The following is a 236,248-nucleotide window of genomic DNA, read 5'->3' as shown; positions in this document are numbered from 1 at the left end:
ACTATAACTAAATTTCAACATCAACAAACCATTTATTGGCATAACCTTATAAGTTCATGCTTTAAATAACTTACCATAAGGACAAAAACACCGCAGCTGTTGCTATCTCTTTGACGACTGACTGCTTGGTGGTCACTGTAACAAGATAGCTATGCTATGACCTTGATTCAAAACCCGCATCCCAAAACTCTTTGATTGACAGTTCTAACAACTGTATTTGTTTGGAAGCAAAACATACCTCTGGAATTTAAACAATATATGTTCACTCATGTTCAGTACAGGTGGACAAAGCCATTGAGAACTGTAGGTCAAGAGTTTGAAGGTATGTAAACGTCTGTGAAATGAGAGAGAATGGGATGAGATCAGGACAATGGGAAGAGCTCATTATAACAAGTTTGATTTAAAGATTAGAGAGAGACAGTACTTTGTAAATCTATACGATCACGTATCGAAATAAAATTGTTAGTAAAAACTTACATTGAACTTTTGTCGTCCACTTGAAGTGGACAGTAGGCTAACACACTGTTCCATTTCTCTAACCCTTCCGGACTAAACTTTTCCCTCGTTTACATGTACTCAATCATAAAAAACTACAAGAGATTATGACATACTTTGTTCAATAAAATGAAATAACATTTTCATATAGTTTTTTCAATCACTGGTTAAAATAAGTGAGCCAATTGCAAATGTCTATAAATACATGTTAGTTCAAATAATAATTTTTAGTATCCAATATTTTTTCTTTCCTAAACAGTTTATTAAGATATAATCATATCTATAATTGTTATCTTTTTATCCCTAAATGATTAAATTTTAGGTAATACTGATGGTTAATTTCTTGATTATCCAGTCTCCTTAAGCAAGACCAAGATCTTTCAATAAACTATTATACAAACAAATTTAAAACATTGTGAATACATGTTAATCAATGGAACAAGCTTTGTTAACATAACAAAAAAATCCCATTTTAGTTTTACAACAGACATTCATATGTTAGAGCATTAAAAATACCTTATTGAAGCAATAAAAGCTAAAATATCCAAAATTTGTCTTTTCATAGTGAAGCAATGCATGCCCCTATAATAATAAAGTCGCATATTTTACCTCCACTTGTATTTTATATCCGGATGTTAGTGTTCTAGGGGACGCAACTCCAAAACTTTTTTTTTTAACATTGGTAACCAAAAAAATCAAGTGGTGGTTAGCGCAGATAGGCTTCGTGATGAAGGCATAGGTGGAAAATCTCACCTTTTGGTACAGCCAGGACAGGTAGTCTCTCCTGGTCCATTTCTCCATCAGAAAGCAGGGGAGAATGAAAACCTCATTTTCTGTAGGAGTGCCCCCCCTCTCTCTCTCTCTCTCTCTCTCTCTCTCTCTCTCTCTCTCTCTCTGCAGGAGGCCAAGATAAGCATGTACGATCTGAAATAATTAAGCGATCGTTCATTTAAGGCACATAGGTCAGCACATGTTTAAATTTTTTGAAATTTTTTGAGTATTATGAGGTGATCAAATACAGTCAGATGTGATCAAATACATTAAATCCCTTAAGGCTTTTTGATCGATTTGATCACGCCAGACCATATTTGATCACCTCATAATATTCAAAGAATGATTCCATATTAACTATCTATATATAATTTTAAGCAACTGTGCAATATAAATTTCAAATATTCATTGATCAAATGTATTTGGCTATAATTACAAAATTGATTTTGTTATAAAACAGCCACCGGAAAACTTAAATATGAATAAATTGATTAAAATGTTCCAACTAGTTGTTTACTTGTTGACTTACCGATTCTGACAGTCGAGGCAATGGAGATCTTTTCGTGTAATGGAATTGCAGCCAATAATAAATTTCTTCGATACAGACAACTTGGGGAATGGTCTTAAAGACGACACTTTTTCTAGGTGATCTGGAACTTCGGCGATGGTCTCCATGCTTTCATGGAGCAGCATCCCTGATGTGAGGACGCCACAACTGCTGCTAACAGTCTTCGGTCGGCAAGACACTCAGGTTTTTGCGATGGGAGCTGATGTTTGGTAGTGCCTTTGATGTCACTTTTTTAGAAGATCAAACTTGGGGAATGGTCTTCAGGACACTTTTTCTAGGTGATCTGGAACTTCGGTAATGGTCTCTATGGTTTCATGAAGCAGCATCCCTGACTTATGTGAGGACACCACAACTGCTGTTGCCAACACTGCTGAACACAATTTGGTGTGAATATCTTCAGTCTTCACTTCCGTCAGAAGAATCTTGAAGACAATGTCGTAAAGTTCTTTATATTCTTGTCATGTGTATCACAATGAGAGGCAGTCGTGGATCGGCACTCAGGGATATGAAATTGGGAGCCGATTTTTGGTAGAACCTTGGATGCCACTAAAATTTGGATTGCTGCCAAATGCCCTGCATCTAAGAATTCTTTCAGTCTTTCTCCGACTCCCTGCTACAAAACTACAAAACTGGTGATGATGATCTCGTAGATTCATCGTCTTTATTTGGCTCACCTTCACTTTGCACCGTCTTAAAAGACACCTCATTATCACGCTGATGGTCTTTTACATGGTTTTCCTCTGTGGAATTCGAAGCTGTCATCACTGGTGCTAGCCTTTTCACTTCATCCATCAAATTGTTTTCTCCTCTTGATAACTGTCACAGTGACTTGATTAATGCTTTCTCATTCAGTGAATCGCGTCCAATCCTGGTAACAACAGAAGTCGTTTCCACTTTTAATTTTTCTTGAATTGATGACATGTTATTTAAAGAAATTTTCTGTAAAACATGTAAACATTATGAGTTCCCTTTTCAAACTGATTTTTGAATCATTTGGTGCAATTTGTCTTGCTGTTATTCTACAGTTTCGCGGACACCTGCGTTAAAAGGGGTCAGTCTTGTACACATTTCCCTCTACATAAATATCTTGGCAATTGTGTTTCGCCAATAATTGTGTGAGGTGTGTTTCAATACGACATAAAGAAATTCGCAAACCTCATGAACAGTGATTTGCACCATTTTATGATGCAGGCATCAGCTTTTTGAGAGTCTGCATTAATCTCTCTGATACTGATAGCCCATTTGTTCGAGAGTGGTATATTGCCGAAGTTGTAAGTCTAAAACCATTGTCCTGCACGGATTAACGGAAGCATTAAAAACAAATTGTGGTCCATTATGTGAAACTAGCTTAAATTGTCTGACAAACTATTTTAAGAAAATATTCTTCTGAGTACATCAACTGTTTTCTCTGCTGTGAATGACGACATTTGTACAACTTCGGGTCATTTTGAAAATGCACCCACTACTACCAAAACCAACCAACTCTCAACACCAAACCAAAATCCTGGCCTGGTTCAAACAAACTAGGACAGATAATAACGTCAGCTGCCCAAAAATACCACCATAAGCCCCGATTAAGTCGTAGCTTCTCTGTCCATAGACAGCCAAACCGTAAAGCATCCATTATACCCAGCAAGAAATCACTTCTTTCGTAAGCCAGCGATAAGAATAGACTCAAATGTTCTCGTGACTGCTTTTACGCAGGGAATGACCGTCATTATTCCGAGAGCAGCTCTGGTATCTGTTCCCGGAGACCATGTGATGGACTGTATGTAGATGTGTTTGTTGTCTGGGTTAGCCAGGGTATAAGTACATGTATAACATGTACATTTACTTAATATGTTTCTATCTATTGCTAATATCGCTTAATTTGTACTTAAAGAAAGATATATACTAGTTTTAAAAAACTTAAATCACCAGATTTATATTTGGAATGTATGGAATACAGGAGATAGTAAAAAAATAAATATTCATATTGGAGAAAAAAGGAAAGGGAAAATAAATAAAATTGACGTTGAATCAAAATTTTAAGCATCCAAAGCGGTATGGATTCCAAGGTTACTTAGTTACAAGTCCAGTCTAGCATTATTCATTCAGCAATTATTTCAAAGAAATATGGAGTCTCATATGAAATTATATATCGGGTCAAAACTATTTGATGAACAGGAAGCAAAGAGATGTCCTTGATGGCTTAACTTCTTCATTAGGATTAACTAGTCCAGGTGTCCCACAAGGATCAGTACTAGGAACATTTTTAGTTTTTATTATACATTAATGACATTTCTTCTGATCTAACAAATAATGCACGTCTTTTGATCAACTAGAGAAACTAGATAGTTGGCCTAAACAGTGGGTTGTTGATTTTAATCCCAATAAAACAATAGACCTGAATTTTACCGGAAAAAATATATTTCATACACTGTCAGATTAACTTTGGTATTAATTGTTCTTAAATAAAATTATCTAATAAATAATTATTTCTTGATTAACGAGGCCGGGTCTAATTTGTTCTGCCCTAGATTTTCGGATGAAACTTTTTACATGAATTTCTACTGATATAATTATTATTTTAAGATTAAAAAATAAGACATTTACCACACCGTTTGTTTAGGGGGTCATCTCAAAGTGTGTTAATCTTTAACATAGGACCCTATGGGATTTTGCTTGAAATGTATCAATTTTGCATATTTTTTACATTTTTTCAAAACTTCTGCCCTAGGGATTTCTTTTTCTGTTCTACATATTAAAGTTATTGCTAAAAGGCATCTAATGGTCAAATAAAAAAAAACTTTTACCTCCTGGTTTGTTCCAGGGGTCTTATCAAAGTTGATTTTTGTATGCCCAATTTCCCAGATTCGTCAGATAATGGCTATTTTTTTATTTGACAAAAGCGGAAAAGTTGATCTAAATAGTATTATTAAAACATTCAGACATATTTAAGTAATAAAAAAATATATAACATCACATATTAAGGGTCATTGATATAAAATACATGGTTACTGTCTGAAATATATGAATTTAGCTATATTTAGGCGGGTTAAGAAAACGTGACAGAAGGCTAGGCTTGCTGAACCCTCTTCACGTTTTCGACCCGAGCCCAAATATAGCTTATACTTCGAGACATTTATGTTTATTCCACAATATAACATTATTTTTACGCATCAAACGAGATATTTTCAACAATTTTCGCTGAATATCTGCAGTTGAAACTATCACGCCATGGCGTCAACCAAGCAAAAAGATGACGTCACAATACAAATGAAACGCTGCGCGAAAGCGTGCGTACTCGTTTTGTACTCGGCCTCGTTAAGAGTTAATTTTTCGAGGGAAAAACTATACCAAAAGCTGGGTTGGGAAACATTACCTGTCAGAAGGAAAGTATATAAATTAATATTATTAGTGCCCTGCCGGTTTTTTCTCTGCATCCGTTAGTCTGTCCGTCTGTCTGTCTGTCTGTCCCACTTCAGTTTTCCACACTTTTTTCCTAAACTGTTTGGGTAATAACATGAAACTTGCTAAACAGCTTCAAAATGCCCCAAAAAACCTGAAAAAAGTTTTTAATCATGGAAATCGCATGGAAAATATTTTCCATATACTGGCAGGAATACTAGAAGACATACTAGCTATTTAAATGCTGATCTTCATAAAGATTTTTTTGTTTGATAATTCTGTTCGCCTTACTGTGGGTTTCATATTGAAAATGCATTTAATTTTTTTTCAATGACCTAAATATTTTAAGGAAAGAAAAACTCTTTTTCAAAGCATAACAAATTTGGGCACACAAAAACCTATATATCTTGTCCTGTTGCTGTATTGAGACGATGATATTTCTTATGATGAAAATATTGCCTTATTTAACATTGTACATGAATATATTGCAATCACTTAACCATTAAAAAATAATCAATAAAGTAAACGAAATGCTTGATCCGTAAACAAGTTTGTTATTTTTTTTTGTACTTGCCTATTTACCGTTGTTTTGTTTCTTCGTGATTTTTTACCCTCATACCATTATTCAAATTTTTCATCCATTATACAATAAAAAATAATTAGCTTTAAATGGCATCTTACTTCCATTTTTTGTTAGAGAAGCAAATAACCAAAGAGAGCAGGTTCGTTGACTTAACATGGACATTTGTGCACATAATTGTCATGGTGTTATAGGAATATCCGCGGAGTTGTGGCAATTGTAAACAGGTGCCAAGCAAGGAAGAACGTGTTTGGTGTCGTTATTTTGACATGGTAATTCCGATTTTAAGGAATTGTGAATGAATTTTCAAATAATCCGATTACATTTATAACATACTTAATAAATTGGACATCTGTTAGAAAATGATTAACAGATAACGTTAGAGAAACGACTGCCGTTTATTCAATAAAAATGTACAGTTTAGACACGCATTTATGTTATATTCTTAAGATTGACATGTGAACATAAACACAATCATAAATTTGTATTTAGTTAATTACTTGAGTAACAGAAAGACATAATCCAGCGTTTAAGCTATAGCCCTGTGCACATTTTATTGGTAAACCCTGACCGGAATAAATGGTGTGACGTCAAAATAATATTTTTAAAACAAATAAGGTCTACATCGTGTCAGCCTCCAGTAAATACGGTTTCTATAAACTTTAAACGTGCATTAAAGCTTAAATGTGTACTCTATTTTAAAAACAGCATGACCATGTTATAATTTAAACCATATTTAGATACCATACATTATGTTTATTTGTATAATAAGATATGTTTATGACTTTCCTTCCCCTTCTATTTCTGCTATTTCAGAAAAGGAAAGCAAATATTAATTATGTGTTATGTTATTTTCTGTAACTAAAATTTTCTAAATTTGTAAAAATCATGTTCATATTGGCCACACATGAGTACCTCTAAGAAATTTTGCTGGGATGTGCAAATCTGCAGTATCTTTCAGTGTTGGAAGTTTAAAAGAGGTACTCAGGTGTGGCTACAATCAAATTTTGGAAACACTGCAGTAAATTCAACAATTTCAGTTATTTTTAACGACCATGATATGTTTTTCCGCATGTGAAAAACGGTGATGCCGAGGTTAAAAAAATACGTATGTATAGAAGCGGGATATCATGCCCTACATTGTTAGATATGACAATGATAGGGTTATCTTTGTAAAAAGATCTTAATGATTATGACTGTAAATTTGATTTTTTTCTCATTCATTTCATTCTTTAATATATATTCTCATTGAGGGTAATTCAGATAACATGGATGAAATACGAGGATATGAAACCAAATAGTTCATCTGTCGACTCAAAATTATGGATTTGCATGTTCTGTAGAGTGAAATTAACGGAACGCTAATACTTGATATATAGGATTACAATCTAATGAACTTTTTACCTCAACGTTAAATGTGATGTCCTAAAAGATCTGTGGTATTTTGTGCCGATATGTGTTAATCATATTTTTATGAACAAATGAATGGTTCTGATTAAACATACTCCTGTCTATTAGGTGCAGCTTCTATGCAAACATAATGTTTTATTATTACAAGGAATAGACAGTACAGAACAGTTTAAACTACAAGCAAAATAACGTGTCAAGATCTAATGACTTTTTCTTGTTTATTATAAAGTTAAAACTGATTATATAACACATATAAGAATAATGTAGAGATTTTGTTAAGTTAAATTTTCTATTAAGAGTATTAGTTTCAAAGAGGTTCTCAAGTTTAGCTACAATCAAATTTTGGAAACACTGCAGTAAAATCAAATTTTAACCGGGTTTTCAAACGGAAAAAATCCGGTTATTGAAAGGGGGAAAATGCGGGCTTGAAAATGGCGGACGGGAGGGCGGGCAAATGCCAAAAGGGTGCCCTTATTGTATGGATTACTCTTCCTACAGTTTTCAAGATAAGAAGTTTTTCTTTAGAAGATCAATTGGACATATGTATCAGATGTGTGCATATTGCTAGGGTTTTGATTTCTGATGATTTCTGAAAAAATACCAGCTGTTGAACTTAATCATTTTTTGGCAAAGTATTGCATAAAGAGTACCCCATTTCATGTGAAAGGTACATGTAGTTAGTGTTCACCAATTCAGGGTTGATAAATGGATTATAGATATTAATCACAAAAAAGAAGCCCGGTTTGTTGTCACATTTTAACGACCATGGTATGTTTAATCGCAGGTGAAAAACGGTGGGGCCGAGGTTTAAAAACGTATGTATAGAAGCGGGATATCGTGCCCTACATTGTTAGATATGACAATGATAAGGTTATCTTTGTAAAAAGATCATCGCATGATGGCTGTAAGTATGATTCTTCCTAATGCATTTCATTCTTTAATATATATTCTCACTGAGGGTAAGTCAGATTATATGGATGAAATGGGAGAATATGAAACCAATTAGTTCATCTATCGACTCAAAATTATGGATTTGCTTGTTCTGTAGAGTGAAATTAACGAAACGCTAATACTTGATTTATAGAATTACAATCTAATGAACTTTTTACCTCAACTTTCAATTTAATATCCTAAAAGATTTGTGGTATTTTGTGCAATTATGTGTTAATAATTTTTGATGAACAAATGAATGGTTCTGATTCAACAGAATGTATTATTTTTACAAGGAATAGAAGGCACAGAACAATTTAAACTGTAAGCAAAATAACATATTATCTAGATCTAATGATTTTTTCTTTCTTTTTTTTTTGATAAAGTTAAAACTGATTTTATAACACATATTAGAATAATGTAGAGATTTTGCTAAAATTAATAATATCTATTAAGAGTGTTAGTTTTCAAACAATTCAAAACCACACCAAAGACAGTGTAAATGATTTATCATGAGAGAAACTTTTGAAATCATATAAATCATTCGATCATTCTGTTTATTGTAATACACTGATTTTAACTATGTGAATCATGATGGCTTTTTCATAGAAAAATATTTGTTGTGAATTATTACAAATGATAAAACAAATACCAATACTGATTTATTTATTTATTTTTTATTTATTCTATCAACTTACAAAATTACAACAATAATTTTGATAAAAGAAGATTTTTTTAACTTTCATCTTTCTTTATGCTAGTTTTTCAAAATGAACTTTCCTCATTATATGCACTTTATTTTATTCAAGTTTTAAATTAATCTAAATAATTATCTATGCTATTCCCAGTTCGCAGTTCATTATTCTTAATTCAAAAGTGAACTGCATTCTAGAATGCAGTTCGCAATTCAAAAATTTATTTTTCATACTTTTGGGGCTGTTATTTTCAAGGTCATTAACTTGTGGTAAACCACTACCAATGTGAAAATATAGTGATATTGTTTTATCTAGTTTTTGAGATTCGGCCCCTACTTATAGTACTTTATTAATTATAATAGGATTTTAAACAACGGGCTCACAAACAACGAGGGTCCCTACCCTGTATGGCAGAATGGATTCAATTAAAAGTAAATAAAATGACTGCCTTTTATAATTTAATACATATTTTAACAGATGAAATTCAAAGAAAAATTCGTGAAAAATGTGGAAGGAGAACTCGTTGTAGGTCACATCTTTATTTTAAGTTTAGAAAAGGTTATTATGCATATACTGGTTAAAAGAATTAACCTACATGTACATAGTGTAGTTATAAAACGAAGTGAATACTTTAAACAAAGACGACTCCGCAGTATTTGTAAAGAAATACGTATAATTCGTCAGTTATTAGGGACGCAGGTAGCAACAGAAAAGGGTCATGCAAATTGTAGTCCGAGATCAAAATATGTTTAAATAAATGTACATGACTTTAAAGTTGATTTTGTGAATAAGAAATGTTAATACAATATTGTTTATAAATGAGCTTCCCCTTTCGCCGGATTGGGAAATTGAAGTTTGTTAGGAATGCTGGGACTTTTGGAAAAGTTTGCCTTATTCTACCTATATTTAAAAATGCATCAAAGAAGTCCGAAAATCTTATAAAACGTAATTTTTCATCCTTAGGATGGTCTTAGGACTGGATAAGTGCTACCCAAAGTTAAGATAAAGCTATAGAGCATCCTTAATTTAGTAGAGCATCGAGAAACAGTATTTAGGCTAAGGCGTATCCTCAGACGTACGTATGACGAACCATAATCCCAAAATAGCTTCATTAACATGCCTGCAGCATTATATACGATATAAGGAGGCGCACTTGGTGTTTTTGCAATGAGTCAGACCGTGCCTGCATCTATGACGTTATGATCAATTGAGGTTTTGTATAAATTCACAGCAAAAGTTGGTTAATTTTGATATCTTAAGGTAAAGATGCAAGGGGGGGGGGGAATTAATATTTATACACTTGCTTAAGATATGTTGACTATTTGTACTGCTTCTGTGACTTGATTGGTTGAAGAACAGATTATAAAAGAGATAACATCAGAAAATCATCATATGTTATTGGGGTTTTTATCGACAGCCAGGATAAACTTGCTAACATACATGTTACATATATAATCTGGTAAGTCATATTGGATGTAATTTCCTTCTCACCATGCTTTTATTTTCTATTTTTAATAAAAGATAAATAAATGCTATCAAATAATGTAAAACAATAATTATTTTGATAAACTAATTTATTTTAATGTAATACAATGTCATGTAGATAACATTTCATAACAAGACTCAAACGTATGCCGTTATGGATTTCTGAGGAAGAAAACAATCATATTAGTTCTGTTCATTTTTAAAGTCTAAAAATCAGACCATTTAATTTTTATGCTTTTTATAATTTTGTAACGCAAGAAAATAAGTAGCTATGTGATGTTTAAACATATATACGTTTTTTCTTTAACCTTTCATCTTAATTTAATATCAAATTCAGATATGATTTATGAAAATGATGTCAACTTTCCTGAATATGCTCATTGCATGATATACAAAACATCTTTTAATTAAACGTAAGTAATTTCTGGAATTTTAAATGTATGCTAATCTTTAATTGAAGGAGTGAGAGGAGGTATCCTTTTAGAATGGTTCATCAATTTCCTTTGACAATTTACACTTCTCGGATGTACTTTTTACTTCTGACATCTCTCATTCTTACGAAGTTTGTAGTGACCAACGAACGACGTGAACAGGAAATAAATGGCTCTTCAGGATGTGATGATGCAATTGTCAACGTAACATATACCCATTGCAAAATACGCAATACAGTCCAAAACAACAGTATATTTGAGAACGATGCTGAAAATACAAATATAACCAAACAATTGGAAACAAATGTTAAAAACAATACAGTCAATGTACTTGCTTCATCTACTCTGAGTGAAAATAAAGACTGTGATTTGAAGAACTTCGAGCAAAAAGAAAATATTATTGTAAAATGTACGAATGCAACAGGAAATATGCCGAACTCTTCGGTAAAAAAAATTTTCTCTGAAGACATGCTTTACGAAACCATGGTGGCCATTGGACTTTTCTTAGTAGGGGGTACTGTAATGGTTTTAAATTTGATAGTTATTGTTGTGGTATTTTCGACGCCCAAGCTTCGACGAAACACATACCTTAACCTTGTTCTATCACTTTCTGTGACCGATTTTCTTTTCGGGTTTAGTACACTCTTTAATGGCATCAGAAATAGTTTGGAAAGTCTTTCAAAAAATGGAGATTTTTGCTTTATATCAATTTTGATTACCTCTTCGCCATTAGTAGTATCGCTGTACCAAACTTTCCTTATTGGCTTTCATAGGTATCTTGTCATCACTGGGTCTGAATGGGGCAAGATATTATTTAAAAACAGACGCAAGTACGTTTGGTATATAATTGGCTGGTCAATAATTATTGTTCCATTATCATTTTACTACGATACTCTTCGCATTGAAAATGATCCAATATGTTCGATAGATACAGATTCTGAGGATCGGTTCATAATATTCTCCATTATCGCCATCCCAGAGTTCGCTTACATGTTTTTAGTTCTAGTGTTTTACTGTTTGGCTTTGCGTAGTCTTAAAGGGCGATATCTGAATCCGTCTACATCAAAAGTACCTCATAACATTCAAATTAACAAACGCCAGAAATATGTGAAATCAATGAAGTCGGTCAGCATATTGCTTGCAGTAATGTTAATTTTTTCTGGTCCGCTTTTGGTGCGCAATGTATTGGACTTAGTTCAACCATTACATGTACCAAATGAAGCATTATACTTAACGTTTGCATTAGCAAACATTAACTCGTTTTTAAATCCCTTGATATATTTTACAAATATTGTTGAATTTAAAACAGCACTTAGGCGTCTTTGCAGTAGGCCACAGCCACACTCTTCAACAGTTTATTCGCTTTAGATATGAGCATGGAATGACGGATTTATTGCGATGTTTGGCCCAAAACATTTATCATATTTTAAAATTATAGCTCGGTGTGTCTCATTCCATGTTGTTTCTATCAAAATGAATGACAGTTATGATATTCATTCTGAAAATTACTATGAAAAAGCTGTCCCGCAGTCAAGATCAGGAAAAGAATACGAATGTATAAGGAAAAATATTTTCTGTCGATTTACAAAAGAAAACATGTCTCTGTTTTTATCAAACGGTATGATAAGTTTATTTCATAGTTTTTGTTACTAAAAATATGGTGGTTTTTTTTTCAAATTATGTTGTTTTACCCCAAGTTTATTGTATCATTTTTACTTTGTGAATATTTTACTATTGATGCAAACTTTATGTGCTCGATGCTATTTGTAATGTCAATGTGGTGTGTTTGATTTTCTTAAAAAACAAACTTTTCTGTTTATATCAAAAATAAAAAGAACTACAAGACACTGGTAAACTGAATTTGTATGATTTCACTATATCATTAGCAATTTTGTTATAAACAAATATCTTTTACTTTTTTCCGGTTTTATTTTTTCATCTTAAAGGCACCAGTCACCAAAGTTTGAAATATTTCATATTTATGAACCTAACGCGAGAACTTGTTTTATAATATTAATAGATGCATGAACGTTAAAATATTTACATTTTTCAGTGTCTTTGTCTGTGATAACACTTAGAATCGATTTTGTAGAGAACAGTCCAATAAATTCAAATGACGTAATGTTTGGGCGTAAGCGGGGTTAGCATAATAATCAAAAGAAATGAAAATCATAGAGTACTTCAGTATTCTAATATTTAATCTTACACTTGCATTTGACCACGCCCCGATCAAATTTATCATCTAATAATACTCAAAGAGTGATTCCTTATTTTTTTTATTATCAGCCAACCGTCTGCTTAATCTTTGTACATATGACCCGTTTTTATACAATATTTGAAAATGCTCAGACATAGAGTTAAAATAAGAGGCAGTCATGAATTTACCATACGGCCATCAAACCCCTACCAACTGCTTGCTTCAATTTTAGAAGCAATGTGTGTATCCGTTCATAGTACTTACCGTTTCTTTAATAATTTCAAAACACAAGGGGAATGAAATACAAAAGTGCGTTAAGGTCTCACTTTGGGGAATCGTAGTATACCATTAGAGCGAGTTTTTTAAAATTCCTTTAGATTGATATCAAATACATTTTTAAAAAACACTCATTTTTTGGCAAAGTAATTATAATGTGGCGGCCGTGTATAGGTCATGTGCCACATCGCTCATCTCATCTTGATGAGTACAATTGGATCCCCAATGCAATGTGGCCCCACACTACTCCTCAACATTATTTGAATCAACATTATTCCTGTGTTCTATAAAGAGGTCCCTGTGGCCGTTAACGAATGCAAAGATATTTCATTAACCAATTTTCCTAATCAAAATATCTGGTTCAATAAAAACATATGTTTTAAGGGTAAATCTCTATTTTTTTCAAGTTGGACAATAGGTGGTTTATTACTAGTAAAAGACCTCTTTAATGAGAATGGCTTCAAAACAATAAACGACATAAAAGAATGCTTGGCATCAACAAGCAATTTTTTATGTGAGTACTTTATAGTTAAAAATGCAATAAAGTTGCACCTTTCAAGAATAGATTTACAAACCATAGATTTCACGAATTCGCTCACTAAGTCACATTTCTATTTTGAAGGAAAGCTAGAAGATACTACAAATAAAAAGTCTAAATTTTTCTACAATATTCTTATAAACAAGAAATCCCAAAAACCTATTATGGAAAATATATGGTGTAAGGAATTCCAAATAGACAAGTACTACTTTAATGTAATCTACAAGAACAAGATTCGATCATTATTTGATAAATCTGTATCAGAGTTTAATTATAAATTACTTCACAACTTGTTGACCACGAATATATCGGTTAGTAAATGGGATAAAAACATTAATGGGAACTGTAATAATTGCAATACGCCAGAAAATATAAAACATTTAATCTACAAGTGTGACCTGACAATGCCTCTTTGGCGGAAAATTTCTCTGATACAAAATATTGATGTTACATGGAAATTGATTGTCATTGGTTTTATTTTCACGAGCAACAAATATACTCTTATCTTAGACAACACTTTGTCATTCATTGCATGCAAAATTTACAAATATAAAATGAAACGTAGAATCTTAAACGAACATGTGTCATCTGAAGATATGCGCTGTTTTTTAAAAAATGCGCTAATGCAATTGTATCTTACTGTAAAAAAATCAAAATGTGTAAAGTTAAACTTCAGCATTCTTGAAAAATTATCAAATAGTATATGATAAATGAAATATTGTAAACTTTATTAATGTACTATTGTAATGTACAAGAGGGAGACATGTCCCTTTTCATGTATATGCGGTAGGCAATTTTGGACTGTGATGTTGTTGTTGTTAGCCCTGCCGCATTGCATTTACTTTATGTTCCGATTGTATATTTATTGCTAAAAATATTTTATTGAACAGGTATGTTCCACAAATATATATATAACATTGATACGAATATTACATCAATTGGCTAAATGATACCTCCCCGAATAGTACTATAATTTAATTTACTATTACTTGTATCAAAATGTGTTATTTAATATTTACGTCTAATTACGCTTTAAAAAAATACAATTATACATATTGAAGAAAACAAATACACTGTACAATATATATAAATGCCCTACAAATGTATATACAATATTGATACGAATATTATATCAATTGACTGAATGATACCTCCCAGAATAGTACTCTTATTTTACTTTAATATTACTTGTACTACATTGTGTTATTTCATATCTAAGTCTATTTACGCTTAAAAAAATACAATTATAAATACTGAAGAAAACAGATAATTTGTACGTTATATATAGATGTATGATTGATGTATGATTCATTTATATCGCTGATTAGCATAACTGATCCAGGGGGCCCCTGGCACCCCAGGTGATGTATATATAGAGAGCCTCTGCGGAGGTATTATCTCGCATCCAAATGTACTGTGTTTAATAAATACATACAAAAAAAAACATTATCTGAAGTTGCTTTCACTTAAGTTACAGCTTTTCTATACAAATGGGTTTTTAGAAGAGGATTTTAAGATTTTTCTCTATAAATTCCTCACAAGATGGGCGGATAAGGTGTGTAAAATGCCTATACACGGTCGGACAAGCTACTGAAAAATGAAAAATTTAATATAAATAAATCTGATATTTTTTTTAAAAAGTCATTTAAAACAATATATATTTAACATATCATTGATTTGTAACTTATAAATATGATCAATACTTGGAATATGTTTACTTAAACATGCGTATACGTATCAAAACCTGCAAACAGTATCATTTCTTAGAAATTTAAGGCATTTTCTTTCATAGAGTGGGTCTGTGCTCCTTATTTTTCTCATAGTCTAAATAAAGTCTAATGGAAACAAACAGATTTCAATCAACAAAAACATGGAGAGATGACCCACTATACATTAAAAATATCATTTTGTGTCCCAAAAATTTAACATTTTGAAAAAATAATACAAGTCCGTAAATTCGTGGCCAAAGTCACACATAGTATTTAAACAGCCTACTTTCTTGTGTCTGAAATGGCTCAGTTGTTAGAGCACCTGACATAAACTAAACTTGCATGTATAAATCTAGGGTTTTTATGTTATGGCTTCGATACCACCAAAATTTAATGCAATATTTTTTTCGTATCATATGTTTAATATATTTAAAACTGAATATAGTTAGAAATTGCGCTTTAGAAAACTTGTATTATAATATATTTGAATGAAAAAATAAATTGGTTTTTCACGACTGAATCGAATGGGCATTTGCGCTATCTTATTCCCCCATCTTCTTTCTCTAACTGCAAATATCAAAGTCTCCATTTTCAGGCAGGTAATGAGCTGGTCAGGGCATCCCTATCAGGGCATTCAGTGTGTGTCTTCATCTACAACATGTGTTTAAATAACTGTTTATTAAATAATATCAATTTAATAATACACTATGTACTATTATTAATTAAAATAAACATAGAAACCTGTGACTCCTGGCAACTAATGCCAATAATTAATTTCATATTATTAACAATAAACTAAAATTAAACAGTTTATTTACTGCATTTGATGAATTAACTTAAAGATTATGTGTCTAAATATAAATAAAATTATAGAGTATGGTACGTGTTTCATACAGACATTTCCTCTGTTTGAAATTGTTATAGATAGTTTTTAATTCACTGAATTTTTAAACTTTAATGTAACACATGTAAACCGTCGATTGCGATAATTAAAAATAGCGAAAAAACGGAAAAAACTAGTACTTCTGCATTTCTTAATTAACGAAATTAATTAACAGCATTTTAAAGTCAACTTATTCATCCCAGAGACGACGGTATTTTCATCCTAATTCTGACTGGTTCAAATAACCCTAATTATTAGATCCTGATGGATTTTCTTTGAGGGTGTAACATTGTCTTATTCCATGCATTGTCACTAATATACATTTAACAGAACACATAGAAAAGGATCGGGTATCGAGACATTGCTATTACTATTTTCTATCACATAAATATATATCCACTATATAGTTCTAATCCTGTGTGTCGTATTATTAGGGTGATTAAAGGTTTTACCGGGTTACACTGTCCGATTTTCTTAATATTCTTTCTGAAAAAAAGTAAAAAGGTGCAATTCATTAAAGTTGACTGAAAAACCTAGATATGTGATTTTTGCTATTTTTTAGTCGCCAATAAAGTGAATACATTGTATATCCAAATTGAACCGATACCAGTATACACCCTGAAGTCTAAAAAACATGAATTTGGTAGTTGTTTCAATATCGTTTGATAGTTTGTTGAAGTTATAATCTACATTTATATAAATCATTTTAATATCAATTTTCATTCTTAGTGATCGCAAACCACTTGCATTGAAAAATTTTAAACTTTATAATGGGTTTCCAGTTTGTCAAACTAAAATTGTTATTATCATGAACCAATACCCTAGGATTTTACACATAAAATGTGATTTTCAAACGCTTAAACCATTCATTCTGAAAGATTTGTTGAACCTTTATTCTGCCTTTTATTATTTTAGTGTTCGGTTTATTTTAAATGGCAAAACAATCCCCTGATTGTTTGTCCTGTTTTATATATCATTTCATATCCATGAATGTTATTATGTCTTTCCTATGATGCATACATTAACATGTATGGTATAATAAACAATCGTATTACGCGATTTTTGTTTTGCATAATTACCTGTTAGCATTTCTTACCCAAATGAACAAAAAAATGTTAAAAAAATATTTATGATTTAATATGAGTATCCAGCGGGTTGGTGTGTGAACAGACATTCGGGCCTACTCACCCTTAAAAAAAATATGCAATTATAATTTATCGAATAAATCAGTGGCCATTAATAAAAATACTTGATTTTCATATATAAATGATTTTGACGGGCCTTGCAAAACTGATTTCATATATTTTTTAATTTTCATATATATTTAAAGTAGGCGGAATCTTGTTGTCGAGTGGATATCAGGAATCATTATCATTTAGGATTGTATATCATCGTTACAAAATTGTACGGAAGACCTATTCATTGCTCGCAATGATATATCATCTAGTTTTTACTATATTTCGTAACGCCGAATCATAAGGTAAGCTCTGCAAAGAAAAATTAATCTTAGCAACATAGGTCATATTTTAAAGATGTTGTAATCAAAATATTTTGAATTCTTAGATAGATTTTCAATAACTTTATTGAAATTACTCTGACAATTTTCTTGGCAATACTATTGTACCAGCTACGTGTACAAATAAGTTAAGAAGATAAAACTCCGGCATCCCGGAATTCTTTGTAATGATTGCCTTTTACAGCAGACAATGCTTTAACACAGTGTCGTGGTTATGTTCGACAAAGATAACCTAAAATCGTATATCTATTGCATTTTTATCTTCTACTTTTTTGATTAGTATTAAAATAGATATTAGTCGATATTGTGGATATGTAAATTAAGAAAAAAATGACCATCGTCTTTCGTAATTTAAGGATTTGATTTTGTGCATTTACACGAATAGGAAATTCACGAGAGTTTGAGTTGAATTTGTCAGTGATTATTGAATCACAACTTTATATTTATCCCTTCAATTTATTCCAACCTTGTAATGTCCCTGTTGATAATTACGAATTGTACATTACTGTCAAGGTGAAGAGGGACAAGCATTTATTTTCATTGTTTTAACTAATCATAAAATTAAAAAGGACAAATAATGCGACCATCATATTTTTATTTCATAAAACCAATATTTCAATTTATATATATCGAACTTTAGTCAGTCATCTTTGAAAATTTTCGCTATTCTCCATTGCATGTTTTCACAAAAGATAACAGCTTTTTATCTGAATATTTCATGACCTGCAGTTTTGTTGTAACTTGCTCACAGTTAACAAGTCAACATGTCCCGATATTGGAGCTTTCTTATCTCTATTGTCCGTAAGGCTTTGCACATATATACTGATTTACGGCATATCAGCCTTTAAAATCTATCAAATGGTCGTTCTTAATTATCATAATGGAAACTTGATTCAACAAACTTGACAAGAATTCAGTTATACTTTGTTTGATCTTTATGCGCCACCAGGCCATACTGTCCAATTTGACAAGTTTATAATCAAAGAACTGATAGTACTGAAAAGCGCTCACCTAGCTTGGTTCTAAAGGAAATTTACTTTGTATAAGGTTAGTAAGAAAGAATCGATTTGATTTTTCTATATTTCAGCTTCTGTTTAGGCAATATATTTCCTCATCACTGCGTGGCAACCCCTGGAATAGTGTACGTAAGCCCCGCACCTTGGATTCACAATAGCCCGAACTTTATATTCACAATACCCCGTGCAACTATGTGCGTAAACCCCTGAAACTGTTTCCCTAACCAGAATAAATGATGAATATTTCTGCTCATAGGGGGCGGTTATTTGATGCCCCGGAAGTAGAAGTCTAACGACAATAAAGATAGCGCTTTAAAAAAAGTTTACATTCTCCCTCATATTTTTTTCTTCATAAAGGCTTAAAAACTAGTAACAGAAGTTGTAAAGAAACTTAGTGCTCCTTATTGTATGTCGTACCTTAATTAAGTGTAAAGTGTAGGAGCAATTCGTCTTTACACCATGGACTCCTTCAAGTCAACGAAATAACCATTAGGTCTACCTAAATGATTTAAGAAGTATTTTTAAGCTATAGATTATTATAAAATATAGAAAAAAGTACAAAAAGTTAATTTGCAATTGCAATCGTTCTTTGCAATGTCCTTCTTCAGCTTTTATTTTGATGCCAGCCCAAATCTTGCCCTTCTTACTATTTAGACCACAGCTATTACAGTTTTTGTGTTTCAATCTTATATCTGCATCTCTCAAAGTTTATGTTTTTCACTTTAGTTTATCATGCAGTGTTTTGTTTGACCGTGTGTATCCCTTTGTAAAAGCTTTCATTATTTATTTGGCCTCTAGTTATCCTACTGTTAATGCATGGTCAAAATAAACCCATCTTCTAAAGAAACGATTCATCTTCTTATAAAGGGTTTTATGTTGATTATATTTACATAAACGCTAAGGGTTTTATAAACTCTGTAGATTTTCCTTTTTTTAACATTAGCACAATGTATAAATAGTGCACTATTTATTTCATAACAATAATTATTAAATTCTTAATTCTAAAGAAAACTTAACTAACTTCTTTAGGAATGACGTGAACTCTACAGCGATCCGTACGCGCATAATTTACGTGCATTTAACAATTCGTTTTGTTATACTTTCATGTTAAATCGAAATCTGATTAGTTTAGACACAGTTGATAATCCGTTCTATTATTCTCAGCGTTGGCAACACAATTGGCAACAGTTAACACAACGAATTGTTACATGCGCATAAATTATGCGCGTACGGTTTGCCGTAGAATTCACGTCATTTCCACATTAAAGCAGTTTTCTTTAAAATTAAGACATTCGGTATTAAAAAAAAATGTATAGTGCCTGTTCGGGTTGGTAACAGTTGAATTTGACACCCCTCGAAAACCATCGTCAACCTCCTCTTAGCGTTGCAAAGTATGTTGCTTACGCTGGGGATAATAAAACGAATTATAAACTGCGTCTAGACCAATCATATTTCAGTATTTAACATGAAAGTAATAACATGATTTAAGAACATATGCTCAATAAGATCTTTAATACATTTTGGGATACTGAAGATTCCAAATGATTTGAATTTTGTTCATAGTATTTCTTGCAACGCAGTTTTCGAACAGGTTCATCAAGCATCGACGTTTTGTTTCACGCAATGTCGCACGGACCAAGATTGCCACGGAAGTTGTAGAGATTCATCTCACATACCCGTCTGTGATTGGGTTACTTTCATATTTGAGAGAGAGCTATGTTGCGTTTGCAAAGGTAAATAGATAGATAGATGTGTACAAAAAAACGTACGTTTTAACTTAATGTAACGAAACAACGCATGCATAAAGAAAACTATAAGTATTTGGCTCATTTATATACAATGGTTGCAGGGATCAATTGCATGTAGCTAACTTACATCATACATTATCTTTTTTATAGCAGCAACATGTTCTTCTGACACCGATTGTTCCGGTCATTCATGTAACAGTGGATATGTGTCAAAATGCAACTCGCAGCACAATTGCCATTGCGAGCGGGAGCCTACTTGTACCTTAGACATAAATTGTAGCAACCACTGTGCCTCGGGCTACACAGCAACCTGCAGCAACAGTCAATGTCATTGCCAAAGGGGTAAATTAAGTATTTACGCCTCTTTCAAAAGAAGGCACAGTGCTTTGCAAATGTTTCTGTAATCGTCGGCTTAAAGACTAATATACACAAATTATCTTAAGCCAGACGTAGCAGATAATATCATTCACCCATTGTCTAATTTCCGATAGAAAACCTGAAATGTTTTAGTTTCTAATATTTCTTTTTTATTTTGATTTTTCTTATAGGACAAAGTGATTTTATTATAAGTATAGGATTGTGATTTAATTTTAAACGTAAATTATTATGATAACATGCAGACGAAATATATTAATGCTTGTTTTTTGTAGTGGTAACATGCTCATCTGATGCTAATTGTTCGGGTCAGTCTTGTAACAGTGGATTTGTGTCAAAATGCAACTCCAAGAACCAGTGCCAATGCTTGCTGAAGTCTACTTGTAGTGTTGACACAGATTGTAGCAACCACTGTATCTCGGGCTACACAGCAACCTGCAGCAACGGACACTGCCAGTGCCATGCCCACAAGGGTATTATGTGGATTTATACGCCTCTTTTATAAGGAGGCACTATGTTTATACCTTTACATTTTTTTCCTTATTTTGTATTTTTATTGGAAGGGGTGGTATAACATTTATTTTTATTGTATTACAATCAAGAAATGGTTTAAAAGTTTGAATTTCTTTTCCTTTTTCTTCTTCAAATGAATGTTACATATAAGTACATATCAGTCTTTCATTTTTGCTGACTTTCATTGTAACATTGTAACATCGAGTAAAGAAGAACTCAAACAATTGTAGAATCGACACAGATGACACGTTGCTCCTTTAATAGTGACTGTGCACATTATCATTGCTCGTCTGGAAGAAGCTCGTATTGCCGAACTACGTTTCTAGATGGACATTGTGATTGTTTGGGTAAGATCAATAAGGTTCAAAATAATTAGAACTGCACTTTTGATCATTGTCATATAATATTATGTTTGGAAGTTTGCATATCGGTTAATATAAGCATTAGTATACAAATCAAAAAGCAATTAAATCACGCAAGCTTCAGAGGTCTTTGAAATTACATTTTTTTGAATGAAACTTTGTCCACATTTGATTTTTCTGTGTGGGTTTTTTGTGTGGTATTTTTTCTCGTCTTAGAATTTTTGAAAACTGCACAAAATAATACTTTTAATCATTTACTGTCAAAACGAAAATCGACAGAGTTCCGTATTTCTTATCTATTGGATGACTATCGAGAAGCCGTATTTCGATTATTGTTTTCTTTTATTTGACGAACTCTCATTTCTACCAGCCTGCTCATTTTGCCCTTCTTTGTATCAGCCTTGATTAATGCTATAATCACAGTTTTATGAAACAGAGTGTCGAGTGGATACTGACTGCTCGCAGCAATGTCAATACGGTTATTCCAAAAATGCCAAAGCACGATTTAAAATTGAGAGCGATAAAAATCTGAGGTATAACAGTTCAATAGTATTTATTCTAAAGATTAAGTAAGAATAAATAAAGAAACGTTAATCCAATATTTAGGTCTGGTATTAATTACAACGTGTTGTCCAGGTACATGAGAGAAACTATAGCTTGGCAAGACAATCATGAATATAAAAGCATGTCACAAATCATCTATAATATATTACTGTTTTGCAATTATATTCCGAAGGAGCATCAGCCCACTGTTCCAGAAACAGCGACTGTGCAAATCTCCAGTGCTCATCAGGACATACTCCTGTCTGTTCCTTATCAACCCATTCATGTCATTGTCAGACAACCTGTAATACCCACCACGATTGTTCGCACATGACCTGTCGCCGTGGTTATTACTTGGTCTGTTCCGCAGCACAGAACAACACTAAGACATGTGTTTGCAAATCAACCTGTTCGATGCAGGACGAGTGCACAAATTATGGCTGCTCTAGCCAATACAAATCCTATTGTCAATCCGGACATTGCCATTGTGCACACCGATGCTCTTCCGATTCATACTGTTCCCACTATGGACACTGTGCACATAGTAGTAGTAGACAACGCTGTTCAACTTATCTAGGGAACATTTGTGTCTGTGAAGGTATGTAAAATAATTGTGCTCTTATTTGCAAAAATTAATAAATGGTTTTTTTTAATTGATACCAGTTTCTCTTCCAAGAGTGTGTGCACGATAGCGAATGCTCTTATTTTCATTGCCAACCATACCATTCGCCGATTTGTAAAAACAACTCTTGCTCGTGCAAAGCTGATCCTGGTAAGCTATTGCCAGTATTGATTCAATGAATCCAACTTTAGTATTCGTTTTGTTATTAGCAATATAAAAGGATTATCTATCTGTTTTTTTATAAAAACAAAACCCCATTTTCACTTAGCTATACCGCTCTATAAGATTCTTTGTCCTACTATTTTAATGACACCTTCCAGTAGTTTATCACCTCATCGACAATTTTCATCTTTTGTGTACACTAGGGGAAATTTGAAAATTAGACTCTAGAAAGCTACATTTTCGTATTCAGTTGATGGAATTTGGAGTCAATGGGAATCCTGGACAACTTGCAGCGTCACGTGTGGACATGGGCGTCAAACACGTGAGCGCTCTTGTACAAACCCAGCACCTGCACGTGGGGGACTGCCCTGCAGTGGGAATATTTCTGAGGAGAGAAATTGCAGTCAAATTTCATCTTGTCGGAGTAAGTTTGTTGTAAGACGGTTCATTTTTGCACGACAGAAAACTTATGAGTTCGAATTAAAAAAGAAAGACAGTATCCTTACTTTGTTTGGAATTTGTATTGTTAAAAGTTGATGGTGGGTGGTCAGGTTGGGTGGCCTGGTCTATCTGCTCAGTTTCTTGTGGGGGAGGAACGCACACACGGGCTCGCAGGTGCAGCAACCCTGTTCCTAGCAACGGCGGAAGTTACTGTGTTGGGGACGTGTACCAGACACAGACGTGTGCCACGGCAGCTTGTGGAGGTAGAGTTTTTGTTCCATATGTCTAGTAATGGAAGAGACTACTAAAATCTAACTTTTTAAAAAGGGTTATCTTTAATTACTTTGTTTGGAATTTGTATTGTTAAAAGTCGATGGTGGGTGGTCAGGTTGGATGGCCTGGTCTATCTGCTCAGTTTCTTGTGGGGGAGGAATGCAAACACGGGCTCGCATGTGCAGTAACCCTTCTCCTAGCAACGGCGGTAGTAACTGTGTTGGGGACGTGTACCAGACACAGACGTGTGCCACAGCAGCTTGTGGAGGTAGAGTTCTTTTTTCAATTTAACTCTCTGAACTCATAGTAATTGAAGAGGCTCCTTTTTAAGTCCATTTTTTTAATTACAGGGCTAGCCTGTCCAACATGTGACCACAATCTTGTTTGTGCCTTTAACAACACCTGTGATTCCTCGGAGACCTGCATGATCAGGTCTTACCTCAAGACAAGGTTCACCGTCCACTGCTCCAAGGTAACGTTTTCTGAAGGGGGTAGTGAAGAAAACAAAGGTTATTTATATTGATAATACAGATTAGTGAAGGTTGGGGTATTCAAACATGTCAACATTTTATGCCTTCGAAATCCATACCTGGGTTTTTTTTTGTTTTGACTGTATATCAATTTTTATGCATTTCTTCATAAAATTTTGAAAATAGTTTTTTTTATAGAAGGAGGATTGTGCCTTTGAGCAGTCCAACCTTAATGGAGAGATATATTGTTGTGATGACCATAGCTGTATACAACGATATCTTGGAATTGATTAGCTCACAAAATAAATTGCTATGTAATACCACTTTTGATTTATGTAGGATAAGGAAATAGGTACAGTCATTCATTTGTCCTGTTTTTATGTGCTTAAATATATCACATAAACTCTATATGCACAAGAATACCAATAAATTAATTAAGAATCTATAGATGGTTATCTGATTAGACTTACGGATATTATGACGTCATAAACTGTGTATTCTCACGTAATTTTCTTAGCAGAAGACACCCATTATATAGTGGGTTTTAAATAGAAAACCATATCCGAAGAATTACACACGATAAAATTTGCATTATAACTTTATAAATTTTATATATTATATGATATATCACGTATTAAGATACATTGTATATTAATTTCGTCATCGGCGAAGGTTGCGGACACATCTTGATTTTTAAATAACTGCAAGAAAAAGTGTAATTTTTCATCTTTTTTTACTACATTATAGAATTATGACAGAATATTGAAGGCATTAATTTTTTTTTAAAACATGATTAAAGTGTTTAACTTCGTACGTCCTAAATACACCCGTGTTCAAGATATCATATGTGTGTTTTCATAAGATAAAAGATATTTTCGCTCCTTAACACTGCTTAATTCATCATCGAACGACTGGCACCCTTTCATTTGATCATTAGAAATGCACTCCGAAAGCATTGCAAATAATAAAAACAGAAAAATAAAATTCGACCAAAAACTTGAGCATGCCTCTTGAAGGAGGCTGTATGGTCAACAAATCAACCATCAGATCTAAGTATAATTTTAAGATATGATTTGTTTAGCCATGAACTATAATTACGTGAAGAAAACATTCATACATTTTAACTTAATATTTGGTCATTTTCCTTTATTTTTATGAAGAGCTCTTCTTCTAAAGGAGAATGATACAGTCTAAAAATGGCCACCACCATCCAGCCCTCTTTATAATCATAAATCCATCATGCTTTCTAATGGTAAAAATACTGATTTTGGAATATCAGGCAAAATTGAAGTTCATACAATCGATAAATAGGTTTTTTTTTACTTTGTATCGGGGTGTTAAGACCGAATTAAATAATTGTTTTATGTGAATCCTAAATCAATTACTTGTTAGAACTGTTTTAAAGTATGTGCTTCAATTAAGGGTTCCTTAGATCTGAAGATTTACAGTTTGCAATAACAATGAACTTATCCAGCCATTCGTATTTTTACATTGAAAAGTTGTTAGAGTCACAATGAAATCCATTCTACCAAAAAGCATGTTTATAGTCCGTTGCAGTTAGGGGGATTTAGTTGTTACTTTTAATCAATTGATGGTCCATCACAAAATCCATTTTGAATAATTCTTAATCGGATTACTGTATACCTTGACGCCATTTAATTTTATTTTATATGATGAATTGTCGAAATAATGGTGAACAGCTGGATAAGAGAATGAAACTGTCCATTAATTTTTCTATTGAGAAAATAAATTGCAATTAAGCAGAAAGAATGTGTTGCGGCTTTTGCCAGTTTCTGTGTTGAGGATAGATATTTTTTTTACAAAATACCGATAAACTTGGCCAACGTTGACAATTTTGTGCAACGGTAGGATGAAATCGCACCGAAAGAAATTTGTCTTTGCGTTTCTCTGCCTATGGCTACATGCTAAAGGTAAGATTTTGAATCTTTTGAAATTCAACGTGTCAAGATTTTGTGAGGCGATTTCATTACAGAAGTTTTCTGCAGATCTGCAGTTCTTTGAGGAGAAATGGATCCCTACCTAACATTTAACATAATGGCGATATAAATACGACAAAGTTTTCTCAAAGTTTTATCGGTCACTGTTGTCACTTATTACCCTTTTGCAATGCTCAGTTGAACTTGTAGGCGATAAATGGTTTGTTTATCAAATGATGATGATATCTCTTTTGTTTAGGGATAAAACTGATAAATATATACTAGCTTTTCATTCTAAGACAATTTGTGGTCATTCATTTTGTATCTTAAGGTGGCTCGACACAGCAAGTATATTATTTGATGGATCGATACAAAGTCTTTTTTCTAAAACATGATTACAAAACAAAGACCAATATCAGCTTGTATACAACCAAAAAAGCGTTATCTTTTTTTTTAAAACTATATTAATGAAAATCATAAATTGTACATTTTATTTTAAATCTATGGATAAAATCTACTTATTGTCCTCGCATGAAGCAATAACCATACAATTATACTTTATAACAAATTGAGAGGAAATTGTGAAGGAAAATCTTAAGTTTGAACCGATCCCGATTGTAATTAAACTGATCCCGAACAAAATCACAGGACTCTTTAGTATATATTCATTAAATTGTATCAATAGATTCAAAATATATAAAAGAATAACAAGATTAATTTTCATTTAAAATAATTTTTAATGAAACAATGAAATAATTGACCAGACCATTTTGATATGTAATAACAGATAATCAGATTTTGCATCAACTTAGACCAAATTTTAAGCCCTAAATGTCCTGTTCGCAGAAAAAAAAAATATCTCTATTTTCTCTGAAAAAAATTACAAAAAAAATCATATAAAATAATTTGAAGCCAATATCGGACTATTTTTAAAAATCATACTTCAAAATAAATTCTCTGTCGATCCATAAAATAAAATTTTGAACTCACGACCTATGAAACCCACTCTCCAACCAGTAGGCGACCACCGGACTAACCACTCCGTCATCTTGGCTCAATAGTTCTACTTTTCTTGAAGGCATTTTTAGTAGGAATTCCTTTTTGTGGCATGAAGTACAGGAATGGAGGGACAAAGTTGCTCTGAATGACTATCTCTGGAAAATGGATGCAGCAAGTAGGGTTGTCTGCTCGTTTCATTGCCTACTAGACAAGACCTGCGAGTCTTTCTTCTATCATAGCTCAACGAAACTCTGTGAAGGACATCCCTCTGTGTACCTCTATCTGTCAGACGCCAGTAATCAAGTGTCACCCCATACACAGTATTATAAAAGTAAGTACTCGCCACATGGTTTTTTGATAAGATGCGCAGTGCTGTCTCTTTAATAATATTATGCTGTGGTAATTTCATGCTTATGAAGATGGTGCTTTTTGAAGATGGTGCTTTATTATATGAAGATGGTGCCTTATGAAGATGGTGCTTTTTAGTATGAAGATTGTGCTTAATATATGATGATAATGCTTTATTATACAAAGTTGGTGCTTTATATAAAGATATAGTGATTAATTATATGAAGATGGTGCTTTATTATATGAAGACTCTGCTTTACTATATGAAGATTATGCTTTATTATATAGAGATGGTGCTTGATGCTTTATCATATAGAGATGGTGCTTTATTATATGAAGATGATGCTTTATCATATAGAAATGGTGCTTTATAAAGATGGATCTTTATTATGTGAAGATTGTGCTTAATTATGTGATGATACTTTATTATATGATGATGATGCTTTTTTACACGAAGATGATGCTATATTTTATGAAGATCGTGCTTTATTGTGTGAAGATTGTGCTTAATTATATGATGATACTTTATTATGTGATGATGATGATGCTTTATTACATGAAGATGATGCTATAATATATGAAGATTGTGCTTTATTATATAAAGATTTGGCTTTATAAAGATGTTGCTTTATTATATGAGGATGGTGCTTTATTATATCATACTTTATAAAATGATGAGGATGCTTAATTACATGAAGATGATGCTATATTATTTGAAGATGGTGTTTTATGACCATATATATTTTGTATAACCACAGCATAATATAATTAAGCACAATCTTCTCATAAAATGACTACATTAGGCAGCTATGGCGTTCCATGTACTCGTCCCTTAATACGGAGCAACATCATGGTGTTTAGCTGCTGTTCTGAATCTTGTGGATTTCGCTAATGTTTATACTTATCTAAATCAAGTTATTTTTTTGTTTCAATAATGTTAATATATTTTGTCGTTTTATTGTTTACATATATTTTTAAAGAAATTGTTATTAGAAAGAGAATTTATCAATACATAGTTAAAATTAATAATATGTAAGCCTATCTGTAACTACGTACACGTATTTGATATAATTAGTCATTAAGTTTGCCATTACTTATGACATTAACATTATTTTTTTAAAACTTCATTCTGTTCAATTCCTTTAGCAAATAAAAGTAAGCATTTATTGACATCTCCTTTTGATAGTTGCCTGTGAGGGTGGACCGTCTTATAGATACGACCGAGTCATCAATACCTGTTACAGCGTGAAGGAGATCAGAAGGTCATGGTACGCTGCACAGTTGCACTGCCAATCAGAGAAGGCCTGGCTTCTGGATTTGAGTGACTATCAAGTAGCGTCACATCTAATGAACAACTTCAATAACTACCATGACCCTTGTAGGTGAAATATTTGTTGAATTTTCAAATCAATTTTTAAATATATGCCAATATATATAAGTTTTGGTATTTTCCGTCTTTACCTAATTGTTTATTCGGATAAATGTTTTATGTTGCAGCTAAAATTTACTTCTACACTGTCAAAACTACTTATTATTTTCAGCTTAGGAGAACTGTCAATACAAGATGCGAAACTTAAAATGTTGCAATCAATCAAGCATTCGTTTGAAATTATGATTTCATTGATATATTTTTCATATTATTGACTTATTCTAACATTTCCAGTGTCTTTGCCTGTGATACCACTAGGTATCGATTTTGTACTATAAAACCCATAACTTCAAATGACGCCAAATTAAGGCACCAGCGTGGTTTGCTTATTTATATTCAAATATTTAATCGTACGATGGCTTAAAATTATACAAATTTAAGTTAAAAGGAATCATTATTAGAATATTACGAGGTGGTGATTTCGGTCGGGGTGTGATCAAATCTATCATATAGCTCTTCGGGCTTTATTGGATTTGATCACGCCCCGACCGAAAATATCACCTCAAAACACTCAAAGAATGATTCCTTATTCCTTATATAGTGCACCATGAATAGAGACGTTTTAACAAGGGCTTTAACTTTCGGCAGTACGGCTATTTTAACTGAAGATATTGCACACGTTCATCCATTTTAGTTCTGATCTACTACTGGTTCTGGTTGGGATTGACTGATCTTCAGTCGGAAGGAAACTATGTTTGGAGCCATTCCTCCAAAGCATTGAATGGGTCCGGGTACTGGTTGCCAGGAGAACCAGACAACGCAAATATGAACCAGCACTGCGTGTACATGAGACACCAAGATGGACGATTTCAGTGGGGTGATATAGAATGTACCACAGACTTCATAGAGTTCATATGTCAGTCCATTGTTGTTTGAATGCAATTCTCAACATTTAAAACGATGATTTACATATATTTATATTCCCATCGTGACATTAAAATTCTGAAGTTTTGCTGGTTTTTTTCAAAACTGAAATATCATTCAACTTATGGCACTTTTATTATGTGTGTTCAAAATTGTAAAAATGGCACAATGTATAAGATTTCATTACAGTGATAAAAAATGTACAATATAATCACATAGTTCGGAAATATATACAAATATAAATAAATGTATTTCTACTTCATCCTAATTTTCAAAATTCTTCAGTTTTGTTAGCCATCCAAAACTGTCATTCGCCTAAAGTTATGGCACACCAGCAATATGTTAAAATAAAAATGACACTCTCTGAGAATTCAGTGGGTTGATTTTAAATGTTCAACAGATTTGAGATCATTTTGTTTGAATGTACTTTTCAGAAGTAGTTTCATTTCCATCGCGATTTTTGGAAGTCTTCTGATTAGATGTTCCTCAATACGTGTCATTCAATTCAATTTTTGTATTCGAAGTCGTAAAATATCATGACGCAGTTTCACAAATCTTTGCTTGTATCTCCTTGCGTACATACATCCATTATTAGGTCTACAGTTAAATTTTTGGAATGAGTCACACTATAGGCCGACTGAAAACTCTCTATTGTGGAATACCCAAATACTTGTCATTCAATTCAATGCCATGGCACTTTTGTATTGGAAGTCTTAAATTAACATGGCCCAGTTTCACAAATCTTTGCTTGTATCACCTTGCGTACATACATCCATTATTAGGTCTACAGTTAAATTTATGGAATGGATCACAGTGACACTATAGGCCGACTGAAAACTCTCTATTGTGAAATACCCCAATATGTGTCGTTCAATTCAATGCTACATGGCACTTTTATATTTGAAGTCGTAAATTAACATTGCACAGTTTCACAAATCTCTGCTTGTATCACCTTGCGTACATACATCCATTATAAGGTCTACAGTTAAATTTTTGGAATGAGTCACACTAAAGGCCGACTGAAAACTCTCTATTGTGGAATACCCATGGTCAGAAATCAAACACGGTATGAACTTGAGATCCGTTCTACTGTCCTTTAGTCTAATGAGAAAATTGATCTTTGATGGAGTTACTCCGACCTTCTGTGCAACCATAGCGAGGTAAACATCATCCTCATGAAACCTTGGAATGTATGGCATGGCTTTTTGGAGTTTTAGAACGGCTGCTTTGCTAAAGAAAACAGTCCCTGAAGGAATGTATGGTGGAAAACAGTCAAGCGGATAGGCCTGTCTTGACACGTAGTGTTTGTTGAAGTAATCTCGCGTTGGGAATGGTTCATCTACGACAAGCCCACTGTAAAGGTTATCAATTTTTTTCTCATCAACCGAACGTAAATAATTCAAAGTATTTGGGAAATTCACATACATGTCATCGTCTACAAAAACAACATATCTGGCATTTCTACAAAATTTTGTTATCCAATTAAATGCCATCTCCATTTTTAACGTGTTGCTCCAGTAACCGTCCTTGAAGTTTTCTTGAACAATGTCTTTGTACAAGTTGGCCTCGGCGTCAACCTGCTTTTGAGTTCCTTCACTGAATGCCATGATAAAGATCATCTTGCGGTTCCCGCTGTTACTATCGTGACCCCAGGAATGCCGAATGCCATGACGTTTCTGGAAGTTTTTAGTTGCAGATTTGACAACAGTCAGAACATATATTTCCGGGATCCCTTTACAGATTGATTCAGCAAGGTGTATATATGAATATGGATGTTTGTTTACGGGTTGTAAAGAAATACTTTCTAAGTTTTCAAATTTCAGGTGTGGATATCCAAAATCACTCCCACAAGTGTAATTGTTACTTGCGTGCTTCATGTATCCATAATAGCACAGGGTTATGATGCTGAATATACATAAGCTGATATAAAGCGGTTTGATGTTTCTTTTGGCAACCCAGCATGAATTTAAACTGACGAGAATTTTCATGGTTGAAAAAACCAATTTCATCCTCTAATGCAGAACTGTAATAGTAATTAGAAAAAATGTTAAATTTCTTTATCATAAATGTGTTGTTGCAGCATTGTAATAAAATAATTAGTATCTTTATTCTTTTTTATAAATATGGGCTACAAGCAAAAAACCCCAAATAGATGTTTACCGGATTAAGTTGAAATTAATATGATGAAATTAATTTAAGTGAAAAATTAGTGGTTAAAAAAAATAAATAATCTACAAGTAAGGGTAACAAACACTATTATTACATTTATTCACCAAGGCAACTAGTTTACACAGAAGGAGCGCCAAGATATAAAAAGTCTAAGCACTCTTTCATAAATCATTATCTTAATATGTGTTTTGTCTGTTGAAAAAGAAGATGACTTTTGGAGGGGGTACTTCGCTTAGTTTTAACACTGATGATCATTATGTGATACAGCATACTTATATACGTGAGTTCAACACTGTTGCAATTCTTGTAAAGAAACATTGTGATGGTCCACTAGCATATCTCTTTCTTTAAATTTTAACAACTTGCTAACTACAAGGCCATTTGCTACTTTTTGAGGGGTTTGAAGCATCTCTGATAAGAGAAATTTAAATTGTGTAGTTTTTTGCCTTTCCTCCCCGTGGGCTTCGTGGGTTGCGCAAATCAGTGCAAAAATGGCATATTTTTCAAAAGTCTTTTTCTCTATTTCCATACATGTGGGTGAAAAAAACTAAATACATGGTTGTGATGTCCATGAAGCCCTCAACCAAAAATCTTGAAATTCATAACCCCTTAGGGTTTAGACCCTATTGCGGGGCCAATATGCCATATACTAGTGGTGAAATTTATAAAATTTTAGAAAATCTTTACTTCCAGATAATTTTAAGGAAAACTAAATGCATGACTATGATGTTCATAAAGTCCTCAATCTAAATTGTGAAATTCATGGCCCGTGGATTAGGGGTTTAGGCCCTAAGGTGGGACATGTTAGTGAAAATTGATTAAATTTTAGAAAATCTTCTCTACTTCCACACTATTAACGTATCACATAGGTAATCGACCAATCAAAATGAACTAAGTCAATTGTGGTTGAAATTATTTTTTTCCTTAACTGCATTTTTACATTTCCCTTTACTCAGTTTAAAAAAAATTTTTGTTTCAGCGAGAATGATATTTCATGTAGATTGTCAGATGATTATCTTTTTTCACAGGGAGTACTTCTTTCAGGGCACATGCAGTAGCTTCCTGGGGAGTGTGCAGTCTGTTTACATACAAACGGAAAACACGTGGTTTTAAGGGTATAGACCTGTTTGAAGATAGATGCTGATTCATGTGCCCTTTTTTTGGTGTAAGCAGTAAAGCTGATGAGATCGTAACAAATAACATTTTCCCTGAATACTTTTGAAGGTGTCAACGCTAATTTTTAGACTCTTGAGATCAATCTCAAGCTTGCAAAGATGATGATTATTATTATATGGATATACACCATATAAGAACTTGGTGAACTCAGTGTATCTTTTATTGATACACATAGGAGCGAAATGATGACCTGAATTGTCTCTCTAAGAGCAAATCTTCCCGCATTCTTACTAAGCTTTCTGCGTATTTTTATAAACTTGGACTGGGGAGCAATTGCAGCAAACACATTATTGCATTGTGTAAAAATGCGAGTTTTCATTCAAATGACTTGATTGAATTTACGTTCGTATTAGAGATAGGTATAAGAATGTAGTAGGAACAAGAGTAAATATAAAAGAAAGTAGTAACGGATAAAAAAATATTAAAGCAACATAGAATTATTAATAAGCAAGCCATGAATAATAAAAACGAATATAAGTAAAATATGATAGGCAATTAAGGTGACATTCATGTGTAAATGTACAAATAGAAATTAAAGCAAAATAAGAAAAGGAAACATCGATTTTTGGCGGAAGTTTTTTTTTTTCATATAACATGCACAGAATACAATGTACATAAACTTTAAATACCATGTTTGTTGTACTTAATTATTGATAATGAATAATTTTAGAAGCATTCTTTAAACTGTAGTTTGTAAAACCAGTTAACTAGACTATGATAAGCTTATGATTTATTCAGAAAAAATGAATGTATTTTAATAAGACTTCATATTTTTCGTGACGGTTACATTTAAAATGTGAACGGATTATATTAAAATATGTATCGAATGTTTTTTTATGTTTTCTTAAGTAATTAAAAAAGAATTTATTAATGATATCCTTAAAAGCAAAGATTTTATTACGATTATCATTAACAAATGAAACAATGTGGCCATAACATAACGTAACGTCGCAAGGTGAACAGGGTCATAGGCAAAAAAAAATCCATACCTTTAAATGCCATTCAAAGTTATTTATAGTTATTGGATCATCATGAAACTTCATACTTTAATGTTCTAACAGATACAAAAATCTTGAATTGTGAAAAAAGGGCATGGGCACAATCATTTATGCCCCTGGAGCTGAACTATAGCCTCCAACTATTGCAATCATTTTGAGGAATCGATAATACATTGTGTATATTAAAATTTTATTTTTATTTAATTGTAAACAAAGAAGTATCTGATTGGGGTTTACGGAGCAAAATGAAGCTTAAAACGAGGCTCCTAGTCTGATTAAAACCACCATCCCCTCCTTAAAGAGTGAGTAAAATGTTCAATGATGTAGAATGTAGAAGTCTTACGGACCAAGATGAATAGGAGAAGGGATAGTTTTTAATCATGTGACTGTGCGACTCCCTAACAGGTCATCTATGGGCTTTTGTACTTCGGTGACCGTCAAGGCATGTGGGCCTCTTGTTTGAACCATTCGTCAATATAGTTTACAGTGTGTGTGTGTAAAATTTACTTAGACACAAACAAAAGCTGTGAAGCCTATTCTGAACACCCAATTAATCTTATTATAGCCCGTCGTTTATACCAGATTAAAGCCTTCCCGTTTGTTCCTCTGTCTTATTTCTTACAATAAAAAAATTGCATTGCCCCTAAAAAAAAAGTACAGTCTTAACTTACCAACTAACCAAGCTACTGCAGTGCATCGGATGGTCAGAGACAGAGCCGGTAGACAAGGACGGGAACCAAACAAAAGTGTGCAAACTGAAAGAGGTTCTTACACATTTCGAAACCGATAGGTTTCGGCTCGATCCATTTATGATTACAAGTAAAGTTAACTGTTACATGTACGTTACAAAGAAAATTATTAGACCCCTCATGTTTGTTAAGTTTATAATTTTAAATGTGTTTTTTAATAGGCTAACTGTAAAGAGTAGTGAAAGGTAATGATCTATGTGATTGTCATTGCATGCGCGGATCCAGTTCTCCAAATTGGGTAGGTTGGGGGGGGGGGGGGGGGGGCTGAGAGATGAATTAATTGTTTGTTATGGTGCAAGGCTTTCTTTTTCAAAATATTATTTTGTGAATTTGAGAAATTTAATTTTCCGAAGGGGGTCCGAGTTATATAAATAGGCTTTATCATGCGTTTATATTTGTTTTTGTTATTAATACCCCAACCGCAACTTGTTTAACCGAGCTCTATCAGAAAGGCCCAAGAAGTTGTGATAGTGATATATCCTTATTAACAGTCTTCTTTGTCATTCTAACAAACAAAGCCGGACACAAAACAACACAGCGAATGTAGTTAATTCAACTGGTCTAATTACATGCGAAAGTGCGGTGTGCCGTTATTTTTCTTCAAATTTTCATGAAAACTAAAGTAGTTAAAGTACTGCGCAAACTCTAAAAAAAAATTCCTTTTTTGGTAATGGTCATTTTTTTTTAGGTGCACAATATATCCGCGCAAGGTGATTTTGTTCCGTCGTCCAAGCTATGCCGATTTTTTTTATTTATTTTTTTTGGGGGGGGGGGGGGGGCTAGTCCAGTTTATTTTATCTGAGTGAACTCATATAAAATTGTCTTTGAATCTTTTCCGTGGTTCTTATTCTCAAATACAAAGAAGATGGGGGAATAAGATGGCGCAAATGCCCATTCGGTTTAGTAGTGAAATACAATTTTAAATTTATTTTCCCCAATTAAATCTATTCAAATATATTATAATACAACTTTGCAAAAGCAAAATTTCTAACTATAGTCAGTTTTAAATATATTTAACAAAAAATATGAAAAAAAAATATTGTCGGAAATTTTGGTGGTATCGAACCCGTAACATAAAAACCCTAGATATATACGGTTAGCTTATGCCAGGTACTCTAACCACTGAGCCATTTCAGACACAACAAAGGCGGCTTTTTTAAATATTCTGTATGACTATGGTCACGAATTACCGGACTTGTATTATTTTTTCAATACGTTCAGTTGTTGGGATACAAAATGATATTTTTAATGTATAGTGGGTCATCTCTCCACGTTTTTGTTGATTGAAATCGGTTTGTTTTCCATTAGACCTTAATTAGACTATGAGAAAAATATGGAGCACAGACCCACTCTATAAAAGAAAATGCATTGAAGTTCTAAAAAATGACAATATTTGCAGGTTTTGATACGTATACGCCTGTTTGAGTCAACATATTCCAAGTATTGAACATACCTACCGGTTACAAATCAATGATTCGTTAAAAATATATTGTTTTAAATGATTTAAAAGAAAAACCATCAGATTGGTTGATACTTTAATTTTTTAGTAGCCTGTCCGACCGCGTATGGGCATTTTACACGCCTTATCCACCCATCCTATATTTGGATGTTATTTTACTAGCCAGGGTTTCAGACGGAGCAGAAAGACGCGCCATATTCTGAGCTGTCTTAACCCTGTCAAATTTAAGTTTTTGTATCTTTCTGTCTCTTTTTTCTTCTCATGTCACGGGGTCGTTTAAAATTCGCCTTCAAATGAAGTTAAAGTTAGAAACCGGTGGTGATTTCAGCTTTAAAGGGGCATGGTCACGATTTTAAAAAAATTATTTTTTCGATTTAAATGTTTACAATGCTTTAGTAAGGCATTTTAAAAAGGCAACCAAAATTTGAGTGTCATTTGTTGAGATATAAGCACTGTCGTGTATCCGCGCCGGTAGTGACGTGTTTGGATAAAGTGAAAATGGTGGTTCCGTTTGCTTCTTGATAAGTTTTCGTGTTATTTAAGGCTTATATTGTCTACTTTTACACGAAAAAGATCGTCAGATCTATTTAAAAGTGTATAAAATCTTTAAAGTTCTACGAATTTTATGTTAACATTATGTAAATAAGCAGTTCATGTCGATTAATTGTGAATAACGGAACAGGTTTGGATGACCTTGTTTTTCAAAATAGGATCGGTTTGGATACGCATCTGATACGGTTTGGATGTAATTAATTTGTGAGTGTAAATAGTTCCTTTACTTATCCCCTCGCGAAGGGGATATACCATCGCTACTATTCGATATACATGCCCTCACTGAAAAGCATGCTGATATCGTCATGTGATAGACATATGAAGTCACATTGTTTAAAAAAATAAACATACACGTTAAAGACTTGTGCATTTAAGCCAACAAAACTTAATATACCGTAATTTGAATTTCAATTTTACACACGCTCCAAATAACGTGCAATTGGCTTACAAAAATTGCATACAGATTGCTTTACAGATATGTTAAGTCTATTGTATAATCATTCCATCGATATTAATTTCGAAAGATTCAGCCTTACCAAAATCTGTACCGACACAAAAAAACATGTGTTTAAGACAGTTTCAATTGTTATGCTTCTATATCGTTATCGGCTTTAAACGTGAAAACGTCAAACAATCAAAAGAGATCAGTCAAATACAGAATTATACCAACTTTAAAAAGTTTAAAGTCTGTAAAATCATCTAATGATACAAATATTTTTTTCTTTTAAAATTGAAACGATATAATATATCGATACACTGCACAGAACAAACCGTGATAACGTGGATATTTTTAATTATTGGTATCCTGATATGGGATTCATGAAAATGAAAAAAAATTCTCTTTTGATACAGAATATTTAACTTATCCAACATTATACTTGTCTATTTTTCTAAATTAAAAATTGAAACGTTCCCAAACAACTTCTTAGTTTTGCAACAGCCTAACAACTTTGCTTTGGCAAATTTTTAACTATGACATTTTTATCATTATACTTTCATGTTAAATACTAACGCGGGTTTTGTACTTTTACTGCAGTGACACCACCTTCATTTCCCGCATGAGTCACCAAAACCTCTTGATATACATAGATACATATTTATTGTTTTGATTTTCTGGTGAGAATTATGATTGAATAAAATTTAATGTACATATAAAATGGCGATGTTTACTTAGGTCTCGTCATCACTTGAATTTTTTGGACAAACTATTTCTAACAACAGAGTAAATATATGACTTGGCAGACATCTATGGTACTTTGTATCATATCAGTATAATCACTGGGAGTGAAATAATTGTAGAACTTTCTTTGTCTAGCGATGTACAGGCTTGGTATTGAATGTAAACGAGGCTCACTTTCATAATATTATTACCAAGCACGTTCTCCGTTAAACGTACTTCACGATTATAAATATCATTTCAGAATAACTAAAAAACACATCATATTGTCGCTTGCCACAAAAGTAGTAGATAGTTGTCTGTTAAGGTGTGTATATGATATATTGCTTTTCAGGTTAAAGGTGAAAAACTTATATTTTCTTTATAATTTAAAATTAAAGAAAGTATTCTTTTGAAATGTCAGTAAAAAAAAAAAACTTGATATAACTATATTTACATTTTCAATGTCTTTTCATTTGATAACGCTAAGTATCAATTTGTTCATATTCAGTCCAATAAATTCAAATGACGTTTGCTTATTAAAATATTTAAAAGTACAATTGCTGTGAATTAAATTAATATAAGAAATAAGGAATCATTCTTTCGATATTGTGAGGTGTAATTTCGTTTCGAGCTTTATTGGGTTTGACCACGCCCCGACCAAAATAATCAACTCATGATATTCGAACAAAGAATGATTCGGATCCTTATTCGTTAAATAATCAATTTCTGATCAATTATACACTAAATATACCATTTTATCAGAGGAAAAACACAGGCTTGTCTAAAGAAATAAACTTCTAGTCATCCAGTTTTAGTTCCCTTCGAACATGTGGAAGTATTTTGGTTTTATAATATATCATTATAATATTATATAAAAATATTAAAAATCCTAAAACTTTAAATTATTCAAACCGTACCATTTGCACAATTGATATTTTAGCATCCAAACCGGAATAATTTATTCATCCAAACCGTACTACTTCTTTAGCAGGTGCATGAAGTTATCGCTATTTTTATACATATTAATGTATTAAAAAGACATCGGTTTGGTTTTATTTGGTTAATGCAATGTTTTAAATTAATTTTGGCTGCTTCAGATTTTTAGTATGTGTTATATTATCTACGTAATCTAGAAATAGTTCTTGGTTTTGCGTTAAAATGACACGTTAACGATTGATTTTTCTACAAATAAGTCGTTTTTATAAACGATGAACGAAAATAACGCACACTCTTTTCAACTGCAAAACCTTCAGAAAAATATGAATGACTATTACGATATTTTAATTAATATTTACCCCGTTGTCGATAGAAAAAAGGACACAACACTCATTGTTTTTGCAATGGATACGCCATTTTCACGTTATCCAAACATGTCACTACCGGCGCGGATACACGACAGTGATAAGCGAGTTACAGAGCTTACAATTCTTCGTAATGTAAACAAAGCGTTTGTTTTCACTTTGAATGTTGAAGTAAAAATTTCAGTTTTAAACCTAAAACCAATGTTTTATACGTTAGGAACTGTTTATCTATGCTTAAAATAAATAAAAAGATAGACAAATCAGGTGGAAAAAGATCTTTTACTGGTATTTTGAACCTATTTAAACAAAAACAGGACACGTGCCTTGTTTACATGACGAAGAATTGTAAGCTCCCCCCATTTTTAATTTTTCTTTAAATTTTTAAAGATTTTTAAATTTGAACTACCTGAGGATACTTCCACACAAGTTTCAGCTTTCCTGGCTGATTAGTTTCTGTGAAGAAGATTTTTAAAGTTTTACTCTACATATTCCTTTGTTAATTTCGACACCCCATTGTGGCCCCACCTAACCCCCGGGGGTCATGATTTTCACAATTTTGATTGTACATTACCTGAGGATGCTTCCAAGTTTCAGCCTTCCTGGCTTAATAGTTCTTGAGAAGAAGATTTTTGAAAATTTCTCAAAATTTTTCATTAATTTCAAATTATCTCCCCTTAAAAAAGGGTGTGGCCCTTAATTTTCACAACTTTGAATCCCCTTTGCCTAAGGATGATTTGTGCCAAGTTTGGTTGAAATTGGCCCAGTAGTTCTTGAGAAGATGTTGATAATGTGAAAAGTTTACGGACAGTTCAGGTGAGCTAAAAAACAGGAAATAATTAGTAAATAGAAGTTATAGTAGGTATAAGCCCCCCCCCTCCCAAAAAAATCAAAACAAAAAAACAACCACGGATTAGGCTTTGCATTTGCAAACCCCTTTTTTTGGCTTCTGAAGAATTTTTTTTTTTTTTGATGAGTCTGCACCCCCCCCCCCCCCTCCACTTTCAAAAACGATGCTAAGTACCTGCCTCTTAAATCAACTTTTGTTCCATCTATTTGCAAACAAAGGATCCAGTTGACTGTTCCAGATGATTCCCTTGTTCCCTTGTACCGTCTTGAACTCCAACTCCCGTCAAAAATGTGTTGGAGTTCAAGTTATCTATCGACCTTACGTTAACATGTGTCATTGCATGGATACTTCATTATCGATCTTGTAAGCAATATTATGTTTTAAGATTTATGTGTATTTTCTGATGGAAATTCAAGGCTGTGTACTCTTGAGGTAAGTTTATAACAGCTTCATGATCCCCATGGCCAGGTACATCAGATTAAAATTTTAGCACATTATCAGTCCTTCCTTTCCTTATTAGAAGATAGCCATAATAAGCAAAAACTAAGCAATCTATTAAGCCATCCTTTGAATAATAGGTTTTCGATGGAAACACGCTCGCATGTGTACCGGCATACATGTCTATATACATGGGGTATTAACATGAATTTTCCTAAGTAAGGATCAGATTAACTGTTATCAAAACACTTGTTTCACTGTCTGATACTGTATCAACTGTATGCCAACAAGAACACGGCTTTTAAAAGTAGATGTAGATGGACTTTGTCAATGTACATTTGTTCTATTTCTTATCAAAAGTAACAAGTTGTAAATATATGATAGAATTTGTACATTGTACATGTATTGATTCAAAATAGAACATCACAAAATTATAATTGGATTTATTTTTTATTTTTTTTCAATAGCTGTGTTAACTCTCCTCCCACCATTGCAGATGAGTGAACAGATTTATGAAAGTGCCACTGCATTTACAAGTATTTCATTGTATAAGTGAATGGATAATATACAATTCAGCCTCATAAGAATGGTAGTAAATGTCACATTTTGTTCTTTTTGTATCCTGAGCTATGGTCAATTTGCTACATATCACAGTCAATTTAAATGTAATTTTGATAGCACTTGATTTTAAAAGTTATGCAACACAAAACTCAATCCCATCAACATTTCTCCAGAATGACAGTGATGCCCTGCCCCCCACCAATGCAAGCTGACCCTAGGGCCAACTTCTTGTTCTGTCGTCTGAAATGAGAGAAATATGGAGATATTAGCAGGGATCCATTATTTCTTAAAAGCGAGGTTTCTTTATATTATTAAAATATCCTAAACATGTAAAGAAATCTTGGCTTTAATAAATATTTGAATAACAAAATGGAGAAAGGGACTATTAAAATAGAAAGCTTTTAAGAACTTTCAAATTGCAGAGAAAATAAGTTGTATAAATGTTTACTGTAATTCATGAGCAAGATGTCCGGTAATTCTAGTCCCAGAGGCAGCCAATGGATGTCCAAGAGCAATGGCTCCACCATTCATGTTGGTGATGTCATTGTTTAAACCTAATTCCTTCTTTACTGCCAGATATTGTGGAGCAAATGCTTCGTTAACCTAGGTAAGATAAGAATTATTACAAATTTATTTGATAGACAAATAATTTCATAATCGGTGACTTTACACATTTAATGTTTGAATTCTGAAGTACACATTCATGGACAATAAAATACTGATGTGATAAATTACAGAAATGCTATGTACATACAACTTTTAAGTAAAAGTTGGTTTTATCCATCCAGATTTCTCATATGATTATATAACCAATATGTTTCCACATCCATGTAAATCACAATGTTGATATCACAGTGTGCACATGGTAAACTGTAGTTGACTTATCCTGGGATATGTAGTAAAACAGCATTTTATCTAAATACCTCAACAATATCCATGTCTTCAATACTCTTTCCTGCAGATTTTAAGGCAGCTCTTGAAGCAGGAGCAGGTCCGATGCCCATTACTTTTGGATCACAACCTATAATAGAATAAAATTAATCTCAATCACTCTACCAACAAATTGAGACATACTGCAAAAGTAATGTACATGTATGCAATGCCTCAGCAACAACAGTAATGACATGTGAATGTGTGAAAATAAATACATTGTCCTATATTCGTCATACTCTGTTGGTGTACAAGTACTCACAGCTTAAATACTGATAGTTAAATCAGGAAAACAGGTACATATGATTTTTTTTAATACAATAACAACTTGGAATCATTTGCATATGGTTAACAAAGCTGAAGAGATAAAAGGAATGGGTGCATGTCAAGTTCACTTCAATTACGGTACCAAGTTTTGAAAAGAAAAACTATATAAATGGCAATGACAGCCTAATCAAAAGTTCCGCCACTCAACAGTAACATAAATACCAGAGATGCCATATGCAACCAGACGGGCGAGTGGGGTCAGGTTGTATTGCTTCACAGCAGCACCGCTAGCAACCACTACAGCAGCAGCACCGTCACACACACCCTGTCCCAAAAAGTGCAGCAAATTTCAGTCATATTTCTTGCAAGAAATTGCTTTTAATAATTTTCATTTTGATAAGATTGAGAGCTAATTTTCTACTCACAGAGGCATTGCCGGCAGACACTGTTCCTCCTTTCTTGAAGATGGCTGGCAGTTTTGCCAAACCTTCAAGGGTAGTCTGTGGCTTGGGATGTTCATCTACTTCAAAGCTTTCTGGTCCTGAAAATTCAAACCACCAACAAGAAACTTCTGTGAATTTTATTCTTAATCATAATAGGCAGATAAATTACCATATATACAATGTATGCATATTGAAAATGAAAAGAATGAAAAAGTAAAATATATATATATTTATGTAAAACACTTAAAAATGAACAAATTTTCAGAATTCATACAATTAATTACATAATTTACAGCATCAACATGAAATAATTTAGAATTTTCCTAAACACTTACCTTTTTTGCCTTTCATTGTGATAGGGGCAATCTCTGCTTTGAAAACTCCAGCGTCTTGAGCTATATTTTATGAAACAATCACATAACATAATTTAGATATAGATTTTTTAAAATTCATAAGCTTGCAAAGGTTTAACCTTTCCTTAACTTGTATTTATGGCATAAACTCTTTTAAACTCACCAGCCTTCCATCTTTGTTGTGTTTGAAGAGCATACTTGTCACAGTCTTCCTTACTGATTTTGTATTGTTCTGCCAGATTTTCAGCTGTGATGGCCATGGGAAATCCAGTGTAGGAATCTGTGAGGCTGTCCCAGAGAATGTCTTCCATCTAAGAAGATAGTAAAAACAGATAGAATTTGGTATTTGCAGGTAAAACTTGGACATAACTTTTTTCGAAATAAAAAACTGAGTCTTTAAAACTTGATATATAATGAAACAATCAGATGATCCTCTTGATATAAATGTATGGTTCAAGTACATACAATCTTGGGTTACATCTATAAACAAGTTCATAAAATAACTGAGTTACATGTATATCTCATGTTAAAGAGGTTAAGCGCTCAATAAATTAGCCATCAGATCATCTACCTTAAATTTTTTTAGATATGATTTTTTTTAGCTCTGTACTATAATATGGTAGAGAAAAAGTTACAATTTAGCTTTAAAATTTTCCCATATCTTTATACAACACTTTTTTCAAAGGAAATTAGGGCTAAAACCGTCGACCCTTCTTATTCACCTCTGGTGCCTTTCCAAGTCTTGTTCCAAAGCGGATGTCCCTGACAGCATAAGGAGCCATGCTCATGTTGTCCACACCTCCACACAAGACAACCTGACTCTCTCCAAGCATAATCTCCTACAAAAAATAGAAAATCATCTTTTAAAATTCCTCAAAATACAAAAATATATGTGCATGACACCTTTCATAAAGAACTAACCTTCCCAATAAATGGCTATCAAAATACATAGATATACATGTATACATATAAGTGAGACTATCACAGCTCTAACCTGAGCTCCATTGATCACGGCCTGGAATCCTGACCCACACAGTCTGTTGACGGTCAGAGCTGGCACTGCCTCTGGGACCCCACACTTCAGTCCCACATGTCTAGAAATGTAGATTCCATCTGTGGCCGAAGCCTGTTAAGAGAAAGTTTGGTCAATATTCCTTGTCACTTTACTTGCAATATGGTGAAGTCTATTAAATGAAACTTGCCATGATTTTGATATGGTACATACTCAATACAGTAATAGAAATTCTAATTGTTTCAATTTCCTATATATACATGTACAATGGTTTGAAAGTAACTGCATTTTAGGTTAAAACTGTCATTTACATGAAATACAACATAATATCATATTTGTTAAATAGTAAAAAAAATCCTTCAAACATTTACAAGGCATTCCATAACTGAATCAAGTTGAAACAAAAAGTTGAACTTCTGATATTCGTAAGTTAAATTAATCTCCCTATAAAGTTAACATGAAAATTACCTATGAGGCTCTCAATAATTTCAAGCCAATAAATCCCAAGATTTTGGACACAATAATAAAGATAATGGGTTAGATGTGTGGTCATCGAAATAAAATCCTAATGGTTCAATAGCTGTTCAAAGGTCAGACCACGAGTCACAGTTGATGCTTAATCTTTTATATCCAATAACTAATTTTTTTATGATTTAAATCATAATCTTTACCTGAATGACATTTCCAATCACAACAGAGTTGACCACTTCTGGATTGACTTTACCAGCCTCTAGAGCTGCTTTTGAGGCATGAATCATAAGGTCTGTTGGGGAGGTTTTGACAAACTTGCCTCCAAATGTTCCAAAGGCAGTCCTTTTGGCTGCCACAATGAAGACATCGGACACAGCTGTAACAAACATGAGATTTAACCTTTAATATAAGCTTGAATTCATGCATGTACATGTACACTTAAATTTCTTATCAATTTTTGGGCTACCAATTTTTACATCCGGGCAAGTCAGAGTTTGAATTCATTTGCCTAAAGGGCAAGTGGATTGAAAAGTTAATGTCTATCTCTGAAAGTAGATGTTTATAGGTCCTAACATTAGGTCTTAACAGTTGCTGCAGTAGATTTGACCCTTTTTTCTCATTTTCTCAGCATGAAAGTTAAAATAGAGGGCACCTTGTCCGATGTTCTATTTTTTATATTTAATCCTATCTTCAGACAACTCGTTTTGTGTTAGCTTCAAAAACTGAAAAAGTTCAAAGTCCACATGTCATTGTCAAGATGAACTGTGCTGCAATGACATTGAATAAAAACCCCAAAACTCTTTGTTAAGCTTCGAAAGGTACTTCCACGTATACTAAATAAAATGATATGAATAGCGAACCTCTTGTTAACACCATTCTCTTTGCCTTTGATTGTCGTCTGTAGTAAAATGATGAAAGGCTCTTTGCAGGTGCACCGGCAGGTAGATTGATCCCGATGTAAATTTCCACTTCACTAATTCAATCGGGATCGCCTGAATTCTTTGACGTAATTTATCCATATCCGGTTGTAAATAAGAACACGTAGCATTTAGCAGTTATTCGTTTATTTCTGTACTGTTTTGTGATAAGACACTCACTTTGGAACTACCCTGGGGTAAGCTATTTTAAAACTAAGGAAATATTTCTTGATAACTCACGTCCGTTCAAAAGAGCTTTTAATTAAAAAAAATATTACTGAGTAAATTCGAAAGAACATATGTTCCTAAGCAGCTGTTATCCTCTGCATGCTTTGGAGAACATAAATGTTTCGATGAACCAAAGAAAAGATAGACGTACGTTTTGAAAAACTGACTGAAGACTGATTTAAGTAGAATTTTTATACAACAGATTGTCATATCTCCCTCATTTCTTTCCAGCTCTATATACAATAACAAAAACGAAACTTAATTCACCATGACACACATATTGTATGTGTTTGTGGTGTGTTTTGTGATTCAAGGAATAGTTTGCCCCCCTGTGAATCAGAATCCAACGCCAAAGCCAGAAGAGGGGAAAGAGGACCAAGTATGAATTCAAAATATTTTTTTCCTTGATTGATGCTCAAATATCATATTTACCACTGTTCACCAGCTTACTGAGAGATAATCAATAAACTTGTGCAGTGTGTTCAATTCAATATCCAAATTTATTGCTAAAAATTTTCAAAATGTCACAAACATCCCATTATTTAATAATATTAAATGTGAACACTACATTCTGAAGATAAGACAATACCATATGTTCCTGGGTATTTAATTTTAAAATTTTTTATAGGATTAGGATGTGCTTTAAATAATATTCAAACACCACAATTTTTTACCAATATTAATGTAAGGTATATGATATTTTAAAAAAAAAGATGTACAAAAATGAAAATGGTTCTATTGAACATGTTAAAGCTTATATATATTGTATCATCTGTGTAAACAATTGTATCTGTTCTTCACAGAAAATTAGTCTTGCATTGGCCAGAATAATTGATTGTAATTTTACCATATGGCATCTCTTTCACCTTTTTTTTCATTCTCTCTCACATTTGTTTTGGTGTTTTTGCAGGACACTGGCTTGCATTATGACAGATATCTGAAAGAAGTTGTGATGACACTGGAAGAGGACCCAGAATTCAGGAAAAAGTTGGAAGAAGCAAATGTCACTGACATTAAGGTTTAAAAAAAATCTTTTTTGTACAATTTCATTAATGTACAGAGAGTTATGGTTAGGCCTAAAAAAAAAAGTTGTGTGTTTCGGGTAACCCGACCTGACCTACAAAAATGGCCCTATCCTACCATTTTTAGATGCCTGATTTTATCCGACTGTGAATTTTATCTTATTTCCAATAAAAAATACGTTTTTAAAATTTGAAACAAACAAACATTCTTAGGATTCAGGCAAAAAAAATAGATAAAATAAAAAAAATCTCCACCTACCTAACCTAATTTTTTCATCAGTGTTACCCTAAACACACTATTTTTTTTTTAGGCCTTAGGAAATATTGCAACCATCCCCCCTTAAAATTCACTATCTTGTTCGAATAATTTTTATTTAACAACACATCTCTTGAACTTTAATTGAAATACTGGTAATATTTTATCATTGTAGTCTGGTAAGATTGCCATGCACTTGGAGAAAGTAGCTCACCATGTACGAGAAAAATTGGATGAAATCAAGAGGAAGGAAGTGAACAGACTTAGAGTATTGGCCAAAGAGAGAATGAAGCAAATGCAGGGTACGGATGTAATGAAATTGGTAGCTCAATTTGGAGGTATGCTGCTTTCTTGTAGATTTTCCTGAGTCTATAGTATGGAGTTGGCTGTTTGCAGTGCTGTCTCTATCTTTGACACTGTATCCTTTCCTGCTTTGTTAAAAACACTCACAGAGCACAATTTATATTGTTTTGCTTTTGATAACAACTAGTCAGACTTGATTTATTGATATATCTTCACTTAATGCACTTCAAGTTTCTTCTTAATCTACAGGGTTAGTGTATAAGTAGAGTATCAAAGTTAAGTTTAGAAATGCACATGATATGTGTGTGTGTGAGAGAGAGAGAGAGAAAGAGAGAGAGAGAGAGTTCATGGATTTATTTTTTATAAGAAAGATGACTTGTAAAATATTAAATGTCACATAATTTGTTCATGTCCTTGGCCGCCAGATCTGACATTTGCTGTGGCCTTCAGGTGCCAGATCTGACATACATATAAACAACATTAAAATATGATCATTAATCACAAAAAATATTGTTGACATTTAATAGTGCAAGGATTTTTTCAGCAATAATCATTAATACATGTAGGAAAAGGACTAATGAAATTATACTGACTGATTTACCTTAATCTTTACCAGTTTTCTTTGTTGATATTCACCTGTTTATTTTCAACATATTTATGCTATTAATTCCTTGTCCTTCTTGCTATGTAATCTGAATAATATATGTACATGTATCATATTTATGTTTGAAAACTAAACCTTGTACTTTTTACTCTGAATTTTAATTGCTATGAGATTTAATGGGATTTAGTGTATTTATTACCAGGGTATTTCTAAATTTGTGTTACTGGTTATTTTGCAGGAATTCAAAAAATAGATGAATCAGTTTTACACCATGTTGATGTGCAAAATCCTCATTCTTTTGAAATGAAAGATTTAGAACGACTTATTCAAAAGGTAGGAAGGCTGAAATTCCCTTACATGTGAAACACTATTACAGCTATATTCACACTTACATGTATAATAATTCACACAGCAAAGTCAGTTTCATTTCCCTGGTCCTAAAAATGAATTATAAACTTATCAGAACTAAAACATAATGTTTATAAGAAATTAAATTCTTTGGGATTCACATTTTAACCATGACTTTTACTTTAGTTCCTCATATTTACTGTTTCTTCTTCTATTTGAATAGTTGGTGCCTTTTTAATTAATCAGATTTGAAAGTGAAAAAATTAATGTTTAGCAGAGCATATTTGCCTTTTACATTGAAATACTTAAAAAAGCACTGAACAGTTTCTTTATTTTTTAAGGCGACTAAAGATTTGGATGAGTTGGACAAGCAAAGAAGAGAGGAGTTTAAAAACTATGAACTGGAAAAAGAACATGAGAGACGGGAACACTTGAAGGAGTTACCTGAGGACGAGAGAAAGAAGGAAGAACAGAAATATGATGAATTGAAGAAGAAACATAAGGACCACCCTAAACTTCATCATCCTGTAAGATTATCTATAGATAAAATGTACATGTACTGTACATATATAGGAATCATTCATGATGTTGAATAAAAAACTTTAATATGAAATCAAGACAAATGAATACTGATGTACAGAGGTACCTCCTGAAGCACATGTAATTTTTTATTTTACCTTAAGATTACCAGTATACCATTTAAACTGGTTACCCTCAATTATTTGGGTTTATCAAAAAAAAAGTTTTTCTGTCAGCATGTCTTGAAAACAATATCTGTATAGCATCTTAAAAGCACCACCAGTAACAGTTTGATTTCAGTGAAAGCTAGTAACCAAAAATGTTATACCGACTGGCTCTTTGTTCTTGGTGAGCAAAGTATCATTGTGGAAGCTGTATGTTTTAGGGAAGTAAGGATCAACTGGAAGAGGTCTGGGAGAAAAACGATCACTTAGACAAGGACGCTTTCGACCCTAGAACTTTCTTCATGAAGCATGGTAAATAATACCGCTTGTTCACATCTTTTTTTAACCTGGAGCTCTTTCTTATTTTGTGTTTGAACAGGGCAGCAAAGCGCAGCTTGAAGAAGTTTGGGAGAAAGAGGACCATTTTGATCCCGAGAATTTTGACCCCAAAACTTTTTTCTATAAACATGGTAACGTTTTTAAATGTGATATAAGTAGATTTCCCAATTAATGTTGTGGGTCTTTACTTAAACTATGGCTTTTTTTTTTGCAAAATAATAATTAGATTATAAAGATTGTTTTAGAAATTTCACAAACTTTGACTTTGTAGATAATATAAAAGATTCTGTCGCCAAATATTATTGAATTTTGGATCCCATACAGGCATGTGGGAAAAATCAAAGAAAACCCAAAATAAGAACAAAAAATGCCAATTAAGTGAAAAAGCCATAATTGTTCAATACCACCCAAATCTATCCTGTAAATTCTAATAAACTTTCTAAACTTTAATTGAAAAATATGTGGAGGCCTAGATTTTAATGAGAAGGGTTGTTGGGTTGCATGTTTAAATACAGGTGGAATTTAACTAACAAAGCATTTTTGCATGTGGCTCAGTCCAGCAGCATTTTATATGTATTTGATGGAACTAACTAATTTTTCTATTTCACACAAGTAAAATTGTACATTCGATTGATTTTCTGATCTGCAAATATAGTTTCATGGTACTTAAGTTTTGAATGTTAATTTAGCTTATGGGTGTTTTTTGTGATAAGTTTTATGCTTGCGCAAATGCAATTTTTGTTGCCTTTATTTAACAGTATGTTTTTAAAATGTTATTTTTTCACATTTCATTTATTAATAAAAAGAAGTTTGCATTCCCCCTCCCCCCCCCCCCCCCCCATTATAGATTAACAAGGTTGTGAACTTTACAGTAGGTTCACATTTTTGTTGAATAAATATTGTAAATTCTATTGAGTAGAGATAGATTGGCTTTTTAACCTTTATAAAAAATGCTTTGTATTCCAAATGTCAAATCAAGACATTCATGCTATTTCAATGATATGCTAATTTTTTCTTGTTTTGTTTGAATAACTGGTATTTCTGATTCAAGAAATAACCCCACTTAACCCAAACCCAAATTCCCCTAATATATAGAGTAATCTAATTTTGAAACTTATTTTAGTTTTGCACCTTTTTGATAAAACGTTAGAATTACATTTTTAAAATTCTTGATTTTCTTAACAGGGTTTATGAAGCATTTAAAACCAGAATTATGCACTGTTAAATGTTGCTTTATATCTTATGTTTATTTTACTTTCATGTTAAGTGCTGAAATCTGATTGGTTTAGATGCAGTTTATAATCTGGTGCATTAACCTCAGCATTAGCAACACACTTGGCAACAAGTAATATGACAAATTGTTACCTGCGCATAAATTATGATATGATAAATTATGTGCATACAGTTTGTCGTATAATTCTTGTCAGCTATAAAGTCTTCTTTAAAATTAAGACATTCAGTATTATATAGGTAATAGTGCCTGTTTGGGAGGGTAACAGTTGAAATTGACACCCCCAAGAAAACCTTTGTCAACCGTCACAAAGCAGTGGTTGACAGTGGTTTTCAAGGGTTGTCAATTTCAACTGTAACCCTCCCTAACAGGCACTATTTATATAATGTTTAAAAAAACAATGATGTATAGGGTATAAATTCCATTGAACAATATTTTTAGGAGTTTTTTTTAAGTTAAGTGTTAAATAAATAAGAGCTGCAATGCATACTGTAATTGAACTTAATTTCAATTCAGCAATTATATGATAATTCATTATGAAATTAAATGCTTGTTTATCATTGTATAAGAACAATGCCATGTCTGCTAGAACATGTTCTGTATATACCTGCACAAGTATTTGAATTGTGCATTTTTATTAGCTTTGCCATACATGTTAACCTACAGTGATGAAAAATAGGTAGATTTTAAACCGAAAAGCGGTAGCATCGCGCGCGGCCTTTTTCGCGTATATTTCAAAGCACAGATTTTTATGTACTACATATGTAGTAAGGGTTTCTGATTAGTAATTAACGATATCAACTAAAATATATAAGACTTTTGAGATTTAGAAATATTAACACTAGCAATAAAAATGTTTGTATGCATTTACCATTATAATGATTACCGGTAAGCTATTTTTAAGGAAAAATATTTTGTCAATGAGTGCAGAGCCCTTAATTAACAATTACCTTTGTTCAGAAAAATAGGTTAAGTTGCCAAAATTGATCATATAAGAGAAGTAAGAACTAGTAGGAATTCATGTGTTCTTTTTCAATATCAAAACGATGTTTACATGCTTATTTATTACAAATGCAGCATTCAATAAATTGTAAGTCAAGTTTACTGTTATGGCCAAGTTAAAAGATATATTCCATCCTCGTTAAAGCCACGTGTGGAATTGCAAAGCTTCTTTTTCCATTGCGAGGATAATATCGACATGTCTTGTAACTAATGTAATCACGGGAGGTGGCCTTTTTCATCGTTCAATGTAAAACACATGCTTGAAAACTTGTCATCCAAGCGACTATATAAAGCCTTTGTGTGCCTCCGATTCAAAGTCACGCGCTAATTTCAAACCCGACGAGAATTTTTGACCACAATGGCTTCCAAAATGGCTTTCTACCAAAACAAGGAACGTATTTTGAAGAAAAGCGGTAGATTTTAGAATAAAAGCGGTAGGCGGGAGACAGAGCTAAAAAGCGGTAGACTTCCGCGTAAATCGGTAGAGTTAACATGTATGGCTTTGCCTACATATACAGATCAATGACAGCACTTGGGGAAATGGATTTAGCACATGTATTGATATATTTGAAGTGCATGACAGCACAGTGATATTGTTTGAGTTAGTTGGTTTAGGATTAATTATATTGACCTTGCAATTATACAATGTACATGTAGTTGAGTCAAAACTTTTTCATTGTAGATCTTGATGGAAACAAATTACTTGATGAAGAAGAAATAGAAGCACTGTTTCAGAAGGAAGTAAGCACAACTTTTTTTTTGCTTAGTGCGCGATACTGGATTTGACTTAATTTTAGCCAGCTCTTAAATTAAATTTAGTGCATACAAGTATATCTTTTTTCAACAATGCTTCAAAATTTTCATTATGATAATAAAGATTTTGAATAGATAAGTTTTTGGTCATGTGCAAAAATGGCATCAGAATGTATAGGTATAGGTTTTGCCAAAATATTTTTACAATTACTAACAAAATGAAATAAATTCCTCAGATCAAATTGTGCCATGCTGAATTAATTTGCAATTTTTTTTTCAATGTACAGGTCTTATGTGATACAGATGAAGCAATTTTTTCTAACAATCATTATACATGCTGATAATATTCACAGTACAGGTGATAAAAATACCCCCAAAAATGACGTCAAATGTGCAAGATTACCTATAAATATCTGTTATCTTTACAGCTTGACCAAGTGTATGACCCCAATAACCCTGAAGACGACATGGAGGAGAGATATGAGGAAATGTCGCGAATGAGAGAGCACGTAATGAAGGAGCTAGACAAGGATGGAGACAAGCTGGTCAGCATGGACGAGTTCATGCAGTACACCAAGTCGGACGAGTTCAACAAGGATGAGGGCTGGGATGTAAGGGCCTTTTTACTTCAGAGTTCAGTGTCCGCTACAAATTTTGTGCTTCTTATTCTTTCATTTATAGTAGCAAGTAAAGAATGACAGACTTAAAGGGAAAAAAAAACCAATAAAATTCATTGTGAAACTTGTATATACCTTTAAAAATTTGTTTTGAAAAACCTATGATTAAAAGTGAAAAAAATGAAAAATGTAAACATAGATAGAAAAATTTATATTTAAAGCTAGAGAATGTAAGTTAAACAAAACCTGCTTTGTGTGTATGTTTATGAAGGAAAATGAAAATGGGACACATGTACATATTGATGTGAAATTTTATAAATTTAAGAGATTATTGAAAATAAAATGTTTGACTTTTTTCCTGCAAATAATTTCTTTAAATAAGTACCTACTAAAAAGAAAATTTCAAGCCATTTTATTTTATACACAAAAAATGACAGGTGGTTCATTTTAATGTATTGATATTCTACCACAGACTTTAGAAAATGAGGAGCAATACACTGAGGAGGAGTTAAAGGAATATGAGAGGATGCTGATGGAGGAGGAAGAGAGGAGGAGGCAGCAGGGGGCCTTTAACAGCCATGCCCAGCCAGGACTTGTGGTGAGTAAAAATCATAACTCTCTATGTAACTTTAAAATATTAATCTCTGCAGTTTCATTTTCACTTATACACAGAAAGAATTCTGTAGTTAGGCCTAGTTGTCATGATTGTAAAAAATGTCTTTTGGTTTGTTTATTTTTTTTAAAGGGTGGGAATTTGGCAGAGGTATAAAAACAGAATCTGCTTTGGAAATAGTGAATCATGACTCTGAATTTCTTTTCTATGTTATTTTGGTTTGTAGAAGGATATAGTTATGGACTGGTTCAATAATAACTTGTTTGTCCACTTCATTCCAAAAAAGCAGGTAATTTTCTCCCTGCTTTGACTGAACCTCTCATTAATCCCCTATACCTTCACTCTTATAGAACCAGCCCCCTCATCCTGGAAATGTGCAACAAATGCAAATGCAACAAGGTGGATTCCATCCACAGGGAGGAATGCCACGGCAAGGTGGAATGCACCCACAAGGTGGAATGCCCCCTCATGGAATGCCCCAACAGTTACATCCTGACCAGGTTGCTGCCATGCAACAACAGCAAGCACAATTCCATGCACAGCAACAACAAGCCCAGCTCCATGCTCAACAACAACAAGCTCAGCTTCATGTACAGCAACAAGCCCAATTCCATGCTGAGCAACAGGCTCAACTCCAGGCTCAGCAACAAGCTCATGCACAGCAGCAGGCTCAATTCAGTGCACAGCAACAGGCGACTGGAGGACAGGTTAGAAGATAGCTTTTGAGATTTTTTTTATTCCATTTCTAAATTTATATATACTGTACATTACTGGGTAGGTGTGCTCATTTTGTTACTGATTATTACTGGTACTTGCATATTTCTTCCTTGTTTGAATAATGTTTTTAAAAAAACCAGTTTCAATGCCCAAAGAATAGAATGGAAAATTGTATCATAACATATACTGTGGTTTCATCAATATTCGTTGAATACCAATTTTCGTTGATTTCGTTTGTAAGTTTATCCACGAAATTAAATGTTCATTGAAATGCTATTTCTATTAACATTTTGTATTGATGGGGTCATTGACCACGAATTTACATATCCTTGAAACTGTGATTTTCTCCTTATCCACGAAAATTGATACCCTTGAATATTAATGAAACCACAGTATTTAAAAAGATATAACAAAAAATTAATTATGTTCCCTAATGGTAGCTATTTAAGGTTCCCCATCCTCAGCCTCAAAGTATTTTTTTCATCATAGAAATGTTATTTATTTTTCAAACTTTATAAATAAAATAAAAAGAATTTTTTGGATGGTATCCTTGCATTTTATGAAGTTATTACAAATTTGGCAATAATGGATATAAGGGAATAAATCTACAAGTTGAGATCAAATTTGAAAACAAAAACTGTATGGGTGGCTTGAACCCATTTACCTTTATATAGTAGGTCTTTGTGGAGCCACTAAGCCAAACAGCTTGTTGAATATTTAAGCGTGATATTAAAAGTACAAGACTCATTAAATTTGTCTACATAAAAGGCAGATTTATGGTACAAATAAAAAGAGTTATCTAAAATTGCTAAGGTTCGGAGATCGTTAAGCCTCTGTTTAGAAATTGAATTTGAAAGCTTTGACACAGTTTATTGAATTATCCTTAGATAATTAACAAATCTTTGAAAAACAATTGATTTTTTTAATAACCATAATGTAATAGTGTATTAATCTAATAGTGTATTGCAATTGAAGTCAAGTTTAGCATATTATAGCATATGAACAGAGATGAGTGAATGTTAGGATGTTAATCTTGAAGTATATGTAATGGACTAATAATTGTTTTACAGCCTCCAGTAGGACAGACTCAGCAAGCTGGTCAGCCACCAGCACAAGCAGGTCAAGGACAAGTTCCAGTTCAAGGGCAAGTTCCAGTTCAAGGGCAAGTTCCAGTTCAAGGGCAAGTTCCAGTTCAACGAGATGTTCCTCAACGACAAGTTCCAGTTCAAGGACAAGTTCCAGTTCAACAAGGACAGCCTCAACAGACTGGACAGGTTCCAGGTCAAGGTCAGCAACAACAAGGACAGCAACAACAGCAACAAGGACAGGCACAGCAACAACAAGGACACGATCAGAAGCCTGTTGCTTAGAATGCCCAGTGTGATCACACAGCTTTGGTTGGCTTTAATTTTATTCCAAAAATGATCAAAGACTTACTACATCTTGATTTGCATAAATGTTTCTTTAAGATATCACCAGAACAAAATATTCAAGTAATTTAGGAATGCATTAAGAGTGTATGGTGCTATGTTAGTGAAATTGACCACCTGCATTATTCAGTGTGTATATACGTACATGTATATTTTTTTAAGTACCAAGAGCAGAAACGTTAGTTGAATTGTTATAGGAAGACAGTTATTTGGTTCTGAAATAATTCAGATGTGGATGTAATTTATTGCAAAGTAAACAAAATTTATGTTTATTTTTTTTTTAATGTTAATGAAATACATGTAATGCATAAGGAGCAAGTAAAAAAAAACCATTTACATTTCGATTGGGTAAAGTGTACTTGTATAGAGTGCCAAAAATGGTTGCACAGAGTTAAATCATGCGATATATAGATCTAGTCATACATCATATGTGCTGATATACTGTATACAGGGAAGTTTTTGCCCTTATGTTATTTTTGCCCTTTTTGCCAGTGAGCGAATTTAAGAGGGGAGTATTCCAATGTTGAAAATAATCTCCCTTTAAACACGTATAGGTGAATTCAAGACGGGTCAAAACAAGGCGCTAGTGTAGACAAGAAAAAATTACATGGGTTGAAAATAACCATTTATACACTATTTTCTTAATCTTTATGGTGCAAAGAAGCAATAGCTTCCATAATTAATATATTGTTTTAGAAAAATATCAAAGTTAGTAAAATTTAAATGGTTGCCAGTTATAGGAGTGCGTATCTTAATTAAAAGATGGCATATCATATACATGTTGGAAGTCTGTCTGATTGTTGATTAATCTTTAATATTTTTACATGGTTTTTTTTTTTTACTTGAAATGATATCAAATTTTACTTTAGATGTGCCAGAAAATTTGATTTTCAATTACCGGTAAATGATGTATATGTATTATGAACAAGAAAATAAACGCCACAGATATTCCCCCTTTTGAAACCATCATGAAAATGGTAGCTTATGCATATGCATGAAGATGTATATCACTAGTAACTAAAATTATTTTTTCATTTGTTTATTTATGGAGAGAATACGTGTAACGTAGACATTTTGTCGTATTTTGTAGAGAATGAAGATATATTATCCACATTGTTTTGTCCTATTTTTGTTTGTTACATATATTGTGGATTATGTTACAATCTACTTGTTTGTTTTAATTGTTTTCTAGTGTAACATGTTCATAAGTACACTGTATATGGCTAATGATAATAGAGAAATTGATTTTTTTTTTATGTATACATCAGATTTTATCTCTCAGTTCATTTTCCATTGATTGTTAATATTTTATTCACTCATTGTAGTTTATCTTGAAATTTTCAAATTGTGGTGGATTTTTTTTCTTGATTCTGATTTACTTAAGTGAGAAGTCAATGAAATCTTTTTAGAATAATTTTTTCATGTTAAATTACTTATTAGCAAGTAGATTTTGATCTCCGTAATTTTTTTTTCTCAAAATGTCTACCTTGTTGTATTGTGATACTCTGTCAATTTGTTCTTCCCACATTCCATACCTTAAAACCTAGCTACATCTTTTCGTTTTTAATCTGAATTTTTTGGCATTATGGATTTTTTGTATTATTCTAAAAATGTTGATAATGAAATTCTCTAGGGCTTTATAACATGTCCAGGGAATGCAGTTTGTAATTTTTTTCCCATAATTTATAAACAAAAAATCATTTTTTTCTGGACAAGTGTCGTGTGTATTGTTGCTGTGCATGCATATTTGTCTTGAATTCCTTCCGTTATAAAGAAATCAGTCCCACTCATCGTAATGGGATTCTCAACAGTTCATATCTACGATGTCCAGTCTTCATCGAAATCACAGGGTGGTTGAACCATAAGGCTTTGGTTTATGGAATTATAAATAAAAATGAATAATTTAATCTGTATTTGTTTGGGTTTTTCTTTTATCAAGAGTTCAGGAACGTGTTATGATAACATCAACAACAAAAATAAAAAATATTAAAATTTAAAATATGAATTCATTTAAGCATTTAGGTGAATGATTCAGTACAAATAGCTTCAGTAGTTTTGTGCATGGCGTTTGCATATAATGACATTGTCAGTTAATGGTAGTGGCAGTTAATGACTGTCTGATAATGGCAGTGTCAGTTATTGGTAGTGTCAGATAATGGCAGTGTCAGTTAATGGTAGTGTCAGTTAATGACTGTGCCAGTTAAGTAAATGGCAGATGCGTGTAATGGCAGCTATTCATGCATTTAGAATAAAAGATGTAAATTATAAATATTTGATAGTGGATCACGAAGATATATTCGTTTTTATTAACGATAAAAATATTATTACTTTATTCCTTTATACATGTATATCTAATTTTTCAAAATAATTACAGCATAATTCAAAACTGTGGAATCATTTTTATTCGTCATGGATCAATGTTCCTGGGTATCTAAAAGTTTCCTGGTTCGTGGGGACGTAATTTCATTAGTAGTGCTATTTCGTTATTAAATACTAAACCAATGCTTTTATATACACTGGTGGTGTAAATTCGTGGGCAAGTGTTAGCCACGAACATTGGCCCCCCACGAACAATGATGATTCCACGGTTCGATTCTGGTACCAGCGCGTTATCCATTGACATTACAGGGTATAAACATGTAGTTTTTTGTCGTTTTTTATTTTCTTTTGGGATTTAGAAGTAGATGTTAGCAACAAAAAATGAATGTTTAATTTAAGAAGGAGTACAAGCGCAAAATTAACTTTATGGGAACATCCTCAAGTATGATTCGAACACCCGCTCAGGGGGAAAAGTGTACATATTTTCCGCTTTCCACACTGGGATACCGAGACACTTTGTCCACAACACTTGACGTTTATATATTTTTTAGAATACAGAAAAATGTACTTTCTTACTAATAATACATGTAGTACTAAGCGACACGAATGATGACCCTTAAAGTTTGACAATTGTTAGTGAAATAAAAACGTTTTTCTATAAAAAGAAAAAAGTTTTTTTCCATAATAAGTTAAGACTGTATTTTTACATACATGTGTAAAGATGTAATATCAGAAAATTAATTTAATACCCTTCTACATTTGTATAACAATATGTTATAAAAAAAATCATTATGATACTTATATTAGTTATATATAGAACTGAGTTTGAAACTGTCCAAAGTAAATGTATGAATCCACTGTGAAATCCAATGCACATCACATAAACTGAATTGTAATTTAAAAAAAATATGTAAAACGACTGTGAAAACTTCTCGACAAATTCGATGCTTCCCTTCGAATTTTCATGAGAAGCACCATTGTGATAGCTGAAAGGAACGGCAACCGAAAGACCAAGATCAGGGGGGACGACTCGTTTAAGGTAATTCAGAGATGTCATAAACCGCAAGAGCTCGCCAGAATTCCATACCTCGCAATGCAAAAACGAAATGCGCAACCTTGTTCTGCTGAACATGCCGTTCCTCTGTTTCTTGGTTTGGTTTCACACAAGAACAAAATAAAACGTGTGTTTTGAAGCAAAAAAAATGAGTCGATCAGACATGGGGACTTCGAATATCTTGCACACTTCTACACCCATTCCTACTCAACACCCGCAAAGCCATGGCATCTCGCCGTTTGACTTCTTCCAGTTTTGCGTAAAACTTTTTCAGCCTTACATCAAGGGGCTCTTTGCGAATAAAACGAAAACTTGTCATTAACTGTCTCGCTTTTGCCTTGAATGGGTTGATGTTTAAACTTTCACTGCGTTTTAAACTAGAAACTCGAGGTTGTATTTTCGTGTCCAAATTTTCACTAAAATCGTCGAATTCGTCTACTTCTTCAAGAGCGAGTTGCCGAGCCCTCTCTTTCTCCCTCTCTCTGGATTCTACCCACGAGAAAAACGACTGTCTACGGATCTCCGCCTCTGACGTTTTACCCGCCTGTTTAAGGGCGGGAAAGACCTTTTTCTTCTCGGTGATCCATGCCATGAAGGATTTTCTTCGAGACGAAATAGTCTTCGGTTTCTTTGGAGTTTCCTCCTCGTCGGATTCCAAGTCATCAGACGACACACTAGCGTCATCCGGGCTACTTAAAACAGCCGCGATTTGGAGATACACAGACCCTCTCCTGTTAGTCAAAGTTGTCCCAAGAAGAGGCAACGTTCCCGGTCGTTGAACCGGTTTCGATTCATTCTGCACCTCTTTGCCCGCAGGAGACGGGCAAGATATCTTGATTTCTGGCATGGTAGGATTCTTTGACGGTGCCTCTGGTTTTCGTTGTGTTGTCGGTACTGTGGAAGGTTTGATACTGACGAAGGGACTACACGATGGCTGCGATGGTTCTTCCTTGATGACATTGTCAACAATAGACTTAGCTAGGGCTGGAGTTGTAACTGGGGCTGGAGTTGAGGATTCGGCTGTTGGTAAGGATTCTAATGATCCTTTGATCTTAGAGAGGCGTTCCTTGTAGCCAGGATTCGGTTCCCGTCCCAGGTATCTGTAAAACATTTAAAACGACCCGATGTAAATGTTTGGCATGCCAATTTACTTTGAAATTCGAAAATATATAAAAGCTTTCTATCGTTTTTTACGAGAGATCATTTCATGATCAGAGTAACACTTGTCTATTTTACAAGTCATTGGATAAATTCAACTGGCCATGTATTCATGGGATTATCCCAAAGCCCACTTGTTAATTTTAACTTAATATATCTCGTAATACCGGGGTATCTCATTTAGATGTCTATAAAATATTTGTTGTATATTTGCAAGATCCCTTAGGTCAGTGGTGGATTACTAGCTTCCCTTCCTCTAAAATCACGAAATACAATGTATCTGGTAAACAACTTTTACAAAACAACTTATGACTAAGACCAAGGCTAAAGTCAGATTGGGGCTATTACATACATTATCCCTACCCTCTTGACATTTAACCCTTAAACCGATTCAAAACACGTTTTTTGATAATACTTACGACGTGAAAAACAGTTTTATTTGTAATTCGTAACCGATTTCATGGCGGTTTAAATTGCATGACCCCCAAAAAAACTGAAAGAGTTATGAAAAAAAAGTTCACAACTTATCTTACACAGGAAATAAAATGTCAAAATAATTTCAAACATGCTACTAATTCCAATACAAAATTTGTCCAAGTATCAAATAACGCGATTCAAAATTCTAAAGCAACAAAATTATTTGTTGTTGTAAAATAACGAATAAATTTTCTTTAAAAGAAAACAAAAATATTGTCATAGATAAATTTCAACGAGTCGCACAGGTTATACCATGAAAAGTTCGATACAATAGATATCAGTGACTTCAGTGATTCTGCAAGAGCTTTCATGACAGTGTGACGGCAAATGATGATAAAGGAATATACGTAACAGTGAAGGATTCTCTAGGAACTTACTTGACGGCGTGACACTGACGGATAATACAAAACTTCACGTGACATCATTTCAGCGAAGGTTGATATATCACAAAAATGCATGACAGCGAATAATTTGATAGAGACTTACGCGTGGCTGGCACAACAGTTACTTAAGTGACAATAGGAAGTAAAGTGGAATTGGTGACCGCAAAAGGTTTGATAGGAACTTACTTGAGAGCGTAGCAGAGAAGGGTTATAGAAAAAATACGTGATAGCGAATAAATGGATAGGGACTTGCGTGACTTTGTGAACGTTAATGATTCTGTAAGAATTTAAAAGTTAATAGCGTGACAGTGAATTATAATATCAGGGAACTTACTATATGTATATGGGTTTGATAAGAGCATACGTTACTTTAAAAATTCTGTTGGATCTTATGTGTTGGCCGGATTCTATTTTAGAAACATTAGTGACAGCGAAGGATCAAAAGAACTTAAGTGGTAGCCTGACAGTGACGAAATCTACGGGAACAGCTTAAATAAAATTGAAGGAATCGAGGGGACTTATGTAACATCGTGGCAGTGAAGGATTCTTTAAGATTTTACGTGACAAAGTGAGAATTAAGGAGTCGATAGAAACTTACGTGACAGCGAGACAGTGAAGGCTTAAGTGACAGCGAGACAGTGAAGGAGTTAATTGAAACTTACGTGACAGCGAGACAGTGACAGAGTCGATGGAAACTTACGTGACAGCGAGACAGTGACGGAGTCGATGGTAAAGTACGTGACAGCAAGACAGTGAAGGAGTTGATTTAAACTTACGTGACAGTGAGACAGTGACGGAGTCGAAGGGAACATACGCGACAGTGAAGAAATCAGTGGGAACTTACGTGACAGCGAGACAGTGAAGGAGTCAGTGGAAACTTACGTGACAGCGAGACAGTGAAGGAGTCGATTGGAACTTACAAGACAGCGAGACAGTGAAGGAGTCGATGGAAACTTACGTGACCGTGAAGAAATCAATGGGTACTTACTTGACAGTGAATAAATCAATGGGAACTTACGTGGCAACTAAGAGTGACGAAATCGGTGGAAACTGCTAACGTGAAAGTGAAGGAATTGCATGATGGGAACTTAAGCGATAGCGCGACAGTGAATAGCTCTACATACGTGACAGCTAACGATTCTTTAGGACTTTATGTGACAGTGAAGGGTTCTTTAGGAACTTAAGTAAAAAATTTGACATGGATTGATACTTTAGGAACTTACGTGACAGCGGCGTGGTTATCGTCCGACTCGATCTTCTGGACTTGTTTCAAGAAATCCCTCGTATCGAACCTGTCTCTGTCGATATGAGAAATACTGAAAGTCTTCTCTCTCTTATACTGATCCAACTGCTTCTTCAAATACAAATCCGCCAAATTGTTCTTTATATTCAGTCTTTTCAACGACACCCCCGAAGGACCTGACAGTGTATCCATTCTGGGTCTCTCTTATCAAAGAACGTTTTCCTTTTTTTCACATATTATTTTTATTTTCAACAAAAGTTCTTCCAAAAATGTTCAACGCCCATCTAATAAAAGGCGACACTTTTTAAGAAATGATTTTTAGAAACAATACGTTTATGTTGATGCTGAATCACGGGTGATATCCATTTTCAGTTACCTGCATGGAACGGTGATTTGAAACACGCCCTCATTAACTTTCAACATTGTCGTTTTAAAACAACTCCTCCGCACGAAATACAGAAATAAGTCACAATTAACAAGAGTCGATCGAATTTAAAAACAATTCCTAAATTGATGGTCAAAGCCTGCAGTTAAAAAAATATTTGTTCATGAGTCAAAGAGAGAGACTTGTACTCCATGTATCAATGATTCACTGTGACTGTCAACAAAGCGAAAGGGAAAACCGGCGATTTAACGCCGTCCTATGTTGCTTGGAATTACCAGTATTAATAATCTTAATCCGACGCAATATCAATCCGTGGAACCAGTTAATCACTTTGTTAGAATATTAATTACCAAAGCCAATACGCTGGTACAGTGGCGTGTACTTGTTCTACAGTTTTAATTTACACGTCTAAAAGTTCAAACATTCACGCGTGTTTTGATATTAATATGATGTGCTCTTTCTGGAGAATTTACGAAACCCTTTTTAAAAAAATTCAAACTACGAGTGACGCTTTGGCGGAAAGGGGGGGGGGGGGAGGGGGTCTGGGACCCTTTACTTAGTTGCTGAAATGCTAGTACACATGCAAAGCAATCGAAATTGCATAAACTAAGTTATCCGATTTTGCCCAATGTTAGATTCTATTATTATAACCCGAAGCTTATTGACATAAACGTTGCACATTCTGGCACAATTATTAAATTTAGTTTTCAAACATCGATCGACAATTAAATGAATGTGTACAAAAGCATAAGAACAAAATGAACAATATCGACAGGAGAAATGTCAATCTCAACAGAATACATATTGATCCATTCTATGTTAATAATTCTTTTTTTGGAGGGGTGTGGGATAATGTAGTGTGCATGGTCCACTTAAATTCCTTACCTGAACGTAATTATGACATAAAATAAAAGTGCAATTCGTTTATGCCAGAAATACGAAAACGAGTCTCATTATTAAAATACATGGCCAATTTGTATTAAAAGGAACATACAATTACAAATATTTGGTGATGTGAACTTGTTTTTACTAATACTAGTAAATAACAACATTTTGGCTTAGATATAAGTTGAAATAATGTTAGTATTTCTTGTATATATATAAGAACACATGCAAAAACTTCTGTCATGTTATTGCTCAAATCGATTAATGCGTTGTTCAGTTAATATCTACATGTATATAAAGTACCCACAAAAATAAATCACTATCAATTAAGCTATTTCCGCAATGCAATCAGGCGTACACGGCTTTTCGCTTCAAATGCACTCTGAATCATTTACATTTTCATTTTCCATTAACTCGGAAACTATTTTTAATTCTCAAATCAATTTATAATGGCGTGTAATCGTGTACTGTGTGTATTGTTTAAATATCAAACAACATGACGCCCTAAATCCTTTTTAGTGAAGATTAACAATATGGTATTATATCAATGTCCCTGAAATACATCATTCTTTGTTTGTACATAACCTTCTCTTAGTCCAGAAAAAAATCCCCCGGATTTTATTGTATTCGCATCAAAACATTGGTAATCCGACTTCATAAAGGATATCCATTTAATCAAAGCGCGGTATATTTTAAAACATTTAAATTCCATTGATTTACGTGTAAATCGGCCAGAGGCTAAAGAGTATGCAGAGTAACATAGAATTGCAATTGAAAGAGAAAAAATTACTAGTAATGGGGCAATTATACTTTATAATCCCTTTTATTTTGACCACGTATTAATCGTCCGTTTGGGTAAAGATTAAAAATTGGTTTTGTTCATAATACACACAAATACCAAAACTCTAAAAAAAAATTATGACAGAATAACAATTAACCTGTCCATACCACAAATAATTACTTTTATTTTGGGTGGAAAGGATGGGATAATTTTTCAAGGACTAACAAATTATAGTTGTTCATTTGCAAAGCATGAAACATTTTGCAGATAATAACCAAAGGGCATTCCAGATTGATAATTCTTCTTGCAAGAATATACAAGGAGTAGTAATGGAGCATGATCCTCCAAATACTGCTCTACCAGCAATCCAGCAAAATGGCTGTAGGTTGATAGTCAGTTTACAGAAACACACAAATCCCAAGTAAAATAGTTGCTGAAAAACTTTATTGTGTAGAAAGTTCTTATATTTTGTTGAAGGCAGCGATATCCATACTTTGTACCTGAAAGACAAAAATTGAAAAAATAGAACAATAAATTAAGCATAAAAAGTACTAATTTATAATCAAAATAAATTGACCAAAGAGGGTCACAAAAAAACCCCAAAGCTCCTCAATAGTAATGGTTTTAACAGTTACTACAATGTACTTGTATATGCAAGAAATAATGTTCAAGAGCTTTTAACTCTTGGTTTACAAACATGGAAATATCTCAAACTTACTAAATCCTCGATTGCTGTAATCTCCTCTTCCAGAAAATCTGTGGAAATTTTGTCATCCTCTATGACACAATTGATCTGTAGCTTCTTAATGCCATATCCAATTGGCACCAGTTTTGCTGTAAACAAAAAATATTTCTTGTAATATTGTTCGTAAAAGTTACTTATTTATTGTTGAAGATTATGCAACATACAGTCATGTATCCAAAGCTTTTTATTTACTCAATTTTTAAAGTCATTTCGTCCAAAACTAAATGTATAATACACTTAATATTCAGATAAATAATATTTAGCCAAAAATCAAAACAATGAGTTGATGATTACTAATTCAATATAAACAAAAATTCTGGAAACAATGTTTTAAACTTATTATTTTGGAATGAGCAAAAGAAAAAACTATCATGAAGATCAAGTTCTTTTCAAAAAAAATAAATCCACTTATTCAAAGACTAAAAGCATTCTACCATGGTTTCATTAGGTAACTCTCGATGGCTCGAACTTCAATCACTCGAAGTGAGTCTAGGGTCCCGATTTTTTCCCTATATAACTAAGCAAATTTACTCTTGATTTCTCGAAACCCTTGATCCCTCGAAGTCAAACTGCAGTCCCGTTGTTCATATAAATCTATATTTTTTACTCTCGATACCTCGAAGTCGCTGTGTATCTCCAAGCGCTATACCTATTTAACACCTTCTTGGTCATTTAAATGGCTTCAGGCTTTAGACGCGGGGCCCGTGTCACGGGTTGTTTATTCAGAAGACACTTGTCCTGCAAGGTGATAATTGTTTGATGATTGACCATACCGATACCTAATCTATAATTAACACCAACCGTTTTATGATAATTTGGAGACGCAATGAAAATGTGAAATTAATTGAGATGAAGCGATAATATTGAGCCATGGTCAAAATCATAATTATTAAACTGTAAAAATTATGCTTTAATATCAGCATCATTGTCATTATCATGATTATTGCTGAACAAGTTCTTACAGCTGGTGAAGGACCCGTACAGTGGGAACAATGGGTGATACTCAGTTATCTCATTTATGACAGTACTGAGCAATCTAGTCTAAATATGATGCATAAAATAAATAATCATTATGAATTAATTCAATAGTTGTTTTTGTTTTGTTTTAAAAACATCCAGTTCTGTATATTTTACTGAAAAGAAAACGTTGTTTAAGCACGTGTAAAGTTAGCACTAAATAAATATGTTTATCATAAAATCTGGTAAGACTAATTTTAAAATCCATCGGTCAACCCGGAAAATTCCAAACTCTTGAAAACTCGAACTCTTGAAACCTCGAAGTTTTTCCTCGGTCCCATGGACTTCGAGCTATTGAGAGTAACCTGTATAAGTTGATTCAAATACCAACTTTTGTGGCTGTCGTTGCCGATTTAATTCACAAAATTTAATGTTCATTGTGGTGCAATATTTAATAATAAGTAAATCGACCGAATCATTGGCCACAAATTATGTAACTGTTATGACACTGTCATTTTCGCTAAATCCATGAAAATTGATGCTTATGAATATTAAGAAAACCACAATATGTTGCTTTTAATGAGCTTTAAATATTCAGTTAAAAACAAAAGATTTTCAAGACTCGCTCCAGCAACATAATTATAATAAAGGTGTATCTGACTGACCTTGACCCCACAAGAGCCCGTCAGCAGTGATCTTTCGGACTTCCTGTTCCATCTTCTTCATGTCTGTCTCATCATCCCAGGGTTTCACATCAAGAAGAAGACTAGATTTGGCGATGAGGGCGGGTTCTAAAGGAAGAAAAAAACAATAAATCCTTCAGGCTAGTTCTGTGCTTCTTTCTTTCTTATATCTCTAGCACTGCATTCAGAATACATCACCATTCAAAAAGTATCCGATGAGAATACATGTACATGTACTAGTAAATAGAACCATTTTAACAGGAGCTTGGACTTAGGGTAGTTGTGTGGAACAGAAATGTGACGTAGGCCTGTCTATATCATTGGTGGGCTCTTGGCCATGACTCTTTGAAATCAACACAATTTGTCTGGCTTTTGAGCTAAGACAATGCAATCGGTGTATATTTCGCTTGAAACCCGCATCATTTTAAACATGTTTTGATGCAAGAAGAAGATGGTTACATCCTACCAAAAGTTCAAGGTCTTGTTAAAATGACTCTACTGGTACTGTTCAAGTTATCAGCTAAGACCAGTTATCGGCTAAACTGAGAGTTCGGGTTTATAGCACGCGACTATCCGAGATTTTTTGATTCAGTTGTCTGTTTCGAATAACGAAAAGTAAGTTTTCTTGAAAACTTTCTTAAATATGATTTAACCATGAGCTTGAACGATCATTGTTTACCGCTGATTTAAACATCTTTGCACTTTCAGCAGTGGGGGAACTGGCGTAATAAGTTAAAACTAGATTGTGGCATCTTTGTGATACGTTACCATATACCTTCTTTGATTTGACATAATATCAATACATATTACATGTACAAACAAACGGAATTTATTTAACCCTAAGAGATTCATAGCGCACTTGGATGCCTGATTGCACAATATTGTGTATTGAAAAGTCAACGATTTTTTGCATTACCGTATGATAACAAACGAATAATTTTATGAGTTTTGTTAATGTATTATAACCCTTACTACCTTTAGTCTGCCTTTAGTTTACCTTTAGCTAATAATAATTCAAAGTACCGGTACATTATGCAGAGTATCAAATCAACATGTACAGGGATTTTACTATGTTATTTTTGCAAAGCCAATAACTGATACAGTAAATTGTAAAACATGGCAAATTCAGGGCGTGCTAAAAAGCACAAAAAAACAATATGTTTTGAGTTCTTAACAAGGATATCATCTAACAGATGGATAAACAAGGAAATCACCATTTAACGTATGTCAAGTTTTATCCAAAAATATCAAGAAACAAGGAAATACGAAAAGAAAACGTTAAATTTCAGCCGATAACTGGTACAGTGCCAGTATATCTAATAAGCTAATACATGTACTAAAATTTGCTATATATTTAAAAAAGTAGAATATAGATGCTCAAAAAAGTATACAAAATATAATAATACTAAGAGCTAATCTTTTTGCCCAATTAACAACTGAATGCTTACATATACACTTGCACAAAACTAACAATGATATATCCTCTCTTTAACAAGTTACTCAAGAAAACAAAAATACTTATTCAACCTAACTTACTTTTAGATTTCTTGGCTTCATATGCTGCTAATCTTTCCTGTCTGATTTTTTCTGCCTCCTCATCAACCTGATTAGAAAAAAATGCAGGAAATATTCAGTTATATTCTTCTTAAAGGGACTTGGACACGAATTGAGATTTAAAAAAATTATTTTTATTTTTTATGTATAATATGGTTTACTGGGCATTTTAAATGATTGACCTAAATATTGAATGTTAAAGTCAAGTTACAAGCGATATACAGATGTAAGAATTGGTTGTTATGTAAACAAAGCTCGAGTCTTATAGTTGTTTACAAAAATGTAATGCAGAGAATTACCATTTTTTAGACAAAATGAAACGTAAAAAACAATTTAAACTAATTTAGTATCTTCTTAAATACTATAACAACAAAAGAAAGATACATTTGATTGAAAATTACACCAATACTATACATATGTAAAAATGACAATATTCGAGCTTTGTTTACAAAACAAAGAATTATGAACTCTGTATCTTGCTCATAACTTGATATTTGACTTCCAAAATTTGACATAGCATTATAAACTTCTATATTTATCATTATAAACATTGAAAATGCAAAAATAAATTTTGAAAATTTTAAGTCAAATCGTGTCCAAGTCCCTTTAAATACAATGTAAATTGTACATACATCTCTTCTCCCTATAAAAAATAGTCTACCAAAGGAAATATTAACACACTGAATATCAAAAATATTAAAATATATCGTCAATGTTTTTAACATTGACTTACAAGAAATGATTCCCAAAATTTCAATTTTCATTCCATTCACTCACTTCACCAACATTTATTTGCATGTGAGGATTTTTTCTTAAGAATCACGAGACCCTTGTGTTTGTAAAATATTTCTAACAGTCTAGTGCCAAATAATATGTACCAGTTACCTGTAGGAACAGCTCATTGCCATACTGGTCTAAACAACAATATGAGTGATTTGCATAAAATGTCAATTTTTTTTTCTAACAGCTAACCAGGTTATATCTGGCTAATCACAAGAAGTCTTTGCAAATAAAAGTTGGTTTGCAGTGTCTTTGTTTTTTGTTTAATGTGTGCAAGTGACATTGCAAAAAATGCTATTCATTCAATTCATTTATGTCTAATAACAAATTATCTTACAGAGCAGTGAGCACAGAGTGTAATGTTGTAATTATACCTCATCGTCACTGCCAAAGAGGTCAATGTCATCATCGTCGTCATCATCTGCGGGGGCGGGTTTCTTGGGGACGGGGGCCTGGGCAGCAGGGGCCGAGCTTCCTCCCTCTAGTTTGGTGACACGGTTCTCTAGTTTTTGCACTAAACTCTTCATATCTTCAACAACTATTTTGGAACAAACAAAATTTATACATATACATGTATTAAGAATGATACAATTTGATTAAGGATCCTGAACACTCCACCACTTAATATACGTATTTTTATGAATACGTTCAAACACAGAGTTAAACTGATCCATAGATTTAAAGTTTTAATAGAGCAGGTTGTTTTCATGAATATCTTTAAGGAATATATATGAGTGCTGGTTTGCAAAACTTTTCACAAACTTCAGACACAAACGCGGGGCAGACCCTTCAATGATGGGGGCTTTTTTATTGCTAGAGCTTAAAGCCTATTGGATAATCTTTAAATAACTTGACCTACTCCTTCTCTCTGTCTTTTTCTCCTAATTTCAGTTGACTAGATGCATGATACTGCTATTGATTCATTTGGTGACCTACCCTTTTTCAGATCTTTGTTTTCCTTCTCCAGGGAGCTCACTCTGTTCATCACCTGGCTGTTGTCTGCTGGGGCTCCCCCAGATCCTCCCTGTCACAACAACAGCAATCGTCAGACACAACAACAAGAGACACAACAACAAGAGACACAACAACGACAACAGTCAGACACAACATCAAATGTCAGACATATCAAATAAATGTATGAAATAAACTTTTTACGGCACATACATTTTTACATTTTGTTGTATAATTATATATCAAAACTAAACTCCTTTTACATGATAACTGTATAATTATATAAATGGAAAGGAATGTTTTGTAAAAATACAGAATACTTGGAAGATTTATACGGGCATAACAAGGGCATGCTGCAATTTCCTTTTCAAATGAATTATTTTTTCCAGACAATATTTTGTGCTATTGTATGCATAAGTATAAATTTTAATTTTTAAACCATTTTAATACTGATTGGTTTTTTTTTTCTTTTATAGAAATAAGCTTGTATTAATAACATGTAGATACACACATTAAGAGTATATAGACACTGAAATATTAGGTCTGAGATTGTTTGGTATGCTAATTTAAAGTGGGTGGTTTTTTTTTTATAATTATGATTTTTTTTGTTAAACTAAAATGTGTTTTTATTATTATCTTTAATCTATAGCAATGTATAGTCATGACTGAAAAACAACACATTTACCTATGAGAAATTCAACAGAACAACATCTATGAACAACAACATATAGAACAACTTACAAATATCTGTATACAATTTCCCTTGTGCTGTTATTCAATACATTAAAAGACAATGATTAGCAAGTATTTATAGCTAGTATATTGGTTTTAAATGGTAATTAAAGATCATAATAATATACCAGATTACTTAGTATAACATGTAATTTAAGGTTAAATAATATACAAATAACAAAAGCTATGTAATTACATACAGAAAATGTATGTAAATATAAATTTATAGTCCACTTTTTTTAGGAATACATTAAACCTTTTACCTATATACATCTTCTTTTATAATATATTTCTTTGCAAAACCTTAGCCACCATATTGAATGATGATGATCGAAAATACCTTTAATAGTTGAAGTAATGAGATTTGGATGAAGATTGTGAAGACAAACAAGATGCCATGCAGTGCAAAATCCAAAAAAAAATATAAAATACTTGAATCGTTTAAAAAATGGCTTAAATAAAAAGATTTATGAAAAGTTAAATGATGAGAGAGGGAGGAAAAAAAAATCAATGTGAATATTACTGCTACCAGGAACTGTTCATCACAAAAAGCAGAGATTTTACTCACTGAGTTAAGAACTTTTTGAATTTGTTGTCTGGCTTCAGCTATTTCATTTTTGATTGTGCTGCCCCCTGATTTGCCACCTTTATTGTCCTATAAATACAAGTAGCAGGTTCAGTACTGTCAGCAGCTGCATGGTATTAGCTTTAATCAAAGTAAATTTTACTTGGTCAGTTTCCTGTTTTATCATTTCTCAAAGCAAAAGCACTTGAAGCCAATGTGTACTCAACAATACTAGGACCAAAAAGCTACTGTATCTATAATTACATTATACCACAAGCAAAAACTTGAAACAGAAAGTGGGTGTAAATATTCAATAATATATTTACATCCCTTATTTCTCTTTTCATTCCTCCCCTGCTCCCCCCCCCCCCCCCAAGAGATCCAGATTTTTTTAATAGTTGGTCTTAATCTGCTTTATTTCTTTAGGACTGTTTTTTGGTGGGTTGGGAAGTGATGGGTTACATGAGCACTTTAAGTCACCTAGCTGTTTTAAGGAAGCACACGAATGCAGACATACAGGATACCGGTAACGTTTCCAATTTGGATTATATATTGAGAGGTGAATTAGTTTTGTGGTACCAGTATGTTGTTTGACTTCAGTTTCAAAAACCAAACTACTCTTTTTCCAAAAATTGAGAAACTGAAGCTCAATTACCGAGTACATTCAGTGTAAAAGATAGCTTAGCATAGTTTCATACAATATCTGACTTTCAGAACAACTACAATAAAATATATTTGCATACCTAATCAATTCTTGCTCTATATTCCTTACAACTGTCCGTTCCAGTCATAACTAAATAAATACAATTTCTCCTATCAAACTTTGAAAGGTGAAATGCAAACATACCCCAGTACTTAGTGAACGATATTTTTTTCAGTGAACATGTTGTTATGATCTGCAATTGCTTTTCTGGTATATTTAACAGTATTATACATGCATAATGGAATATGGCAGTGGAGTAATTGCATTTCATAACATATCATGTTTACTTAAAAGTGTTGTTTATTGCTTTATAAACAATGATACATGTACCACCACCAAGGACATGGTAATCCATTAATAGATATTGTAAAGTCTCGTTTGTAGTATATACTTATCGATAATATGCATCCCCCATAGTTGAGCGAGGAATCATGAAAAAGTTCATGTTCCTATATACCGGTATTTACTGAGAAGATTAAATGTAACTTTTTCCAAATACTGATGTTTCAGTGTATATCAAATAAAAATTCTGTATTCCAAGCACATGTTTTTGCTAACTTTGCACATCTTATCCAAAGCAACATCATATCAAAAAATATATTTTGGTAAATGTTTTCACTGATTTATTGTAAGGCCAAATATTTAAAATTTTTTATAAACTGACAAGCGGGGGTCATATTCAAGTGAAACAAATGGTAGGCCAATTTAATCAATGCCTATTCAATGAAATATGCATTACAAAGAAATATTCTTTATATTTGATCTTTACTGATAGACATTACCCATGAGTATCTTTATGCAATATAGTGTATTGTATGTGATGTCTTACATAGGAGACACGTATATACTTTACTTGAAATTGTTAAACATTGACCAAGCAACGAGTACTTGAAAGTTAACAGATGGCTGATTACAAATCAAGGAATGAACTATCAATAACTTTTTTTGATGTAAGTTAGAATTGATAAATATTCATACTGAATTAATTTAAAAGATCTTAAACTATAAGAATTAACTGTAAACCCAATCAACTGCCATGGTGTACAATATTGGCAATAATGCTATCTGTATCAAGAACCATGCTCTGAATTCACACCTCCCATTCTGAACAATTTCCCAGATAAAAGTGCACACTGAACACGAGAATTTACACTACCTTAGCACCCTTACCACCCCCAGCTCCTTTTGGAGCACCTTTTGGGGCGGTTCCTGCAAGCACCTGTTGATATAATGCCTCAGCCTCTTCATATTTCTGTTGTTTTGTCCAGACTGAATCCTGCATCATAGGGTTTGCCATTCTGAAATCATACAACATTACATAAAGTACATGTATTTTAAAATTTAGAAATCTGTTGAATAATCTTTGGCAAAGCAATACCTTTAGTTGTATAAATTTTATTTAGGATACCAGTTTTCTATTTTTACAGGGTTAGTGTGACTGGAAAGGTTTTGGTAAACTATTACTGTAACACCAATAGAGACCCATCGTTAGCCTCACTTTAATAGGTAGCACAAAATTAAGTCAAATTACTGACTATAACTATATCTTCACAAGTTATTGTTTCCATCTCATTTAGACTACTTTTAATAGAACCATCTTAACAAGAGCTTGGGCTTTTTGGCTTCAATACTTAGAAAAACAGTACAAAGTCATGTTATGATTTTAGCATGAAAATACATCATCACAGGTATATTTTACCAGACAATAATTAGTCTAAGATATTGTGATAATAAGAATTTAGGCAGTTTTAACAGAGACATAAACAATAGAGATTGGCAACTCCACCATTAGCGAGTTTTGTTGTTGAAAAATGGTACAGAACCAATCTTACTTTGAGAACTACATTTTAGTAAACTGAGAAGAGGATTTTAAACCAAAAGTATATTGTTTTAATGAAAAGTGTGCATAGGTTTTAGACATTTTTGAAACAAAAAATTGAAAATAAGATTAACATATAGAAAATATATTGGCCTGCTATTAAACATCGGCGAAATCTTGGACAATGGGTAGCCAACTACCTTTTAAAACTGCTCTTTTAATATTGTTTACATGACATAAACTCATGAAAATATAATATTGTGAATGTTTTGGCACTAGGTTTTAGCTGTTTATATTTCGATATAATTGTTTATTAGAAAGATATACTGATTTAAACTGGGAACACTTTACAATAGGGACCGCGAGATTTCGATCAGTTGCCAATCTCTGTTATCTATGTATCTGGTTTTAATTACTATTTATAAAGTAATACATGTAGTAAAACATAGCTTTTCATTAGTCTCTTTAAAAGTAATTTTGTGATTTAAACCTTTGCAAGCAGCATATATAACTTCTGTGATAAGATGTATAAAGATTAAAGGAGTCTGTATGTCCAGTGTCTTATGTAATTGAAAATGATGTCATTTTAAGGTAAACTCTCTCGAATAAATTGTACTATCAAAAACACATGACGGCACGATATATATGTAATCATGTGATATGCTTGTAATCATTGCAATCATTTCAGATTATTACATTTGTCATTTGTGATTGAATAAATTTTGCAACATTACAATTATTCAAAACAAAATAAGTAAATCATAACTAAATACTGTATATATATTTCAACAAAACAACAATTAACAGATATCATGTCTATAAAAATATGAACTCGAAGAATTTTACAGATTTTGACTGGCCACCCTCCTTAATTTCTATATTTTCCAGTAAAAGAAATTAAAATGTATCAACTGTAAAAGAAATGTTGATAAATTGTGGAGATGTTTCTAGGATACGCCCTAATCGACATAAAGTAATCAAAATCAGTGTACTTTGAGAGTTTTTAAAGGAACCGGTGACAACAACTTCAACGTGTTTCACCCCTGGACTGCTCAGACGAAAAAGGAAGTGCAATCGATGGATTGTTCAGTATTTAACATTTCGGACGAAAACGGAAACTTATTTCATGTTTCTTGCCAATGTTAGTTTTGTTCATCATCATATGCTGACATTGTAAAATTATTGTTCAAAACAAAGCTTTCCTGTTTTGACATATTTCAAGATGTTAACATATTGCAACTAGTTCATTGATTTATTTTTTTTATCGACCTCGGTATGTTAATTTTGCGATATTCCGGAAATTCAGGGGCAGATAACTGTAGAAACTGTCAACATTGCCATGTGGGTCTCGTCAGAGATTTAGTAATTTTTGGACCGTTGAATAATCATGAAGATCAAAGTATTAAGTAGAAACCCAGATGAATACAGACGAGAAACTAAGAGAGACATCCATAAAGGTGTGTAAACGCTTGTTCCGTTGTAACACCTGATACTTAAAATTACATCCGATGATCAGATGATGAGCTTAATTGTCATCCTAATTTCTACTTGATTTCAATTCAGTAAATGAAATTGTTCATTACATTATTCGCAAAATGAATAGGGTATACCTATAGCTATGAGATCGTATACACAACTTCTGTACAGATAATTGAGTTTAAATTTTTTTTCAGTACAAAGAAATTATGACCCGAAATTGCACCCATTTGAAGCTCCTAGAGAATATGTTAGAGCACTAAATGCAACAAAATTAGAAAGAGTGTTTGCTAAGCCATTTATTGGAGCACTAGATGGACATAGAGATGGAGTAAACTGTTTGTGTAAACATCCTACATCTCTGAGCTTTTTGCTCTCAGGAGCTTGTGATGGAGAGGTATTTTTTAAAAAAATAACTTGATACATCAATAATATTCAATGTAGGTCCATTTTTTATTAAAGAGAAAATGATCACGTGAGTTTTCACACAATTAAAAAAATTTTTTTTAGGTACGTGTTTGGAACTTAGCCAAGAGAAATTGTGTCGCAACAATTCAAGCCCATGAAGGCGTAGTCCAGGGAATGTGCTTTCATCCGGATGGGAGAAGTTTCCTGACTGTAAGTTTCCTTGCAAGTTGTGCATACAAATTATTCTTTTTGTCTTTTTTGATATTGTCAATGTTGTACATACATAATGCTTTCAAAAAAAGACAGAATACTTTAAGATCTAAATGACCGGTGAAATACTTATACAAATCATGATACTATCTTTATATTTGTATAAACTACTTTTATGACTACATATTATATGCACATTGTTAATATGTTTTGACATATTGATGTACATTTGCCCGGCTGTTACAAGTTCATGTATGTGTATGGACTTTTTTTTATATGTAGAATCTCTCTTTTAGGCATCTGTAATCTTGTATGCCCTCTGGGCCCAAAATTGGAAATAAACTATTATTATTATTATAGTTTCTGCTGCAACACATTTTTTTTTATTCCAGTGTGGTTTGGATAAAGTAGTCAAGCAGTGGGGAATCTCAGAAGAATGTACTATTAATGAGGAACCCATAAACACAATACTTGGGAAGGTAAAATGGAGTTAGCAATATCAGTATAAAAGGTGAAGCTCAGAGTTACATGTTTGCTTCTCACCTATACACCTGTGATCTCAAATTGTTCATGTTGAATCAACATTTGTATAAGTGATATTTAAGAATATGTCCAACTTCAAGCAAAGCAAATATAATCAATTGCCAAGCTTAATTGGACCTTGAAAAAAACAAAAACAAACAAACTTTACAGTTTATTTTGATGTTGATTCCGCTCTTTCTTTTATAGAGCGTGTTCCAGTACATGGACCATCACCAGTCAGAGAATATTTTTGCTACCTGTGGTCAGCAGGTAGACATCTGGAAAGAGGACCGATCGGAGCCGGTCAGAAGCTTCACCTGGGGGGTGGACAGTACTCACCATGTCAAGTTCAACCCCATTGAGGTCAGTGGCTATGATGAGACTATTCTTGTGTTATATGTTTTAATTATGTTATGCTTATTAACTTGGTTGGGAAAATAATCTCATTGGTATGTCAAAAATTATATATTTTTTTCATTATTTTCATTATTACACTGTATCTTTGTTAACCTTAATGAGTAATCAGTACATGTATCAAATGAGCTTTGCCTCTCTGTGAAAATTTGACTTCTCACAAGACTTTTAACACCGTGAAGTTTTATCTAAAGCTCCAGAACCTTTTGTACAACTTGTTGGATAAAAATTTTGCTTTTTTCTGATGTTGTGGAAAAAAATTCATTTGTACTCTATATGATAGGTTTATTTGTTTGTATTTCAGACAAACCTGCTGGGAGCATGTGCATCAGACCGTAGTATTCTGTTGTATGATCTGAGGGGATCTACTCCACTACGAAAGGTACATTGTATATATAGACTTGTACAGCTGTTCAGTGTGGGTCTGTATCAGAAATGGAACTGCAATGAACACTATATATGTCTTGCTATGACAGAAAGCATTTTATAGCATTGTTTATCATTCCATTCAGAGAAGTTGATAATGTACAGATGTATTTAATATGAATGTGCAGCTTTAGTTTGATTTTAAGATCAGCTCACATGCATCGTGTATTACTGATTTGAAATGTAAATATGCTGGAAGCTAAGAACTTTGTATAGTTGTACCATACCAGACAGTTTATCCTCATTGATGGTTGATCAGAATTTTGTATACATTACTGGTAATTATAACTGTACAGCAGTTTCTGCGAATGAAGTCAGTAGGCATTGATGGTTATGATATCTATGTTCTAGGTGATTTTGTCTCTGAAGTCCAATGCAATAGCCTGGAATCCCATGGAATCTTTCGTATTCACAGCAGCTAGTGAAGATTATAAGTAAGTTGACCCAATGATACAGAACTGTCAAATGTGAAACTATATTTAGATTGTTAATTTTTTTTGTGCATGCATACATGTATCAGTGTCATTTTAGTAGAATCTTCATTAACAAGTTGAAAGGCCAAAATCATTTATTTTTATTCATGATTAAGCAATGAAGTTTTTTTTTCTGTTTGATTAGTTTGTACACATTTGATATGAGAAAGCTCTCAGCTCCCATCATGATGCACATGGACCATGTAGCTGCTGGTGAGTGTTAATCTTCACAACAGATTAAACTAGTGTAACATGATATATGATATAAACTGTACACATCCTGTATGTAATATATTTAATACAACTTTATCATCATCGTCTTTACAGTGATGGATGTGGACTACTCTCCCACTGGTAAAGAATTAGTGTCGGCTGGATATGACAAGTGTCTGAGGATATTCAGTGTCGACACCAGTCGCAGCAGGTGAGAAAAGGAAAATTGAAACATTTATCATCGATACATGTATATTTAACTTGTTAGAAAGGCATATGATAAGCATATACCGGTATATACATGTACTATTCCACAGACAACATCAATTATGAATCAAATGTATTATACTCTCCATCCATTTATTACCATGCTTTTCTCTACATTAAAATTTATAGCACAATGCTACTTCTTGTTAAAACCTAATTTCTTGTACGTGTAAAAAGTAGATCTTTATCAACTAAATTTATGATACAGGGAAATTTACCACACCAAGAGAATGCAGAGGGTACGGGTTGTGCAATGGTCTTTAGACAACAAATACATCATCTCAGGCTCCGATGAAATGAACATACGTGTGTGGAAGGCCAGGGCCTCTGAAAAACTTGGGATGGTAAGAATCAATAACAGGATGAATGGAGGCTTTAATTAATATCATTACTGTGGAGCTTGGTTGGAAATTTGGTTTCTACAGTGATATCACTTATTTTACACCAAAAATGGGTGTTTGAGTGTCAATGTGTATATCTGGTCTGATGATCAATAGCTGACCCAGTATTCTAAAGGCACATGGTTTGAGTCCTGGTATACAGTTTGAATACAGTAATGAAAATGTTTTGGAATATAACTCAGGATTAGGGATCATTTTAAATTCATTTTTAAAGGGACATGGTCACGATTTTGGTCAAAAATTATTTTTTCGATTTAAATGTTCACAATGCTTCAGTGAGGCATTTTAATAGGCAACCAAAATTTGAGTGTTATTTGAGTGTCATTTGTTGAGTTATCCGCAAGTTACAGAGCTTACAATTCTTCGACTGGCACCCAAATTTAATTTGATATTAAGAAATGCATTTCTAAAGCATTATAAATAATAAAAACAGAAAAATAAAATTTGACCAAAATCGTGACCTTTGAAAGCAATTATTCTTACTTTATCTTATGAAAGTTATGATTCCTAATGCCAAGTTAAATTTTCTTCATGGCTGGATATTGTAGCTGTCGACAAGAGAGAAAGCCTCCATGAACTACAATGAGAAACTGAAGGAGAAATTCATTCATCACCCACAAATCCGGAGGATAGCGCGGCACCGACACGTCCCCAGACAGATCTACAGCCTGTCCAAGGAGATGAGGATAATGAAGGAGTCACGTAAACGAAAGTAAGTCACGAAACATACCGATCATTGAGTGGTATGTCTTTACAAACAAAAGAGAGACTTGGAAGAAAAAGGAGATTATTATTTTTGTGACATCAGTAAAACCTTACTGGTTTTGTTTTTACATTTTTAATTTTTTAAAAAATTTGTATTAGTGCACTGTGCTTCTCATTTTTTATTGTTTCATAAATTTTGCAATGATGTTTCAAGACGAAATACTTATGTAAGAATCGAGGAAAGGGACAAACTGAAATTTTATTTTATGTAATTAGAAACCATAAATTTAATAAGATATTTTGCTACGTGCATTAAATTTAATAACAACAAAATTTCTGCTGATGTACTTATAAACAAAAGAACTCATGAATATTGTCCATTGTTAACAGGGAATCTAACAAGAGGAGACACAGCAAACCAGGAGCGGTTCCTTACGTACCAGAGAGGAAGAAGGCCATTGTGAAAGAAGTCGAGTAAAAAGAGTTGATGACTGTCTCCATCTCATATTAAAAAAGACTCGGAAGAAAATGTGTTCACTTGATTGTAGCTGAATTCATTAATTTGAGAAATACTTTGCGGAAAATTAAACAAAAGTATTTTTTTAGTGCTTTAAAGTATTTGTAATATCTATATTTTTAGTCTTACTGTCCAGCTTTTAACTACTGGTACTGTTACATGAACTATACTGCTATTTTATGCTGAAATATATGTGTGATCTTTTATTTAATGACCTACAAAAAAACTGCGTCATAGATTTGTTTAAAAAGTCGTGAGTAGCTTACTGCTGGAGTTGTCAGCTAGAATTGTTTTGAAATGTAATATGTAATGTATTTCACTTTATCATAATATTAAATGTTATTTAATTGATAATAAATAACTTAAAAAACAGATCAGTTTAATTTGTTTTGCATGGAATACTTCTTACCTATAGTGAAAACTTTAATAACTTAAAAATAAGGTACATGTTACATACAGCACATAGTACATACTAGATTTGATGACAGCTAGGTCACAAAAATTGAAAACTGATTTTTTTATCTAGCATTTCATTTTTCTCAAGTGCCATCTATAAAACATTAATACCAATTCATGCAGGAAATAATAATTTTAAGTGGTGTATTATTCATATACATATATTATCACATACATATTGCTTATGGAGTTTGAAATATTTGAATTTAATTTTCTAGATGGAGCATGCTTAAACCACATTGAATATACCATTTCCATTTTAACCCCCTTGTCCCAGAAAAAAAATTTCTTCACTTCTCTCTCTCTCTCTCTCTCTCTCTCTCTCTCTCTCTCTCTCTCTCTCTCTCTCTCTCTCTCTCTCTCTCTATATATATATATATATTTTTTTTTTTATATTTTTTTTTTGCAAAACTCTACGCACCTATACACACAAAAATCGCTTGTGCTATAGTTTATAGACGCTTCCATCTCAATTTCATGATTAACTAAACAAAGATTTGATTTTATGATCGGAATACATTTTTTAATGTTTAAATGTTGGTTAAGATGGAGAGCGTCTGTAGTTTTCTCAGAGAAGTTTTCTTGTGTAAAAACTATGGATATCCAGTTATTTATAGACATTACGTACACGTATTTTCTTTCTCCTTTTTTAACCTACGTGACATTCCCTCTCTACAACTATTCAATTAGTAAAACACAATGAACGTAAATCGGTGGAGGTTGTGATATATAAAGATCCGAATTATATATAGTAGCTTCGAAAGTATAGTCGTAATTTAAGCAGTTAATGAAGACTGTAAAGCACGAGTCGGAAAACTGTCATTTTCAACGCTTGTCTTAAATAAATTGCCAATGAAAAATATTAGTCTTAGGATGCTTTTTCATAAAATTGCGTCTATTCTATTTGCTGAGTGTGTCGATTATGGTGGGTCGCGGGTTTACCCCATAAAAAATCTCACGAGAAAACATACCCTGAAAATTTGCCAAATCGTTCTTTAGGACTTACAGTTCAGAATAATTTTTTTTTTTTATCAAATTTGACTACGCTATTTTTAAATATCGCTTTGAACTGTGTATTGTTAATGGTGCTGTTTTGACGCTTTTCTAATGAAATATATATAGGAGCAATAAGCATTTTTCAAGAAGGAGTTATTTTGAAAAATTGAAATAACTTTTAAACAATTTAGAAATTAAAAAGATGTATGCCCCCCTCCCCCCCCCCCCAAAAAAAAAATACGTGTTCTCGCTAGAAATTTGGCTATTTTATCTTTATTTCTGATTATTTTACCAAAATTACTGTATTTCCGTATCTGACGTCTTGAGAACGACGTCAATTTTTTTAAACATGACTTTACGTCAAAAGAGAGATAACTCCGATTGGGATCTATCTTAACTGTGACGTCATTGATTGTGACACATGGCGCCAAGAAACATATTGTCAGAAGGTTGTAAGCAAACTAAGAGACGTAAAAATGACGGTCTCTGAATACAAGAAGCCAGTCACTTTTCCAAATAATCTTGAAATTACGAAAGCAGTGCAAAAGTATTTTAAAGCACCAGAAGGTAATTAATTTACTTTTAAAGTTGAAATTCAAAGCGCAATATTGTACAGGTACGTGTACCGCTACATATTGTACAAAATTTCGATCTTTTAGTTAATAGCTCAATTTTTATGCCAATTACTTGTCATTTTTTTTTTATAAAACCAAGTTCTTCCGTATGTGGCGAATAAAACATGGACAAAAACAAACAAATGTATGATAAAGGAGAGACCGGATGATCTGTGGGAAAAACACTATGTGAGAAGGAAAGAAAATGACAGCAAAGGCTACCAGAGTGCTATTGGAGAAATGTACAAAGCTCTGGGAGATGAAGTTGTTCTCAACACTTGTGACTTGGTGCTTAAAACAATGTCAAAATGTTTGGACCCAGAGGTTAACTTTTTATCATTTCCTTTTTCTGAAAACCCCCTTTTTTGTTTATAGATTTCTGAAAGTTGTTACATGTGCATTACAAAAAGTATAAGCATGAATGAATTTATATTACTTTTTTGTTTATTTTTATCTTTAGATTAAAAATCAGGCCCTATTCAGGCAGCATGAAGATGGGGCTAGGCATGAGAAAAAACATGGCATCACATTACCTCCAATAAGTCACACACCAGTTCCTAAGGTATCTTGCTACTAAATATGGCAGTTCATAGAGTTTTAGTAAGAAAAATTCATAAAAAATAAAAATCTTCAGGGATAGAAAAAGAACAGATTTTCAGTAAATTTTGAACAAATTATTTTAATTGATTATCACTGGGAAATAAAGCAAATTTCAATAAGTTTCACCTTTTGAATTTATTTTTATTCTGTCTTCAATGAGCATTATATCTGACACCAAGTAAATAGGTTTGATACATGTATTATGGATTTATTTCAATGCAGCCGGCTGCTAAAGAAGAAGAAAGTTCCAAAACTGATACACCAGCTATAGAACTCCCAGAGGTGCATAGCTTTCATGACATTAAGCAGTACTTAGATGAGAGCAAGAGGGTCATTCGAAGAGTCCATTGTGGTCTCTCATATGAAGAGTATGTCAGGAAACGCCAGGAAAGCATAAACAGTAGCAAACAAGAGCAGGGGAACACCAAGGAAAATGAGATGGTGTTAATGTCACTGACCAATCTACAGCTGGGCCTCCCCGACCTGCACACGTTGGAAGAGGAGGAAGAGATGGGGGATCAGGTGAAGGAATGTCCTGTGATCAGGCCCGTTAGAGGTTGCGGAAGTCCGAGAAAAACCCGCAGGAAATCTGTCATGATTGATCCCAACACCAATAGAAGATTATCAGTGGGTATGAGAAAAAGTCTTAGTTGTGTGTTACTGTACACTCAAACATGGTCACACCAAACATGCTTACTTACAGTGAATTTACTTTCATTTCCCCTGATCTTAATAGTGTAAATTTTTTGGATATAACAAATCATGTTTATAATTAATCAGTCACTTGTCATTGCGTATCTTTATAGTTATCAATCTAATTTGAGTGTTTAACTGTTTACTGTGGTTCATTCATATTACTGAATGTCAGTGATAAAGATGTTCTGAGTTTAAGAGAATATACATCTATAAATTTATATTTATTTGGTTTCATTTTTTTATTGTAGATCCTCTGACCAAGAATTTGATGAAGAAGGAGCTGGTCGCTCGTAGGATGACCTTAATGTCCCCTGTCACTGAGGGCCCCAATCAGCTGATTGGTATTCCAAGTGGAATCACGTAAGTTTTAAAATTACAGTCAAGCTTTGTTATCTCCAATTTGACTGGACTAAGAAAAATTTGGCATATTCAGGATATGAAATATAGAGGTAAAGAGATATATAGACCTCCTACTACCTCAGAGACATATCCATGGTATTTGTTGAGATATTGTATTCAAGATACCAAAATTGACTGTTGAACTCTAATATGTGACAAAATATTGGTGAGAATTTTAAAATTAATGGGTTAGTTAAATTGAATGACAATCAATATACGGTATTCAAATTACGGTATACATCTGTAAGAAATTAAAGTCATCTTTTAGGAATTTTTTTTCAGAGATTTTTTAAGTTCATGAAATTGTTTTAAAGATTGTAAGTCCAAGAGTGATACCGGTATGTGTTAAATTCTTGTTTACAGAACAAAGAAGGATCGATTACGCAAGGACCACCTTCATTATCTACAAGCCTTGTCCATGATACTGACATCAATCAACAATATGAAGACCAGAGAACTTAAATCAAGGGTAAGGACAAAGGCAGATCACAATATAAAACGACAGGAATTAATTTTTTTTTAAATTACAATATTTTCTTTTTCTTTCTTTTTTTTTTTGACATGGAAAATACATCTTATATTAATATACATGCACTTTTTACAGTTGTCTTATATTTTAATTACAGAGATCAGTATATTTATGTGCATGTTTTTCAATGTTATTCCAGACTCCTCTAAAACTTGATGCTGTTAAAGCCTTAAGGAAAGAACCAGTTGTTGAAACCAAAACTCCATTTGATAAAGAGAGCAAACAAGCCACCCATCTGTATGTTACATTGCTAATTTCTCTAAAAAAATCAACTTTATTATTGATAATCTGATGTTTAAGAGATGATTTCTAAAACAAATTGTTCTTCCTGTCATCCTATATTTAATATGATACATAAGATGAATGCATAAATGCCTGTCTTCACATGTATGGTATTTCTTACAGGTTACGCCATCAATCCAGATCTCAACAACCCACTGCCCTCCAGAGAATGGCCTCATCATCAGGGCGGGGCTTGCTGGAACAAATGGCCGGAATCACGGGCCTGACATCAAAACTAAAAAAGTGAGTACATGTATCCATAATTTCTTCACTTTATGTAAGAAAGATTTGTGTCATATTGTAAAATATTTAATTATGCTTAATATGTGGCTCGTTCCTCCATCAGATATTATTGTTAAAACAAATTACATGTTTTGTAGTTTCAGTAATATTTATGGGCATCAATTTTATTGGAATAAATAAATAATAATCACAGTTTTAAGGACAGGTAAATTTTAGGCCAATGATCCTATCAATACAATACATTATTAAAAATTGCAATTCCATGAGCATTTAATTTTGAAAATCAATTTTAAAATGAAATCCTTGAAATTTGGTATATGTTTGTTCAACAAACAGTACTGAATCCACGAAAATTGATATTCAACAAATATTGTTGAAACCACAGTATTGACGCTTTCTTTTAATATGACAGGAAGTCACTTTGGGGTGGAGTAGGAATTAAACCACAAAAGCCGCAGCATCAAGGTCCTGTGGTGGAGACGTGGGAGGACCTCATAAACCTGGAGGAACCTCAGAAAACAGCGGACCTCACACTACAGTCAAAGATCTTGATGAAGGCTTTGTTGTGGAGCAGGTATGAATGCATAGGGCCCAAACTTCCTTAACATATGAACATTTAGTTTTAGCTACAATAGTTTTTATGAGCTAAACAAATCATGCCTTAAAATTTGAGGTAGATCTGATCGTTAATTTGTTGACCAACCATCCTCCTTAATTGCCTCTTTGGGCTGTTTAAGATTCAGGGATGCAGTAGATCACTGTTGCTTCAATAGGCAAAGTGGCAGATAAATTAATTAAGGCCTACGTGTATTTATTTTGTAAGACTTTCAGAAGATAAAAAAACACGAACATGGAATGTATTTTATCACACAATCATTATTTTGACAACAGGAGGAAGGCTATAACACCCCGTGTGGATTCTTTGATGAGTAACAAGGATCAGCCAGAGCCTACCCCCACAGGTCTGGTCCAAAACAAGATCCGCAAGGACCTGCTGTCAGCTGACCACCACAGAAACACCGGGCACGCCCCCGCCAAGAAAATGCCAATATGGCAACTGGTCGCCATGGATAAATCTCCCAAAAGTATACAGGAGAAAAAGAAAGAAAAGTAAGAGTGATGTTTTCTAAATTTGATAACTGCAAATCCTGGTTGATAAATTTTTTTTTAGAATTTACGGGGAACCTTTTTTGAACAAGCTATATTACATTGATTGGTAGTAATAAATCCTTATGAGTGTGTGGCAGTTAATTTCAGTCAGAAAATTAGTACCGCGGAATGTAAAAGCGTGTTGAGAAATAGTTAAATGTGATTTTGGTTTGTTAAATAAAAATAAAAATTTGGTGTTTGTTTGCTGCAAAATACTGATTTCTTTTGTTCATTTAAGGGAAACCCTAGAACCAGAAAATATTGTGGCCAAGAACAAAAAGTCTATGCTTAAAGTCAAACACGAGCTATATAAAGATTTGGAAGGAGAACTGCAAAAAATTGACAGGTAAATTCAAGATTATAAACTTATACAGAAAGAAAAATTAAAATTTGTTGCTTCTGAATTCAAGCTCAATACCCATAGTTACAAAGGGCATATACCAAAAACCAAAATATTTTTTTCTCTCCGTTTCCTGGACTTTTTCATTATAGCCTTTAAATATGTTGAGATGAACATATAATAAGAAGGCATGTTTGAATTAGTGTAGAGTACAAATTTTTATGGGGAGTAGAAACACAATGATAAATGTGTGATGGTCAGCCTGGTTTGAATACTGGTGCAAGTAGAGCACCTGACTAGAGATTCAGAGAGCCCAGGTTCAAATCCCAGTCTGGACCATCATTTGTTCTTTCATCCCATTACATTTGGTGCCATGCCAACCCCTGGAACTGACAGGTTTCTTGGGGTTATATTTGATGGCAAAATCATTTAGGGGGCAAGGAATTTGATGATCAAACAGGTTCTAAAACCAGTGCCGAATAGCACAGTGAGTAGAGCACCTGACCCGAGATTCAGGGGCCTGGGTTTAAATCCCTACTGGTCCATCATTATATCTTCCATCCCTTTACAATTGAACATATTCATAGGATTGCTTTTTTCTTTGTAATCAAAATCTTTACAACTACGTTGTGGCCATAATGGGCATAAGTAAATGTAGAAAGGGATAAATAAAATTACTGTGAAAGTTGTTACTCGGTAGGCAGTGTGGCTCAAGATACATGTACTCTTCTTTGTTTTCCCCCTCTCCTGATTTTTTTATGATTGAATAACCAACCCTTACATTTTGAGTGTCTTTTCAATAACATTTATCCATGTAATAACTATAGATACATTGGTCAACATCCGTTGTAATTTGATACTTTGAACAATACTTGCCAATGGGTTTTTTTATATCAATAACAGGGAAAAATTGGCCATCTTTAGATTGAAGTACGGAGAATTTCAGAATATGAGTCCATTGTTTGAGGAGCATGTCGCTAGGTTACAGAGTTGTAAAACAGGCAGATCTACACACAGGAATATGGACATAACTGATGTTCCTCCTTCTAGATGGTATGTTGTGTATCAATTGCAATGATGCAATAATTCTACTGGTAGATGATTTGTAAGCTTAGGGCAGAAAAATAGAAAAGGAACAATTGTTTTAATCATTCCAGTTAATTCTTTTTTTGTTTTGATGAGATCTGTATACAGGGAAATATTAGCCTCCATTTTATTTTTGCCCCTTTCGCCCTCATTGTCAGGGTGCGAATTTAAGACTGTATGAACTGAATTCTATGTCGCAAATAATATTTCTGTTAACACATCTGCATTTGGGTGAATTCAAGACAGGGCAAAGCCGTATGCAAGTGAAGAAGGGCAAAAATAACACGGGTCGAAAATAACCCTGTATACAGTACTCGCACATTTGATTTCGAACAATTGAACATCTACATTTACTTTACGTACTATTGAACTCCTACTTCCAGGATAAGTAAGGGCTGAAATACTCAACCTAACTGATATACAATGTATTTCATGTGGCTAAACTAAAATGATTTTTTCACTTCTGTAGGTTTGAAGATTTGGAAGATAAAACTCATTCTATCATAGGGTACTGTGATGAGGAGATAAACAAAACGCTTCATGAGATTGGCCGATACTCAACCATTGACAGTAAAACCATTCCTTCGGCAAAGGTCAGAAAACTAAAACCTGATGAAAATGTTCAACACTTTGTGAAAAAATGTATATACCGGTACCTGTATTCATTTGTTAAAATTTTTTGTAATTCTGTTTCTTCGTTTACAGGCAAAACTGTGCTTACTTTTGCTGTCTCTACCTGCCTATGAGTTGTTTACCATACCTGTACAGAAGGCTCTCAAGGTAAGTGTAAGAACTCAATCTACAATGTACATGTAATACATGTAAAAAGTATTTAAAATGCCTACCCCCCCCCCCCCCCTCCCATTCCACCTAAACTTATAAGGAGACACATTTTGATATACAATGTACATTTCAATTTGATATTTGAAGTTATCTTTGTTTCTTTGTATGTTACAGTTTGTGCTGGAGGTGATTTTCCAAGGAGAGGACTATTTACTAGGGGAATGGTTTCAGCACAGGAAAATACCATATATCATCCAGGATGCTGCTAATACCTAAAACATTCAGATACATGTAATTCCCATATTTTCGTCAGAAGTATTTTTAATGATTAAAATTATGTACATCATACCAAAAAATTATTCATTTTTGTGATCAAAGTTGTAATCATTTAAAGAAAGATGACTGTATTGTGCCAAACAATTCTTATTAAATTAAAGTATTTAACCTATACAACAAGTCCATCATTATTTTTGAGGTGATTAGGAGAATACTTTTATTCTTCACAGTTATCATCTACAGGTATATATAAAACATAATTTAATTTTACCTGTATCTCCATTATTGCACTGAGCTACCACATATAAAAATAAAATCTCTGTGAACATACAAATCAAAGTGATCTTTTATGTACAATAAAATTATTTTTTCACAGAATTTATTTCTCCTTGCAAGACTCTGCAGCATGGTACACATACATGGACTAGCTTGTACACGAGTATAACATTAATCACTGCATATAGAAAAAGTTATATGAACATGTTGTACTTTACACACAGAATGTAATGTTTCAGATTTTAAGACTGTCTCAAGGTAAAATGTATATTATTAACTCGGACGGTAATCAGGGTATTTCTTCTGTCTTTGATTCTCTCTCTTGTGAAGAAACCCAGCGTGAAACAACTATTTCCTACAAAACCAAAAGTTAGCTCTTATAAAATAATTTAAACACAAACTTCAAACAATTGGTTCTATATGTAATTACATGGTGTACCAAACAAAGGAGGATACTGAATCTATTAAAAAACATTTACCTTAACTTTGAATTGGCTGATCACATTTGGGGACAACATCAGGTCAGAGTTCACATGTGTAGGTCTTATGACATAGCATATCAGCAGTTGCTACAACAGTACCACATATTGTGTATTGAAACTAATGTCATATACATCTGATACACATGTATAAAATTTAAAATTATATATACTATTACATGTAATACCATTAAACCTTATAAAACAGAAAAATGAAAACTTTTGTATTCTGGGAATGGCATATAAATAATCACATAAATTTTTGTTTATCCAAGAAATAATTAGGTAATAGATAATCCTTTTTTCTGAATAACAATGTATATGAAGTCTGGTAAGTATCAGTAACTGTTTAATTATACATGTACCCACATATGTATACGCGCATTACACATTCTTTAAACTTTCTATTTTAATTATAAGTAATCAATGTTGACTGACCTTTGCTACATGTTCAGTTAGCCGATTTAATCCAGCTATTTGTGTCCAGCTCAAAGTTGGCAAATTGTCCTCTTCTTTCAAATCATCATCTCTCACCATTTTTACTATTACAGAATAACTCCCATGATAAAATGGTGGACCTTCCTTGTAAATAACTGCACAACAAAAGAAATTCACAGAATTGTGATGTTAATGATCTTTATTTGTCACTAGCAGGGTCAAATAAACTAATTAATTAAGTTTTTCAAGGCCAAAAAGTTTAGAATACACGGCTGCACAGGGATATTATTCATAATGAAAAGGGGAATAACTCTTGTCATTATGTAAGATGTTTCCATACACATTTCAACTTTCCAATTTGAAATAAACTTGATCTATTGTCCACTTATTGCAAAGGTGCTTAAGAACTCATCAGTAATTTCTTCTGGTCCCATGTTTTAAAAGTAATGGGACATAACAAATTCTCTCTCTCTCTCTCTCTCTCTCTCTCTCTCTCTCTCTCTCTCTCTCTCTCTCTCTCTCTCTCTCTCTCTCTCTCTCTCTTCCATTCTTTCTCTGTGTACAACATACTGAAGTCTGTTCCAAATTTGAGTCCAGACTTGGGAACCCATCCTTTACTCCTAAAGTAATGGTAAGCGACATAAAGGGAGATAAATCTGTTGTGTCGCTGGCAGAATGCTCTCCACAAGTCTGTGAGATTTAAAAGCTGTTGGAAAGAATGAGTTCTGTCTGTTTCAAAAAATAACTAACTTTTATTTGCTTAGTTTGAATAAAACCAACTTTAATAATATTTAACAATTCACAGATTTTCTCCATCAATATACAATAAAAAACTTTCTCAATTTTTTCCAAATACATTTTTCAAATCCTACATTATGTACTTACCTTTTCATTCTCATAAACTCTTAAGCAGCCAAGCCCATAAGCCAAGAAGAAACTCTACAAAAACAAAATTTAAACCTGAATATTAAGTGAATAAATTTTCCTAATTTCTTAACATACATGTACACATAATATATAGGCACAATTTTTGAAAACAGGTTTCTACCACATAAAATTGCAAGGGGATTGGTGAGCAAGATTTAATTCAACATGCTTACCTCTTCTAAGCTAAGATGGAGAAATTCTTTGACAAAATATGGATCCTCTTTTACCACTGGTCTCCAATGGGGCTCTTTCCATTTCCTTTTCCCATCCTCACCCTCGTTATCAGAATCCTCCATCACAAACAGTTCGCCATGCTCCTCCGACGACAGACACAATGGATCAGTTTCTTTTATTTCTTTATCACGTTCATTCTGCGAATCTTTCTTCTTGGTCTCCTTGACACACAACTGAGAAATGTTTGTAAGCTGGTTGTCTCCCATGTCCACTCGATTGACATTTTCTTCAGAATTTGGGACACATTTTGACTGTTCTGCTGTTGAACATTTTTCATCACCACCAGTTACATCAGGTACATTATCAAAAGAGGAATGATCACATTGTAAATTTTTGTCAAGATTGGAAACATTTGTGGGGCTTTTAATTTCCATTAAATCATCATTACACTTTGAAGATTTCTGTGAATTTAACTCTTGTTTTCCTCCTGCCACAGTGCTTTGTACAGGTACTGTACTTTCTTTCGATGATGAAGGAATGTCTGGTGTCTTATCATCTGTTCCTGTTCCCCAGAAATCCTCATCTGCCTCGGCATTATCCCAGGATTCCACAGCTGCTGACCACTCATCGTCATCAGCTGATTGGCTGATCTCTGGACCAATCAAATCTGTAATGTCAAATTCTGCAGTTTCAGATTTATCATTCAACATAATAATGTAGACAAATCCTGAGATCTTTAGGAATAAATATGAAAGACAGAAGTATTTTGTGTTTTCATTCACCCACTTATATAGATAAATTTATTTTCATTAAGTATGAAATATATGTACATGTATACTATGATTCATATTGTCAAAATACCTTCATATATCATATTAAACATTAATTTATTGTGATGAAGAAGACACAGAAATATCAATGTCTTCTATTTACATACTGATGGTATATTACTAAATCTTTCAAAACATTTTTCAAAAATTTTGGGTACTAAAAATTTTAATCTACCTTTTTTAGAAGTATTTCTGATATCCTCCTTGATATTGGTTGAAGGTAAATCAGAATGTTGAACATTGCTTGTTTCAACATCCATGTGATTTTTTTCATCTTCCCAGAATTCCCATTCCTGAGAACTGTCATATTCATCTTGTTGTGAGTTGGATTTTCCACTTTTCCAATTGAGTCTTCTTATGTAGCTAAAATTTAGAATGTTGAATAATTTATAATATGACAGTACACAGATGAAAACTTTACTGTCTAAAAACCAACTTTTTCATTACCTACTCTAACTACATGTTGTGCTCAAATTTATGATCATCTATAATCATTATTTATGACACTTCCTATTCTGCCAGCTACATGAACAGTGGTTAAATTCATTCTAAGTTTGGGCAACTCTTTGCTGAGATTTGACTCAACCTGATCATTTTGTGAAAGTGAAAGCATCATGTCAAACATCGAGCTGATTGAAATGACACCAACATTAAATTACTGTTGACCAAGACACTGGCAACAGCTTTCTCTGTGTCTGATTGCTATTGTGTATTAGAAACTTGCCTCCTGCGACTGATCACCCTGCATGTATCTGTTCCCCCTGATGTGGGAAGTGTTGCCATCTTACATCTCTGATTAAATTCTGGTTTACTCCTGGAGAGAGTTCCCTTCCCAAAGAACCCCTGCAAATGGTATTAGATTTGATACAATAAACAGAATACAAATAAAGAAATTAAGTGATTTCAGCTGTGTTGAAAGCTCAAGCTCTCTCTCTCTCTCTCTCTCTCTCTCTCTCTCTCTCTCTCTCTCTCTCTCTCTCTCTCTCTCTCTCTCTCTCTCTCTTGTTTTTTATATTGGCATCAAATTGAATAAAATGCAACAACTGAAGATGATTTATTTTCATAAATTTTTTAATGGGGACTGAATACATTGTACATGCCCTATAACAGGCAAACACCTAATCTTCAAGCAAATGAATTACCACAAAAACTAACCATTTTGTACAAGAAGCTGATATCCCCTGAGTGGTGGACAATAACCTGGTTACCCACCAAGTTCCCGGTGTAGTACATCCATTGCGTCTCTGATGGTGGCTCGCCTGTAATGCTTGCTATTGGGACAGGGAATGGAGACTCTTTGGTGGCAAACACTCGCCTCTTCTTCTTGGGATTTATTAATTTTGAATTAGACATGTCAAGTGTTTGGTGCAGTCTCCGTGTTACTCTGCTCTGTCACAATAAACACAAAACATGTGTTCAATGTATGGGATTTCACAATTTCAGCTGTTGAGTAAATATACTAAATAAAGTATGTCTTGACTAGCTAAGCCTATCATATCAATAACAATCATAGTCTGATATGACAACAGGCATTTGCAAATGTGTAAATTGTTGAAAAAAATCACGTAATATATAATTCAGAAGTGTTTTCTCAAAATTTCACATGTTCATGGGCGCCGCCATTTTGAAAATTCGACTAATAGACGAAATTGTTACTGATGAACAGTGATGAAGTTTAAAGTGATAAAAAAAATCAAAAATATATTAAGTTATTGGATAATAATATCAAAATTATAATGTGAACCTGGGGCCTTGTTTAGTGGATTAATATGATATAATAATAACATTTTATATCGACTAATTGAATATAAAAAATTACATATTTAATTCATCACTATCCGGATATTATTTTCTCTCACAGCTTAACATAAATTTTGCAGAGAGCGTGTTTGAAACTCTTTGTCGAAAGATATTATGTGAAAGCTTATATAGTTTAATCAGACTTTGGTCAGTCTTTTTTCACTCTTGATTAAATGAATGTATCTTTCCCTTTTTAGTCATATCTTTTAGAGAGTTCATCGTTGCAATATTATGAAATCAAATGATAATGTCACAAAGTATATATAAAATGAAGTTAAAATCTAATATATTGATTTCATTTATTTCACATTTCGATCAATTAAAACGATAATCCAGTGTATTGGCCATGCTTGCTTCCAATGACACCTCCCCAGAACTCCGGAAGTAGCAATACCACGTGGTTGTTTTGTGTATTCAAGAATGAGGTCAATAGTGCATTTCAGGTAGGTATGAGAGCTTATCTTAAACTTTATTGACTCGGGAGATTAAGTCAACACTGGACGTGCTTATATTTTATTGTATGTGCAAATGTCGATGTGGCGGGTATTTTTAATTTTAAAATGCAAGTGATTTTTACTGGTTTTTGAAATAATTCATATATGAGGCTTGTAACCTGAAATACACAATGAACAAATTTTAACCGTTTAAACGTTATAGTAAATTGTTTACTGAAATGTTATTATGCTAAAGCGCATGATCATGCTGTGGTAATGTACATCATCTTTCTGTTCTTTGTTTCATTTTAGAATTTCTATAAAACAGTTCAGAAATATGGCATGCTCGATGCAGATGTTGACATGTTGATAACTTAATTTGATGCAGTTGGTTAACAATATTTACACCCATTTTTTAGAGGAATGTAATGAAACTATTTTATTCTTGTTCTTCCAGATGATTTATTTGTACTGGAGAAATATGACGAGTCATTTAGACTTGCTGAAATCAGAATGTCATCAAACATTAGAGTCTGCACCTCAGCTAGAGAACCCACAAAACTGCAGTTTTCAATTCTGCTTCATAAATGGGCTGCTGAATGTTTCATAAGTTGAAGATCAGAAAATTAGGTTGCAAGTTACATCATGGAAGTTCGTGCTATTGCAATAGTTCTGCTGTTGCTACTGACTCTAAGAGTTGCCAATTCCACTTGTATTAAAAAACAAGTGACATCCTGCATTTCTTTACCAAGCAATCCTACTTGTCTTGGGGCATCCCTATCATCAGTTAGTGGATTTACACACACCTCCACAGTTTTTGCAAATGATTCTTTGACTCTTGATGAAGTTACTGAGAAGCTGAAGTTATGGAGTGGGCTGAAAGCAGCTCCCAAGTGCTGGGAAGTTATTCAACCTTTCTTGTGCTCTGTGTATATGCCAAGGTGTAATAGTACTGACCTTACAGTAGAAAGACCCTCAAGGGAGCTGTGTCTCAAAACGAGAACCCCCTGTGATATTGTAAGGAAGATCAGTGGTTGGCCTTTTTTCCTGGATTGTAATCAACTAGATATTTTCTCAGCAAACTGTACGGTATGTTCATTAATTTATTTTAAAATTGCATTTATTAGCATGATTAAAATTCACTTTTATTGATGTGATGTTTTAGTCACAAAGTTGACAAACCAGCAATTGCAATAATAATTCCTGAAGATTTTGCTCTATTATAACACTTCTTAATGTTTTTAACTGAACAATGACCCAGCATTGGTTACAATATATAAAATTACCTTAAGTATCTTTAAATTTCAATGAGAGGAAAAGGAAAGCAAACATGAGCAAAGAAAGTAGAAATTGGAGAATTAAAATCAATGATTTGTTCTACCATGTCTACAGTTTTTTTAAAGAGCTAAATGTGAGAAGCAATCTTATAGAGTTATAGTTGTTGTTCACATCCATCCATTTGCTTTAGAAAGTAACCAGCTTCAAACTCTATCTTTATTTACCATATACACCAGATATTTTTATCTTAAGATCAGACAATAATTCATGACTATAAAAGTTTATATATATTATAAATATTTAGTAAACTCTCTTTTACAAATACATGTACTTAAAATTGGTGGATTATGAATTCTTGAAGATTCTAACTATTGAATAATAACTTTGTGTTCGTGGAGCAAAATTTATAGAAATAAGACTAAATGAAATTCCCATTTGCATGCACATTTATTTAAAAGTATTTGGAAATACTTTTTAGAAGTTAACATATATAATCAAGTAATTTTATGAAGAATTCGAACAAATAGATATTTTTTTCCTGTTTTCTTCATTGAATTTAGAAATACCATAAAAAAAAAAAATCTGGAAGCATAATGTCCTGTATGTGCCTTAGATTTTGATATTTGACTAGATTTAAATCCCATTGAAAAAAGATCAAGAAAAAAAGTATAAAATTATGCCTTTTGTGCTGATAGCTTTCACCAATCTTCGTTAAAATTCAGTGTTTGAACACCGACTCTGAAGAGCATTTAAATCTCGCAAACAATGCTCCTTTGAAAAAATAGGATGAGTTGATAAAAGAGCCCCCGATATACCTGGTGATAGCTGGAGTTCCTCTAGTTCAACTGAGTCACTCTGTTTCTATAGATCAGTTAATTGGTGTTTTTATTCTTTTTATTTATCTATATATATATATACTGATATACCTACAGACACCTATCAGAACAATGAAAGCTAACATCAGGAGTGATGTCCCTTTGTTTCATATCCCCCACAAAAATTTCAAGTATGATGTCAAAGCACTAATTGATTGACAGTTGCAAAATAGTGTCATCATTTGACCACAAAAGAGTTGTAACAATTGAATTAAAGGTCATTATAAGGATATAGAATGACAAGATTAAAATATTCAGGACAGAGTATTAACTGCTTTACAGAGAATCATCATTAAATTGAATCTTTAGTTTGAAATATTGTGTAGTACACATGTATGATGTACACCATATAACACATCAAGCACTCCTTCTTTGCCTTCCTGATAAATTTTATTCATATTTATTTATTAGAACCATTTTAACAAGAGCTTGGACTTTGGGTAGTTGAGTCAAACAGCAATGTGACGTAGGCCTGTCTATTTCACTGCCGGCCACTCAGCCATGGCTCTTTGAAATCAACGAGATTTTTCTGGCTTTTGAGCAAAGACTACGCAATAGGTGTATATTTCACTTGAAACCGTTTCATTTTTAACTTGTTTTGACGCAAGAAATAGAGAGCTTAGACCTACTGAAAGTCCAAGGTCTTGTTAAAATGGTTCTATTTTGAAAATGGGTGGGTGGTGGATGTGGGGTGGTATGGAAAGAGGCAGGGATGGGGGTTACTGCTTACCACTCTTTACAGTAATATTGCATGTATTTTATGTAGAAAAAGTCTATCACAGGGAATGGTATACGTGTATATACATTTTAGGAGAACTCTTATGAGAAAAAAGAAATCTCGTTTGACACAACTAGTCGATGCAACTCTCCATTGGTGAAAACGGATAATGTGAAGAGCTGGTACAGCGAGGTAGAGGGATGTGGAGTCCAGTGTCAGAATCCACTCTTCACGGAAAAGGAGCACGAAGAAGTCCACATCATCATCGCTGTGTTCGGATCACTATGTCTGGTCTGCACCCTCTTCACTATGGTAGGGTTCAAATTCAACACTCACTTCATCAAATCTGCTTGGTTTTTAATAATTATGGATTAAAATGAAAAAAGGGCAAGACATTTGAATAAAAAGGTATGCACTGACAAAGGGGGCATGGCGCCAAGACACGATTGTTTGCCTTAATTTTTATTACATGACGTACAAGTAAATTAACAGTTGGTGGCTAGATTGATTTATTTTAATACATGTACTATTAGGTGTAGTCTGAAAAATTAATGATCAAATTATTTCTTAAAATAAGAAAGGAAAAGAGAAATATTAATTAGCTGATTGAAGTTGCGTAATACTAAATACAGTAGTGTATTAATAAATAATAGTGTATGTTAATTTTGCATGAAACTAAACAAGTGAAGTTTTATGAATTGATTTTTGGATGAAAATCATTTGAGTTTTAATTGAAAATTTTTATAAATTTTGGAAAGGGAAGGTTGCACAGTTTTTACTTTTCTGTGTAAAAGAATATGTTGAAAATTCTATCTGTGTAAGCATTTTGGAATAGGATTTTCATAGAGTACAAAAAGCATGTGCATTTTTTAAAGTCTTTAGGAATTTGAACTGACATAGAACTGTGTAAGATAAAATGTTTGCATGTTTGTAATTCACACTTATGACATTGCAACACTGTTTATCCAGATTGTTGAATTCTTGTGACCTTGTCACAGATCAGCATTTATAAACAAAAAAAATGTATATTCATGAAAAAAATAATATTCAGTCCGTAATGTTTACGGTATTTATTAAATGCAAGCAATCAACTCCCATAATTTATCTGTTATATTTTTGTTCACCTGCTTCACAGAGGTATAGGTGGGTATCTTTGATGTTCTCTCAACTTGGCTAGTTTCTCTCCTTTACACTGTTCTTTAAGATTACATTCCTTAAGATTGCAAGATCTATCTTCTGTTTTTATCCTCATATCCACGACCAAATGTTGTGCATTAATCCTGCATGAATTTACCATTAGTGAATGCAAAATATTTCTCCAGTAATATCACTCCATTGGTAGCTGTCTGTATCTTGTGATTTAATTATGCCTTAATTCACTTGACTTTCCATGATCTGTCCATATAACTTATTTTTATTAAGCTGCTTAGTAATTTAATGATAATTAAAGTAATATTGCCATGTTATCCAATTTCTGAAAATTGATAAAGTGCACAATATGTATTTAGAAAATATTCGAGCAGCTGTTTTCTTTTGGTAAATATATACATAATTAGGTTTGTAAAAAGGCAAAGTTTGCACTCTTTGGTCAACATGCCTTCATTATTCCCTCTCTGATTGACAGCTCACTTTCATCATTGATTGGAAGACTGCCAGTCGTTACCCCGCCCTCATTCTCTTCTTCATCAATGCCTGCTTCTTCCTGGGCAGTATTGGATGGATGGCCCAGTTTTCTGGGAACGCCAGAACAGACATTGTCTGTAAGACAGATGGTACTGTACGAAAAGGGGAGCCAGAGTTGGGGTAAGTATTTAATTTGCCTCCTTCTTTCTTGTACCTAAAAATCATGTGTTAGTTATGATATGAACAATACTGCAAATTGTTTTTGTGGAAACATTTGAAAATTAAAAGTCATATCGAATAAGTATAAAGTCTTGATGTATACTGCAAGATCATGTTAAAATTTATGTGGTCTATGCGCATTTTTAACATTTATACTTGCATTTACTATCATCTAATTTGTTACTGAGTAAAAATAATCACATCACAAAGATTTATTTGCCGCTGTGACAATATTCACTAGGATACAAATTACTCAGTATGTGATGAATTACATATAATGTGTTTATACATAGTCAAATCAGAATATCAGCAGTGAAGAATGACTGTCATGTTTCAGAAATGGGGAGACGGCTTCCTGTACGATAGTGTTTATCTTGGTGTACTATTTCATGATGGCCGGCTGTGTTTGGTTTGTAATGCTGGCCTTTGCCTGGTACCTAACCTTCCGAGCCCTAGGAACTCAGAGGGATGATCTCAAAAACAAAACGTCCTACTTCCACATTGCCAGCTGGTGTGTGCCACTAGTGTTGACCATTGTCTGTCTGTCTGTATCAGAGGTAGGCTTCTTTTATGACATTGCAAAGATGTATACCATACTTTATGCTTTGTCATTAAATCTGTTTTTGAGAGGAAAAACATGCATCAGCTTTCTTTTAATGGTATATGTATCAATCTGTTCATGAAAGAACTAAATTATTTAATTTAACTGATTATCCATGTACTATTCACCCAGCCAAAGTGTGATGATTATTATACAGTTCAGTACTTTCAGTACTTTGATTCCTGTTTCAGATTGATGGAGACTCACTGAGTGGTATCTGCTTCGTTGGAGTGTTTAACAATGGCTACAGAGGTGGCTTTGTCCTTGCTCCTATTGGCCTCATGCTTGTCATAGGGCTGGGCTATCTCATTTTAGGTAGGAAAGTCATAATTTTATTACTTTTTGACAAGTTTGTGTCCATAATTTACTCTTCAGTCTTCTAATTTTTAAATTCACCATCAGATAAGTATATAAATGTACCGGTATCCTAGAAAAAGTTACATTTTAAAAATTAACGATGGTATAGTTATTCAGTTATTCATTTTAATGTGTATCATTCATATGATATAAAGATTTGTTTTTGTTTTTCAGTTTTAAAAACTTTAATCAAGCTGAAGAAGGAGTCCCCAGATTACATCAGTATTAAAGCTCTGTCTAAAATAAAGGAAACTATCATCAGGCTGGGTAAGATTGGTTGTAGTTTTCTATTCAATTTGTTCATTATTTTCTACAGTAATCCAATGCTGTACCCAATTTTGAATGTCACAATTTATGTATAACCATTTTCTTGTACAGCTTACTTCGTTTGAAAACCTATCCTCTATTGCATTACTGCTATTACACTCATTTCAGCATCACATCTTTAGACTCGTTGAAATGATCAATATTTCAAAAAGCACATGAAAAACATTTACCGGTAATTTATATTTTACATGATGGTCCTCTATTTATAGAATTATATTGAGTTATTTTTGTCTTCAGGTATTTTCACCTTGCTGGATTTCCTGTTTGTTGTGATTACATTTGCTGTTCATGTGTATATCTTTGTCAATGAACAAAGCTGGTCAGATAGCTTTAAAGAGTATGTCTAGTAAGTACCACTAATAAAGTACCACCAAGTACCGCTACTGTGGAATCATTTTATTCGTGGGGGCCACTGTTAGTTGCCAGTCAAAATTTTCCAGGTTCGTTGAGACGTGATTTCTTTGGTAGTAAGTTTGGGATAATTTTTAATAAGCATTAAACAAATGCTTGTATAAATAATTGTTGGGATGTAAATTCATTGGCAAGGGTTATCCCGCCATGAACATTTGTCCCCCATGAACAATGATGATTCCACAGTATATCTTAAGGGAGGTAATTCAATCAGAATATTTGAAATAAAGTAACCATTTCAAAATCACCAAGATAATCTATTATTGATGCGTTGTATGCATCGTTTATCATGGTATATCTACAACTTAGCTATAGGTATCCAACAATGGACACTTAAGGAATATTCTATTTTAGTTGTCAAGGTAATGCAACCGCAATACAAAGTGTATACAATGACTCCTCTGTCGCCTGTGAATTGTCAAGCCGCCCCAGTGTGGTCGCCTATGGGTTCCACATCCTGGCCTTCTTTGGGGCAGGAATCACCATGAGTAGCTGGTCCTGGACCAAAGCATCCCTTCTGGCCTGGGAGAGATTCCTTAGAAAGTATGTGGCTTATGAACACACTTTTAAATTTCATATTGATCAGGCTCTGGGGCAGTAACACCTTTAAAAAGCCCACTTTTGGTCTTATATAGTCTCACTTTTTAAACAGAAAAAAGTGAGGCTGAGATCAAATTGAATGCCCAAGGGCATAAAATATAATTTTTTCAAGGTATTATAATCAATGTCATACTTTTTTGTTGTAGAGTGTTTAGAAAGCCCTCAAACAGGCCAGTCAAACTAAAAAAACATAAAGTGATTGCTAAGGCCTTTGAAAAGAGGAAGGAGCTGAATAATGGTCGCCTTTCCATCAGCTTCGCAAGTACACATGAAGATCCACTAGGTAAGACTATACTGCTCTTTTTAAAACAAGGTTTTATTTTTAATTAAGAGCATGTTGATTTAATTTTTGTGGTGTGTATTGGTATTGTTTTGTCAGAAACTGTTGTTGCATTCTAGGAATGAAATTTGACCTGAACAGTGTGAGTTCAAACAACAGCATGTCGTCAGACTTTCGGGCAGCAATGCCCAAGCTGGTGAAGAGAAGGGGTGGTATGATGCATCCCACTGCGGGGACACTGAGGAAGTACTCAGACTCAGGTAAGTGAAGTGGATTTTGTACCTTAGGCTGCTATTAATTAGGATTGGTGTATTAGAAAGTTTTCAAATTTATCGTAAAATGGTAATCTATAATTTTGTTATCCTTTAAGATATTGGATCAGTGGTTTCCAGGATGGCATCAAGACGCCATTCTATTGACTCACAGATCAGCGCTGCACAAGGACAATTCAGAGTCAGTGATGAAGAAATGGAGATGGAAGAAGTGGAATATGTAAAGACAAGAAGTAATAGGAACAAGGCTAAAAAGAAAAAGAAGATTAGGAAAATGAAGAGGAACAGAATTCTTCCAGTTCTGGGTCCCATCTCAAATGCTATGTCTTCTGCTGCTTATGGAGGTAGACGCAGGCACAGCAGAAGAGGAAGTGGAAATTCCTTGTCCAGCCGAGCATCAGCTCAAGGGGTGGATATAGATGTGGAGAAAAAGAGTCTGGAAGCTATCTCAATCACTTCATATTCCCATCAAAATAGTCTGGATGCTGCAACTCTGCCAGAACCCCCAAAACATTTGGGGAAAATGGCCAATTTCTCAATATTCACTGCAAGTGCTTACATGGGAGAACTGAATGCAAAACTGAAAGATTTGGAGAGCACAGATAGAAGTGAAAGAGAGTCTATCAGGTCATGGGGAGATAGGAAACGTAGAAAGACAGAGACTGGGTCTGTCAGTGGTTATGTGACATCAGAAACAGAGGAGCCTAGCACTAATGGCTTGGTGAGGTTGGGTAGCAGCAGAAAACTTCGCCATAGCAGAAGATCTGAAAATGGTAGCAGGCGTCACAGAAGCACAAGTTCCCACCATGATGGTACAAGTAAACAAGAAGACAGTGCAACTGAAAGTAAAAAACCAGTAAGCACAAGTAGGAGACAAGACAGTGGAAAGAAACATGATAAAAGTACAAGCACACGACACGACAGTGCCACCAAACGAGAAGACAGTGCAAGCAGACGTCACGACAGTGCTGGCAGACGACAAGACAGTGCTAGCAGACGATATGACAGTGGAAGCAGTAGACAGAACAGTGGTAATGGTTATATGAGAAGTAGAGATGTTACTCTGGAGATGGCGGAGATGTTTTACAGGCAGCATCGGCAGGCCAGTTCTGCCACCAGTAGAACTAGTGGTCGACAGGGCTCGGCAAGATCAGCCCGAACTTCTTCTGCCAAATCCGAGCGGTCTATCATCAGGCAGCTTCCTGGAGAAACATCGGCTGTTGAGATTGAGAATCTTCACGACCCCTATGCCTCGTCCAACTGAAATCTTTCTGGTCTTTTCTATTATACTTACATTTTTACTGGTCTTTATTCTTACATTTGTGTTACTTTTTATCTGAAGTAATTTATTGTCATGATGGGTACCAATATTATTTTCATTTTGGTAATGAAATAGGTATCATATTAGTTTTTCATTGCTTTAGAATTTCAATGCATTGTTATTTTTATTCCATGCCAACATTTGCGTTAAATCATACAGGATTTGCCCTTTACATTCATTAGTCCTTTGGCATAATATTATAAGGCCTTTTTTTCTTGTTCTTTTGCAGAATTTGATAGCATTATTCTGATGGTGGTCAGAATTGTTGATATATGCAACTGTATACTTGTGTAATGTTTTGTAAATAATGTCTTAAACTTGGAATCTCTTCATTGATGAATCTCTTTTCTTTATACCTGAAGAATCTCAGCTGAATTTCATCTCTTGACATGTATAGGCTTATCAAGCGATTCTATTTATCTGTCACTATAGATTTTTTTGTAAGCATGAATTTGTATGTGTACATTTGTCGTTGTAGCTTGGATATGACATGTTTGTAAGGATCAGTGCATTGACATCCTTGTTTCTCTATTGTCGCTACACACGAGGATCTCCTCGTGTGTAGTGACAATAGAGAAACAAGGAGCAGATCGAGGATCTGATTTTAATTAGATTCAGTAAATTAATTTTGTAGTAATTCTCAAAGATGAACTTTTTAAATTTTTATTTCACTGTCAAATAGTTTTGTGAGGCTATAATATTACTGAGGTAAAACTGCCCAAAAAAAACTACATCGTGGTAGATAAACACGTACAGTATATCCATCACTTTTTCTATGAAAACATTTTTTATGATGTGCTGCATTCAGATAAAGAACTGGTGCTTAATCTATACAGTAAAGTGCTTGTTTAATAATTAATTAAAGACATATCTCTACCTCCAATTTAGGTGCAAATGTTGTGTTAAATCTTTTTAAATCAGGTTTTCCAATGTAGTATTGAGGTTGTGCACTTAAATTTTTTTTAAATCTAAATGTGTTGCATCTATATCTCTTTTTACAAGAAAGCAGGTGTATTGTTTACTAGTAATTTTTTTAAGTATTTTATTTTCAAATAAAAAATAACTGCCTTGCATGTTTGTGAATGTATTACTTCCCGGTACTACTCCCATCCCATGTATACATGTTCTATATTTACATGTCAAATCATCAAATTGGGTGGAAGTAAATTTTTAGAATGTTCTTGCAGTAGTGCAAATATGAATTGCATGTACAGAAAATATTTTATTCAGGTGTTGAAAGTGCTAGTTTTGAGTGCTTATAAATTCAATAAGTGCTGTCATTTATTGTTAGCATGTATTTTACAATTTTATCATTTTTGAAAGAAAATCAATTAAAGAAAATAAATTATATGCTAGACAAAGTTTAAACTCGTACCCATTGAATGTTATAATTTACTTTCTTTTGGGTACTCTTGGATTAACAGGGTATTTTTTTCACCTGTGTACAAGTTGGCAAATTTATTACCATTTACCACTTAGAAAAGTACCATATGACATTATCAGTTTATAGTTTTGAAATAACTTGTGGCAAATGCTGCTTCATAAAAACTTCATATAACTTTACATGCATTGAGATTAGTACAGAGTGTTGCTGTAACAGTGAAAATAATGAATCATTGCCCCATAAACAAGCATGCCAAATGTCATTGTAATCATGTAAAATTATCGTTACATTTACCATGGGAAATCAATGTTTTCATTTAGCATACTATCATGTCTTCCAGAAATCTATGTTTCATTATATACAGTGCCATGCAGAAATTACTGAAATTTTTATTCTTCAATTTTTTTTTTTACTTTTTATAATGAGATTATGTTATTTCCATAAGGATATTGGTTTGGTTGTGTTGTTTAGATATTTGAAATTTTCCATATGAATTTTTTCTCCTCAAGATATTGTAGTATATATATGAAGATTTTTCGGTTTTACATCTATATATTAATTTTTTTTACTTTAATTGAGTTGGGAGTACATTTTTTTTATTGTTTACATTGTCCTTGCTCTTCAAAAGATACAATGTATTTCTATTTTAGCAGTCTGAAATTTTTTAGCCCCTGCAGTATATTATGTTGTTTTTACATGTATGTCAATGAATAGAAGTAGAAGTTACTATGAAATTTTGTTAGTTTTAGAAGTTGCAAAAAATAAATTTAAAGAAATGAAAAAATGTTTTGTATTTTTGCATTTGTTGAGAGAGAGAGAGAGAGAGGAGAGAGAGAGAGATTTAATCTCATTACTATCATCACAGATATACAGAGATTGCTTAGTTGAACTTCGATATCTCGACTACTTATATAGCGAATAAAATGAATTGTCAAAGTGATTTGTGAGTCCCAACCACTTATATATTTTTTTAAGCATTTTATCCTCGAAATCAGGAGAATAAAAACATATAAAGATAATAAAAGAACAAAATCAACCTTCTCTAGTGTAAACAATCGATTTATTTTTAACAAAAATTCTTTTTATATTTACTAGTAATGTTGCATTGGGATTAACTTAGTTAGGGAGCATATTTAAAATTATTTATTTATTTATTATGTATACACACTTTTCTTTAAAATAAAGATTTTCTTCTTTAAAATTCACTCTGTATTCTAATCTGAATTACGATATAAGCTAGTCTGTAAAATGTCCTTTTCAAACTCTGAATCCACTCATTCTTACACTCGTCTCTTTACACCTGACGAGTGTAAAGAGAAAAGAGGTGTTAGTTTTAATAAGAAAGACATTTAATTGGACCAATATGATAGATATGCATGTTTGATTGGCCATAAAATCTGAGAATGGTTAGTTTAGATAAAGAAGTTTACAATTTTAGGTAAACTCTATAGTATGATATTGTTATTTTGAAACCAAACTTTCCACTCGCAGAACAAAAAATGGGTTGTACAATCTTGTCAAATAAATCTAGTTCCCCGGCTTACTTCTCTAGCATTCACTGACTTATTATGCAGTCGACCTTAATTTTCTTCAACCTTTTTAAAAAAATTTATACGATGCTTTTATTCTTTCTATGCTAAGTCTTGTTATTCTTTAGTCTTTTGAAAAGACCCTGACACACTAAAATTGATTCCAATTAAGGGTACGATTTCCATCACTTTTTCACCTTATGTTTAACTGGAATTCTTTTTGAAAATTTCCATGGATAAATATTAAAATTTTAGATTTTTCATTTGTCAACGAGTTTTGCGTGTGTATGGAATGCAACATTTGGTCTCGACGTAAAAAGCATTAAAGATGGCTTTGTTAAAAAAAGTTTAGCAATTGGAAGTAATTTGATAAACAAAATTAATATATGAAAATAAACAAAATCACCAGAACACTCGGAGAAACATCAACAGTATCCAAGTGAAATGAATTAATGCAGCACGTTGTCGAATGAAGGAAGTTGTGTCGGGTGGAAGTAGGTGTCGTCCCGTACCCTGGGGGTAGATGGCTACACCTACCAGACACCGAGCAATTCCTTAACCGCGTAAGTAGCGTTAACACTTGTTTAGAATAAACCCATTGGACATGCATATTGAGTAATTTTTCAAGAAAAAAGGAAAGTCGGGCCTGACGTTTTGCAGTCGTAACACCCGATAACGAAGCGTATATAAGCCGAGGCAGCGCTTGGAAGAAGTACAGTTCACTGTCAGATAACCTCCAAAGCAGTCAACATGAACAAGAGCCTGATCCTCGTTGCTTCTACCTGTTTGGTCGCCATCGTCGTGGTGCAGGTCAGCGCCATGCAGTTTGGAGCCATCAACCCAGGCTACGGCATGACCGGAGGTTTGACCGGGGGTTTGAACCAGGACGCCTACTACAGACGCTACCAGGCTTACAATGACGCCCAGCAGCTCAGAGTTCTCAGGAAGACCGTCAGCGACCTCAGCTTCTCCTCAACCCTCAGCCTCGGTAAGTTAACACCCAGTTTACACATTGTGCGAACAATTTGATGAAAAATGTGAAGGCTCGAATAAAAGGCATCTCCCAGTAAATTGCGGTGTTCTGTAATTAGAGTACGATGCATTTTTACCTCAAACTTATTTACTTATTTCTTTATTTTTTTTCCAGTTGGTCTGCTCGTCTTCTCCTTCCTGGCAACAAACACCACTGGCAACCTCGCTGGTTAGGTAAGATGTCGTCTGCTTTTTGTACATTGTCTCATGCTAATTGGTGCCAACGTCGCTTACTAGTATTCAAAATGCATTTAAAACACTGTAGTATTTATCCTGGACGTTTACGTTTATCGTTACTTTATGAATCTATAACTCTTTCGTTTTTTGTTTTTGTAGAACCTTTTTCTGAAATCCATTCTTTGCACCATGCAGCTAGATCATCCATCGTCGAACGAAGCATATTTTCAGATGGTCAGAAGACAACGTTTTTCTCGGTGCAACATGTTGTTGTATTTGAACAAAAAATAAAATTGATAAACTTGAAGCTCTTTCCTTTTCGTGTAGAATATGGTCGATGAGGTTTGAAAATAGCAAGTACTTATTCATAACTTTTTAAAAAATGCAATATATCATTGTTGCTTACAAAAAGAGGCCCATGGGCCATGTAACTCACCTGAAAAATAGTTCTCGCATCATTACATTCGAAATGTTTAAATATAAAACTTTTAAAAAAGGTTGTTAAAGTTTTATACATTCCATGATTTGACAATACATTTATAAAACATCAAATAAAAAGAATCCTACTTTTTTGAACATCATATCCTAAGATCTAAGATGCATCAACTTACCAATCTATCCTAGGGCTCAAAGTATTGAAAATGACAACATTGTAAATGAAGTGTACAAATTTGAGGATCTGAAGACATGAGGATGTGTACATAGTAAAATAACTAAACGTAACATCGTATTTTTGAGAAGAGATTTTAAAACCTGTTTCCTATATACATGTACTTCTATGTTAAACTCAGAACCCATCTTGAGGCCCCAGTACTAGTCATGGGGTCCCGGTTTCAAAAATTTTGAATTTATACTTTCTGAGGATGCTTGCATAGTTATCTCACAAATTGCAGCATTGTTGTTCTTAAGAAGAAGATTTAAGACATTTCTATGGTAAATTTTGAACCCCTCCTGAGACTCCAGTATTGGTCCAAGGGTAGCAATTTAACAATTTAGAATATTCATTATATCTACAAGTTTGGTGTCAATATTGGCATTTCTCGTGCAGTGGTTCTTGAGAAGAGGACACACGCCCTACTTTCAATGTTTTGTAATTATCTCCCGTTTAAAAATGGTTTGGGCTTTATTTTATCAATTTAGAACCCCCTTCCCATAAGGATGCTTTATGTCAAATTTGGCTACATTTAACCCAGTGGTTGTAGAGAAAAAGTCAAAAATGTTAAAAGTGTATAGACGGACGGACAGACGGACGCCTACGGACGGACAGATGGACGGACAACAGGTGATCAGAAAAGCTCACTTGAACCTTGAGCTAAAATATATCAAAAATTATCAATTAAAAAACTATGCTACAAGAGCAAAAAAATGAACCGTATTTCTACAATTTCTCCGTAGTTGAAATTTTATAGCCTGTAAACCATTTTATAAAAACAAGTATTTCGAATGAAAACAACACGGTAAACCCAAAAAATATTTTGAATCATGTGATTATAGACTATAAAACTATAAAAGGTTTTGATTGCATACATTTTTACAAACGTCAATAGCAAAGACATTTTACAGAAAAAATTTAATTTATATTGCTATTTTGTAATTTTTATGACAAATATTGCTGAAATGATATCGCAGATGTGGTCTACGGAGCACGGTCGAAGAATTCGTTTGAAAATATATAAATCTTAAAACATCAATTTCTTATAATCTTTGTTGTGTTAGTTATTTCAAAATCCATTTACTAAACATTATTCTGTCATTACGGATTTAGTATTGGGATTAGATATTAAAAATACGTGTATTTTCGTGACAATCTCTGATGTAGTCTTTCTGATAAGCGCAAAAAAATGACATCGTTTATACATGTAGTATTTATGATCATCTTAAATTTATTACTATTGTCCCTCTGGTTTTACTTCATTTACACACTTTAATTGAAAATTTTATACTTTTGTCTTTTCTTATATACCCTTAGCTAAAACACATTCGTAAAAAATAAAAAAATAAAATAAAAAAATGGGGGGGGGGGGGCTTGTATTATTTTTCTAGAATGTTTATTATTGGGATACAAAAAATGACATCTCGAATGAAAAGAGGGTCTTCTCTCTACGTTTTTGTTTATTAAATTCGGTTGTTTTTCATTACCCCTTATTTAGACTATGACAAAAATACCGGTATATGGAGCACAGACCCACTATATAAAAGAAATGGCACTAAAGTTCTAAAGATGACACTATTTAGAGGTTTTGATACGCATATGCCAGTTAAAATCCACATATTTCAAGTAATAAATATATTTAAGGGTTACAAATCAATGTTATGTTAAAAATACCGGTAAATTGTTTTGAATAAAAAAAATTGTTGATATTTTAATTTTTTAGCATCTTACCCGTTCTTACAAATGTACAGGCATTTTACACGCCTATCCACCCATCTTCTTTAAATTAATACTTCCTTGGAAAAAATAAAATCAAAGCCCAGGAGTATGTGTATAACAATTTTATTGCACATGTAACTGTTATAATTTAGAACAAATATTAAGGGTCATTAACACATATCTACTCAGACAAATTCAATTTCGTAAAGCAACCGTTACATAATTAATGTACACAGAAGGTTTACAGAGTTCATTTAATGCACCCCCTTTCTTAAGCAACCTTTTCACTAAAACTGATGTTGGTACATATTTGAACCGTATGAAAACGTTTGTACCATATGAAAAGAGAAGTAAATTACAAAAACTTACAGGTTCTCTTCAATATTACTAATTTTTACCCATTTAAAAACACTTAAAGACAATAATGTACATATATCATCTTTCTATACCGCTTTGGCAGCCATATACTTATATTCATGAAATTAGGAAAAAAGACCTACTTAAGTGATATATCATACAAACTGTTGTAAAATTGTATTTCATTAACAAGAAAAAATCTTTTTTAATCATCAAATTTCTTATTGAATATTTGGGTATAATTAACAGCTTATTTAAAATAGTAAGACAAGTTTTGTTTCATGTACATATGCTAGTAAAAATTATCATCATGAAAGTAAAGATTTAATTTAATTACATGTGAATTTTGGTGATGTCTAGCCTAAATAAAAAAAAAGGATATATTGCACATAATTTCATATACAGTACCTTTTAAAGTTTAAAATAAATATTAAAGATTGCAGACCATACATTAAGTACATGTACTTATAACTCTGATAAGAATTGAAGTAAACCATTAATTACTTAAACTGGTGCATGCAAATGCACACCTATCTATAAGTAATTGGAATTAATATATATTATAAAATTATTTATCACTTAATTGAACTTGTAGTACAATCCTGTTTAGAGTAATATTTGAGTAAGATTTCTGTGTTGACATTTTTTGTTACAGGTAAATGGCCATTGAGGCCTGAACACTTTCAAGACATAAATAAAGCTATGCTTCAAAAATTTGACACAAAAAATGAGATTTCTGGAATAGAAACATGTGTATTGAGATTTCTGGAATGGATTTCAACATTTGTAAACAAAAATGTATTAAGATTTTATAGAACAACCAGTATACACATGTATAAAATAATAAATGAATTTAAATTAAATCAAATAAATTGGAATGCATTGCAATTGGATTTCCTATGGAATGTACTTGAGGGGAAAAATAACAACAAAAAAACGGTCTATAATTATAAGATCTACCTGTACTTGTACAGTTATTGTCATGAGATTATACATTCAAGTTCATACAAAATGACTTACATGTAATTTAAAGACATGAACCACACAGACAGAATCACAAACGTTTCATCACAAATATACAGGTAGTCGCCTAATAATGCCACCATAACATATTTAATTAATATCACAAAATCAAGAACTAGTATTTGCATATACACACATCAGTAAATAAAATTCACAGAATTCCACTAATTAGGAGAACCCGTCATGTAAAAGCTAAAATCTTGGATTCTGCATGTTTAGATATTGTTGTGCCATATATTTTCATACAATGATTTATAAATGTTTTCTTACAACTTAAATCTCTCTGAAACCATCTTGCTGATCAGAAGTGTCCAAAATTTACTGTATACAGGGATATTTTCTCCCTGTGTAATTTCCACCCTTCTTCACTTGCTAACAATTTTGCCCTTTCTTAAATATGCCCAGAGAGATCATTTTAAGGCATTGGACTTTGCCTGCTGACAACCATGGCAAAAAAGGCGGGGGAAAAAATGGGGGCAAATATTTTCCTGTGTACAGTACATCAGAGATTCTTCTCTCAATTGATAAAACCAAGACTAGTCATTGTGTGCAGATTTGTGTATTTCCATGCAATGTTTTATATTTAAAAATGTTTTTATCATCACAACCATTTTAACAACCATCAATTTCTATACATATCTGATAAATAAATTTCAACGCAGATAATTTATTCTAAATGAAAAGGGGGAGGCATGAGATTCCAACAAATATTCTATGAATAAACATTTCTAAACAGTTGAATTATTTTGGAGATATTGACATATTCATTCAGAATATTCTTAAGTTTATCTTTCACTTTCACAATTTGAAGGTGTTTCCTCTACCACCGAGTATTGATTGACAGGTCCGTAGATTGACAGGTTCATAGATTGATGGGTCCAGTGACTGATAGGTCTATTTGACGAGTCCTCCATCATCCAGGAAAACAACAGCAACAGCACGAAGACAGACAATACGCAGTGGCAAAAATAAAATCTACTATCTTTTTAGAGTGAAAAAATAAACTCCTCTCGTAAGATAAGTACAAAAATAACCCTTTTCTCTCGGGAAAAAAGGGATAGAACTTTCGTAATACGTAGAATACAGATTGAAGGTTTTATTTGAGCGTTTCATTCATCTTCATCACCATTGATAATATATGTGACTCAAGAAACAAATATTAAATGGGATTGCAGAATATCTATTGATCAGAAGAAAAAAATTTAAAAAGTACCCTTGGACTAAAACACTCTCTCATTTATCCAATGGAAGACTCATACCAAAGTACTTCTTTTCATGCTTTGTTGTTTATTTGCTATTTTAATACATGTATTTCCTTTCATGTATGCTTGTAATGTCATTGACAAACAGTTAAGTCAATGCAAATAGCTATGCAACCAAATTAAGTTAATATATGCTTGGATTTAGCATAATTAATGTTTCTTTTGTACATAATACAATGGCATATCTACATATTTTTTTTTACATTTTAGCACTCAGAATAAATACTATTCTCAAACATAGTGTACATATTTTTTAATCATCTGACAATGGATGATGTGTTTATTGTGAGGGAGAAAGAAAAATGTATATAAATTTTGGTGCTATGGTCAAAATCCTTCTTTGAGCAACTTGTAAATTTGCAAAGTGAGGTAATTTGTATACAATATTTTTAGCTTTCATGTAGAGTTATACCCTCAAATTAAAATGGCTGCACTGATTTTTGGCCAGAAATTTTCTGTACAGAAAAATGATATTTTTAAAAATTTCATAATTTCATGTAAGATTAGAGATTTCAAAAAAAATGATTTTCTTTGACACATGATCACCAGATCATTATTCCAGAAACAAAATTGTTGCAGTAAGTCATGTCTGCCTTCGTTGCTGCTGCTGCTGTTCCATCCCGGCAGCAACATAGGAAAATACACAGAGGACAGCGTAACAAATCTGATCAGCCTGAAATGAAAGAAAATAACACAATCTGCTTGTTAAATTCAGGTATGACAAATTAATTAAGAAAGTACCAAAATAGTTTAAATCTCTGACATCCAAATTCTGGAGTGTTTTTTTTCAAAAGTCATTCTAAATCATATACATAAATTTCTGAAACATAAAATTATGCTACATAATATCTGAAATATAATAAATATGTTACTAAATAATTTCTTGAGTGATTTTGAATAAAGAAATATTATAATAATGTATTAATTCTGAGTTGTAGCCATATAGTCTTAGTAGAGCAAATTCCCACATGCAGACACATTTGTCTTGAGCAAAATAGATCATGCAAACTTCATAAGTCAGTATTCATGAATATAAAAGATATAATCTTTTTTTCTTATTCATAATTGAAAAGTAATTTATAAATTGAACAACTTAATAAGAAAAATCCAAGATGAAGTTGTATTTTGTGACAAAAGAGTTACAGGTAAAGAGGCAATCAAGGGGTACCCAAAAGCATTCCTCATCAATATTAGATCTCCAAACTTTAAAAAAGTCACCACATGGTCAAAGCCTTAATTTTCAACAATAAAGAGAATAAAATGTGCATCCTAACTTCTACATAATTTTTATAAGAATATAAAATTAAAGAAAAAACGTGAGTTTAAAGAGAAAAAGTAAGTTGAATTAATGAAACTTGTACCACCTTTATGAAATAATATGCGTGAACTACGAAAAGAACTTCCATTATCAATACAAATACAGTCGAGATAAAGTCATATTCCTCAGACTGAAATGTCTCACTTTTGCTGATTTAACAACTGTTAGCTATATTTCTGTGTCCAGTGAGTGAAAATATGGCTGACCCATCATTTAGCTCTCTCCTTATCATCACTGAGAAATAATTAACCCATATGAAATGATCAATTTTAACAGAAATCTGTGGACAGTTGATAACAATGAAGCTTAATTATTGAAATTGTGGGTATCAAGATCTTCAAGTAAGCTAGAACATGACATTGCATCAAGTGATTCTGATCTACAAATGCCTATTTTTCTCACACAAAGATCCTTTGTTAAAGCCCCTAATACATGTGCTTCATTTGTACATTACCCCTTCCAAAAAAAGTAAAACAAATTTTAATTAAAAGAAGTAATAGAAACCTAAATCAACCAAAGGTTAAAGTCAAAATTGCTGACAAACCAGTTGAACCCTGGTATAAGACAATTAAGAAAACAGTAATAAAGTAAACTAATTAGTAAATTTTTGTGTGCCATATAGTTGTTTAAGGTAGTTGTCTGTGCTTTCACTATAAACTAGTAAACAGTAAATATATATATGTTAGCAATGAATTTAATTATTGTGTGTAATTTTGTTATTTGCAGACAAATGTATACAATTTTTAAGAGATTAGTTTTTTTGCACACTGGTAGGGTTAATAAAGTTGGTGTTGTTAGTACATCTTGGTTAAACGAAAATTTAGAATAAAAAAAAAGTAAAACAGATTTGCATACTGCCGGAGGAATTTTCAATTTCTTTGAAGGATCTTAAGCGGGCATGCTGCACAGTGAAGATACGATGAACCATGAGAGCCATCTGATTGGCCTGTAGAAATAATGACAGCACATGCAGACAACATTCTCAACCAAATTGTCTCTACTTAGTCTATTATATGGAAAATCTTATCAGAAGGAATTTACACTGTTACCACTACATCAGGACATTTTAATCAAACCAATATGTCATTAAACACAATATCCACCATAATACTGAAGGAAAAGTCAAATGAATAATAATCTTAAAACAATCCCCTCCCAATCACTGACACAAACAATAAATGATTAATACATGTATCCCTGTATTTGTGTACAAAGTAAATGTTCAACATATTTACAATTTTCAAGTAGAATAAAAAATACAATTAATCTTTATTTTCTAAGGTATACAAAAATTACAGCAACAGACAAATAGTTTATCTAGTTTTAATTTTATTTCAAGATTTTTAAAGGGCTATAACTTATTTTTAATATTGAAACTAAAATTTTAAAAAGTTGAGTTATTCCTCTTTTTCAAAATGGCAAAAAAAATAGCAATACAATTGCATTTGATCTAATGTGGCAATGCCTAAGAGACAAAGCATTATTCATTTTTGGCCTAGCTACTATGTAATTTATATCTGCATAAACAATTTCAATGCGGTGAAACTAGCAAAAAAATAACTATTTCATTATCTTAAACGTGATAAAACATATCAGCTGAAACTACAAGCCCAAAAATCTGTTCAACACCCAAGAATCCTTTGCGACAATTAAAACTTTATACTGTTTTATATTTGTGCAATATCTTTAAAAAAACAATATTGGACAACATCAATAAATCGCCTGATGTCCTTACCATTCGGGACTTGAACTTGTGCTGTGTTACTTGCCGATTCTTGGCATCTATAAAAAGGATAAAATCAGGCATAGAGAATAAATAGAAGGAATCAAGTTATCTCTTTGCAATGTTAACTTTTTTATAATTTTTCTTCTTCTTTCTCCTTGCAAGATCAAGGATCGAAATCAAAAGCAAGATCAAAATTTTTATAAATTAATCATTTTATGTTTGAATTTGAGATATAAAAAATAGAAAATTTCAACATCAAAAAAAGGAGTTCACAATCATGCAGTAAAAAATATTTTCTTCTGGAATTTTAAATTTTAATCAAGAGATCAGAGATCATTTTGAAAAGTCATATCCATTTCCCTGTCCAACTTAGAACAGAAAAAAATCAAAGAAATGTTGCTTTGTCATTTTTGCATACAATTCTATCTGCCTTAAATTTACAGATTTAAGTTGCATTGGTTTTTGAGAATTATTTCCCAAACATTTTCACAGCTGACTTGTTACCTTTATAATATTTCACAACATCTAAACATTTGCAATAAAGCAATTAGCTTACACCATGCACTTACTATTATTTCATTTTTTTTTTACTTTTAAATAAATAAAGATTGGATGATCAAAAGAGTTATTTACTTTCAATTTTTGTTAACAACCATGCAATAAAATTGTTTTCATTTTTGAAAATATTTTTGGTATCACTTTTCTTTTAGCAAACAAACTGAAATACTTCATTTCTTCAAATCATAAATATTAAAAAACTTAGTGAATACAATATCTTAATTTAATTAAAATCATAATGTATTAGTAATTGTCTGGTTAAGTTTATTATTGTTTTTTTTTTTTTTTGTGTTGAAAAAAATGAAACAATGCTGAAAACAAAGTCAAAGTATTCTATCAAAATTTCTTTCTTCTTTTTTTTTGGAAACAATGTGACTAGCTATGAAAAGAAATCATGAACCATTGCATGAAGAACTATGATTTTGGTGTTTTTTTTCAGCAATGCTTCAGGATCAGTGCTTAAGTAGCATAGCAATGACTTGCAACAACATCAAAGAGGAAGGACATAAAACATTACACAACACATAAAAATCAATTAACAATTTAAAAAAAAAACAAGAAAAGAAAAGAAAAAGAAACAAAGAGCTGGGAAATCCTTACCAAATTCCTCTAATACAAAAATCCCGCCTTTCTGGGTGAAACATTTCTTGATTCGACCTAGCTCAATAAATAACTGAAAGAAAAATGTTAAAGCACACTTTTACACAAGCCAGTGAATTCTATATATAGCAGTGATTGGCTAGTTGGTGAGAATTCTTTGCTTTTTTTTTCTCGGCGAAACTTTTTGTTTCTTTTTTTCCCTCCTTTGGTCCACACTTTCCTCAAAGAGGGAGGTGTTTAGACTTATTTCTAAGATTCCAAAAAAATGGATTTGGTAAGGGAGGAGAATAAAAAGAAATAATGTAAACAAAAGGATAAATATTCTAACACTATCTGGAAAACACACAAGTATAGATAACTATCAGTGTACCACAACATCAAAAATACTGTAATTTCACTGTGCTTGTTTTAGTTGTGCAATACATTTCATATATACAAATGACAACAATTTTCTAGCTTTAAGTCATAATAACCCAACCCCTTCCCCCTTTTTTTCTCTCCAAGTAATGTCGTTGACAAATTTACAGATTAAAAACTCCCTATGATAAATGATATAAAATGCATTGCACAAAAATAAAATTTTCTATTTTCATAATCAGAGGCAAAAACAAACCAAACAGAAATCACTAATGTATCTTGCAACATTCAGTTCACAACAATTACCTCAAAGTCCTTCATTACCATGGAGAAGATAGCAAAGAGACATGAAAAGAGAAATATTTTAAAATGCGTTTTCTATCTTTTCAAAATTAGCCTTAAACAAACAACAGCACTACATGGTAACCTTGGACTTAAACATCAAGGTTAAATTAGCAAAATATTGCATGTGCAATTAATTAACTTTTACTTTCAAACATTGAAACATTTTTAAAAATGCAATAAAAAAAAAATAACACCAACACTTCAAGCATTCAAAGGTTAGTGGTTAAAATAGAATCAGACTTAAAAAAAAAAATTGCAAAGTTAAGAGGTAAGAAGGTAAATGCTGTTGTTTTATTAAGGGCTTTTTCCACAGTCATTCATAAAATACATATGGTTGGAAGGACCAACAATATTGAAACAAACAACAAATTCACTTGCTGGACAATCAAGTAGGAAATTTTCAAAATTTTGAGAGAACACCAAATGCTGTTAAAAGAATGCATGAGTTATTAATAATAAATAATGATATCAAAGTTCCTTCGATAAATTCAATAGAAATTAAATGCCAAAATAATCAAAATGATTGATAAACAAAGAAAATCATATTTCAGTTGCAGGGAAGCTATGTGCAATACATGCCAATTTTGTGTATTCTTAAAAATAATTCCAACAATAAAATGCAACATCAATAGTTACAGAAAAAGCTGGGGTTAACTTCCTTTTAGGTTAAAAGAAGATATCTAGGATATTGATATCTGGTCAATCTCAGGATAATCTCTATTACTGTACCAAGTTGTGTTGGACCGGGATTATCATTTATAACGTCAGAACAACATGATGTTGGTAAGTAATACCATACTCAATAATAATATTCAAAGTTACAATAATTATTCTATCTTTTTAATATCACATTTATAAACACTGTAAAATTACAAAGGAAATGTTCAAAGTTAAGTTATTCTTCACCTGAGTAAAATATAAATATATATCTATGTGTAGTTAACAAATACTCATTTAAATTTATACCAAAGGCTTCAAATCATTTTCATTTGATAATTGAAACTTACTCATTTTGAAACTCTTTATCAAAAATAGAAAACCACTTTGATTTATTGATAGTAATGCTCTACCACATCTGTTGTTTGGTCAGTTTGATCACTAACTTACAGTACAATGTAAACATCGAGTCACTTAGTATGTGTTCTTCACAAAAAATCACGATTTGCATGTTACATTCGTAATTGCTCTGAGTCTAAGAGGAGCCAGGGATGGGAAACCTTTAGGACCACATTTAATACAACAGAGGTGAAATTCATTGACAACGACTAAAGCTGCAGTTTGAACAACAATATACATGCTCCAGATTTCCAATACCATCATAGAACTACACCATTCCCCTCAGCCTCAATCTCATCACATTTAATAATGGTCACTGAGGTCAAAAGGGTAAAGGTCAGTTCAACTGAAGGTCATTGGGTAATGTCTTCCCTTCCAAATAAAATCATCAGATATACCACATTTTAGATGGAAAACAGTTAATAGTGCATGAGACAGTGGTACCATACACACAATGGATAAATTTTGTTGAGGTATTGGCAAGTGTGTTAACAGCTAATACACAGCATTAATGTATGGAATTATTTACATGAGTTTGTATACTATACAAAGAATCTGTTTTTGATGTTATTTTACAAGATTTAATCTCTTTCAAGATTTATACATCTTTTTTTTTTAAATTCATCTAAATTTAGCAGCTCTCTCACAAAATTAGAACTTGCCAATACGGGTTCAATACAGTAAGAGTCCTAGCTATAAGTATCAAGATGGGGCTGGTCTCAAGAGTTACAGTCATACTCTAAGAAGCCTACAGTTGAGTTCAGTATGCAGCAACTCACCTTGCTATTGGCTAACAGTAATCCAATCCCTTCCATGCACACCTGAAGCAAACCCCCTTGTCCAGACTTCATGTCCTGAACCGGGAATTCCCCACCAAGTTCTGGACCTAGAATATACAACATATACAAAACACATTACATGTTTTACTTAGTTTCAAAAAATTGATCCCACTTTTATATTTTAAAAGAAGAACTTGCATGTATATTCAAGGGGTCCAATTTATAATTATTTATAATACCTCAATTAAAGCAGAAAACCTATTGCACATTTTGATGCATGTATATGAATAGAGCATGATCACAGTTATTTTTAAACACCAAAATGATGGTTTGGTGCAAAGAAACATCTATACCTGGTAATTTTCCATTGTTCCTTGCTGCTGCTTTTTCCATTGATTCTTTGACACAAAAATAAAGCTCTCGACACTGAAATATAGATATACATGTAAATTTTCAGTTGGCTTAGGAAACAAGTTCTAATAAAAAGATGCAAAAACATGTAGCACTTATATGAATGCTGAAGTCAAAAACAAAATAAATTGAAATGAAATCTTTTTTTGATGTAGATAAGAACTTCATAGTGAAACAAAATCCTTTGAGTCATGCAAAACCACGCATCCTATAAACCATTATCATTAGATTGACACCATCCCACCTTTTTGGTATAAAACTGGTTGAGTTGCACTTTCTCCCCATGTTTTCTCCACAGACACAGGACTTTGGTTTTAGGGCAGTAGGTCATGTTGACCAGTTTCTCGTACCACCACCGATCACAGATCGCCCCGGTAACACTCCTCAGAATGATACAGTCATCACACACCTACAATGGCCACCTCACAGTCAAATCTCACAATTCACTATCAACAAAAGACTTGGAAACAAAATTGGTGTACAAGTATGGAGTGTTAGTCTCGTATGAACAAAATTACTTTCAGTGAAGCTAGAATACAAATTCCTTCAGATTTGTCAACAAAATATTATGTATAAATTGAATTTGGATAATGATCATTTATCCTATATTGCAATGTTTTAAAAGAAACTTGGGTAAGAAATCAAATACCTCCATAAATAACATATCTCCTGTATTATCACCTCCCCAGTGAACTGTGAAAGACTGTTTCTGCATGAATCGACTCTGCATGGGTCGCAAATCTATGTCATTTCCGTGCTTAAAATAAGATAAAAGAAGGATTACATACATAGAGCACTTAATTCATACAAACAGTTTTCAAAGACTTCATAAACACAGTAACTACCTATAGAACATTACATCTCTATTTTTAACGATAAACACTTCAACTTGCAGCAACTCATTTTCAATGTTGCTTAATATGTAACAGTTGTATATGTATTCCAAAGGACACCAAACTTCTATTCATTTCTTTTCAGGGGACTTTGTTTTCTGTGATTGTCCTTACCAGGTTACTGATCTGATCCAGCAGATTGTTGACCTCTGCACTATAGGCCAGCCCGATGTGGGACTTGCCCAGCAGTCTGCGGATCTTCTTCCTGACCTCGGGCTTGGCCACTCTCATCATCACCATGAAGGCTGTGATATTATACAACATGTGGGCCAGCAGCTTATCCTCATCATGTTCGAGTCGCTTCCTCTCCAAATCTCCCAAGGAAACATACCTGCAAAATCATGGCAGAAAACAGTTCAAGCTATTCCTGTTTTTCTTACAATTTTACTACAATAATCATTTGTTGAATTTTCTAGACAGAAAGTCACCTGTCAATCATCTCTGCAGGCCCCTGGTCCATTCCAATAATATCTCTTTCTTGTGCTACTGCATCCAAAAACACATCTTCCCAGAACTGCATTTGATCCCACAGACGGCTTCGATCTTTTCCTGTAAAATCACAACAATACATATATGCATTATCCTTACCATATCATCCCTGTAGTTCTGTAAATCTGTCTTTGAACCCAAGAATACAGATTTGACACTATAATAAAAGGAAGGTATAAAGAGCTTACCAATCAAAGCCTCAAATAAATAATGTTTAGAGTTTTCCGGGCTCAGACTGGAGTGAGGAATGGGAGAGGTGTTGACCATTTTCCCATCATAATAACGATAGCCGGTGCTGAGGTTGCTCTTACTGGCCCAGTTGCTGGGAGACTTGTTTCTTTTGTTGTAGTTTACAACCTGCAAGTTTACATACATACTGTTAGATACTTTAAACAGTGTTTGGTTGTTGGACATACAATATATGGTAGTTTTCATTTGACACAATGCTACCTTGTCACAAGTTCTCATAATTTTGGTTCAGATTTTGCTTGATCACTAAAAAGATATTTATTATGTTTAAAAATCAAAAGTAAATGTTGACTTAATAATCATAAGTCAACATTTATTAATGACTACGATGAGTAATTCTAACATGCACAATGATTCATTGCTGAAAACTACGAGATCCTTTTAGAAAACTACCCAAGTACAAGTATTCAAAACTAACTTGGAAAACCTGGCTTTGAAGAAATCAAAATATTCTCCAAAATTTAGCATCAATCCCTCATCCAATTACACTGATATTAAGTCCATGATCACTACATGACTGACACCTACCCCTGACATCTCCATCTCGCTGTCAGACAGGGTCCCCCTAATGCTGTGGTGGTTGATCCTCTTCCTCCGCCTATATTCCTCCTCCCCGAGATTCTCTGAGCTGACACTTATCAGGGTGCTGGCCTCGGACATTTCCGACTCGATGCTACAGCGTTTGTCAAAATTAATGTCAGTCATCATCTCCTTGTTCTTGACCATCTGTCTCATCACGTCTAGTTGAGTAGGTGAGTCGGGCTCATTTGTTGAGTTAGTCACTATTATATCACACTGATGCCCTGTGTAAGAGTTCATTTACTGCTTAAAGATTTCGATAATCACAACTTTACAATATGTGAGCCAAATGCTTTAAACGCAGCACAAGCCTCAAATGATAACGCCAACTATATTTTACAATTATATTTTATTAAATTGTACTTCTTTTTTCCATATCTACACACATAAGTGTCTAATCATTTATAAATTTTAAATACATATCATCTAGGCATGGCTATAACTTGCACTAAACTAGCAAAACTGAAAAGACTATTCAAAGAGAAAATGATAAATATAATAAAACTATCATACCTAAAACTGAATAAAAAAATTGGCTTATTTTGTCATTTGCCAAGGTTTCTGATTTGAGACAGAGGAGGAGGCAAAATGGCAGGTGAGTGACCCATTTACCTGGTGGTTTATTGCAGGTGAGTGACCTAATTACCTGTTGACATTTTAGCAGTGTTTCGGTTCTGGTCTATCAAAACCATTTTCTGATGATCTCTTCTTTTTTCAGAAGTGGTATGAATTTCTATATTCTGAAATTCCTCTCCATTGACCAAGATTGGCGAACCTAGGGTAAGAAGTCAAAGCCTAGCTTGTCAAGAAAAGACTGTTGTAATAGTGTTTTCAAGATCCAAAAAGTCAAGAGTGGCAAATGACACGTTTGGACATAGATCAACTTCAACATTTGCTGACAATATGAACTTTCCATATATTGATGAATATGATTTAGAAAGCAAACATTTTCTTTTCTGCATTCTACAAAAAATTTATAATGTTGATGATCATAAAAGAACCCTGTCAGCAGTGTTGAAATAGTCTATTTAAAAAAAAAAATTAATATGCAACTGCAAATAACTTAAAAAGCTAGAAAAATGCAAGACTACAACAGGGTATTATAAGCAAACCAAAAGCTGCATAGTAAAAAATAAAAGCACAATAAGCTTTCTAAAACTGCTTCATGCAAAAGATATAAACCAAAGTTTGGAATACATGTACTTAAGAGTTTACATCACCATAAACATTACAATGATCACATGACATCACCATGTTCTGTGATTGGTCATACTGGGTGAGTGGGGTCTATACATACCTGGTTCATTTCTAGAGGTCGTGAGGTCAGAATAATGGTAGGCTGCAGAGGAAGAAGTGGGTCGTTCTGACCACCACCCTGAACGTTGTGAGCCTGCCAACCAATCAGAGAGCTTGTACCATTTTTTAATGAAACATTAACCAATCAATAATCTAAAACCTAAAGATATGACCTGAATTTAGTTTGACCCAGGACAATAGAATAAATAAAAAGAAAGAAAATCAGCCAATACATTAAATGAGATTGGAATCTTTCTTGTGTCAGATATCAGAAATATAATAAGAGGAAAGGGTGCAAGCAAGAATAAGCATTTTAACTAAAGTGATAAATGTATGTTAGACCAAGACAAAGATTTTGTAAAATTTACAACAAATAAAAGAAAATATTCAATAATTTCATCACTATGGCATATACTATTTAGTATATCGTCTATGTAATATTTCAACAGACACAGAAGCTTAAAATCTTGGTTATCAATTTTGCTTGCGGTGAATTCATAGCAGCTGTACCTAAAGTGACCATCTGTTCCTCATGAAGACTCTGGGTTTCTGACCGCTGGGGGGAATCCTCACTCTTGATGGAGCTAGCGGGGCTGCCAAGGGGGGAGGACACCTGGAATTACAAAAAAAATCTGAATTTAAAACACTATGCACATCGGAACTAAAGTAACAGTTCATACTGCTGCATTGTGTACAAAAAATAGAACAATTTCAATATAACATATGATAACAATGAAAAATTATGTGCAAATATGAACTTAACTATTAATGTACTTATATATTAGATGATTAAATTACAATTACTGAAAATGAGCATGTCTACATTTTAAATAATACACAATCGGTAATTATAATTTGTGAGTATTTACAAAAAGTCATGAGGGTAAGTCTTAAATTCAACCAGTTACCAATTATTCAATGTAAGTGCCATGGTAATACACTGGAAATCTAAGCAAGATCATGTAATGCCAATTTCTACACTTTGTGCCTATAATAAAACTTAGTGTAGGTGAGAGCCCTGACCTCTGATGCTGCACTGCTCTGTATGCTGCCTGCTGCGATGTTCTCTTTGTTCCAGTAGTGGGTGTGGATGATCTCCAGCAGCATGAAGGCACTGGCCATGCCTCCGAGGCCGTGGTTCTGGTAGGTGTGCTCCAGGCCGTGGATGATGGCCTTCACCAGTGTCAGCATGCCTTTGTACACAGGCTTGTTTAGAGTCTGCAAGAAATTTATGTAAATATTAAATATAGTCTAAAATTTTAACCATGTTAAATGGTTTCTATTTTTTTCCTATGGTTTCTATTTTTTTTTTCTATTCTTAGACAAGACAATTACCACATCCTCAAGATGAGGGGTGTCATCTGATAGCTTCTTGTCCAGGTTGCGGTTCAGCCTGCTGACAATAAAATTGCGGTAGTTTTCATCCTCCATCAGTTTACGGATCCTTCCCAGTTTTAACCAGCTGACCCCTTGACCTTCCAACACACTGTTGACAACCTCCTTCAGAAACTGCTGGTTCTCACTACAATGCATTAATTAGCACAATCAGATTTACCCAATGTTTTATCATACAATTATTTTTTCCATGATAAAAGCAATAAAATTTTCTTAAACATTCTCAGTTTCTCTTTCATTTAAAACTTATTGTGGCATTGCTTAAGGAGATTAATGACATAAGCACAAGTGATGATTGACAGAACCAAATATTATGGCAAACAAATACAAGGTTTTAATACATTTTGTATACAATAATTCTCATGCATTACTCATGCATTCCTAACAGACCATTGAGATAGTGACAGATCTTTACGACGTGCAGTGAAGTTTGTTGTAACCAAGAATTTAAACAGGGGCACTACATGTTTCACTTAGTCGCAATAAAATAAAACTGGCATTTGTACACAGCAAACAGGCTTAAAACGTACCCTACAGTAATTTTAATTTCATAGGATTTTGTCCACAGCTATTTAAAAGAGTTTGATTTTAAATCTCACTAGTTCATATAAACCCATGAGTACAAATTACGCACCTGTTTGAAGCACTTTTGTTGTCTGAAGCCCCTTGCTTGGTTCCCGTCTCCTTCTGTTTCCTGCTGGTGGCATGTTTGACTAGTCCTGACTTTTCCACCAGGGCCTTACGGTTCCCTAAAGTATACAATATCAGCTTTAACATACTACTAGATACTACATCAAGCATATAGCTCAAAGAAACTACCGGTAGTACATATAACACTTATTTTTCATCATGAAATCAGAAATGACAGAGAATTTGTGTAGTAATGATGGACCAAAGCCTCAAAATTTGAATTTCAAACAATTTTTTGATTTCTTTTTCTACACGTATCATATCTGTATTAAAGTTCAGTGCAGGCTTGAAAAAGATATTCAGTGACAATCTACTGTAAATTTATGCAAAGCATCTTTTAAAGTAACACTTGATTTCTAAATCATTATTCAAGGCTTCTACCCCACTTAAATAAATACCCTTCAATTTAAAGAAAAGCAATACATGTATAAAATTTAATTACTTCATATATTGAAATGGCAATTATGACAATCAAAATAAAAGAAGTAAAACTTGAAACAAATAAAAATTCAGGGGTCTCATAAAAACTACATGTACTTGTGTTTATATTTATAAAACTTCAGTGATTGGTCATGTCCCTGAAAAAAATGCTGCAAACAACAAACTTCTAAAACCTTTAAATGAAGCTATTTTTGATGTAACTTAAAACTTGATAATAAAAATTTCAAAAATTATTGACAATTCATAAAATTATTCACAAAAGGCTCAGTCTATACAATAGGAGAGCATACATATGTCATAATCATTTTACTGTATACAGGGTTACTTCTTGAATTCGCCCAGACATAGTTGTGTTTAAAGAAAGTTAATTTGAGACATTAGAATTTGCCAAGTCTTAAATTTGCCCATTGACAATGAAGGCGACAATGAAAGGGGGACGAACATTTCCCTGTATACAGTATCTATATAGACATTTTGACAGAGAAATCAGTAAAAGAATTGCAAACCATAACACAAGTTACATTATCATTTTGACTTCTTCAGATCTTTAACTTACTTTGCTATTTTGTTGATATGTGTTTATAACAGTGTATAATTTATTTCTTAAGAAAGTTAATAACAAGGTTTTTTTTCAGGGAATGGCAAAGCATTTCATTATTAATTGTAAATCCGCTATACATCTGTAGTGTAGTTTGCTAACTGATTTAAACAAAAGTGCTCATCTAGCTGACATGCATGTACAAAACCCTGCAAGCACAAATACAAATGTACTTGGGTACATGCATGGACATAACAGCCTCACCATCAGCTTATCAAAGCCTGAAGTAAAGGGACCCTCCTTATTTGAGAAGAATACAAAAATTCCTAAATCGTTGTAAGGAAGATGCAGTTAACTTGACTGTACACAGTTATCTGGATTTCAATTTCATTTTTTTCCCCTTAATCAAAATAACAGCTCAGAAAGTCAGTATTGAAATACCTTGATAAAATATAAAGTTCTTTTTTTTCCATTAAATTACTTCCCAATTTGACCAAAAAACTTGGAAATTAAATTTCCATCTAAAGAGACATATTAACCAAAACATGCAATGACAACCCGTTATACTGATATTCACTCACAAAACTACAATAAATTAATTCATTCAGCTGAACACTAGCATTTTAGTAAAAGCAATTCTCATGCACCAACAGCAGGAGTGCAGAGAAGATGAAACTTGCATACAGTGTTAGTGGAAATTCAATGTCCCTCAGTTTACCCGAGATGTCCCCATACATGATGTATCTATATCCACAATCTGAGTACAACAGCACTATAACAATAGCTGTGCAGAGGCTAGCTGTGGGCTACAGTGGGAGCAGGAAGGGGAGAGAACTGAAGGAGCACCTACCAAGAGGAGCGAACGGTTTAGCAGACTTTTGCTGAGTGGTGTGCGGTGATCTTGTGGAGCCTAGAAACACAGAACAGGAACTTGGTCATCCAAGAAAAAATAAAGCCACTGCACTGATTTAAAGCTTGATCAACAAGCCACATCAATGCAACACACTGCATTCAATATATGTACAGTATAAATTATACAGCTTGATACACATTACACACACAAAAAATCATCATTTGAAGCAAAAGTCTTATGATAGTAAAACCTGATTAAGTCTCATATTGTGCAAGCATTTCAAGTAATAAAATATATTTCTTTCAAAGATTTCAAATTTATTTTATTAAAAAAAAACCCAAAAACCAAGCTTTTCATTATGACTTTTGACAGCAGCTACTATTGTACATATTTCTACTTAAAAGAGAAAAGTAAAATAAAAATATAAAAACTGCGAGAACTGAAGCAATATATAGGAGATCTTTAAAGCCGGCTAGTTTCCTGAATGTCATATATGCATAAAAATATATATCGAACATGAATATTCTGCATGCAGTCCATATAGAGTCAAATATAACATGTAAGTCAGACTCTTCCAAAATAAACATATATACCCACAGATATTGATTACAGTTCACAAGATATAAACTGACAACCAATCATATTTCGAAGTCCTTGATTTATGGAAGTCCAAATATTGATTGACAATAAACAAAAAGAGTTATAACAGCAATGGTAGGAGGGCCTAACACCATGATTCTGGTATAGATTCTATACAGGGCAGAGTGTGTGAGTGTGTTACCAGGGTCTGATCTTTGCTCAAGCACCTCTTCATCATCTGAAGCTAGTAAACAAGAAATCTTGACAATATATCAAATACACTATTAAGATCGATTCTCTCCCTTTAATGTCTGGAGATATATATCTATAGATACATTTACCTGCTGTCAAGATCAGTTTTATGTACTGTGAAAGATATTTTCTATTTTTTTTAAAATCTATTATCATTCAGTTGACTCCTTCTAGTAGAAAACAGTCTAGTATCTAGTTTATCAACTATTGATCAACTAATCAAAGCAATCTTGGATGGCAACATCTGCAGTTATATTCAGCCCTCTATAGTCTCAGCTGAAATTTATCAATATTCATTGAAAATGATGAATATACAATTGGAACTTTGAACATACCGAAAAATTCTGACATAGTTGTGCTTGCAGACTGGGCAATGTCTGTCAGTTCATTGCTGAAATGGCTGAAGGTGGACATCAGAGAGTCGGGGGTCGAGGTCCTCTCTCCCTACACACAACATTAATGACATGAGAAAAATTGTAACACAGGTCATTCCCTCTACTACACATGTATTACAAACAATGAATCTAATTCATTTTGCTCAAGCTATTTGTATATTGCACAGGTAAAATGTAATTATATTGCACAGGTAATCAACCTGGATTTTAGCAATATCATCATATGGAGCAGTAAAAGCTTGAAATAATTCATCTACATTATCTTCATACTTTTCTTACAGATTTAAGAGTCAATAAATGATAACAATGTACTTTGACAATCACTTCACTACAACAAGTAACTGCTATTACCTTTGGATTCGGACTTGATCTGGTGCTACCATTGTCTTTCCTAAAATTAGGAAGTCCTAAATTTTCTGGTCCTCTATTCCCAGTTGTTAAAGGTTTCTCATAGGCCTCGAATGCTGAGTTCAGACTCCGAGTTAGAGGCTGTAGAGGGGGGCGCTTTGGCAGCTCAGGGGTACTGTTGTTTGAGCCTACACTGTCTGGTCGACTGAAATATCATATTGATCTTAAAATGTCTGGGCTTATTTTGCTCTACTGAAAGGTACCATGCTCTGTCTAACACAAATACTTGTACATTGATTCACATATGACAGTTACATGTTAACAAAACAGGTGCTGTACACTCTTCGATTACACATTCAGCAGTTGTTTGAAATTATCAATACATGTACTTTGATAAACATCTTACCTTGTTAAAGCATTTAGAGTGGGAGTTACGTTTCCCGAATCATATCGAAACTTCTCTCCAACTAACTCCACTGGGGGTTGACCCCGTGACCTATTGACCTCCTCCTGACCCGGGGGGTCCTTGCTGTAGGTGGGGCTAGATGACTCTGAGCTGCTGAGGTCGCTCTCTAGCATGGAGAAGGCGGAGTCACTGGTGGTGACGGACATCTCCGGGAGCTGTAGTTTGTCCGGGGGAGAGTAGATCTTGGATTCGTCCACTGCCAGGACCTGGTTCTCAGGAACAAATGCTGAAAGACATTCAAAAACCTTCATCATTTCTGATGCTGGTGTGCTTTATTTTCATACATTTATCAAAACTGCAAGGCATATTGTTAAGGCCAGATCGTTACTACTTTCATAAATCAAATGCTGCAAGAGACATGTTGTAAGGGCTCTTAATTCATAGCATGCTTTATTTTGGTTACCCTAATTAATTTTTACAGATTATGATTTATATGTTGCTCTTACAATTTCAGGTACCAGTCATTATAAAACAATGTTCAGGAGTGTTCTGTAAAAGATATGAACTTAATGTAAATGATGATCATCTCACCATCCATTTTTTTCTCCAGTAAAAAAAAAGGAGGAAAATACCAAAGATGAATTGCTCGATTTATAAATATCAACAGGCAAGAATCTTTGAAAAATTACCATTAAACAGGGTATATTTTTTTTAAAAATACACTTCTTATACAAAAAAATCCTTTAGAACGTCCCTGATGTGTGCATGTCTTTTCTCATATGGTGCTTTGTCATGCCAAGTTTTCATTATCTCTTGCTCCAAAGCAATAATAAAAGAAAACCTCAAGCTACAGGCACTTAGGAAAACAGCATCACATTCAATAAGAAATCATTCATAAACAATGAACTGCTCTAGCTTGTTAGAAGAAATGCATGCCCAAATCAATTCAAACACTGGCACGATGTTGGCTACCTTTCAATAAAAGCATTTTCTTTGTGTGTTGTCAATTTAGAAAATGCTATATTTATTATATTTCATTCTGACCAAATTTTCAACCCACTTCAGCTTTATTTAGCTTTGGTATATATTTAAACAAATAATACATATCTTACTATTAATTTCATCATTTAATATCAATTTTTTATTTTAAAAAAATGATTTTGTAAATAAACAGGTTGTTTATTGTCCAGAAAACAAACAAATTTGAACAAAAGGTTACATTACTGTACAAAAAATTACTAAAAAAAGCAATAGTAAAACCCTTTTCAATTGCATTCTGGTAATGTATTTCTAGATTTATAACATGTAATAACATCATGATTCTAACCTAGCTGCTATTTCTAAATGTCATATTTTATCATATTTATTTCTGTTAAGTTAATTAGCAAAATATATCATAATTTTATGACAACAAAGGTAGCCAGTCCATCGTTTAACTAAAATTGTTCTTAACAAAATATTTACAACCCTGAAATAATCAACTCTCCAAATGGCCAATAGATGCATGCTGGCATAAATCTATGAAAATGACTTTAATGATCCTTAAATGATTTGCAAAAATTTATGGCTTGGGAAAATAGCTTATTTTAACTCTTTTAAAATGATCAAGAAAATTTAAGTTCATTACATATCATTTGATCAATGAATTAACAATCTTACTTTCAAACCATTATACATGCCTACCGATAAACTTTATGTAATTTCCACTCCTCAATTATGCATCAAAGTTGAAGAAATGTACTTTTAATATTTTGATGCTAAACAGCATAGATTAAAATGAAGCTTATCAAAACCGTATAAAGATTCAGGTAGGAAATTGCTCGCCCACAAAAAAGGCTCAAAATAAATGAGAAGTAAATGAAGTGAGAGAATGCCATTAAGGTTGTCTGTCCCTTAGGTCTCAAAAATTTCCTTCCAAAGATAGTCTGCATTAGATATACCTAGCAGTTGATAATGGTTATGGAAATAATGATGTACTGTAAAGTATTTTAAGCCAGAGTTAGGCATCTAGAATATCATCATTTAGAAGCATTATCAGAATAAGTACTGGGTAATAAGAAACAAATTGAGTATAAAAAAATAAAAATTTGATGAAGAACAATGCAACCAAAACATTCAGCAGACATTCAATGCATCAGATTTAAAGTGGGATGCAGTTGTCAAACATTTCCAAGGGACAGACAACAGTCAAATAAAAAAATTGATTTGTAAAAAAAATGTGGAATTGTGGTAGAAAATTTACCACTTCCTGTCACTTCTGTCAAAATAGAAATTGTTTCCATTTGATTAGACTTCCAGACATTTTTGGTAAAAATTCTAACAACACAAAGCAGCCTGTTTGATCAATTCTAATCACATGGGGATGATAGAGACTTTGTTGTAAAACAGTTCTCAATTAACAGCCAACTAAAAACCTTTCTTCAACAATTAGAGAATTACCAATTCAAATTTACATAAATGTAATTTACAAATTTGTGATGCAATATCATTACAAAAACATAAAAGATATTAAATGGAGATGTAAAATAATCACATTACAACCATTGGTTCTCTATCAAACAGGTTGCCCTGAACTTTGCTATGTTAAAGTTCAAAATCAGCTAAAAAAATTTAGATCTTTACCAGTAGATAATACTTTACATGTAAAGCAATACAACAAATGTACAACTTTGAAATTCACATGTTTTTTACAGTAAGCAGTTAAATACATGTAACTAAAACTTCTGCAGCATAGCACATTTTGATGATAAAATACCTGGGGTATCGCCATCTATTTCACTGTTGATCATATCCGTGACGTAATCGCTGAGGGAAGAGTAAGAGGAGCTTGTGCTCTCCGCCCCATCACTGTCACTCCCACTCTCATCTGTCAATCAAACACAAAAATCTATTTACCAGCATATCTATAAGTTTGTTAAAAGAAGTCCAAAAGCAGTTACCTCGTAAAGACCATTCAGTCAATGAATTCATTGTTAAATCTGACAATAAATTGGAAAACTTCATAAAATTGAAATTGAATTTCCTTACCTGTCGGGTTTTCATCACTATAGATGCTTGATGATGAGGTAATAGCTGTGCCTAATGAGGACCCATCATCATAAACTCGGAATTCTATTGGCTGGAGCTGATGGGCGTACCACTTTGGTTTGTCCCCAATCAGAAGGGGGTCGTACACTGACGTCTGTACTCGAAGAAAGACTACATTCTTTGGACTGAGCATCCACTCGGCAAAGAACTCCACAGCCTATTGGACATAGAAAAATCATGTGTCAGATTTTGATTGTGAGTTTCTAAATCAGGCTATTTAAATACAAATATTCTAAGTTAACTGTGATCATGAATTGTATAATCATGTAAATACTGTATACAGGGTTATTTTCGCTCCGTGTTATTTTCGCTCTTTTACACTTGCAAACGGTTTCGCCCAGTCTTGATTTCGCCCAGTTGCAGTTGTGTTTAAAGAGATATTAGTTGTGACATAGAATTCACCCAGTCTTATATTCGCCCTATGACAACGAGGGTAACAGGGGCGAATATATCCCTATAATTTTACCCTCTCTCTCTCTCTGTATATCAAAACAATTAGGGTTTAGTTTATGAGGTTAAATACTATGAATAAATTGATGGGAAAACTTTCAGAAAAGGACATTGACCTGAGTTCTGGAGAGCCTGGCTGTGTAGTGTGTCCGGACTGGTCTGGATTTAAGAAAGCTGTACATCTGGAATGCCACTACAGGACGTGGATAGAGGCGTAAGGTCCGGGTGTGCTCAGCGAAATTACCCAGGGTATTGGACGAATTCAAAAAACGAATCTGGATCAGAAGAAAAATTATCTCATATCCTTTAAATTAACAAAATTTAAAAATTCCAACTAGTCTAGAATAATTTATGAGCAATTGATTTAATCCTACAATGTACATTTCCATAGGTAAAGCCTTTTTTAACAATAAAGTAATTTTAATTTTCAGAAATAAAAAATTAATACCAAATTAATTTATTTTAATGCAGTATTCAAGAAATTTGAGGTGGGAACAAAAAAGTTATAGCTGTTGTTTTTGTTATGACTATTGGTGCATATTGCTCAACTCAGATAAAAAGAATATTTGTTTTGATGACATTTTAGAAACAAACAAAACCTAGATATTATCAGTAACTAATAGCAAGTATGTGTGTTGAAGTAGATTATATCACCTCATTTTAATTTTATCTAACATACATGATATTGAGAGAAATTCTTTTTCTGAACATACATGAGACAAGAAGCAGTGATAAATATAATCAAAAAATTTCTTATAAAAATACTTAAGTACACTTACTAAATAAACTTTAAATTTTTAGGCAATCTGTACTCCTCACAAATGTTAAAATAATATCAGGGTTTTATTATTTACCATTGCAACTCTAGTAGCCACATCCACCGAGTCCACATCATTTCCATATATAAGTGGATTGAATCCAGTCTGAGAGGAGAAACTTTCTCGCCGTTTCCAGGTGTCCGGATTCTGGGCTAAAGCATCCAAGTTTTTTATTGGTTGAGGAGTCATGGACATACTTGCAAGAGCCTTGATAAATATTAAAAATAAATCAATATATTAAGGAACATACTGATTTCTACAAAAAAATAAAAGCTTTTAAATTAACTACATTTAACATTTGTATCCCCAACCACTACGGTACATACCTGCTTAAGGTGATTTCTCAGGTGTGTTCCTTCAGGTTCAGGAAGGGGAGGTAAATCTTCATTTCTCCCTATCGTCATCTGTTAATCAAGCACAAGAAACTTATATTTCGATCCATATAAAACCATTTTTTTCAACACCAGAAAAATGTTGTAAAAAGGAATATTTTTAGTAATAACATTATGTATATTTGAAACCTCAGACTTAAAATGATGAAGTATTCTTTATGCAAATATATGGATGTTCCTCCATTTACCAAACTTAATATCACAACAGTTTGTGTTAATGATGTTTAACTGTTTGTATGGTAAACATTTAGGGGAATATCAAGTCATGAAAAATATGTAGTAATGCATGAAATATTCAATACTCTAACAAGGAAGTAAAATTCAAATCAATCAATCAATAGATCAACTGATTAAAAATTAGTTGCACGAAAAATAACCCATTTGAAAACTGTTTAAACAGTTGTACACGTCAAGATCAGTGAGCAAAACTAAAAAAAATCAAGGTCATAATTTTTTTTACATTTAATTTCTGCTTGATAACAATTGGTAGTTTTTTGTACATTTTCTCCTTGCGATATTAAAATTACCATAAAAATGCATTATTTTTGTTTTTTAGTGGCTGCAGCTTTTAACATAGAGTAAATCTATTGATTTTCCCTCATTCTGACAACACAGCTCTGAAGCCTTACTGTATAAATAATGCTATATCTAATATCTGTATTATTGTGAAAGGAAGACCCTATATGTTAAAATGCTTTAGGCTATGGTATCTTTATCTGAATACATGAATCAACAAATGTCAAATTCCTTCTCTTTTTTATCTTATTATTCTTAAAGGTTTTCTTTCATCTTTTGTTTCATTTCCATTGAATCTGGTCATGCTCTGATCTTCCAAGTTTAATTAAAATCATGAACATTGAGGACGAATAACAAAAAGATTTTAAAATGAATGGTTTGCTAAGAGAAACTCTATCTTCATCTGTTACATTTTTGTGTAGCATATTGTCCATTTTGCAATATTTTTATTTGACTGAGCCCAATCATGATCAAATCTACTGACTCAAAGTTCAGATTTATGTTAACCTCAACAGTGATATTTCCTCCAGCATTTTCTCCATAGTTAGTGATATCAACTGAGAGGATCGAGAGAAAAAACAAATAAAACACAATCTTTTAAATCCACGTCACATCCAGTTGCAGACAGCCAGAAAATTCCTCCTCCTCTCTCTTTTTCTTCCACTTCTGCTTCCATAAATTGATCCTGATTTGGACTTAAATAAGACCAAACTCGGAGATCAATATGGACCAAGCAAGCAGACTGTGTAGGACGCCAGTACAGGGCAATCAACCCCCGTGTATTCAACGGCCGGGGTCCTTAGGGACATCTCTCTTTTATAAACAACTAACCAAATTCCCATCTGTTGCACATCTCTTGTGTCATGCATATACATACAAGTCTATGTATTGCAGTTCAAAGCAGCTGTATTGATGAACATACAGCCAGTAATAGATCTTGTTCTTAGGGGGTTGTTCACCTCACAAAATCCCCAATGCAGATAAAACTGAATGCAATATTCAGAGCTTATAATATATATTGGTACTTTGGAGCCAAGAAATTTTCCTTACATCTTATATTTCTCTTTAAATATTAATTATTTCTCACACTGTAGACTTATCATATTTAGCGTGTCTGTACAATATTTGGTGGGAAATGATCATTCAACAAGTAAGCGTGAATTTGATGTTATTTCCAAATTTACCGAATTCTTATACATATATACAAGAATGGTTCTTAGCAATGTACTTGATTTAGCATAAACGGCTTTTGGTCAAAAATGCTAAAAAAAAAATAGAAGAATACACAGCCAAATGTAAAACGTTTACAGTGTGTGAAGTGTTGAATTTGAACCAGGAAACATACTCACACACAAAAAGTGTTTGACATGACTGACTGATTCGATTTTCACAGTGGCTTGTGAAATTAATGAGTGGTTTATATCAGAATCAATACCAGTACACATTATACATGCATGTATTAAGCAAGGAGACACTGTTCCAATCATCCTAAGGGTATACGTTCCTGTGATATCTAGATTGTAATTATCCTTCTGAAATTTTTTTTTTTACCAAGTCTGAGAGTAAACCCACAGCAGAAAAAACTTCAATATTTTTTCCAGACTAATCTCCTGGTTTTACAGTCCATTATCAACTCTTTTATTGGCAGATTATAGAACAAATACTATAATTTAATTGAAAAAAAAGATATCCAACATTCATACAAGTTTTCAATCAATAATTGAGACAGAAGAACTCTAGAGCACACAGTACTTCAAAAGTTAAAATTGGCCATTAATTTTAATTCAATGTTTTTCTTGTTAGGTAATGCCATTCACATTCGTTATTAATGCATCTTTATGTCAAGGGAGGAAAAAACACCTCTGTTTTAAAAGTCTAAGCTTTAAAACACACAAGTATATTGATCAACTTCAATGATTCCTGAGCAAGATAACAGGTTAACATGCACATGAAACAGCAAATTGAAACCATCACTCATCCAATAACTGATACACCTGTCTCGAATGTAACACAGAAACACTAGCTTATACCAAGCAGGTCTTTGTATAATAAAAAGCTTATGAATCCCAAGGAATTCTCTTTGATCATGTATACAAAGCACATAATGCCTGTAAGTACAGTCAAGTTATACAATTATGATGCAATGAAATTCTAACCCTGTTGGAGTCTAAATCCACCAGCCAGACATCATCCGGGAGCTTGAAGTTGTTCTTGTATGGCAGGAAGCTTGCTGGTACCCCGATGATGAATGGAGTTGGGGCTAGAAGCAGCTGCAAAATCAAATGGAATAAATTACCTATATTAATACATGTACCGGGTATATCATGTTCAGTACATCATTTACATGATCACGAAATTCTACGCATCATAAAACTTTTGTTTTGAGGCAGAATGTCTTTTGGGGATTTACACAACTCTTTTACATAGTGATCAATCTACAGGAATTCTCTAAACTAATGTGCCTATAGTATGAATAATTTGCATGCAAATAGTTGCAAGTAATGCCTTCAACATATTCTTCGATTAAACAATGGGCTAAACTAACTTGTATCTACCATAATTATAACACAGAACCAAATTAAAGAATAACCATAAAGGCAAAAATAATGTGGAAATTATAACGCTGACCAGAAATTGGCCAGACATTTTTATATTGACTGATCTTGTCTGGCAAAGAAGTTATGATAAAATTTGAAGTTTCAGACAAATTATAAAGACATTGTCAAGAGCAGACAAAGTGAATATGCCTCATCTCTCATTTTGACAGCTTTTTAAGCCTAATAGTTCGATCAGTAATAAAAAAAACAGCACCCACTTCTAAAAGCTTACCGCGCTACTACAGGGACAACTTTGAATTGATAGCTTTCGACAGTTTTACATTCCATGTTCATCACAATTACTTTTCTTTACAGTAGAGTACTTCGATAACCCTGTCTTAATTGCACCACTCAGCAGACAACCTTGTGTAATTAGTTGCCAGCTTTTGTAAATCATGTGATACATTTACTGCAGTAGATCCTGATCAGATACAGAAGCCAAATCACGTTTTATGTCTGCCCACCTCGCAATACAGCTTTTCATTCCGTTCTCAACTTCTGTGATTACAACTCATTGCTTGAGACCTTTCAATTATTGAAGCCCTGAAGATTACAAAGTTGGAGTTTTACTTCACCAAAACACTTACTTGTTCTGCAGAGGACATGCAAGTTGGCAGCAGTGGAATCACAGGGAACATGTATTCTAAGGGGTAGAGCATGGCAACAAAGGCCATCACGCTCATGGAGAGGGCATTGTAGTCACGAGACTGCATCACAACCTGAAACCAGGAAAAACCAAAATGTTTCAAAATATGTGAGCAAAGTTAACGCATACATGTAACAACAAAATATGTTTATATACTGTAAGTTGTTTTAATTCCACGGTGTTAAAATTTCACGATTTCTATTAAAGTACCAATCGCAATGGTTTTAATTTTACGCTGCTTAAAAATCAATTGATCAGAATACAAGCATTGAAACGTTTTTGAAAACTAATGATAGTATTCATGATGGGTTTAATTTCGTGGAAAAATATTAAATTGCGAACATAGTAAAATTAAAACCATTGTGATTATTTGCCAATCTACAGTATCACATGTACAATACTTTTGACATTTCTCTAAAAGAATTCATTAATTTGAACGTCTTTGCTGCTGACTTTTTTTAAAACCTTTAATCAGAACACATGATAGGTTACAAGAATTGACCATCTTGTATGCTTCTGGAGATTAATACATAATTATAGAATACTTGAGGTTCAGTGATCTGTATGTCATTTATCATGTTATACTGCTTTGAAGATTTCCAGAATGAACCTGAATGCTAATTGGCTCTTATTTACCTTAAAAGGTTCTTTACCTTATATGGTTTTAAACTGTATAGAGTTGTTTACCATAAACCGTTCTTTACTCATCCCGGATCTTTACTCTATATGGTTCTTTACCTTATATGGTTTTATACTGTATATAGTTGTTTACCTTAAACGGTTCCTTACCCATCACGGATCTTTACTCTATATAGTTCTTTACCAATGATTCTTTACCTGATATGGTTCTTTATCTTACATGATTCTTTACTTTACATGGTTTTTGATCTGATATGTTTCGTTACCCTATATGGTTCTTTACCTTCCGTGGTTTTTCACCCGATGTGTTTCTTTACCCTATATGGTTCTTTACCTGATATTTCTTTACCTTACATTATTGTTAATTTACCTTATATTCCAGCATGATGGCGGTGAGCACCTTCAGACAGGTATCCACCCCCAGCAGCTCCAGGGGGAGATGGAGGGGGAAGTCAATCAGGGAAAATCGGGTGTGGTCAGGCAGGGCAAACAAAAGAGGGGCCTGGAGATCTTTTGGCAAAACTTGCACCTGTCAAGGAAATACAGTGTGTATATAGGACCTATGATATAATAAGTAAAATAGTAGTCTGATATTTAGAGTTTTATTATCTGAATATCTACACTGTTATTATCCATTTTGAATTAAAGACTAGAACCATAAAACCCAAATACCAGTTATTTCTGGTACATAAAATGTATATATGCACAAACAATATTGTGCTCATAAAACTAATGTTTTAAAATCAATTAATTTTTTCTGGTCCAATCCTGCCTCTTACAAAGGCATTAGAAATACCAACAAAGTAAGAAACTCTAAAAACAGTTCCACAAATAGCAACAGACCTAAGGCACCAATACCTGTTTATGTAGAGTACGTGTACTAGTACTTCAGAACATAACAGAAATAATGATACTTGTTTTATTATAGTACTATAGTACACAAAAAATGTTTTCATCAAAGCACATTTACTCGTTCAGTACTGAACAGGAGGCTAAGAGCACTGATACTTGTCCTTGAATGTAGTGCGGACTGATACAGGTGTACTAGCTAGGCTATAAACACCTGTACTATTAGCGAACATCACAAAAATACGCCAGTACATGTTTATATATAGAACATGTATTTAATCTGTGAAAAAGCCTAGATCATGAGTAACACATTCACAGCAGAACCAGGACAACTAAATCATCTATGAATTATCACAAAATGCTGAAAGTAGCACTGGATATTATATGATACCTATGTGACAATAATGGTCCATAATGGACTAATTATGAATTATTTATTATGCAATATTACCGCTTGTCATCCGGATCTTCCGATAACAGCATAAAAATGAGGGACAGGATTTATTGATTTGAAATGAGTGCATGTTAACAAGTCTGGTGGTGTTTGGCGATTCAAATGTAAAACGAATATTTTCTATAGCCATCAAACATGATAATATTATCAGCAGATTTCGAGTGCAGTGATGCTGATTATTCAGATGATTTATTAATGGTAAATTGCAATTCATATTAAGGAGTTTTTGTTGTTTTTGCTCTAAAAGGTATTAAAAGTATAAATATCATCGCCCACATATAAATTAAGTCGGGATATGCAGGCTGGCTGTTTCTTTTATCCCATTGACTATAATATTCTGTCTCCGTGTTTTTTTCATATGTCAGCATGAGATTGATATACAATCTCAATTTTTGTGTTTGAAAGTGGGGGATTTGTCAATACACGTATTAAATTGTAATAAAGCATAGACATTACTCTCTCATAAATCAATCCTAGGTGCAATACAAAATGAATAACTAAGATGAAGCAATCTATCCTTGACATTTTCATTCATATAATCATTAGCTGTGCCTCATTGTGTTAAACTAATATCTGAATATGCAATCAGAAGATTATATTCTCTAGCTTGCATGCATCTGACATAATAATGGTAACAGATCTATGGGCTACTTGTTACAAGGAGTGGGGGGAAATCTGAATATTATATAACTTAGAATGACAGTTTGTAACTTTTTAACAAAGAACCAATAAAAATCCCATATATTTACATAATCCAACTTACATCCTCTTAACCAAACACAAGTATTATGAACAAGCTAATGCAAGCATCATCAACAATAAAATTACCTCCACTCTGGTTTTTCCAGGAACCGGTACAGGTGCACTGAGAAGTCTTAGCACCCATGTCTCGATTTCCTTGACCTCATGCATCACCAACCCGGTCAGGTTATCAGTCCCTTGTCCCGTCAGCACCCCCCACACTGTGTCCCTGCAGCCAACAAGATCTATTATTAGTTTCAACCATGGTGCAAATTCAAAATGTCTAATGCATAAACTGAAAACATTATATATGATATTTGTGTAGGATTGATTGTACGTCTATTCACACGGTGTTTTATCGCCATTGCAAATCAGGATTGTCAATATTGTGTATTAACTTGCAAAATTGTTTAGAACATATTGATCATGTTGATAGAATAAATGCTAGCTAGCTTTTAAAAAACCATGCACATATATAGAAAAGGTTTAGCCAATTAATGCAAAAATTTAACATTTGAAGCCCTCATTCTAAAATTTGACAACAAAGCCCCCCATGTTTTAAGATGTTAACTGCATCAATGATAAGACAAACTCACTAAAAGTTATGAAAATCTTGATATCCAAAATCTTTGCAATTAATCCACTTTATATTAATAAAAATACTTATACTGACAATTAAATGCAATTAGGATGAAAATTGAATTAAGTGCAAAATGGTCATGACAATTAAATGTGCTTTATTTGAAAGTGACACTGATCCCCCAACATTAACATTACACAATATACTTCAAGATATTCTTGATACAACCACACTGAGGTATGAGATACCTTAGTGGTATTTGTCTTTCTGAAGGTAACAGCAATTCAGAAGTAAGAAGAAAGTTTTTGTCAACAAATCCTCCATTTCTGAAGATTTTACCATTCAGCCCAATTTCACAACAAAAAGAAAGACTATCTATTAGCTACTATTACTACCATGAACCCTTAATGGTAAAGTTTAATGGCCCTCAAATCTTCAACTAACATACACAAAGATCAATATTCAATGTCAACATGCTAGCTTTTTAGCCCCTGGCAGTTTACACCTACACATGAATACTTTAATTCACTATATCCATAGAACTTGAAAGCCCGCATTGAATGAAACTTTCTTTTTATACCCGACATTATGAGGTCACAAATTTAAATGCACTTATCATTATGAAAATAAAAACTATCTAATCGTTAAGTATTCCAGGCTATAACTGAATGCTTGCTTTAATATGGGATCTATAATCATGAAGAAAATTTAAACCCAGGACAGTTTGTCATGCATTAGAACCATTTTAACAAGGCTTTGGACTTTCAGTAGGACGTAACAGTCTATTTCTTGCGTCAAAACAAGTTAAAAATGACGCTGGTTTCAAGCTAAATATACACCGATTGCGTAGTCTTGGCTCAAAAGCCAGACAAATCTTGTTGATTTCAAAGAGCCATAGCTGAGTGGCTAGCAATGAAATTCACATGCCTACGTCACATTGCTGTTTGACACATTTACCCAAAGTCCAAACTCTTGTTAAAATGGTTCTATTTAGTTGAAGCTATAACTGAGAGAGAGAGTTCTTAAATTAATATTTTATATTATATATGAGACCTGCAAAAGCATTGGTAAATGTAGACGTCCCTCCCTTGTCAGACAATATTTCCGATATGATCATCAACACCCCCTGATGACCAGATCATGGACTTTATATAATCACCATGTGACTTCAGAACTGACTACATTATTGAACATAAAGCAATATGGGCTATCAACTGAATGCTTGCAGATTGTCTCATGAGGGTACATACATATATAGGGTATAATTATCTAACTTCAGAAGAATATTTTGTTCACGGCCATTGCTAAGCTACACGTTGCTCTAATCTTGCTATGTTACACCATTAATTCATATGACTGTCTCATTTTGATTTACATTGAGTGGTGCCTAATCCCACTCACTGATCAAAGGCAGCTGTTTAAATTGAACAGCAATAGTTTAAAGATTCAAGGTAAAGTTTGGAATAGACGATTAGTGTCATATCCCATATGTATAATTATGTTCTTGATATTAAGTTATCAAGTTAAATCACATTAAAATGCATAACAGCTAGTCCACACTATTTATGACTATCTGAATACATATTAATGAAAGTGTTCACTAATTAAGCCAAAACATTACATGTTTTAACTTAACTCTTATTTCATGTATCGGTATAAACAATGCATTAAATTTGTAGCCCCCCAGGAGCCACATTTAATCGTCAAATGATGATAGACTATCTGTTTAATAAGTTTATAGATTTTCACCAATGTTACTAAGGTTTAGATATCAGTATACCAAAGCCAGTACAAGTTCCATCAAGCTTATGCCCTGAAGTCTGGTCAGTGGACATGGTTCAATATAAACCTGTAGGCAGCAGATAGGATCAATAGCGATCGACAGGGACTCGTTATAATGAGAATGCTCCTTCTACAACACGGCTTAAGTTCTCTACCCACTTCTGCAAAGAACAAGGCTCTGGGATTCCTACCAAATGTTCTCTTATTGATCATTCATCAAGTCTAATTTTAAAGGCAAAGACGTCCAATCTATTGCTTTTTTTCTGGTTTCAAAATGCAAGCATTGTGTGTGTACGTGTGTGTTGGAGGGAAGGGGCTAACTGAGGTCCTCTTTAAACATATGTCAAATATTTCTGTATAGTCAGTTTTATTTGACTTGATTTTTCCATTAATTTTACATTTACCTACAATATGAAAAGTTTTAATAAACTGAAAACTCTATTATGAAATTGAATGAAATTGTGAGAGATTATTTTAATCCCATGTTAAAATCCCTTAGGGTGTATCATACTTTTGTTTGCTGTTCTGTAAATGCATTACATCTTGAAAAATTGCAACTAGCATTTTAAATTCAAATGACTGTTCCTACATTAATTCATGTACTCTTTTACCCATATCATATTTACCAGATTAGATTTGTGGTTAATGGTAATAAATAAAAGCCTTTAAGTAATAAATACAGCATATTCAATGTTTACTATTTCATGTTTTCAAACCCCTAAATCTCAGAATTAATCTTGTGAATGTCTCTTGAAATGTGTTTTTTGTATTACATGTACCAATAAGCTTTAGGATTACTACATAAAAGTGGAATCTATGATCATGATGATACAAACAATTTATTGTTTGTTTTGTTTAAATTATAGAATTGAAAGACGTTATCGAACATTTCTAAAGATCAACGATTGTTAAGTTTGTCCATTCCCTACATACCTTGATATTGCTTTGGAACCTCCTATTCTTTTTGTACAACTCCTATCATGGCAAGCATCTATAAGTTTACGTAGAATGAACAAGCATTCTCGGAATGTTGAGAAGAAAGGATGATGGGTAATGATACACAATGATGTCAAAGTATTGTTTCGAACACGATTAGCTGTCTTTAGTTTTCGCTTGGTTTTAGGAGATTTCCGTCTTTCTTGGTCTGTATTTCCGTTATCGTCTGCCCAGGATGCACTCAGAGACTTCGATTTATCTGAGGACTTCCGTTCTATGGGTCTGAAAAAGTTCACACAAATTCCGTATCTAACTTTTCCTGAATCTTTCTCTGTAAGCGTATACACAAAAGATGTAGTCTCTCTAAGACTCATTCGCTTTGGTCCCACACTGATGCATCCTTCGGGCTGGCAGAAAAAGATGACATCAGGTGACAAGGGGAAATCCTGATGATCCTCCAGGGGATACCTGCGCAGAAGTTCCGGGGTTTGGGCGACATTGTTATTGTTATTTGGATGCCGGCTGCCCACAATCAAAATGTAGTCCACTAACCGTGGACAGAAATATTTATCCATCATGGTGAATTGTTACGGAGTATTCCAAGTCATCAAGTCATGGTGTGCATATCTTTCATTTGTTTGATTAATGGAGTTACAGTTCAGGTAAACCATTTCCTACAGGTAGATGACACCCTAGAAAATAAATTCATAAATTTACTACCGATTTATGTGCAAATGAACGAGCTACACATGTAATAGCTATAATCTTGAATACAGTTTAAAAACATCTCTATTGGGAATCTACATAACATGACTGATGTGAAGTGTCCGGCGTGTGTTTCTTAGGAAAGATATCATTTAATCTGACCAAAAACTAGGCTGTTATTCTTGTGCATGATTTACTTATACTCAATATTCTCAGTGCATTGCTATAAATAATTATTGAAGATAAAAAGTGTTGGTTTCACTTTCAGATGTGCGGTCAATAGTGTGGCAGATTTTTGGACCAGGTGTGACAACAGAATGCTTGAACTAGTCTAATAAAAAGAAACAAAATGGCATTTCCACCAGTCTCCATTTTTCTATTGAACATGACATATTCTCCTGATTTCCCTGCACTTGATTATATGTGTAATTTATTAAGGAAGCATGCATTTTAGAGTTCATAAGAAAAAGTTTAGATGTGACTTTCCTCACCATTGATGTTAATGATTTAATATTGCTCATGTTTAACTGCTTTGCAACTTCTTAATGCAACTATTCATTTTTCATTCATTCTAAATAAAAATTAAGGGACACACCTATTACACGCCTCCTTATTGCATTTGCCAGTCATATTAAAAGCAATTTCTACAATAATTGATATATATATATAATTCTTTTACAATGAGGTGCATCAAAAGATGAAATTAACTACAACATTTGCATTTTATTGCATAACAATTGACAATGCTCTGTTCATTAATCCTCATTATTTCCGGTGGTTCAGATGGATAGAATTGCCATAGCAGCTGTTTCCGAGAATGTACATGTGAGTATATTACTGTTAATTTGTTAAATAATTTGAAGACACTATATCATGTTTGTAGTCACCAGATATATATCTTGGATGACTCAATAATGACAGCATAATAATGTCTGCTTGTACCAAGCAAACTAGATTTGTACAAATTTATCAATTATAAAAGTACTGAGAATGCATTCTGGTGCAATATGTCACAAACGTTGAGTTAAAATAAATGCCTCCTGGTTGCAAATTGTAACACCTTGCAATACATCTGTATCACAAGACTGATATAGCTTATACTGAAGATCAAGCTAACAATCAAAGTAAGACATTGGCAAGTTTGACATAACATGTTTTGTAAGATAATAACAACACTTTTGGAATCCAGTAGCTTTAAATGTCAAAATGACAATGTATTGCAAAACCCCCCAACTACTCAAGCCAATTTATGAATCAGCCCAAAATAAGAGAGCACAGCTGTCTGGGATTTAAATTTGGAAATGTTTGAAGAAAATGCTTTTAAAAGGGACCTTCAACGTGGCTCAAAGTACTAAAATTACTGAAATTATATAGTAGCAGTTTAGGTTTGCACCGGTCTGAATCAAAGTTTACGCGCCGGTATATTACAATATATTAATTTTGCAAGGCCATTCATTTTCATAGCACCAAATCATGTCATTTGAATCACGTTGAAATCAACCTGCTGTTAGTAATCACATAAATGGAGACATATAGTACACTCAGTGACTGATTGATTAAATTTTACACGGCTGTCAAAGATAATCAATGGGTTTAATATTAATTAACGAAGTAAATTTCAGTCATTTACTGAAACGATTTGCCATTTTTATCTGAGACAACTGCAAATTAAGTGTAACAACAAGGAGCGTCAGACTTACCTCTGCGTCATTTTCAAAATGACGAGTGGGATGGAATGGAAACGAGATGCAAGAGCTGCTGAAATCGATCGTCGTCGTATGATAAGCAGCCATTGACGTCAACAACAGAACATGGAGCGCCATCTAGCATGTGCGTTCTGACAAGGGAGTTAATTCTTGAAATTTTCATGTAAATATACTTCAATATATTCTTGTTTAGCAGCTATTCAACCTTTGCTGATGTATTTATTAGTTTAATACGGAATCTTAAACATGTTAAAGTATAAAAAAAAAATCATTTTTAAATCATGATAAATGTTCAAAGTCATATTTGAAATAAACATAATTATATTTTACTGCTTTAAAATTTCCAATATTATAAATAACACCTTCATACAAATCTATCAAAAGGAGAGTAATTGCGAGATACAACATCGGTGTAATTGTAACGACTTAAAAAGTATAGTTCGAGAAAAAGCTAGTCGTCATCACCAGAGACATAAAAATAACATTTATTTATGTCTCTGTCAGCACGCTGCAGAAAAGTCCATAATTATATTACACAATAAAACCTTATAAACAACGGGTAAACCGTTTCGAAAGTCCAGACATGTGCAGCGAGGGAGCCCCCCCCCCCCCATTTTTTTTGTTGTTTTTTGCAAATAACTATCAGGCACGTAGCGTCCGAGTGGGACCAGATCCCTTTTTTCTCGCAGCAAACAATTTACAAAAAAAAATAAAAAATGAAGTATCACGAAGCTGCTCGCCCCCACATTTTTGGTAGCATGTAAGAAATTGAAATGATAGTAAGGAAATTAAAAGTGATACTTTTGATAATATTAAGGTGCGATTAGTATTAAAACATGATGGGGTTGAAACAGATATCTCTCACGTTGGCATTTGATTCAGTATTTGAGTTGTTATTTCAGATTGTATACATTACATGCGGGTGACGACAATGAATACAGATATATGAGATATATGTATCAAATTTTGTATTGTCTTGGATGCCACTGAGGCACGAAACTTTTAGGGTGGGACCCCCCCCCCCCCCTCCTCTTTTGCTTGCAACAAACATATAGAATTTAATTGTGACAGAATCCATAAAACAGATAGAACATTTAGTGAAATTAACGAAATTGAAATTGAAGTTTTATGTATTACGCACCCCCCCCCCTACCCCGATAAGGATTTTGAAAATTAAATTGACAAATTTGTTTTGGGTTTTTTTTTTGGGGGGGGGGGGGTTGTTGTCAATATTTCGGATAATAATTCTGTCCACCCAATTCAATTAAAAAGAGATGCAGCATGCCTCCCACATATATGTGTACAAGGTAGGGTTTATATATATGACTGCTTCAAAGTACAGTTCGATGGGCTTGAGAAAAACCCTCAAATATACACAACTTGAATTGATAAATCGCCTTATAGGGTCCATGTATTATAATTCAAATCATTCCTTTATAAACAAAATGTCTTCGTATGTACAGTTAAAACATTCATGGGGTACAGAAATTGGCTGTTGCTCTACATCCACAACACATGGGCATAACTGTTTAAAGATAATAGATTGATTAGCGTATCTAATACATGTGTCTAAAATAATAAATTTTGGGAGCTTGTCCGGACAACAGTGTAGGAAGTCTGTCCCTTCTCATAAAACGATGCTACATGTATGTGCTTGCAGGTGACGGCTAAGTAGTACAGATATCGCAATACGAGAAAAAGATTCTCAATGGGACACAAACAACAAACTGTTAATCAATATGATTAATGCAAAGACAAGTACTGGCATGTGAATTTTAAAATGATAGATTGATTTAAAATACTTTCTCCTTTCGATAAAGACTAGTTTTCCTGCTTCTACAATTTGCATGGTTATTTTGCGTATCTATCGTATTTGCCGCTTATCCAAAATTGATATCGTTTCATATCAATAGCTCATGTATAGTGTATAAAACATAATGATAACTAACTCATAAGAGTCCCGTTTTCATATTATAAAAGGTATGAAAATTACATTTTTAGGTCACCTGAGTCACTGAAGTGACCTATTTGCTATCTTTTTTTTTTTCGTCATTGTTCGTCGTTCGTCGGTCATATTAAACGTTTGAACATTTGTAGCTTCTTCTCTGGAACCACGAAACCAATTTCAACCAAATTTGGCATAAAGCATCTATGGGTGAAGGGGAGTAAAACTATAAAATTCATAGCCCATGTCCTCTTGGGCCTGTGGGGTGCACCCCATGGGGCTAAAACCATCAACATTAATGCAATCTTTACAAAATCTTCTTCTTTACTCCTGGACATCAAGCTGTAAAACTGCTGGTATGATTGTAATAAGCTAAGGCATTCAGCTTTCTATCAAAATTGTGAAATTCATGGCACAAGGGTTAGGGGTTCTGGTGCTAGCTATAGGGTGGAGCTCTAATGATAATATCATGAAAATGCAATTATTCTTTTAAAATCTTCTCCTCTACTCTTGAGTATTCACCCAATGAACTAAGTAATAATAATGATATAGAAGAATGCCTATCATAAAACTATGAATTTCATGGCCCATGGGTCAGGGGTTCTGGTATTGAGGCGAGGCTCTTATGATTTTGAAGTGAAAATGCATTAATTCTTTGAAAATCTTCCCCTTTGCTCCTGAATATTAGGCAGATGAATGTTAAGTACATAGTTATGATGAGGAAGAATGCCTCTTTAAAAATTGTGAAGTTCATGGCCGTGGGTCAGGAGTTGTGGTGTTAAGGCAAGGCTCTTATGATTATGGATTATAAATGCATGACTTCTTTGAAAATCATCTCTTTTGCTCTTTTTCTCCTGAATATTAAGTAGATGAACTTTAACTACATAGTTATGATTTAGGAAGAGTGACCCTTCAAAAATGTTGAAGTTTGTGGCCCCTGGGTCAGGGGTTCAAGTGTTAGGGTGGGCTCTAAATGAATGTATTAGTTCTTTGAAAATCTTCTCCCTTGCTCCTAGGTATTAATCAGATGAACTATAAATACATAGTTATGAGGAAGAGTGCCTCTTCCAAAACAGTGAAGTTCAATACCCTTTGGTCAGGGGTTTTGGTGTTAGGACAGGGATCTAATGATTAAATAGGGTAGGGTGGTGTAATTTTGACTCAGTGTTTTTTTTTGTACTTTAAATTTATTCCATATTGTCACTTTATTTTAAGCTACAATTTTTTAATTTTTTTTCTTAGAATTTAGAAAAATCGTTGGATTAAACAATTCCAGAATATTAACAAAAAAATAATGCACATGAATATTCATTGCAAATGCCACACTGTAGATACTCAGGTGACTGATAAGGCCCATGGGCCTCTTGTTTACTAGATCAGGGACACGCCCTTTGCAATGTCAACACTGGGTTTCACTTAAATATTGGCTACACCAGTGTCACCGTCTTTGTGAAATAATACTTACTACGAAATGATAATATACCACAGCTTAGACTAAGTGCCGATCCACTATGTCTGAAATCCCCACCTATTGGTCTAAATCTACAGTGGTTGGCAGATTCTATTTAGAATTATTTAAAATCACATAAATGATAGAGAGAACTAGTATAAACTATTCTTGCCTTCTGTTCAATCCAGATTCACTTATATGTATAGGCCTATTCTTGAATAAAATATTTCTTAAACAAAATCACATAAATAAAACACAGATTTTCATCAATTCTACTTTATTTTTTTCTCAATGGGAAGACATGATGCTAATGCAGAAATGTGTATGAAGAAATAAAAAATAAAATCAACAATGCAACACACGTTCCTTAGAAATGTCTGCTCATGTGTCACACACATGAATCCATACATGTGGCATGTACAGTTACAACAGCCAAGATACACAAAATCATCAGCAGTTTATGAACTTTATAAAGAAAAAGTATAAATATGTTAACAAAAGTGAACAACCATGTATTTAAACTCATTTTAACATCATATTCACAACCTTCAAAGACATGCATAATTTTCTGGGTAAATAAATATGAAAATAATTTCATTTTTGTAACTGATAAATTGTGAAACTGCCAAGACTGCTTTACTCTTGAAAAACATTACCATGCTAATTGTTATTTCACAATTTCTTGTACATTCATCTAGATACATATATTGCTTCACACAGAAAACAGTTTAACTTCTGCGTTCACTGTTTGACATAGAAAACTTAACACTCAACAGTTTTCAAAAGTACCTCAAACTCATGACTTTTCTGAACATAAACATGAAGATACATGTACTACATAAGCAAACTAAAGATGGTACAAAATAAGATGGAGGTATATGCTTCTCTTCAATTCAAATGCCCATCTCAAAAATATTGCATTCAATTTCGAGCAATAACAGAGTGTATGTCACATTGAATATTTATGTTATTGCTAATGATTTTACAATCATAATATAAAATTGATATGTGACACATGCACATTTAAAACTATAAACTTGTCAACTGCTACTGTCCAGCTCTGAATCATTCCCTAAAACAGGAAAATGTATAGCCAGTTATGCCTTGCATAAAATGTCTTATTCAAGTTCATAACCTTACAAAGGCTCAGGCAATGACCATAATTATTATGTATACTAACTGTGGCACCTAATTAAATATTTCTTTTGCAAATATCAGTCAAGGATTTTGTAGTAATGAAAGCTGGTAAGCATATAGACATTTTACATAATTATGTATATTAATAGGAATTATTCACATATTAATACATATTTACATAATAATAACAATATATGTATTGCCTAACTGTTTTTACAAATTAAGAAATACAGTTAGATTTTATTCATATCTACCGTCACATAATAATTGTTGGTCTCTATATAAACACTCCCAGTATAAAATCTTGCATACCACGTTAATGCTTTCCATGTATTTGATTATGGAAAATAATTTTGCAATTTATCACCATGGCAAATGAGTAATATGTGGCACAGAAAAAAATGTTATAAAATAAATGTATCTACATACAAAATTTCCGATAGAAAACAATACATATGGGTACAAAGTAGACTTCTATAGGTGAAAATTTGGCACAACAAAAATATGAAGGACATTGGCACATAAAGGACACCACTACACATTACTCTGGAACAACAGAACAAAAACAATAAAATACATTATAAGCCCACATATGATGCGAGGAAACAAGTACATACTCCCACATATTTAATCTATGAAAAATAATAACAAAAAAACTACAGTTAAAATACAGAAATTAGTACTCTGAAAAATTAATATACAGTCATGTACTTTACAATACAAACATAATAACTTCCTTCCATTTCAGGAAATGTGTCAAAATTTCAACAACAAAAAAGATGATTTAAAGAACAAGGGTCTGTATACAGTGATTTAAATTGTGGTTTATATGTACAGAGTTTTCTCATACAACTGTTGAATCCTCTGCCATTTCTACGAGGCAAGATCTGAACACAGATCTGAACAAGTTCTGATTCCTGAACAGCAGTGGATTAATATCATGAACAAGAACATGATGGTCACCAGGTTTACTTGTGTATAACTGAGATGAACAGGTTCACATCATAACTACAGTGTAATCACTGCATTTAAATGTGCAGCTGTTAGATATGCATGAACATAAAAATCTTACAGCTTTTTAAACTCCAGTCATATATGAAACTAAGTTAGAAAAAAAATATAAAAAAATATGTATGATACAGTGTATTTAAAACACTGAACTTTGAATAAAGAAGATGAATCTTTTTGAAGAACACAGACTTTTGGAACATGAATAGTTCTAAGGCATTTTTGCGATGAGATGAGTATATTACACAATGATCATTTCTTCTCTCCCTTGGAGTTTTTTCTCTTCGTGATGAACTGATGCTGTAGAAGTTTAACGGCACTTGGTCTCTTGCTTTGGTCCCTGCAAAATTAAATGCCCTTTAGTAATCTGTAAGTTAAATGTTTGGTAAGTACATGTATATGCACATGTTGCAACACCATACGTGCATTTTCTTAAAATCCTATACAGCATATTCATGATAGAAATTTCATAACTCTACATCTTTTAATGTGCTTCAATATCATACATATGTTAATATTGGCATTTACCATTGTATTCCAGCTAAAAATTTGCATCTACGTTTCAATTTTATATGTGTATTAATGTTTATTTCCATTAGAAAAAGTGCAAGAACTTACCGAGTCAGACAAAAATCCACGAACTCTACAGCTTCTGGTGTAAACTTCTCTGGTAACCTAGGTGGAGACTTCCTGTCGCTTCCAATGGCAAAAATGGCTGCCATAGGATTCATGTCCGCCCATGGAGGTTTTCTGGTAGCCATTTCAAATATGGTGCAGCCAACACTCCAGATATCTGATTTCTTGCCATGACCAGTTTCATTGACCACTTCAGGAGCCATCCAATATGGAGTCCCTTTCATTGATTTCAGAATTTGTGACTGCCCCATGCTGAGATTTATACATAGTCTTTTGGCACATCCAAAGTCGATGAGTTTGATGATTCCATTTGGCATAAGCATTACATTTCCCCCCTTAATGTCTCTGGAAATGTAAAGGAACAACATATTGTTGGATATTGCTCAATGAACCTAGTACATATGTAGTAAATATAACATCTAAAGCCTATTCAGCAAAGCAGGTTCTCTTAAACTCATATAAAAAATTATGTTTGACTGATAGACAATCATGCATGACCAGTACTCACATTGTTAAAAAATAATTTATCTATTAAGCAAAACTGTCTCAAATTTAAGCCGGAACTTTAAAGAAATCTAATAATATTTTCAACCTTTCATCAATACCACAAAATACTCTTTCATGCATACCAGCAGGGTGTAATATAAATAACCCCTAAAGGTATTTTCAGAGCTTACAGTAAGGCATCTTACCTATGAATGACATCATTCTGGTGAAGATAAGACACTCCCTCAAGGATCTGCTTGGTGTATCGTCTGAACACAGCTTCATCCAGGGCTCCAAACCTGGCGAGGATGCTGGCAATAGAGCCCCCGGGCACAAACTGCATAAAGATGCTGACTACGCTCTCCTCCTCCTCCAGACTGGTGCCAAGATATCTGTAACAACAACAAACCAAGATATCTGTAACAACAACAGCCAAAGATATCTGTAACAACAACAACAAACAAGATATCTGTTACAATAACAAACCAAGATATCTGTAACAACAAAGAAACCAAGATATCTCAAACAACAAGAAACCCAGATAAGAAACCCAGATATCTCAAACAACAAGAAACCCAGATATCTCAAACAACAACAAACCAAAATATCAGTAACAACAACAAACCTATATATTTGTAACAACAAGAAACCAAGATATCTCAAACAACAAGAAACCAAGATATCTCAAACAACAAAAAACCTCGATATCTGTAACAACAACAAACCAAGATATCTGTAACAACAACAAACCAAGATATCTGTAACAACAACCACAAACAAGATATCTGTAACAATAACAAACCAAGATATCTCAAACAACAAAAAACCAAGATATCTGTAACAACAACAAACCTAGATATCTGTAACAACATCAAACCAAGATATCTGTAACAACAAGAAACCTAGATATCTCAAACAACAAGAAACCAAGATATCTGTAACAACAACAAACCTAGATATCTGTAACAACAAGAAACCAAGATATCTCAAACAACAAGAAACCAAGATATCTCAAACAACAAGAAACCAGGATATCTGTAACAATAACAAACCTAGATATCTGTAACAACAATGAACCAAGATATCACTTGCAAACAATAGTTACATCAGTCTTTTTAAAACCAGGCCAAATCTCCGATTGACAATATAGGAGAAAGGGGTCGATTTTAATCAGAGTCGTGTGAAATAAAAACAAATGGGCCAATGACAGTCAGGAAAAAACCCAAGTAAATACAAGTTAAAAACAAATTCTCATTGAGTCTTGAGAAGTTTAATTGACTCACCCTACGATGTTCTTGTGGTTGAGCAGTTTTAGCAGATCAACTTCCTCTTGGACTTTCTCGTACTCCCGTTTAGCTTTGTCTTTGTCTGACGTATTCAGCTCGATCTGTTTTACTGCAATCAACTGTCCCTCACTGGTCAGTCCACACCAAACCTGTAATAAGAAGTACCTCATGTCAGATACACACATTAAAAGTAATTCAATTATACATCACTTTTCTGTTGCACCATTATCGCCAACTTTAATTTTTGCTAAAGGTTGTACAATGAACACATGATTAAATTATTTCATAAAGTTTCTCTCTTGTACATGATCTGTTGGACACTTACAACTCCAAATGCCCCCTTTCCGAGGACATTGCCTTTCTTCCACTGAATGGTGTCTTCTGCATTAGACTGGTTACTGATGGAGGTACAAGCACTTCCTGCCCTACTATCAGAGTCCAGTGTGGAGTGGGTCATGTCACTAGTGAGTGTCTGAAAAACAGCGATTAAACATTAAAAGTCATCACATTCTAAGAGGATCTCACCTACAAACACAAAACAACAACTTTGATTTCTGGTAAATAAATATTTCTTTTCCTTACCTGGTCAAGGTCCACAGAATCTTCATCAATGAAGCCTGTCCCATCCTGGGGTGGCAAGTTGGAGAATCCATAGGAGGATTCCTTCTCACCATTGTTCCTCAGAGATCCACCATCTTGTTTTGAACCCCTGATCTCTGTAAACTTTCCAGCAGACTTCCCCTTTGAAACATTGATAGGTGGTTTGTGATGGACTAAAGCAGACGATGGTTCACCCACACTCATGTGGGGTTTGTGTAGGTGTTCTCTGCTGCCTTTCAGAGCTCTCAGACTTCCACCTTTCCCTGCATACAGTTCCATGTGTTTGAAGCTGTTCATGATCTTTGCAATAGCCTCACTATCAAATTTCTGCTTCTGTCTTGTTTGTAGGTCATCAGTGACTTGATACTGAGGTCGTTGTGCTGTGATATCTTCAATTTCGTCACCCTGAGAGGTTCTCTGTGGATCACAAATTGAAGCAGAAAGCTTGGCATGAAATGGAGAGTCATTCTGAGTCATCTTTATGAGGAGGTCTCTGTCAGCTTCTGTAAGTGTGCTGTTTCTGCTAGCATTCGTCAGTGTTCTACTAGATCTAGTGGATGACATGGTGTTACTGAGGATTTCTTCCACCACCTCATCCAGGTTTGTGTCTTCTCGTTCATCACTCTTTGTTTCTGAGAACTTCCTCTCTCTCCTGGTTGATCTTCCACCCGTTTCTTTCTTTCTCTGACTTGTTCTTCCTCCAGATTTAATCTCTTCATTTTCTGCTTGATGGAGATCCTTCAAGTCTAGCATGGGTACATTCTCAGCAGGAAGTGGGACATTTAAGTCATCATTCTCCATCTTTTGTTTTCTCTCTCTATTCTTCAGTTTATTCTGCTGAATGGCTGACTTAAGATTATCAAGAGATAACTGAATTTCATTGCTAGTATTTTCATTCAATGATCTTGATAAATTCTTGTTTCTGTTTGCTGCAGATGTTGCTGGGGTCCTTGCTGTTCTGCTGCCTGCAGATGAATGCTGGCTTTGCTGTTTTCTCCCTATAGGTTCTGGAACTTTTACCCGACTGCCTGCCGACATCTGCAAACTCTTCTTTCCTGCAGAGGATCCAGATGTCCTTGAATTGCTACCAGCAGAAGACTTCTTTTCACTTGATGAGCTGGTTCTCTCTGAGCATTTGCTTTTTCCTGAGTTTGAGGGATTCCTGCTCTGTGGTTCTGGATTATCCAATTCAAATTTGCCCCGCTTGAGTTTACTAGGCGAACAGTCCTCTTCACTCCCCACTCTTGGAGTTTGGCCATTTAAGCCTAGCAGATCATTCAATGTATCGTCCTTTACATTCTCATCAAATTCCTTTAAGGCATTCAATGTTTTATGGATGGGTGTCCTTGAGCTTAATGATGGAGACTCAGGTATAGGGGTGAGTTTGTCGATCAGTATCTGTCTGTTCAGTTCCTCATTTGCCTCATCCACTGCGGGATTGGAATACAAAATATCATCAAGTTCTTGCTCAGCAGCTTTTAAAGCCTCCAATTTAAACTGCAAATCCATGTCTGGTGGTGAGGAGTTATTTCCACCGAGGTTGTTGGACAGAGATGTTTGTGTCAAATCAAGGTTCATAGGCCTATATCCATCATTGTCTACTCTAGGTAAATTCATCTTTGCTGGGAAATCTGGTTTGATTTGTTTGAAGCGAGGTGATGGAGTGCATGGTACACTGTCAATGTGCTGATACACATCAACATTCAATGAATTCCTTAAATGTTTCAGTTTTACTTGCTCCTTGTGAAATCTTGGAGTGTCCATATCCATATTGAAATTTCCAGATGTCATCATTTCAAGGTTATCAAACATGAGACTTTCTTGAGGAATCATAAGGGGGTCAAAGTTCTCCTCTTCCATGTCTTCGTGTTCACTCTCTGATGACCCTGATGACATAGAGTCTGTACACTTTACAGCAACCACATCAGACTTGTCTATACAGCTTGCAGCAACATGCCAACCTATCCCTGAGATTAATGCTATATCCGACTGAGTTGCCTGTTTTCCCAGTAGTGAATCCACTGGTATCTTCTTCCTTCTCCTTCCTGACTTGGTTCTCTTCCCACTTTTTGGTCTAGCAACTGCATCCTCTGAATTTTTGCTCTTGCTCTTTGCACCACCCCTTCTTTTGCCTAACTTAGGCTGAGCAGAAGAAGGTTTCAGATCTTTCTTCTTTGCACTCTTACCCCTGCTCTTGAGAGAAATGTTAGTTTTAGACCTCTCTATTCCTGGCTTGGAGACTATGTAACCATATGCAGTAGCGGACACTCCTTTTCCATTCTGTTTGTTTTCTGCTGGGTTTACAGAAATGTCTGGGTACATGTCTGCAAAAGGATCCTCTATGACAGGTGTCTGCATTGGTCCAGTAACTATAGGCTCTGGTTTGGTCCTACGAGGTGTAATTGAGGTAACAATTTCTACAAGAGGTGCTTTTCCAGCGCTTGCAGGTTTGTATTGAAAAGCTGGTTGCTCATCCTGTTTTAATACCTCAGTCTTTGGACAATCACTGTCAGACTGAGACCTGTTTGAAGACTTTGGAACATTTTCCTTTGCCTCAACCATATTTGATACTGAGGCTGATTTTATAACCTTGTTCTTAGCCTCATTTGCAATTTCCTGCTCTGGTTTCTGGGAGTTAAAATCTTTCCCTTTGACCTGAGTTGTTTTATTTCCTGACCCATTTGTTTCACTTCTATTTGATGCTGGAGGGGCTCTGGCTATTATTGTTCCACCAGAGTTTCCTCTGGAGGCTTTGCCAGCTGAAAAATTCTTCTGAGAATTTTGAGTTCTTGCAGAACTTGGAACAGACTGGTTAGAACTGGGTGTGTTCATCTGTGTAGATGTACCCGTAACTGGTTTCATGGGTTTTGAACCCATTGCTTTAACATTTGCACTATTTGCAACCCCTTTTGGAACAGAAACATTTCCAGAAATATTGGTAGAGGAATTTTTCCCAGCAGTCATTTGAACTTTCTTACTAACATCACTAGCATCAGATGCTAAAGAGCTACTTGAAGCAGACTTTGTAACAGTAGACACTGACTTATCCGAAGGTTTGGATGTAGATTCACTGGTTTTAGCTGGACCAACTTTCAAAATATCAGGTTTCACAGTGCCCTTTCCTTCAGTTCCTGGTTTTGTACTGTTACTTTTTGAATCTTTTGCAACATCATTTGCTCCTCTTGAAACAGAAGACCTGGTTGGCTGAAGGTATGATGGTGTAGATGATTTCTGACCAACAGTATTGCTTGAGACAAAGGCTTTGTTGTTTGTTGGTTTATTAGGGGGTATAGGTCCTATCTTTTTTACAGTTTTTGCAGAGGATTGAGTAGCGGGTCTTTGCACATTAACATCTTTTTCACTTGATTTAAGTGCAAGCATATTGGACTCACTTTTAGCAAACTTCTTTTTAGATTCCTTATCGCTCTCACTTTCTTCTGCTGATTTCACTTCAGTCACAGCTGGTGTTTCTTCTGTTTTATTTTGCATGAGGTCAATTCCTTTTCTTATTTCCTCCTTAACATTAGAGAGCAGTTTTGATGACACAACCTGCATGGGACCAGATTTAATGTCACTTTTAACATTCTGTTTATCTTCTTTCAGTGCGTCTTCATTCAGATGTCTAGAGTGAACTGTAATCCTACTTTGTGCTGATGAACTCTTTGATTTATTTCCAGAATTTGGCACAACTTGAATATTCTTTAATTCAGAATTAGTGTTCAAATTTCCAAGATAAATTGCTCCCCGAGATTCTGAAACTGCAGAGTTCTGCTTAGATCGAAGAGTCAGTTTATTTGAACCCACACTAGATGGTTTTGTGACTTGTGACCGATTTTCACTCCTTTGTGTTGCAGCACTAGAATTTGCTTTAACTGTTGCACTTCTCTGAGTTGCAGCACTTGTTGTGACAGGTTGCTTGGTGTTGCTGTTTTTTGTTGTACTGGATGCTGGTTTGAAATTTTTTCCAGAATTGGATACAGGTGGATCCCCAGAGGAGCTTCTACTTGATGGTGACTGCTTGCTTCTGTGTGAGTCTTCACTACTTGAGGACCTGAGGGACAAATCTTGAGGGCGACTCTCTTCCAGAACAAACTCATCTTTGTAGATAGATCTGCTTCTCATGAGTTCTATAGTTCCTGCAAATGCCATCTTGACATCCTTATTCTTTATTAGTTCATCTTCCTCTGATCTTGGAGAGGGATCCTGATAAACAAACAAATCACTAAATGAATCACATAAATTTAATGTTAGTAATCATCAATTTCAATATAATTATGTACCCTTGAGTGATTAACCCTAAATCCATTCTCATAGATGACAAAGTCATGTTCAATAGGAATAAAAAAAGAGTGATGCACAGATTTTATTTGCTCATAATAGATTGTCAAAAACTAACCAATCGGATGCTTCCTACCTTAGAGTCTTCGGATGACTGCTGCTCTGTCATGGCACACTCTAGGTGAGCGTTGGTCTGCTGGTTGAATTGGGTGGGTGTCGGGGGGAGAATGTTGGATGACGTTGGATAAAGTGGGACACCTTGTACAGGAGTTTGAGGACATCTATTGGTCAGTCCCATCCGATCTACAAAAATCAGTCAAGTTAATTATAAACAACTTTTTCTACATGACCTAAAGCAGATACAACAAGTGACAATTTATTTAACATTTTGATAAAAATTTAACACTTGAAATTAAACCCATAAAAAAATTTAAATTCAATAGAGACTTCATTCAGCTAATGCTATTTAAAGCTTTTTTGGCGGGTAACCATTTCAAAAGAAAGTACGTCAAGTATTCTTATTTATTATATTCATATGGGATAATATCACCGTTTAACCCTTATAATGCATATTCTATGTTTATAAAGAAGATTTAATTTTCAAAACATTCACTTCTGTCTACAATTATTACCAAGATCCAAAATATGTGTCACTTCACAAGTTGTAGTGGATGAATAATTAGATCCATCCTGCTTATAAAGACTTTTCTGGGTTGTGTCCCTTTGCAGTTGAGAGTAATGAGTTGTCTCCCTTCTGGGATACTTAGTTACCCGGGGTGACAGAGACTCGTGGTTATACTCTTCACTGTGGTATAGGGGGTTAACAGAACCTGGTGTTAAAGCACAGACAAACAGACAAAGGTTACTACAGGATATGGATAGGTTACACAATCAAATGAATTCAGTTAGTAAACAATGGTGCATTAAAATGTATGCAAGGATGTTTTTACTGCTAAGTTTAATTTTTTACCATTTTTTGTAACAAAGCATTTGCATAGGATATATCTTTGCAGAGATTGCAAATTTACATGAAAAATGCAGCAATGCAGCTTGGTATATGTACTTGTTTTTGAAAGTGTTTACATGGTGATAAATTTTGAAAAATTTAGTTGATATTTGCAAATACAATGTTCATGTCCCATGCAAAATATGCAAATATTTTCATCTAAACAGAATATATGTACCAGTACTGTATGGTATATGAAATGTATATACATGTATGTATATGATGTTATGGAGATGTATTCAGATAAAGTCTGCAGTTCAGACATATTTTGATTAAATATTATGTACATGTACACTGTTTTAAATAAATGAGTAAAAGATTGTGATTTTGAGGCAGAGCAATAATTATCATATTAAAGCTGAATGATATAAAACCTGTTTATGGTGTCTATACTACTAATATAATCTTGAATGTGATAAGATGCTTCAAATTAAAATGAAAGTTAACAGAAATATTCCCAATCACCAAAATGAGTATACAAATAACAAATGTTAAAATGAACCAGGAAAGAGGCTTCAGCAACACAGGACAAATCAATGAAATGTTGATAAAAAATCTATCATTACTGACCTTTATTTATGTAGAGGTCACAGGTCGTGGCCAGGTCACCGATATTGGCACTGGTGTCTGATCCAGATCTGCGGTGATGTTTGAAGTTCTTGCTGATGCTAGGGGTAGGTGAGGATGGAACTTGCATTCTAAAAAAGGATTTTTTAAAATGTGAGAGAAAAGCTTCAAGCTGTTTACTTCATCATCTATTGACACAAAACTGTTTTAAATCACATATCATACAGCTGAATAAAAATGCATAAAATATAACAAATACCCTAGAAAAATGAAGATAACAACATCCAAATCAATATTTGCGAAGAATATTTTATTGCTCTTTGAGATTATACAAAGTCAGACAGATCATCAAGGTATTGATTTTTGCTTTGTTCAGATTGAATACTGAGTCAAGTAAAGAAGCAGATCAAATATTTTGCAGACAGCATCATTGCATCTGTAATTTGCAATGACATCATACCTATTAATCTGCATGCACTGGTCAAAATCTGGGTCTACCACAGTCAAAGGTGAGGTCCTTGTGTTCTCCCTGACAGTCAGAGGTGACATTCGACCCCGATTACCAGGTCCAGGGTAGGTAACTGCATAAAAAATATTTCCAAATCCATGAAGGAGAAAGACAAAGATATTCTTACATTACTTAAATCCATTTTCCATTTTGAGTAATGACAGAAAATCACATTATATGATACATCTCTCTCTCTCTCTCTCTCTCTCTCTCTCTCTCTCTCTCTCTCTCTCTCTCTCTCTCTCTCTCTCTGTGTTTCAAATACTGAAGTTCCTGATTGAATGCATTGTATTCTAATTGAATTTTCTTTGAGTGTACCTGGCTTGCTACCTTTCCCAAGGCCAATCCTGCCTTCATCAAATGACCGGCGGTACTTTCCATTCCTGCTAAATGTTGGGGATTCCCTGTCGAGACCTCTGTCAGGGCTGATGGACGGCAGCCTCTCTTTGGATCTGGCTTTCGGTAGAGGTGAAGGTGACACCCTTTGACCCCTGACCCTTCCAAGCTTTCTCATTCCATCCCTGAATGTAGATCGACTAACTGAAGCCGGGTCATTGTCATTTGGTGTGCTGTATTAAGAGAGTGCAAAAGTGCATACAAAATTATCAAAAGTCAGTGACCAGTGTGTAATGTGAATTTAAAGATCTAGTTTCAAGGTGTGGAGAAATTTGATCTGTTGAAGTCACACGTGAATGAGTCAATTGCCGGTCAAAAGAGAAAGGTACAGGTGTAAACAACCACATTGTATAAAACAGAAGGTAAATTCTCTGCATACAATTGGCTGTATCATATTTCCTAGCATTTTAAAAACAATTCAGGATTTAAGAAATGACTCTTTATCTTTTCTTTCACCTTGCTGACACTTAACGTGCCAAAATAGACACTAAAATTATTAAATCTTTGACAAAGCACTTATTTTCTTTAAAAAGTCATACCAAGAAAGCAGGAAGCATACAGCCAGAAAACACAACACTTAATTGGTTTGATAAGTTTAATTAAACAATTTCTAATATCAATGGTACCTCAAATATGGACCGGGAGTAAAGTTGCCATTTTCAATGTCCTGAAGCATATTCTCCTCAGCACGCCTGGCTTTTTCTTTTAGGCTTAAATGTCTAGATACAGGTTTTCCTTCTAAAAGAATCATGCATAGATAAGATATTTCTGAATCAGTACAATCTAGAAATTGTCCTTAAATGCAAATCCCCTAATCCATTTTGAACATGTTAAGATAAATATTTTTTTTTTTGTACTTACTGTTTGGGGTAGACTTCATGTTGGCAAATACATTAGTTGGCATTGACTGTCAGAAATAGAAATCAGTTTTATAAGTCTTCTTTGAGTTACCGGTGATTTTTCTGGTGCTTGTTTACTCTTAAACTACTTAATAAAATATTAATTTAATTTTTTGGTTTGTACTTAAATATGTTATATTTTAATACCCATCATGTAAAGTTTAACTGAACTTCCATTTGTCGTTTAGACAACAAAAACCAGCTTACATCAAATATGACTTCCCCTCCTCCGCTTCGTTTTTTCTTTTTGACATCCTCTGTTGACATCCGGCTATCCTCCCGCCCCGGAGTCCTGAGGGGGGCCAGACTGGTGGACGGTTTGCACTGTGTGGCTTCTGTCCATGCCTCCTTCAGAACAGCCTTGATCTTTCGACCTCTGGCAAGGTCAAGGGCGGTCAGTCCCCTGTCATCGGTGAGAGTGACGTCTGCTCCATGTTTCAAAAGAGAGCAAGCAGCTCGTTCGTGGTCATTGTACGCCTGTAAAGAAAAACATTTAAATACCTATTGAAAAGTGCATAAATCTTTCACAAAATAAATTTTCTGACCTGAATTTTACCTTGGCTGATAATTCTTTGTTGGGAAGAAGTTGGAAAAAGTCAGCAAATTTTTCACCTAAACATGCCTCCATGTCTGCATGCGTCAGGTGCAGATAAGAAAGTGAAGTAATACCGCCATAATTAACGACGGTGATTGATTTGATAAACTTACAATTCGTGCTTGATTGAAATCAATTTCATGACTAAAGTGTTGAGATGCCAGCACTGATAGCCATCTAACATGCAAGCATTTAATCACATAATAAGTGATTGAATAAAAAACACCGCTGCCTAACACTCACCGTAATGTGAAGTGGGGTGGCACCTGCAAATCCCCTACAATTGACCTCTGTCCCTCCGTCAAGTAAGACCTCGAGGCACTCCACATTACCCGTCTGAGAGGCGCAGTGAATGGGGGCAAAAAGACGCTTATCTTTGGATTCTGTAAAAGCAATAACCAATGATGTTACCTCATGTGTTGTTTTTTTTTGGTGGTGTATCGTTTTTGGGTGGGAGGGGGCGGGGCAGGGCTGTGGTTTGAATTTAATATATAAATGCAACATACATGTACTTTAGTTTGTTACATGTCTTAAAAAATTTGAAAAAGTTAGATATGCATAGGACAAGTTCTTAATTGTTAACAGGTATCCTTAAAAATTTACCATCTTTGTTGTGCAAGATATTGAAAAGATTGTGATGGACATTTCACTGACAGAAATGTTGAACTTTTCCTAATGGCTAAATATAGCAGTATATACAGTATATTTTGAACATTACCTATATCTGGTCCTGCGGTCAGTAATGCCTGCATGACTGCCACAGCCAGGGCAGCTTTGGATTTAGAAATGTAGTGTAAAGAGGTCATATCATCTCCATCAACTGCATGCACATTACTGAAGCACAATACACAGTCACAGCCTTAAAATGTTGGCTCAAGGTAAAAACATTCAGTTTGGAACGCCATTCCACACACATTTATAAACTTATCCAGATTATCTCCTCTACATGTGTAAAGCAAATTTTTAAAAATCTGTGTTGTAAAATGGTGCTGAATCTAGTTCAAAAGTTAATAATCTATACTAAAAACATGATTCCTTTTAAAAATCTCAAACAGTAGGACGAAGCATAGGAAGGTTGCTTACGCTCTATGTGCCAGCAGCTCTTGCACACACTCCACAGGATCGTAAGGCCTGTTGGTCTGCGTAGAAAGCCTCTCAAACAGCTGAATGTCTCGACAAGCCAGTAGAAGCGCAGTTAGTCCCTCCGAGTTCTGGCAGTTAATGTCTCGCACCTTATTCTCATTCTTCAAAAATGTAAAAAAAAATATAATAATCACATGTAGCTATAGAGAAAGTCTTACAATAGATAAAAGTCTTATTCTTCATTACTAAATTTTTAGACTCTAGGTAACCTAGATAATTGTGTAATGCTAAAAAATCTGTTTAATTTATCATAGCTTCGTGCATTGTCACCATCATTTAGTCAAAGTTTGGATAAATCAAGCTTATGGGCTAATGCCTGAGCTCAAAATCCTAATAAACACCAAAGAATTTGTTTAATTAATTTCATTTACCATTAGAAACCTTGCAGTATTGTTCAGAAGCATGCAAGGCAGTACAACTGTATTATTTCAATTGAACAGTTGTTTTTAAAATAAAAACCACAAAAACAGACAAAGTAAAAAATCCTCTATTTCATGAAAATAATGGCATCACAAGATATAAATTTTATTCATTCATATATATTTAAATCATTCAGATATTAAATATAATAGACAAGAAGATAAGGGTGGAATGTTAATATTTGTATCATTTTTTGAAATATTATATATTTTTTTTTTTTTTAATAGTACATTATATACCGGTACATGTACTGTACAAGGGAGATAAATCTGATGTCCAGACACAAAGTTTATTGGTCAATACCTGACAAAAAGTTTCCACTAGGTGGTTGGAAAGTGGCCAAGTTGGGGGATTCCCCCACCTAATTTTTCAATGAGTAATACTCATAATTATAGAAATCCTAACGAGTTCAGGAAGCTGGCTTAATGTAGCCTCCAGTGAAACAATTTTGCAATACTGTAGCAGACGTAGGCCTATTTCATTGATTTTCTGGCACTATTACTGAATTCCTTTTTTTTATTAACTTTATTGATTTTTTCCCTAACATCTTTTGCATCTTTTAACACACCTTGCGTTATTACATTTATTTGTTTCTCAATGCATTTCCTAATGCTGCTCATACCACAGGTTTATAAGCTTATTCCTCACAGTATAAAGAAAGAATATTCCTAAGATCAAATATTGGAACATTGCAGATCATTATATAAGGCTTTAAAATTCAGAATGATTCACAACAAATGTGCTAAATGATAGAAAGGTTTTGGTGAATCATTACACAGAATATTTTATTTATAATAAAAATATATTTTTAACTGAATAGTATGCCATTAGAAAGCATAGTGTAAGAACTTTGTGGAATATTTAACAGAGAGAGGGGGAGAGAGAGAGAGAGAGAGCGATTTATAAGAGAGAGAGAGAGAACTGAGAGCAGAGAGAGAAGAGAGAGACTACTTGTGCTAAAGGATGAACCTGATTAGTCAGATTTACATGTACAGAAATGCACAGATATAACTGTTATTTATAATTTTGATTTCCCATTATATACATACCAGTAATCTTCTTAAGACTTTGATGTTTCCCTGCCATGCTGCCTGCAGGAGCAGCCGATGGAAGGATTCGGTAGAACGTTCCACGGAGTCCAGCAGAATCGTTCTGATCCCAGCGGAGGCAACTTCCACCGCCGTCTGGTTCTCATAGTTACGTAGAGTAATGTCAGCACCATGCTTCAGCAGTAACTGGACAATCTTGGTTAAAAGAAATATCTATTGTGAATTCAAAGTTTCAATGCAATGTACATGCAAGTAAAATCCAAATGATACCACATTTTAATATTGAATTACAAAATAAAGAAGCTAAGACAAATTTTGAACAAATAAATGGACTGGTTTTAGCAAGATATATTAATTTAGGCAAGAAGTTCTCATGGCCCTTGTGAATATTTCATGCATGTAAATAAAAGAGTTGGTACAGTAACTTTATATCTAATAAGCAGGGTTTATGCATCACATAAATATATCAATTTTGTTGTACCTTAGTGTGTCCTCTTTTGGCGGCCCATATAAGGGGCGTGTTTCCTGTTCTTTTGTCCTTGACATCAATGCTTACTATGACATCACTGCGTCTCAACAGAAATGTCTCTATTCTCTCATAATCTCCATCCTGTATTTAAAAAATGGCATTTATCATCGGAAGGAATAAATTATTCAGTTTTTATCCAAACTTCTCAAATATTTAAAAGGCCACTGCTTAATATAACACAAAAAATTTCTACCAGTATTATATGTATTAGTATTAATGTTGATTGATATAAATGCTGCGGAATATCTTTTTTCACAAAATATTTGTGTATCACCTAGCATTCTCCTACTTTTTATCAACAGTGTACAAACAGAAGTTTTATCAGCAACAGTTGAAATCTAAGCAGGATGATAGTGTTTATTTATTACTGTATCTCCTGTAATAATCATGGCGTTCAGTTTTTAACTATTTTTCTGATCATTTCATGATTCCCAAAAATAAAACAATCATATAGAAATTGAATTCATATTTATGAATTATTGTTTACATGTACTATATAAAACTTTTAAAATTGCAATATATTAACAAAAGAAAACTTTATAAATAATAATTACAAAATTCAATTTTTAGCTCTTTTCCTGATCATTTCATGGTCACAAAATATAAAACATACAGAATTTAAATTTATGAATTATTGTGTACTACGTAAAACTTTATAAATCCAAAAAACTTAAATATAAGGCAAACTGAAAACTTAAATATATATAAATACACTTTTTTTGGCAAAATTAGAAGCACACCTAAAAAAGCATGCAATTTTTCCCCATACACATATGCAATTAAATCTTAAACTTACCCTTGCTGCATTCAGAAACAGTTCCTCTAAGTCAGCCTTCCCCTTTCCCATGAGAGCCGAGGCAATGTCATAGTATTTGGCTGACCCGATCCTTGTCTTGTTAGCCTGTAGCTCTTTATTAATTGTCATAGCTGACCGGCCGTGACCTGACCCAATACGACCTTGACCTTCTGACTCAGTGTTTTCTGGCATCCTGTGAGTCTGTCAGGTGATGGGCATGCCATTCTAAGATTTCCTGGTTAAAATAACTGTAAATCAAGATAAAAATAAAATTTGAATTATAGTTTTTTAAAAATCTGATTAAAGAGTCATCAATGCTGTATAACTTACTTTTTTTTAATGAAAGTACAACACAAAGTGAGGGCTTAAAATATTGTAATGGTAATACTATAGTACTTCAACAAATAAGTTTTATAGCAGATACCTGTAAATGACTAGAAGAGTAGACAGCAAGTCATGGGTAAAAATCTATCCGGGTTTTTTAAAATTGATAATCATATAGTTACATATCTCTCCTCTAAATACATATTTCTTACATGACTCCATCATATATAATTATGTGCTATAATTATATGTAGTACCATAAATTCACTTTTTATCCAAAACCTCCAGCAATTGTCTCAATATCAGAATCATCATTTGAATTATAAATCGAATTGAGTCCTTGTGTATATACCGGTACATGTACCGGTAGTTAAGTACTTTGGTGATACAATTTGTTTAAGTTCTTTACATGAGAATGCGTGGTCATGCACACATCATCAATATGATTTGGAGAAGTACATGTTCTAATTTTCTTTAATCATTACAGCTAGTCATCTTGTGAATGTGTTCCAATAATGTTGCAGGAATGCACTTTAAAAAATGACATTGACTATAAATGTTACTGATTTTTATTTTACAAGGACAATGAAATGTACAGAATAACTGTCTCTCAGAGAGAGAGAGAGAGAGAGAGAGAGAGAGAGAGAGAGAGAGAGAGAGAGAGAGAGAGAGGGGAGCACTGTAATACAAATAAGCAAAATATATCCTGACACATTAAATTAATGTCCAGTGATTGACCCAATTTTAAGAACTTGCAAGTCATGAATGCCACATTTACCTACATTTTAATATATCATTTATACAGCCTCCTTTGATCAAAGATCTGATAATAATTCACAATGAATAACCAAAACCCATTCAATATGCAGTAAACAGTATCAAAGTAAAAATTAAGTAAAATTATCATTAAATTTGGCAAAGGCATAAAGCACCATTAAAATATAACACAGAACCAAACACAAAATACACAGACCTCTGTGAGTGCTTCTCTGATCAAATCTTGCAGAGACTGCTCTTCAAAAATAAAGTCCCCCCAAACAAAGAAAAATCGAACATCGGAAAAATTGGCTAGTGTCCATAAGTTTAAATATCACACAACGTGAATATAAAGAACACAGTGCTATATCAGCTGATCCTAGCAAATGTTGTTCTGTATGTTAGACCTATACCAAAACAAAGGCTACGACACGATTTAGAACTTCTCTCACACAGAGATCGAAGGTCTCAACTGTATTTGGGCAAGGCCAGCTTTTTTTGCACTGTATAAATCATAATATCTACATAAGCACTGTCTTTAAACCCCCCCCCCCCCGAAAAAATTAAAAAAAATTGAGAAGATCGAGATGTTGAGAAGTTTTAAACTGTCTGCAGACTACTTAGATATTGATTGTGGAAAAACCATATTTGCATCATGACCTTTTTCCAAACAGAATTGTTTGTTTACATCCAATATGTACTGCTGATAAAGTAAAACAGTTGAGGAGTGCTGGTACATACACATAATTGATATCATTTATATACATGTTACTTCATGGATTTGAAAGGGTCAAATGGGTTCTTTAATATTGACAAAGGCGAAAGTTTACAAGGGATTTCATAACCTGAAATAATTGTTTACACACTCGGAACAAAGAAAATAGTCCAAATCCCAAGCAGACACAACAAAGGCAGCCTTCTGCTGACTCAGGAACCATAAATCTAGTCGACATTGAAATTCAATTATTTGGTACTATCACCTAAGTACCTCTCCTAAGAGACGACAAATAATTATGCACCTTGCACAACACACAGGAGAGAAAACATCAATAATGAATTAAAAATTGGTGATAAGGATGATTTAGGTGATATAATCTGAATTTGACAATTGTTTTGCTAAAATGCATTTTATGGTATCTTCATTTGGATGTCCATTGTTGACCAAACAAAAACTCTTGACCCCCTTCCCCCTTCCGCCTGCCTAGACAGAGAGATGGTAACTTGAAAATATACAATTTATGAGTCATGTCATTTTAGACAGTTAACAAACAAATTCAACTGCTCAATAAGGAATTCAAACTGGAGGCCATCAACTTGGCCGGGTCAAAAACATAGGGACTGGAGCCAAGAGCACTGGTTCTTGGTGACTGACAGTGTTAAAGATTTTTGTGCAATAATCAAACCGTACCGGTCTGGGAAACTTTGCGCAATATTTATTTAGTGCATTATAGAACTTAACCAAACTTGAACCTACCACCCATATATCTATTCTATGTACCAATATAGCTACTGCAAATTGCTCCTCTAGATATAGTTTCATGCCAAGATGCACAAACTTTTATTGATTTTAAATGTTTAAAGATACACTGCAAATACTTCTGGATTAAGGTTCATACAATATCATGTTCCAATAGGGTGTTTTCAGGCAATTTAATGGCAGTCATTGAAATCAAACAAGTTTAGAATAAAGTATTCAGAGTATGTATCCACCCATATATCTAGAATATTGTTTTCATGAGTATCAACGAGATCTACATCACAATACAGGATTTTCTCTCCCAATTTTTCTCTCTGATATAGATCTTATTCAAGATCCAGGAGATTTGGACCACAGTTCCATATTTACAATCTAGACAGGATCAGGTTTGGTTTCACTGTGGCCCAGTTTCATTGTTGCAAGAACTTTTGCAGCCCTGACCTTGGGGGGTCAGTACTGTTGGCGATCACGTTTGTCTGCCTGTAGATTAGTAAGACTTCCAGTGTATGCATTATTACTGTTTATCATACCTACAATATGTGAACATGCATATCAAACATCAGTTTGATTGGTAATTCAAAAGCAACTTCCAATGCCACCTGATATGCTTTTTTCTTGATTTGCCAATTCATTTTGGGAGGAGTGGAGGGGTGGTAGGTGATGTTAAGAGTAATGAAGAGGATTGGCAATTGGTGATTTTTTTTATAATATTCTTTTTTTTCATTATTTATGAAAATATTTAACACCATTTGTGGACATTGTATTACCTAATGTACAATTACATATTTTCCAAAGGTAATAACTTGTTGCAAGCTAGGACTCAATCACTGCATTAATTGATATATAAATTTCAATTTAAGTGTATATTAGAGCATGCATTTTGATTATCTTGGTATTGCGTATAAAATCTACGCATATCCAATGCCAGTCACGTAAGAAAATACTGGATCAAAGTTCTTCCTTATTTAGATAAATAAAAGGTATAAAAAAAATTTCACATTATTTACACTGATATCATATCAACACACTTAAGATTCTTATGATATGTTATACATGTGATATATTAACTTTACTCCTAAAGATTATCAATTATCAGTCAAAATAGGGAAACACCTTTCGTATACACCAGATAACTTAGATTCTGAATCTATAACTTAAAGATATATGTCAATGAATAACATGTTCTGTATACAAACAACTTGAAAAACAAATAGTTCCTACCTCTTCAGTTTATTTCGATCTACAATGTCAGTCCATATCCGTCGTAAACACAAGATATTATATATGTCAGTAAGGTATTTAGGTATTAAGAACCTTTTTTCAAACAGTCAGCTCAAACAGTTCCATAATGTATATAAAATAGAATATTTATAAGGAATAGGTAGCTTTTTCTGCACCTTGCACAATAAACATTGGGGCAAGAATCACCCGGTAATACTCGAGATTTCGAGACATTTAAAGACGATTTTATTACTGTTTTCAGAGGAATTGGTTACACACGGGTTTTAAACTATAGTCGCAGAGGCTACCCTAGCTAACAGGGACGAACTCACTGAGGGGTTACATTCAGTGTATACAGGGGGGATTAAAGATTACTGGTCACCCGGTTGTTAATGACCAAGGTGATCCAAGTGACTAAGACTAGGGAATGAGGTAACCCGAATGACAGCCTAAAATTAAACTTTGATATATACACCTACGGAGAGATTAGCCATTATATCCATAGTAATATACAACTGTTTCACAAGTGACAAAATACAGTAAGTCTTAAGAATCCATGCAGGTTTATATCATGGAATACAACTTTCATCATTTTTTATGATGTCATCAATGATCATGGATATACTGATACAGAGATTTCGAAATTGGGCAATACCTTGTACTTTCTCTAACTGATAATTTAAGACAGAGAGTGACATCGACTGAATTTTAAACATCAAACAAGCAATAATAATAAACAAGACCATTTTAGCAATGCCTCTATACATTTGAGGTTCCTCAAAGATTATTGAAAAACTTCATCTTACTGGATAAATAATTCTCACAACACTGACAACATAATGGTAAACTCTATCAAGTAAATATAATTGACATTTACCGGTGGTCTAATTAATTTTCTATGACTGTAAAACTACTAACTGACCTAATATTTCATTACATGTACTATCATTAGTAATAAATCAACTGTCAGAGAGATAAAGGATACTCCATTTTATTGATAAAACACAAAGAATGACAAAGTTTTCTATACTTTTCTCTTCCATACATACATATATACACATGAATTACCTCAGTCTACGTACTTTAAGAGAACTCAAATAAATATTTCAATTTACAAATTGATACATTGGCAGCCAAAATAACAATAATAACAAGAGAAATATTAAAAAAAAAATTTTGTTCAAACATTCTTCAATTATTTTAAAAATACTATATGAATAATTTATTCACTAAGAATGAAAATTTAGGTACAAGTACTTTACACAAAGGTTAAATTAGATCTACATGTACTTACCAGTTCATATTGATATCACATGAAAGGAAAGATGAACTTGAAATGCAATAAAACTATGCAACCATTCCAAACTTTTGAAGACTTAGACCGTAAACTTTTCGCAAATAAATTGATGAAATATCTCATTAAAGCCTTGCAAAATCAGCAGAATTAATATTTAATCTCCTTGTTTTTTTTTTTTTGAAAACCACCAAGGTTCACTTCATTAATACATAAAGGAAAATTGTCAGCCTACAGCATTATTTACAGTGCAGATTGTCAATGCGTAAAAACCAGCTGTTTCCTTCTATACCTGTATTATGTATACACAGTTCTGGTGACACAATTACACCATTTGTTAAGGTCTGAAGACAATATGGCAGGAGGCCAACGTCAATTTCGTTGTATAAATTTTTCAACAAACGGAACCTCTCTTGGGTTTTTCTTTGTGCGGCGCCAGGCATTTCTCTAAATTTGCACTTTGTAATGCCCGATAATCTTAAACACGTGTACGAAAGACAAATAAATAAATGGTCCCCTTCGCAGGTCTTACTTGTAAAAATAACTGGCCCCCTACCTAGAGAAATTGGGTGATGAATCAGTCAGAAATGTAAAACAGCACATAAATTTCATCACAACTTATTCTAAAAAATAAACCTGCTCCTAATTGCCCTTTATATATATAACAATTTTATCAGATTTAAGTAACCTAACTCTTTGTAAATACCCAGCAGTATATATTCACATCGTCTTCAAATCAGTAATTGCTTTGACTTGTTGACCTTATCTTCAACAAGGAGTACTATGCAATACTTATATGACATTTTGTAATTTAAAGTCTTAAAGTATCAATTGATTGAAATTTCTCTTCTCCATTTATAATTTATATAAGCTTAGTTAATTTTATAATTATACTGAAACAAAAGAAATGCAAGCATTGTCAAGTACATACGTAATTCAAATATTGATCTTTCTAAAACAATTTCCAGAATTTTCACTTTTTTTCTTATAATGTATTATTAACTTGCTCATCTAAATATACCAGATTTCAACATATTAAAATAAAAAACTTATGGGAAACATATTTTAAGATTAAAGCTGAAACATGCCTGATAATTTAATCAATAATGTGCGCATGCATGTATACATGTATCAAAGCTTGCATCGACGATTAAAAAAAGAAAAACATTTATTTAGAAAAAAGTAACATTATCTGAACTTTACTATCAACAAATTTAGACATTTTGCCAAGAGTTCAACAGATACTGACCTTCCTTTACCCCCTTCAAATATATAAACATGTAAAGCTACGCAATTTTGTGTTGCTATTATTTTCATTGATCTTTTAAAATAGATGAGAGTACGACCTTGGCATGTTGCCCACAGATCAGCTGTTAAAGGAAATAAAGGACAAAATGAGTGTTCCATTATTTGTCCTAGACATTGCAATCAAATCAAATTAGCACCAGAGTGTTAAGATGCTTAATATTCAGTGGTAAAATAGCAGATAAACCTTACATTCCCTGATGGATGGTTATCATGACCATAGCTGTGTAATTACCATTATGCAGTGTACATGTAATTAAATGAACTTTACAGTTATACCAAGTAAAGACACCTAAAGGCTAATTCGTTGGCCATAGAAAATTCAGAAAAATGCAAAGAGATTTGAAGATGGTCTGATTCTGAATCATAATAAATTATTATGCCCAATTACATGTACATGTACATGCTGCTTGAAAAACTAAAAATTTGCAATAAAAATATTTTATTACCTGGTATAAGTAATAAACAGCCTGAATTTGAAAATTTTTCAACTGTAACCATAATCCTAACTCTAACACATGATTAATTTGTAACACCAGGTATATATTACAGAAAATTGATAAACCTGCATGCATGCATATTGTATTGCAACACAAATATTTCAAAATACAGATGGAGGGATTGATCATCCTTAATAATTAACACAGAGAATATTTTTAGCTTTTAATTTTTTTTTAGTAAAAAATGGAAGAAGTATCCTAGCTGTTCTCATAAAAAAAGTACCAGTACAGAATAACATATACAGTGAGCAAATTTTTTTTGGCATTATGACTTTCATCATGATAGTATTTAAGCACTAAATCAACCACTGTGCATTTCACTTGTTTTAAAACATACTCAGTAATATTAATATTGATACAAGAGGTAATTAAAAAAATATATATGCAGTTTTAAACTAGTAAAAACAGTCAATTACCTTGCATTTTATTTAATGACATGCACAGCTCTGTAATAATGCACATTTAAAATGCCCCCCACATCGTCCGGGAACACGCTGTAATCTATCTGTCAAGAGCACAAATTTCTACCTTGTGTAGATTATGAAGCATGTGTTGACAGCCATGGTGTTCATAGATCTATTTTCTTATCAACCTATACGCTGTCACACTTACATTTCTAGCAAGTCCTCAATGAGGTACATCTTATCTCAATTTTGCGGACAAAAATTATGTTTCCAGAAAACACTGTAATCTAGCTTGATAAATATATCTATGAATATTTCATAAATGTCCTATCATTTTCCTGATTTATATTGGCCTAGAAGATCTGTACTGTTTTAATCCATCAGGAATAAAACACTTTTGATTTTAAACAATCTATTCAATCTGTCCTCCTTTAAAGCTGTATAAGTCAACATGTAGGTTTTTGTCATCAAATTTTTTATTACTGCTGAGAAAATACAGTTAAACATGGTTATAGCAAACACACTTATAATGAATTGATGCTTTAATACAGTGAAGTAATTTTATTTCCCAAAACTTTATTACTTGTTGTAAATCCGAGGGATATAACGAGTTACACTTATTACGAAATAAAATTGCCCGTCCCTGGCACTTCGTTATATACGTGTTTTACTGTTTATCTCTTTATACTGACCATAATATACTCCTGTCTTTTTCTCTATCTTAAATCCCGGACATTACTGCTATCATTATGTCCATCAATACACTGATCCATCCATCAATCTCTTTCTATTTATTTATTTTTATTTTTTTAAGATTTTTCATCTGAGATGTTAATTGTTATCTAATGAAATTGTGGTTGGTCTAAATTCATTCTTGACACCCTAATTAAGCTTGATCAACACTTCTTCTTGATACAAAGTATACTAAAAGGCCTGTTTCACAAAATAACAAAAAGACTATTTGCATGAACATAGAACTCACTATTATATGTCCTCTAACTTCATGTCAAATCTTCAGTTTTAACATCGGATCTTATTGATAGCACACACACAGGCACATACACAAAACCTATCAAAGTCATACATCTTAATTACCTTCTTATAGCTTTATGAACATGATGAACATATGGTTTTATAGGCCTGTTTCTTATATGTAAATTCAAGCAAGCCTGGCCCCGGGGCCATAAAACTTAGATGAGCTTACTTTTGATCTAAGTCTCACTTTTACAAAAGGAACATATGGTGGAAAAGTGAGACTGAGATCAAAAGTGAGCTCCTTTAAGACTTAAATTTGACTACTGCATGGCCTGCTTCTGAAATCTGTATATGCTTTCAGTATGTCCACTCTGGGTCAGCTTGGGTCTGCTTGGGTCAGCTCTAGCTGAGTCTGTCATAGTAGACCCAAAGCAGACCCTGAGTGGACACAATATGCAGACCCTGGGTTTGGTTGGGGTCTGCTTTCTAGCTGTTAGGTAAAATATTGAGTCTGGTCTGGAATATGGTACATTTTTTAAGAATAACGTCATATCACTGCAACTGAATTTATCATTTAAAAGGGTATTATATAGGAATACAAATACCACATGATTTACTAAAATTAAATCAGATATAGATTTACAAATATGTATATATATTTTTAAAAAGTTCTCAGTGACAGCAATGAACAATGAATGAAGTAATCAAGAATGATTTGATAAAATAAAACGGGAAAGGGGGTATTTAAAAGAACATTACTAAGATCAAGGTAGTCTAGCCATTACAGAGACAATGGACAATTACTAACCCATCAATATTCAAAACCACTACTTGATATATATCAACACTGAAAATCAATATATATTTTAAGTATCTTGGTTTATTTCTTTTTTGATACATGTGCATATTTTAATTATTTTATATATAATTATAAACAGAGACATAATATACCAGTTTATAGGTCCCTGCCATGAATGTAAAATCAAAAAGAAGATGACGGAAGCTCACTCAACACAACATTTCTACCATGTGGAGACATCCTGGGTACTTGCAGTAAACCCCTATAGCTATAAACCGCTAAAGATCAAGTCTGTGCGCGCACCAAAACTTGTAGAATAGTGTATGTCAACCTATAATATGACAGAATAAATAACTAAAATATATAATAAAAATTGTTTATAACATACCTGAAAACGTCATGTTAGTGTTGATGTACATCCCATTTTATACTTTAGTGTTTACACGATGTCATGACGCCATATTCGCCATTCGGTAGGATAAACAAACAATTCCGATCGGGTTCGGGATTCTCGATTTGTGCCCTTCGGTGGCAAACCAAGATCAGGAAAAATGACACAACAATTTTATGAGTCTCTGCCATCGTATGAAGAGTTGACCGTTCCTGAGTTGCATTTAACATGGCCCGAATTGAAAGCTGGCTCGTTGTATTTCGGCAGATTCTGTGATGAGCCATGCAAGGTATGCTATGGTCCGTAGTCAGAATTTTCTCTAAGCAAGTTTATCATCGTTTATAAAACTATTTCAAAAATATGTGCAGATATGAGTTGTTACTCTGCAGCATTATTTTTTTTTTTTATTAATTACAAGGAATTTACTACATTAACAAAAATCAAGAATTGCCATGTCTGTACTATACATAATGTTATCAGAAACATAAATAACATGTTATTTATGTCTCAGATGTTATGTACATGTAGCAGTATCATAATTGTCTACTGTATTCTTTTTAAGATGATCTCAGTTTATTGATTAATGTTCAAATTTTAAAGCTAAAATATTATGATTATAAGTTAAAAAATGTATATTAATAATATCGGGTTCGTTCGTCCATCTACCTGTTCGCCTGAGTCTGTTTGCCTAAAGTCTGTTAGCTCTTATTATCGTTTACTCTATTTACCGTCCAGCCTTAACCTTGGTTGCTCCACCTAAACCTCATTCATAAACCACATCTTATGATATCTTACTTTTATATCAATGCTTTACTTGAATTACTTCCAATAACTATTTCTTACATTTTATGATTTTATTTTTTCAAAAAGACGCCATTGGTCTAATTATTAGATTTTACCGCCGTAAACTGGTAAATTTTAGATAACTGTCTTGCTGGGTTTTTTTAATGATTTGGTTGATGTTTTTTTCTATCTCTAAACAATTTATATACCCGAGCACAATACAATCCATTGATCGCCGAGATATATCGTAGATGGAACATGAAACTGTATCAAACTACTTTAAACCATGAATATAAAATTATAATGCATAATAAGTCATTGTAGCATTATCAAGTCAGTCATTTGGTTGTTATTGTTAATATAAAGTAAAGGTGCTATAATGATGTTGTTTAATATAACTATATATCTCTTCATAATGTTTTATTGTTGTTTCTGTATTAAGACAAGGCGAACAAACCTTGGGCGAACAGAATTAAGGGCAAACGAACCTAGGGCAAACGAAATCTAGGGCGAATGGCTTAAAAGGGCAAATGCATTTTAGGGCGAATGAACATACATTCTTTCAAGAAGATCTCCGTTTATTGATTAATTTCAAATTTTAAAGCGAAAATATTATGATTTAGCTAAAAAATATATATTAATGAATTCAAGGTAGATCTAATATCTATTTTGTTGACCATGGGGCACCCAGTCTCAGTCATTCTGATTTGTATAAATATGCACATGCATGTTTATTTTGTGCTTTCAACAGATGAGATATTAAACACTAGCTTATACAGAGAGAGAGAGAGAGAGAGAGAGAGAGAGAGAGAGTCTTTTATGTAAAACATGTATTAATACTGAAATGAATATGTCAAATATATACCTAATCAGAGGTTTTTTTATTGTAGCAATACATGCTTTGCAAGCAGGATAACCCAAGGAATCCAGCTGTTTGTTTAAACGAGGGCAAAGAAGTCACCAATTGTGGCTTCAAGTTTTTTGGCAAAGTAAAGAAGCACTGTTTAGCAGAATTCGAAACCTACTACACTTGTTTAGACAGAGACTTTAGAGGGCTATTGGATTTTGAACCGTAAGAGTTTGTATTCTATGATATTTTATGTAGCATTTTTGAAGAGGTTATTTTTATTTTATCCTTATGCCCTGAAACTTACCGGTACTGCATCCCGCCAGAAAGAATTATACAGGTACATGTATTACCTTCCCGAAATTGTCATTTTACGTTCTCATACAGTTATTCTGCATATTAGTTATGAAATTAAAGCTATAGCCCAAATGCTGCTTTGAAAATAACAGCAACATTTATTTTAAAATAATCAATTTTAATGAAACTAAATACTTAAATTACCAGATTTTTACAAAACAATTTACACTGATTTGTAAGATATGAACGTGTACGGTATATAAAATCCCCTGGTATGTGTAACTTAAATGTAAAAAATTGATATGATGGTAAAACTGATTTCAGTATTTTATCGATAAAAATGTCATATGACATATGTTACGTGTCTTCTCAGATGACTATACCATAATATTTGTCCCTTGGTGACAAGATTGCCCTGGAGTTATATGTCACCTTTAGCCATTGGGCAAATATTCTGGTATTTCGCCTTCAAAGCCATGTAATATGTGTATAATATTTAATTAAGAAGCCTCCTTATTATTTCGATAACTCTCATGTTTGAAAGAAAAGTACCTTTCAAAAATCTTCTTTTACTTAAACGATTCTACCCGATTTAAGGAAACTTGTTTAAAAGGAATTTTAAAGGACCAAAGAAATATGTTCACAATGACCCAAATTCTTAGGGAATAGATTGAAATATACCAGTAAAACAAAAGAAAATAAAAGACCAATTTTTAATTTACATATTTTTTTTACAGTTGTAGAAAACCCCAGCTAATATTTGATGACTGCATGAAGGAGAAAGTTGGAATGGACCGTCCCTATATTGGATATTTTGCGCGAATCCGTCTTGTGGACAGCGATAGACCGCGCAGAGTATTCCCTAAACGTGAATACAAGAAAATGAAAGATCCACCTACACGGGAAGAGCTTGACAGGTACAAGCTCAATACAGATCAATATCCACTGCATTTCCATTCATTGTTTGACTGAAAATAAGAATGTGAGAAGACTATGGAAAAATTTCAGGTGTTCTGTACATTGTTTGACTAAAAATAAGAATTTGAGAAGATTATGATCAGCTATGTCAATTTTTTATTGAAATGTATATTTCAGGTGTTCTGTTTAATAAATTATAATTAATGATAAAAAAAACCACCTGATTTCATTATTTTTTATTAATAGTGGAAAAGAAGCAAGCATTGCAAAAAAAATTTTTTTAGAATTATAAACCCGGGTCAGCCAAATTCTTTCTGCAAAAATCACTACCTGTATTATTGTCAATTAACCTAGTAGACATGGAAGGAATAGTTAGCTTTTCCACTTATGGGAGATTTTGCTACAACAATGTGGAAGATTGATGTAAGTCTGTAAACTTGAGGTAGCTATAGTTTCAACTGATCATGAAATAATCCATGGTTTTTCAACCTCAAATGTAGGAAATATCACACCACGTAATCTCTGAAACATTATTCATTACATACCCCAGTACAGATGTAATAGACATTTGAACAAACATTTGTCCAGTCCGTTTTTGAAAGGGGGGTTGGGGGCAGACTCATCTAAAACATCTTGATAAGCCCAAAAAAATAAAAATCCTGAAAATCTTAATGGGGGGGTATACCTTTAACTTCAATTTCACTGTTTATTTCCTTATTTTCAATTCAATTTTTTACATGGTCCCATAAAAGTGGGGGGGGGGGGGGACTCCATGTTAATTCAATTTTTTGTATGTAAATTTAAGAATAATCTTTTCTGCGCAAAAAGCCCCCCCCCCCCCCCCCCCCCCCCCCCCAGCCCCCAGATGCTACGTGCCTGTGGTCACTGCTATAAATAGTATGTGAAAAGGTAGTTTTGAAAAGTTGAATGGAGAAGAATAAAACAGTATAAAATACACTTTATAGAAGAATATTTCAAACACATTTAACAAGAACAAATTAGGTGTAGGCTAAAAAAGCCTTGTGGTAAACTTGTCTTTAATGATAATATATCATATAACACGTGTACATAAAAGAAATATATGAATATATATGATTGACATTAAAAACCACCCAAGGAAAACCATAAATAAAATGTTTGAAAACAAGTAAAAAGCTGTCAATGTGACAGCAAACTGCATGGTTTTATTTTATGTGAACAGTATCTTTAATTCATCTGTCAGCCCAGAACTGCTAAACACTTCTTTCATGTATTTAGAGAAATGAAACACCCTTTATCATTATGAAATATATTCTGCAAATCAAAAAAAAAATTAGTTCAACTTGTAGCATTTTTCCATAAATTATCAAAAATTAAAATCCACGTAATAGTCAGTTATAAATGTACATCTCTGATATATGTTCAATTGATCTGCAAATCAACAACTTCTAATCTCCAAAACTGAATGAGGAGTTATCCATATACTATATATAGGGGTACCCTATATGCAATTTTTTTGCGAGAAAATGACAAAGTTCAACAGCTGGTATTTTTTTTCATAATTCAAAAATCCAAGTCATATGCTCATCTCTGATATTTGTACATCCGGCCTCAGGATCATGAAGGAATTTCAGACTTAAGACAAAATTTCAGTCAGCCATAAAACTTTGGTTTATAATAAAATGACGATCAAAATTTGTAATTAACAAATTTATATCAAGCCAATTTTAGTAACATTTCAATTTTGTCAGTGTTTTCAATCTAGAGACATTAAGAGAGTTTACAATTTTTGACTTAAGTCTAAGATTGCTTCATGATCCTGAGGTCTGATCTGCAAAACAAACATCTTCCTATCTTGGAAACTGTAGAAGGAGTTATCTGTAAACTTGGGGTACCCTTTTGGCAGCCGCCTGCTCATCCATCAGCCCACCATTTTCACCATTTCAATAACCATTTTCTTTTTAAATACAAATATATATAATAAAACATAATCAAAGTACTCATAGTACTGAAAAGCGCTAACCCAGCTTCTGTTTGTAAAAGTTATACATGTATGTATATAACATTTTAGTTTCTGTATACGCGATATATTTCCTCATCACTGCGTGGCAGCCCCTGCAATGATGTATGTAAGCCCTGTACATCAAATTCACAGTAGCCCGTACCAGCCCGTGCAGCTCCTGAAACTGGTTCCCTAACCAGTTTAAATGATGTAAACTTCTGCTCATAGGGGGCGGTTATTCCTTGCACCGGAAGTAGAAGTCTAACGACAATAAAGCGCTGAGCTATGCTTAGCGCTTTAATAAAAAAGAGGGGAAAAAATAATCTAAGTTTCGTGCGCTAAGTGAAACTGGCTAGAATGACCTTTACTATTTAACACTGACCCTTATGAACTGACATTCCTTTGACCCCGCCTTGTATTCCTGCGCAAATCTATTCGAACACGATACTATCATACAACGTTTTGCCGCTATACTACGAAACGCAGGCAAACTAAAGTACATACATGTATAACACACATTTATAAGGATATTTCCAACACATTAACAAAGCACAATTTAGGTTTGAGCCAGACGAGCTTGGAATTCAATGTTCAAAAATAAAGTAAGGTATGAAAACTTCATGTGAAATTGTTTAAATGCTAAAAAAAAATCAGGCACGCAGCATTAGCCCCCCCCCCCCCTCCCCTCTCCATTTTGGCAAAGAAAAGATTTATATTACACATGAATTGGTTGAGTCTGCCCCCTTTCAAAAACGATGCTACGTGCCTGAAAACAAAATAAATCAAAATATGCAATCTGACTGTCTTTTATTTGTTATCATATTTCCATATTTTGGGAAACGGAAGGTGTGTTTTCTACACTGTCTTTTACATGCCTGTCTTCAGATAAATCTGATGCCCATCTTCCGTGCTTCTTCCAACATTGCTCGTGTACTGCTACCGCCGCACATCCTGGGGCTGATCGCAAGGAATGTAAACCAATATTAACATTTTCCATAATGGGATATACATTTTGATAACATGTACTATATTGCTTGTGTGTAACTAAGTTTTTTTTTATTTGTATATAAATTAACTTTAAATCCTCCTTGAATTTAAACACAGAGTTTGAACAAAAAATGACCAAAAGTGCCTCTATTTCCCCACTGATATACATGTATAACGTTGCAACATTTTTACTGGACAAGCCGAAGTTTTGTTATTATTGATGAAAAGACATATCCATCTATGAATGTAAAATCCGAACAACGAAGTGAACTGCGTGGTTCTTCGTAGCGCAAAATAAAACCCAAAACAAATTGGCATCAAATGAAAGTAGAATCACGCACAATCGCACACTTCCCATAATTTGGTACTATCTGCATAAATATATCACACAATAAAACTATGGCTTTGGTCATCACGACTTATATTTTTATAACTCTGGCTTTGTTGTTACATTTGGAGGCAAGTGCTAAGCAAATCTGCATGAATGTTTTCTCCCCTTGGTAACCAAGTAATGTCAAAAATAATTTGTAAATTCTGTAATTTTCAAAAATTGTTACAGAAATTTCATATTAATATATACGACTTTTTGCTACCGATCTTTAAAATTCTGCAAAGATTTTTGCTGTCGATATACCATGTCACTTATTTACCCAGAATATATCTCCTATAGTATTCAAACACCTGTTCATTGCCCCTATACAGCTAGTTCCCTCCAGGTGGAACTTTTTCATGGATTCTTCTCCAGTCAATAGGCCTACTACCTCCAAGACCTCGTGTAGAATTTTCTACATAAGCTCCGACCAAAATAATACTCCAAGAATGATTTCTCATTCCTTAATGAAATGCTCTTGAAGGCCATTTCTGGTTCTCCTTCGCTTAGACTGGTGTTGGATTCTATCAATTTTTCTCTAACGCTGTTCATGAATTCGTATACTGAGCTTCGTTTCCATTCATTTTGATACCAGATGTCTTGTCGTTTAAATTACTGCTTGAATCCTGGACAATTGCTGCTGTTTCTATTGTTTATATATCTTAATTTTGTTCGAACGAAGACAGCTTTTACCATTATTTCTGATACTAGCGTTAGGTACCGCCATATGCAGATGCTGCCCGCGAAAAAAATCTACGCTTGAAACAGGCTATCTAGAATGACCTTTACTATTAACTTCTCACCCTTATATACTGGCCTTCCTTTGACCCCGCGTCTGTATTCCTACGCAAATCTACTCGAAGACGTTACTATCATGCACATTTCCCCAGCTATTCTACGAAATGCAGGAAACTAAATAATCAACCTTGGGTCTCCAACGATGGTTAGACGAATGATGGGTTGTGATTCAGTTTTGTCAGCAGCTGTATGAAAACATTTTGAACGAGTATATTATACGTAGTAGATATAAATATTAGGTGATCAGATGGGAACCACAGAATTTCAAGATGGTGGATTCATTCAGACAATCATGAAACATTGGTATCATACATGTACTATAAAAGCCATGTGCGGACCAAGAGATTTAGGGGGGGGGTGTCAGAATTAACAAGACCTTGGACTTTCAGTAGGACGTAACTATCTATTTCTTGCATCAAAACAAGTTAAAAATGATGCAACTTCAAGCGAAATATACACCAATTGCAGAGGCGGATCCAGCAATTTGGAAAAGGGGGGGTTCCAATTAATGATAATCAATACGTGCAAAATTCATTATTTTTCAACAAACAAGGCCTTTTGAACGTTTTCCATGCGTAAATTTAATTAACAGTTATCTCGTCAATATCTACATGTATTTCATACCTATTTTAATATCAGAGTGCACTGCATTTATTAAGCGTTTTGGGTTCGGTAAGGAAGATTTGCACAATTTCTAGCCTTAGAAAAAAAACAAGTCTCCAGCAATGAGAACGTGCGTCTATGCTTAATAGAAAGAAACACTAAAAAAAAAAAAAAAACCAAAATGATTCAGACTTATTACGACAAGCTATTATAAATATGAATTTTTTGGTAATTTTTTTTATGTCAATGATGTTTAAATTCTGAACTATTTATCGATTTTGATTTCTATTGATTGCATTCTTAAATAAAGGTCTAAATGATAGGATATGACAAAAAATGCATGGGGATACTTTATCTGCTGAATAGATTGTACATGTGTAATACAATGGTACAAGCAATAGTCGTCCCAGGGAACTTGATGTGACCTCTGTAATGGTGCGCAACATTACCTGGCACTAGTACAGATGCGATCATATTCAAGAAAGTTGTGAAAAGTTGTGCATTTATATAATGGTTTACATATAAACCCCTTACACGGTATTTTTATAACGTAATTTCCTATTCTTGGGGGGGGGGGGGGGGCTTCGTTTGTGATTCAGGTATTAAGGTAGCTAGCATTCCAGAAAAATAGCATAACCCGCATAAGAAATTCTTTAAATGAGCAATTTTAAAAGCATTTATTTGAAATAATTAAAGTATTATGGTATAAATGGGAAAAATTGCCTTTAAATAGGCATTACAAGTTTTCCAAATAATTCATATGTCCCAGAGAAAGGGGGGGTTCCGACCCCCGGAACCCCCCCTCTGGATCCGCCAATGAATTGCGTAGTCTTTAGCTAAAAAGTCAGACAAATCTTGTTGGTTTCAGAGAGCCATGGCTGGGTGGCTGAGAATGAAATATATAGACAGTCCTACGTCACATTGTTATAATTTAACACAACTACCCAAAGTCCAAGCTGTTGTTAAGCTTTGTTTGCCTGGTTAGGTGGGGGTGGTGGTCCGATAGATAGAAAATGACAGAAGTCCTGCTCAGGTACGTAGCATAGCCTGGTCACGGTAAGATTATTTTTTCAAGTGGTCCGAGGCTTACTTTCGGCAATTTTACCATGCGAATTTAATATATTTTAATTTTCCAGGGGGTCCTGACAAAGTTTTAAGCTTGATGTGTCGTTCTAAAAATGATTATGATGTCGCTTTTTGTCCGGAATTCTAAATCTACACGCTCTCGGTTTCTTACATTCTATGTACCATTGCATTTCCTGCTTGAATTTTTAGAGAATGCTCTTGACTAACCTTACCCTTTCTTGAATCATGTAAATTATACGATGAAACAAGTAGCTAATTGAGTTAGAGGTAAGAAAAAATGGTTTCTTTTTAATTCAACGTCTCTTCATGTTGTCACCTCAAAGCTGACAATCGTTAGTGAGTTTTCTCTGTTTAAAGACAACTTTCACATTCATAATCAGGTTTTTTATACTTTACATCGTCGCATGCCACGGGTTTTGTGTCAAAAAAATTATTTCCAAAAAATAGAATGGACGAAAAACTCGTGTCTTGCGACGGTAGTTTTTATATAGTAGTCAGACATTAGTGGAATGGAATATTATGTATTTTGTATGATTTATCCTGTTATACTCTGTCCCAAGTTTTTGCTTCCACCACTTTTTGCTCAATATTTCGATAATCATAAATACCGTTCTGCTCAAACTATGTTCATCCACTAATATGAAAAATGTCCAGATTATCTGTCTTGAAATGCCCCCTCTACCGCTTCAGGTTTCAATACACATCCAAAAGAAGAAAGTCTACAGGGATTTTGTATTGCCCGGATGATAAATTTGAAAAATTGTGCGAGGTATCCAGAATACTTCCGAATGTAGAAAAGACATTTCCTATTATAAATCTCCGCAAGAAATTTTATTTTGGTCCTGTGAACTTTAATGAATGAAAAATGATAATTGTTCAATGAAGATATCTTTTATCAATTTCAACTGTATTTCTTTCACAGGTATTTGTATTTTTATTAAAAATCATCAAAAAGTGATGGAAGCAATGACTTGGGACAGACTATAGGAATTCAAAAGTGATGTTGACCAAGGGAGATTATTTTAAGGTGGCTCACTACAGATCGAAACGATTTCTCAAGTTCAAGTTCAAGTTCAGTTTATTCGCTCAGACCAAATAATTTGGTACAAGAGGAACATATATATAATACATACAAATACAAATCGTCAGAGGTACAGACAAACAGGTACATTTTCATACAGGGAAAAAATATAAATAAAAAAGAACAGACTATAGAATCACTACTTATGTTAGATTTTAGTATAAAGGATCATAATTGCTGTTCTACAAACCCAATTAAACCACGACTTACTACTTTTTCATTACTAAAATTATCTAAGTGTTTACTCATGCCGAACGTTTCTCTGGCTGTGTTGACAAATACAGTGCATATATCTTTTGCTATTTTGGAAATGTTATCTTTACAAATATTATCGATACAAGAGGAAAGAACGTTAAGTTCATTTTCAATTTCACACACCGCAGACATCTGAATATTATTGCGAAAAATCGTCTGCTTTGTCCGCACACCATAGTTTCACGCTTGGTTGGTTTTTACCTGGAATGTTATTTTTAGCGTCATTAATACAAATGGTAAATGAGAAAGAAATTGGATTGTGGACATCCGAGAACAAGTCGCAAAAATTTTTAATATTAAAGGATTCTACAATTGCAAAGAAATTGGCACTGGCTAAAACATAATCCACAGTGCTACTATCTTTACAGGTGGTACCACCAATATTCTTAATATCGTTACCAACTGTGCTATTCATAATATAAATATCATTATTCTTACAGAATTCAACCAGCTTGTAACCAAAGTTATTTATAGTATGGTCTCGTAAAATTCTATCTAAAGGAATCTGATAATTATCAAAAATAATAGAGCGGGTTGCGACCTCTGATTGAATTTCACAATGAGTTATGTGTGCTAAAAAATCGTCAGGAGTATAATAGTCCTGCATTTTACCAACCCTGGCGTTGAAGTCGCCAAACAAACATAAATATTTACAGTTACTTTCTACGTTAATTATCTCTTGTTTAATTTCTGAAAAACAATCTGGGGAGGAGTATCTGCTTCCTTCAGGTGGAATGTACACTAACCCACATACAGCATCTTCACTTATATTTAACAATGTTTTGCTTAATCTAAACAAAAAAATAAATTTACAATCGGTTTCCAATACTTTTATGTATTTAACAATAGTATCTTTAAAAGCTAGAATTAAACCACCAGAACTCAAATCTGCAAAAAACTACTCTAATTTTGAAAGACAGCATAATGCATAAGAAGCATATAAGTCAAAAAGCCGAAAAAAAATAATTGTTTTGGACATTGAAAATATGGTTGTTCAATGATCTTGTAGATGCTGCTATTTATCTCCCCTGATGATAATTCTGTTTATCTAAAACTGGGAAAATGTGGAGGATCCCACAGAGAATGAAAAGGATCCTGTTCGGTGCTTACTATGGAAGTTGTGGAATTCTGCTATTTGCCAACAAAGTAGCATGGACTATTGATGTAATATATCACCCTTTGAAATATATATTAACAGTGAGAAATTAATAAACAAGTACATGTTAAGTGATTGCATCAAAAAATTTGGTGCATGATTTGAATTTCATTTCAAGAGAAGTTTTTGTTTAAATGGGTTGTTTCGTACGTTTTGAATTTTTTTTCACAGCTCATAGGAAACTCTATGTATCCTGCCATTCATTCCAATGATAAAGCATTGATTGAGTACCTAACTGTTTCAAACTACAGAGTACAGAAGTAAGAACATATAGAATAACTATTTATCAATTTGAATTATGGAAGCTCAGTTTTTCTTAGATTTTGTGAAAATCCCTAATCCATGAATTTACCGGTACATCTTTATATATAAAAGTTATAAATCCATAAAGATCTGAAAAACATGTTAAAAAAACCCCCAGAAACAAATGGCAGTACATGTATATGAAAATTGGCTGCATTAAAATGATTCTTCAGTTCTGTTATTTGTTTTATGATGATAATTTATCAAAATTAATTTATTCACATTGTAGAATTCAATGTTTATGTTAAAATTAAAAAAACACTGACATTCAAACTTGCAGATTGGTGAACATGTCAGACTATCTTTAAAAATATGTATATCTTGAGAGTTCACATTCTTGCTTTGACTTTTTGTAGAGGTGATGTTGTTATTTTAAAGAATCCATATAAACCAACTCATCTGGTCTGTAAGAGAATAATTGGTATGGAGCATGATTACATCACTAACGAAGATGGAAAAATCATAAAGGTAAATTACCAATTAAACCAGTGCAAATGATCAGGTCTAGTTTTTAAATAAATTTCCTTAGTCTGAGGTATTTTCATATGTTGGATTAATAAATCCACTAAATTATGTACTTTAAATTATGTTCTTTTCCATTTAAAACTGTGATACCAAAACATAAAGTTGTATATAACCAGGTAGATAGAAAATCCACTTGACTGAAAAGTATAATTTAACTTACACACCTGTAATATATACCTGGTAGGTATTGTGTTTTGCGACATATCAACAACCAGGAAGTGGATGGAAGTTCTAATTTTGATTAGATTGATAAAAATGAAAACATCGAATAACTAACTGATGATTCTCCAAAAGTTCTGAGCAAATAAGATGTCAAATTGCTTAGATCCATTTTAAAATGCAGATTGAAAGACACAAGAGACTAGGCATGATATATTGATAGGGTATTAATTATTATAATAAACTGTGCATGCTTCATCATGTTTGGGTTGTTCTGGTGCTCCATGGTGACAATGATCTTTTTAAAATCGAGTAACAAAAATACATTTCCATCAAATGGAACGAAACTTCACATATCAATGAAAAAAAAATGGTGGTGCGTAAATTGATGTGTTAGTTACAACTTTCATAAAATATGTATGATAGACAAGACATTGTCTTTGTATATCATGCAGATGATAGACCAAATATTTATTAAAATCGCAATCATCATAGTAAGGAATGAAAACAATTTCAGAGTGAAAAAAAGGGAACAAGCCATACTAAAATATTATTAACTTTAACTAAATTAAAAGGATTCTCTTTTTTCAAAGAGACCAGTTTAATTTGAATACCTAAAAGCACAAGGGGATATAAAAGCATCATTTCATTTAATTATTTTCACAAGCTGTGACAATTTACACCTCTGCTCTTTTCACATTTAGATCAGTTAAGGCTGATGTTATGCAGTATACATCATATTATATGTGATGTGTACGATATTTGCCGGAATTCTGATTTTTCAACAAATTAGCGAGGATTTTATTTTTAAAATTAGCATGTTCATTTCAATATTTCCACTTACCTGCCTCCTAAACTATTTGCAATTTCCCTCTAGTTCCCCATACAATGCGTCGATATAATTTTTAGAGTGACTACAGTATTACCTCCACTTATCCACCTTTGTTCATCTATAAATGCCATTTAGCAGTGTACTTGATTTTAGCAGAAATGGCTTTCACCCAAATATGCCTAAAAGAATACGCAGCCAAATGTAATATGTTAACAGTATGCTTCTTTGACAGGTTCCAAAAGGTCATGTCTGGATAGAGGGGGACAACAAAGCCGACTCTGAAGACTCTAGAGATTATGGCCCTGTCCCTTATGGGTTGCTGGAATCCAGGGTCTTTTTCAGGGTAAAGCATTAATCATTAACCATCATTCTTGATTCTTTTCATGATTTCTTTTAGCTATTGCAAATTTTACTGTGAAGAAGTACATGTAAATCTGTTTTAATAGAATTTAATTGCCCTAATTTTATTATGCCCCCACTTCGGAGAAGGGAAGGCATATTGCTTTGCTGCTGTCCGTCGGTCCACCAACAGTTTCCGTTCATTTTCTACGCAAAGGATGCACATATTGAAATGAAATTTGGTATACAGGTTTATCACAATAATATCTAGGTCAAGTTTGATTTTGGGTACGGTCACGCATTTTTTGACAGTTATGTGCCTTGGACTTAGAAAAATTTCTGAATCAATTATTTGTAGTCTCCGTTAATTTTCTTCGCAGATATTTCCAAGGGAGGGGGGCATAAGTGTTTAACAAACATATCTTGTTTGATTTTACAATTCTTTTTTGACACACTCTTATTAGAATAATTTCTGCATACCGAACTACTACAATATAGTAATGATTGTGCATATAATAACTATTGGTACTGTACGAAGTAAGAAAGAGACATTAAAAATTAAATAACATGCAATTTCATACACCTGTACTTTAGCCTTGTGTTCAAAGTTTTTACTTATTTTATTTTAGTGGTGGCCTACACGCAGGATGGGACCCATAAAACTTCCCGGGGAAGAAGATATTCTAGAGACAAGGATGAAATCTGGGCTGTGCTTGAGCAGGAGCAAAGAGAGTGAAGAGCAGTAGTTTAATGTTTTAAATTGTAAAAACATTTTGAATTTACTTTACATGTACATGTATTTATCTGAAATACAATCTTGATTCTGTTATATATGAATATATCATAAACCTGTGCCAAAATTCAGACTGTCTCTCATTTTTTTTTTACCTCAAGGTTTGATGAAGTGAGTGTACCGGTACACATGCTGTACATGTATACGATACTATGGGAGATCTTACATACATGTACATGTACCTGCATGATGTACATGTATGAATTAATGCTGTACTTTTGATTACTTGGATGCATGAACAGGGTTCAAAGACTCTGTATTGTATTGGATACTCATATATACACAGTAACATTACACTTCTTACTAGGGAATATGTTGGTACAAGATACTCTGAACATCATATATTGTGTAAAGTGATTATGTCAATGTATTCAGTATTAAAGTACCCTTTGACATTTGTGTGCACTAACTTGTGAGGTTCATGTACTGTATATATTTTAGGTACATAAATTTTTTTGTACACGTACTTTGGGAAGTAGTACTTTAACACACTGTACTGTGTAAAATATTATATTTACATTTTCCAGTGTCTTTGCTTGTGATAACAATACCTATCGATTTTGTACTATATAACCCATAACTTCAAATGACGCCAAATTGAGGCGCCAGCGGGGTTTGCTTATTTATTACATTTCAACATTTAATCGTACGATGGCTTAAAATTATACAAATAACATAGGTAATCACAGATTACAAAGCTCACCGAGACGAGACATCACCTTTCTGAGGAATCACCTTTATGAGACCATTTTATCATATTATTTGAAAATCATAGTTAATAATGATCTTGGATATACATGGATACTGTTTTGACACACTATCGTATAACAATATCATATATTAAAAAATTGTATAATAATCATATGTTCATTTCATAGGGTATTATATGATACAATGTTTATCAATACAATAATATAAAATACGATATTGCATCCTATGATACCTACAATATATATCATATATTACAATAAAATACTGTAATAAATAATGATGAAATATGATATTGTAACATATAATATGACATTGTTTCTTGTTATACATTATTGTATTTGATCACATAATACAATATCATAATAAATTATGATATTGATATAATATGATACAATATAATAATATATGATACAATATTATATCACACAATACATCAAAATATTGTAACATATGATATTATATTGTATAATATTATAGTATGATATTGTATTGTATGATATTGTATATTTGATACATGATAGGATATTGTATCATGAAACAATAAAATTAGATACAACATTGTATTATATCAATTGATACAATATCATGTGATATAGTACTATATTATATCATACAATATCATATTATACTATATTGTATTAAATGATGCAATATCACATTATACAATATCATATAATACATTTTCATATGATATAATAATATATTATATAAACCAATATTATATTATACAATATCGTATCATATGATACAATATATATTATATAATATCATATCATATGATACAATATTGTATGTTGCAATATCATATGAAATAGCATGTGATAAAATAGTATATTATACAATATCATATTATACAATATTGTATCATAATAAACAATTCTATACATAACAATATCATGATACAATATCATATAATGTACAAAAAATTTAATACAATATCATATCGTATCATATAACTTTTTACAATGATATATGATATAATATTGTATCATTTAAAACAATAGTGTATCATATCATACAATACTGTATCATAGAAATCATATTATATCATTTAACAACGAACACATCTATCAAGCAGGTTTGAGATAAGAGAATTTTTTAAGCATCCTTGATAATGGAGATCTGCATCTGAAGCTACCTCTGCATTTCATTTATAATATAGATAAATCAACTAAGCAAGCTATTATCTATAAAATATGTGACCTGTTCCAAAAAAACAAATCTCATCCAGCATCCGAAACCTACGCCTCAGATTCAGCATTCAAGCCTGCCAGGTGCATCAGTATCATAAGATGCATCATCCATGCAAGTTTGGTGAAGTTAGGACCAGTAATAACTTAGATATAATCATAAGAGAGCACCTGCTCCAAAAACACCAGCTCTTAAAACCTTAACCTCCCTCCAGCATCCGAAACCTATGGGTCAAATTCAGCATTCATGCCTGTCAGGTGCATCAGTATCATAAGACGCACCATCCATGCAAGTTTAGTAAAGTTAGGACCAGTAATAACTAAGATATATTTTTTAGCATCCCTGATAATGGAGATCAGGCTCTGCATCTGAAGCTTCCTCTGTGATTTATTCATATTACAGTTTAATCAACTATGCAAGTTTGAAATAGTACTATTATCTAAAAAACATGTGACCTGTTCCAAAAAACTTAACCATATCCAGCATCTGAAACCTATGGCTCAGACTCAGCATTCAAGCCTGTCAGGTGCATCAGTATCATAAGGCACACCATCCATGGAAGTCTGGTGAAGTTAGGACCAGTAATAACTAAGATATAATCATCAGAGGGCACCTGTTTCAAAAACTTTAACCAGCTCAGAAAACCTTAACCTCCTCCAGCATCCGAAACCTATGGCTCAGATTCAGCATTCAAGCCTGTCTGGTGCATCAGTATCATAAGACGCACCATCCATGGAAGTCTGGTGAAGTTAGGACAAGTAGTAACTAAGATATAATTATCAGAGGGCACCTGCATCAAAAACTTTAACCAGCTCTAAAAACCTTAACCTCCTTCAGCATCTGTAACCTATGGCTCAGATTCAGCACCCAAGCCTGCCTGGTGCATCAGTATCATAAGACACACCATCAATGCAAGTTTGGTGAAGTACGGACCAGCAGTAACTTAGATATTGCTATCAAAGGGCACTTGCAACAAAATCTTTAACCTGCTCCAAAAACCTTAACCTCCTCCAGCATCCGAAACCTAAAGCTCAGATTCAGCACTCAAGCCTGTCTGGTGTATTAGTATCATAAGACACACCATCCATGCAAGTTTGGTGAAGTACGGACCTGCAGTAACTTAGATATTGCTATCAAAGGGCACCTGCAACCAAAACTTTAACCTGGTCAAACAACCTTAACCTCCTCCAGCATCTGAAATTTAGGACTCAGATTCAGCATCCAAGTCTTTCAAGTCCATAAGTAGGTCCAGATGCATCATCCATCCAAGTTTGGTGAAGATAGGACAAGTAATAGCTTAGATACAGGACCTGCAACAAAAACTTTAACCAGGTCCGGATGCCGACGCCGAGGGTATAGCATAAGCTCCCCCTGACTTCCTAAGTATTAAATAAGGAATCATTCTTTGAATATTATGAGGTGATAATTTCGGTCGGGGCTTGATCAAATCTATCATTAGGCTTTATTGTATTTGACCACGCCTTGACCAAAATTATCACTTCATAATACTCAAAGAATGATTCCTTGTTCCTTAAATAGGTACCAAATAAACAAAATTAAAATTACCATACATGGTAAAATTTAGCAATTTTGTTATGTTGAAGCAATATTGCATTATAAATACATACATGTTTTATTTGATATGAGTAGAGATACAGTATATAGTAAAGTGAGCATAAATTTTACCAAAAGTGTTCGAGCTAACCTGACCCCCCCCCCCCCCCCCCTTAAACTTCTACACATACAAATCAACAAAGTGTGGTTAATCAAGTTTTTTATTTAAAACCCAATGCATAAAACACTTGTCACTAATGCATCAAACAAGGACATAAAGAGAGTTTGAGTATATAAAATACAACTTTGCATTACTAAATTTATCCAAACATCATAGCAACATAAGTTGAGGGAAGGCATCAACAAATAACCATTTAAATAACCATTTATCACAGGTTAATGCTTTGAATAAAAGAAAAGAACTACTTAAGGGGAACATGGTGTTTATTTTTCATTTTATTCTCATGAAGAATTTCTGAGATGATAAGAGAATGAAGCATGGTTCATTGCTATATTGTGTACAGTACTATTAATATTGAAATTCCCAAAAAACATGGATAAAATTGTATCTTGAATTTTTAATTTTTTTTTTCAGTTGTAAATTTAAAAATCTTAGCAGAATGATAAACAATTACACATACTTATTTAAAATAAAGTATGTATATAGAACTGGTTTAAAATGATATAGCAGGAAAACCAAATATCTTCAGCACCTCAAGAATTGCAAAAACCTTAAAAACTAAAAAGATTAAAACAATAAAATTAAAGATACCTATATTCGCTAAAAAACATATTGAGGGGTTTAAATCAAGAAAAGAATAATTCTGAAAGTTAAAAAAACCCAAAAAACCTGTGCACATTTGACAGAGTTGGAATGTTGTGGCAGTTAAAACAATCACTTATTGAATAAGTGAGACAAATGAGGTGCAAGACTTTGTAAATCTGGTTAAAATTAAGTACACAGTCACTGTACTAAAACACAACATTGATATCCTTCATATTTTGTAAACAATTTCAACTTTAAGACACCATAGCAAGTATACCGGGTACATGTGCAGTACATTTTACAAACATGGATTTGATAAGGATAACAAAAGCTTTCACTTTACACATACATCTACATGTACCAATAATACTGAGTTTGTTATCTGAATATAAAGATAAACCCACACATCTGTTTATTGATTCCAGTAAATACCGATATATACTAAATAGCACTGTAAATGTATGCATTTTATTGAAATATTATCAAATTTGCAGATAGACAATGGAAAGATGGCATCAATGCTACTGTAACTTTAGTTTTTCTTTACAGTGTGTTTTCCCCCCAAAACTACATGTAGATGTATTTCCATTTACAGTATCAAATAAGTTAATTAACTTGAACAAAATTATATGTACAAGCAATATTTTTGTACTTTATAAATAAACATTCTTTGTACAAACCAGGGAAGTTCCGGACTGACTAGAATAAGTTAAGTTGTAAATACATAACCTATGACCCCTCATCAAAATCTGATTGAACAATTACCATTCCAACCTCAAATGCAGCCTCCCAAGGCTCGCGAATGGATTCCAAAAAGGACCTTGTACTCATGCTGGTTTTCATGGCAATGAACCACTGAGCCTCTTCTTGAGATTCTTCATTAAAGAAATTGACCTTTATTTTGGCACCTGTGGAACTACAGACCTCCTGAAAAGTGACAGGACGAAATTATTACAATTGTGTTATATTAAGAATCAGCAATATGGATATAATGTGTATTTTCCAGTTAATAGTTAAATGGTACATATATGTGTTTTCTAGTAACATATAACATTTTAAGCTGCAATAAATGAATAACTGCACTTGGTTGTGGACAATACTCACAATGGTAGCAATGTTGTTGATCTTCTGTCTATCCAATAGAACAAACTGTTGTCCTCTAATATTTTCGGGTAAGGAGGCCTGTAACCTTGGTAACGGCCACTGGTGGTTCTCCACCACCAATGAGATGTAAGTGTCGGTCACAGCTAAACCCACAGATCTAGTGTCATCATGCTCTACAAAAGTCAAATATGCCAATAGAAGACCAGTACATACTTATAGTACCAGGTACATGTATGTTGATATATATATGTATAAAAATACATGTATTGTTCTGTGTTTGTACTGTAGTTAAATTGTAATACACTACATGATTTAATGACAGAAAAAATTGTGTCTTGTAAACTTCTGTTAATCTTTTTATTGTGGGAATAACTATGTAGAGACATTGAAGCAAAATTCAAGTTACTGTATTGTCCTGTACAAAACATGATTTCCTTTATAAGTTGAATTACCTAATTCATATTGAATTCAAAATCTAAAATACAGTTCCAACTATATGCACATGTACAATCAGAAAAGCCCAAATTTCTTGTCTCCTATTACAAATAGCAGGTCTTCATACAGACCTGTGATAAATCTTCCAGAAAGGTATCGGACAAGGTTGAACTGGTTGTCTTGATCTGAGAGGTTGTGTTTGAACTTCCACCAGACAGTGTCTTGTAGGTTAGCGAGGGTGGTGGCGTTAAATTTACTGATCCCCTCCAGCTTACTATCCTCACTGAAGGCAGTGCCCTGGATTATCTCTGTAATTTATTAACAAAAAGGGTTCATATGTATGCTTTTAGATGACTGTTAAAACAACTGAATATACTGTAGATGACTAAAAAACTAGACACTGCTCCCTTTAATACATATATGTTTCATGTATTATGTAACTGTACAGTATTAAGCAAAATGAGTGGAAAATGTCACCAAAATACATGGACATATGCATACTAGAGCTTTTTTCATAATATACAATTTTGTATTTGTTTTCTATATATACTAAATAACACAGGTAAAATTAAGTTGTATTCCCACTCAATTACAACGAACATACATATACATTGTTCTTCAAATTTTGCATCTGATAAAATCATTTTTTTTTTTTTAAATACACTCTTTTACATGTACTTTTATGTGTCTGTATGACATGAAACACCCCACTCAGTGTTGATTCAGAGAGACAATATCATATACAGTGTACCCAAATCAGCTACCTGTGATTAAGCTGATGAAGGATTTACACCGCTCTTCGTCTCGGATCAGGAAGCTATAACTGGAACACATGGTATCAAACTCTAGACGCACGCTCTGGTAACCCAGCCCAATGTCAACATAACAAAGTTCAGTCATTGGCTGGTTCTCAATACAGGACAAGCCGTCCGAGTTTTCTCTAGAAAATAACAACAAGTGACAAAATGTCAGTTTTAGTTAATAAAGCACATGCACATTACTAATTGTATATCGTCAGTTACAGATGTTCACACCAATATGAGCTTTTTCTTCATCTATATTTATAATTTGCGTTGTAGTATATATACATGTAGGTATCTGGAGTAACAGAAAATGTCTGTATAACATGTATAAAATGCAAACTTTTACTTTCATCGAGAAAATATTTGAAACATGTGAAAAAACATTCTGTACTTGTAAAATTTTCAGCTTGTACATCTCTTCCTACAGCCAATTAAAATTTTTCAATATCCTTTTTACAAACATAGCAGGTAACAATCTGTCATGAAACAACCTGTGGACTTACTCTTCATCAGGGTTCAAAATTTCAATGACTAGGATTCTGCTGGTGGAGAAGATCAGATAGGAAAGGAACTCTGAGGACCTCATGTACTGGACTGTAGTACACTGATGATAAATTTGGTCAAGTTAGATGCACAGAAGAATACAGGCTATTTGTCATACATGCCAACTATACTTATCAGAATTTTAAACATTAAAATATGCATATCCCATCCCCCCAATTGGGATTGCACAAATACCAATAACATTAGTAGATGACTTGGATGATTTTTTCAAAATGCTAAAGAGGCTTTTTGTTACAAATTTACAAGCATGGTAGTGCAACAGAAATTTGAGTATGTTAAATATTGATTATGATTTATAAAAAATTATTCTGAACGCTTACTCGTATACAACACTGCACAGTTTCTGACTGTTCCAGAACGTTCATGTCCAAGTACAGTTGCACTCTGTGATCAACAATGCTCAGGTCAACATGGTGTTGATTGTCCAGGTTTTTCAACCAATCAAACCCTGAATCATTCCCCACTGCAGAACTGTCTGATCCATTAATTCTATTGACCACAGCCTGCAGATTGAGGCTGGTACTGTCCTGTGTGCTGTTCTGCTCACAAGTCTCATACGAACTGGAATTATTATCCAGAGAGTCATCTTTCCCATTTAAGTTGGACTGATTACTAGTACTGCCATTGTTATTCTCTACATCAGTTTTATTGTTTATCACAGACTGAGACAGATCTTTGTTGGATGAGGTTTCCTGATTGTCATTTACAGATAGGGAATTCTCGTACACACTGGACACCATGCTAGAGCAAATACTATTGGACAGTGGTGACCCTACAGGGGTCAATTCCTCTTCCTCCACAATACCATTTAAATTCAAACTCTTTGGTACTGAAACACTGTCAGCCTCTCTTTTGTCCGATTTCTGCGGTGTTGATGTCACAAAACCACCATTGTCTGGAATTTGTTCATTTGAAGGTTCAGACATCGTTTCTACACTAGACTCAGAAATCACAGAAATGCTGGCATCACTCGGGTTAGTTATCACTGAGATATCACTGTCCACAGAATTTCGACTTTTCGGCTTACTCTGTTCAGAAGATGCGACATCTGACCAAGAGTTCACAAGGCTCAATCCCTCCTCCTCTCGCTGTTTTTCGCTCAGCGCTTTCCCTGTAGAGTTTGATCTTGGTATTGATGGTGTCGTTAGCATATGTCCAATATCTGAATGTGACATGATGTCATTAAATGCGTAGGTCCTTGGTCTGGATAAACTTCCTACTACTAAAAATTAATTAAAAATTGATAAATCATACGTATTTCCATGTAAAAGATCATCAATTTGAGTACTGGTATATCTTTTAATACATGTATCTGGTCATTCTGTTGAGACAATTGATATCATTTCTTACCACAATATTATTTTTGAAAATTTAATCATGATGAATTATATAAATGTACAGAAGAGCTTAATGGTTTTATTATCCTACCTGATAATTCAGAATCTTCCTCTTTTCTGGAGTTAAAAAAAAAAATTATTTCTGTAAATGCATCTGTTTTCTAAAATCTTAAGTACTGTATGTAACTTCATAAACTGAACATTGGTTACAATATAGTTTATCATACAAGTGTACAACTTAGTCAGGTGACGGTACACGAAGTAAATCAAAGCTATCAGAAGAGTACCTGTCTCCTATGTTGTCCCCACCACTGGACCCCTTGGGGACAGGGGCTCGGGTCTCCTCATGGGTGACCTCAATCAACATCTGACTCTTGCAGTGAGGACATTGGTAATGAATCTCTGAACAACAGGTAAATATAAGGTTACTGACGAAGGAACTGGTTTGTCACAAAACTGGTACATATACTTTACAATTAAACTGTGACTACAATATGTCAATGAAAGAACAAGAAAACAGAAATATTTGAATGCTGACAAAGTATTTCATATTGGTCTTAACTTTCATTGTAGACTTTGATATTAAACAAAGGGTGGGTTGGGGTTTGGATTGGAGAGGGGGTGTGGTCTTGAATCAGAGAGCTGTACCTTGTTGTGACGTTATGTCCGTCTTGTCAAAGACATGCTCGGATATATCTGCTTCTTGTTTTGTTACTTCCTTGGAACACTTTAAACACTACAGAAAAAGAAAGGAGAGAAAGAATAAAGAAAAAATAAAAAAACAATGATCATAGAATTTAGAAAATTAACTTTACATATCATATTGTTTTTTTTTAAATTTTTTTATAGTTTTTTTGTTAAATACCACACTTACTGGAAATCATAATTAAAGTATTTGTTGACAAGAATGAATTCTATACTGCACCTGTAGAATGTTTTTTCTCTGGTTTTCGATTTCCTTGCTTTCCATTATGGGTCTTAATAAATTTTCAAATTCCTACAAAATACACATTTTGTACATTTAATTCATATACCAGTACTCTATGTATGATTAAGATATACTTCATGTATACATGTGTAAAATTTAACTATAACTATAATTATATTAAAGCAAGCAAATTACTGTTTCTATATGTATAATATCATTATATAATATTATATTTTTTTTGCAACTTACAATGGCTGCTATTGTGCTTTCCAGTATGAAGACTCGTTCACGCCTATCCTTTCTCACATAATCAAACTTGGCTCTGAACACAGGGACTTGTTCATCTGCCAAGTTTTCATGAATGACCTCTTCATTTTCTATCTGTTCGTTACAGGAAGAAAAGCCATAAAAAATGTATTCACTGTTTCATATCTTTAAAGCGGAGTCCTTTGATAAAAAATAAGTTTTGAGAGGATATACTATCAGTGGCGTAGCTACCATGTATGCTTATATGCCTGAGCATGCACATCATTGGGGGGAAAAAAAAACTCAGTAAAAAAATAAAGAAAGAAAAAAAAAGAATTCAAGTATTAAGGTCCATACTTAGTTATCTCTTCAACGGTTTCCGTCACCCGGTCCTACTTTATCCGGAATCAATGCTAAACAAAGACGTCTTAAGTACCAAATATAGACACGCAATATGGTCTTACAGTATCATAATTATTAAATAACAGTACACAATGCATGTACCTAATAAAGCACATCATTTTACCCCCCCCCCCCTATAGAATAGCACAGCTTTATTGAGATATTCATTAGCATAAACTAGGTGAAAATGAACTTAAGAATAAAGCTTTGAGTGGGTCAAAAACAAGCGTCAAAAGTTTTTTCTTCTTTTAATAAGCTTTTAATAAGTTTTGTGATTTTATGCCTCAACTATAACCAACACAATTTTAAGTGCCTAAAAATGCTTAAATAGTGAGCATTCCTTTCAATTTCTGCGATGATTGTTAGTGTTTAAAATCGTCAGAATTCATGAGCTTCCGGGGCCTTCGCCCTCTGGGCCCCCACCAGGCTTCGTCCTGGACCCACTGGCATTTTAAGCATGCACTTCGATTCTGGTCTAGCTACGCCACTGACTATATCCAATACTATTTATATAATCACTGGTTGTCCATTTTGATAATTGAGGTCATGGATAATCCATTTACAGGAAACATACATTGTCATGTATCTTCCTGCATAAACTTCAAAATTTAAAAAACACCTCTAATTGTCAACTGTATTTTGTAACCTGGCCTTTTTGTACATTTCCTCCAAACAGCAATAATTTTTACATATGATCCCCTATAAAATGTGTGCCTTTTTTTTTTTTTATTATAAAACATGTAAATGCATAAAACGTCACTTACAAAAATATACAATGTACACAGAATTTTCATTTCAACCAAAAAACAAAATCAAAATATCTCACCTTATATGATAACAAGCATTTGAGGTCAAGCATTTCCTTGACATTGCCTTCAATGTCCTTCTCAATCAAATAGCGCTGGTTCAAGGTCACAAGCAAATTCTGAAGCTCTTCATTGGGCAGCATCATTATAAATGGTTCACACTCCTCTCCTGTACAAATTTAAAAATTGTCATAAACTACAAATATACATGTATGTGTCATAAATATCCATTAAAAATTTTCTTTTTTTTTTTTTACAATTTTAAAATTGCTTCAATACAATTTATCCTAAAGAATTAAATCTAAGGGATATTGAGAAAATTATTTTATATTTTAAAACTTCACATTTCGGTTGTTGGGGTTGGAGTTGGGGGGTTGTTATACACAGTGACATGAGAATTAGGTTAAGTTATTTAATAATTAATATCCATCTGAGTATATGTCCTTTACTTTGAGAATAATTAAAAAAAAAATTTTCACATTTATTTGGGAAACACAGGTACAGATTTTAATTAGGACAGGATTCTTTTAACAAATTAAGACTATCGAGAACCCTATTTTATTCAGTGAATTTACCATAAAGAGCTAGATTTTCCTCCTCGTCTCGATCCCACTCAGCTCCTTTAGAACTGCTCATTCTGTCATAGCCTGGCCGTCCATTGATCAATAGGTCCGTACCAGACATATCTGGAGATAATAAATCCAACAAATCAAAACTCAGAAAATATGCCTTCATCAATCAGTACATAGACTTGTGCAATTTAAGATAAAGGAATTTTTTAAAAATTAATTTGGCAACTAACCTTTGCCATTTGATACATGCAGCACCTCAATATCATCCTCCAAATCATTGGTTCCATTCTGAACATCTACTGAGCTGTCATTCAAATAAATGTCATCTTCAGTATGATTGAATGTTTTTGAATCAGTGACATCTTCATCTTTAATGGAAGGTGTATCAGTATTTTGTAGATTTGACTCTTCATTCTCTTCTGTTTTTGTGACCTCATATTCTTTGGCAGATATCACCTGAAAAATACATGTACCTTACATGTTTATCAACATTTTAAAAATCATCTACAACAAAGTCACATTCCAATTTATCAATTACATGGCGTTCAATTATTGCAGCATTACTTACATAATGAATTGCTATCAATAAATATCTTTCATCAGCATCAGAATATTTGAAGATTTCGGAATCCAATATACAAAGTTGGAAACTATCATGATAATTTTATTATGTCATTTCTACCTCCAAATCACATCAAATACCCTTAAAATATTAAGAATGAGGAAAAGCAAAATTAAACTCTACCTGCAACCAGTTGACACCATAGTGATCACGTAGCACCTCAATTTCTTCCCGTGTGGATGCTGATGCCTGACCCTCTACTATTCTTGTAGGTGATGGCACTACAATGAAATTGATAATATAGGTCATATTCGGACATATTTTATTCTTATTCACTCAATTTATGCAATTCAAACTCAAATTTCCTACCCAACCTAACCCCTCCCCCCCACTATTAATTAGTTAGAATTCTATAATTGATAAAAATCATTCTGACCTCTTGAACTCTCTGGAGATGATCCATCAGTGGTTTCTGTAACTTCACTTCCGTCGGTGTTTGTCCTCATTGACTTCCCGCGTGACTTCTTTCGTCGACTCTTCCTCTTGCCTGGAGACCCGACCTTTACAGATTCAGCAATGTCATCTGTGTCCTCAAAGTTATATTGCGCGGACAGACGTTGGTGGACTGATGGGGGTCTACTGACAGTCGCCTTGTCTGGTTTTTTGTCAGTGGGTGCATGTATTTTGCCTGTGCTCTGAAGTTGCTGCCAACAAAAATTATATCATTTGTTCATGCATATCAATACATGCAATATAAAGTATCTAGTAGTTCTTGTAATTCTCACCAAAAATATTCAAGGAGATTACACATACCAAGAGTTCAGCTGGTTTCACTGGCTTGCCATCAAGAACAACCTATGAAAAATAAAATCCATAAAAATCAATAATTGTGTACAGCTACAAGTATCATTATGGTTAATGAAGAATATTTTATATCAAAATAAACCCCTTTTAAAAAAGTTTCATTTTCTTTTCTGAGGTAAAATAAGATTACATCAGACACATCATGAAATATAATTACATGATTGAAAACTTTTCCCCAGTGAAATTGCACCAAACCAAAAAATACCTTATTTGATGAGAGTGCTTGTGATGACATCTGATGGAGGGATCGTATACGATGAAGCTGATGATAACACAAAGGATTTCCTTGAAGACTGACCTACAATTTGCAATGTACATGTACATCATTACAGAAATAATGAAATTAAATGTCATAAGTTTCCAATAATGCACTTAAAGAACAAGATCATGAGTTACTTATGTAAAATAACTGTTGTTTACCACTCGGAGGGAGTGAAGCTTGGTGAAGACCCCAAGACAGGTGTGGTCAATCAGACAGTTTTCTGAGGCGTCAATCTCCTCCAGGACTTCAAGTGTCTCTACCCCTGTAAAGTGAATGTTACACGTGATATGCCAAAAACTGACATTCAAAATGATATATAATTATATGGTAATAAACAAATATATTGTTAACTGGAAACACACTATTTCTTAATACATGTATCGGTAAATGTTTTGGTCTGTAATAGATTGGAATACTCTACTGCATATTAACTTTTTGAGAAGTGTTAGGGGAACAAAATGGATTGAAATGCTGTATGTTGACGATTGGAAAAGAGTTCTGGATTGAAATACAGTATATATGGTAATTATTGGAAAAGCAAAAGGGAACACGCACCAGAGAGGTTGTCCAGGTTATTGTTCCGTATGACCAGTGTCTGCAGTTTCTTCTGTACGGTAATGGAGAACATGGGTACAGAGTCCAGTAGATTGTAGCCAAGGTTGATCCTTCTCAGCTCTGTCAGGTACTGATAAAACAAATAATGAAACACAATTCATTGAACTATAAAGAAATGTCCAAACTATTGTATATGACATAACATATGGGATTAAGTTTGGCCTGTGTAACTTGAAATCAACCTGATGAAAAACAATTTGCTCAAAAATAAAAACTTTGGTGCTTTACATAAATTTCTGTTCTTCATAAGCCTAGTGTTAAATTCTAATACATATACATATTAAAGCGTTGATTTTGAAAATGACTAGATTTTCCAGCCTACCTCAATGTAATTCTCTACTTTATCAATACTGTTGTGGCTGAGGTCCAACAGATTTAGAGCTGGAAGTAGTCTCTACAAAAACAAGTTCAGGTAAATATAAATAATGCTGAAGTTGAATTCAAACCAAATTGAGAGTCTTATTAACAATCAATGGTACACAATTGACAATTAGAAAGCAGACTTTGTGGACTCACTAGCGAGGCATCCAGCTTGGTGATCCAGTTGTAGCTGAAGTAAGCTGCGGTCAGCTGGGGCCAAGACATGGGGGAACTCTGGTCTCCACCACAGGTCTCCAAAAACTCCTGAGAGGTTAGATTGTAAATTATGTATATCAAGCACAAAAATAGAGCTTTTATATAACAGTTCTCATTGCATTTTGAACAAAAAAATTGACTCCAAGGGTTAAACTCATTATAAATAAACATATGCTTCAATGAAATATATGTTCAGGTACAAATATTAGAGATGTACAATTACAGGTATGTACTAAGATTAGTAACCTGGAGATTATGCAAACATCTTGTCACAGTCACAACTCTAAGTTGTCCCCTTAGCTTGTGCAGACCCTCCAGCATGTGAGTGGGTATTTTCTTCAACTCTAGGACTTGTAGACTTTTGAATCTTGAAATAAGTATAGGACCTTGCATTGTAGATGTTCCATGTGTAATCTGGAATTCAAACAAAGCAATGTATGACACAATTTAATAAAAATAAAAATACGCCCAAAATAAAATATAAAGAGACATGGGTTATGGCAATTGTGTCTGTTTTAAGATAGCATTTTATTCTCCAAAATCTATTCATATAAATGTATTCCACAAACCTTGTAATTCATGTTCATAAAATATTTACCATGTTCAAAAGCTAAATGTTGTGATAGTATGCAATGATCTGTTCATAGTTTAATTCACAAAACAAAGCATACAACAACGTACCTTTAACGTAGCAGTCTTTGTGATAAAATCATTCAGAAATTGTGCATTGGTTCGCCATCTTTGAAACTGTTCCTGTTCCTGGGTCATCCTTGACTGACCTCGACCTGACCCATGCCTTGACCTTTCACTTTCCCTCTTGGCCTCAAAGTCATATTTGGTCTCGCTGTACCGTCGGAAGGCATGGTTCAACTGACTTAGTGATTGTGTCGTCAAACAAAACTGAGTACTTCCATTGAGGATCTGTTCTCCTGCAAAGCAACCTATCATTTTCAAGTGAGAAAAATGAAACAGAAATTAAAACATGCATGGCAAAGAAAATCAAAATAAGCAAATAAAAATCACAACAATAAAAAAAAAGATTTAAAATGCTGCAATTTCCATGAAATTAAGTCCTACCATTTTTACGCAGAAGACTGGCTAACTCATTTACAATAGCAAACTCCTTAGGACTCAGTGCATCCATACCACAACTCGTCTCTTTTTCACATGTCCTGGTTTGAAGAGCTTTCATACATTATGCATATTAAATTCAAATGAACGGCGGATGATCGCAACCGTAGATTTAAATAGTAATTTTTTACAATTTAACTCATTAGCATTTGTCTCGTTTGTTCCTTCTTAATCACAAAATCACAATAGTTTTTTAAGCAACATGTAAATTTCCGAAATTGTTTATAAACTTTGCCCTCATGTGACAAAAATAGTTCAGGAAATGACGCGTCTATGGGAGGTAAATAACAGTCCCGCACTCTACTTTCATTTTCAATTTGCGCATGCGTGATTGCCTGTCAACACACGGTCATGGAGGGGACCATGCAAACACAACCACCTAGGTAAGGTTCTTATGCTGACACTGGCACTTGTGCAGATCTACTGATTATCTAGTGCTAATGTAGTGACGACAGAGTCGTTACATTTGCTGATGCAAGGTCAGATGCAGACCTGTTTAATGTGTAAAAAATTCGTGATGGACCTTTTGTCCTCCTTATTAACATTATCCATCACTGAATTCTAACAATAATATTCACCCATGTACCATGATCACCATGATTATATGTTTGAAGATATTCAGATGATATGGTGACTTCTCCTGTCATCATAATTTCTGTGAAGGGAGTACATGTACATGTATTAAGTGTTCATAAAGACATTCTACCCAGGCGGATGGGTAACAATTAAGCTTTTCCAAATCTATATAACTCCTCGGGTGATACTCCTGTGCTGCATTCAAGATCATATCAGCTATATGGCTGTACGTAGCTGCTATGATCTTGAAAAATATGCTAGCCTAGCAATAACAGCAAGAATTCATTCAGCCTCAGCATTCATTAGGACCTAAGAGTAAGATATCTGACGTAGCTTGCAGCTAGGATATCAGATATAATCTTGAATGCAGCCCTTGTGCCTGTATGGTGACCAAGGATCAGTCACTGGTTCTGTTGCATTATTCCTTGTGGGGAGTCATCTGACCCATGGTCTGTTATAATTGTTTGTAGTGAAGGGAAAACTTGGTATAGATATACCTGTGTACCAGAACAAGGAGTGTGACACAGTAGGTCTATAGGGATGTTTAGATCTTGTGGTCATTAGGTAATGCTCATGATGTTGAACAGGGTTCAGTCCTCAGTGCCAGTGCATTTTCACTCCTTATTTGGCACATATGCATAGTGTTAGAGTAATTGTTATAGTAGTGTACTAAAATTTCACATGCTCATGCTGCTCAGCTTTGATTGTGATGTCTCATCTACAGTACAATAAGCCATGTATCAACTGGGTCTCGAACCCAGGGTCTCTAGCATATCATGCTAGCGCTTTAAGCACTGAGCTACTAGACTAAAGTCACACATGGTGTAATTTTCATCCTTCTAAACTTGCAAACAGTTTTGCCCCGTCTTGAATTCGACCATACACAGTTGTGTTTAAAGAGAGATATTTTGAGACCTTAGAATTCACTGAGTCTTAAATTTTTCCTCTGACAATAAGGAAGAATGGGGTGAAAATAACATGGGCAAATATCTCCCTGTAAGCAGTAACTGAAACACTGCAGGATGCATTTTTCTTTAAATTTAATTTGTTGCACATCCCAGTGATCCAGGTGGACAAGGCAGCGATGGTAGAGTTGACAGTAAATCTCGCTACGACTGGAAGGACATTACTGAAGAGTTCATGTCATCGGCGTCGGCGCTACAGATGGGGGAACTCCTTCATGACACAAAGTTAGCTATGATTCTCATTATTCCATTCTACATTACATAGTCACTGTGATAACTACATTACCTATCTTAAGTTATGGTAAATGTGAAATTTAGATGCTGATTTTAATAGTTGAGATCTTTTTACATGCAGCTTTGGCTTGTTTGAAGCCATGTCTGCCATTGAAATGATGGATCCTAAGATGGATGCTGGGATGATGTGTAACCAGATTCAGAGGAAAGTTCTCACATTTGATTCTGCATTAGAGGTAAACATATAATTTCTAGAAGTGTTATACATGGACAGCAAGTTTAAACTGTACAGAAATTTTAAGCAAAGCAATTATAACATGTATTAAGCATTGCATTGGAATGTTAAACATTAACAATATTGGGCACATTTTTTTTACATGTCAAAGGAAATTTGTTAAGTTATGTACATGTACCTACACATTTCAGATTGAATAAAAAATAAAATCCATGACGATTCATCATGAAGCTGATTCATAAGATGAATTTTAAGCAGAGTTATCTCTCTTGGTCTATAGAAATGTGGTACAGAAATTAGCTAGCCTTGTGACTTAGTACATGTACTGATATAATAACGCATGCAATGTTATAATAACTTTGCTATAGGTACATGTACCATACTTATTTAAGGTTTTTTGAATTATAGAAGAGGAAAAATGAATCTATATATATTTTGAAAAATGCTATTATTTCAGAGTGGTGCTATTAAGATAAAAGATCTGAGTATTCCTGAACTGATAGGGATCATGGACACATCCTTAGCTTGTTTGGTAGGTATTGTAATTTAGATCGAGAGATCGAGAGAGAGAGAGAGAGAGAGAGAGAGAGAGAGAGAGAGAGAGAGAGAGAGAGATTTGGTTTAGTTTAATCATTGCTTTATATTTTAAAAGCTTAATCTGTATTCTTAATTACTAGATAAAGAAAGCTTGCTTACAGTTTATCAGCACCATCTTTCTAATGTTTTTGTTTTTATCAATAGGTAACTTGGTTGGAGGGCCATTCCTTAGCTCAGACTGTGTTCACCAACCTCTTTCTACACAACCCCTACATGATAGACGAAAAATGTCTGAAAGCATTCAGTATTCTGATGCTGAAACTCGTGGACCATATCAGGGACAGGGTCAACAGGGCAGGGGTCTTTGAAGAGGTGAGGTCCACCCCATATTGTTTTTGATGAAACCAGCTGTCTTCGTTTGATTTTCCCTTTGATTTCTTTGTGATTTTTTTTTACCAAACCATCCAGATTTTAGTCTCCTTTTTAAGTATTAAACTATAATATGCGCATGGAAGGGGCTTTATGATTTGGGATTTTAAAGGTGTAGCTCAATAAACAAAATAATAAAGTTCAAGGTCATATTATTTGTCACATGCTCAGAGGCATACAAGTGGAGATGGACATGGCCAATTTAAAGTAATTTTCTAATATCATGTTGAGAAAAGTTAGATAGATTTTAACTATAAATATCATACAGAATTCATTCAATGATTTGAGAGAATTACACTGGCTGCACATAATTTTTATTGTGCCAGGATGGTAATAGTGGGTAGTTAAAAACATCTTTTGAGATTAAAGATGATTTCATGGACCCCACAGCCTCTTTAAAAAACACATTTTAATTTCCAAACACAATTTATTTTATTTCATTGATTTGTAAGTTTATACTAAATGCCCATCTTCATGCTTAAGATAAAGACTCGAAATCATTGTGCATTTTTAGGAAGATTTCCAAAGTCTGACCTATGGTTTCAAAATGGCTGCCGATGTGACTGATGCTAGAGCCACAGGGATGATGAAGGAGGTGGAAGATGACCTTAACAGAATCATCAAGGTAACACTGTCAGTACTTCATTGATGAAAATGGTTTAGAATGCCATTTTGAAATTGAGTAATCTTTTGGGTCAAGATTTACCTGCCTGATAGCTTATTTCCGGAAAACGTTCTGTTATTTCGAGTAGAATTTCTTGATTACTGCTTGTAGTTTCTTGATGGTAATTCATGGACAGGGATTCTAGTAAAAAATAAATGATGTATGAGTACGTACAGTATTTTCCTCTAATTAAAAAGAGCATGTAATCCCATCACAGCGAGGAAGGATTGATTACATGTTGAAGTATGTAAAAAAACCTCAGAATGGGGAAAAATTATTGGATAGGAATTGGATGGGAAAGGCCCTATATCCTTGACTGGGAAAACCATGTCTGTCATGTCTTTTAAAATCTGAGCTCAAGTGATAACCACAATATGTACCATGTAAATGTACTTGGGAGGCAAGCTTCGGTCATATCGTTTAATGTGAGGTACAGGTGTAAAATTTTTACATGTAAATTTGTTTTTTTTAAATGTTGGTTGATTGATGGTATGAACTGTATAGATCTCAATACTGCACAAAATTTATAAACCCCCAACATATGACCTTTTCAATCTAGTTTACATGAATGATATGCCAGCTTATGTTTGTGATCTTTTTTTTTTAATACCGGTAGATGGAAATGTTTTGACAAATCATTTGTCAAGTTCTCTCAGTTTTCTGTTGTTTAAATCATTGAAATATTTCAAAACTAAAATAATTATGCAAAATTTTTTTCTGCATACAACAACATGCATCTGCTGATCTGCAGATGTACCGATTAATTTTCAAGCCTACATTTAACGATGATAGATTTGGTCAGACTACATCTGGTGATCCATGTATTTGCACCCATAGTGTTTGAGCATCGAGGAAAAATTGAAGGAATTTTCTGTAGTTTAAAGAAGTATGGGTGTGGTAATGCAATAATTCTTTTGTGTTCTAGAGTTCATCATTGAGTGCACTTTTTTGTTCATTTTGCGCAGTTTTATAAATATTTCACCCAGTGGACCTTCACTGACATCATTTTTAAAAGATTTATTTGAATCAGTAGGGGTACTAGGTACTGGAGAATTGACTTTAATTTTAAGTAATGGTAGATCTATATGTTTATGGGTCATGAGTTTTATTAAAGTTAGGTACGCATATACTGTACAAATGTCTGATTCATGTGTTCTTTGATAATAGCACTTTGTAAATCATGCAAATCTCTCTCTCTCTCTCTCTCTCTCTCTCTCTCTCTCTCTCTCTGTGCTAACCATTTGCTCATTTTCTCAGACATTTGCATCTGTTATTTGTGGAGAACATACTAGAAAGCTTTTGCAGATATTGTTTCTTGATTAAATCAATATAAGAAATAGAAAACTTATTTGATATCAAATGATTGTAGTTATTTGAAAGCAATCATTAAATCACAATATATACAGATCTGATGTACTGCTATTCAAACAGAAAAACTTAAGCAAAGGGTTACATGGGCATAGGTAGTGGCAATTCATGTATTAACCAAAAAATAACCTCGTGCACCTATATACTACATAAACAATGTTGCATCTGTGTAAATTGTTTTGTGGTCAAGGTTTCGTTGTTTCTTGTTTGATGCGAATGCCCTTTACTTGTACAAGTTTGTAATAACATCAATCCGACTTTTTCCTTCAGATGACAAGAAGTAAAGTAGGAGAGGAGAGGGATGCCCAGACAGAGCAAGAGGTAACCGTTTGTGATGTAGGAAATTATAGAAATAACGATAATAAGTTTTTTTCCCCACAAATGCTAGATACCTTAAGATTATTTTGTCATATAATTTAGGTCAAGCAAGCAGTTCATTTACTATGTATGTCAAATGCACTTGTCATAATGTAGTCTAACATATATGATTTTCATTAAAAAAACAATTCCAGATATTATGGAAATATGATTTTAAAATTGTTAATGAAAAGTATATTTTAACGCTTGCATCCTCTTCGTGATTTGTACCTCTGAGTATCTGACATTGTTGTGATTATATTGTATATATCGGTATGTTGTTATTTACCAACAGCATGAGATAACCAATGCCTTGTTTTCCCGAGTCAAGTTCTTCAGACTTTTTCTGACGGCTCTTCTGTCCTTCAGTAAAGAAAAGGTGAGGATGAGAAAATAATTTATTGAATGCAGGTTTTCTACTAAAAATTTTTTGAAACTGTTTTTAATGTAATTCAGAAGTTGTGTGGTATTATATTACCATGAACCAAAATCTGTTAGAATTGGCAGAAATATAGTTTTATAAAGTTTTAAATGCAAAACCGAACGTGACTATGGGCTATATATTCATATTATAGATAAAAAAACCCCTTTTATCTGGTGCATTATGTATAATTTGAGTTATCTATTTGTATTGCAGTGTGAAGGTATACCTCAGGCCCAAAAGCTGATTTGCCAGCTTCTAGAGCTACTGCCCATTATTAGGGATACCATCTGTATGGGCATTCAGCCTGATAACAAGGAAGTGGGTAAGAATGGTAGGTACATGTAGGATGACAAAATGGTTCAGAATTGTCTACGGATGTACCAGGTATTACAGAGATATGGGAGAAGTAAAAAATTTGATACTAAGGTAGCTACTTGTTTTTTGCAGATTATCCAACGATCATGGGATTTGAACCACTTGTCAATCAAAGATTGTTACCTCCAACATTTCCACGATACACCGTGATTCGTAGTCGAGAGGAAGCCTTGGGTCACATCGAAGGTCTGCTATATCGGCTGCAGATTGTGACCACAGTCCCAGAACTCACAACTTTCCACATTATTATGGTACAGAGCTGATTTTAACAGTAGATATTCATTAATTTTAGATTCATGATAATAGCTCAGTTTAATTGCAAAGGAACTATTATGTATTACTAAAGAATCTTGGAATTATGTCAAAAGTCTTTGTTCAATTTTTTTTAATATTTACATTTCTAGGAAGCTTTCCAAGAATTTAGTAAATCCTCCCCCTGTGTTTTATCCAGGTCCATATTACAGGTCAGTTTCTTCTTCATTCATTCCTGAATCAATTCACAAATTATCAAGACCATGTTTTTGACAGTAGATGCTATCAGTGATTTCAGTACTTTGATTTTTTTCTGTATTTAGTTGACACTACTTCCTGTCAATAAGCGAGTGTTTGGAGTACACACCATGGTAGATTTCCTCAAAGACACAATCAGGAACTTCATAGCACCTCCAGTTCTAAGCCAGAAGTATGTTGATAACATGTTTTGTTGGATATTGATTACCACCATTGATTCTTTGGTCTGCATGCCTTTTAACTTTACCCATTAAAATAAGAATCCCATAAACTAAGAATGGCAATCTATGCTGTACAGTGTTTACAGTTTCTTTCATTTCCTAATATATGTTAACCTAATATGTTAACCATGTTATTAATGATCTGGTATAGGCATGTCATATCAATTAATATGAGAAGCAGTGGTTGTATAGGTACATGTAATTTTTTTTTATATAAAAGTTTTACATACTCATAATTACAAGATGAGTGTAAATAAATGTGATAGGTTATTTGATATTTTAGAATACATTTGAACAATTTTTTTTAAAACTTTGAGTCATCATTTGTCCTTTTAATTCACAAATTCGGGCAAATGCTTGATATTAATTTCTGTGTTTAAAATTAGGTTGCATGGAAAAAACTGTACTTTAGAGTTAAAGGTTAAATAAATATGAAATGTTGAAATTGTACTTTGATTCCAATGATGTAATCATTCAATTTTGATGGATTTCAAGCTAGGTGAAGGTTTATTTTGAAAATTAAATTTTCGATCATATTTTAAAATGTCAGCATTATTAATCCAACACATTTTGAATAAAGGTGATTATTTCAGTTGATGGATTTTCTTCCTTTTAAAAGTTCAATAACCAAAGATGTTTTTTAAAAATTTTGGTTTTTTGAAAACAGGTCGGCCCTTTACAATAACTCCCAGGCCAAGCAGTATGTGGATGCCTGGTTTGTTCAGGTGGTGCGCCCATTTACTGCCCTGGTCCAGATAACTGGGCATAACCGGGCACGACAGAGGGACAAGTGGGCACACATTCTAGAAGACCTGTCTGCTTTACAGGAAGAGGTGTGTTTCTTGGAATTTGAAAATTATTCTTGCGATTAAACATGAATATATGTATTTTAGTTGTATATGTACTATTTTTGCCCTAGTCATTGATTTTTTCATGCCAAGGTCACATGTTTTTTATGATTGATGTGATTTTTTTAGAAAAGTAAATGCTCTTTAAAATCTTAGCCTTAGGCTGGTGTTTTTTGTTTTTCTTGGTATTGTACAGATAGATTTACTTATTTATGAAATTCTGTGAGAAATATCTGGATACAATTAGACTTTTGATTTGCTTGTAACACATTTTTGTTGAACATTTTGAATTTTAGAAAAAAGCAAACTAATTGACACAAAAAAAGATACAGAAGGAAACTGATATGTGTGTGCATTTACCGGTACTTGTGTACTAGTATGTAAATAAAAGTTGCAGTACATGTACTTCTTCTTTTGGTAATGTGGTTAGTATAACCCCTAGCTGCAAAAGCAGAAGAGAATTTCATGTCAACTTCCCAGTACTTACACAAATAAAATCTCAATAAATATTTAAGTTCTCTCCCCTTAAACACATTTTTGTTATAATTCAGTCTCTGATCTTGAAAGTTGATCGGTCAGCAACTTTTATTTCAATTACCTCACAATACAGGGATACCTATTTTACATTTCATTTTCTTATTAACAGGCCGACAAGGTAGATGCTTGCCTGCATCAGATGCTGACAAAGATGGAGCCCAACCGCCAGCACATTGCCTGTTTGGGAAACTGGGTCCTGTACCACACTCTTCAGGCCATGATCAGCTACCTGCTGGCGGGGTTTGAACTGGAGCTGTATGCCACTTATGAGTACCACTATGTCTATTGGTGAGTGTCTAGGATACAATGGTGTATTAGTTTGGATAAATGATCAAATATAGAAAATGATGTACATTTATTCCGCGAGTAATTAATTCCGCTATCCCGCTGTTTTGTATCAAATCGCAAGAATATAAATCGCGAACGCGGAACATTTATCCTTATTTCTTGTAGTGCTCAACTCTCAGAAAATAATGGCGAGGTTTTAAAATCCGCGAGATGTGCTTCTCGCGATTTTATATGGATACAAATTCCTCGCGTTTGATTAGGAATTTACAGTATTCATTTTAAATGTGGCTGTTCTTTATTTTGTAGGTACTTGTATGAAATGCTATACTCCTGGCTGATTAATACACTGCACAGAGCCGACAACTTCTTGTTAGAAAATGAAACCATGGCAGGTGAGAAGTAAATGCAGACGATCGGTCATAACCGTGCACTTATGAAACAGATTACTGCAAATAGATTGATTGCACATATTGCTCATCATGCACTCAGCCCATTAAAAAAACCCATGTAGCCTTCAAACTGCACACATATCAGTTTGGTGATATATTTTAGATATCAGTATGTAAATAAGATTGATGTGCACGATATATATTCTGGGTAATTTGGGTCAAAATTGATTCTTGCAGAAGATGAAGGAGAGTACCGGTAAATCAGAGAAATGGCTAAATTAAGAGGTAGTTTTCTAGAAAGAAAAAAATGATATTCTTCCTCTGAAGTTGAAAATTGACAAATTGGGTTCATAGATCACAAAGAAGAAATAAAGTGAAATGCACCTTTAAGTTATTAGGATATACTTGTCAAGTGTAATCTGTTTTTAGATATATTGATATTGATCAACTGTGAGTCATGTTGTATTTTGTCACTGTTTGAATATGAAACTGTGGTATATTTATCAGACTCATTTTTACTAGAGGTTTTTGCTGAATTTACAGTCCTTCACTTACAACATTTTAAGTGAAAAATAAGGAACATATACCTTTTATATGTTTCATGAACAAGTTCTTAAAATCTACTTATGCCACAATATATTTTAGTTCTCTAATTATCTAATAATGAAAAATATGAAATGAAGACGTGTAAATCCCTTGTTATAAAATACTGGCCCAGTCAGACTGTTCATCATGCAAATGTTTAATAACTATATTCTAAATACAAGATTAGATTTTTCTTCATGCTTGCTTTTCTGGTTTGGTATCATAGATAGCCAACAGAAAGGAAGAAGTAACAAAAAGAACAAGAAGAAGAAAAGAATCAAAACCTTGAACAAAGAGATAACCCTCGCTCAGGCCGGGCAGCAGATGTTTGGGGGCTACTACAAGGTACCGTGAAGTCAAAAAACCTCAAAGGATAAAAAGTACTAGTAAACAGTTGCTATAATGAATTTTGAAAACTCTTTTATGTAACACTGTCAAAACTGACTGTTAGAAGTAGAAATCAATGTGTCTTCATGAAGTTTTAAGGACTCTAATGTTGGAGATCTGATACAGTTTTTATATTTTATCTTTTCAGACTTTGTTATGAATTACACCTTGCTATAGAGAATAATCCATCTATTGGTGTTTGTTCTAAACAATGATAAATACATATATGTCAATACACTACGTCAGACTAAGTCTCATTCTAGATAACGTCAGGGAGTATGATGTTCCCATTTGTTTCAATTAACTGTGTAGGTTGGATTCTTGCATACAGTAGGGAAACAAACTGTTACAAAATTTAGCAATACATTATAAGTAAATATCAAAATTTGAAGGATGACTCATTTTAAAATAAATACTGTAAAGGTTCAAGTATTTGTGTGGGTGAAATTTTTGGAAAAAAATTGAACAGGACTGTCATGCAGATTGTTTCAAAGAATGACATATCTTGTGAATTTTCTATATGGCAAATATTATCTCACATGCTTTGTAACATGAAAGTTGATCAATTTTACCTCTTAGAATACATTTTTGTCCATGATTACTGTAAAATTCTTATTGCATGGGAGAACTAAATTCTGCTTTTCTGCTAATTTGTATCAAATTGTGAGACTTATATAAAATCACAAGCACCAAACATTTGTAATAATTTTATATAGTTCACCACTACTAGAAAAAATAAAATTGAGATTTTAAAATCAGTAAGTGATGCTTGTCATGATTTTGGGCCGATATTAATTTCACACGTATAATTTGAATCTACAGTGTCAATTACGTTTTTGATGTTGTAGGCAGTAATGGGGTTCCGGTTGGACGGTAAGATGCAGATGCCTGAGTTTCAGTTTGATTGTGAGGAGGTTCGATACTCGCACAGGTTCCAGCCATTCACCAATGTGTCAACCCCTCCCTATATACCCTATGTTCAATACAAGGTCAGTATGAAAACAGTTTCAAATGGAAATTTTTTATGGATGATTTGTAGTACTTTTCTTCAAAGAAAAAAATTGATGTAGAATTTGAATTAGTGTATTGGGTTTTTTTGGCTCAAGAGTTGGTGGTTAAAATCAGTTTTGAAAAGTTGACACTTTTTATTGTGCTGGAATGATACATTATTTTTGAAAAAATTAACCAAGCAAAAGATGTTGAATGAAAAATAAAGCATTTATATTCATCCTTCACTGAAAAGAGTACTCAGTATATAGTATAATTAACTAAGTTTTAAAACTAATTAATCTTTCTTTGTCTTTTTTTTTTAAAAGGAGATGTCTGATTTGAATCGCTATGAACCAGATGCGACTGCTGTAAGCCTGTATGGAGCTGCCTGCAAATGTTTTCACCAGGCTAAATCTTTACTGGAAAGCTTCCATAACCCCTCAGAAGAGGTAATAAGTTATCATCATTTTACTGGTGTGAATAGGTGGCCTCAAATAAAGCAAATTATATTGGATATAGTAATAACAATATGTGCTCAATTTTAATAGGTTCAAGCTATGATCAAGGTGGCCAAAGTGAATTTTGTGGTAATGAAAATTTTAATGGGAGGACACAAAAAAGATTCACAAGTAAGTTGTTTAGTTTGGCTGTATAATTGATCCAAGGTCTTTTAAGTACAGAAAAGTTATGTAGAAATACATGTTTAGATATACCAAAAATTGCATAATGGTAGGAATACCTGATGTACCAAAATGGAACAAACTAATTAATTTAAGGTCATGTGTGGAGAATCCCATTGTACATTTTTAACTAAATGCATAATCACCTTTTATGAATATTCATTTGATCTTTTACCTTGGTCAGCCTCATTTAGACAATAAAAATCATTAGGGTGGTGTATTTAAAAGAAAAGAATTATAAATGCCCTTAAAAAGTATCTAAGATACACGTACAAATTGTTACAGGAACCGCCAGTCTTTGATTTCACATCACACCCTGTTTATCCAACCATTAAAATGGTGTAGCTGAAATTGGGTACACCCTGGTCACATGACAGGAAGTCATCTAATGCCAAAGCAGGAAAAGAGTTATAGGAAACTTGTTTAGCTCTAGCTATTGGAAGTCTGTGAATTGTATGTTGAGTTTGTGATGAGTGATAACATGTGAGGCAATAAATAGTTTTACTGACAAATCTGTCTCCGTTGTTTTGGCATTTATGATTTTCTTATGGTGTAAAAACCAATAAAATGGCTGTTGAGTGGACTGTTTAGAAAAAGAAGGAATAAAAGTACATGAATATACATGTATATAAATGAAAATGAATGATAGCAGCATGGACATGTGGAAATATTAAATAAAACTTTAAATCTATGAAATAAAAGTAATATTTTGAGTGGTACTGATGGCAAGGCTCATCTTAAACAGTTATATAAACAGTTATGCCCTTGATCTAAATTTATGACAAAGGATGGATAATTTTGATGATGACAAATTACTGATATAGCAGAACTAGAAGTCATTTCCTTGTAATTTTTATTGAAAGGGTTTGATCATGTTGACTAGAAAATAAAGTGTGACTTTGGAAAATTACTCTGATTTTTTTTTTATGTCTTTATTCATGGTTTTTTAAATTTTGATCTGTATGAAGTTCTATTTTGAGATTCAGAATCAATAACAACAGTGATTTATATCTTTGCTTGAACATATTTTAGTATGCCTAATGATGCAGCATATTTTAACCCACTTTTACCTGTTCCTTTAGAATGATTTGTTTCAAATGCAGGTAAAGTTTGCAGAACAGACATCGAATGTCAAAATCTGTACAACTCTATATTATATAAACTTCCATAAAATTCACATACATGAACACAAAATGATATAATTGAATTTACTTCTTATGTACTTTAATTTTCATACCATTTATTTGTATCCAACAAGTAAGCTCACTTCAAAACGAAACTCATCGAACTTCTAAAGATTATTATGAATGGCTGGGTTTGCTTGCTTTCCAGAATATGTCTTTTGAAATCCATGGTATTTGCATACACATTTTGTTATATTATATTTCTTGTAGCAGACAAAACTGAAATTATGATGCTCTCAGCTGGTAATATTTCATGTATGCAAATCTTAACGACATCTAAATGCTGTTTAATTTCGATGATGATTCAGACAGAGCTGTTCTTTGATATTATTAAAAATACGATACATATCGACACGATCTTTCCCTTCAACGTGTGTGTGTGTGTGTATATACTTACATAAACGGAATCCATACATAGAAAAAATGTCAAGTAACCGTTGTTTTTTTTTTTTTTTTTACTTTTGGGTCATTAAGACTAACCCAGATATTTCATCATAAGTATACCATTTAAATCAACGAAGACATTGTTATTACCTTTGTTTATTAAGATATACGTAAATTCATATCAGTATGTTAACAGATGGTGCCTATATTTATTTTTGGACATTTCGTGTGTTTAGAAATGTAGGACACATTTCTCTGTTTTACATTACGAAAGACAGATTGTATAGCCAGCACGAAGTTTCGTAACTATAATTTATGTATAAAACAACAGGTTTGGCCTTGAATTTGCATTTTTACATTTGGTTATAATTATGACATGTAAATTCTTTTGTTTCCGAATGCTCATAAGGCATAAAATAACACAAATAAAACATAAGTATACGAACGATATTTATACATTTTTCAACAAAGTGATATTTATTTTCATAATATTATGACAGTCAGGTTGCATTAAAAATACATCATTGCCTTGAATTATTTTATAACACAAGGTGTGTATTTCATTACTGACATGCAAATATGGAAAGCATTGTTTAAAATGACAAACAGTGCAATATTCCATGACAATGAAGTTTTGCTTAACCAAAATATCCGATTGACAATGTGTTTGTTCGAGAATAAATGAATAAACAAGGAAAAAACCCCAGGGGACTTCAGTTTAAATTGTTATTTAAATTTCGAAAAAAGACAAAAAAAAAAGATAGATCTTTCCAAAAAGAGTTCCCTGTTGGTCTAACATCTTCATCTTCTACAATCCTCAATCGCTTCTTCATGAAAGTCAAGCTTTTATACTTCTTTACTTATATATTTTCTAGCATTCTTACCGTAAAACATTTGAGTGTAAATTTTGTATGCTTTCTATTACTTCTCGAAAAGTGTTGAGTAAAGCGACCAATCTGCTACCGTGAGATGATACACATGTTATTAAATTTCACTGAAAGATTTCAAATCTATTTCAAAATAAGTTAATCCATCGTTTAATTTTCTATCTTATCCTATCTTTGCGGTCATTAAGACTAACTGTAAATTTTTTTTTATAATGCCATTGAAACCAAAGAAATTTTGAAGTACGTGTATATCTATGCATGCTGTTAAAGAAAAAAATGCTTGTCATAGACTGATATTACGTTCTTCAGTGAAATTATCAAATATTCAAGAAAGGTAGAAAACCGGCAAAGGGACCCCCTCCCTGCCCCAAGCAGGGGGAGCGCTACCTAACACAATATAGTAATGGCATTTATGCACCACATGCCATTATCCATCACAAAAATTCTTTATAGATGTCCACACGTGATTGAAAATATATGTATACAGTTTTACATATGAGATTTTTAACAGATTGGGTCAATTTATTTTTGGACATTTCGTATGTGTTTGAGGTGTGTGAATTGCTTTGCTTTCACGATGCAATCCATTTCGATGCAGTTCATCACCTAGTGATTTTTAAAAAAAAAAATCTTACGAAGTTTCATAAGTATTCAAATACCGGGCGTGGCTTTAAATTGGTACTTTCTAAAGTTGTCACTGTGACTTAACAACGAACCTTATGCATGTGCACAAAATAAAGAAAGTATGAATCAACAAAAAAAAAAAAAAAAAACATTCAACTTCAGTATATCGTAGTTTGTATTAATAAAATATTACGGCAAACACTTAATAAAACTTAATAAAACTTCATAATTTCTTTTTGTTACTTAATACAAAAAAAGATGTATCTTTATTTCTTTTCTGACAGTGCATGCTAATATGGAGTTCAGCAAGTTTATGGAAAGTGATGAATCACAACAACAACAAAAAGTAACTTTTCAGTGTATCTAGTATCAGTTTGACTACTGATTTAAAAAAAAAACATTCAAAACATGGCAATTCAGTGAAAATTGTTTTTCTTTTCAAGTTTCATATACAGAAATATACATCTTTCCTAAAGTAAATTCTTTCAATCTATAATAGACTATAATATTTCTACCATCCTCAGTCTCTCCCTGTTTTGAAATATAAAAAAAAATGATTCAAATGTTATAGTTCTTGCAAAATTACAGTGTTTTATTCATATTTTCGAAGTTTACTTTAATTGTTGGTAAATGATGCAAACGGCATTTTACTGCGACCTTAGTTGTGTTAATAAAATTTAAAAAAAATAAATTAATTTCAATAATATTTACTAAATTTTGTTTCATAATTTCGTTAAGGAAAACTCAAATACTAACACGAATAATAATGGAAAGATTTAATGCCAAAAGAAGTTAATTTATTCTTTAAACCTCCTTCTTTTTCTCTCTTAGGGAACATTGACACCAACTTTTAAATCGCTTATAAAAGAGCCAATATATTTTCATCCAAGTCCATTTACATGCTTGCTTTTAAAACAAAATTTATCTTTCACGTGTTTATTAAACATTCGTGAAAGATATAAATCTTAGGGCATGGCAATGACACATCGTAAGAAAGAAGAATACAATAATTAACAAAATATTACATGTAAATGCTTTACATGTACATGTTCATACCACTTTTATTTACTGATAAAAAGAATGCCCACATATTCTCGAGGGCAAGAATCTTTAATGTATAACAGATGGTGTCTATTTATTTTCGGACATTTCATGTGTATTTGAAATAAGCAAAGGGAAATACTTTCACGATGCGATCAATTTAACCGGTTTTTTTTTTGTTTTTTTTTTGTTGTTTTTTTTTTTTTGCTTTTTTTTAATATAAAAAAAGCCGATTTTAACAAAATCTCACGAAGTTTCATCAGTATAAAACATTAGGCTTGGCTTTAAATTTGAAGTTATCATTTTGACTTCCAAATATACCCCATATGCCTATTTATGTTTACAATATGATAAGATTCTACAAGATTTATACATTTATCCATAATAGCCCAAGAATTAATTAATCTGGATGCATAACAAATATGTATCAGTATGTAAGAGCGGAATGTTATAAATCAATTACCTTTCCCTGTTTTTGAAGAGTTGCCCCCTATGCATTTGATATGTAAAAATAAATTTATAAAACATCTGTTCGGTGTAAAATTGGTTTTCAATGATTTTTCATTTTTAATGATTAAATACATTTATCCACCAGAGTATTTATTGATATTCTTGTAGTATTAAGTTTTTTTTATTGTAAAAAATGTGATTGTCCCCATGAACCTTAATGCAATTTTTTAAATTAATTACTGCTTATTACAGTAATAACATTTTTGAGAAATTCTCTTGGTAAATCTTTTTCTACTCTAAACTGCCTCAAATTCATATCAAAGTATTTAATACATGATAAATATTCAAAGTATGAAAATTAGGTCCTATTATGGATCGGATACCTAAAATGAAAATGATTATGAAATGAAAACTACACTAACAGCTATAAGGTCTTTGGTATGACAAAGACTATATTTTGTTATTTCTTACAATGTACTGACATTGCTTTAATAATAAAGTGCGATTTTCAAAATGACAAATAATGATAAACCCCATTGTTGCTAAAATAATCCATGAATCTTGCTTAGTGAAAATGTCTATTCGAGAATATGCTTGTAAATAATAGCTCTTTGCTTCCTCAAAACAAAACATTTCAGCATATTAAACGTTTTCAAATTGGAGAACTATTTGTTTGTTTTTACTCATGTTGTAACCTGCATTGTTACTCATGTTGTAACCTGCATTGTTATAATATATTTCTTGCAGATACAATCAAATTTAAATAAAATAATTAAGTTTTTATTAATTGTTGTTTAAGCGTTCGTATTAGAATTCATCTAAAACATGGGAAAATTATATCATATAGTTTTTCACACAGACAGTCACAGTGTCTATTAATCTTTCATGTATAATGAACTACTAGTAAATTATCATGGTTTTACGATGTGATCAAAGTTTTCTTTGTTTTATTACGAAAGACAAATTGTTTAAACATTACGAAGTTTCACAAGTTTTATGATACCATGAAGGCGTGGCTTTGAATTTACATAGAAAGTAAGCAAAATTAATATTCTTTTGAAGGTTGAAATGCTATTTTAAATTTGTTGAAAATTGTAGACGGAAGAAAAAATGTTTGTCTTAAAAAGCGTTCAAGATACAGTAAAACACGCTTATAACGAAGTCCCAGGGACGGGCAATTTAACTTCGTTATAAGCGTAATTCGTTATAACCGTCAAGTTTACAACATGAAATAGAGACTTGGGGAAGAAATTCACTTCGCTGTAAGCGTCAATTCATTATAAGCGTGTTCGCTATAACCGTGTTTTACTGTACTGCGTACCAAGTGAACAAATTTATATTGCATGTTCACAGTGTATTTATCCTGCGTAAATGTAGAGAGGCGATATCACCGAAAAGGTTAATTCATGATGAAATGTTTGAAATTTTAATTTTTAAGTTATTTATACGCTTCGCTTTTGTAATATTTTTCGCAGAAAGATAAAACGGTGAACCAGAAATTGAATATTAAATCATTTTTAAAAAAGTGTTTGCTTATCATTTTAGGATCGAAGGCAATTTATTCCAAGTTACCACAAATAATCATAAAACACATCTTTGAATGATTGACACTTGCAACAGATAGAAAAAGTGAAGTGATTATTAAAGAAGTTGTATTTTAATGTGAATTAATAAATTTCATTTCTTTTAATTTTATACATTTTCATCGGAACGATTTAGAAAAAATAAAAATTAATTAAATCAAACTTTTAGATAAAATTATATTATAAGTTAGAAAGTAAAAAAAAACACCACAATAAAATGCACTCACAAAACATTAAAAAATACATGATCAGTTTTTAAAGAAAAGGAAAATATTTTGTTTCAAAACAAGGTTAATTTAAGTTTAAGGGATCAAACTCATCACAAGATAATGAAAGAAAAAGTGAGCAAGCTGACATAGTCTACCCTCCCACATTACTTGACAATGATACACATAATGAACGGCAGGGTATGCTTTGAAAACACGAACTTATTTGATAGAAGGGCAAAACTTCTATAAAAAACCCATCGCATCAAATTTTCATACAAATATGCACATATATCTTTTTGTCAACAACAACAAAGTTTCGTAAAATTCAATTTAGGGGCATTAGAGGATTTCTGCTCACAAATTTCAATCAATACTAGCAAGAGTTTCAATTCAAAAGAGTCAAAGTTCAAAAAACCATATGGACTTTTAACAAGGTGGACATTAAAGGGACATGGTCACGATTTTGGTCAAAAATTATTTTTTCGATTCTAATGTTTACAATGCTTCAGTAAGGCATTTTTATTAGGCAACCAAAATTTGAGTGTCATTTGATGAGTTATAAACGAGTTACAGAGCTTGCAATTCTTCGCTATGTAAACAAAGCGTTTGTTTACATTTTGAGTGTTGAATTGAAAATTCAAGTTTTAGACCAAAAATGAATGTATTAATCGTTAGGAACTGTTTATTTATGCTTAAAATGAATAAGATAAACCAGCTTGAAAAAGATTTTTTACCGGTATATTCGACCTATGTAAACCAAAAACAGGGCACGAGCCTTGTTTACATGACGAAAAATTGTGAGCCCCGTATCTTGCTTAAAACTCAACGACTGGCACCAAAACTTCAATGCATTCCTAAAGCATTGAAAATAATAAAAACAGAAAAATAAAATTTGACCAAAATCGTGACCATGCCCCTTTATTACGCAATGGTAAAATAGCTTTGTAGGAAAGCAAGTGTTAATATCAATAATGGAAAAGGCTTTATCAACGTCTTAGAAATACTTGGCGTAAAGTTCCTTCCGCATACAACCAGCGGTGATATTTCATGCAATCAATACTGTCTGTGGTTTGAAATCAAAGAGCAGACGTTTCGTCAACAATATGTCTCCAGTCTGTACCACATCCTCTTGTCTTATCATAAATAATAATTCATTTTTTGTTGACAATCGCCGGCACAGGTAGTAAGACGATCGTTAAACTTTGACATGGAATTTGACAAAATTAATCGATAACTTAAGGAGCGCTTGTTTTCCATTGAAATACTTTGATATGAGCCTTTAACGTCATTTTTTTCTTCTGAAAGCACATATCTAGTATTTTAAAGTAAAAAGCAATCTTTCTTTAGTTATTGATCAATGGTTATAACAAATAACAAATCAAACTTCAATGATCGTTTCGCTTCCTGTACCGGCGATTGTCAATTAAAATATGAAATATTTTTTATGAGAAAAAAGCGGATGAACATGTTTGCAACGGTACTTATCAAGATTCAATCAATTATTCGAGAAATTAATAAAAGTATAGCATCACTTTTTTTCTCCACATAACGTAAATTAATATTGCTGCTAAGACTGAAAAAAACCATCGGTATTATTTGCTCATTTGCATATGTTAATTCAATAACAAAAAGCATATGCAGCGTATATTAATAACAATATGATAATTGATTCATTTACGCGTAAATTTATTCAAATGCAATTCTATATTAAAACGCTAATATTTACATGCATCTTATATGTAAATATCAGTTATGATAAATAAAGATATTAATCAGGAAATAATTCACTACATTTTTTATATGGTGTATAATATTTTTTTTCAAAAATATGTTATTATTATATAGAAATAGTGAAATTTATGTCTGCAAATGTAGCTTATGTTTGAACAAACATTTCGTGGATTTATTTGTTGTATAGTTGTATACTAGTGAATCGTATCTGAACAAAAGAGTCATCTGTATTTATAAAGGAATACATGCTTGCAGTATTTTCACCGCCTGTCTGATGATTATGTCGACTTGTCGGATCTTTATGTTATCTTGTCAGATCTTATTGTCAGAACTATGACAGCATTCAAAACATATTTATGTCACTGTAATTTTTTCCAATAGTTAACAATCAAATGATTATTATTATTATTTTTTTTTTTTTTTACAATTTTCACACTTTTTACTTGTAAAAATAATCAGCTATTTAAGGTAACTCCGTACCTATAAAATCATGCGTTGAAAGTTAAAAACTTAACTTTTTTTTAACTTATTGGACTTGAATTTCATAAAAAAATAAATAAAATATATATGTTTCCGTACTATTTAAGATGTAAGGTAATAAAAACCAAAGGCTGAAATTATCATCTGAAAATCACACTTTTTTTTGTTTAAAAATTGAATATAAGTGGATGGATACTTGTTTGTCTATTTAAATTTTATTGCTTACTATGCCAGACAACTAAAATTAATTTTAAAAAAAAGAAAAAATTGTTTACATTAGAAAAATTATAGCATTTAGATATATCACTTAGAGAAAAGTAGAAAAGAGTTATTTCCCTTTGTCATTATTGAATTATGTCAAATATAACGATGAAAAACGCTTATTAAATATATCCAAGTAAACAATGATTTGAGTTTTTGATGTGCACCTATAATAACATAGTAATTACAAATCTACTTGCAAGAATTTTAATGAATTCATGGTTTATGTAAAATGTATGACGTCACAGGAGGGTGGATTTACTTTTAAGATAGTTTGTCGAAATTTAAAAACATGTTCTATGATAGTATCGTAGACAGGAAAAACATACCCATACATAGTCAATGTTTGCGAAATTCTTCAATGTTTTCCCTCTGTTTTACGATATTATGACCCTTTTTAATCATTCATAAACTTTGTGTGATTATTACTATACAAGTACTTTTATGCATATTCATCAAACGTACACCATTTATGAGCCATTATTTTATATCAGTCAGCTGATATTACATAATTAAGTGTAGACATTTTAAGAATATTGAAGAAACAATGAACTAAATTGCAGAAAGCGGTTTAAATATAGAATGCTTTTATGAGATTTGCTAAAATGACTATAATATATCCCATCTCAATAATTCATAAACTATACTAGTGGAAACACTCTGCATTAAAAAATTTAGTATAATTTTTTTATATCTATTGTTTGTATTTATAAAATTTAAACAATCGATAATGGTAATGTTTTTGACAATATCGGATGGTAACCGTCCGGGTGCACGGACTTTTTCATGGTTAGTGAGCGCCTGTTTGTACGCACGAGTTTTACGGGCCAATACTGATTGGAATAAGAACTGTTAAGGATTTGTTTAAACTTTTTTTGTTAAGGAAATCACTTTAGTTTCAACAAAAATTACCCTATGTCACGACTCAACGAAAACCAACGTAATCGTGCTGTTGGGATGCTGCAAGCTGGAATGGCACAAAATACTGTAGCAAGACACTTTGGAGAACATCGGAACACCATCCAGTCATTATGGAGACGTTTTCAACTATCTGGCAACACTCAGGATCGACCGCGCTCTGGGCGACCTCGTGTGACGTCACGTCAACAGGACAACCACATTAGACTTGTGCATTTGAGAAATCGTTTCCAGACAGCAAGTTTGACTGCCCGTAGCATTCCAGGGCTTCGACCAATTAGTCCAAGAACTGTGCGTAACCGTCTGCGCGAGCAAAACATCAGACCAAGACGTCCAGCGGTGCGCCCAGTACTGCTTCAACTGATGAATCCAGATTTCATTTAGATAGCAGTGACGGCCGTTGTAGGGTTTATCGTCGCGTTGGGGAGCGTTACCAGGACGCTTGTGTTGTGCAACGTCGACAATTTGGTGGAGGTAGCGTTATGGTGTGTGGTGGAATATCAGCACGTGGAAGGACCCCTCTACAAATTGTCAATGGAAATCTCACCGGCGTACGCTATCGAGATGAAATTATTCAGTGTCATGTGATACCCTTCATACAGAGACATTAAAATCACATCACTCTGCAGCAAGACAACGCAAGGCCACACGTTGCATGTGTAGTCAGGGACTTGTTTGTTCAAGAGAATGTCGATGTCTTGCCTTGGCCAGCTGTTTCCCCCGATTTGTCGCCGATCGAGCACGTCTGAGATGAAATGGAAAGACGTTTATGCCGTTTACCAAATCAGCCAGTGGCATTGGCTGATAAAGGCAAGGCTTTAACCAACATCTGGAACAACATCCCTCAAGCATTTCTGAACACTTTAGTGGCATCAATGAGGCTGTCGCTGTCAAGCATGCGTGAACGCAAATGGTGGTCACACTCGTTATTAATTTTGTTAATTCAATTTCAAATAACTGACTTTCGAGTGTGCTGAAATTGACGTTATTCGACGTTGACATTAATGTGTTATGAGATGTTGTTACGAATTCATGTGTTAACAGTATTACAAAAAATAAAATTTGTCATTGTAATTTTTGAATGTTTTTCATATTTAATAATGCACAGTTTCTTTTTTCCGCTAGTATATTTGTTCTATACACATATAATTAATAAATGATAAATATCTTACAATAAGTGTTTGTTTATTAAAAACAATCTTTTACGCAATTTTTCCATGTTTCCATGGCAGCCACTTTATAATACATCGTTAATATATCGTATGAAATTTAAAACAACGAAGAAAAATGGACTTCATAATAACAACAAGAATGATGTTAATTTATAAAATTTGCCAATATCATTCCTACGTATTGTCATGTTGTGAAGCCATTCAATCATTTTCACGCTGTTTTTGTTTATTACCATTTGATCTGATTAAATATTTAACAAAAGGCGTAATTTATAGCTCATGTAATGAATTCGTGTATATATTTATCTTTTTTTTAATCGCTTGATAAATGAACTGGAATCGCAAATGAAAATATTTTTGTAAACTTTATAAATATTTGAAAATACATGTGCATCGACACGCGCATTTTATGCATAAATACTAGTACTGAAATATGATATTGGAATTCCTTAATTCGAGATACAAAAATGTTACAGACGTCATACAATCTTGCATAAAAGATAAAAAAGCCACTTTTTAGGTAAATTAAGAAAAAGGGTTGATAATGATCAAACAAACATTATTGATTTTAACCTCATTTATAATTGACTTCCATTTATAAGTCATTTATAAGTAAATTAAATATAGAGATTCAAAACACATGTATTTGTTAATTATAGGACGTGGTGGGTTCTTAAAATGCACTAATATGTGAAATCAAATATGATAATATAATTTTAGTGAAAAAATTAATCTGTCTCAGTTTTGGATACAAATTCCAGTAACATTTTTTAAGATGATATAGGATGGATCAGTAAATGTTATTCAGCCTTTCTTCGTTCCGCTTCCAAAGAAGTTTGGCAAGTATTGACATTTGCTTTAATAAAATCATAAATCAATTTCCCTGTACTAAAGTGACAACAGAACATTTAACATACCAAGGACATATACTAATATATGTCAATTTATAGGAAACAAAAAACAAATTAGAGGTAATATAAATATAGTTTTGATTACATTATTACAGAAATAAAGTTAACATATTCTTGAAGTTATAAAATGCTTGATTATGTGTTAGAGATTTTGTTTTGATAGAAGATATAAACTATTTTTTTTTTTACTAATGATTGATGAAATAAACAATGTAATTTTCTTTTTTTATTCTAATTGCTATGATTTTGTTTTAGAGTATGATGATCTTAGGAATAAATAACTTTCTTTTTGTAGGCAATCAAAACGATATCACTAAGACATGAAATCTTTTGTGATGAAATTGTTAGGAAAACCTTTTATTCAACAAAACTTGTCTCTGCATCCATTATCTATAAAGATGCATTTTCATTTAAAAGTATAAAATCAGGCGTTTTTACATATTGACAAGGCAATGTATAACCAGGGACTTTCAAGCTAAGGATTTTCTGGAAATTGTAAGCTTTATTTCCAGTTATGTAAATCATTATTGACTGACGTTATTTGTGAAAAAATCGCATTCCAAAGAGCAGGAAGTGGTTTAATACCTATAGAAGCTGAACAGGGATTGGTTCCTGGTTTTATACCCAGGAACCAAAAATGTCTCTATAGGTATCAAACAAAATTTTTTTTGAAACAGACCAAAAAATAAATCAAAATAAGATTTCATTGGCATTTTTTTTAAATTCTTCAAAACATTTTTCATTTAATATAATCATACATGTATACTTTAGACCATGAAACAATAAATCTCTAAATCAATAAATCGTGATAAAAGGGGTTCAAAAAAGAAAAAGTAAACAGAGCGATTAGAAATATTGAAGATATCCTCAAAGCCAAAGCTCCGTTTTATTGCTTCTAGAGCATTAATGATTTCATCACCACAGGCACATGCCGTTTTACATATTTGTCCTGATGAAAAATTATACTTACTACATTGTACTTAGGTATGGATTTTTTTTAATAGAGAAAAAAAAATTAGTAACGTCAGGTGCCTCCGATTATCAGAGTTCTCAATTATACACACACACACACACACAACCCGGAAAAGCGGGAATTGTGAATACAGCATGGTCGTCAACACAACAAAGAGGAACAGAATATATACTAGGGTTATTCTCGGGTTGTTTTTATAAATACAATTTCACATAATTTTTTAAAGAATTTTTAATCGCCTTCACACAATCCCAGAAGTTTGTGTTATGAAATAAATCTTTAATTTGCTTACAAACCCTTTTTTAAGGGTTAACAGGGCGTTACATTATAAAATAAAGCGGGCACACATCAAGGCAAAAACAAGGTTATATTTAAATACTCATGATGGAACAGGTCATGTAAAGACTATTCATTATGGTTCTATTTAGTTAAAGAGATAAAAAAAATTGACATATAAAATAAAAGAAATCTGTGGATAAAATCGTCACGTTTCTCATCTATTTCGTTCAGGCGATGAGAATTTCCTTCCTGGTTTGAATAGCTGACTGACACATAACCACACATCCATTACCATAAACGTATAACAAGTGGTTATATACATGCCCACAAACACCCCCACTAAAGAAATAAAGACATTATTTTTGTTTCGTCGCTCGGGATTATTGCAATGTTTTCCCAGTCTTGTCCTTTATTATATAAGCACAAAGATGCTCTATGAATTTCACACAAGTATATTTTATGCAACTGACAATATGAACATTCACATAGAAAATACAGAATGGCATTAAAGTCTAGCTGAAGTATAAGCATAATAAATAATATAATACAAAAGAAATGAGCAGTCAATTTTTTTATTAGCACGGATAAAACTTTATTTTTAAAAACTAACTGTACAAGATACATAATGTTTCCCTTCAATATTTTATATTTTGACCACAACTTCCATATTATCATTATTGACAGAATGTGAAAAAATGTTCCCATAACTCTTTCTAAACCATCTGATTTGTTCATTGAAATAAAGGTAAATAAATGTTTGTTTTTTTGTTGTTGTTGCAATTAGCGAGTAAGAAATCTATAACCAATTGGTAGTTTCGTGTTTATAAGAAGTTCAGCAAACACATTTAAATAGACTTACAGGTTTTTAAAGAAAAATTATGAGCTTTTTTTCGAATCAGTGATATAAACGGCAAGGTTTACATTTTATTCAATTCACTTAATTACTGATTTACTGGTCCGACGTATAAATGTATTTGCCAATAAGATGCTTTATTAAATTTTTGGATGATGCTTTTCTTTTAATGTAAACGAGCTAAAATTCTTATTTAAAAAAAGATTGCTACTCACTTTGTTATAGATTATAATAATTTGTAAATATAAAAGATATATTGACGCGAGGAAAGTCTATATGTATATAAATCAATAGTTAGGAAGTGATGGTAAGAAAACCACAAAAAAATACCGTAAAACATTAATAAAAGTACAGGTAAATACAATGACAGGTAAATGATCCCTATATTCAGTTGATAAAGCAATTGTCTTTTTTGTCTCTTGTTCAACATTAACTTTATATAAATAAATAGAGACATTGATTTTGATAACTATGATCAAGTTTTACATAAAGCTAAAACAAAATCGGAATTTTAAATACAATGAAATGGAACCGGTTTTAAACTATCCTTTTATCAAACACTTGCATGAAAATTTAGGCATATTTATTTATTCTTTATATAGTGAATGTAACTGATGAAATCCTAAATAATATGTTAACTCGATGCTCTCATTTTTTGTCGGATAGTTCGGCATTTTGGTCGAAAAAATCCCCAATATTTTCGACATTTTGAGTGATATCCACTCACGGTACAATTTTTATAGAAGTTAACAATTCAGATAAGGGTTGTGCCTTTTACAAAATGAGGTACCAAGTGGAATGATTGATAGATGAGGAATGCTTGTACGGAGACAAGAATCAAATAAGAGGAGGTTTTATTGAAACGCACATAAAATTGATATATTACTTTTTCGAATATTCTAATGTACCTGTAATTTTTCCATCGTTACGTCACTGATGTATACATGTATATTTTTAGCAAAATAACCTATCACATACATGTAAATCACATGACTTTTTAAAAAACCTGATTTTTGACCCCCTTAACTGATTTCTACTCAATAAGAAATACTATATAAAGAGGAGGGCTTAGGCAGGTTTCACTATCGGACAAATCTTTTCTACCAAAAACTGCTCTGATTTTTTCAGTAAAAAAAGTAACAAAATGTTACAATTATTTAAATTGTTTGCTACTTTCTACTTGGTTTTACAACTTAATAGCATTGTCAACGGCGACCAGGAAAAAAGTAAGTTTTTTACTAAACATTTTCATTCTTTAATACATGATATTTGATAAAGAAAAAAATTAACATAACGTTAGAATGATAAGAAAAAATCATTTAATAAGAGAAAATTGAAAAAAAAGATTGACAAACTTTTAAAATACGTCTATGATTTATTTCTGTCATATAGCTACGACTGATTTTCTTTTATGGATGTTGCATTTTCATTCTATACTTTTTTTTTAAACAGAATGTAAAGAACTGTTTGACATCATTTTTGTCATTGACGGGTCCGATAGTATCAACAAAGTTGACTACGAAACTCTACGACTTGCCATGGAAGGAATGGTAGATCGTCTTAATATTGGGGACGGGAATGGTCGAATGGGTATTGTAGTCTACAGTAGGGACATAGCCCTCGAAGTCCCTCTATCGTCTGATAAGGATTATCTGAAAAACCAGGCCCGAAATATGCCCCACCCGAGGGACGGGACAAACACGGACCTTGGGATAGAGAAAATGAGGAAACTGTTTGAGGTGGCACGAATCGACGTCCCGTTGATTGGAATTGTTGTGACAGATGGAATTTCCAAACATCCCAAAAAGACGGCCCGACAAGCAGCTCTTGCTAAAGAATTTGGCGTCAACATGTACTCTGTAGGTGTCACATACTTAACGGACATTGAAGAACTGGAAGACATTGCATCAGAGAAATCTCAGGTGCTCACTGTTGAATCTTTTGACATGTTGGCAAGGAATCTTGAAGCCATTGTCAAGCTAGTTTGTCCGAGTGAGTATTTTTTCTTCCTTATGTAATATCTCAATATTTAGCTTATTTTTACAGTGAGACTTGTTTCATTGCTATACTGAATACCCACTAATCTAATCATGCAATAAAGCTGTAACAAAGTAACATTCCATCCTGAAAGGGGATGACAAAAACAATGACGACTAAGATAGTGTAATGATTTAAAACGTGTAAAGAAAAACACTTTATTGACATTATTGTCCTTAAGATATGTTTTTTATGTAGACATTTTCGCTTATTGTACACTATTGGTACGCTGGGTCTTCATTTTGACCAACTAGCTACTACGATGAAGCAATTAATGAATAATTTGATTTTTCTTCAGCAACAACTACCACCACCACGACAACAACCACAACAACAACAACGACGACGACAACAACACCAGCACCAACGACGACAACAACACCGACAACAACGACAACTACTCCTACAACGACAACAACTCCAACAACCACCACTACAACACCCACAACAACTCCTACAACACCGACAACAACCAAACCGGGTCCTGATCCAAGAATATGTAATTACTGCAAAATGAAAAAGGGAGTTGGATTTCTGAAGCATCCAGAAGACTGTGACAAATACGTGGAGTGTTATTTTGGAAAAAATGGTAAAACTGAAGCAGAATACAGACAGTGTCCATTTGGAATGTACTGGGATCAAGAAGAAATTAAATGTAGAGCGTCTGCGGAAGTACAGTGTCCAAAAGGTAATGAAAATACTCGTGTTTGATAGTATGCTTCGATTATGACATATTATTTCAATACATCTTCCTATACATGGGGAAACGCTGTTTCAATACGCAAAACGATATCTTCAAATATAGTACATTCAATCTTTTTTCTCTTCCCATAGATAAATGTTCCATTCCAAGCATTGTATCTTATCCATTTGGTAACATGGAGAACTGCAAAGCCCATTGGGTGTGTAGTCATGGTAAATCAGTCCCAATGTGTTGCCCAGAGGGCCAAGGATATGTTCCATTCAAAGGCTGCGTTCCTCAGTCCAACTGTAAAGATATTTGTCCTCTTGAGAAAAAAGAAGAATGTAATAAAAGAATGACGTGGGACGAACTAGACAAGTATGAGGAGTTCTTCTATGGTTATGGTTGGGTGAAAAAGTGCTGTAAACCTGGACATATTTTTGACAGTGATTCTTGCCAATGCATTCCACTTCACAATGGAAAAGGTTACGAGATGGATAACGATAAACAAAAAGGTATATTTCATATTTTGTACAGTAAGATGTGTTTTGTGTAAAGCCTTGAAATATTTATTAATTAAATTTTTCAATTTGTCAAAAACATCTTAATATCTGAAATTGTTTTCTTGTAGTTTGCAGAGCTGTTGTTCATATTCCTTTTGACAACAACTGCTTGGATAAGTCTGGAAACCAGGTGATTGTAGAAAATCACAACGTCCAGTTGCTAGGAAATGGTTTGGGTTACTTTGATGGTAACGCCAAGTTAGTTATTCCCAGATTCCCCGAGATGCAGTCGGCGTCTACCTTTGTAATTAAGATGCGTTATCTAGATGCACCGACTAAACACATGCAGGGGCTATTAAGTAACGGCGACTGTGAGAGGGAACAACCGACCATGTTTATGGTCAAAGGGCGAGCTGGTGTGAACTTCATGGCAGAGAGTGCGAAGAATAAATTTACAACTTTTCATTTACCTGCAAAGGTGAGAACTTCAGGATGTTTTATCCTATTTACAAGATAAACCATCTTTTCCATCAAAATATAACAAGGAAAAACATCGTAAATTATGTGTAAGAGTGCAATGAAAGGAACGGTTGATATACTGACGAAGATTAATTCGCGTATGAAGATTATTGTCTGTCATTGGAATGTTTTTATTTATTTTTTTACCTTTAATTCCATTGATGACATTGCAAAATATTTTAACTGCAAACTTTTAAATATCAATATGTATGATATAATTTTATTAAAGCATTTTTTTTATGTGTAGCCATCGTGTTGGAATGAAGCCTACTTTATCCACGACTTCAATACTATGGAAGGCTACATAAATGGCAAGAGCTGCAAGAGATGGACTTATGGACCAATCAAAATGGCGCAAGGGGGTCTGAATATTGGAGCTGTGAGAGGATTCCAGAACTTCCAAGGCTTCATGGATTACGTCACAATCTACTACTGTCAAGAAGAAAAACCCATGTATAAGTGAGAACAAACAACTTGAAATCCACAAGCATTCCTGTGATATTGACATTAGTCATACTTTATTTTATTCATGTTTCATGCATTTCAAACTCTGTTTGAATTATTTATATTGTTATGGAACGCATAATATATATTTGTAGCCATTGAGTGGCACCTAAAGCTTAAGTTATATGTTGCTCATTTTTTTGTCTGATATATAGTCATGTTTAAAATTAAGACGTACTAAGATTTCTTTTGACTGATCTTTAATTTGATGTGTTTAAAGTGGCTTTGGAATTAACGACCAATATATTATTGTAAATCCTAAAAATACGTATTATATGTGTTGCAGTGTTTGATTTATAAGGATCTACATTTGTTTTATTCTAACATCTGTAGTTCAATAGAAAAGCATATATTTAACATCCTTTGGTAATTATTTGCAAACGAAATGACACTAAATTTTGGGTAAGTGTATTCGTGTAATTATGTAAAAACTGAAAATGGCAATTTTGATTTTGTTATTACTAATAAAGTATTTACAATAAATTTTCTCTAAAATGTGTTTATATATGTTTTTTTTTAAGAGGATGGCAAATTATTTAATTGTTCGAAAAAATCCCCATCAAAAAGGAAATCCAAAAATTCCTTACATACATTTTACCTTTAGTCACATTGTTAATAACATCGATATTTGTAAGACTCTGTTAAGGTTCCTAATCTGTATCATGCTTGTGCATACTCGCATCTATTTTGCTTTAGGGGTAAATATTTTTGGAAAGAAGTCAAAACTGAAAGGCATAATTCATGTAAATTTTACTTTTAGAAAATACCTTTTATTTTGATGGTAATTATGTTATGTTAGTGAGCTGGCTAGGACTGTCAAAGCACAACACATGCTTGCCTGAAATTTGTCATTAATTTTGCATTAAAGAAAGACAGACAAATGGGGAGGTCATTACAGTAGTAAGATCAACAGGAATTCTGTTTTATCTTTTTAAATAACTTTCAGCAAATATCTGACCGTTTTATCGCTGAATATGGACGACCACGCTAGAAAAAAAATAAGTTAAAAACGTTAGCGTAAATGGACACCTTGGAGCATCGGGTCGTCATTAAATTTTGTGTGCACGCAAAATCATATAAAATCATATAATTTTTTGCATACTTATTTTCAATTAGTAGTCATTTAATAAGCCTACGTCATCCTACAAAATACACAGTAATTTTGCCGAAAATGACTTTGTCCGCGAACTTTTCCAACAACCCTCTTATAATGTATGTACGAATAAACAATGCATTTTTGAGGCCGAGGATCGGTTAGCGCTACTCAAGAATGTTCTTGAACTGTCTATACAAAGACGTTTAGTACGGGCTGGCTTTTTCTATTGAAATTTAAATTT

General features: G+C 33.3%; 17 protein-coding genes and 1 long non-coding RNA gene across 46 annotated transcripts; 11 read left to right on the top strand and 7 right to left on the bottom strand.

The window, feature by feature from the left end:
* The first annotated feature begins 18,602 nt into the window (after nt 1-18,602).
* On the top strand, nt 18,603-24,824 carry LOC117680309 (A disintegrin and metalloproteinase with thrombospondin motifs adt-1). Its single transcript, XM_011413901.4, has 12 exons — nt 18,603-18,675; nt 20,471-20,623; nt 20,789-20,980; nt 21,289-21,486; nt 21,757-21,873; nt 22,625-23,029; nt 23,108-23,203; nt 23,466-23,639; nt 23,749-23,919; nt 24,027-24,197; nt 24,280-24,401; nt 24,598-24,824. Exons 1-12 carry the CDS (start codon nt 18,639-18,641, stop codon nt 24,691-24,693), a joined length of 1,932 nt encoding a protein of 643 aa, XP_011412203.3. The 5' UTR covers nt 18,603-18,638; the 3' UTR covers nt 24,694-24,824.
* A 988-nt stretch (nt 24,825-25,812) lies between these two features.
* On the top strand, nt 25,813-30,621 carry LOC105317292 (hepatic lectin). The gene is made up of 4 exons (XM_011413899.4): nt 25,813-26,330; nt 27,415-27,666; nt 28,870-29,061; nt 29,747-30,621. Exons 1-4 carry the CDS (start codon nt 26,270-26,272, stop codon nt 29,986-29,988), a joined length of 747 nt encoding a protein of 248 aa, XP_011412201.4. The 5' UTR covers nt 25,813-26,269; the 3' UTR covers nt 29,989-30,621.
* Nucleotides 30,622-41,255: 10,634 nt separating this feature from the next.
* On the bottom strand, nt 41,256-45,856 carry LOC105320064 (3-ketoacyl-CoA thiolase, mitochondrial). Its single transcript, XM_011417830.4, has 11 exons — nt 45,722-45,856; nt 45,062-45,237; nt 44,373-44,504; nt 44,101-44,217; nt 43,542-43,689; nt 43,361-43,420; nt 43,008-43,123; nt 42,805-42,907; nt 42,309-42,406; nt 41,834-41,988; nt 41,256-41,625 (listed from the first exon to the last, which is right to left on the bottom strand). The coding sequence occupies exons 1-11, from the start codon at nt 45,735-45,737 to the stop codon at nt 41,544-41,546; spliced, it is 1,203 nt and encodes a 400-aa protein (XP_011416132.2). The 5' UTR covers nt 45,738-45,856; the 3' UTR covers nt 41,256-41,543.
* LOC105345567 (nucleobindin-2) lies at nt 45,841-57,831 on the top strand. Of its 3 annotated transcripts, none has more exons than XM_011453755.4 (12): nt 45,841-45,975; nt 46,238-46,385; nt 46,917-47,024; nt 47,460-47,586; nt 48,430-48,524; nt 48,881-49,066; nt 49,444-49,534; nt 52,477-52,535; nt 52,976-53,158; nt 53,637-53,762; nt 54,128-54,484; nt 55,565-57,831. In XM_011453755.4, the coding sequence occupies exons 2-12, from the start codon at nt 46,275-46,277 to the stop codon at nt 55,862-55,864; spliced, it is 1,743 nt and encodes a 580-aa protein (XP_011452057.3). In that variant the 5' UTR covers nt 45,841-45,975; nt 46,238-46,274; the 3' UTR covers nt 55,865-57,831. The 3 variants fall into 3 exon arrangements, with proteins under 3 accessions (XP_011452057.3, XP_011452056.3, XP_011452055.3); XM_011453754.4 differs by lacking the exon at nt 49,444-49,534 and adding an exon at nt 49,602-49,692 and having other exon boundaries at nt 47,460-47,622; XM_011453753.4 differs by having other exon boundaries at nt 47,460-47,622.
* LOC105345568 (uncharacterized) lies at nt 57,053-63,396 on the bottom strand. The gene is made up of 2 exons (XM_011453758.4): nt 62,539-63,396; nt 57,053-60,397 (listed from the first exon to the last, which is right to left on the bottom strand). Exons 1-2 carry the CDS (start codon nt 62,748-62,750, stop codon nt 59,455-59,457), a joined length of 1,155 nt encoding a protein of 384 aa, XP_011452060.2. The 5' UTR covers nt 62,751-63,396; the 3' UTR covers nt 57,053-59,454.
* A 1,635-nt stretch (nt 63,397-65,031) lies between these two features.
* LOC105345569 (elongation factor 1-delta) lies at nt 65,032-75,219 on the bottom strand. Of its 6 annotated transcripts, none has more exons than XM_034474802.2 (10): nt 75,091-75,219; nt 73,436-73,577; nt 71,580-71,666; nt 71,021-71,047; nt 70,265-70,352; nt 69,703-69,866; nt 68,531-68,597; nt 66,977-67,102; nt 65,328-65,443; nt 65,032-65,109 (listed from the first exon to the last, which is right to left on the bottom strand). In XM_034474802.2, the coding sequence occupies exons 2-10, from the start codon at nt 73,574-73,576 to the stop codon at nt 65,071-65,073; spliced, it is 855 nt and encodes a 284-aa protein (XP_034330693.2). In that variant the 5' UTR covers nt 73,577; nt 75,091-75,219; the 3' UTR covers nt 65,032-65,070. The 6 variants fall into 6 exon arrangements, with proteins under 6 accessions (XP_034330693.2, XP_034330708.2, XP_034330710.2 ...); XM_034474817.2 differs by having other exon boundaries at nt 73,499-73,577; XM_034474819.2 differs by lacking the exon at nt 71,021-71,047 and having other exon boundaries at nt 73,499-73,577.
* Nucleotides 75,220-75,386: 167 nt separating this feature from the next.
* Nucleotides 75,387-80,502, top strand: LOC105318083 (DDB1- and CUL4-associated factor 13). Its single transcript, XM_011415004.4, has 12 exons — nt 75,387-75,555; nt 75,772-75,971; nt 76,085-76,192; nt 76,585-76,671; nt 76,922-77,077; nt 77,433-77,510; nt 77,906-77,988; nt 78,173-78,240; nt 78,355-78,451; nt 78,716-78,851; nt 79,457-79,620; nt 80,004-80,502. Exons 1-12 carry the CDS (start codon nt 75,486-75,488, stop codon nt 80,089-80,091), a joined length of 1,335 nt encoding a protein of 444 aa, XP_011413306.1. The 5' UTR covers nt 75,387-75,485; the 3' UTR covers nt 80,092-80,502.
* A 1,487-nt stretch (nt 80,503-81,989) lies between these two features.
* LOC105318082 (uncharacterized) lies at nt 81,990-88,714 on the top strand. Its single transcript, XM_011415002.4, has 15 exons — nt 81,990-82,149; nt 82,297-82,520; nt 82,657-82,758; nt 83,019-83,427; nt 83,741-83,852; nt 84,255-84,360; nt 84,560-84,657; nt 84,826-84,945; nt 85,358-85,519; nt 85,837-86,055; nt 86,333-86,440; nt 87,338-87,487; nt 87,990-88,113; nt 88,226-88,300; nt 88,478-88,714. Exons 1-15 carry the CDS (start codon nt 82,059-82,061, stop codon nt 88,577-88,579), a joined length of 2,202 nt encoding a protein of 733 aa, XP_011413304.3. The 5' UTR covers nt 81,990-82,058; the 3' UTR covers nt 88,580-88,714.
* A 148-nt stretch (nt 88,715-88,862) lies between these two features.
* LOC105318085 (tRNA-splicing endonuclease subunit Sen2) lies at nt 88,863-93,342 on the bottom strand. Its single transcript, XM_034474750.2, has 9 exons — nt 92,859-93,342; nt 92,428-92,546; nt 91,879-92,066; nt 90,873-91,540; nt 90,658-90,711; nt 90,343-90,478; nt 89,773-89,927; nt 89,335-89,424; nt 88,863-89,210 (listed from the first exon to the last, which is right to left on the bottom strand). The coding sequence occupies exons 1-9, from the start codon at nt 93,054-93,056 to the stop codon at nt 89,145-89,147; spliced, it is 1,674 nt and encodes a 557-aa protein (XP_034330641.1). The 5' UTR covers nt 93,057-93,342; the 3' UTR covers nt 88,863-89,144.
* A 546-nt stretch (nt 93,343-93,888) lies between these two features.
* Nucleotides 93,889-104,987, top strand: LOC105318081 (protein smoothened). Of its 2 annotated transcripts, none has more exons than XM_011414999.4 (12): nt 93,889-93,946; nt 94,395-95,026; nt 96,902-97,120; nt 98,433-98,611; nt 98,988-99,207; nt 99,443-99,566; nt 99,783-99,875; nt 100,173-100,281; nt 100,701-100,889; nt 101,093-101,229; nt 101,346-101,486; nt 101,597-104,987. In XM_011414999.4, exons 2-12 carry the CDS (start codon nt 94,583-94,585, stop codon nt 102,760-102,762), a joined length of 3,021 nt encoding a protein of 1,006 aa, XP_011413301.3. In that variant the 5' UTR covers nt 93,889-93,946; nt 94,395-94,582; the 3' UTR covers nt 102,763-104,987. The 2 variants fall into 2 exon arrangements, with proteins under 2 accessions (XP_011413301.3, XP_011413302.3); XM_011415000.4 differs by having other exon boundaries at nt 93,936-94,021.
* A 1,429-nt stretch (nt 104,988-106,416) lies between these two features.
* LOC136275890 (uncharacterized) lies at nt 106,417-107,246 on the top strand. The gene is made up of 3 exons (XR_010714405.1): nt 106,417-106,720; nt 106,880-106,938; nt 107,101-107,246. It is a non-coding gene; the product is annotated as an uncharacterized lncRNA (long non-coding RNA).
* A 2,172-nt stretch (nt 107,247-109,418) lies between these two features.
* Nucleotides 109,419-145,545, bottom strand: LOC105318079 (MAP kinase-activating death domain protein). 10 transcript variants are annotated; one of them, XM_034474651.2, is made up of 35 exons: nt 145,400-145,545; nt 142,992-143,686; nt 139,784-139,925; nt 138,023-138,181; nt 136,955-137,086; nt 135,927-136,040; nt 133,189-133,266; nt 132,899-133,069; nt 132,161-132,319; nt 131,535-131,751; nt 131,263-131,373; nt 130,750-130,764; nt 128,508-128,793; nt 128,105-128,306; nt 127,694-127,802; nt 127,309-127,350; nt 126,525-126,584; nt 124,640-124,754; nt 123,946-124,132; nt 123,634-123,828; nt 123,121-123,223; nt 122,612-122,704; nt 121,961-122,089; nt 121,264-121,538; nt 120,675-120,843; nt 120,426-120,546; nt 120,112-120,328; nt 119,754-119,861; nt 119,349-119,513; nt 119,047-119,119; nt 118,694-118,800; nt 116,157-116,229; nt 115,008-115,054; nt 114,128-114,218; nt 109,419-112,627 (listed from the first exon to the last, which is right to left on the bottom strand). In XM_034474651.2, the coding sequence occupies exons 2-35, from the start codon at nt 143,570-143,572 to the stop codon at nt 112,623-112,625; spliced, it is 4,851 nt and encodes a 1,616-aa protein (XP_034330542.1). In that variant the 5' UTR covers nt 143,573-143,686; nt 145,400-145,545; the 3' UTR covers nt 109,419-112,622. The 10 variants fall into 10 exon arrangements, 9 of the variants coding, with proteins under 9 accessions (XP_034330542.1, XP_034330548.1, XP_065942196.1 ...); XM_034474657.2 differs by lacking the exon at nt 114,128-114,218; XM_066086124.1 differs by lacking the exon at nt 121,961-122,089.
* A 3,515-nt stretch (nt 145,546-149,060) lies between these two features.
* LOC117680412 (uncharacterized) lies at nt 149,061-175,699 on the bottom strand. 9 transcript variants are annotated; one of them, XM_066083526.1, is made up of 21 exons: nt 175,583-175,699; nt 166,140-166,387; nt 165,296-165,424; nt 164,815-165,009; nt 163,286-163,446; nt 162,921-163,036; nt 162,446-162,585; nt 161,815-162,084; nt 161,570-161,615; nt 161,335-161,446; nt 160,631-160,881; nt 160,265-160,385; nt 159,808-159,935; nt 158,864-159,061; nt 158,368-158,534; nt 153,936-158,156; nt 153,679-153,825; nt 153,351-153,502; nt 152,274-152,459; nt 151,564-151,926; nt 149,061-151,285 (listed from the first exon to the last, which is right to left on the bottom strand). In XM_066083526.1, the coding sequence occupies exons 2-21, from the start codon at nt 166,329-166,331 to the stop codon at nt 151,198-151,200; spliced, it is 7,383 nt and encodes a 2,460-aa protein (XP_065939598.1). In that variant the 5' UTR covers nt 166,332-166,387; nt 175,583-175,699; the 3' UTR covers nt 149,061-151,197. The 9 variants fall into 9 exon arrangements, with proteins under 9 accessions (XP_065939598.1, XP_065939605.1, XP_065939606.1 ...); XM_066083533.1 differs by having other exon boundaries at nt 160,643-160,881; XM_066083534.1 differs by having other exon boundaries at nt 160,631-160,833.
* LOC105318076 (NADH dehydrogenase [ubiquinone] 1 alpha subcomplex subunit 8) lies at nt 175,684-178,646 on the top strand. The gene is made up of 3 exons (XM_011414976.4): nt 175,684-175,874; nt 177,259-177,440; nt 178,250-178,646. The coding sequence occupies exons 1-3, from the start codon at nt 175,746-175,748 to the stop codon at nt 178,482-178,484; spliced, it is 546 nt and encodes a 181-aa protein (XP_011413278.1). The 5' UTR covers nt 175,684-175,745; the 3' UTR covers nt 178,485-178,646.
* Nucleotides 178,647-184,373: 5,727 nt separating this feature from the next.
* Nucleotides 184,374-189,769, top strand: LOC105326598 (mitochondrial inner membrane protease subunit 1). The gene is made up of 6 exons (XM_011426730.4): nt 184,374-184,522; nt 186,601-186,755; nt 186,919-187,007; nt 187,407-187,518; nt 188,799-188,909; nt 189,535-189,769. The coding sequence occupies exons 2-6, from the start codon at nt 186,654-186,656 to the stop codon at nt 189,649-189,651; spliced, it is 531 nt and encodes a 176-aa protein (XP_011425032.3). The 5' UTR covers nt 184,374-184,522; nt 186,601-186,653; the 3' UTR covers nt 189,652-189,769.
* Nucleotides 189,770-193,357: 3,588 nt separating this feature from the next.
* LOC105326596 (serine/threonine-protein kinase 11-interacting protein) lies at nt 193,358-205,348 on the bottom strand. 3 transcript variants are annotated; one of them, XM_066083872.1, is made up of 25 exons: nt 205,074-205,348; nt 204,678-204,937; nt 204,243-204,410; nt 203,937-204,044; nt 203,743-203,814; nt 203,361-203,490; nt 202,964-203,067; nt 202,749-202,841; nt 202,493-202,534; nt 202,116-202,383; nt 201,863-201,960; nt 201,348-201,573; nt 201,121-201,231; nt 200,566-200,714; nt 199,341-199,472; nt 199,089-199,160; nt 198,812-198,899; nt 198,451-198,565; nt 198,255-198,280; nt 197,147-198,048; nt 196,766-196,866; nt 196,224-196,399; nt 195,591-195,767; nt 195,025-195,197; nt 193,358-194,847 (listed from the first exon to the last, which is right to left on the bottom strand). In XM_066083872.1, exons 1-25 carry the CDS (start codon nt 205,186-205,188, stop codon nt 194,650-194,652), a joined length of 4,104 nt encoding a protein of 1,367 aa, XP_065939944.1. In that variant the 5' UTR covers nt 205,189-205,348; the 3' UTR covers nt 193,358-194,649. The 3 variants fall into 3 exon arrangements, with proteins under 3 accessions (XP_065939944.1, XP_065939945.1, XP_065939946.1); XM_066083873.1 differs by having other exon boundaries at nt 197,147-198,045; XM_066083874.1 differs by having other exon boundaries at nt 204,678-204,925.
* A 64-nt stretch (nt 205,349-205,412) lies between these two features.
* On the top strand, nt 205,413-217,238 carry LOC105326595 (N-alpha-acetyltransferase 35, NatC auxiliary subunit). 2 transcript variants are annotated; one of them, XM_011426724.4, is made up of 20 exons: nt 205,413-205,510; nt 206,765-206,893; nt 207,024-207,138; nt 207,595-207,669; nt 207,879-208,046; nt 208,618-208,728; nt 210,406-210,456; nt 210,788-210,871; nt 211,130-211,238; nt 211,364-211,542; nt 211,696-211,755; nt 211,867-211,973; nt 212,690-212,855; nt 213,517-213,695; nt 214,002-214,087; nt 214,896-215,014; nt 215,905-216,045; nt 216,373-216,495; nt 216,595-216,675; nt 217,012-217,238. In XM_011426724.4, exons 1-20 carry the CDS (start codon nt 205,479-205,481, stop codon nt 217,069-217,071), a joined length of 2,175 nt encoding a protein of 724 aa, XP_011425026.3. In that variant the 5' UTR covers nt 205,413-205,478; the 3' UTR covers nt 217,072-217,238. The 2 variants fall into 2 exon arrangements, with proteins under 2 accessions (XP_011425026.3, XP_011425025.3); XM_011426723.4 differs by having other exon boundaries at nt 211,130-211,247.
* A 14,526-nt stretch (nt 217,239-231,764) lies between these two features.
* Nucleotides 231,765-235,410, top strand: LOC105326594 (protein PIF). Its single transcript, XM_034474521.2, has 6 exons — nt 231,765-231,892; nt 232,119-232,658; nt 233,002-233,391; nt 233,538-233,900; nt 234,017-234,366; nt 234,655-235,410. The coding sequence occupies exons 1-6, from the start codon at nt 231,811-231,813 to the stop codon at nt 234,868-234,870; spliced, it is 1,941 nt and encodes a 646-aa protein (XP_034330412.2). The 5' UTR covers nt 231,765-231,810; the 3' UTR covers nt 234,871-235,410.
* The last annotated feature ends 838 nt before the right edge of the window (nt 235,411-236,248 follow it).

Source organism: Magallana gigas, chromosome 5, assembly GCF_963853765.1.
Source record: "Magallana gigas chromosome 5, xbMagGiga1.1, whole genome shotgun sequence".
NCBI lineage: Eukaryota > Metazoa > Mollusca > Bivalvia > Ostreida > Ostreidae > Magallana > Magallana gigas.
Note: the sequence above shows the minus strand (reverse complement) of the source record. Positions and strands in the feature narration are given on the sequence as shown.

What these genes read in the sequence shown, in the direction of transcription:
- LOC105318085 (XM_034474750.2), bottom strand. Translation starts at nt 93,056, where the DNA reads ATGTCTAATTCAAAATTAATAAATCCCAAGAAGAAGAGGCGAGTGTTT. An exon ending in TCAGCTTCTTGTACAAAATG is followed by an intron (nt 92,547 to 92,858) that starts GTTAGTTTTTGT and finishes TACCATTTGCAG; the next exon opens with GGGTTCTTTGGGAAGGGAAC. An exon ending in GAGTTTATGAGAATGAAAAG is followed by an intron (nt 90,479 to 90,657) that starts GTAAGTACATAA and finishes TCTTTCCAACAG; the next exon opens with CTTTTAAATCTCACAGACTT.
- LOC105318079 (XM_034474651.2), bottom strand. Translation starts at nt 143,572, where the DNA reads ATGATGGATAAATATTTCTGTCCACGGTTAGTGGACTACATTTTGATT. An exon ending in CTGGAAAAACCAGAGTGGAG is followed by an intron (nt 138,182 to 139,783) that starts GTAATTTTATTG and finishes TTTCCTTGACAG; the next exon opens with GTGCAAGTTTTGCCAAAAGA. An exon ending in GATCAAGTCCGAATCCAAAG is followed by an intron (nt 127,803 to 128,104) that starts GTAATAGCAGTT and finishes TGTTGTGTGTAG; the next exon opens with GGAGAGAGGACCTCGACCCC.
- LOC105318076 (XM_011414976.4), top strand. Translation starts at nt 175,746, where the DNA reads ATGACACAACAATTTTATGAGTCTCTGCCATCGTATGAAGAGTTGACC. An exon ending in TCTGTGATGAGCCATGCAAG is followed by an intron (nt 175,875 to 177,258) that starts GTATGCTATGGT and finishes TTTTTATTGTAG; the next exon opens with CAATACATGCTTTGCAAGCA. An exon ending in GGGCTATTGGATTTTGAACC is followed by an intron (nt 177,441 to 178,249) that starts GTAAGAGTTTGT and finishes TTTTTTTTACAG; the next exon opens with TTGTAGAAAACCCCAGCTAA.
- LOC105326596 (XM_066083872.1), bottom strand. Translation starts at nt 205,188, where the DNA reads ATGAAAGCTCTTCAAACCAGGACATGTGAAAAAGAGACGAGTTGTGGT. An exon ending in TGAAACCAGCTGAACTCTTG is followed by an intron (nt 202,384 to 202,492) that starts GTATGTGTAATC and finishes TTTTGTTGGCAG; the next exon opens with CAACTTCAGAGCACAGGCAA. An exon ending in AATGCTTGTTATCATATAAG is followed by an intron (nt 199,473 to 200,565) that starts GTGAGATATTTT and finishes TGTAACGAACAG; the next exon opens with ATAGAAAATGAAGAGGTCAT.
- LOC105345568 (XM_011453758.4), bottom strand. Translation starts at nt 62,750, where the DNA reads ATGGATACACTGTCAGGTCCTTCGGGGGTGTCGTTGAAAAGACTGAAT. An exon ending in GATAACCACGCCGCTGTCAC is followed by an intron (nt 60,398 to 62,538) that starts GTAAGTTCCTAA and finishes AATGTTTTACAG; the next exon opens with ATACCTGGGACGGGAACCGA.
- LOC105318082 (XM_011415002.4), top strand. Translation starts at nt 82,059, where the DNA reads ATGACGGTCTCTGAATACAAGAAGCCAGTCACTTTTCCAAATAATCTT. An exon ending in GTCACACACCAGTTCCTAAG is followed by an intron (nt 82,759 to 83,018) that starts GTATCTTGCTAC and finishes ATTTCAATGCAG; the next exon opens with CCGGCTGCTAAAGAAGAAGA. An exon ending in GGTATTCCAAGTGGAATCAC is followed by an intron (nt 83,853 to 84,254) that starts GTAAGTTTTAAA and finishes TCTTGTTTACAG; the next exon opens with AACAAAGAAGGATCGATTAC.
- LOC105318081 (XM_011414999.4), top strand. Translation starts at nt 94,583, where the DNA reads ATGGAAGTTCGTGCTATTGCAATAGTTCTGCTGTTGCTACTGACTCTA. An exon ending in GGAAACTATCATCAGGCTGG is followed by an intron (nt 99,876 to 100,172) that starts GTAAGATTGGTT and finishes TTTTGTCTTCAG; the next exon opens with GTATTTTCACCTTGCTGGAT. An exon ending in AGCTTTAAAGAGTATGTCTA is followed by an intron (nt 100,282 to 100,700) that starts GTAAGTACCACT and finishes ATTCTATTTTAG; the next exon opens with TTGTCAAGGTAATGCAACCG.
- LOC117680412 (XM_066083526.1), bottom strand. Translation starts at nt 166,331, where the DNA reads ATGCCAGAAAACACTGAGTCAGAAGGTCAAGGTCGTATTGGGTCAGGT. An exon ending in TGACCTCTACATAAATAAAG is followed by an intron (nt 159,062 to 159,807) that starts GTCAGTAATGAT and finishes CTTTAACACCAG; the next exon opens with GTTCTGTTAACCCCCTATAC. An exon ending in CAGAATGATGTCATTCATAG is followed by an intron (nt 151,927 to 152,273) that starts GTAAGATGCCTT and finishes TTACATTTCCAG; the next exon opens with AGACATTAAGGGGGGAAATG.
- LOC105320064 (XM_011417830.4), bottom strand. An exon ending in CACAATGAAAGGCAAAAAAG is followed by an intron (nt 43,124 to 43,360) that starts GTAAGTGTTTAG and finishes TTGAATTTTCAG; the next exon opens with GACCAGAAAGCTTTGAAGTA. An exon ending in AAGACATGGATATTGTTGAG is followed by an intron (nt 41,989 to 42,308) that starts GTATTTAGATAA and finishes TATCTTACCTAG; the next exon opens with GTTAACGAAGCATTTGCTCC.
- LOC105318083 (XM_011415004.4), top strand. Translation starts at nt 75,486, where the DNA reads ATGAAGATCAAAGTATTAAGTAGAAACCCAGATGAATACAGACGAGAA. An exon ending in ATGGGAGAAGTTTCCTGACT is followed by an intron (nt 76,193 to 76,584) that starts GTAAGTTTCCTT and finishes TTTTTATTCCAG; the next exon opens with TGTGGTTTGGATAAAGTAGT. An exon ending in GATCTACTCCACTACGAAAG is followed by an intron (nt 77,511 to 77,905) that starts GTACATTGTATA and finishes TCTATGTTCTAG; the next exon opens with GTGATTTTGTCTCTGAAGTC.
- LOC105345567 (XM_011453754.4), top strand. Translation starts at nt 46,275, where the DNA reads ATGACACACATATTGTATGTGTTTGTGGTGTGTTTTGTGATTCAAGGA. An exon ending in ATTGGTAGCTCAATTTGGAG is followed by an intron (nt 47,623 to 48,429) that starts GTATGCTGCTTT and finishes GTTATTTTGCAG; the next exon opens with GAATTCAAAAAATAGATGAA. An exon ending in AAGCACTGTTTCAGAAGGAA is followed by an intron (nt 52,536 to 52,975) that starts GTAAGCACAACT and finishes TTATCTTTACAG; the next exon opens with CTTGACCAAGTGTATGACCC.
- LOC105345569 (XM_034474802.2), bottom strand. Translation starts at nt 73,576, where the DNA reads ATGGCAAACCCTATGATGCAGGATTCAGTCTGGACAAAACAACAGAAA. An exon ending in TGAAGCCAAGAAATCTAAAA is followed by an intron (nt 67,103 to 68,530) that starts GTAAGTTAGGTT and finishes TTCTTCCTTTAG; the next exon opens with AACCCGCCCTCATCGCCAAA. An exon ending in CGGGCTCTTGTGGGGTCAAG is followed by an intron (nt 65,444 to 66,976) that starts GTCAGTCAGATA and finishes TTTTGTTTACAG; the next exon opens with CAAAACTGGTGCCAATTGGA.
- LOC105326594 (XM_034474521.2), top strand. Translation starts at nt 231,811, where the DNA reads ATGTTACAATTATTTAAATTGTTTGCTACTTTCTACTTGGTTTTACAA. An exon ending in TGTCAAGCTAGTTTGTCCGA is followed by an intron (nt 232,659 to 233,001) that starts GTGAGTATTTTT and finishes ATTTTTCTTCAG; the next exon opens with CAACAACTACCACCACCACG. An exon ending in GGATAACGATAAACAAAAAG is followed by an intron (nt 233,901 to 234,016) that starts GTATATTTCATA and finishes GTTTTCTTGTAG; the next exon opens with TTTGCAGAGCTGTTGTTCAT.
- LOC105326598 (XM_011426730.4), top strand. Translation starts at nt 186,654, where the DNA reads ATGTGGAGGATCCCACAGAGAATGAAAAGGATCCTGTTCGGTGCTTAC. An exon ending in AAGTAGCATGGACTATTGAT is followed by an intron (nt 186,756 to 186,918) that starts GTAATATATCAC and finishes TTTTTTTCACAG; the next exon opens with CTCATAGGAAACTCTATGTA. An exon ending in TCAAACTACAGAGTACAGAA is followed by an intron (nt 187,008 to 187,406) that starts GTAAGAACATAT and finishes GACTTTTTGTAG; the next exon opens with AGGTGATGTTGTTATTTTAA.
- LOC105326595 (XM_011426723.4), top strand. Translation starts at nt 205,479, where the DNA reads ATGGAGGGGACCATGCAAACACAACCACCTAG. An exon ending in TACCCTATGTTCAATACAAG is followed by an intron (nt 216,046 to 216,372) that starts GTCAGTATGAAA and finishes TTTTTTTAAAAG; the next exon opens with GAGATGTCTGATTTGAATCG. An exon ending in TCCATAACCCCTCAGAAGAG is followed by an intron (nt 216,496 to 216,594) that starts GTAATAAGTTAT and finishes CAATTTTAATAG; the next exon opens with GTTCAAGCTATGATCAAGGT.
- LOC105317292 (XM_011413899.4), top strand. Translation starts at nt 26,270, where the DNA reads ATGAAATCGCACCGAAAGAAATTTGTCTTTGCGTTTCTCTGCCTATGG. An exon ending in CCATACACAGTATTATAAAA is followed by an intron (nt 27,667 to 28,869) that starts GTAAGTACTCGC and finishes TCCTTTTGATAG; the next exon opens with TTGCCTGTGAGGGTGGACCG. An exon ending in CAATAACTACCATGACCCTT is followed by an intron (nt 29,062 to 29,746) that starts GTAGGTGAAATA and finishes CATCCATTTTAG; the next exon opens with TTCTGATCTACTACTGGTTC.
- LOC117680309 (XM_011413901.4), top strand. Translation starts at nt 18,639, where the DNA reads ATGTCCCGATATTGGAGCTTTCTTATCTCTATTGTCC. An exon ending in TGCCACGGCAGCTTGTGGAG is followed by an intron (nt 23,920 to 24,026) that starts GTAGAGTTTTTG and finishes TATTGTTAAAAG; the next exon opens with TCGATGGTGGGTGGTCAGGT. An exon ending in TGCCACAGCAGCTTGTGGAG is followed by an intron (nt 24,198 to 24,279) that starts GTAGAGTTCTTT and finishes TTTTAATTACAG; the next exon opens with GGCTAGCCTGTCCAACATGT.